Source organism: Columba livia, chromosome 1 (genome assembly GCF_036013475.1).
Source record: "Columba livia isolate bColLiv1 breed racing homer chromosome 1, bColLiv1.pat.W.v2, whole genome shotgun sequence".
NCBI classification, from domain to species: domain Eukaryota; kingdom Metazoa; phylum Chordata; class Aves; order Columbiformes; family Columbidae; genus Columba; species Columba livia.
This window is the reverse complement of record NC_088602.1, coordinates 108,363,055-108,629,738: the sequence shown is the minus strand read 5'-3', so window position 1 is coordinate 108,629,738 and position 266,684 is coordinate 108,363,055. Positions and strand designations below refer to the sequence as shown.

The following is a 266,684-nucleotide window of genomic DNA, read 5'->3' as shown; positions in this document are numbered from 1 at the left end:
AAAGTGTTGATGGATTCATTAATGTTTAGTCATCTGACTGGTTTTGGGGTTGGGTTTTTTTTTTTTTTTCTTAATTGAAAATACTCTGCTACTTTGTTTTGCTCCTTCCAAGAAACTATGCTGATGAAATGTGTCATCTTCTGGTTACTGCAGTGCAGAGGCTCAGGATTTCAACATCCTTTGTGATGGCTGTCCCAGTTGTCACCGCCCCACTCTTTCAGCTGGGCCCCTTCCAGAGTGTCAAAAACCTGAGAACGTAGGGGTTTTTTCCCCAGGACTACACCATACCATTTTAAAAGAAGGTGGTCATAACGTTAGCTGCTGTCATTTTTATTTCGCAGTGGACAGAAACGAGTTCAAAATAAGTGTATGGATGTTGGGTTTTTTTTTAAGTATGGGCTTCCCTGCTGGTGGTCACATCTGCTGCACTGACCACCTCCGTCCCCATGCGAGCCTGCTCCCCTGCAGCATCCCCACCAGGCGGAGGGAGGGGGTCCAGCCGATGCGCACCCCTCTAGCCGGGCAGGGACACCTGCCCTGGGGACAGCAGCTGTGGGTGACACAGGCTGCGGGTGCCGAGGCTTTCCCTCCTCCTTTGCAGGCTTTTACTGGGAGCTGTCAGTGCTCCCAGGTTAACCTCAATGCCCAGGCTGCCTCCGCACAGTGGTCTGGCTTAACTGAATTTAGACCACAAGCCCCAGAAACCCTGACAACAAATTAGGCTAAATCAGCTTTATGCCATTATAAAGCCAGACAAGCAGTGTCAAAACACCCGATGCCTACGGGCGACTAATTCAGTTTAAAGCTAACTGGTACCAGCCGCAAAGGCAGACCAGACGAGCAGCCACGTGGACGCACCTTCCCCCAGGCCATTACAAGAGTAACTGCGGCCTCTCTTCTCTGAAACGGGGCTGAGGAAAAACAGAACAAGCTCCAAATGTCCTAGTGGTCCCCTCTGCCCCCCCAGGACCAGCTCCCTTGGCCTTACATCTCCAGAAGGCCCAAGCCTCCTGGCACTGATGGTCACAACTGATGTCCTCATTGCCATCAGGTGACGCAGGCTGGAACCGCCCCACTGGAAATGGATGGACAGAGCAGTCTGGGTGCACCCACCCCACTGCTTGGCTTTTCCATTGCTGAAACGGCAATGGCAGGGGGGATGTTCTGAACAGCATCTTTCTAGGAAGGCTCAGGGCACCTCCTTCTCCCTCCCCTGCTACCCTTTGATGCAACCCTGGCCTTCAAGGCTGTGCCACAGGAAGAGGAGCCACACACTGGCTCCTCTCTTGATGCTTGACTGTTGGGAAAATGACACTAAGTTGGGACCATTTGCCTCCCACCATCCCTCGTGTGTGAAGCACGAGCCTTACATCCCATCAGCACGGGGGAGAAGCAGCCACAGAACAAGGTACTTAATTACACCAAGATTAAGCACTTCCACCTCCTCCTTCTCCTCCTCCTTGCCTCTAGCAGCAATTACAGATTTTGTATATTGGGCCATTAATTTTCTACAGGACTACATTTTAACTGCTTCTGAAACTTCTGCATGAGGAGAAGGACGCAGAGCTGCACTCATGATATATGGAGCTTCCATTTCTGGTGACTGTTAATGGAGACATTAATACCTCTTGTGAAGTTGAAGGGAAAGTCATTAAGCTGTAATGGTAGGAGGAAGATGTTTTACAATGATGGGTATATGCAAGGTAGAGAGAGGAGAGCAGTGCAGACCCTCAAGGGCAACCCTTGTTGGCTCCAAGCTTCCTTAATGGTTTTAAACTAAAGGAGGGGAGATTCAGGCCAGACATGAGGAAGAAATTTTTTACAACGAGGGTGGTGAGACACTGGCCCAGGTTGCCCAGAGAGGGGGTAGATGCCCCATCCCTGGAGACATTCCAGGCCAGGCTGGACAGGGCTCTGAGCAACCTGATCTGGTTGAAGATGTCCCTGCTCATTGCAGGGGCATGGACTGGATGACCTTTGAAGGTCCCTTCCAACACAAACCATTCTATGACTCCTTTGACTTAAGACTTTGGGTGTGGGCTTTTATTAGGGGGTGGGTGAGATGGGAGAGGGTTGTGGGGTTGGGTTATCTTCCCCTCTGCTCTCTTTTCCCCCATCAGGCAGGGGCTTTGCAAGAAGCCAGACACCAAATCTGAAGAGGGGAGCAGGGTTGCATGTCTCAGATGAAGGCCATGGTACATGGCAGCCTCAGGGGTGGGAAAGCTCAGATGCACCAGCCTGGAGCTTTTCTCCGTGGGGGCAGCCTCGCCACTGTGCTCAGCACCCACAGGCAGCCCATCCCCTTCCCCTGTGCTGCCCGAGGCACGGCCCCGGGGCAAGGGGTGCAGGGCTGAGGCTTCAGCACCTGGAGTTAACCATTAGCAACAGGACTGAGTCCAAAAGAAGAATGAGCGGCTTTTCAGCCAGAGAGCTTACCTGGACTGGCAGTGTTCAGGTTGAGAGAACAGAGGTCAGGTAAGATGCAGACAATTATGAGCGCAAGAAAAAGGTGGAGGAGATGGAAGCTGGCAGTGGAAGCCGAGACAAGAGCCACCTCCGGGCCTGTGAGCATCACGCCTTTATTAAAGTTAGTGAAGAGTCAGCCAGAGAACGAAAAGAAGCAAAGCTACTGCCCCTTGGCCATGAGAAGATGACAGAGAAAAAGGTGTCAGCTTCAAAGACAATGCTCCAGGGCCGCTTGGCTTGGTGAGAAGCGAGAGCAGGGGGAGACTGTACATGGAATCGGGCACAGGCAGAGCACACGGGGCGGTGTGGCCATCCTGCCCCTGCCCTGACGCAGCAGGTGACGGAGGAGCAGCAGCAAACCAAGCCCCAGGGGAAGAAGAACAGCAAAGGCATCTGCTTCTGTGTATCACAGGCATGAAGTAACTAACATGCACAACCCAGGCCCTCCTACCACCCACGCTGCTATCCGCTGTGAAACTGATCCACCAATACATCTCCTTATCAGTGCCAACTTTTATTTTTTTAAGGACAGACTTCTACCCATTTTTTGCTCAGCCACCCCCCCGGGGCACTGGGATGATTGTCCCACCTTGCACATTGCACATCCTTGCAGAAGTCTGGCCCACAGGGGCTCACCGAGAAGCTTCACACACTTCTTGCATGCAAAAGCTTTCAGGAGAAACAGGCTGCCGAGCACCGAAGGGAGAGATTCGGGAGGAGTCAGTGCCCCTTCAGTTGCACAGAGACACCTCAGGACAGCGATCTGACAACAATAAGCGACTTGTTAGCCGTCCTCAAGAAGAATCTTAGACAATGAAAATAGCATAAACCAACATTGCCTAATATCCTGGTGCCAGATGTTCTAGTTTCCTTTTGTGCTCAAGTTTATAAAACAAGCTGAAGGGCTCAAGGACCTTGTTTTCCTCTGCCTGGGATTGGTTCCTGCCCTCCCAAAGGCAGCCAGCCTGCCACCATGACGTTAATGATGTTAATTTGTGCAATTCGCTTTTTTCCACTCACCTTTCACTTTTTCTCCAATGCTTCCCTCTCCTCTTATTTAAAGCTGCATTTCTCCTAGACTAAACCACATACTCTTAAATGCTGAAGTTTGCAATTCAGAGTACTCTGGGGCAGTCCTACACACACAAGCAAATCCCCTAATTTTAGTGCGGAAAACATATTTTCCACAGTTGTTAAAATCCTGGTAACACAGCCCTGCTAGGAAAATCCATTCTCTTGTTGAAGCATCTGAAACATTTCTTCCTGTTTAGGGAGAAAAATTACTAATAGCTAAAATATTTAGCACTGCTTTGTGCCCATATACCTCCTAGAATAAGAGCATAATATCCTGGTACTGAAATTATTAGGATACTTTCAAAATAAGAGGGGAAAATTAAAAGAGCGAATGGCAGGGTACAATATAATCAAACATCTGGAAGGGAACACTATTTTTCAGGTAGAACATTAGTTTTCACTGTTAAAAAGTGCATGTTTCCAGTGAAGTGCTGGTAGCAGACACACTGCATCCCCACGTCAGCCTGAGCCTGCCCCCCCTTGCTCCAGGGATTACTAATGTTCCTTGACCCACAGCTGTCTCAAAATGGTCACATTTTCTGCATTGTTTCAACATCATCCTTCCCACCACATCCTCATCAATGGACTTCCCATCTTTCTTCACTTAAAAATGGAAGACAGGCAACATTTTGTCCTACTCTGGCATCTCACAGACCAAGGGTGCGTCACTGTGACACAAAACAAGGAGGTCCCTCTCTCTCAAGCTTATGTACTGGAAGAAACCCCCTAGAAGTCCCATTAGTAAGCACTAATTTTTGAGGCTTCTAATATACAAGTCATTTCTTGTTTATTGAGGAAAAAAACAAACTACCTGTGTTCACAGTTATAAAAATACAGAGTGTATTTTTCATTCTTCAAACAAACGTTTCAAATTAAGTACCTTGAAAGCTTGGTCCACAGCGCACAGCCCAGCAGAACAGAGTGATGCCTGCCCTTCAGAGACCCTCCACAGCTCAACCATGATGGCACAAAGCCACCACACTCACTCTTAAAGCCTGGTGATGCACATGCCATGCTCACCTAGAACCACCAATATCAATGTACGGGGTGGTCAGAGTGGGGTTAAAAAAAGACTAATATTTAAATGCTGGTTGTCCACATCTTGTCACTTTAAATGAGATACATGCAACAGTGCTCAAACGGTGCAATGAGGACCTAAGAGAGCAGAAATATTCTCCATGGATAACTTTTGGGGCTAGATATTCTGGACATCTGGACTTTCAAGCAAGACGCCTTGTGCAGTAGACCATGGGATCTGGCCAGTGTTTCTTGCTCGGTACAACGTGCCCCTCAGCATTTCCTTCTGAACACCAACTAGGTCTTTCAATGAAGGACTCAAGTAAGGGGATTGTTCCATCTTATTTGCAACAAACAGCACTTCATGCAGGGGACCAGCTCACATGCTGAAGTCAAGAGAGATGGGTATCAAGGCTCCCATAATACATAATTGAAATCTAGTAAATAAAACCAACAGAGTCAGCTATTCATCTCCTTGTAACGCAGATGCTGGTATCTGGTCAGATCACTCATACCATCAGAACTCCATGGACTACAGTAAGAGAGAATCTAGACAACTATGATATAAAAACATGAAGTTATATGAAATTAAACACAATCCCATATTCCTAGGTTTTGGCTGCTCGATTGGTCTGGCTTTAAAAGAAATCACATCAAGAGGGAGTTGGTAGCAGCACCTTGTTCAATCAGGAAGAAACAATTCAGGACAGAGAGAGGATGCCCCAAGAAGTGGGTAGGGAATTACAAAGACTCAGCCTATGTTTTCAGATGATATAATATCAAGATAAAACATTTCACATCCCTGACATGGTTCAAAATGTTCATCTCTAACGTTCCTCTTTAAAATCGCAGCTCAACACGAAGATACCAGTTATGACTCAATCGTCAGTGCATCCAAATCTGAAACAGTTTAAGTTAGTATATCCACCTGGCTTTCTCTTTTCCATTACTTCATTCTTCATACATTTTCCTTCCCATGTTTATTGCACACAAACCCTATCACTCATCCCAGGCTTCCATTTCTGTTTTCTTTCAAAACATTTAAACTTTCCCCAACCTGTTCATTTCCTGTAGCCAAACACCACCCAGGCAAAGACAGTTTACAACTAATACGCTATGGTGAATGCAAAGATGTATGAACGTAGCGCTCCATTTGGGTGAGCTAGTCCCTTGAAAACAAACAAACAAACAAACAAAAAACCAAAGAGCTGACAGCATTCAGTTAAAAAAGCCCACAACAAACCAACAAAGTCCCCCACCGCTGCCTATGGAGCCTAATAAGCAATACGTCCCAAGTACATTATGATGACCTATCTCATACCTAACCCCTAAAGCACAAACCAAGGGTAGACTACAACTGAGCATTTATTTGTTAATTTCTCCCTCTCCACTATTTTGTTATTAGCAGCACAGGGACTTACAAAAAGAGAAAGACAGACTGACAAACAGAAAAGCACTTTGTAGGCCACACCTTGAGTAACGCTGCCCAGGTGAGAGGCCTCCGTTCCTAACACAGCACCACCAACATTCCTGGGCAAGCAGGGAAATCTGTAGCAATGGCCAGTGCACACATCAGACATCAAGCAAGCAAGCCGCAGAAGACTTTCCTTATTTTTCAAAACACACAGGAGCAGGAAGCACAAGCAAAGATCCTTCCCTCAAAAGAGAGGGTCTCCAACAAGAGGAAGACCTGCTTGTCAGCGCTGGTTGGGAGAGACAGAAGTTGAAGGAAGAAGAGTTCAGACCTGTTTGAAAACCCCACACTTAGGGATCTGGACAGCATTAGCACAACTGCTTGGTGAAACAGAGTGCCTCTAGAACTGCTGAAAAAACACCCAAAAAGCTAAATATGAGAAGGGGAGAAATCTAGTAAAACTATGGCCTCTTGCATTTGATCACCAGACTTCCTAAGGTGCGTCACCATTCATTAAGATTTTTCCCAGTGCCTTGCCAATTGCCTCAGCTTCCACCTGGGAGGGTTGACGAGTCTTTGTCTTCCCAGTTCTTGACCTCAGTGCTGAGACTGCCAGCGCGGGGTAATGGCAATTACCATGGTGGTTTTGTGGTGTATTCATTTCCTTCCAGCTGTCAGAACTAGAAGGGAGCCATTGGCAAAGAGGGTTTCTGCCAGCTTTGAGCTGTGCATCTGTTCGCATTTGTCTGTTCACACAACACGGGATGCGACCTCCCTTTCCTCTTGCGCTGGCATCTGTTTGCTGGTACCGCTCGTCCTGGGAGGGCTTTGATTTTGGAGGCTGAAAAGCGAACCTCTGTGGATGAAAATTTCTTTGCATATTTTAAAAATAAAAGAAGTAGATGTGTGCAGCCTTCGCTGTCAGCATTGCACAATTCCCCCGCAGATAACAAAAGCTGAAATAAAACTAGCAGTGGTCCATAAAGCCACAAGGAGAAGCTGCTCATGCAGGACCCCTCAGCTTGTACAGCGGGACGAGGAGATTCTGGAGCTGGTGGAAACTAATTCTTATTCAAATGGGACAAATTACAGCTAATCAAAATGATCTGCTAGGACAGGGATGGATGATTCATGTAAGTGGAGGATTTAAAAGCCTACTGGACGACTGTAATGGCATATTTTATGTAGACCTAAGACTCCTACCACCTATACAGCCACAGTAGTCTGAATTTATTTAGGACAGACTGTCAGAAGAGAAAGTTCTAAAATATATGTATTTTACTACTTCTAAAAAAACAGTCTCTGAAATTTTCACTGTAAAAAAAAAGTCTCAGTTGCAGACTCAAAACACGGTGAGTTTACAACAGACTGTTCAGATTTTAAGAAGAAAAAGTCTCAAAATGGCTTTGTGTGACCTTTGAAACCACGGGAGCACTGACAGTTGGGGAACACGATTCCAGGATCACTGGCTAGTTAGTAAGCTGTACAGAGCAGAAGATTATAATCAAGGCTGAAGAAAAAAAAAGCATCCATCGCTTCCAGTTATTATTTGAATTCTACTATAAAAAAAGCTTTAAAAAAATCTTATTGTTTCAGAGTAATTGGTATAGAGAACCATGCATAAAAGTTTTGTAAGTGGTCTAGACAAAACCACCATTCAGATTTAAGATAATCTTTGATAATGCAGAACAGGAGAAAAAAAAAAAGCAACCCAGAACAACAGTCAGCTCAAACTGGAAACAGAACAAATAGTGTAACACAAATTATCTTAAAACAGTGACTATCACAGAATCACAGAATGTTTGGGATTGGAAGGGACTTCAAAAGATGATCTAGTCCAATCCCCCTGCCAGAGCAGGAACATCTAGATGAGGTTACACAGGAATGTGTCCAGGTGGGTTTTGAATGTCTCTGGAGAAGGAGACTCCACAATCCCCCTGGGCAGCCTGTTCCAGTGCTCTGTCACCCTCACTGAGATGTTGTTTCTCCTCATATTTAAGTAGAACCTCCTGTGTTCCAGTTTGTACTCATTGCCCCTTGTCTTATCATCAGCCTCTGCTTCAAGCTGGCTGGACAGAGGCTGTTCTAACTCATTGGTTCTGGATGTCAGGCCATTTAAATTAAAAATTATTTACATTATAGATTCACATATACATACTTATGAATAGGCTTTCATTAGCTACTTGTATGTAAATGAAAACATGATCCTAAGTTGGCCCACTGGAATAATACATGAATAGGAATAGATGACTGGAGCCCTCTGAGTTCAGCAGGAAGATAAATTATTAATTCAACAGTGTACCCATGTTTCAGTGCTCTGAATTTCACCTCCAATTAAAGGAAAGAAAAGCACAAAGAACCATGGTGAAGTTTAAACGCAGGTTCAAACTTCAAGATTTTAGTCATCCTTACTCAGGATTTTGTTTTTCCATTACAGGAATACCTGAGATACTCAAATGTAGAATTTCGGTATCACATTCAAGGCATGCACAATCACATCCACAGACTCAGAAAAAGCTGTCATCGGAGTTACAGAGAAGGTTAACATTATATCCCCGAGTGACTGTAAAGGAAGAAGAGTTTCTAGAAATACCGTAAGTATTCAGATGAGCATCTCTGCCCATGCCTACCACCTGAAGTAAAAATGGTGTGCCTTTATTAAAAGCAACAAAAAAAAGGGGAAGGTGCTCCATCCTTTGAGCTCACATTGAGAACACGATGTTGCTGTCTTTCACTGTCGTTCCTGAAAGAGTTCCACAATGTGTATACAGCCACAACAAACTTGTTAGGAGTGCAGTCATGTCAACTGCAACATGCAGTCACTGCCACACAGCGCTTTTCAACTTCAATACCGCACAGGTCGCCTGTGACAGGCACTGTCAGAGCTGCAAGTCCTTCCAGGCAGTAGCATTTTAATTGCAAATAGATGAGATCTTAAGATGCGCTGAGGAGTTATGGCACTGTCTCACAAGGCAACTGAAAGATGTAGAACCAGATAAGCAGATGAATCCCTGTTGGCAGAACAGCAACTCAGAGAAACAAAGAGAATAAATCATGTTGTATTCTATATAAAATATACACCAAAAAGATATTGAGTATCTTTTGAGAGAGATCAGATGCAAAAAGCCTCTGGACTATTGTTACTACCAACTTCAAGTTCTAAAATGTGCCTGTGAAGGATCTGAGGTTACCATTAACCCAATTTAAGTTACTTCTCAAGTGCAAGCTGATCACTGCTAACAGCCACTGGAACAACTGACTTCTGTATCACAGAAATAAGACAGCATGAAGTACATGAAGTTCAAACCCACTGCCATTAACTGCTTTGGTTTAAAATATTTCATGTCTTCATCTGAACACCTGGCAAACAGTTTTTAACAGTCTCTTCCCCTCAGTCATTATATGAGAATTCTGTAAGCTGTATGAGGAAAAATGCTACATGCAAAACTAAAGAGTTGAACGTACCCTCAAGTTGTTATTTTGAAAGTCCAGACCAACTCAAGTTCAAATATTAATTGCTTCAGATAAACCACATTGGAATGATTTTACTCTTTTGATTAAAAGTCCCTTACATCAGATGTTTACACGAACTGTCAAGAACTGCCGAATGCCAGATAAGATAGCTACCCTTGCCTACGCAAATAGGGCTCACACATAAACACAACGTCAAGCAAAATGGACAGTTACAACAATGAACAAACTATTTTATTTTTGTTGATAGATAAGGACACCCCATTGAAAATAAAGAATAAAAAATACATTCCACCACAACGCTTGGAATGCTTGAATCTCACACTACAGCACATGGGGAAATTCTGGTATTGCAGCATCACAGGAATCCCTGTGCACAGAAAGCCTTGAACAAATATTTATACCCATAATAGTGCCATGTACAAAAATTTCATTCCATAAAGGCCAAACAGAAAATTTAAACATATTTGTTTTTCTTATGCCCATAGCAATATAAAAAATTGTTTTCAGTCAATTACTTCCACTTAAATCGTGTAGAGATCTTTTTACACGAAAGAACTCTGAAATTCAGCATAATAAAGCATGGAAAAAGTAAGTTATAAACAATATACTGAGTGTGTAGGGAATGTTGTTTTCCTCAACATATAACTAACTTTCATACAGTTACACCAACAGTCAAGTCAGTATTTTCCTAACACAGACAAAATATTCTGTTTCTCCAATCAATGTGCTGACCTTTTCTTACTATAAAGAGCATGCTTGTATTATTCATCTAAGCATACATGCACCACAAAAGATATGCAAAATAAATTCATATAGATAACCTTTAGTGTCAAATGATGTAATAATAAAAACAATTCTCAAAGTCCAAATGACTTGCTAAATTAAAATCGCATTGTAGTCACTTGAACCAACAAAATATTTGGACACTTGTGAGCCACGAAATTTTTTATTTTGCAGCAGTATCTCTGCTGAAACCTGAGGAGTATCACACTATTGGTAAAGCAAGGCATTTTCAGAACAGGAATTTGTAAAAAATACATTTATACTATATGATTTCATATAAAAAGGCAGTAAGAAATATAATAAAACCTACCATTTTAGGACTACACCTTTCCTAGCAAATAGCTTTTTTCACTTGCACTATTACAAACAGTACATTCAGTTTCCTACACAGAAAGTACATTTTCTTGTCCCTGATGTATATTACAATCGGCAGTGACACCAGACTGCATTATTATCACCACTCATTCCTGCAGCTTATACAAAAAGCACCAATTTTACCAAAAAAAAAGGCTTACTGGTTACATAGTAGCACTTCCTTATAGGAAATATAAGCCCAAATCATTGGAACCAAATGTGTCTTTCCAGAAATATATCAGAATATATGGCTCAGAGTTAAGGGATGTAAAACCAGGAGTACTGCATAGTACAGGGATCTTGCCTGTATGAATAAAGCCATCCTTTGATTGTTTGTCACCTTCTGACTCCAAGAATGGACAACCAATTAAACGTGTGCTAATGAATATGAAAGTAGTACACAACTAAATTTACTGGTTTAAAAAAAAAAGAAAAAATAAAAATTGCACAGTTCTCTCTGGCACAGTGCAAAGTACACATTAAAAAACTGATTACATATGTACAGTGTGTATGTATATTTATATATATATAGTATGTATTCCCCTGACACATACATGTGTATATATATAAAGCATGAACAAACATATCTATGCCAAACTTAGCAAAAAGATGGAATGTGTAAAATGTGGATGCGTTGTTCCAGTTAAATCAGTCTGTCCCAGAAATGGCTGTTTATACAGCCGATATGCCCTTCCACAAAACACAAATACTTATGGCCTGCATAAATTGACAATATACCGTACATTTGTCCTCTTAACTTACCAAAGGACTGATAATCACACTTTATAAAAGCTTATATTTGTATTAAGCCCTCTCCTCCACAGCCCTTCGCTCCCCACACCTCCATCCGCCACGAGCGACTCATATGGCTATTCCCTTTATGGAAATCTAGGAAGAATAAACTAGAATGATATACTAGACTGTTACTTTGCTGGAGGACTGGCCACAGTATTTACTACAGAGATGAGATCCTCTATTTAAATTTTTTCTTGCAATATAAAAGTTTACAGCCACCCCTTTAAAAATTACTAACACCTGATGCTGGTTTGTTTTATAATTTTCTTTTGGGATCCAGCTGTTTTGGTTCTGAATATGAACACGTTGGCTGAAGTCCGTAACAGAGAAAGCCCTTTTCAGGATTTGGAGAACACTGTTACCCAACCTGCCCGCTCCCATTATGATCAACTGTCCTTCCCGGCAAACTTTCTGAAATAGTTTGCAAAATATAATACCAGAATATAACACCAATTTCCCCCATTATTTATCCTGAATGTCTTTTTTTACATTTTCAGAGCACTTTCAAAAAATAACGATGTTTTCTTTAGTTTCAAATTAAGGAGATGGCTGTGAACCTGAGAGCTTAGTGTGATACAAACACACTGTCACCAGGACACACGCATATTTGTAGTATCCCCACTGGCTAGTACTTTCCTTGTTTAAGTCTTTCAATGTGGTAGCACAGCTTTAGGGCGGGCCCCAGCTTCAGTCCCATATATTTCATTATCATATCACTCCTCAGTAAGAGTAGTGCCTTTCCATCAATCTCCTGCAGAAGGAAGAGAATAAACACAATACATACAACTACTTTAACAAGCTGCATGGTAAAACTGGAAAGTACATTATATTTGTTAATACTGTAGGAAAAATTTATCTACCACATGTAAAACGTTGACTTAGTATAATTTGATACTTACAGATGGCCACTGAAATAGAATTTTAGTAGTTTGTAATGCACGATTAAGGTACTTGAGATGTTAAAGAAAATTATAGTAAGTAAAAGAAACTGACCAAACAGCTCTCAAAATTAGGTACTGTCTGGGGAAAAAAAAGTGAATGAGTCAAGGGAAAAAAAAAAAAGAGAAAAGAAGGTGCAAAGGAAGGTCGGTGCAGTTTGAGATTAAATGAGCCAAGCACCGAGGCCTTGCACTGAACCCTGAACACGGCTGTGGGAGGCTTCTGGCATGCGCATGCAAACAGTCACACGGAGGAAGGGGTTACAGACCATCTAAATCTGTGAAATAAGACAGATCTACATCCAGGTTAAACCAGACAGATTGTTAGGATCAAGACCACGGACAACTTAGTCAGATTTCGACTGCCTCGTTGAGAAGCTGCTAAAATGTGATGGTCCTAAGCTCTCAGTAGCATTACGTACTGTAGACAGGCAATTAGTTCCTTAAAACACCATAAAGCAAAACATTCTGTCTTATTTTTTTTTAAACATAAACCTGACAAAACAAGTGATATTTAGAGTCTTGTTATACAACTAAGAACAAAACATGAGTCAGGAAGCTCCATTAAAAGTTATTTTGAGTTTTCCTTCCAATTCAGCTTACTCTGAGATTTAACTGTTAGTAGGAGCTGGTGCAGAACAAAGGTGAAATATTACTAAAGAGAAAGCCAACTGCTTCTTGGACAGCCATATATATTAATACAATGAAATAAGAAAGCAGCTCTTTGCCGAGCAGCCTGCTATAGAAAAGCACAGTGAGAAGGAAAAGGGGAGGCCAAAAACAGCACAGAGAAACTGATGCAGTTTATCTAAGTACAACATCTAGTTAGATCTTATGAAACCCTACAGATTGTTTTTCAAAACAGATAAATACAACATTTAAAAGGATTCTCTGCATTTTAGTATTCATAACCAAGTATAAAGCTAGCAAGGCATAACAGTATCTCCAATTCAGGATAATCAGTCTCCCAAACAGGCTGACTTCAAGAGGTGTTATCTCCCTAGGCCATATGCCCCATACTGTACATGGGAAAGCCACCTTCTTGAAGGGTACCAGGGATGACAATGGGTACCATGGCTGTTGGCCATCAGAATTTGGATACTTCCAGTATGGGCATTTTTCCATATAAGCTGGAAAGCTGTGGGTATTTACTTCAGTCTAATAAGACTGGAAAACAGAAAATATACTGCAGGAGGCTTCTCAGGTGGAAAAATAATTTTCAGCCTCCCTCTAATATGCGAGTAGAGTCTATTCTACCTTTCAGTACAAACAGAGTGATGGAGATGAAAGCTGTATTTTAAGAGATTAACATGACACACAGTCTACTAGAACAGAATGGATATGCATCATACATGTCTCCTAAAGAGTTCTGCATGCGGAGCTAGTGCCTGTGGATCAGCTTCTTTCACAAAACGCATCACTTCCTCTATCGACCAGGTGGAAGGATCCTTATTCAATATTCTTGAAGGTTCCCTCTTTAGTGAATTCAAATCCGGCCCAGTTGTGGAACTTGCAGCTTTTAGTAATAAATATTGTGAAAGGAAAAAGTATCATTAGTCTATACAGGGATAACACATTTCATTTCATGTAAGATATTCTTAATATCAACACGTGGCTTTTATTATGCATTCTTTGTAATATATTAAAATGAATTATGTTTTATTTTCCTCCAAATTATATTGAACTGTTCCATTTGTCTTTAAACAACTTAAATAACTGCAAATATTTACAGCAACATAAACATCCGCACTATGACATACCTAGAGGGGATTACTTCAACTTGTACTTGGCACCTGGGTCCCAAGATGCCATTAAGTCGGAATGTGGCAAAGGCGAGTTGTGCCAAGAGAGGGAGGGACAGGAGTAATCCCTGCCCTGTATATCAACAGCAAGGTAAGAGTTGGTAAGATGCTGAGGCAGTGAGCTGCACACAGCTATCCCTCTTTGCTCTGGCTTGCTGCAGAGTCCGTAAGAGCAGTGAGAGGGAAGTGCAGCAGCAAGACCCCCCCCGTCTTGCACTGCAGGTTTAGTTCTAACAGGCTTAAGTTCTGCATTTGCAGTTAGGGCAGCAAGCCTGAGATGCCTGCTCACAGCATGACTTTTCGCTCAATCTACAAGCTCTTCTACGGCCAAGAACTTCTTTATTCATAAGTCACGGACTTTGCATGTTAATAAAAGCAGTAGTATAGTTTGGAAAGCTTAGTTATATAACATACCCTCAATCCGCCTCTGGATTCGATTCATACTAACTTCATAATACCCGCTGCTCCCCACAGAGCTCAAGGACAGCCTGCGCAGGACGGGGGCTGAATTTGAGGTAGCCGTCCCTGGCTGAAGGGAATTCCTGTAATATGCCGCACTCCCAGAAGTACGATATTCCGTGGAATTTCGACGGGCCGGGCTTGAAGGATTTACAGAGTTAAGTGCAGAATCCATAGAGTCCTCAGAAAATCTGTGTTCCTTGGAAGTGCTGTTTTCCTCTATAGGTAATGTTTCTGCTACACAAAAAGCAAGTATCATTACATTCAAAGTGATGGACATTATACCTTTGTTATTTAACTCCTTGCTACGTTCTCTTGAAGATACTGACAGATTGCAAGTCTGTTAATAAGTCTCCCATGAGGCAATCACTGCTGCTCAATGTTTGCCCCTTTTGCTCAAGTAATCATTGGGCTCTTACTGTATACTTTTAAAACATTTTTTGTATCAAGAGACTTAATATGTCAAGTTTGAGACAGTGGAAATCTTCTTCTGGTGAAACTATTTGACATTAGTACTTATACATCAAACAATCTTAGTCATGCATTTTCATGATTTTTTTAAACATAATCTCAAAAAGCTAACCCTTAAGAGTGTATTACGTTTATCTTGCAATAAATTTTTAATATAAATAAAAACTCTCATGTTAACTAAAAATTGTTTAATTTGTTCTAAACAGCAGAGGGAGTCACTAATGGGGAATCATCATCTACAGATCCCAATACTTTCAGACACAGAGGCCATTATCAAAAATTGAACAGGTTACAGACAAAGCCACAGAAGGCTTAGCATGCCAGGTATGGCATGCTAATGTAGCATGTTTTGACCACAACGCTGCACCTACATACAGTTAGTTCTTTGCACAGGGCAGGGTCTGTAAGCACAGACTCCAGAAAGCTGAAGATACATGTAAATTACTGAACCCACAAAGCAAGTTTAAAAAAAAATAAATCAAAAATCAGTTTTCAGGAAGGGAATATGACAACATTCCCCTGTTTAGTTCTTACCACTTATCAGCTAATTTCTACTCTGCAAAACACAAACAACACCTGCTTAGAAGACTTGTGAATTTTTATAGCCTTTCAATGCCGTTTCTAAGCCAGATGAGCAGAGTTCAGCAGGTTCCTTTCCCTATGCCATGAGGGAGGAGCCAGGTTTGCTTGATTACTGAAAACTGCACTTTCAGTCAACCAAGTTCATGTCTGATTGGAAAAAAAGTGCTATGTGAGGAGAAAAGAACAAACCAAACAAAAAAAACAAACCCAAAACAAAGAGAACACCATTCTCTAGCAATCATACTTATCCTTCTCTGTTTGCCCGAAAAGGAAATTGGAATCATGATGTATAAATCTGTATGAAACAAATGCTTTGGTAGGAAAGTAAAGAGCTGGAAAATAGAGCTAACAGGCTCACAGAAACATAAAGCCCACACTACCACCTTGAAAATTACTCTAGTGAAGTTATAAAACACATGCTAGCAAAGCAACATATTCTTTGGGATAAGAACTGGTATGTTCTGGAAAACAAGTTCTTGAAATAAGCTTTTTACTACTCTTCTTATACGACAACTTTCAAGAATTTCTTGGGCCAATATGCGATTAAAACTAAAGGAAGAGTATTTTCCTGAAAAAAAAACCCAGTATGCTTCAAAAGCATGGTTGCAACTCGCTTCATGAAGTTTTAGTTTCTCTGCTGAAACCTGTTTAAGAGTGGAGTGCAGTGAAGAACTGTTAAGTGTATTTTAGTCATCAGACAGCATAATGCCGAAAAGGAACAAAGGCACTCAGAGAGCCAGCTCCCTGCTTCATGAATTCAGCAAGGCAAGATCTGCAAGACGATGTACCATCTTCTACTAAACTCAATAGTCGTGGACTAAAACAGCTTTTACGGACACAAGTCCTTCTCTTTCATATATACAACCCTCAAAACAACCACTGCAAAACTTTCTAGTTTGTTAGAGTTGAATCACAAAAGTAAAGAAGTGGCTACTGAGGTTTTCAAAGAAAACAAACAAACAAGAAAACTAATTTATTTATATTTGTCAGCTTGAAGTAGTTGCAGCAACTTACCAAAATGAGAAACAAAAGCCATCATTATATAGAATTTCAGAGAGACACTAAGAGATGTAGTAAGTGATATGCACTATAAAATTAAAGGGTAGCCAACCAAGGGAAAATTAGAACTGTAGAGAATGAAATCACTAACAGAAATCTCACTCCAACACCAAAAGGCAGGGGTGATACTTCAAATAGTTACAGCAAAGCTCCATGAAAAAGTGTCGGGTTTAACTGACTGAACCTGTACATTCAGATTTCTAAAGTCTTGAAAGGCAGGATGAAACAATGGAGACAATACTCACCAGCAGAAAGTTTCAACTGGACTCTTTAAGCACATAGCAGCCAACTTCACATAATGGCTTAAGAAAAAGCTTTTTGTATTCATAGTAAACAAGTAGAGGTCCCAAATACAGGGTTTTTTAAAAATCATTATTTTACATAATCCTTGTCAGGATTTCTGAAGCCACAAAGATTTAAAAAATTGACTGTATTACAAAATAATTTAATTGTATTTATTCCAATTGCATTCCAGATTTGTCTTTGATGCTATATATCCTAAAGAAAACAATCCTAAAGTAAACAATTCTAAATAGAGCTGGGAAAGATCAACTCTGTTTGTTTTCCCCCCAAGATACAAGCATTTGAATTTATCTATCGTAAGTTCTCAATTCACACAAACAAGGTGGAAAAGCTGGCGTATTTCCCGAGGCCATCATCTTTTCTGTTCAGCAGCTACAGCATCCAATCCCTTTCCATCCATCCAGCTTCTCTACAAACAAAACACGGCTGCAACCCTGTCGAAAAAGTGGTCAACTGGTATGACAGCTGATTTAAAATTCGGCATCTAGCAAATGGAGCTTTGCAATCCGTGGAGCAACGAATGACACACTTCTGCCTCGACATTTTGAGCAGTTGTGAATAACAGTGGTACGGAGAGAGACATGAAGTTCCACTGCAGAATGCCTGATCTCTGAGTCGATTAATAAAAGGCCAATAAAAGGCCTTACGTTTCAAATGTAAGGATGACAGACTGTTTAAACACTGAAGGCCTCAGCAGGAATCGGATGTTCTGTTTTCTTGAAGCTCCTCTGGGAATTAGAAGCCAGTTGTTCTGCCTCATACATAATGGGAATGACGTAACTGGCCACAGTAGTAAGAACACTCTGTTTTCGGGGGGAGGGAAACTGAGTTATCCCCCCCTACTCTCCCTTTTATCTTTCATAACTTAAAGAAGAAACTGTCAGTGAGCAAGAAAGACGGCAAAATCCGTGAAACATATCCCTGAGCAGACCAGAAAGAAAATGAGCTGTTTGAAAGACCCTTTCCCAAAATTATTCCATTTTGCCTTCGAATGTCATTTCAAAACAACTATTTCAAGACAACTATCTCTCAATCAAGACAGAACTTTTTGGGGGCAAATCTTGCTAATCAACCCATGACACACAGCTATAAAATTACCTCCAGATTTTCAGCAGAGGACATTGCCCTAATGGGAAACACACAACACTACAGAGCACATTGCCTCTTGAAACGCACAAATTCAAACCTCTGAAACCATGGCAAAACACTTATTTCAATTATTTTTTTATCCAAGTAACTGGATAATGAACTATTGATCTTCAAATGTATTTTAAGGAGTACACTTCATCCATTAGCGAATGAGGATGAAAAAACAGTATGTGGATATATGCTTAATTTGAGGAAGATTTCTTACAGAATAATGCAGATCTGCTCAAACACTTGTTTTGCTCCAGCTGAAACAACTTCATTTGAGTATAATTGTTCTACACTTCCTAAGTTACCTACCAGAAATATCTAACTTGGGTGTATCTGTGGAATTAAGCCCATATTTCTTTTGGAAAGACACAGAAATCAATGATCAATGCAGAACTGTATTTCCTGCTGCTGTTATTACATACAAAGAAATAAATATGCTAATATATATATATATAAAAAAAATATAATTATAAATAAAGTATCATTTTGAACATTTGAATTTGATATCCTTTTCTGCTTCAACTGTGGTTCTATGACTTTTTAATCTGCACAGAAAAAAGATCATTCTTCCCCCACTGATGCTAGTAGACCCAGAAATCTCCAAAAACAAGAAAAAAAAAATGAAGGAAGAAATAACTAATTCCTGCCATATTTTTTAAAAGCCTTTGGAAATATCTCGCAGCAAGAGAAAGTATTTATCATATGGGACCAGTCAACATCAACAAGTTACCATGGCTTAATCAGTTAAGTAGCGAATGCAGAGTGAAAAAAAAATCAGAAGTCTCTCACTGAGGTTTAAGCCTAGATGCTTCACTTCCCATCTGAGGCAGGCTAAGACTAGACATGTGCTCAGAGTTTTCATTGCAGGAAAAGGCGCTTTTCATCAGTGAGCCACATCAACCTAACAGCAGCTGCCACTGGGAGGCTTCACTGCCCTCCTGGCCACAGCCACATTTTACTCAACCCTTCCCTGGGCTCATATGAGCCCACGGTGAGTCAGTCCAGAGAAATAAACTGCAAACTACTCTTTGCTTCACCTTTTCTGTGCTTTTGCTCCCTGGTTTAGCTGGCTATGCAGCCGAGGGGGCTGGCACCCGCTGCAGGGACAAGGTGACAAGGAAAGCAGGCACAGCACACCTTTCAGCAGGAGCTACCCCTAAGCTCAGCTAAACTGTATCATCGAGCTACACCCTTCCTCATGTTATGGCCCTGGCCCAGAGTTATTAAGAGTTGCGTCCAATTTATCTCCTAATTCATTTTGAGGCAATTGGTTTTCTGCTAAATAGCCATATAGGAAGCAGGAAGCTTCATCCGTCACCTATTTGCCTGAGCCCCTTCACAAAAAAGGCTAGAAGGTTTAGGAGAAGGACAGCTAAAACTTGCAGTAGATCTCCCCTAAGTGCAAAATCTGTGCCAGTGATCAATAATTAACATACTTTCACCCTGACCTGTCAAAGGCTAGAGACAGACCAGACACATACATTGAACTCAGTCCTTTTTGACTGGAAATACCGAAACTATAAATAATCCTCATACATAATCCTGACATAATGTAATTACCTTCAGATGGATGAGCATCATTTCTGGGAAGCTTCGGGGAAAGAGGAGCAGTATATGGTGGAGAGTCCTGAGAGTATCGTTTAGCACTTCTGTTTTCAGGTATTTCTTCTTTTGCTGTGAGGAGGAAAGTCACCACCTATTATTCTAGCATAAAGCTCCTCATGGGGAAAGTCCAGGGACAAAAGCAAAGGCAAACGTGAGCCATTCACCAAGTTATGGTTCAGTTTCTTGTGCCACACAGATTTAGTCATTTCAATACAAACTTTCAAAACTGAAGTACAGCTTAGTTTATGCTGTCAGTATCCAAATTACCTTCATTCTGGCTACTTTTCTGAAATGAGTTAAACCTAATGACTTTCATATGGCAGATGAAATTATAAACAGAATTTCACCATTGGAAGCAGGAGGCGGGGAATGAAAAATAATAGTTTTATGTCCTAAAACAGCACTCAGAAGACAGACTCAGCTATCAGACAGCTGTGAGGAAGCTTCACACCCAATGTGAATCTTCTGAAATTGCCGTGACATCAAGGTGTTCTCAGCTATGGCTCCTGGTAATCCTTGGGCTGGGACGTGTCATATCAGGCCCTGAAAACAACCTGATGGGACATCTTGTGAAGTAAATTCATTTAGAATCGTAGAATAGAATTGTTTAGGTTGTAAAAGACCTTTAAGATATCAGGTCCAACCGTTAACCTAATACTGCCAAGTCCACCACTAAACCATGTCCCTAAGAACCTCATGTACATGCCTTTTAAAACCCTCCAGGGATGGTGACCCCACCACTTCCCCAGGCAGCCTGTTCCAATGCCTGACAACCCTTTCTGTGAATAGATTTTTCCTAATACCCACTCTAAAACTCCCCTGGTGCAACTTGAGGCCATTGCCTCTTGTGCTATCAGTTACTACTTGGTAGAAGAGACCAACACCCTCCATGCTACAACCTCCTTTCAGGTGGTTGCAGAGAGTGATCAGGTCTCCCCTCAGCCTCCTTTTCTCCAGGCTGAACAGCCCAGTTCCCTCAGCTGCTCCTCATCAGACTTGTGCTCCAGACCCCTCAACAGCTTCGTTGCCCTTCTCTGAACTCTCTCCAGCACCTCAATGCGTTTCCTGTAGTGAGGGGCCCAAAAGTGAACACAGGATTCAAGGTGTGGCCTCAACACTTGCCCCTCACTTCTTCCTCCCAGTGCAGCAGACAAAGATATTGGCCTCATACAAAATATCACAAGCAGCCAGCTGCAAACCCCACCTTTTCTACTAGAAGACTGGACTGTACATAGTAGAATGTACAATTTTTGAAGCCACCACCGGGTAAGGTGACTAAAGAGGGAAAAAAGGACCTTTTACCGGTGTAGGAAGGGCTAGACTGAATTCCTTTCCAGGGCAAGCCCCTTCTCATAAGGCAGTAAGTGTCTTTTTGTCAGTTTATTTTATGACCCGAACATAAATTTAACAAATGAAATGTGAAGTTTTGAGCTTCTCCTTTTAGCAGTATCACAGTGGTACAATACATATGTTTCCTGGCTTGGCTACAAAGAGGAGTTTGCTGAACAAAATGATTTCTGCACATGTGGTATGAGCCATCCCATCCTGTCAAAGCACTACTGCACTGGAACAAATTCACTAAGAACTGAAGCGTATTCATTTCAATCCATCCACGTCATAGAAAGACAGATTAAAAAGTTACATTTCGTGAAGTCGCCACACTTCTCAAAAACATCAGCACTTGAAAGTTAGAGTAGTTGTTGAACAGTACCTGGTTTGTTCCTATCGTACTCAGTAGGACTATGTGCACATCCCACGTAAGGGCTGAAAGGCTGGCTACTGAAGAGGTTGTCACACTGCAGGCTGTGGCAGAGTTTCTCCAAGAAGCGCAGGACAAACGATGTGCTGTTTACAGAAGGAAGACTGATGGTGTGCTTCTCCCCATCAAAGGAAGCTGTGAGTAAGAAGATGATGTCAAACACACCTCAAGCATCATGAAGTATAGTAAAACACCACCATTAGCTTAAAGGAGAATGCATCCAGATTTGATTTAAACTACACAAGACATGAGAGAAGTAAAGAATCATTCTCATAGTTTAACGAATTTACATCCAAATGACTGATTTTACCTTCTGTTGGATCCACACCAGTTCGAACTTGCTCTATGGGAAGTTATTTCAATAAAATAACGTTGGATTCACACCAGCATAAAAAAACTTGCAACTATTCCCTCATCTCCAAAACCTTACACGTAATTCCTGTTGCTTGCTTATAAACCAGCAACCTCTCCACCACCTATTTGCAGGAGATAACACAGAAAGACCCTTTACGGTATTTGATAAAAAAACTAAAAGTCATTTAAAAAAATTTAAAAAGAAAGCAAGTAAGTTTAAGAGGTGTTTTCTCAGTTTCTAACTGAACTGAGCATACTTGTGGTAATGTGCTGGCATCAATTACCATTGAAATTTTGACTACACAAACTGTTTTGCCATTTGCTATTTTACCACTAGAGAAATCTATTTTGCTGTCAACACTACAGTGGTCAAGCTCCTATTTATTTCAACAGGAGCTAGGTGGCAGAGATACCACAACAGCCACAAATGGATCTGCTGTCTTTTAAACTGAGTGATTACAAAGACCCCAGACATGTGTCTATGCCTTTTACTTGTTGACCTGCTTCCTTGCCCCCCAGAGTGTTTCAGCTGACAGTATTTTCCTTTTTTTTTTTTTAATTAGTAAGATTTTGAAAAGATTCAATACTGTCAATATACAAATAAGTAATTCCTATTATATTAGATGAAACATTCAGTAACTCCTGACTAGAAAGACACTACAACAAAGCAGGAACAAACTTGTAACTTAAACTTAGGGCTAGAAAGAAGCTGCAAAAACACCGGGTTCATGCATCATTTGTCTTCTCGGTTTTCAGCCTGTCACGCAGCCTTCTGTTGTTAACATAAGTTTCCAAATGATAAGTAGAGCTTTGAAGGATCACATTTTGTTGGTAGCAGATGCATTAAAAAAAAAGACAAGAAAGCCTTTATTCACAGATCTGAATTAAGGAACATTTCCATATTGTGTTACAAGAGACAGATAATATACACAAAACCAGAGAAAACGTCCAAGTTTAGCATATTTTAGGCTTCCTTAGGAAATGAGAAGTGTCAATTACTTACACTGTTGATGTAAGGAAACTTCTGATTAGAGTTAATGGAAGTTAACCAGCTAGCACCACCACCACCGTGCTACCTCTCCCATCTGCTTTCATGACAGACTGACCCAGTGCAAGTGCTTAAAGTTTTAAGAGTCAGTACTACAGGGACAGGTCCTAGACCCACATGTTTCCATGGCCCATTCAGTTTTCCCAAGCTCCAACATTCAGATGAAATGCTAATGATTCACAGTCCCACATGTGGTTCAGACACAAGGTCCTTCCTCTACCTCCTGTTTGGGGAAGAGGTCTCCGAAGGCAAATTTTTGCTTGGAACTCAACCACTTCTGGAGAGCAAATGGGCTGTGAGACCTAGTACAGCCTGATCTCCTGACAAATTTACTGCAAGGCAGTAGTCAGCTACAGCAAAAATTTAAAATGCTTTATAATAGCCGTATGGATCTTCTTATATGACCTTGGGGAAATAACTTATTCTCCACGCCTTAATTTCTCATTTTGAAAAGAAGCACTGAAAAGAACAATATTATCTTAGTGTTGTCAGGAGGGTAAAGCAAGAAACAGCTGAGGCAATGTGACTGCCCCAGCAAGACATACCATGGGAAAAATCCACAAATAAAGACTCAGTGCAAACACAGCTCCGTTGTACTCTGAACACCTGAGGGCAACTATACGAACTCCAACCAAGGGTGTGGGACCCAGGTCCATAGGCTCAACTGCCTGCTCTGCCTGGAAACAACATAAGCCTTCCCAGATAATTGCTAGGGTAAGAAACAAAAAGGGAGTATTTCCAAGGTACAATAACCTCAACCTTTAATGACAAATAAACAGGGACTGGAGCTTGTATATGCAATCTCAGCCCCTGGGATGAAGAATCATGCTCATTTCTTCACGCGTATATTTCTTCACTTCTTTGTGTGTATATTTTAAATACCAGGTTCATGCCAGGAGAAAGGCTGAGAGCTAAACTATCAGAGAAATGTGTTTGTCTGATAGTGAATAAACTCACCCAAGAGTCTGATTTTAATTCTCTGCTTGAGAAGATTTATCTGAGCCTCAGTCTATTTCATCCCACCAAACACCATGGTTTCTGCGCTACAAGGAGAAAAAAGAGGCTCACACCACCATCACCACTAGCAGGCTTGCTAATGAAGCCTTTAATTTCCTTTCAGTTATATTTGCCTGAATTGAAACCTTATGCATCATGCAAAAATAAAATGGTTTCTGCTTTTGTTTGAGTAAGAAAAGATGGAAAAATCCTAAATGCAATTCCGCTCAAAATAATTATTTTCTTTGGCAGCTGAACCAAAAGAACCCGTTAATTATTCACATGTATTCTAGCAACATTATTTTACCCACATCCTCATCAGCATACTGTTTCCTCCTATGGCAGGTGTGATACTTACCATGAAATTTATTAGTCCACAAAGATTTAGATTTCTTTGCTTGCTTGCTGCTGCAACATTCTTTTTCTTGTCAGTCTAAAAAAAACCCTGAACAACAAACCACACTCCAAACCCATTTTCAAACAAAAACTCTACAAGAAAACATTCACGCAATTTCATTCTGCAACTCCTCATTTTATTCACTGTAGCTTTCCTCTTCTTCCTTGCCATTCATGTGCACAGCTGGTTATAATGTGCTACATTAGCCTAAGTCGCATTTTGTGCTTCTCAAAATATATCACACACAAATTTTTGATAAAATGATAGGGAGTATTTGCTCACCCACTTCTCAACAACCTGTTTGACAAGCTGATGAGAAGGCAAGAGCTCAAGAACACCAGAAACCCACTCTGCTTCAAGAGTGTCTCACATCGCTGAGTTCCTCAAATCTGGACCTACAGAGCTGGCTTCTCCGAATCCAGGCCTCAGGGTGAAGCCAGGTACAGAACAGCACTTCCTTTTAGTACAGAATTTTGGAATGTAAACAAACCAGAACTACAAAAGGATTCAGAAATTTCTCTCTCCTCTCTGAAATCATTATTTTCAACCACTCAGTCAGAGCCCAGATATAGAATCATTTCAGTTGGAAGAGACCCTCAGGATCATTGAGTCCAACCATAATCTAACTTTAGCTCTAAATCATGTACCTGAAAACCTCGTCTAAATGCCTTTTAAACACCTCTTCCAATGCCTGACAACCCTTTCCATGAAGAATTTTTTCGTAATATCCAATCTAAACCTCCTCTGGAGCAACTTGAGGCCATACCACTGGCTTAAGATTTAGTCCTTCAAGATAAACAATCACAAACAGAATGCTGGTAATGCCCATCTCAGTGCATTTTATTCAAGCAAAATTGACTTGTCTGAATTAGGTACAGTAAGGTATTAATAATGTACTAAACTTCCATATACCTTGCCAAAATAAAGCAATATGGGTTTCAAAACCACACATATGCACGGCCATGAAACCTTTACCACACAGCAGAGAAGCAGCATCCATTTTGTGAACAAACTCCTGGGAACACGTAAGCAAAGCTTACTGAAGTTCTGCTAACCTGGGCGGGGGTGTTGCTTTTAAAATATTGTTAGACAGCAACATCTTTACGAGGATTTAATTGGACCTGTATTCCACTAATCATCTTTCACATCTGGTGTTAATGTAAGGAGATTAAAGTAATACGAAGTCTTTTTATCACCAGTGATGGAATTATGAATTGATGTGCTAACTGCTATATAGAATAGTTCCTAGCCTAGAAGGAAAAACTGTCAAGCAGCAGCTATTCTGTTTGAGAAATGGAGATAATTTATCTGTAGACCTGCCATTAATATGTAGCAGAAATAAACCTATTCCATAATAGGGGACATAGGTGGTTGAACACTGACCTAAGATGCTGCTATTATGTAATTCTGGAGAATGGGGGAAGGGAAGAAGCAGAAACTTTAACATGTGGAATCACTTGCCTGGAAGCTAAACAGATTACTTTGAAACTTTCCACCCAGTTGGTTAAGGCACTAAGAACATGAACACTGTGTATGGATAAGATTATGCGTATGACTTTAATTAATATATTTCACTTGTTCTGAGTTTACTTGACAAGTGTTTGGCTACAGCTGCTAAATGAGGTGCACTAGCTCTACTTAGTATAAGAATCTAACTGTACTGTGTATATGTAATTTAACACTGCTATTTGCTAAATTCTAATTTAAAGAATTGTTCAAATCATCTTGGAGCCAGAGTGAGATACATCACACACCACCAATACTCTCTTAGTAAAGGAGTTCACAAGAATATGTTCTTGACTGTGCCTAAATAATTTAAAATGCGATATAAAGTCATTTCAGCTACTTCAGTTCTTCTGCTCTAGTTCAAATTTGCAATCAAGTGAAGAAACGGAAGGAGAGAAACAAAGCACCTTCACATACCAATTATCATTTCCCCTCCATGATGGCCAGATTTCAGAAATCCGAAGACTGTTTTGGATTGATAGGCACAATCCACGCAAGCCTGTACAGCTTGCTGAAGTACCACATTGACAGGACCTGGTCCAAAGTGATCTGGAAGCTGCTGAACCTTCTTCTTATCCAGGTGAGGCCCAGAATTTCCATGCTTGTTGACATAAACACACACTGGAAAAGAACAAGCCATATTTATTGCCAAAGAACTACACATATTTCCAAGTTAGAACTGCAAACCATCTTTTTAGTTTTCATCTTGAGGAAAAGATGTACTTGTCAACTCAAGAAGCTGAACACGCAAACATACTTTCCAAGCATGCAGAAAGTACTCTATCAAAGTTCTCCTGCCCAAATTCTAAGTCCACTTTTCTTGTCTCTAGAGCCCTTCTCTACCCTGCTACCGTAACAAAGCTGTCATAATGTGTGTTTACATTTTATTTTGACTAATATCTGTTCATACACTAGTTCCATTAAAGGAAGTATTACTGGCAGGTACTCTGAACTACCAAGAGGCAATTCTAAAAAGCTGGCCTTAACCAAGTTACTGCTTTCATTTTCCTCCTACTTGAGAAGCTGCAACAAAGACAACCCCATGGTACATACCTACCATCGATGCTCATTCTGAAGCACCCATATAGCATTAACATGTGCATGTATAATGGCTACTGAAGGTCTGTACCTTCAGAAGCCACAAATCACTCATGTAGGATTTAAAAACTGCAAGTTGGCCTTCGCTGCTAAATCAAATAAACACATTTCTCTAGAAACACTAAGGTGGTTCAGAGCTTAGCACAAAACAATCAAGTAAGACTTTTGAAATTACTTTTTATAGAGACTATGCAAAACTGTCTTTCAAAAAGAACGGCAAGGCAGAAAAACATAGGAAAAAGCCATAACTGAAGAATTTTTTTCTTTTTGGCCTCAGCTATCACACGACCAGGAATGCACTCCAGACATTATTAGAGCTTAATGAAAAAACATGCCTCTGTGGTGATTAAGCAGACAATTTAAGCTTTCTGTTACACAAAAGACTACCATATTTTCTGAACTGTAGTATTATTTGGGCTTAGTTAAAAACCTCTATTTTAAAAAATGAAATATTTTTGTGTTTTCATTATCTTATGTCTTCATGCAGATCTGTTCACTCTCTGATGTCTGAAAATTGGAGGAAACCTATTTGTACAAATAATCAAAGGTACAAATCAGCAGAAGTATTTTTCATGGCATCTTCTGTCTGGGCTCAACAGAAACGGCCTCCTGAAAGGTTTGTTTTCCTAGGAAACACATACATCTTTTCCTCTCATCCATCACTGAAGCTGTGAGTGAGAAGATCCTGACAACTTCTATTGTAAAAACAGTTTTTAAAGGTCAAAAAGCACCCCAAACAAAATTATCATAATTTATGGAGTTTTTTTAGAAAGTTCTGAGATTTCAGTTGACAACATACAAATTGTATTGCTCCAGGGCCACAAGTACCTCAATTAGTTAGTTCATTAACTAGCTTATTGCTCTTTTGACAACCCTTTTCAAGATACATTTTGTTCTATTTCAAAAATAAGCAAACATAAGAGGAAGGAGGAATATATTTTGTCTGATTGCCTTTACTTGTTTTAAACAGCCTGAGTTGTTTCTTTTAATGTAAGGCTATACAGAGATTAAAATCTCAATTTTTTTATACTGCAGTACAGCCTGTATGATATCAGAACATTATATGGTATCTCAGCTACATCTATTCCCATTTCATACATTATGGAGTGGGACAGACATGAAAGAACTGTACAGTTTCCTTCTTCAGACAGGAACAAACTGTCCAGTCTCACAGATTTATCAAAAAGCCCTGCACTCCAGCACTTCTTGCTATAATGCAGGCATCAAAATACCAGTTCTGCAAAGTAACACTGGCATCTACAAATACCTTTAAAAAATAAAGTAGCAGGATAATGATTTACAGTAATAAGTTTGCAGCAAGTTTTCCATAAAATGACACTACCAGTTTGCTTGAAATGGAAGGCGTTTCACACTAAAAAAGTAATTTTTCTTTGTCTTTTACCTGTGGATATAACTGCTGCAGTTGCACCAGACAAACTAATTCCATCTTTAAGTATCCGCGTAGTGCCACTGTCCCCCTCGGGAGAAGAACGAGGAGTGGGTGATGCAGGAGTCAGTTGTTCCGGCGAGATTTTTTTCTGTTTAGAGAAAAAAGCCAAAGTCAAAATGTTTAATGTCTTTTAAGGAGTTCACAAAAATCTTTCTGCTATCAGTTACCATCTTACTGAACGCGTATGGTTCCTTCTTACAAAACTACTACATGCAGCAGAGAACATAAAGTCCAGGAAAGGAAGACCAGAAACTGTCAGTTTGCATTTGCAGCTACTTAACTAAGGCAGTGGAAGACAAACACCTTAAAAAGGAACCAACCTCTACCTGCAAAGAGGGAAAAGAAGGAGCTTTATTTACTAATTCATGACCCTTCTAAATCTCAGAAGCACAGAAGAGGTGTTTTGGATTATTTTCCTGTCCATACACTTCCAATCATCTGGGTTCATCATAACTCCAATCAGTTAGTTGGGTCATATAAAACCTGAGTTACATTTAGGTGTCAGCTTTAGAGTGCACCTAGATTTCCCTCAGCTTGTTTCAAAGGGGCTGAGATTCTCAGTTAACCACTTCCAGGAACTGGTGCTTTACACAAGGTATCAAATAAAACGGTAATTACAATCCAGTCACATGGGCTGTGAAAATATTTTCCTTCCCCAAATCAAACTTATTTGCAGCTCATCATGACAGACGGCCATAGTTCACAGCACAAAGATTTAGAAATTGGTCAGCATGCATTAACTTCCACCTGAATAAGGGAGAATTTTTGTTTTAATTTGGTTTGGACTGGGGCTTAGAAAAGAGACATCCACAAGGGAGGCATTTCTAATGTGCTTTGACATGCTATGAAAATACATGGAAATACAAAAAGAATTGCAGAAAAGTTTATCACTTCTCCATTTACCATTTATTCTTGCATGAGAACTTATGTTCTCATCCTCCTACCTACCAAAAATTTAGGAATATAAGAGATTACCCAAGGTCTTGACACTGCTGAAGGCAGCAGAGACCTAGCTACTCATACTGTAAGGACTTACTGCTAAAATTGATCTACAGTGAACTGAAAAGTCACTCCAGTTGCTAACAGAGACTAAGACCTCTTGCATTTAGTAGTATCCATCCTTTATACTTTTAGAAGCAGCATATTTTGCAAATAACATATTAAAAATCATGTAGAAAGCAATCAAAACACACATCTTCCTAAGAGCAGCAGTTCTTAACTTCTTCACAACACCTATAAAGAATTAATTAATTTTCTTCTGAAATCCAGAGCACATTAAAGAAAACTTCTGTGCCCCTTACAGTTCAAAGAAGATGGGTTTGGCTGGAGAAACTGCTTGTCAATACGGCACTGGGTAGAATCACCATGAACACAGGGAATAGACTGCCAAGGCTTGGCATTGCGTTGTGAATGGGATGATGTGGCTCAGGTCAGATACCAAAGCAAGCAGTGATGAATCACTTGTCAGGAATTGCATATGTATCTTAACACTGAGTGGCAGAAAGGTCTCCCTCCATCCTTAGAACAAAAATGTACTGGGGAAGTCTGAGCTTTTGATCTGAAGTCTGACATTCCTGAAGGCTGCTCTGAAGCAGGGACTATTTGGGGGTCCAAGTGTCTGTCACCATGCTGCTAAATATGGGTGGCTGAGTTGAGGGGAAAGAGGAGGAAATGCGAGGAATGTAGGCATGAAAACAAAATACAAACACTCCAGTGTAAGAAAGAGGAACTATCTGTCCTTCACACTAACATATAAGCATGGTGAGGCTTGTTGGCCATTTCCTACCTCCTCCTTCAGGAGGAGAAAAGAGCCTGTGTTTTGGAAATACAGCATGTTATGCTCACTCAGCTGAAGTTCTCATTTTGCAACCCCATACTGATGAGCAGCAAGCTGTGATCCCCAAACCACACTGTTTCATGAGGTGGGCTCACGTCCCCAGCAGGGCTCAGCACATTTGAGTGGTCAGGGTGTCATGAACTGTCCCTCTGCCAGCTGGGAGGTCACGCCAGCTCCCTTTGCCTGCAGACAGCTCTGCTCACAGCCTGGCACCACACAGACAACTTCACAGGCTTTGCCCTGATGCTTAAAAACTCTCATTTTGTGGGGTCAAATGTAGGGCTGTGATCCACACACCAATGCACTTCCTCAAGAAATTCTGCAAGGAATTCTTTGTATTGTTATGCAAAGGGCACTTCTAAAATAATGAAAGAGATGTCAAGAGATTTCTTCTTCATTATGACGGAGTAATACCACATAGTGCAAACTGAGAGAGACAAATGAAGACTAAACCTGACATACATCTCATACTCATGGAGAAGCTTAGAAAACTTTTGAATCAAAGAGAAAAATGACACAACAGCTCAACATTCCTAGTTGTATAATGAAAGTTAATACCTGCACAATGAGAAACATTAAAGCATAAAAAAAAGAGCAAAGAAAATCAAACTCTACAGTGTATCAGGCATAGAACAATCTCCCTAAATACACACGTTTTGAATTACCACATAGCCAGCTCACACTTGAAGCACAATTACTTAGCGTGAAATCTGAAGGGTCTTTTTGGATCAGTCTTTAATTAAAAAAAAAAAAAAAAAAAAAAAAAAAAAAAAAAAAAAAAGAAAGAAACAAAGCCCAATTTGTTAACAAACAAAAACTCACACCCCCCCGTCACACTTTCAAATCTCTAGGTACGTACCACTTGCATTATACTTGCTTAAGTATTATGAGGTATACAGGCTGTATGGCACTCCATGTCAGATATGCCCCGTCTGTGCACAACTCTCACAAAGCCATTTCCTCTCTTCACCCTTATGCTAACAGGTGCAACAGTCCAAATAAGAGCTTACACATACGTGTAACATCTTGGCAATTTAACCATGTACCAAAACAAAGCAATAAAAACCCTCTGTGGATTCTCAAAAGGAGCTCAAAGTTTTTAATGCAAAAGTTAATGTAGTAAAACCCTCAAGTTAGATATACCAAATTTGGACTCTGCCAAACATAACTCTCAGTTGCCTAGTACCACAAAGGAAATCAGGACTGTGTAGAGGTAATTCATATTCACTGCCTCAAGACAGGGAGTGCCGGCAGTAACCCCGTTCCCCAAGCAATTCCCCCCCAAGTACCTCACAGAGACAAGGTGCCCGACGCGGTGCTCCAAGCAGACACTTTCAAACACCCCGCGTTTAGAGCCCAGAAGCATCCTCTAAGGGTGAGATGCCTCAAATTCTTATTCCAAACGATACACAAAGCCTCTCAATTTCTTTTTCATGAAACAGAAAGAACAAAACTCTCACTCGAAAGGGTGCATCCTGCCATACCTGACTACATCCTTAAGATATGAAAGTCCTACATTCAATTCCCCCCTTTGGAGCCCCCCAGAATTATGAAGAACACTCTATCCACCTGCTGAGTCTGGATGGAAGCACCTTTCTTTCATCTGTGCACTTCTATACACCAAGCTAGAGATAAAGCTGAAAAGCAGTTGCATCAGTAGCCTGCCAGTTTGGATGCCTGACTGGAAAGAGCAGGCAGCTGAGGAGACAGCACTCAGCTTTCAATTTCCAGTCCCCAGAATAATTTCTTACCTTGTGGTCATCATTTCAACAAAGTGCCTGCTTCCAGTTTTGTGCTGGGGCCTTCTGGATATGCTCTAATAATGTTACTTCAGCAATACTTTTACACTGATCAGCACTATCCCTGAAGGGAGATGTCCCACCTGTGCCATTACTCCACCCCTTTCCACACATCACTAGCAATAGATCCCACAGCCTACAGTGATCCAGATGGGAGGAGAAATTCCGCGTGCCCCCCCCCCAAAACAAACAAACAAACAAACAAAAACCAACAACAACAATAAAAAAAACCCAAAAAACCCAAACACACAAACAGAAAGCACAATGTCCCCACTTCCCCATTGGTGCTAATGCAAAAGAGGGAGGAGCACAGGGACACACACAAACTGTTTGGGGAAAGAGATGGCAGGATTGCTAGTTCTCTTTGACAGCCTGCAGTGGCCAAGCAAGCCTCAGAAAATAGATTGTACTTCTATGCCAGTTCAAGACCCAGGGGAGGTTCAGATTGGATATAAGGAAAAAATTTCTTCACAGAAAGGGTTGTCAGGCACTAGAACAGGCTGCCCAGGGAAGTGGTGGAGTCACCATGCCTGAAGAGGTTTAAAAGGTGTTTGGATGAGTTTCTTAGGGACATGGTTCAGTGCTAGAGTTAGGTTACGGTTGGACTCGATGATCCTGAGGGTCTATTCCAACTGAAATGATTCTATGATTCTAAAACTTGTCTAAATCTTCTTTGCTGTGATTCTGTCCTTCCAAGTAGCACCAGTAGTATTTGTGCCTTGGGGCAGGAGGCGGGGGCAGCAGACAAAGAAGAGGGAGAGATGCTGAGTTACTTGTCTACCAGTTTGGCTCCCTGGACCAGCTCATACTGGGATCATTTACCCACCAGTGCTGGTATTGTGGGAGTGGTAAGGGGGGGTTTCAGCAGTGCTGGTTCATACCTGGTCAAGCAGCTTCAGAGGAGCTGAAGCTGGAAGCAGCTGCCAAGCGTCCAGGCCTGACTCAGCCGGGCAGGGAGAAAGGCAGAAAGATGCAGTGTCTTTCAGGTCAGGGCAGAATTCAGCCCACTCCTGGAGAAATGTATTGCCTGGAAAGGAGCTTCCTGCATCACGCCGGTATCCCCAGGATTAGGGGGTATCTAAGAGATCCATTTGGCAAATCCAGCTGTATGCTTAAAGTGCCTAAATTTTGCACCAAAACCCTCACTGTTCCTAATCTGTTGTTTCTAAACATGAGACAAAAACCCCCAAATAATAAAAATTTTAAAAAATTAAACAAACTATGTGTATGGTTCAGTAACAAAATAACCCAGACAAAAAATCCTAAAGGCCTCCCTGGCTCTTAGAACTTTATTGAAAATGGCTATTCCAGAACACTATTTTTCAACACCAATAACTGATCCATAAATAAATCTGCAGTCTTGTTCTGGAATAAAATAATGCACAGAAGTTCATATTCTAGACTAACTCTTCTAGACTTTCTTGTAATCAATTGCTGAAAATGGTAAAGCCCTGAAGGCTGAAGAGAAGACAGAAAATTAAATAGAAATAATTAAAAAAAAATCTCACTACAAAGTTTTGCAATATAAAGTAAAGTAGTAGATAAGGACTAACCTTTTTTCCAGGTTTTAAACTTTTTTTCCTTGTTTTAAGATTTTCAGTATGAGAGGTGCTTTTTGTCAAGGGAATATTTTTAGGTGACCTGCCCTTCTTGGGAGCTGCAGACTGTCCAGGGGGTTTGCCCCGACCTGGTTTCCTGCTCCGTTGCGCTGGTGCTGGAGCAGATTTCTGTGGAGACTGCATTGAACGCCGGGTCACTTTGGAAGGGGAAGATTGGATTTTTGCACTGCTCTTTGTAATGGAAACTGAGGAAAAACAAAAACAAAAGGGGAGGGGAGGAAAACCTCAAAATGAATGATGGAAAGCAACTTTTCTAACAAAGGCTTAAAAAAAAAATGTAGTGCACAATTTATCTTGTTAAATAAATATACTTGGATGTTTTGAACTTGGTTGGCATGAAACTATATAACTTCATTAAAGCCCAAGACAGAACTTTCTATACCCACTATTTTAGAGGGACTTTCCTAAGAGAAAAACATCCAAATAAAAACAAAAAATAATTAATCCACTCACCTGATATATGCTTCCCACAATTTGCTTTATAATATTTGTACAGTGCCATTCATCAAGAAGGCCTTCAAAATACTTCACAAATTATACAGCCCACAATACATCCGTTCTCCTCTAAGAGCAGTTTCCATAATTACAAGACATGCTAAATATTTCTAGGGAGCTACAAACCTTTTGAGTAGTGAAGAAAACCATCCCACTGAAGAAGAGAAACTGATGACAGGCAAAGTATCATTAACAAGCATTTGTCTGAGATGCCAGTTTAGAAAGTTAAATTCATATAACTATACCCAGATTTTTCTACCTGGAGCCATCAGACTTAAAATTTTATTTGGAAGAAGGCCTTCCAAAAAAATCAAAGTATCATTTTTATTCATTCTTAACACTGAAGTGGTTCTCTGTTGAATCTCCCATCCCAATAAAAATATTGACTGAATATGTATATGATGTGACTGTATTATAATCTGATGTGAAGCTGCAAGATGTAACCAGAGTTCATTGAACAGAACCTCCTAGTTAGCAACCTCTTCCACCCAACTGACTCTTCTCTGAAGTAATAACGATGATTTTATTTTAACAAGAAAATGTTATGTTAATCACAATGGACTGATTAAAACACCAGGAGAATGCCAAGAAGAACAAATAGATAAGGACACATCCTCAATGAAAAGATGTACCACACCATGCTACAGCAGCACCTGTAGTCAACAAAATGCTAAGCCCAAAAGTCCAACAAATATTCTACTTTGTTGGCTTGACTGCTGGCAGGCAGGCAGGCAGATGCAAAAGTTGTGGAAGAGGTAAGTAGAAGATGAAAACAGTAGATTTTGTGACATCAAACCACCCTTGGTGTGAGAGGTGTGGGAAAGTGACATAACGTATTTGAAATAATTTGAATTCTTTACACTAAAATTAGATGGCTTTCTAGTATTCCACTGCCTCTAGCCCAGCCTTTCGCATCTCAGCAATGATGAATCTCTATGATTCACCCTAACCTCAAATACTATGACCTTAGTATGACACAACTTAGAAGTATTGCAAGTTAGGGGTCAAGCAAGCTTTGACTCTGTCAGTCACTGGTGCCTGGTCCAAAGCACAACTGCAGACTGGAAGTGGAGCAGAGGGGGGCTGCTGAATAGTTAATTTCCTGGATTTTTGTGAATTTAGAATATTTCTTCTCCTAAAATATTAGCATGTTGAGGCTTTCTGGTGAGTAAATAAAACATGAAATAAAACTCAAAGGTACATTTGAAATAAGATCTTAAGAAAAGAGCATACTTACAGATTGAGTAATAGTTTTACTGTCTAGCCCTACAAGTGATATTCACCTTAGCAGCCCAGCACCTAGCTTTACAACTGTTACTTTAACTCTGAATTTTTATTCAGGAGTTAACTGTTATTAAGCATTTGCAATAAAAAATGTCACAATAAGATGAAATACATGCTATAAACAGACTTCTTATAAAATACAAGTACTACTGACACACATTTTTTTAAAGCTGTAAGAGTATTTACATACATTGCTATTCACCTGATTCAGTTCATAATCTAACATTCCTAAATGGCAGTTCAGAAGAAATCTCTTCATTATGGCTGGTTGCAATCCTAATACATCAACTATAGACATGATATCCCTAGGTATCTGAGAAGGAGCACCTTCTGGATGTGCAAAGTGATCACCTTCCTTTTATTTATATGTGCCAAAAGTTATTTTCATATGCAGTGACATCTTAAAATAAGATGGACAGAATTTTACTCAAATGCTGAGCATTACTCTTCTGTCTCCAAACTGCTGAATGACAACTCGTGTTAAGCTGTACGTCTAGAAAGCAAAAGAATATCAACTGTATGCTGTACAATTCAGTACGATGCGTTGTGTCCTGTATTATGCTCACACCAATGTAAACTGCAGGTATTTTATTTATTTGTGCCACACAACTATGCGTTTAACAAAACAATCACAAATTCGTAAAGAAATGTCGGTTCACCAATTCTTTGCGCCTCTGCTGAAATCTAGCAAATGCATTTCTATTCTCGCACAGTAAAGGCACAGCTAAGGTTAAACACACAGCTGACTGCAATGTCAACAGGTTCTAGGAGCACAGGTACGAGTTTCAGGACACTGGGCAATCCCTGTTCCCTTCCTCCAGAAGGACATTTACCAGACAAAGAGTAACAATGCAAACAGCTCCAACCACTTCAGGCTGCCCTCTTGAAACAAACACACCAAGTACTCTCATCTCAGCATCCTCCTACCTGTATACGCCAGAGGACCAAATATTAGCAGCATTAACCATTAAGGGGGAGGGAGTCAGGTCCCATTTGGTATTTTTCCTTCTGCCTAGGGCCGAAGCTGTTTTTTTCCATAGGCAGGACTGCAACAAAGCCCATGCTGCCTGGGCAGCCTCCCGGAGATAGCAGCAAATGAGGAGGCCGCTATTTGCATTTGTTGATTTAAGAGAGCATGGGGGGGAGCGGAAGGGAGTGGGAGACTGCTAAAGTAATTCCCATATTGTCTGCAGGCTGTATTGACAGTGATCATCAGTCACCTGCTCATACTTCCTTCACCCCAGCCTTCAGAGGGAGACCAAAGGTTACGCTGGGTCACAGGATCTGGAGGGAAATGAAAAGACATGCAAAATCGAGCTGCCAACCCACTGCATCTGTAGACAAGAGTTATCCCCACTAGGCCACATGTTCCAAAAACTAAGACGTTTTAATAGTCTCATGAGAACTTGTTAAAATATAACGATGAAGAGAATAGAGAGGAAAAACGCCAAGCTCTGCTTGCAATTACTGCAGTATTTAGCTGAGATATTTACAACCAAAAAAGCACATTTGCCTTTTCAGGATGCTGTTTTGCATCACAAAGGCCTTCTCATTTGCACAAACAAAATCAAGCGTTTGTGTGGTGTTGCTCTTCTACATTAATATCCACCACTCCCGTTTCAGGAGTGGGATGCATTTCATGTCATTCTTTCTGAAGTCTCTTATTTACACCCAAAAACCACACTGCCATCCTCAATAAGTGAAAAGCAGAGAACATGCCACACAAACGTATTTACCACAGCAATGTTAGCAACTAAACAGCTTTTTCAAAGTTCACATAGCTCTAGCTATACTGTGACGTTAGTGAGGGCTATAGGTGACTGCCCTCATGCAACACACAGTTTACATACTCTCAATTTACATACTCTCAATTCCTGCTCATTCAAAACATTCTCATTTTTTTCTCCAAAGCCATTCTGCGAGAGTCCAACACCTATAAACTTTCCATCCATTGTATTTAAGAGAAACGCCCAATCCAGTATCTCGGAACACACAGCCTAGAGCTGCGTTGTGACAACTCAGCCCTTGTCGCACAAGCAGATCCACTGGAGCCAAATGAGCTCACTTGCATGAGCAGGATAGGAAAGGTTAGACTGCAGACTGAAGGCCAAATTCTGCTTGTAGAAGCAGAAAAACTGCCCAGACACATGCAGGACTGCAAAATTTGACCCCACGGTGTTATCCCCAAGATCTCCTGCCAGAATAAGTCAGATATTTAAGACAACTGTGAAACCTGAAGCTACTGAAACCTCCAGCGCTTGGGAAGGGGATGGGATGGGTGACAGCTCAGAAGCCTAAATTCTCATGCAATTCTAAATAGTAAAATTTCCTTAGATAATACCCAACGATGGTTTCACTCGATGTTTTTATGGAAAGTGAAGGAAAAATAGGTTCAGATTTGTAATATTTAAACATTAGAAATCTGCCATTCAGTTAGTGTCACACAGCAGCAATTATAAGACAAGACTAAAAGGCTGAAGTAAAATCACACAAAGCAAGGTGGGGGCCCATTTTGCCGTACATTGCATTTGCCGTACAGCATTGCTACCATAGGTGAAGCTGCCAATTAGGATGCTAAAAACAGTAATTCAGTGTTTAAACCTGAATTTCTTTTAAGACAGAAATGATTCTATTTGTACTGTAGTATTGTTCCTGTTCCCCACTGAGACGCAAGCTGAAAGCTCTTGTGTGGATATAAAAACCGGGCCCTTCTCTCATTTATGCATAAAAAAATAGGCCAAAGAGATTTAGCAACTTACCCTAAATCCATGTGAGTGGAGGTAATGGAAACATACCTCCTGAGTTCTAGCCCAGGATATTAACTGTAAAATTAACCTTCTTTAATACAGCAAGTTATTAGCATGATAGTTTTGACAACTGGGAAAGGATGTGGAAAAGATTAGTAATTTTTCAAAACAGCTCATGCCAAGGATTATGAAAATTTATGTCCTTATGTCTCAATTGAACAAGAGAGCCATACAAAAGCATAAGTGTCTGTAACACATGACACCTCTTTCTATCTGTATTTGGATTACTTCTGGTTAAGAGGTAGCTGCAAAATACTAACTGATATGTTGCTACGATAGAACATCAGTTATAAGTCATCATTTGATATCTAAAAAGCAACATTGCACTCAGAAATTTTGACATCCACCTTGGCAAGACATGGACATCATGGCTTGCAATTTTCTTCTTTCTAGATGTTAGTTTCTGCTATCAGTAACAAAACCAAACCAAACCTGTATTTTGTTGATAAGCCGAGAAGGAAGAGAGCAAGTAAATACCCAATAAACTATCAAAGCAGCACGAACTTGTGCTACCTGAAGACAGTTTAGGTGTGCTGCTGATGAAACTGTCAATAAGCCTGGCAAAGCCTAGCTCTACATATCGAGTCAGAGTTTTAGTAATGATGAAGTAAAGCATCAGCATGCTGATTCTGCCCTGTTTTGCCATTAGTTTTCCTCAAATAGCATCAGCAGGATGAAAGATGGGCCGAAAATGAAGCAGCAATATGTAACAAGCTTCAGGGGAAGAAAAAAGAAATGCAGAGCATGGTTAGTGCAAAGCCCCAATTTGTTTTCTTCCAGCATCTGAATGACAGCACTGATATTCTTAACATAGCTTATATGTACTAACACAGATTTGGAAAACATCCACTCAATCCCATCCACTAGCTGGGCAACACAACCCCTGTTGACATTAGTATCCACAATACTCAAACAAGAGCAAATTAAAAAAAAAATATTTTCCATGTTACAGTCAAAAATACCTGTGTTGTAGTACTTCCAGGTTAAAAGAAAATTAAACCTTCTAAATAAACATGGTAAGGTGGCAAGGAAACCAGACTTACTGTGAAGTCACAGCTATGGGAAAGGCAAAACCTTTATATTTTCTTAAGCGATTAACTGCCCTGTAGCAGCACCATCCACGTCTTGCTGCAAGATGCCAAGAAACATTACTACCAAATAAAAAAAGCTTAACATGTGAGAGAATGTGGCAAATCAGATTTTAGCCTGAAGCACTGAGGAGTTTTTCATGTACAATTCTGAAGACAGCATAAATCTGCTTACTGTATGTGCCTGATTTAACTACTGTGACCTGCTCACAAAAAGAAGCTGGCTGCACTGAGAGAAAAATGAAACCTCCAGCATTATGAAATGGTACCATTTCAACATTTGTTTCTTTCTTTAATGAAACTTAAGAATTACCATGCTTATCTGATTTTTTTGGGCTACTTTAAACAACACAGAGTCTTTCCACAGATCTAACTGTAGCGCTGTCTAAAGTTCCAACACTTCTTTTGTTTCATCTGAAAACATTACAGAGTAGTACTTAAGTGTATATTGATGTGGCACATTCGTGTGCAACTCAGCTGAAAATACAGCACAGCTATTTAGACATAATTTCATTATCAATAACAGAGAAGTGCATTTCCAGTAGCTAGCTTGGAAAAATCTGCACAAGGTAAGCATTGAGAACACATCTGAAAATTAAATAAAACTAAAATAACAAATCATAAAACGGACAAATAAGATACTTTTTGATCTCTGCTTGAGCCTGTATTACTCTTATTGCTGCAGACAGCTTTTGAAGGAGACCTTTAACATCACAGGCTGATTAGCGTAATGAAAGAAGATTGCTCTCACTGACAATAAATGCACTGAATTGGGAGAAAAGCAATCAGGTGACACACGATGTGGATGTGGGGGGAGAAAGGAGGAAGGAGAGAGGAAGGAGGGAGGGAGGAGACTAAGGATAAAAGCATATCAGTGCATATCACTGTTTATTTAGGTTACTACATTGTCTTCCTTTGGTCACCCAAATTCTCTCTGGTAGAGCACAGAGAGCAGTTCCTCCTATGCGAGTTCTTGCACCGCCTTTACCCATCAAATATCCAGCTTCATAAGACCGTGAGGATCAGGGATATATAGAAACTGATCCCTCTCCAGAATCTGTTCACATCGTAATTATAAATACTACTTTATACTGAAATCAATCTTTGCAGGTTAAACTATTTATCATTTCCCACATGGCTTGTCCCCAGTTGTGCTTTTGTTTTCTGTCTTTTATGGAAAAGGTTTTACTTCTATTATGAATAAAAAGTGGGTTGCCTAAGTAACTTCCATTTACATGTATTGACTAAACAGTAAAATGAATTTATACAGAAACAGCAAACCAAAAATGCTCTGACAAGCTCTAGTCATCTGCTGTTTACTTCAGTCGTAAGCCTCAGATACAGGTAACCACAGTGCAATACAAGAATATTCCTAGACATAGTAACAGCTTTCTATTATCCAATTGAGTAAAATAAAAATGACAGTCTACAGTGGTTAAATAGAAAAGGATAATATGTTTGGCCTAGAAAAAGAGTTAATAGAAAAAATTCAAAAGACATCAAGCTTAAAAGACCTTTTTAAAATATATCAAAAGCAGAAGTTATATGGACTCAACAGAGGATCAAATTTCAGAATGAGCACATAGGGAAGATAATACTAAAGCAAGAAGACTGGAAGGTTTTTTTGTGTTCATACTGACTCCAACAAAGCCCATCATATCAGTTCCCATATCAGAACCCCTCTTCACAGGGATTTGAAACAAGTTCCCTGACATGAAGTACCTGTAGTCAAAGTCAGGAAATTGAGACAAAAGCAAACAGTAGAGAGTTGGCAGGAGTTTTAAGGAAACGAAAAGATGAAATGCCCAACCTACTGATGGTGCTCTGTAAGTTTGTCCTTAAAATTGCCTCAAGGTCAGAGACTTAAAGGTGGTTAATGCGATGCCAGCACTGCAGCCAGCAGGGTATGGGCAGAACACCTGATGTTTGTACTGGCCAAGTTGCTAAAAACTTTTGTACAGAACAGAGGTAGTGAACCCAATGATAAATATGATGTATTGGTGGAGAACCAGTCATAGCTTCTGTAGAGAAAAATCACATCTCGAAAACCTGTTATTATTTTTTTCAAGGAGTCAATAAACAAGCAGTCAATGGAACGTCAAGTGATGCAGTTTGAGGATTTGTACTTGACAAGATTTCACACCATAGTCTCTTAAAAAAATCCTTAGTTAGCAATGAATATGAGGGAAGAACCTCATGAGCTTTCTACAGAATTTCTTGGGAAATACCAAACAGTGGCCAGGAATAAACAGAAATGTCTCCAACAGTCAAGAAAGGACTCTAGAGACATCCTGACAAGAACCTGTGCTTGGGCTTGTGCCATTTGTTTCATATATGATCTAGGACAAGAATAAAGCATGAGACAGCAGTAACTGCTGCACAATTACTTGAGTCAGTAAAAACATATAAAAGGATCTTGCAAAGCTCAGCAGTTGCTCAGCAGAGGAAGTAATAGATGAAATCTAATGTCCAGTAATTCAAAAGAATCCAACTCCTGTGATCAGTGATGGCCTTTTAGCTGATGCATACAAAACTTACATCTTAGAATTAAAATAAATATTTCTATGACAGTGTTAATTCATTGCTCGGTAGTAGTCCAAAAATCCCAAATACTAGTTCATGAATAATTATAGAAGGAACAGGAAAAAAAAAAATACAGAAACCACCACAATTCCACTAAGTCTTAAGTACCTTGGGTACTTCTGGTTCCAGTGGCTCAAAATTGACACAGCTGAAAAGGAAACAGTACAGAAAAACAAGGGTGATCAGAGGAGTTAAACTGATCTCAGAACAAGAAAAAACAAAATAGAACAGAATTTTACAAGTTTGGAATACAGCTAACTGAGGAAACTTAGAAAATAGGTCTACAAAATTATGATGGACATGAAGAAGGTAATTAGGAAATGACTATTCACTGTCTCTTCCTGCAAAAGTACTAGAATTACAAGAAGGTATTTCAGTACGAGGTATGAAGACAACAAATGAAACTACCAGCAAGAAAAAGGATATCTTCATTTCCACAGAACATATACTCAAGTACAGAACTCCTTACTAAAGGATGCTGTAGGTGCTAAAAGTTCAGATGTCTTCAAAATATAACGGAATAAAATAGATCGAGCTCCTCCAGGAGGTACTCAGAATAAAGGCATTATTCTGAGCTTGGGAAGTGCTGGGTTGTAAACAGCCAGATTTTATGATTACTTCTGCAAACCTTTCTCCTACATGCTTACGCTTTTCTTCAGATATCTGCTTTCAACCACTGTTGGAGAAAGCCTGATAGAGCAGATGGTCTGTCAGATTGATCCAGCATAGACTCTATCATGCTGACTTCTTTCACCAGCTGTAGTTCACATTGGTGTTCCTGAGTGACAAGTCATCTCTAAAAGCACGTAAGCGACCAAGAGACACAGAGAAAACGATCCTTAAAATAATAACCTTGGGCCAGCAGGCCAAGCCAACAACAGGCACTGGTGTCAAACCATACATAACATAAATTACTGCTACCAGAGATATGGCTAAGGAAACAAATTATGACATTAGCTAAGCACAGCATCTGCTGGTATAAATACTGTACGCTACATTTCATACCACTGTACGCATACCCTGACGCCCAGCCATTCACATTTTTTGATAAGGACCAAAACAGCAACACAAAGATTAAGGCCCAAATGTCAAAAACAGGTGGCCCCAAACAACTTTTCACCTATCTTCTCCATTTTATCTTCTAATAATTGCATCTTAGTTCCTGAATTATATCTCTAAAACCAATGCGAGCTACAGAAGACAAGGCTATAAATACTAAATAAATAGTATAAATAAATTCACCCGTACCTAAGAAGCCTGTGCTTAAACTGCTCTTAAAAACTTCCCATGACAGAGGTCCTACAGTCTCTCTGGGCATCCTAAATGGCTAAGACAGTAAACACCTGAAATAAAAATCTTCCATAATTTTCATGCTGTGTTCCTTAGTGCATTTCACCTCTCTTTCAAAGGGCTAAATTAGACCCTAAAATATAAATCCCACGGCAGGAAATAGTTGTCCTAGGTAGCGATGAAATGTAAACTATCATTTATCTCTTTCATAGTTAGATTCCAGGCTACTGGTTTTGCTTGGTCACTAAAACCTGTTTGGTTTTGGTTCAGTTTTTGTTTGTTTTCTCAGACCTTTAACTAGTTACTTAACCTGTTTAAATGCTTTCAGAAAAAAAGCAGTTACAAAAAAAACACAAAACAAACAAACAAAAATAAATGAATAAATAAATCAAGAATACTTCCCATGATAAACACTCTGAAATCTAAGCCATACTCAGTCAATTATTTTCACTTCCTAATACAGTAATTCAACACAGAAATACAAAACTAACCTTCAGGAAAAAAGTCCAGGCCAGAATAATACTATAATATTTAAAGTGAATCCCTACACTATAGTATCTGTCACACTTTCTTCCTTAACAGGAGTAGTCAATGTTAATGTGACTTAATGAAGAATCCTGACAACATTATCATATTTCTGAATTGAAATGACTTGATTACACTCTCCTTGAAGCTATTATTTACATCTTAATAAAGGACTATCATTACAGTTCTTTAATGGCTCAAAAGTGATCAAATAACAGTGAAAAGCATAACTTGAGAGCAAAAAAAATACATTTCACCTAGCTATGTAAATTTGATAAGTCCATATAACAAGCACAAATGGAACGTAAAAGATAACCACATGAGGCAAAACTGAAAAGGACAAATTCGTTATGTTCTGAACAGAGGGGAAAAAAAGAGCGCACACACTGCAGTTCACTTTGGGCTTACTTTTAGAACTAAAAATAACAAAATCCTCAGCTTGCACCTCCCCATCCCCAATTGCTATTACATGTCCAAAATCCTCAGTGTTGACTACAAGTCTGTAAGAACCTTGCTTCAGGTTTTATTAAAGCCTCAAGTGTCACTGTTTTTATAACAAAGCAAGAGAATCCTTAAAAATACCTGGGTAGGTATTTCAAGCCTTCAGAAAATGTTAACATACTTAATAATACTGGGGGGCGGAGGGGGTATTTATTACTTGAACAACTGGAATACATAATCAACTTTACTAACTAATTGTTAAACAACTCTTTGATCTCTATGAAGCACTAATCAGGCAAGAAAAAAATCTGTACATATTATCTCAAAATATTACCATTTATTCAGCATTGAAAGTGGAGTAGACTAAACAATTTAATATTTCTTCCTTCCAGAAGCTGCAACTGGACTCAGCAATCTAAACTGTCACAAAAGTATCTTCTAAAACATTTACGCCACTTATTTACACAGCCCCTTTTGTATAAAGCCATTTTATTCCACCACAATTAATGTAACTAACTTACCATAACAACACATCTCATTGATGATTTCTCAAGACAAGGTCAACCTTTCTGAAGAAGCTGAGAAAGATGCTGGACAGATTTGGAGCACAGAAACATTAAGGCTCCGGTCAGTCTGGTACCTATTAGATGACTTCTGACAGAATGCAAATTGTCCTCAGCTGACTTCCCCCTGCCTTCTCCCTGCAGGTTTGTACTGGCAGACACATGAGGTTCTTAGGGACACGGTTTAGCGCTAGACTTAGGTTATGGTTGGACTCTATGATCTTAAGGGTCTCTTCCAACCTACATGATTCTATGATTCTGTCAACCTGGATCTGCCCATACAGCTACACCCACAGTGGCTCCCTTGCCGAAATGCACCAAAACGGGCTGGTGACAGGTGCCACGACCACTGGCAGTAACTGCAGACAGTACAGGCAGGCAGGGGAGAGCAAGGATGCAGACATACCCTTAACTAATTTCACCTAGATTTTCCATACGGGTCTTGACCTGCCAGCAAAAGACTGACCAAATCACCAGAGATGAAGAGGGCAGGAAACATAACTGATTTCTTGCCTTCTTATTTCTGTTCCTTCAGTACTTTGGTTCTGTGATACTGGTCTACTTAAACCTTACTCACCTAACACCAGCTGTGAAAATGCTAACCACAAGAACAAATTATTCTGGTCAACAATATTAAAGTAATGAATTAAAATACGGTTCCCCTCTTTAAAATCCTCTCTTTCTGACAAATTTGAAGGGGGTGAGGACAGAAGAGCCCAAACAGTTTGACATGAAAGCCTTACACTACAGAAACATGACAAGAGGTCCCCAAAGTAGCAGAGGAATTGCATTTGGGGATATCCCTCTTTGTTCCATTTCCTTTCTTTCTAAGGTAGAGAGCTGTACATTATAAAGCACACTGGCTATTAGCTAAAGGGACTCTATAACCCTGTGAACAAACATCATTAAGGGTATGAGGATGATAAAGCATTCAGAACAGGCAGCTTCAAGCTAGAATTCTGTGAGAACGAAGGAAGAAACACTAAATGTATGGTTTACATCTCTAATCATCGTGTTAGTAAAGACTACATTACTTCCTTAGCAGTTACCTTAATATAAAGTGCCGCTGCAGCAAATATATTAGTATCATTAAACAGGAGCATTTAACTATCTATAATACAAACAGCAAATCTAGTTTAAGTGCAAGATTCTTCACCAGCACACAAAAATTAAAGATTATCAAAATCCTTCCTAACAGTATTAAAACAGTATTAAAAAACCCTGTTCCCAGACTTATTTTGAACACACAAAAATTGTTTCCCAGAAACTATCCTACTAGCTTTAAACTACATAAAGAAAACGTAACAACATTTCATACTCATCAGCTACTCACAAAACAAATCTTCAGTCTTATCTGCATACAGCCAGCTGGTTTTTTAAATTCTGCTGTAATTGAGGGGAAAAATAATTAAGCAATATTATTAGTCATCTTACCATTGTTCCCTGGTGGTTGTAATGCATCTCCTGTCAAGCTACACCATCCGACTGGGAAAATATCTCGAGAATCACATCTGCACCAATAGTCAAATGCTCCTCTCCAGCCATCAAATGTAACAAAGACTTCATCTCCTTTAACATCTCCAATGGTTGCTGGGCAAATCAAGTATGGGTTCTTCCTATCTATAGCTTCAAGCTTCATTCCAACTTTAAAGCAGTTTGGCACAGGTTTTGGTGGCTCCTGCAAAAGTAAGAGTGGTAGAATATTTGTCTTTCTATGGCCTCTTAAAAAAAAATAATAAAAAAAAAAAAAAGATAAAAACCTCTATTTTTCTTCCTCAGCATCTTATACTCATCACTCTCAAAAAGTTATAGGAGACATTCAAGGAAATTTACTCATATTTCAAATTCACTTTTTGCTCTCCTGCATTATAAAAAATCTAGATTCTGTTCCAACAAACACAGCTGGGATAATTATAGCAAAATTCTCCATGACAGAAAGACCCTACTAAAGGTATTTACATAAGCAATAGATTGCACCCAATACATTACGTCTGGGCAGCAAGACAGCAAAGACACTAAAATGAAATTATTACACGCTAATAAAGATGAGGAGGTTTGTAGGGAACGGATATTTCTGAGGACTGATAACTGTCAGGTAAAAGCTTCACCTCTCAATCCATGAAAAATTCATTAGCATTGGACATTATATATAGGCCTCTGCTAACTCAGTTGGCCTTAGACTATTTCCAAGTGGACAAAAGAAAAACATAAATCAAGTCAGTGTGACCAGCCTCAAGTGTACTCCCACAGCAGGAGTTGTGGCTCGATGCAGCCTGAATTACCACCTCAGCCTCAGGAACCTTGTTATCCGAAAGCCATCTCAGATGTACTGGTAGGCTAACACAGGGAAGCATGACTTACCACGCCTCAGGAAATGTATAGAATTTATATTAAAATTTCATATAATTATATAAAGTTAACATGCAAGCAATGTGTTTGCAGGCCTAAACCCAACTGTTTGATTTGCTGACAAACAAAACCTTTCCAAACTCCACTCTATTCCAATGGTTCTTACTCCTCAGTATAATTTTTTTTACTCCTGTGCACATGAATACGATGCTATTAAGAAATGCGAGATGCATTGTATCGTAAATCCACAAGACACAAAAAAAACAAGCTCACACAATTTTTCTATATGACACACAATGTTTTAAAGTCTCAGCTCAGGAAAAGAGATGCCTACCCAGTAGACCAGAAGCAGATCACTTCTTGTCCAACTTTGCAGCTTGACACTCCAGTTCAAAGTCATTTTAAACAACAGTCTTGCTTTCCCATGCGGCAGACAACACGGTAATATCTTAGCATCCTCGTTTAAAAAATGTATCCATGAACCAATGGATAGAAAGATGTTTACTAGCAGTCCCTTTGTTCTTACCTTCTTAAATAATGCTGCGGGTGCCATTTCAGCTCCATTGAGAGTTCTTAAGAGAAACATTGGCCAAGAAGATGCATTCATCTGGAACCCTGAGTAACAAATAAATTGTTTGTATATAGTCCTACTTTCAGTTTGTAAAATGAAAGAGAAGACATAAATTCTGTTTTACTAATGCCTCATTCCCTCTATTTTGGACTTGGCAAAAATAAAGTAGCCAAGAAGGAACAGACAGAGTTGCTGTCATGCACAAAGTTGTGCGATGCCTTTCTGTTCCGAGTGACTTGTCTGTAGAATCACTCATCGTAATTTGTGATTTTACAGAGAAACATCTAGAACTTAATGACATGCAAGTTCTAGTACAGGAGATCATCAGGATGTCCCACAGAGACCCTGGTCCAGTGGAATTTCCCCAGTGCAAGCACCTAGCTTACTTTTCAGGACTGCTTTTTGCTGTCATTCTAAAACAACATCCTCAGCTCCAACTTCTCACATTTATTGAGGAGATACCTTTTTATTTTCAAGACTCTTGTAATTCTTTCACCAGACCACAGACAAAAAAAAAAAAAACAAACAAACCCTAAAAAAAATATTAAAAATAGTTTTCTTCTTCCTCCCCCATTACAATAAGTAAATAAATAAACAATCAGCCTTAAAAACAAAGAAGACATAACAGGGAACAACAGAAACATTTTCATAATCTATGTATCATATTGGAAAACACAAACTGGAAGATTTTTCTACCTTAATATTCTTCATTAACAAGGGAATAAAAAGCACAAAAAAATAATCAAATTTAGATGAACTACCTTATTCAAGCAGAACAAAGTTTTGGCTGAAAATATTCTTATTCCAGATAATCTTCCCTCAGAATCAACTACTTTCCATTTGAAACAAAACGAACAAAAAAAAGAGGCCTTTTGCTTTCTGTGCTTTTCAAAGCAGTGAGTAAGATAAAACACACAGTGGACATGTTTTTCTGTGTCTTTAGCAGTTATACATCTGGCACAGTTCTACAGAAACACAGACATCATAGAGCAAATTGAAAAATTTCCACTAATGGATTATTTTCTTAAGAAAATATAACTAGAAAGGTGGAACATATTTGCAATTCTTGATCAGTTAAGTCATTAAGTCATCTAAAACTACATTACATGATATAATGGTTCTTCAACTAGTAGTTTTCAGCTACCTTCAGTTGAATAAACACTTTTCAAGTTGGAACTACCTATGCAAAACCCAAATGAATACAAAATTCATATTTGATAAATGGTGTCATAATTTGAGGACTGCTAAGCTGATTATAGCCCTGGCTTCCTACCAGAGTCCTTATACAACCTAAAGCTTACTTATGAAAAAGAGGCTGAAACAGGAATTCTTTGCTACATTTAATCACCTTCTCAAAACCCTTTTGTAACATGCATAATTAAACCTATGTAAAAATCAGGTAGGAGGGACTATTTTAGCTAGTTATTATGAGAGAAGCAGAACATTAGTATCCAGAAGGTTCCCTACCACTCAGGAAAAAAAAAATATTAAAAAATCAGTTGCTTAAATGTCTAACAGGAGGTAATTATACACCCAATTAGCTCCCAGCTTTGCCCAGGAACAGGATGCTGTAAAAGTGCCAAAAAGGCTTTTTCAAACATGTATCTAGGTATGCCAGAATGTTTGACTGCTGGAATGTAGCCTATCTCTAGAAAAATCTGAGGCAGGAGGGACAAAATAATAGCACTCACATTCTTTTCTGAATAATCAGCAATTGTTGGGAGAGCAGGTAAACTTATGTGCCTGGGTGCGGGGAAACAGCTGCTTGTCAGGTGCTGCACGACAGCAGCCTGACCCAACCAGAGTGAGAAACAGTATCTGAAGAGAAGGCATCAGCCTTCTTACTGATGGTCGTGGAAAGTTTCTCTTCTTAACAGACTGACTGTCCCCGTTATACATAACCAGAGTTGTTATACCCATCGGGCTGGTTTAGAAACATGTTTTAAAAGGCACTGTGCTCCTGAACTGAAGCGAAGCATTTAACACTCTACATAAGTGCAGCTGAAGGAACAGGTATGCTCTTCTCTGTTACAACTCTCTTTCATACTGTTATCACTGCATTAATTCTATAAGGTTGTACCAAGACCTTCAAAGAGGTTAAACTGAGTAACTTTTCCTTCAGGTGTCAAGAATTTCCAGTGCTTTCATTCAAAACTTCTATACATTCACAGGACAGAATGAAAAAAACCCATCCTGGGCTCAAGCTGTATCTACCTATCCCAAATATTCTTCCAGCCTGGCACCCTGGTTGCACTGCTTTTCTTGTGTTTCTTAAGTGGCACAATGGCACAGAAATCTACCCTTATAATCTACGTGAAGTGTCTTCTGGTTATGACAACTGCTGCTCTGTCTGTTCGCTTCTCTACAAGCAAATCAAGTTTTCCTACTGTAGTGAAATGTTACTTTTCACTTCACCTTTCAAACAGAAGATCTGAAAGTTGTTAACAAGCTGGGTTGACAAGTCTTTTGAGAGGCTACTAAGAGAAAACAGGTATACCTATCTTCACTGCACCTGCCTTGTCATTTGTGTCATTGATGACACGGAACAAGAAGTGGTTTATAACCATAATACGGAAAACCAGAACTAACTAATTTCTGCTTACAGTTCATTTCTTACATTAAGAACACTATTTCTTGCATCTCCTAAAAACTACAGACGATAACAGGACAACAGAGGAGAGGGTGCTGCTCTTGCAGGTTGGGTTTTTTAGGGTGAAGGAGCAGGGTTTAAGATAAATGTTGGTCATAATTTTTCCTTCTTTTTAAAAGCATGTTTATTTTCAGACCAATGTGTTTCTTTTAAGGTTTTCACATCTGGAAGTTTAAGCTATAACAAATATGGTACAAGAATGTAGATTTAAATATACAGGTTAATCAGAGCAAAGAAAAGAGCTATCACACTTACATTACCCCCAGCAGTTAGTCAAAGTTACCTCTGACTATTTATTCGTCATATACGAAGGAACCCCTTTGTACAGTTCTCCGTTTAATAAACTTCCTCAAAAAGACTAAGCCCAAGCACTATTTCTCAGTTTAGGGAGGCACATAATGTTGTCACTCGTATTGTTCAGGGAAGGCAAAAGAAATTCTGCATACTGGGACCTCGACAGGCTTGAGAGGTGTGCCCATGTGAACCTCACAAAGGTCAACAAGGCCAAACACAACGTCCTGCACACAAGTTGGGGCAATCCCAAGCACAAATACAGGCTATGTAGAGAATGGATTAAGAACAGCCCTGAGGAGAAGGACTTGGGGGTGAAAAGCTCAATGTGACCCCATCCAGAAAGCCAACTCTATTCTGCATCAAACGGAACATGGCCAGGAGGTCAAGGGAGGTGATTCTGTCTCTCTATTCTGCTCTGGTGAGACCTCACCTGTAGTACTGTGTCCAGCTCTGGGGCCCTCAACTTAAGAAGGACATGGACCTCTTAGAGCGAGGCCAGAGGAGGGCCACAAAAATGGGCAGAGGGCTGGAGCACCTCTGCTATGAGGACAGGCTGAGAGAGTTGGGGTTGTTCAGCCTGGAGAAAGCTCTGGGTAGACCTTTCCAGTACCTAAAGGGGGCTTACAAGAAAGCTGGAGAGAGACTTTCTACAAGGGCATGTAGTGACAGGACGACAGGTAAGGGCTTGAAACTGAAAGAGGGTAGATTTAGATGAGATATAAGGAAGAAATTCTTCACCATGAGGGTGGTGAGGCATTAGAACTGACTGGCCAGAGAAGCCATGGATGCCCCATCCTTGGGAGTGTTCAAGGCCAGGCTGGATTGGGCTTTGATCAGCCTAGTCTAGTGGAATGTGTCCCTGTCCATGGCAGGGGGGGTTGGAACTAGATCTTTCAGGTCCCTTCCAACCCAAACTATTCTATGATTCTATGATACTATTTCTAAGCATAGGAAAACTACACCTTTTTCACAAGCATTCGTCATGTTCACAAATCAGTCATGACAAATTGATCAGATGTCCCCCAACATGTGTTGATTTGAGAAGACGAGAACCACATGCAAGATAAGCTAGAGGTTTGTTAAAGCTCCGGAGTGCTATTTTTCCTACTTCAGAGCAGAATTCTGCAATACCGACCTTCACCCACCCTGTGCTGCCTTTCCCAGGGCACAAGCAGTGTGCCCAGTGTTCGAGAAGACATCCAGACCGTGCAGAAGTGATGAACCTCGGGCAGCCCAGTGGAGCATTGCACAGGCTGGTAAACAGCGAGCGCCTTCTAGTGGTTTGCTCTGATTTACCGAAGGGGAAGAAGGTGAGTCAGCCTTCCCTTGCTGTTATAAAGGTCTACTAAAAGGGATGTGCACAGCATCAAGAAATAGAATGTTGTATCCATACACACTCATAAGACTGGGTGTGTATGAGGGAACATTTGTAGAATTGGCACATGGCAGTGGAGCTTATCATTAAGAAAGCAGCCGGACACTCCCATTTAATCTTGAGGGACTATTTAAAGAAAACAACGTTCTAGAACTCACACTAATTATTCTGCTCATTCTTATGTCAAAATAATCCAAAAAGAAGAAAAAGCCACAATTCATTTAGCCTGAATTAGTTTGCTTACCTCTTTTTCAATTAAAGAATGGTTTGGCGAAATGTTAGTACCATTGAATTTGCCAGGATAAAAAGGTAAAATCAATTTCATGAAAGCAACACAACATGCATAATAGCTTAGAAGCTTTGATTCTTACCAAGTGGAGGCTGGAGCATGCCCCCTTTCTTTTCGCAGGTCCCGATGGGCTGTATGTCCGAGGAATCCACAAGCCTCCAAAAATCATTTTTGTTGTCACTTCCATCCAGCCGCAGCCTTAGCCTGGCACCAGTAATTCCAATTACTGTAGCTATACAAACTGAGGTAACATTGCGAGGATCACGGGCTTCCAGTTTCATACCAACTTTGAAATCATTTGTAGGTGGAATTCTAGACTACAATAAAAGGTAAAAGACTTTTTCTCGTTGTTTTTAGTATTGCTAAATTTACCAGCCAGTTCGGTATACAGCTTTCATTCATCCAAATATATCGTATAACTGGTAAATATAAAGAAGTCTTTGAACTTTGAGTGTTTAGCAGAGTGAGAAAAGGAGGTTGGAAAACCTCCCAGCAGTTACAATTTCAGATCCTTGGTGTTTCTACTGCATAAACATGGCTGCTTTCCTAAAAGACAAGCACTGCTAAGAAGGGTAACAAGGGAACCATGATGAAAACATGAACATAACGATGGGGGAGGAGTGATTAATACTTGAAGTGAAAACAAGGGCATCAAGAAACATGACATTCAACTAAAAAAAAAAAAAAAAACAAAAAACCAAAACAACCAAACCCAAAACAAACAAACAAAACAAAAACAAAACAACACAACAAACACAAAACCCACAAGATTTCTTAGCTTTTAATTTCAAGAAACAGTTATTCACGTTATAATGGTGTCTTGGAAATTCAAATAAAATTTGGACCCTACTGCACTAGGCACTACAAATGGTCAAGGCAAGAAAGAGTTTCTGGATTAAAAAAATACTTACAATACCAAGAAAGAAGACAGAAAAAGGAACGAGTGTTAACTGCATTTTACAGAAAGAAAATGGACAGTCCTAAAGTCACAGAAAATTTCTGTGCTAAGACGGGAATTGCAGGTTGTGCTTATTCATAGAGAACTCAATATATTCATACACATACAATGAAATGCCAATTTCATTAGCAGACATCAGATTTTTTTGAAAAAGACACTGGCACAAGGAAAATAAATGTGCCAAATGCAACTTGGTCTTTGATCCGAATTTTCTGTCAGAAGGTAAAGATGAACTAGAGAGAAGGAGAATATTTTTTATTCATGTACTAACATGCTACTGGGAGACATCGACTGGATCACAGTCTGATTACTTGCCAACTGTAGTACTGTAGGCAATAACATCATCTAATGATGTTCAGAACTCTGTACTCACACTAATGGGGATTGAATGCCTCACCTAGTCATGGAGAAAGATGATTCCAGAATCTTACTATTAAATGTCTCCTTATTTCCAGCCTAAATTTTTTCATGGAAATTTTTGGCAATACTATCAGTTAACCTAAGTTCTTTTTGCACTTTGCAAATAAGAATAAATTCTACATGGTATTTCCAGAGGGCAACTCATCCCTATCTCAGTACTCTTTCAACAAGTTGAATAAGCCAAACACTGAAGTTTCTCCTAGGAGAGCCCAACTATTCTCCTGTCACCTTGGAAGCCCTTTTCTGCAACTCTTACAGTACAAAGCTGCTCTTGAACACAGATGCTAAGAACTGTAGGCAGCCTTTCCCACAACTTTTAAACCCAGTAGTTAACCCATACATAGAATCATTTCAGTTGGAAGAGACCGTCAGGAGTCCAACCATAACCTAACTCCAGCACTAAACTATGTCCCTAAGAACCTCATGTACGTGCCATTTGAACACCTCCAGGGATTGCGACCCCAATACTTCCCTGGGCAGCCTGTTCCAATGCCTGACAACCCTTTCTGTGAAGAAGTTTTTCTTCATATCCAATCTAAACCTCCCCTGGTGCAACTTGAGGCCATTTCCTCTTGTCCTATCACTTGCTACTTGGAAGAAGAGACCAACCCCCTCCATGCTACAACCTCCTTTCAGGTAGCTGCAGAAAGCGACAAGGTCTCCCCTCAGCCTCCTTTTCTCCAGGCTGAACAGCCCTCAGCCGCTCCTCATCAGACTTGTGCTCCAGACTCCTCACCAGCTTCGTTGCCCTTCTCTGAACTCTCTCCAGGACCACAATGTCTTTCCTGTAGCGAGGGGTCCAAAACTGAACACAGGGCTCAAGATGCAGCCTCACCAGTGCAATATGATTCCTAAAACAGGAGGCAGGTAGAACAACCAAAACCACGAGCTTTCTCGCTCACAAGATTCTTACGTCCCTTGTGCCTGCCTGACCAGGTCAGGGAGCACTTCTCTGTCTGGGTACAAAGGGAAAGGCTGAAGAAATCTGCTACTGCAACAAGTGCTAGTGGTACTTTGCCTCCACAACATTAAAACTTTTAAAATACATCTTGCTCTACTTGCTATGATGCACAGGTGCATTATTTGCAACACACCTTAAATCGACAGTAGGTGTCCTGGAGGAGCCCAGGCCTAAATAAAACAAGAGGGGAGCAATATTCAGTGAACGCTGAGAGTAGCATCTGCCAGTGCTGCATCCAGATAGCGCACTGTCTAAAAGGGGAGCCTGAGCATATTAAAGGGCAATTCAATTTCAGGGTACTGCTTGTCAAGCTGTTATTTTCAACAGCCATGAAAGGCAACTGAAACTGAGAAGTTGGGGAGTTTGTTTATTTGTTTGTAGAAAAGGTGAGCTTGTTTAAATACCAACAATTCAAGGCATTCTACTAAAAAGTAACTCCTCCATGCCAGTCCTTACTTGCAGCAAAATAACAAACCCAACTCAGTAACAGCCTTTTAAACTCTGTTCAAACCACAAGGGGCTGAGCTTTTTTATTTAAAATTTTCAACTGCTTGGAAAAAAGTTCCAGGGTGAGAGAAAGGGATGTGAAATGTATCGTAATTTCAAGTAGTAATTAAAAGCAACTTCGAGCAACAGATAAAACACCTTCTAAATTAAGATAAATACTTTAATCAATTGCCATTATCTGTTTGTGCCTGTTTCTTAATTTACGGTAGAGGCTTTAATTTATTGCTCCCCAGGTCATTTTTAATTACTACAAAATTTAAACTTCGTAGAATTCCCACAAGTCACAAATTCTAGATATAACTGTCAAATTAAGCTTCTCTCTGCTATTTTGTTTGCTGGCTGGCTAGAGCAGTGTATTTCTTTGAATTACACAGAGTAATAACGACACATACAATTCATGTGTAACCCAATAAAAGTCAAATTAGTCCTACACAAAGCTCAGGCAGTTTAGTTCCCAAAATCTCCAAACACATGGTGAGTGGAGCTAGCTCTGCACAAATTAACATTGCGTATCACTTTCTATAATACTTAAAAGGTCAACTCTTAGAAAAACTGAAAGTCTGCATATGCAAATAGTTTTGAAATTTGCTCTGCACAGAAACTGAAGCTCTTCTTTCCAACTCACATACTCCTTAGGCAATCCAGGTCACTTGGATTCATCTATCTCAGTCAACGCTTGTCACTTAAGCACCTTTATTTAAGGTGTTACCCAGTTGTTCAGTTTGCTCTTCTTGAGCATTAGTATGGCAGAGGAAGATGCAAGAAAGGCATGAGGAAAGGCTTCTAAGGAGTTTCCTGCAGCAGCTACATCTCTCAGGATGGTCATGGTGGTCTACGGTTTTTGAATACGGCATTAACCTCAGACTGAGCAAGGGATACGGTATTGCCCTCTGCCTCTACTCACGTAGAGTTTGGGATCTCTGCTCTGCGCTAGTATGCACTACGGAAAAATACTGTAGAATTAATTTTTGAAGCTCCGCCCAAAGAGAGCCATGGGCACTGCTGTTCTTGGCTCATTGAAAGCAGCATGTGACAGGCTCTTTGTCCTTTAGCCTCATCTCCAAGGAGCAAGCTGAGATTTATGAGCAAGTACAAGGAAACGCTACCACTTGTATTTCTCTCTCCCTGTTCTCCATTCCTGCAACTGCTTCAGATTCACTGAGTGACAGTTCCTTTCTTCCTCGAGACTACTCCGTATGTGTTTCTTTTTCTTTGGTCTCCACTGGAGATCAGTATCATTTAGAGCACTGCCACAAACCCTAGAAAATACTTTTCTGAACATGTCAAATCCACTAAACTAGACATGCAATGCTATTACAGTTCTATCAGCCTGAACTATCCAATTCTTTCAGCATGTGTCTTCCTAAAACGGTGAAGGCATACTGACCAAAACTCATCCTATGTAACTTTACACAGCTAAGATACTCCTCAACATGGGAAAATACTGGCCTCGGCTCTCTCTAACAGAATATGGTCATTAGCTCACACAAGATGGTAGGTTTAAACTGCATCTGCAAACAAATGCCAAACCATCAGGTGTGAGGGAATGAAACGTGAAGAGTACAATGCAAAATATAAAATAGTACATTAAACACCCTTCATTGTAAATCCAGTATTTCCTTTGTATTCCCACATATTCCCCTTGATTTTTTTGTTTGGTTTTGTTTTTAACTTCAATGTCTGTTATTCCTTAGTAATAAGCACCCTGCTCAAAAAGAGACAAAATTAAACAAATTTGAGCGATCCAGAAAAGAAGTGGTGAATAAACTCTGCTACTCACACACACATATATCTTGTAGCTAGCCAGAACTGAAAAAACTCTTTCAGAAAAGAGACAGGAGAAAAGCTCCTCTGACGATTAGGCAAATTTTAATTCTCACTAAAAGAACTCTAATATTACTGAGAAAAGTAGAAAATATTTTTCAACTCTGATAGGACTGTTTTCATTAACTAGTCTTTTTTTTTAAAAAAAAAAAAAAGGAAAACAGAATCAAAGGTACATTTAAATTAAACCCTCAAAGTTTGGCTTGAGGTGAAAACCAGGAATGAAAAACTTCAGTAGCTACAATCTGTCAAAACTGTAAGCTACTGATAACTAGAGATCAAAAGAAGTCAAATGGGAAGTTTGCAAGCAGTCTAAACATAAAAGTTGCTCTAGGATCACACTGTAACATGTATACATACACACACACTTGCAAAATAGTATCTGGCATACCTGTCTGAAACAATGTAGGGGGGCAGCTACTGATTCAGTCTCTTTCAGATAATCATCCCAATTAAACTGTTCTGGAAGACATAAGATAAAAAAAAAAGGCAGTTTTAAAGGGAATTTAAAAGGGGGGTTGGGAAAAGAGAGGAACAGAAAAAAAAGTCAAACAACTATCTTATAGGATTTTTTTGTTTGTTCAAGAACACAATTACTCTAATATAAAAACTCCACCTTTGAAAAACACAAAATCCTCCAAGCAGCTTTGAGAGTACCATTAATTTATAGGGGCAATCACAAAATATGTAAAATCAACATAAACCTCCCCAAAATTCTTGGGGTTTTTTTGTGCTCCACATAAAAAGATACAAGTCAGGAAATCTACATGCAATTCTCCGCATAAGGTCCACCCAACCGTCCATGCACAAATCACATTAGCCTTTCTGTATCTCAGTTCCCCTAACAGCAGGACCGATATGACAGTTTCACAGGAGTACTGAGATGGTGTATGTTGAAAAACACAGACACGTAGATTCTGTTAAAATGTATGTTGAGAATACTATCCCTCCACTAGAAAGCAAAAGAATTGGCACAGCCTTCCAACTGCATCTTCACCTCTTTTAATCTGAAGTCTGACAAAGTCTTATCTTTGTAGGGTAAATATCATGGCAATGTTCAGCAACAGCATGGTGGTATTTTTTCCAGTGTTAACTTTGGCATTGTTTATATGCATGAGTGAGTGTATTCTGCATTTTATTTAATCAGTGTTATCAGGTTTTCCATGAATGGAACAGTATGAAATACCAACATTGAAGATATAAGCAAGTGTTACTTAAATAATTAACATAAAGCACAAGAGGCACAATGGCACAGCTGATGTTTTTGTTTCTAAGTTTTCTAGAGTGAGATCTTTTGCTTATTTTTCTTGTTTGGTCAGCTGGCATTGTTCTGATGTTGCTGAAGAGCAAATCACCAATGAACCCCAAAATGATGCAGTGATGCCACCAAGTGGCTCAGCAACAGCCGCTCACATGGCCTATAGCAAAATCCATGGCAGCGACAGACACTGCACCGGATTTATCAGTAATTCTTCCAAAAATGCCACTGAGCACAGTTAAACACATCTCTGAAATTTTCAGGAGAGAGGAGAAGCAAAGAAACAACCAGAAAGGGGCAGCATCTTCCAGCACTCACACACGGCTTCTCTGAATGACATGAAGTGGCTCCAACCTGGAGTCTGCCTGCATCAGCACAGAATTTTGTTGAAAACATACAGTTCTCAGAAAAGAACTGCCCCCTGGGCTGCGGAGATCCTGTTTCTTTGGCATAACAAACTCAAAAGGGTCTGTGTGATTTGTCCCTTGTCTCTGCAGAGGGCATGCAGTTGTCAGCTACGTAACAAGTCAGTAAAATCCCACAAGATGTTAATTTGGTGGTTTAGATTGTATGTAGGCTGGTAACAAAGACATTCACATACAGCATCTTGGAAGCCTGCCTATTTTGGAATGAAAATTTTATTCACACATTTAAACAGTTACATCGATTTTGTATTACTCACAAAAGGCAGTGTACATGAACTTAAGCATATGTTAGATATTTGTATTTCAGGAAGGCATGCTCAGGTAACAGCTCTTCAGAGCTTTCTTCAGGAAGTAGCCTCCAGATTTGTTACTCTGTTCATTGACAGGCTAAGGAGGCTGCAAAAACTAAATATTATGAACTGCTAGCAAAGTTTCATCCTATAAGAATTCTTTTTTGAGGCTAATAATAAAGTAGCCACTTCAGGGTGACTTCTGATTTACCAAAAAAAACCCAAAAAAACAAAAAACAAACAAACAACCCCACAACCTTTTAATCAGAATTTACATTAATAAACTTTAAAGTACCACATTCAATAAAATTAAACCTAGCAAAAAGAAAATGTTAGCTACATCCCAGCTTTCTCAGATCTAACATGATGTAAAAGCTGTAACTGTGAATCAGAGCCTCGCTGTGTTAAGGACTGTGTAAATGTAGACACTTCAGAGACAGTACCTTCCACTGGAAAAAGTCCCTGTTCACTTCCTCTGAAAAAATTATCTCCATATACCAGCACTTACCAAATTATTTCAATTGTTATAATAGCACTGTAAATCTGGTGGCGTGACCCAAAAGTACACAGGGAAACAAACAGTTTTGTTTGTTTGTTTGTTTTCCAGGGAACACTCACTAGAAAGACATGTAAGGTAACACAAGCAGCCCACTGCAGATAAAGCCAAGAGGAAAATACTACCTGGCTCTTTGCTTTAAATCCTGGCTATTAAAATCCTATTTAAATCCTGGCTATCAAGCAGAAATGACCTGAAGTTTAAATTAGAACCTCTCCACCTGTGAAGATACGCTGTATTAAATTAAAGCTACGCTCTCAGAGACGGTACTAATTATCACTTAATTACTGCAGTCATAGAAATAGAAGATGAATGTATGCTTGCAAGATGTAAGATGCATGTCAGGAAGATAACCACATTGAAAAAAATCTCTACACTAAAAGCTTCTCTGTATTCTCAGTGTGCACAGGTAAAGAAGCAGTTGTTTTATATGTATTTCTAATTCTAAAGCCCCTGAAAACATGCAACTTCTGAGAAATAGAAATCTTTAAGAAAACTAGCTCACACTAAATGATTTAACATGCATTTCTCTTCCCACTCAAACCTGCAGGCTGAATTAAACAGCTTAAGAAAAATCCATTATGCAACAAGCACAACTTCATAACCCACCAGCAAAGTGAAAACTAGAGAGAGAAAGGTTGGTTTTTTTTACACCGAAGAACAAACCAGCATATAATGGAAACAAGAAACAAACAAACAAAAAAAACCAAGCCACACCGGATGGTAACTAGGACCTTTTGTAAAAAAATTCAACAGTTTGTAATCAACACAGGAGTGAGACTCTAAAATAGTGATCCAAGACAACCAGCATGGGCAAACAGCCTGACTAATGGAAAAATGGAAGAATGCCAAAATGGAAGTTTATGCCATAGTTGCTTGCATTAGTGGCAATAACCCATGGGTCAACAACCCTTGATGTTCTCTCCAGTGCTGTATCAATACCTTATATCTTCTTGTCAAGCCTGTCAATCACAAAGTAACTCAAGCTAAAAGGGTCCTCAGGAGGCCTCTAGCTGAGCCTCCTGCTCCTCCAGGGTTCCATCACCCTCAATGTGAAGACTTTTTTCCTTCCATCAAGCAGGAATTTCTTGTGATCCAGACAGTATGTTGCTTCTCATCCTTTCACCGCACCTGTGAGAGGACTCTGTCTCTGTCCCCTCTACAGCCACCTGTCAAGTAATTGAAGACAGCAAGACAATCTTCCATAAGCTTTCTCTTCTTTTGGCTGAAGAAATCATTTTTCTTGTTTGAATACCAGTTTTCTGCTTACATCTTGCACTCTGGCTCCTTAATTTTTTTTAGTGGACTGCAAGCCAGCTCGCTCCAGTATAGCAGCGTCCTCCTTGCACTGGGGAGCTCTGAATTGAACACAGTATTCCAGATACGGTCTCACAAATACCCAAAAGCAGCAAATCCCTTCTCTCAGCCCGCTGCCTACAGTGTGCAGTTGACGTCTTTCACCACAAGAGCACACTGCTGGCCCACGCTCAGCTCGCTGCCTGACACGACAGGGGCCTTTCCTGCCAAATCGCTTTCCAGGCAGCCAGCTCCCCGCCTTGGCCTGCGCCAGGGCTCCCCTCTGCCTGGCTGCGGGACTCCCCATTCGCTTTTGCGTCTTATGGGCTTTCTGTCAGCCCGTTCCTCTAGCATGGGAGGTCTATCTGAAGAGCAGCCCTGTCTTCCAGCCTACCAGCTACTCCTCCCAGTTAGACGTTGCCCACAAACCAGCTGACAGTGTGTTCTGTCCGGTCATCCCTGTCTGTCAGTAAGGCAATAAAACAGCATCAGGACTAGCAGTGACATCTGAGAAATGCCACTAGCCACCAGCTGCCAGGGGGACTTTGTGCTGCTGGTCAAAAACCTTTGTGTCTGGCAGTCCAGTCAACTTTCCATCCACCTACTCAAACCACATCTCACCATTTTTGTTGAAAGGACATTACAGAAACTGTGCAGAAAGCCTCACTAACATCGAGACAGACAACATCCACTGTTCTCCCCTTGTTTACAGAATCAGTTATCATAAAAGGCAATCAGTCACGCATGGTTCACACTTGGCAAACCCATCTCAGATGTTATTAACCACATCGTTGTCTTTTACTCACTTGGCAATGGCTTCCAGGAGGATTTTCTCCACAGTCTTCCTGAAGACCAAGGTCAGACAGGCCAGCCTGTATCTCTCCAGGTGCTCCCTTCTTGTCCTTCTTTACACTGAGCATACTGTTTGTTCTTTTCCAGCCATCATGAAACTTCCCCAATCACTGCGATCTCTCCAAAATGTGAGAGAAGTCTCACAGTGACATCAATCAACTACCTCAGCACCCTTGGAGACGTCCCATCTGCTCCCACGAATATGTGAACACCCAGTTTGCTGAAGTGCTCCCTGTCTTCTACTGTACATAATGCTTCAGTTTAGTTTAAGTCAAAATGTTACAAAATTTAAATGGAAGATTAAAACTATGATTTAAGTGTCGCCTGTATATAGGTAGAGTTTAAGGTTCTGGTTTATTTAGGCTAGTTTAATACAGTATCACCACAGTCTAAACACTGTTTAAGCAGACAGAGCAACTAATGTCTTCTCATGTCATCACCAGGTTCCCTTGGCAGGCATTTGAGACTTCTGACACAGATTCATCATTTCCAGTCTTCATCCCACCACCTCTCTTCATCAAAGATGATGTTTCTTTTTAATTTTGGTTTACATACTCTTGCAAACATAGTAGTTTAAGTGTAACATATTTCATATCCTGCTTTATAACTTGTACCTCCTTCCGTATGTTGCAATAATTCAATTAGAATTTTCTCCTCCTCCTGTCTTTCCCTACCTACTTTATTTTTTCACCTGTTCCTCTCACACCTTTGTTATCTCCCCTCTTCAACTTTTCCTATCACACATCCCCCTGAAAACTCTGGAGATTTCCTGGATGTTAGCCCAAAGCACCATAAGGCATCTTTCTTCATCTGGCACCAGAAGGTTCTCTCTTCTTCCTTGCTACTAACAAGCAACAACACAGAATAAAAATTATCATCTCATCCATAGAAAATCAGAGATTTTGCATGATCTTGAGCAAGGCACTCCTCTCTAGGTGTTTAGCAGAGCTGAGTCTGGATTTCATGAGTAAATTCAGTGCTCAGACAGTAGATCAACAGCATAGTCCCAAGTGGAAGAACACAGATGACAGAATGAGGCTTGCCTGTTTAGCACTGCTTCTTCACAAAGCTTTTTCAACACTTTGCTCTCTACTGCAGAAGGAGGCAGAGACATTCCCCCGTGAGTCATGAAATATGGTTATCTTATCTACATATGAGAAGCACTTTGCTGGTAGGGGGTGTCTTATGGGGCTCCGTCTGTCATGTCAGACAACATGATTTTAAAACACAGACATGCTGAGGCCAGTTTGACTGGAGCTCCTCTTACACTGCAGAAGAGAGAAAATAAGACACAAATACACTTCCTCTCCTGTCTCAGAGGAACAGGGAAGAATAAGAAAGATGACTGCTAGGATCCAAAGAAATGGAATAATTAAATTGGGCAAATATAACAGCAGAAGGCTGTAGTATGGCTGGTGGTAACGGTATCATATCCTGTATGCAAAGTCATCATCACTTCAACTACCCAATTAACATGTTATTAATAGTATCTCAGCATGTTCACTCAGTGATTACACTACTTGTAAGGAACATCTCTGCTGATAGCCAAGCAAAGCTCTGAACCAGACCACTTATTAGGAGTCAGGGGGCACAGAACTGTAAGCAGACCAAGAGTTTAAGTAACCTATGGATATCTTATAAAAAAATAACTAAGGACTCCTGAGATTTTCTACTTGAGTCAACAGTATTCATGACATTTCTTACTGCCCCAAATTCAAGCAACCTGAACATACTAAGTGTATGTAAGGATGCTGCTGCCCTCTCGCTGCACGTCACGAAGGCTAAATTGCTAGGAAACCCATGTATATGCTGCCCTGTGGCAACTGTTGAGGATAGTAAGAGGCTGCCTACTAGATAGGAGAGGTGTGATAAGAAGCTTGATCATTTCTGGCAAGCGTGTAGTTTCCGTGGTTTATTATAAACACAAACATTATTTGAAAACAGATTAAGTAAAATTAGAATCCCAGGCAATTTAATCCCATTAGCAATACTAAAATCTCAGGCTATAAAACTGAAAAGCCCTTCTTAAGCAACAGCGAACAAATTAAGGGAACAGAAGACAACTGGGGCAGAAAACGTATGAAAGTGGGAAATATAAAACATGATCAGAAGAACACACAAATCAGTAAATGATCTAAAAAACAGAACAAAACAAAACACAAAAACCACACGTTTACACAGTGTCTTTGATTATTTATACAAAGAGTACCTGTTTTAGCTCTTAAAACTATCAGGCTCCAGGCAAGCAGTTTCAACCATCATTTCCTATGCCAAAACATACTTTTTCAACAGAGTTAGACAAAAGCAATGGTATGTTTTTAACTACCCAGCAGTAATAGCCAAAGAGATTGCAAAAACGCTTCAGGAGACAGTACAATCTGAATACACGCTTTTAGGGTACCTTAACTAATAACCTGGTATCTGCAATACCTACCACTTTTTAAAGACGGGTTGTTTGCCTGCTGATTCTTTCCATCTTTCTCTTTTTTAATATTCTTTGAATCTAAAAGACAAGATTCCATTACATAATAAATGTAATATTCACATCATAACGATGCCCAGCACAACACAGCATACTTTCAAATAGAACAGAATGCCTTCTTCCAAAGACTGACTTTCTTTTATTCATTTCAGAGCATAACAAAAAAGGTATTTGTACTATAAATTTAATCATTGCACTAATTTTCTTTCAAAATATATTGAGAAGTACAGCATGAAAAAGCAGAGCTTTTGACTGCTTCACAAAAAATTACCTGAATAAATCTAATTATAGAAAATATAGTATTAGCTCCACAAAGAGCAACTCTGCCCTAATTTTTAACAGCTTTACTCAACCTACATGCAATTTGAGATCCTCAAGATCACCAGATAGCTTTTAAAATCTTGTTTAGACCACTATGAACTGAGAAATAAGAAAAAAGAAAACCACCTTAAAAGCATATTTCTGAGTTAAAGATTTCGTTCTACATTCAAATTCTTGAATCCTGAAACTGCAAGCAGCTATCTTGGTGCACATTTCAGTTATTAGCAAAAAAAAAAAAAAAAATCCAGAATAATCTAACTTCTCTACCATTTGTATCCACACACACACAGAGGAGTTTGTCATTTAATTTTTGTTAGATTTCAGTGTGTATGAGACACAGAGGGTTATTGGAAAGCTAGAACAGAGAAGACAGAAGGAGTCAGTTCCCCCTGCTCCTTTCGGTCTTTAAAAAATGTGTTGGTTTTGTGACTTGCTTTTGACACTACCGGACTGAAATTCAAGCACAATTCACATATGACACTGAGCTGGCAAATGAAATGCAAACACATTTTCAGTTTTAAAACGTTATCAATCTCTGCATGGCTAAATAACTCTCTTGGTTTGCAAATGGCTCAGCACAAGGAATGGGGCTGCTGCTCTGGGAAGGTGTCTCAGGTCGTGCCTCTGGCCATCCCAGTTAGCCCAAACTGCTGAAGGGATGGCTCCTTTGTACCAAAAGACTGTATTAGTAGCTGCTTACTGTATCCACTTGCACTTAAGTCTTTAGATATTGAACAGCTTACATTTGAAATAAAAATACTCCTAACCTAGAGCAAGAGGCATTTGGTGATCAGAAACACTTGAGATACGAGTTGTTCTGCAGCAAAGATTAAGCCCTGATAGCATTTCTCTTCTATATTTTCTCTAAGAAAGGCTTTTCTTGAAACAGAGTACTGACGAGCAATGACTTCTTTCATTATTTATTTATTGAGGAACCACCATATTGTCGAGGTTTTGATTGCAGGGTGACAATAAAACCGTGGCAGATGTATTGTTAACCCCCTCTCCCCCCACTTCCCCCTTCAGCCCCTCCCTCTCCCCCCTTCCCACTCAGGACAGGCGATCGGGAGGGAAAGAAGGACAGAGAGAAGAGAGTTGGAAAAATTAAAAATGTTTTACTAATGCTACTAATAAGAATAGAGAAAATAATACAAAATATACAAAACCAATCTTGAAAGTCTCAGCAACTGCAGAGCCGGCAACCAAAGTCCTGGATTGGACTCTGCAGCCAACCGGAGCTGGATTCAGGCTGTCACTAGGCCTCAGTTCGCAAGGACAACTAGCAAGGTCCTCTCCTAATGTCGGCCATAAGAAAAAGGGGACAAGATCCTCATGATCTCCCACTTTTATATGAAGTATTCACATGAATGGGATGTTATACTCCGCTGGTAAGTTTTGTGGTCACCTGTTTCTCATTGCCCCTCTTGTGAGATGTCCATCCATGCTTATCAAAAACCTTGCATTCCATTGCTATGTTTACCAAAACATGTATCTGGTTTTCCAGGAAAATGCAGCTAATATGAAGCTTTAGCTGACAGGCAAATTCACTAAAAGAGAAACTTGTTTTTAACAAAGCCAGGACACATATACAGCAAGAGCTGAATTATGACAATCTTCTGTCATCAATCCCAAACTCCCTTGTGGGTCAGTGAGGAGGGGATAAGCCATCCCCCTGGCTCTGTGTGGGGTAGGATGTGGTGCTCCTTCACCCAGGGCATAGCACAGGCCAGGAACCCCTCAGGGGCAGCCAAACAGGATCTTGCCAGCCTGGGCCATCACACTGCCCCAGCCAGGAGCAACCACGGGGGTGCTGGGAGCAGCCCCAGCCCTGGAAACCCCACTAGGGCTGAGGCCAGGCAGGGACATGGGCCCATGGGTGAGCCCAGGCTCATGGTGCCCATGGCCAGGCAGAGCTGTGGGGAGCTGGAGACCAACGCTGCTGAGGCCTCAATAGGGCAGGGGCTGACAGCCCTGGGGGGCTGACATGGGGTCCTGGACTGGGCAGGGTGGGGAGAGGCCCTGTGTGAGGTTTGGCATGGCCACTAAAGCCTATTAGTGCACTCAAGGCTGAGACACTTCTAAGAATAACTCAGACTCCACAGTCCCACAAAACATACAGCTACATACTTGCTCAAAATATGTGCAGATGCATCACCTCTTTCTCCTAAAGCAGACAAGAGAAGTACCCAAGACCCTTTGGAAAGAAAAGAAAATGCAATGTTTACTCCTTTATTTAGCCTACTTTCTTGACTTACACACTCATTCTTTTGGAAAAAAAATGCTTTGAAATATTTCCTACTTCACTGAAAGCATTTGACAGGTTCCAAAGAAAAATCCTTATGGAGGTCAGCTTCAAAGACCCCTGCTGAAATGCTTCTGGATGGTGTCCACAGAGGAGTAACCCCAGTATTTCCTCAGGAGCAGGGCTTTAACCTACACAAGTGGACATCCTATGTCATGACAACTACCAGTGGGAACCTGAAAGGGGACAGTGGTAAAACCAGTCCAGTAGCAATGGCAAGGATAACATTCACCTTCTCCCACCTACAGATCAAAGTATATTCCATCCAGACTCTTTGGGATTTATCAGAATCCAGCTAGTTTTCTACTGAGCGGTGACAATCACCAGCAGAGCCTTTGTTGTGCATTACAAGCTCAGTTAGTCAGGTTTTCCAAAAAACAGTCATGGCACTGTCACAGACATCATGCTGATGGCTTACAGAGTAGATAACTTCCCAATCCACATATTTCTGAAAAGGAAATCCAACGCAGTCCCACATAAGAGACTTACTGAAAAAGAGAACAAATAATGGCTTCCTGCAAACACCCAAAGCTTGAAAGGACAAAGTCATGAAAGAGCATCTACCCAACAGTGCCAGATTTCAAACCAAATTACAGCCTTTCATGATGAGAGATACCAAGAACAGGTGAAGGAATGTGAAAAACTGCAGCCTGGACACCAGATGAGTTCTTGCTGAGAACCACCACCCAAACTACTTACTTCCTGTACCAGGTTTACTGCCTGTCTCACAGATATTACAGCAAATATGAATGCTGAAATTAAGCACTCTCGCCAATACATTTTTCTTATCATCAGCCATTAGAAAACTATGAGAATAAGAAGAGATGAAGACATTAATGAGAATAAATTGATTCCTCAATAGCAGTTTAAATACCTATTTCATTTGAGGTGGAGGCTTCTTCATTCATAATAAACTCAAAGCACCGTTACTGTCACTTGTTTTTGATGACAAGGAATCTGTTCTTTAAAACACCCAAGTAAAACTCAAGCAGCACATGCAGAAGCATCAAAAAATAAGTCTGAATAAAACAAAGATTGTTTTCTTCCCTTGCTTTTATGCATTCTAGCTCTCAATGTCAGGAAGATCACTAAAAGCTGGAGTGTTTTGTCTACGGAGATAAAAAGCTACTGTAACAGTAAGAACTACTATCCTGTTTTCACATGAGATATCCGGTACCTACTACCACCTCAGAATTCTCTCAGTCTATACTTCACAGTTGCTATTGATGCCTTGGTCTGGTTTGTCTCTTCCAATGGCAGTAGTCAGGGCAGATAAGAATTTATGGTTTATTTTTAAAAGCAACATTAAAGAAAATAAGATTAAAATGCAATTTTATAAACATGAAATACATGTGTGGGTTGTTTTTGTTTTGGTTTGGTGGTTTTTTTATGTGCACCAATCTACATTTGACATTTCAATACCCTAAGTTATAGTAATTTTACTTTACAAGGATCACTGAAAACAAAATCAAGACATGGAAGACTATTATGTCAAATCACCAGGCAGAGGATGATGACTCCCTCAGCATATGACCCTCAGTTTGGTCAAACTCTGAGGACAAATCTCAAAAATAAGGTTAGAAAAGAGGGAAACACTTCTGCACATACAAAGAGTATTCTTCTTTTCATCTACTTCACCTAGCCACGTTCAAGGACTAATTCCCTCAAAGCTGAAAAGCAAACTTGAAAATAGGAACTCTATTTTTATGTTAGAGACAGAAGAGACTTCTTAATTGTAGAGTAACGAAGCTTGCAGTGACAAATAATAAAAAAGAAGTTTAACTCATTATCTAGGATTCTCTCTTCATAAAGTCCATTTTTAAAGAGACAAGTTTGAGTTAACTTTCCATTGTAAAACACAATACGTTTTAGATCTTTTTGTCAAAATTGATGAATGAAACTAAAATGCTGCTGCTGTGGACTTAGTCACATGCTACTCAGCTCTCTTCAAACAACAACATGTTCAAATAAAAGTGTTAAAAATATAGTAATACATTTAAGTATATAGAGAGCTTATATATTCACTATGCAAATATATATATATACCCACTTAGCCTATTATACAGGTAGGCTAAATACTTATTTTCAACACCCTGTAAAAGATCGTTTTCTCCTACGTAGCAAGGTCAGAACACACCATTAAAAAAATTTACAAAAGCAGCATATTTTATCATTCACCAACTAAGTTCTTCTACATAAACTAAAGCAGGAGATACAAAACAAGATTAGAGTAGATTATGTAACCTAGTGCTTTCTGCTTACTGATTCAGAACTCCATATGTTTACATTACTTCCACCCTATCTGCAACCACAGAATTCTTCTGCTGATAAGATTACTCAACAGAAGACAGGCAAGAGCAACCACATCTATCATTCAAGAAATTAGAGACAAGGAAGAAACCAGACAAAGCTGTCTTGACTGGCTAGTGAATGCGACAAGAAATGTTACAATCAGAAAAGGCCCCTGTAGAATATAAGGTCTGGTAAAGATAATCCCGGTGACCAGTGTGTAGTTACTCTTACAAACTCCAAAACTGAACTGCAGCATCTCCTCCAAGATGCTTTAAAAATCCACGACACTTTTTTCTGGGAAGAGTTAAACGTTCAACAGACAAGACGACTGCTTTGTCTGCATGCTGAGCAAGCATCACCTTTGTCAACAGTATTAGTTTTTACCACAGAATGGTGCGCTACAGGAGGAGGCACAATGTACCATCTTAGAAGACTTGCTGTTTGTTTGCTCTTTAATGTGGGAATAAAACAATTCCCAGTCATGCTTTTGCAATTTCTGCAGCTCTTTCTTTGCCACCTTAAAGTCGTCAAACCCTGTCATACATTCAAAACACATCAGGAGATGACTTCTTTCAAAGAAATCTCTTGTCTCTTCCTGATGGACGTGAAAAACCTTGGGGTAACAGAAACATTTGCTCTTCCCATGCCACGCAGTTACCTTCAGATTAAGTTTACTAAGGCAAACCCAAGACTTACATTGCTCAAGAAGCAGCTTTCTTCACTTCTTACTACATAGGGTTGTCAGCAACTTTTAGCTACCCTTCACCGAACCTCAGTACACACAGTTTAGGATATCAAGACAAAGTGAGTATGAAATGTCTCCTTTCCTTTCGTTTTGTGCTTCCCTAGTGGGATTCTTATCTGCACGGAACAGGGTGTCTCTTTCAGTATGTTTAGACAACAGCCATGAAGAAAACATACAAGAGAAGGGGACAGACTTCCTCCATAAACTCTTGGTGCAACAATTAAATGGATGACTCCTGCCATTACAGAAAATCTGTAAGCAAAAGACAATTATTTACCAAGGGAGTGCACAAGCACATAAACCAGCTTGGGCTGAAGGTAGAAAGCTCAAGAGAAGCACAAAAGTGTTAGCAGCGTTTTATGGGGGAAGACTACCCATCTGAAAGCTTTGAAAAGCAGCAGCAACCAGGTTTCAGACAGTGGATCTTTCTTTACATTCCCTTTGTTTCACCAACCCAAACACCCTCGTTACTTTTTAAGTCTCACTCTTTATTTTAGCCCTTTACTGACAATTAACTTCTGCAGATGTGACACAGCAGAAATCACACCTTTGTAGTACACTGTGCATTAGTGGATGAATTTCATCTTCAAGAGCTTGTGGAAGACAGCTGCTAATGCCATTTGTTGTGGTAAAATCTGATTCCTTGTACTACTTAGTTACCCTCCTGTTAAATTGTGTGCAGTTACAGAATAAAGCAGCACATTTTATTTAATATTATACTGAGACAGGTTCTTCAGTTTTGGAGTAGTAGCTTCAATGCTGTCACAGGACAAAACTGCTTTGATTGAACTTGTATAGAACTCCAGGATAAACCAAATTTAGCATACTTACTCTAAAACAATGTGAAGTTTAACTTGCCTGTGTTCAACACATACCGTAACCTTTCCTCTTTAATCTAACAGTACAGTAATTGTCAAGTAATAACCTATCACCTTCAAAAAGAGAATTTACCAGGTTTCCTGTTTTCTTTCGTCTTGGATAAAAGCTACCAGGCCTTACCTTTAGCTGCTGTTCTCCCCATGGTAACACTTCTGTGATCTTCCCTCTCACAATAAAAGGCTGAAGTTAAAAGACCAGTTAATTCTTCCTTTCAGCGCAACAGTTTCCTGTGGAGTAGTAATACAACAAGTTAGGGGGGAGGTTGTTGTTGGGGACTGGGTTTTCTTTTTTTTGGAAAGGAGGACTTATTTTGTATTGGTGTACAATTATCTTGCTGGTTTAAAGTTGCAAACGTTTGACAAGCTGTTTGTAGAAGAACAGTGTGTAAACAATAGCTGTATCGAAATAACAAGGGTACAGAAGAACCCAAACTTTTATGCCGTTGGTATAGACAGTTTGTTTTACAATGATTTTGCATTTTCTGTGGATTTCTAATACAAAGATACAAAAAATGCTTTATTCTTTTTCCTCCCCAGTAAATACTACTGGAAAATGAAACACTTACACATCACTCACTTTTCGTGCCTCACTTGCACAGAGTTTAAAAATCCACAATTTAAACACCTTTGGGTAAAACACACACTGTCTTCCACAACCACAGTGGAAGGGGTAATAAAACCCTGATGTAAGAGATCTGCACAAAGGCCCAAGTGCCCACTGATACCCCTGCCTGCTACCACTTGTAACAGAGCAGGGATGGCCTGTTAGGGGAACACCAACTGCAGATGAAGGCAGTGAGCTGTATTCTTGTAGGGTTTAGAAACTAGAAAGGTCAAATCAGTTAAGCCATTGTAAGGTAGCAGAAACAAACTTATTTTGCGTGTGTGTGTGCTACTGTGATCTTCTAGTCCAGCATCTAGTTTTTGGAACTTTGACTGTATTCAATTCAAGTCAAACTCATTTGAAGCTCTTTAGCCTCGAAGCAACAAAGCCAGAAAGTTTATTATCCTTTTCCTCTCACTGTTCAAGTAACAATGGGTAAAAATACATTCAATTTTCAGAACTATCTTCTTTGATTTTTTCTTTTCAAGGAATTATCATAAGGTTAAAGTTGACGTTATCAAAATTTCGAGATTTTTTTTTTTAAGTTTGAATATGTTTAAACGTTTTCCAAGATTAATTTTGCCAAAGGTAAAATTTGTAGAAGATAAACCTTTCTAGAGTTACATAAAAGAAATAATAGTTGAAAAGCAAGGTATTTACTTGGAATTTCTTGAAACTTATACTCGCATGCTAAGAAAAAAAGTAATTACACATGCATAACACAAACAACAGAGGTGTCATATAGTCAAGTATTTTCCAGAAACCATGACATTTCAGTGAAATTTCAATGAACTAGCATGGCATGGTGATGGACTGCATGATGAAAACTTTATACAGTGCAAGTCCCTTTGCTAAAACTAATTAAATATGGTTTTTTAAATGCCAATGACTGACAAATTCATTTAGTTTATGTGTGTGCTGTGTGTGAACATGCTGGACAGTTATTACAAAATACTCTCAAGACCTGAAAGCAGTTATAAATAAAACTGAATACGAACATAAAATAAGCAGGTTTTGCTACACAACAGCATTCATACTATAAGTGATCATCAGGATTAAGAACAGAAATCCTTTTAAGCCATCAAATAAATTTGAAATACTTGATACTTTTGTAGACTCCCCCAAAAATTCAAAGCTTTTCCGCTGCAAGTAATAAATCGCGAAAGGTGATGCAGAGTCAAAGTAACTGTTTTTACAGATTACTTTAAAACAGTGCATGGTTTTTATCTTTTTGTTCCAAGTACCAGATTGCACTTGGTGCAGTAATAAAGATTCCAACCCCACAGTGATAGTCATCAAGTTTAGCACAACCGGAGTGTCTGTCAGAACATAAAAAGGATTCCAGCTTTTCATTAGCTTGTGTTGTGCCAGATAGGCTATTTTACAGCATGCCCACCAGCCTGCTAAAAATATAAGACAACTGAAAGTTCTGAAAGCACTGTTTGAAACAGGACAAACACAACTGCAGGAATACAATACATTACTGTTCCGAAGAGATGCTACTTAAAAGCCAGTTACACCTACAGTATTCAGTTTAGAGCCGCTATTAAATTAGCTTGTAGATAGCGCTGTTTGTCACAGAAAACATTCACGAATGGTATTTCCAAGCCTCTCTCTAACAACCACTACGTGCTACTGAAATATAGTAAACCGAAAACCAGCTACCTCCAAAACAGAGCCGGGTCAGTCTGAGACAAAGTGCAAGTTTTTTTGCAGGGGCAGACCGTGGAACAGCTTTCCATCGCCTCGTGTAATTAAGCGGCAAACTGCAAGCGAGGCAGTTAGTCCTTCGCTAACCAAGACAGAGTCCTCTCACGTTGCACTCGCCATCCCCAGCCTGACTCGGGCCACAGCACAGCCGGCACAGAAGAGAAGAAAACCCCCAGCAAACACGGGGGAGAAACCTCCAGGGATGTTTTGGCAAAATGACATAGAAAAGGGCAGAGCTCCAGGCACTCTTGTGTGTGCCCCTCAGCAAGCAAGCCCAGGCAGTCATACAGAAAGCTGGGGTTAAGAAATTAATCTAGAAGCTTCTAGAAATAGAAGGGGGGAAAAATGACACAAAACAAGGTCAGGAATATACGAGCAAACAAAGAAATGCAATGGCAAGGCTGAAGTGTAATGGCATTAGGATGCACAAAGCAGCAGAATGAAAACCAAAGGAACAAAAACAAGCTAAGCATAGTAACAGAAAACACTCAAAGCCCTCTGATTTAGGGAATGGAAGTACAGAACCCATTCTGTACACCAAGGAGAAACTGCTGTTAATTTGGGGGGGGGGGGGGAGGGAATATTCCATGAACCCCAGGATAACACTGGATTCATCATCAACGTATCTTCAATTTAAAGAGCTGTGGAGGATCTCCACACTCACAAACTGTATTATTTACGTCACTTACATCTCAATTTATCTTGTAAACCAAGTTCCATACTTTCACCGAGTAGGTTCCCTTACATCAGTTACTATTTTTAAAATCAGATGGAAAGCATTCATCTGCCTTTAATTCCCTACTGAAGTTTTTATTGTTAATCCCCAAATCACTGCTACTAGCCACCTCGCACTGTGCGAGCCCTTTGTCAGAAAGCAGTATATTAGTAGACAAGCCTAAGCCTTTGCCCCCTCTGTGCTGCTACTACATAATACCAGGTGTCAGAAAACAAGACAGAAAACATTTTTTCTGTCTAAATTTGCTCTTCTCATTTTGAAAGAATTACTCACAGGACACATAGTGCTGTATTACAAAGCAGCTAGTATTCTACAGAAAAAATGTCAAAATAATTCCCTGTTTTGCTTGCTGCACATCTCCATTATCCTTCTCACTGTAAGCCAGACACTCAAGTAAGCCAAACGTCCTGAAAAAAATCCTGCATATTTAGGGCTTCCAAGTGCAAGTTTATCTTGACAGCTGTCCCCTCATGAAAATACACAGCACAGAACTAGGGAGACAAATGTAACATTTAAAAGAAGCTGAAGCAACTACCAGATTGTGAGCTTAGTACCCACCAAAAAGATTTAAGGTTTTTGTATCAATGACTCTGCACCTCAGGCTCAGAGGTAAGGCAGAAACACCAGTTTTAGAGCTGGTCAGCTTTCTGCCCCTACCACAGGTGTAACTGCAGTAACTCAGACATCACCACTGCCATCCTCAAGGGTGGAGGGGACAGTCACTTGCAGGCAGCCCCTGCTGGAGAGGGACTGAGGCTATTCTGTGATACAGAAACTCAGTGCAGAAGAGGAATCTCGCAAAACAGCCATTCTGAAGCACTGATTAAGTTCTTCTTAACTTTAGCTTGAAATACCAGCAGCCACTTTTCAGGCTCTCTCTGAACAGGGAGTTATACTTGCCCCTCTCTTTCTTCATTCACTTGCTTCCACAAATGCTTCCAGATCAAACATCCATACACAAGGAGGGGGAAAGAATTATGCACAGTTTGAGCAGCAAAACCATTTAGAGACGGAGGCTCAGCATAAGCAAGCAATAATCCCCCAAGTCTTTCACCTGCACAAGTCCTACATTTGCTTCCACTACCAGCATTCGTGTGCTGTGAGCCATAGAAACCTCAGAGTTACCATTTAAAACTGCTGGCCAGTATGACCACACACCCTATTGATGTTCCTCGACGCCTTCTTGCCATTTGTTATGGCAAACAAACACTGCAGAGAGCCCTGCAAGAAAAGGACCTGTACACCCTCTGCCATGATTCCCACTCCAGCCTCCACATTTGGGTAACGTGTACCTACAGGCAACACTCGCTTCCCAAACAAGCAGGGGTTTTTCCTCAAAGTGAACCACATTCCTTCATGAAACTAGAACACTTTTTTAAAAAAAAAACTTATCACCTATTCATCTGCTATTCGATAACTAAACACCCTACTTCATACCATTTTCACAAGGCTTTGAAGGGCGGAACAGAGGCAAAGAAAGTAAGTCTTAAAAGGAATATTTCTGTAACATGCAATACTTCTAAGTCCCCTTGAAAATTCACTTTCTGGCAAGTTACCCAGTATGTAGACTCATTTACTCTATTTCAAGACACAACAGCATCTACTTGCTTATTTCTGTAATAGATGGAATCAGTAAAAACCTTCTAGAGCAGACTGTGGCATTTGTTGTAGAAAATTACGATCTCAAAGGCTAAAAGAAACAAACTTTACATTTGCATTAATGTATCGGAAGATTCTACAATGTAACACAATCTTTGTAGTCTTGTAGTCATAAAATCAGTATTATTTAGCATTACACATATACTACTTCAAAACAAAACCTAAAGATCAGGTCTTCTTTCACTTATGTAAACAAATATACAATCATTTGGTGTTCTGACAAGAATTTTGATCCAAGCTGGCCTCCCTTTTAGTCCACATTTGGTGGGGGGCAGGGGGAAGCGAGATTGTCTCAAGGAAAGAAAATTAAACTTCCATGTTTTCATATAAAAACAGAGCTAGGAAAGATAGATTTTTGTCAAATTTACAGACTTCCAAAAGAGCAAATATTAGCTAGCCATATGTATTATTATAACAACTAAGTCTGAATATTAAGTAAGTTGTTAAAGGAACAGAGTGGGTACTTAGGGCTTCACAAATATAATTTTGTAATGTCATTTGCCTTCACATCAAGAAGAAATTTTCTGCACTTGCAAAATGCCTCAGAAAGTCACCAACAGTGTACTGCTCACTATTTATGAAGTGATTAGCATAAACAAACTTTTAAGCTGTCAGCAGTAAAATACTGCCTGTAAATGTTCTGCCCTCTCTCCAGGTAAGTTTACGATCTGCTTTAGAATATGAGCAACTGTAATTACAGCAAGCCATACATTTAAGGACCACAAAAATCTCTCTAAACTCTCACACTATACTAAGTGTATTATTCAGTACAGATCAAGGCAATATGTATTTTTAAAAAGCAACACTAACAAGGTTTAGACCAAAGGTTTGTCCCAAAAATTCCCAAAACAAGAAATAAAAACCTATAAATGAGAACAGCAGAAAAGTGAGGTCTCCAAATTAAACAGCATAGCTTGTATCAACACACAACAGAAACAATTCATGTCATGCAGATTCCAACAGTTACTAATTTGACAGTAATTTTAAAAATTAAAGTTTAGAGCTGCTCTATGGCTACCAGTGGCAAATAAAAACAGCTTCTCTTCTCTCTCCCCCCCTCCATCCTGCTTTAAAAGACAGAAGATGTGGGGCTGTAAAAACCTGAAAAAGGAAATGGTATGTGTGAAGTCAGCAGTTCAGCAAAGCGGCTGACTGGCCATTAACAGCTTTAAATATTCTTAAAATGCCAGTCTTCCCACATGAAAGGGTATTTTAATGTTATATTCAAATAAATCAAAATTACAGCTCGCAGCGCTTACATTTCTATCTTAAGTAAAACTGCCAGCTTCAGTAGTTTACTAGTATTTATTTACAGTAGCACAAGAATTCAACAAATTGTTTAAGCATTGTGGTGAATGCAGCTCACTGAAACCTCTGTGCTGTTTTCCACTTCCCCCTGCAAGCCTGGAATACTCTTCCTGAAAACATTCATCATCATTATTGAGACTGGCTTTGTTCAAATGCCTAAACCAAATTTCTTTCATCAAGCAAACTAATTAAATTATGTACAAAAAAATAAAACCCAAACAATTTTTTATTATTAGCACCAGCTAAGAGCTACATACCTGTGTGAAATTCTCTCTACATGCAGATACATCTCCTGTGCCTTCAGCTCAGCCTCCCTGGACACAGAAGAGAGCTCTCAAACTATTTGTTCTGTGAGGCACCGAGCATACTTTTAGCATAGTGTAAATACAGCAGGTAAGGGAGAAAAGAAATCACTGTTGCAAACATCGTAAGAGATGCCCAGATGCTAGAGGTCTCCACAGAGCTTGCCTGCGCTTGTCTTTGGCAGAAAACAAGCAATACCACCAGCTTTAAAAGCAGCAGAGAGGGTATGTGTACATAAGCGGATGGTGGGGGGGAGACATGCAAAGGAGGGATGGTGGAAAAAGGATTTTACAACCTCTTAGGCAACTTTGGCTTCCTCCCATATACATTGCCTCCAAACTTGAAAGGACTGGAAGCTCAGTTCAGATATGATCTATCAGAGCCCAATCCACAGACCGCACAGTTGGCAAATCCATCCCTGTGGTCCACTTTTTATTCATCCAATAGAGTATCTGGCGAAATGCAAGCACCTTTAGCCTGATGCAGAAATCTATGAAAGTCAAATAGAGCACACAATTTATTGACTTTTTTTTCATTAAAGGCATGGAGAACAGTTTTGGAACATTTCTGCACAGGACCGGTTTGCCACCAGCACCCCAACTGGAGTCAGCTGGTTTCAGAGCAACACACTTGCCTCCCCTTGCCTTGTACTCAATGCCAGCAGCCACACACTTCTGCTACCACCTTCTTCCAGTGCTTAAAGTATCTGTTTCACTCTTCCCACTTGAGAATCCAAACTCCCTGCCACCGGATATTAACAAAGACAGAACTTGTCTCACTGCGCGTATCTGCTGCTGCAAGACACTGCGGTGTACCCTGTCTTACACATGGGGACAACTACATTGGTCCCACATACTGGTGTCTCATCAGGGTGTGAAGCCAAACCAACCAGAACTAAATAAACCCTTAAGCAATTTCCTGATAGCTCCCCCTTCCAGAGGATGTTTCTGAAGGGAAAAAAACCCAGAGAGCTGCTTCAGTCTTCAGGCACAGCCACATCCCCACACTGGGCTCACCAGTGCTGTTTCCTCAACTTCTTATTTCTCTTAACTAAAACAGAAAATCCTTCTTTAAACTCCTTCCACAAGGGAGGGAGACCATCCTCCATGGAGGTGCCACCAGAAACATTTGGACGAAACATTCATAAGGACCATTCAGTGCTGCTAGACATTTCTGCAGCTAACACGGTGCTGACAGGTCAGAAAAGACAATTCCTCGGGTGCTAGGAGGACCAGACAGCTGCAAATGCTCAGCTGTAGTATTTGCCGTACTTGTCAAAAATGGAAGAAGGTGAAAAGCCCAACGCATCAGGAGCATCCACAGCAAGTCCATCTCTCTCTTCCCCACTTATTGGACAACTTTTTGATTATTAAAAAAAAACAAACAAACAAAAAATTAAAAACCAAAACAAAACACAGAACAGGTGAGACAGAGGGTAAAGAGCAACTTCGTCCACCTCTTCCTCAGCACAGCTGCACAGGTGGCACTGGCTGTGTGCAGCTCCAGGACACGAGAGCACCTCCCTTTCTGCTGCTTCTGGAGATCACCTTTCTGGAGGCGATCCCACCTCTTTCTTCAACCCCATACTTAAACCACTGAGCACTGGAGAATATTCAGACAAGGACCTAGGTAGCATTTTCCTACAACAAGCTGTTAAAACAAAACAAACAAACAAAAAAATCACACGTCAACACCACATACAAAGTTTTCCAGCCAATTATAACACTGTTTATTTTGTGATAAAACCAGTACATATCTTCTGATCTTTCCAGAAAACTGCTGTCTGCTTCTGTATAGCACTTCAGTGCAGGGTACACATACAAGACATTTGGTGTGAGAAGTACCATCAACAATACTACAGCACTTTTAATCTCCAAGCCTCTGACAGAGAATAGTGACAATACAGAGTTCCACCCAATTTAGCAGCTCTGATATCCTTTCACATTCCTCCACGTACAAGACTTGCTTTTCAAACTGTGCTTTTTAAATGGGCTTTTAAACGTGCCCCAAGAACTGCACTCCTTCCGCTGAACCTTCCTGCATTAATCTCTGATAGATTCCATACAGCACATAAATAACGGTACGCGCTTCATTTTAGGTATGCACCTCATTAAAATGGTGCTGCCCTCTTATAGTAAGTTTTATAAACTTCAGATGCTCCCTGAACTAATGTACGCTAGAGACGATGAAAGGCTCAACCTAGTCCTTGCTCGGCACTAAAAGGGATATCATATTACCTTGAGAAGACAACAGACTTAGATTTCCATCAAAGTTCATCCCTTTCATGAAAAGACTGAATTCCCTTGGTATCTTAAACCAAATTTGACCTGATTTGTGAAGCTGAAGACCTAGAATCAAGTGATTTAACACAGGCATCTACCTTTAATGCAACGCCTTGCTTGGTTTTAGAAGACAACATACAAATGGAGAGCTGCAGAGAAAATACACCATTTATGGGGGAAAAATACCAGCTCAAAACACTGTTCATACTTAAGCTGCATATAACATTATTCTAACAAATCTGAAAAAGTATTTTAGGATTAGTTTGGACATAAGATATCTAGACGTCATCTTCCTTGGGCAGCAGAAAGTCTATCCTCCTGCTAAAACAAATGGAAAAGAACTAAAATTCTGTTAAAGGTTCTAGTATTTCAGAAAGACTTTGATATTAGGCTCTGCAAGTAATTCTGAAAAGCGTGAAGAGAGTGCATGGAACAACCACAATAAGCACACACTAAGTAGTGCACCAATTTAGATCCAAACGATCAAACACCATCCATAAAGTAGGCGCCTCCATTAAAGTCCAGAACTATGAATCAGTCTTGAATCTACACTCCTGAAATATGATATACACATAACTTACCATGACAAACAAGTGTATACTTCTTCAATTCATTCAGATCCAAGTTTAGAAAATACTGGATTTTTTGGTCCTATACCAAAGACACAGAAACTAAAGCTGTTACTTTTTGTGACACAGGGATCTTGGGAGAAGAGCTGCTAAAGCTAGTAGATAGTATATGCCCTCTACTACAAACTGACTCGTTGTATATACCTGTGTCCAATGTCCACTGTATACAAGAGAAAGTATCAGAGCAAGCCCAAATAAAAGAAATAAGGCAACTTGTAAAGATAGTTGCTACCTTCTGAACGGCTGTGGTGCAGCTCCTGACCTTCCTCCAGACCTACATCCTTGTTGACTGAGCAGAAAGACTAACAACAAAGAGATACAAATACCTCTGAGGGCCATCATCACCATTTATGCATTGGTTACTCTTTGGCTGTACACCTTCTGCAGATAAAAGGGGAGCCTGCTCACTCTTGGCTCAGATACCTGAAGCAACCCCTCTGCTGCTGCAGCCTCAGCTGCCTGGTAACAAGGACAGACTGTCCCACAAGGTCCCCCAGAGGCAGCTGGCACAAAGTCCCTTTGCCCATCCCACAAGGCAATAAACAGATATCATAGAATCATACAATACCAGGTTGGAAGGAATCACTAGGATCATCTGGTCCGACCTTTCTTGGCAAAATGCACATTCTAGACAAGCTAGCCCAGCACCCTGTCCAGCTGAATCTTAAAAGTGTCCAGTGCTGGGGAATCCACCCCTTCCCTTGCTAGATTATTCCAATGGCTGATTGTTCTTATTGTGAAAAAATACCCTCTTGTGTCCAATCGGAATCTCCCCAGGAATAACTTGCAGCCATTATCCCCCTTCTTTTCTATTTGACTCCTTGTAAAAAGAGAGTCTCCATCTTCTTTGTAGCCACCCTTCAAATTCTGGAACAAAAATGTATGTGTATATATATATATATATATATAAAGAAAGAGAGAGATTCAAAGAGATATAGGACCCAAGTGTTAGGCAACGCGAAGGGTATGTATGCACACACACACATGCAGGTGGGGATGCAGCTGGTCGCTCACCACGTCCCTCTTGCTGCAGCATTGCTGACCCCAGGCACCGCTGCTGCAGGAGCGGGGGACAGCAGGATCTGGGGGCTTGCCCACAGCCCCTGCTGCACACCCAGGTCAAGTCACCTGATACATGCATGATGTGCACACACACAAGAAATGGGATTCACCCAGATATATACTCTTAAAAGAAACAACAACTTAAGGACTTAACTGTTTCTGTCTTTGGAGTCTTTATCTAAAGCACATGAATCATCTCTCTGCTTAGACGTCGTAAGTAAAGCTGTTCACACACGCCACATGTACTTCACCATTATCAATCATTGCTACAATGAAAAAATAAACCTAACTGCAGACAACTAATATTAAAGCTTCCTACCATTACATCAAGATATCACCAAATTATAGAAGCCTCGAACCTTAAAAGAAGCCTTCAAAGAAGGCATACAAATTGTATGAGTAAAACACTCATATATCAAAACACAAATCACAATAAAAAAGAGACATCCACCAAATCATATTGGAACGTTAACGAATACTCTGGGACTTCAAATTACATTGAGCCAAACTTCAAATCAGAAGTATTTGAAAAATACCAGGACTGCAACATGTAATGAAAACACCTGTAACACTTAAGCACAACAAATTTTCTATTTAACGTTCCTGTTCCTTCATATTTACAAATGGCTCTATTAAGCCTCAACAACTTCATATGGGATTTTCTGGCTTTTCCCACATGCCAGAAAAACCTTGGTCTTCTGTGCCATTTATGTTGCATGTCTTACACTTTAAAGAACACAAACGGCACAGTCCTCTACATTTAAGATTTTAATCTCTGGGAGAAGCAATCGGCGCTAAGGCTGGGTGCGTAGGGTTATTTCTTTCAAACAGGAATAAAACGAACTTCAAATGCCCAGTGGATGCAGATGTCAAGAAGCTGGTTAACAGCCTCCCTTGTGTAAACTCAAGCACTGTCCCAGTCTCTACTTGTCGTTTGTTCTGTATTTACACTTAGAAATGTTACAGTAGAGTGTCAAATGGTATTTTCAAAGGTTATCTTAAAACAAGAAAGAATAACTGTTTGAAGGAGGTGTATCCAGACAAACAAGAAAGCCAGCTGCAGTGTCCTGGACAGTTAATGAGAAATGTCATTTCCTGTTAGTCATGTCATTTAATATCAAGAAATAATTACTGAGGACTTTATTTCTCCCTGTACATCCACTTCATTATGGATTGACTGCAACAGTAAAGGGAGTAAACACAGTTCACTCACAGCTCACGATCCCATTGGAATAGTAAAAAAACAATGAGACAAAATTGTGAGAAAGACACCCATGTACAAACAGCAGAAAGAGACATCTAGTTTGCTTCAGGCTTTTTCACATTCTCTCTTCTTAAGTAAAGCTGCATCTTTTTCTTATTCATGCAACTTTTAGACAGATATTGGACTTAATACTTTCTCAATACTACAAATTTCATTCTAGCAAAGACAAAATTACACTTGGTTTTGTAAAGGAAATACTCTGCAACATTTCTTTAGAACTGAGGCAGCTACTCCAGAAAACAATGCCTGTGCCTTATGAGAGCACAGCAGTTGAATGCAGCAAGGACAGCCGCAGCAAAGGGAAAAAAAAGGGGGGCATCTGCACATTCAAAGGAAGAACACACAAAGTCTGAGGAAACAGTTTATTGAACTGTCATTGCTTTTTCTCTGAACCTGCCTACATCAAGATCAATGCTTAACATAGAACCAAATTTTAAGAACAATCAGAGACAGTCACACTTCTGTACCTACATGGCTTCTAATTAGCGTGAAAGCAATTTATATTTGCAGCTATAACAGATAATAAAAAACTAGCATTTGTTTTTTTCTGAATCTGAACATGACTTTGAAAATATATAATATCAAGCAACCTGAAAGATATTTACACCAAACAGACAACTAGAGCATCAACTCCATCAGCTGAGTCTTGGAAAAAAAAAATAATCAGTAAACATTATTTCTGTATTCAAAATCAGACTATGTTAAAGCTAAAAGCCATAACAAGTACTTCCAGATCTCAGCTTCAGTTTTACCATATAGTCTTCTCCGGTGCCTCCTGCTTGCATCACTGCAACACTTCCCATAAATAAAGCAGCAACAGAAGAGTCTTCAACATGCTGCTTCTTTGCATCAATATAAGTAATATCATCCTTAAATAGTACTTACATTTTATGATACCCTAAGGGAGAAAACCAGCTCCCCCTGTCCCCCAGCACGCAGCCTGGTTGTATGACTAATTTCCCTGGACACGCTGCCAGTGACCCCACTCCCGTGAGCTGTGGGTTGCTGTGGTCTGAGCAGCGCTCGATGCTGTCCCAGGGAGAACTGGTACGCCACAACACGTTCACTCCCCTCTTTATTACCTGATGTTAATATGACCACTTAAAACATAACTGTAACATGGCGAATGCCTTCCTGTCTGCATGTGTGCTGCAGTTGTTGCCGACCCTGAGCAACTGCCTCACCGACTGCTTTTCTCTGCCACTTCCAAAGAGTAAGATGCAGTATGAAAGCTTAAAAATCGAAAGGTTTAAGACTCCTACTCTGAATAATAAAAAATTCATAACCAGTCAAACTTAAAGAGCTGTCTACAAGTCAGACGCAGGGCACCCTGAGAAGCTACTGGCAAATCAACAAAGTCTGCGCTTTTTAAGTTTTTATAACCAAGCTACATTAGTTGGAATATGCATGAGCCACAAGTGAGGTTCACATTACTAGAACTCACTAAGATACCAGTATTTCGCCTCTGCATTAAATCTGTTACCCTTGAGGATTATTTTTGCTTATCTCCTATAGCCTAATTAATCAGTGAGAAACAGAAAATAACTGCAGGGGAAGGCATCAACTTCAAATTGCAGTAAGCAACTACTCGGAAATTTTTAAAAACACTTGAAGTGTCTATTGCTAAAGAACAACTGAGGATAAAATCTAACTGAAATATTAATTTAATTACTACAGCATTGCAATCCTATTTGCAGTTTGCCCCAGTACCTAAAGGCAGCGATGATGAGCACCAGTGTTAAGATCAGAACTTTTCATATTATGCGCAACTACTTTCTTTGGACCATTACACATGTACGGAGAAGACGACTCCCCATGCAGGATACCCTTCAAGTCGGCAATTAAACGGTGCCATAAACGCAGTTTAACGCTAAAGAAAACATGAACGGCACCGCAGCGCATTGCAAGCCAACAAGTGCCCCCCGACCGGCCACGCTTTCACGGCGCAGTCCTCAAGGTGCACCGCCAAACTCTTTACCAAATTACCCCCAACCAATTACTTAATTTTTAAACGCGTACCCAGGTCTCCGGGTCAACAACCGCGTCCCATGGCCCCGCCAGCCTCAGCCCCGCCGCCCGGACCGGGGGAGGCGTGTCCCGCCCGCACTCCTGTCAAACGCCGCCCGCCCCGCTGCTCCGGCGGGGGGCAGGAAGCGGGTCCCGTCCCGGGCGCAGCCCCGCCACGGAGGCACCGACGGAGCGGGCAGCCGGCAGCCCCTGCCGCCCTTGCTCACCGGGGCTCCCGCTGTCCGGGCGCCGTGACCACCCCCACACCCCCGGAGAGGAGCTTTGTTGGTGCCGGGAGGCGGAGCCGTCCCGCTCCTTTCGCCCGGGGAGCACCCTCACAGCTGCGCCCCTGCCCCGGCGCGACCCGCCGCGCTGGGAGCCCGGCCCACCGAGAAGAGGAGCGGGCGTCGCCGAGAGGCCGGGACACGGCGTTTGAGCCCGGGGCAGCTCCGGCCAGACACAGCGGCGGGGCTGGCGGGGGGCGGCAGCCGGAGGCACCCTGGAAAGGAAAGAAGGGGACGGGAACAAGGAGACGGAGCCGCCGTCGTTCTCCTTCCCCCGCAGCGCTCGGCGCGGCCACTGCGTGCGGAGGTCGCGGTGTGAGCCAGAGGAGGGGGGCGACACCCGCCGCGCCTCCCTTTCTCTCCCTGCTCCTCCCTTCCCGTGCCCGCCGCTGCGCGGAGCGCCGCCGCCGCCACCACCACTCACCGGGAGGGCGGGAAGCGGGTCCCCAGCGCCCCGCGCCGGCTCCCGCTCCTGTCAAGCGGCTTCTGCCGTCGCCCGCTTCACGCCGCCGCCATGTTCCGGGGGCACCGCGCATGCCCGGCAGCGGCACCGGGGGCGCGGGCCTTCCCTCCCTGTCGCCCCGCTTCCGCTCGCCGCGGAGCGGAGGAATGGTCCGGGGTCCTGCTGCCCCTCGTCGGGGGCGGCACACGGTGCGGGGGGCATCCCCGCCGGCATCCCCGCACCTCGCCCATACCTGTGGGGGCGGCCCGGGCCGAGCGGGCACGTTAGGGGCCGAGCCACCCCGTCCGGGGGTGGTTTGTAAGGTGGCCCCGGGCGCTGCGCGACCGGCTTCGCCTGACCATTCCCCTCCGCTACCTCCCGGCGGCCCCCCGCGTTTAAACCCGGCGCCATCCCTTCGCCGGGCGAGGGGCGCCCCGCTGCCCGGAGCCATCTTGCGGGGAGGCGGCTGCCGGCGTCCCGCTGCCCTTCGCCGCCCGTCGCGGGGAGGCGGCGGCCGGGCCTGGAGGGCTTCGGTGGGAACGGCAGCGGCCGCCGCACCGGCAAATGTCTGCCCTCCCAGCCCCTTGCTGCGCGGGAAGGAGCGGGGCCTGGGGGGCTCCGGCGGCTGAGAGGTGTGAGGGTCGTGCGCCCTGGGAGTGGGGCCGCCTTGTGAGGAGGGGAGATTACCCCATGGCAGGTGTGTGTGTGTGTAGGAAGCTTCGGTGTAAGCCCGTAGCGTCTGGAAAATGTGTGAGGAACTAAAGGCAAAGTTTTCTGCTGGGAAACGTCAGGCAGGCGCTGCCATGCGCGACAGCCGCACCTGTGATCGCCGCAGCTGTACCTGTGATGTGCTGAAGGTACCGCTACACAGCGGCTTAGCGACGGTAAATAATACTCCGCGTTATACGTGCACAAACCATCACAGCGGTACAAGGTGTATCGGTGCGCATCTACCTTGAGAAATTTTATAGAATTATTTTACACAGATCCACGCTTGTAAATACTGCATAATAGCTGAAAAGCACTTCCTTAGCTTTTTAGGAGGGTATGTTCCCGTTTTGTAAGCTCTAGGCGTGTGAGTTTAGATCCCAAGAGGCACGTAGGCATAAGTATATCTGGTGAGAAATCGTTTCTTAAATACCACGGATGTTTGGGGCTTTCCATGCCCAAGTTTCATCTTCACTACTTAAATATCTTGAAAGTGAAATTGTAAATGCAAAACTAAACTAAGGTCACGAAAGTGAGATTCTAGGAGGTTTTATAATGGACATAAAACAATAGAAAAAATGAAATCCAAATATATACCAAAAAAGCCTCTCAAACTTTTCTACATTAAAGTGACATTCATACAGCACACTCCAGTATCCTGCATAAGTTGCCAGTTACTACTAACGATTTATTTTTATCACTCTCATAAGTAGTAAATGGTTCTTCAAAAAGAGGAAAATTAGTCCTTGCCATAAATTATGTAATACTTAGACAACATTAAAGAAATTAGTAAAAATATGTTAGTCCAAGTGGTTACAAAGATACAAGAAAAAGACAAATACTGAAATACGCTTAGAGAAAATCTTTATAGTCAAGTGTGGTACACTCATAAACCAATGCAGATTGATGCTGCTTCATTTGAAATATTTTCCCTTTTCTGTCATATTGAACCTCTGTCGAAAAACAAGGGATCATTTGCTTTATAGAGATGGATATAGAAATGTGCCAAGTATCACAGAATAAGTCCTTGGGAGACAGGGAGGAAAACATATTTTAAAGATACCCTTTAAACCCAAGCCAGTGCTAGATGTAACATCTGAAGAATTCGTTCCCCCAGAGCCACTGGGACACCAAACCATTGTTTTCTACAGCTGCTGTTGCAGAGCCTGCTGAATGTGAGCTGGCACAGTCCTCTACCTGCTCATAATTTTCCCAGGAGGCTGAAATCTGGAAGTCCAGCTGACATTAATCCTGCTTCTTAGACTCCTGATGTGGTGAAACTGAGAATAAACAATAGATGTAAGAATAAATGTCTATAAAATCACAGATACTTCACCAATAAAAAGAGCAGAACAGAAGAAAATTTTAACTCTGTCTTCTAATCCAGGAGCCAAATGGGTCCATAATGCCTTTGCATGTGTCCTTCACCTACAAGCTATAGCTGATGCAAAACAAACAATTTATTTACTTGATTATTAGAAAAAGAATGAGTCCTGCCTGCTTCCATCTTCCAGCAGAACAATGGGCTTGTTTTCTGGTGACTCACTCATCATCTTTAATTTATTTTTATAGGTATTAAACTGAATTATGTGGGTCAGAAAAAAACAGGCAATTTTTAAGTTCCCAGTGTTCTTCACAAAGAGAGATGATCATACATGTATATATATATATGTGTGCATACATATACGTGGCTCCACAGGTTTTTTTTAAGGGTGATTCTATGATTTTAGAAAGAAGAAACAACAACATCAAAATAAATCCAAGGTGTTTCAGGGAGTTAGACTCCAATGAGCTCATACAACCAGTCAATATGATATTCTGCGAGGCTGATGCAGATGAAAAAGATGTTTAAGAGAGCTGGCAGCTCCTCAAAGAAATAACATCAAGAGTGTACGTAAGTGAACTACCCATGCAGAAGAGGTAAAGAACACGGTAAAAGATCAGCTTAGGTGTCAAAAGCCCTTCCTGAACCTCAGACAGGAATGAAGCATCCAGAAAAGAAAAGCTGAGTCAGGTTACTTTGGAGAGCTACGGAGCTGTAGCCTGGTCATGCAGACATGAAATCAGAAAATGAAGGAAGCAATTAGCAAGGGATATTGGGAGTAATATAATTTTAAGTACGTTACCAGAAATGGAAAAGAATCAAGCAAATGATTACTCCAGTATCACGCAAAACTGAAAAGTTTTTGACAGATAACACTAAGAGTGCCAAGATTCTTAACATTTTTGCATCTATTTTTCTTTTCTTTTTTTTTTTTTTTTTAAATATCAGGCATTATTGGCACTTGCGAAAACAGACAGATTTTGGACTGGGCTGTCAAAGGACCAAATGAGATATTATTCAGACAAAATTTGCTGCTTTCACATTAGCTGGCTGATGAAATCTCAGTTACTAATGGTTTATCCTTTAGAATTTACAGTGAAGAGATATTACAGGACAGAAAGGGACAGACAGTATTGTTGAAAGAAGGAAATAGGAAGTTATATACTGATCTATTTCATTCCAGTGCCCAGAAAATATACTGGAGCATGTAAACAAGCTTTTTTTAAGCACTTATAACAAGTGACAGCCAACACAGGTTTATCGAGAACAAAAGATGTCAAATCTAATGTCTCTCACAACAAAGTGAGAGGAATTGTCAGTGGAGGAGAAACATTGGATGGCATGTTGGATGTCACTTCAGTAAAATTTTTTACATGTTTTCATGTGATATTCTTTAAGTAAACAAGGGAAACAATGTAGATGAAGATATTTAGGGAGCTGGTACAAGTGGCTTGTTGTCAGAAAGAGGTTTGTGAGCTCAACAATGGTTCAAAAATGTGTTTACGTAAACACAGATCATACCAAACTGGGAGGCTTTAGCATGCTGGATGATAGATGCAGGATTTGGAAGGATTTTCACACACTGGAGGTTGGGTCTGAAAAAAGGGAAGGTACTATTCAACTGGGATAAGAGCATACTGCTGGCTGGAGGCAAATTATTATTACCTATACAAATAAGAAATGAGGAAATACTGAGTGTTCTGCAGGGAAAAGAGCTACAATTATGTGAAAAAATAAAAAAAGGAAAAAGATCTATGGTTATGTGAATCACAATCTGTACGAAGGGGACAATATTAGAGAGCTGCAGTAAGAGAGTCAAACCACATAAAACAATACAGAAAGAGAGCACAGAGTTTGTGAAACAGTCTGATGTACACAGCCCCAGAAAAGCTCAGTAGCCGTGGTCTGGCTGGCTTCAGTAATATGTAGCCAATGAAGAGAGCAGAGAAGAACCATTGGAATGATTGGATATCTATAAAATATGCACCACAAGGAAGTTCTGAAAAAAAAATATTGAAAAACCCAGGGACTTAGGCTGAAGGGGAGAAAGTGGAAGAAGAGAAAATAATATACAATGGTATACAGTACAGATATGAATATACATATGGGTCCAGTGTAGGGCAACCAAGATGATTAAGGGAGTGGAGCACCTCCCTTATGAAGAAAGGCTGAGGGAGCTGGGTCTCTTTAGCTTGGAGAAGAGGAGACTGAGGGGTGACCTTATTAATGTCTATAAATATATGAAGGGTGAGTGCCACGAGGATGAAGCCAGGCTCTTCTCGGTGGCAAACAATGATAGGACAAGGGGTAATGGGATCAAGCTGGAACACAAGAGGTGCCACTTAAATTTGAGAAGAAACTTCTTCTCAGTGAGGGTGACAGAGCACTGGAACAGGCTGCCCAGGGGGGTTGTTGAGTCTCCTTCTCTGGAGACATTCAAAACCCACCTGGACATGTTCCTGTGCGACCTCACCCAGGCGTTCCTGCTCCAGCAGGGGGATTGGACTAGATGATCTTTTGAGGTCCCTTCCAATCCCAAACATACTGTGATACTGTGATACATCAAATACATGAAAGACTGCTGTAAAAAGAAAAGGACAAATTTGCTCTCTGTTTCCACAGTGGATGGGTGAAGAGAAAACAGGTTTAAAATGCAGCAAGAAAGACTAGAAAATAAACCTGATAGGGATAGGGAGGAAGGTTGTGTGGGTGATAGTGCAGCCTCCAGCCTCAGACTCCCAAGCAGAGCTCAGCACCATCAGTCGGAGCTGGAACAGGTAGACTGGCCCCTTGGTGGAGGGTGGATGCGATTGTCTTCCATGGTCCCTGCCAGCAACATGACTCAATGGATGTAAGCTTTCTTTAAGGCCATTGGAAAGTATTCACTTCCTCAGGGGAAGGATTTTATTGTTTCTGCAATGAGTGTGCCACTAGCTTCCAAAAGTAAATTGTTTCAATAAGAGTTTTAAACTGCCTTCCTATTTTCTGAGTCCTTCTTTCAAGCTGTCACAATATGATTGTCCTATGTGACTAAGTGTATTACAGACACACAAGAGGATGCACAGTTTCACTACCTGAAGAGAGATGTAATTTAGACATACATAGGTCTGCCTTCTCCTCTTGGTTATGTGAATTCAACAGAAATTGCAGATTTTTATCTGACAGTGAGTTAACCTTTCTTTCCCAAGAATGAAGTTTACCTTTTTCAGAACAGCCTCAGAAGTCCTTCAAGGCCTGAAGTGTGACAATGACATATTCTTTTAATAACATTTGAAAAAAAAAAAAAATCTGCTTGCTTGTAGGAAATGCCATCACCTCCTTCAGAATTTTTAAACTGTGTAGATTGAGAACAGGAATAATTCCAGATGACAGGTGTAAAGAACACTCACTGCGACTATATTATGTAAAAATATTCAGACATTCTAAAGCAGTTTCATTTAATGCTATAGAGTATATACATAAAGTGTTTAGACATGCATGTGGGAACTCGTAATGCTGAAAGAAAAATGAGTTATTTTCATTTGCATGGCTGTAAACCGAAGAATAACTTCTCTGAGGTACAGGAAGCTCACAGAAATGGGTGGTAACAGAATGTTGGCCACATAACTTGTTAAAATATGTTTCTGTATTAGCTAGAAATTGATTTGTAAGGGAAAAGCAGTGAGGAACCAATTTCAGGTAAGATAGACTTAAGCTGTGAGTAATCTTTTGCATTGGATGGGTAATGATTAAAATTGCCCCAGCAAGAGAAAACAGATTTGCTTTATTTGGTTTTGTATTACCTAAAGTGAGTGCTTCCTGTACAGTGACAAGTACAGAGAAGAAAAAAAAATGCTTGCTCCCAAAATGTTGGGGATAAAAACCTGCAATAGATTCGTCATACCAAAAAAAAAATGAAGTGATGAGGGGGCTGTCAAGTTCTCTGGAGCTTCAGCCTGCCTCTTGCTTGGATAAATAATATGTAGGGCTGGATAGAAAATTGTTTTTCCTTCCCTATGAATTTTCCATTTCTATGGTATTTTTTCCATAGCTGAAATATCAAAATCCTGAACATATTCCTAAGATGACTGAGTAAGACTGTTTTAGTAAATGGAAATGGTTTGTTTCAGTGTTTCTGAATATCTCATTTTGACCACGTCTGTCTTTGTTTTTACACAAGTTGCTTTGTATTTGAATAGAAATGTTGTGAATAAAGCATTTTCAGAACTTTTAGCTCTAAATATCCTATTTTGAGAGTTAGAATATCCAACCTTAGTGGTTTTTTGTTTGTTCATTTGTTTGTAGCTAGGAATGGCAGAAAAATAATCCCTTTACTGGAAACTATTTCAGTGAAGCAGAACTACTTGGGTAAGTGTAGTAGGAAGCTTTCCAACTAGTCTAAAACACATTAACAAAATGGGAGAAAACATTTTATGGAATGGGTATCAACACAGGATTTGAAATAAAGCAGCAGCACCAGGAAACAAAACTTCTACTTCTGGGTCCTAATAATCCAGATCAGTGATTTGTATTAAGGAGTGAAATGCAAAAGATACAATGCACATAATAAGTCACTGATCCTGATGCATCAACAAATATCGTAGAAATGCACTTGACCTGAATTGCAATTATTTTTGCAACAGTTAAAATTAATGATCAATTATTCTAATTAAGTTGAGGTGCTCCACAAAACAGTATGGAAGGTGACATAACTTACCCCTTTTTCTCTTAATGCCATTCGTTTCTCTGCGTATCCAGGTTAAGAATCTCTTCAAGGGGTACTGCAAGCATCGTCCAACAGGAGGGTAATGAATGCTTTAGCTCTTTAGTTACCATAGAGGCAACTATTTTGGCTCCAGGTTCACATTTTTACAAACAAAAGCAAAGTCTCCTTTTCTCTAATATACCAGCATTTCTCCTTTGGGTGCTCTTTAAAAGTAAAAAGGAAATTCAAGTAAATCAGAGCACTTTCTTCCGTAAGAGTGAGAGCAAACAAGATGAAGTGCCAACAGTCCCTGTTTTGAATTGAGGGGTTGGTGCTAACGCTGCCGTGTCCCTGCGGCTTATCCAGCTGTCCAGGGGAATCGCTGCCCAACTCAGTCCCAGGCGTTCAGCACGAGGTCTGTGTGGCAAAGTTTGGCAGCTGTCTGGGTGATTAGCAAAAATAAAAATCTGGCTCTTCCAGCTGTGGGAGAGCTTTGAGAAAATGAAAAAGTTCAAGCAAATACAGTGTTGTCTCCCAATATTTTTAGGCAGGGGTGAAGGGGTGAATTTGTCTCATAATGCAGCCTTTGATCCTACAGCTTCCAAATCCAGTTCATTCTCCGTGATGCCACCAAACCAGGCACTTCTGCCATGGGATTTGCCAGTTGCCATCGATGGCTCCCTGACATTTGCTTTTTTCTCATTGCCCCACCAGCGCCTGCCAGCAGCCACCCCTGCCTCCTCGGCTTTGCTGGCGCAGGGGGAGGCAGAAGGGACCAAGACTCCAGGCAAGGGAGCGAGCGGGAGCCCAGCTGGCAAGCGGGAAGGGGGACAGAGCCAGAAGCACAGGCTGGCCAGCACCACCCGGGCTGCCTTCAGGGCAGGGTGGCAGCTGGGATCTGGGGGAGCTGGGGAAAGGAGCCACTCCTGTTGGCAACAGGATCCCAAATTTGCCCTCAAATGAATCAGGCCTCTGAATTACTGCTGTGTAAGTCCTGCTCATGCTGTACCTCTAGGTGAATGCATTCTGGATGAAATGCAGGTGGTAGAGAGTGCTGTGAATGGGTGAGGCGTTAGCTGCTAAATAAATGTGCTCCGTAAGAATAAACCCCAAATTGTGCTTTTCTTGAAGCAGGGAGTCTCAGGGCATTTGAGCCAAGTTGCTATCTGTTTCAAGTAGTGCCCTAAGACCAGAAGAATTAACTGATAATAACACCATTAACGCACTCCTGAAAGTTTTGTTTCAAGTCATACATTGTTTGGCAAGGTGTGACTGACCATGCACACGCTGAGAGGCCACCGCAGGCATGAATAATATGACAAATGCCATTCTTCGTGTGAACAGCACTTATTTCGGTTTCAGTGCAATGAAACCTGAGATGCCAAAGTGGTTAATCCTTTTTATTGCTACCGCCAAGTTAGAGATCTGTCAGCGTTGTGTTTTCAAATGATGACAGAGGCAGTTTGCTTGCAGCTCTCGGCTTGCAAGCTCACAAACACCAGTGACTTCTGCTTTCCTCAAAAGACTGCTCTTTGTAAACAGAATAGTTTGGTTTAAATAGAGTACATGAAGTGCTGTTTTATTTATTCAGCTTCTTAATTGTTTATTCATCCCTTTATTTATTTGGGGTTTGTTTATTCATTTATTTGTAGTTTAGTTTAGTTATTTTGCTTTATTAGGAATAGATGCTTCTGCCCACGATGGCAGACTGAAGCACGGGAGGTTCCATCTGAATATGAGGAAAAACTTATTTACTTTGAGGGCAACAGAGCACTGGAACAGGCTGTCCAGAGAGGTTGTGGAGTCTCCTTCTCTGGAGACATTCAAGACCTGCCTGGACACATTCCTGTGCGATTTGCTCTGGTCACTCTTCTTTAGCAGGTGCGTTGGACTAGATGATCTCCAGAGGTCCCTTCCAATCCCAACCATTCTGTGATTATGTGATTCTGAGGCCTGGAGAAAAGGAGGCTGAGGGGAGACCTTATCATTCTCTACAACTACCTGGTTGTAGCATGGAAGGGGTTGGTGTCTTCTCCTAGGTAACAAGCAATAGGACAAAAGGAAGTGGCCTCAAGTTGCACCAGGAGAGGTTCAGATTGGATATTAGAAAACATTTTTTCATTGGATGGGTTGTCAGGCATTGGAACAGGCTGCCTGGGGAAGTGGTGGAGTCACCATCCCTGGAGGTGTTTAAAAGATGCATAGATGAGGTTCTTAGGGACATGGTTTAGTGCCAGTGCTAAGGTTAACTGTCGGACTTGATGATCTTGAGGGTCTTTTCCAACCACTATGATTCTTTGGAGTGATGTGGGTGCCGGTGGGGTATGGGGGTCTCTGCCAGGCACAGTCTGGCACTTTTTGAGGATGGATCCTCATGAAGCACAAAAAGCCCCAGAGTGCACCCTGCTGCTGGAGAGCATGGAGAGAGCAGATGGCTGGGGAAAGTGGGTAGGAGAAGGGTTGGGAGCAAAAGCAGTATCTGCCAGCACCTCTGTCTGTCCCCTTCTGCCAGGCAAGAGTGGTCACCTGCTGCCACACGTGCCTGTCCCCCTCTGGGGCTGCACCTCATCTGTGCAGTGACAAGACTGAGCAAGGGAGGGAGGGACAGCTGTGGAGCAGAATAAGAGTGCCAAATGGAGCCAGTTTGTTAATATTCACAAGTAAGGATTATTTTTTTCCCAAGGCACCTGTTTAAATTAATAATAGACAACCCCAAATCAGCAGTATGTAGTGGTAATAGGGTTTTCTTTTGTCTGTGTCAAAACATTACTATTAAACACTTCGAGCAAATGCATAGTTTAGTTTGTTAGAATAAGAAATGATGTTAGGGCATTTGGAATATTTCTTACAAAGATACAAAAATAATGTGCTTTTTCATTCTCATGTATATACCACATTACCTTCAGCTTTCAGCATTTGGGTGAAGAAAATGAAATATTTCAACTATTTTAGCTAGCTTTCAATTTTAAGAAGATTTTCCCTTGTGTTATATATTAAAAAATACGTAAATGTCCTCTGTTAAAAATATGAGAATATGAGTTTAGGTGTGAAGGAGGGTAGAAAGAGTAGAAAAATGTCAGAATTGCTCTACACCATTTCTGTTCTAGCTCCAGGTAGTAAAGACTGAGGAATTGGAGGGAGAGGTGTTGAAAGAGTAGGATGAAGTGAAGGACAAGTCCTCAGGGTCAAATGTTGCATTCAGAGAGTTCAGAAATAAATTGTGGAACTGCTAAAATGATACACACTCACTCTTAGGCCAAACAAAGAGATACTTCTCAGGAACTTGTTAGCAAAAAGTTTCTCTGCCTAAGGTATCTTTTTCAAACATATCCCAGCAAAGGGTCAGAGATGCTAATGGTCCCTAAGGCAAATCCTGCTGCACTTTGGAAGTGTCTACGTAAAAGAATCATTATCAAGAAAGGCCTATAAGTACCATCAAAAATAACACCGACAATATACATTCATTATATAATTCAGAGGTATATTTTCTATTGTGTTTAGTTTTATTCTTTCCATCTCAAAGCAATGCAAATAAAATTATTTCAAAAACAGATGATGAAACAAATTAGAAATTTTCTCAAGACTTTTATATAAGCAGAGACCTTATATGTGGGGCTATTTAATGTATAAGTGAATGAGAGGCAATAAAGAATTAATTTTTCAAAAAAGAAAAAATACAAGGAATGTAAACTCATGTAGTCCTTTGTTCAAGACATAAGAACATACACTGAACTTGAATATTAGGGAATGTGAGGAGTGAAAATAGAATCATCCATAAAACCCCTGACCACAGTATCACACTGCTATCGAGAGTTAAGAGGATGTCACAAAGAAACAGACCTGCAGAGATTAAAATAGGCCTGGCCACCTTATGGTGATAATAATAGAGATAATTTTAAATGTGGAGCACCTCTCCAGGTTTTTATTTTGCAGCTGACAGCTGCTAAGGGTAAGATTTTTTTCTTTTTTTTTTTTTTTGCCTGTAGCAGTTGCTTGTACTTTTTTTGCACTCCGTAGGGTTATCGTTGTCAGAGGAAAGTCATGGGACTGCACGAACCTCTGATCTTATAAAGCACAAAAATTCCTTTGTTCTTAAAGATGAAAAAGTGTTGTGACCAAAATACCAGTTGAAAAGGAGGAAGGGAACGAGAATCATATTTCTAATGGAAACACCAGGGATGTAAAGAAAATGAGTTGCATAAGAAGGAAGATATCAAATATCTGAATTATCAGAACACAGTGTTTTTCTTTCTAGTAATTCTTTTTTGTTAGTGTAATTTCTTACACACTTCACATCAACAGCTTTTTCTTTATTCTTTCACTGTCTGTGTTTTATTCTTGTGCTATGTCTTTATTCTTGTTCAGTTGCTCATGTTGTTCAAGTTGTTCCCAAAATAACTTCACAAAATAAGCTCTAATGGAAAAATTCTTGTGCATTCGAAGTGAAGGAGGATATGAGCACAGAGACTGAGCCAAAACCTTTTCAAATGAAGCCCTCTGCACTTACAACCAGTTGCAGAGGCTGATGTTCCCATCGCGAGTGTTTCTATACATTCAATAAGGATCCTTGAGCTCTGCTACTGATATATATGGTTGGGTGGAGAATTCTTTACAACAGGATGCCACTGCTGCCTGGGACAGCAGCAGGGCTATGTAGATGTGTATGTATCAGACATACAGTATAATATATACAGTATTTTATATGTGTAATATATATATAAAATATTAGAATCATAGAATCATTTTGATTGGAACAGACCCTCAAGATCATCAAGTCCAACCATAACTTAACTCAAAGGCTGGGGTCCTTTAAATAGGTAAGGTGCAAAGCTCCTCTCATATACACAAAGAAATGCCAGATCAGTGGCCCCAAATCCCAGCTGCAGCTCACATCTGGAGACAAGAGCGCTGACTGGTAGGTAGTTAGGTAGTTAACCTAACTTCGGGCATTAAGCCATGTCCATAAGAACTTCATTTATGTGTCTTTTAAACACCTCCAGGATGTGACTCCACCACTTCCCTGGGCAGCCTGTTCCAGTGCCTGACAACCCTTTCTGTGAAGAAATTTTTCCTAATATCCAATCTGAACCTCCCCTGGCACAACTTGAGGCCATTTCCTCTTGTCCTATCACTTGCTACTTGGGAGAAGAGACCAACCCCCTCCATGCTACAACCTCCTTTCAGGCAGTTGTAGAGAGTGATCAGGTCTCCTCTCAGCCTCCTTTTCTCCAGGCTGGACAGCCCCAGTTCCCTCAGCTGCTCCTTATCAGGCTTGTGCTCCAAAACTAGAAGGAGCGGGGAGAGATCAGAATTGGGAATAGCTCACAGGTAAAATGGAAACTGGGAAATGGAGAAAGTATAGCATGAGTTCACCAAATGACTGTGTAAGCTGATGTGAAATACTACGCAATTAGGTTCCACAGTGCTGCTCAATCTGTGCTCTGCTCTGGGTGGCGTCACCTGGTGCAGGTGTGCAGCCTGTTGGAGGCTGTTACCCACTTTTGCCTGTTCCAGCAATTGGTATGAGCTATATGAGTCCTCCAAGCACCCCTAAACTGTAACTACCTACCAGTCAGCGCTCTTGTCTCCAGATGTGAGCTGCAGCTGGGATTTGGGCCCACTGATCTGGCATTTCTTTGTGTATATGAGCGGAGCTTTGCCCCTTACCTGTTTACAGGACCCCAGCATCTTCAAAGGAATGTGAAGTATTAGCCCCTTGGCCACAAGCTGGTCAGAAATGCATTGGTCTCATCAGTCTCGCCAGCCATCTGTGTGAAACTGTTTTAGTGGGAGCTGAGCATGTCTGAACACAGTTTGGACATTTTTTGAGCTAGGAATTGTCTAATCCAGACAAGAGGGAGCATACTGAAGGCAAGAGGCAGCATACTGAAGGGGTTCCTGCTGAGTGAAGTGGCAGGTGTGGTCCTATACCTGATATAGGTCTTTTCGTACTTCTGTGGAACACACAGAGTTAATTTCTGGAAGTCTTCTTTCTCAGATTAAAGATGCCAGTAGCTAAGGAAGGAAAAATGATTTACCTTCAAGTAGTTCAGCTGACCTTACACATTTATCACTTTACAGGATTTCATTTTTCAATGGAGTTCATTGTTTCAACACCATTACCTCCACTTTTGGCAAAGACAATTACAGGGCATTTACTTATACACTAGAGACACATTGCTTGGATTTTTACATTCTTTTCACCTGAAATAGTTCTGTCACAAAACAGTTGTTTGTCTTGAGCAAATATTTTTTCTCTCAAAGTTTTACTTAGAAGTACTCAAATGTCTTTTTATTTGCACAAGACAAAGACCTTTTTTACTGATTGTGACAAGTGAATAACAAGTTGGGGTAATACACTAACAAGACATGGATTACTTAAATAATGTCATACCATTCATGGACAGACTTTGTTTACATTTGTTTTTTTTGTTTGGTCTGTTGGTTGGTTTTATTCTCTCTTTAAGTTAGGCTAAATATCTTTCTACCAGACATTGCTCTTGTAAACAAATAGTAAATTACTAATGTCCTACTTACTACTACTTTGTCATGGTGAAAAATTTGTTTTGAATTTCCAAAATATTTCACAAAACTCTCCACTCCACGCCAGTCCCCTGCCACCAGCCCTGTGGTAACTGGTAAATATGTATGGTCACCTACATTGTTTGAAGAGAAAAATAAAACAAGTTGGGGGTTTTGTGTTTGTTTTGGGTTTTCTGGTTGCTGTTTGTTTTGTGTATTTGTTTTCATTGTTGTTTGGTTGTTTTTTTTCCCATTTAGAAACTGGGACATTTACATGTGTGGAATAAGGCCTTCTGTGCCCCCAAGTTGTGTTCACAGTGAACCATTGCAGTTCATGGCACCATTGCTGTATTCACACCATCTGATGGACACTCTTTTGGCCATGGCCAAGTGAGCTGTGGTATTGTTCTGGTCAGATACACCACAGCAGCAGTGGAGTTAGTTGTAATTAACCCTCTTAATTCAGAATGTTTATCTGAAAGCTGTCTCTTAAATACATGTGTAAAATCCCACACATAATGGAAGTGTACCAGGAGATTAACCCGTAGATATCACAGGGACATAATGGAATTTGTACCAGGAGATTAGCCCATAGATATCACAGGGACTGTGATCAATTTTTCTCATGGACCTGCACCCAGTTTTTGGGGTGTCTTATGCTTCCAGCTGAAGAGAGCCCACCTTAGAATAGCATATAGCTGTGGTTTATCTGGTTGACTTTTCTTACCTGATCTCATGTAGATACCTAAAGGAGGGACTCTGAGGGACAAAGAGAGAGCTGCGATGCCCCAGCAGAGCTTCTGAGATCGTGGGATGGGAAAACAGTAACACCACTGTACTCTCCCCATCCATATATCACTACTCTCTCCGGTCCTGGTCACAGGAAACACATCTTGAAGACAGAAAATTTTCAGTACTGAAGAGACTGCAAACTCAGTTTATTTTAATATACAAAGTCAGGAACCTTTATTTTCAATGTTTCTTAGCGTTAAATCAGTAACAAAATATACTTTGTGAAATTGTGCCCTAGAATTCTTTGTTGAGCCAAGTTTAACAAATTGAAGTTACAAGATGCCTGAGGCTCTTAGGGAAATGACTACTGCATAGAGAAAACACAAAGAAGCAACAGTTTCTCATCTTTTAATTCTAATTAAACTCATATACCGCCCTTTAATCAAATAAAATACCCTTTTGTGCACATTTTCAGTGCTTCAGTAGCTTTAGGAAACAATGATCTAAAGAAAATATAGCAAGAGGACATAAAATTGCCTGACTCAAAAAAGCCACAGTAGTTATACAGGAAAAGGAAGGTAAACACTGAACCTGAAGATTGGCATACAAGCTCTTGTGAGATGTTGTGTGTTCCAGGAGAAGGAAAAAGCAGGAGACAGAATGGAATTGAGAGGAACCACTTTTTTCATTTTGCAGCTTTAGAAATCCACCACTATAGCTTAGCACATCTTAAAAAAAAAAAAAAAAAGAGGTAAACTAGGACTGCATTGGAAATCAGATACTGAATTTGATCAAAAAAGGCATATATTCCAACAAAAATGCATTAATGGGGAGAATAATAGGATCCAGCCCAAATTAATTTTCTCTCTCTTGTGAGTCAGGACTAGGGTAATGTGGCCTCAAATAACATTCAATCTGAATCACATTGCTCTGAACAACTCCCACGTAATGTCAGTCCTGACAGGCATGATGTTACAGGTCCTGGTGACCCCACCTTCCATCTACCTTCTGTCTGAGTATTAGTGAACCCATAAAAAAGATAGATTTATACTTCCCTCCTCTGTGGCTGTATTTGAAGATTATGTGCCATGGTAGATTTCCACACATATCAACACTTTTATATTTATCAAGAGACTTCACAACCTTAGAAATTCTGTGTACAATGTGCTGCACTCATTCATAGGGTTAAATAGTTATTTTACTGTCCCTTAAATCACATGGGTAGCTAGTATGTGGGGCTTTATGGGGTATTTCCACTAGAAAGAACGCTAATTAAATCAGTCATTGATTACACGAGTACTTCTTTGGTGCCATCTGTGGTGCAGTTTACAGAGACTTTTTGTACAACCCTGTTGCCCTGAACACAGGAGTCGTCAAACAGGAGGAAGCTGATCTCCTCCACAGTTCAAGTTTGTCTTTCCCAAAAGCAACGCCATAAAGCCTCCTGGCTCTGTCACATACCAGTGGGTTTTTTTGCTGTCTCCTAATTCTACATGGGCTTTTCAGCTGCCATCACCAGAGTCTTAGCAGAAGATGGTACCTTACGTCTGGCTTTGTCCTTCACTGGTGGCTCCATTTCTGAAGCTTTGTGGAAAGGTCCAAAATACAAAACAATGTATAGTGCAGAATCTTGTTGAGCAAATGCTCACGGAGGAGGTTTCAGATATGACTTGGGCCAAACCTTCCACAGCAGTATACACTAAGGCAGGCTGAAGCTTGATCTTCCATGAAATGAGCATGCAATGTACTGAATGTGAATCAGGATGATTGTGTTCTCAAGGATACTAAAGATTTTCAATGCGCTGAATGCAGTGAATCAGCAAAATAATGGAAACCCAGAAAGCTCAGGAAGATTCATATGATACTGGTATGAGGTAACCGTGAAATAAATAGATTACAATATATGCAAACTGCATAGGTAAAAGCTTCATCTGACACCTGTTTTTTCTTGAGAAGGTCACCATCAAAAGTGACCCAGTATTTAACATGACTCCATATGAAGAAAAGCAAAACAAAGAGAGGGTGATCTTATAAAAAGACATCCTGATCCAACAACACTTCTGTTTTCCTGCAGTCAAGGACAAGATGGCTCAGAAACATTCATCTACCAGCATCACTCTGGCATTACTCCCAGAAATTTCTGGGTCTGCTTGGCAGAAAATAAGTAGCTGAATAATTTTAGTGTACTCAGCATCTCTTATCCCATGCTTCACAGTCATCTTCCCTGAAGCTCTGCTTAAGCTTAAGGTGTGTAGCCATCAGCAACCACCAGATTTCAGCTTCCTCAGTGATGAAAAGAAAGCATTGACAGGTTTTTGGGCTATTGCTTTACATGGCAGGTGAAGCTAAGTGTCAAGTAAAGCCTGAATCATGCATGTGTGGGTGCAAAAAGGAAGAGACGCTCATATGTCAGACCAGAGGCAGCAATCCTGATCACTTGGCGTTGATAATCAGTTCCAGAGAGGGTTATGATCAATACAAGCACAAGCAGGAATGCAGAGACCTCCAGCTCTTGAAATAACAAGTCAGCAATATCAGTATCAATTGTAAATTCCACCATACCAAAATGAATTTACTGACTGATCTTAGAGAAACACGCAGCGAGTACTCATGACCAGCATAATCTTGGTCTTTTGGCAATGCCAAAACTGAGCTTGAAATATACACCAGCTGTAGCCAAGGTGAAGCACCTCAGGAACAAAGGAGCCCTCCTGTTCTCAGTCCTTCTGCAAATGAGCATGTGCAGAGAGAAAGACAGTTGGTGAAGATCCTGCACTCATAGTTGTCATAGTTTTCAGAAAAGGGGTCACCCTTCCTTGCGCAAGACATGACACTGGGTGACAGCCTTGGCACTACTGCCTTGGCTTACTGGCACAGCGGTAACAAGTTCATAACATCTGAAACATCTTCATCAGAGACCAAGTTAAACCCAGGAAAAAGAAGCAGCTTGTTGCGACTTTTGGCTTCTCGTAATAACGAAGTAAATTAGTCCATGCTAAGCTCCATGCTGCGGTGCCGTCACCTTTTCTGCCTCCTGCACTGGCTTCTTTAAGGCCAGCTCAGGTCTCTGTTATGGCACGGCAGTCAGCTCTTGCTCTAAGAGCTTGTATTATATTTTAAAAGTCTGCAGTCAGTCACCTCAGTATTTAGTCCCAGTACCATTTTGTCAGCACTGCTCTTTCCATTGACTTCAACAGATTTTGGCTGAAGTACTGGCTGAATTTCCTCTCATCTGGGTATGAAACTGCAAGTGTCTCAAGGATTCAACCCATACATAAAATGAATGTGTACCATTGATATATGTAGGAATAACCAGTTAAACATAACTTCTTTTGCCCTTGTACACCTCCTGGCTAACAAAGTGAGTGCCTATTCAGCAGAAGCCAGTGTACTTCCTGACTATGTGCTCTTTTTATTGCCTGAGTGTTCTTTGAGCTGAAGATAAACTACGTATAAAGAAACTCTAGTTCCTTCACTTCAGTAACTCTCTCCCTGATACAACAGTGATATTACAGAAGCATAGGCTTTGCCATGGTGTCTTCATTTACAGTTTCTCCCTGTAAAGCCCAAGTATAAATGTATGGTTGCCTCTGTCTCTGTGCTACAAGGAACTAGGGCCAGTGGAAAAGCTCAGTGGCAGTGAACTGGAGTTACCAAATCCCTCTGTAGCTCACCAGGGCCGGCATTTGACAGAAAGGGGGCTTTATCTGAAACAGTGGGGAATAAAGGTATTTCCATCCTTGCTCTGTGACTTGTTCCCCACCCCATGGAACTGACGCAGCTGTTCAAGCATCAACCTGAGCAGCAAGCTTATCTGCCTTAAAAATATATCATTTCCTCAGCAGTGGCAGCACGGTGAGGAAGTTGTGCCCAGTGGCACAGGGACAGAACAGTGCCTGGAGCACTGAAAATGGGATGACATTAGTTCTGCCCATGGGCCCATAGACCACTTTGTATTTCCTCAGGTGGTCCTCTCTACACTTTGATCCCTCTGTGCTATTTGTCCAGATTTAGATTTTTCCGTTTGTGTAATTTTCTCTTTTCTCTCCCTCGCACAAAATCTCCTTTACTGCTCTTCTCCCACTAGGATATCTTCACCCTCTTAATGATGAAGGGGAACCCTCTCTCCATCTCAGGCAGTGCGCATTCCCCACTGTGGGATCAGGTCCTGCATGTGCAGAAAGCTACAGTGGGATCCTCCTCAGGAGCAAAACTGAGTGTCGAATCAGGCCCTGCTCCTCACACACCTCAGCCAAGGTTTATAAAATGGCATTTTAGCAGCTTCTGCTTCTATGAATATTAATTTCCTCATCTTTTCACATAGCCTGTTTAGGAGATGAGTTAAGGTATTTAGCCTGTTCAATTTATAGAGTCTTCTTTCTCAAAACTAAGGATAGCTGTAGCGCAAAATGTCCTTTTGTGACTCCTGGGGCATGTGTCAGGCAATCACATCATGGCCAGTACCTGGGGCACGTCCAGATTGTCTCCAGAACTAACCTACAAGAAAGACAGGTGGCTGCTGGTTGGAGTAGATTTTAAAGTGAGCTTACTACCACTGTGCCCTCCCCACCCCCGATTAAATAATACAATTTAAAAAATACGGTAATAGTCACAAAAAGAAAACACAGAGTTGTGTCTGATCTGGGAAAAGAGGAAAGTGGGCAAAAAGGAACCTAAAAGAAATGTTCTAAGAAAGGCAAAGGTTTCCACATAGACCATTCTTAAACCAACAATTTCAAAGCTGAAAAAAACCCTTTACAGGCCCCAACACTGGGTAAATAACATGGAAGTGCTCCTCTTTCTTGTAATAGTTTGAGAGGCCTAGTCATTCGTAGAAGGACAAAAGAATTGGGTTATTGTTTAATAAATACATATTATTTGAAGAGCTGGTGGGTCATTATATGTTGGGTATAATCCACAAGGCATGGGGTTAATTCATATGGTAAGGCTTATTTCCACATTTCACTGTTCGGGCTGTTACAGAGAGTTTGCATGTTTTTATTTTTTTCCACACCTTTCCACCTCCTCACTGCCAATTTAGGAGCTGTTAGTCTCAGTTCATAGTAATTCTGAGAAAATAAAATTCCATCTGTTTCTGTCAGGAAAAGGAAAGATAGGAAAGGAAATGAGAGAATCAACAGAAAATTCCACTTGCTAGACATGCTTTGCTGCTAACTATTACTTTTCTAAAGGGATGCTTTGCTCACTTGTATTGCACAAAGTACCTAGCACTTAGCATATGCACAGTATTTTAATTGTATATATGTCCTTAAATTCAGCACTTGCAAGAATATCGTGCCAAGCACTATTCTTTCACTGTTCAGCTAAATCCATAAATATGACTTCCATGTGCAGATAGTGCCATACAGAACTATTTAACTAAGAAGCAGCCTGAAGCTCATTTTTCCCTCACTGGGTTTTCAGCTACAGACATATTTTTTAAAGGAATGTATAGGAACTCATGCCAGAATTGTTGAGCATAATAGCAAAATTCAGGCTTCTGTCTTTGCAATCTGTCTTTCCAATAGCTTTGGAATGGCTTAAAGGTGAACAAATAATGAGGAAGAGAGACAGAGAGAGGGGGAGAGAGACAACATGCTCAGACAGAAGCAGAGATAGATTTAGGCTAAAAAGCCATTAAGAGTTAAATGATCTGCAAAGAGAACAGCCTTGAAATTGAATTTCACTCGATATCAAATAAGAGATTTAAGAGTGGTATGTTAGAAGAGGCTCCTTTCATGAAAATGCAAATAACAGCAAGCTGTTTTAATTATAGGCTGTAAATGTTGCACGCTGGGGGATCAGAAAAAAACATAGAAGAGAGCAGAACCATGAAACCTTTCCATCAGTATTTTCAGGTCTTTTTCAAACAACAGTAATCTCAATTGAGCAACATTTTGCAGATCTGTTATGCTTTTTTCTAGTTCATGGCTAGTTTGGCATATGCTGATGGGATTTCTTCTGCTTGGAGGATCCCTCCAAGGTGGGTCTCACAACTAAAAACACATGATGGTGTCAGCGTCAGAAGGTGGAGGAGCAGGCATGAATCCCACTTTCCTCCCAATCCAGAGACCTGCAACCACTGCTGCCAGCAGCAGGAAGATTAGATCCTACAATCCAGTCCTTTGGAAGACAGATGGAAGTATCCAGGTGGAGTAGCTATGAACCACAAACCTTCACCAGCAAACAAGGCAGATCTTCCCTACAAGCAGCTGTACATAGCACAAGTCATTAGTCAATAAAAACAGGTTTTCAGTTTCATTTCCAGTATAAAACAGTGCTTGCTGGCAAGACGAAAGCATAAAGAAAACACATCATCAAGTGTGCCCTACCTGAATGTAATAAAAATACAAACAGTACACCTTAATAGTAGAAGTGATAATTGTCCTTGTCCTTTCTACCTCTTCCCACCCACTGAGGCACACAGGTTGCAGCCAGCTCTGTCTGAACACCTTGTATACTTGCCAGCCCCCTAAATTCTAATCTCTCCCCTCCTTCAGTGAGAAAAACGTCTCATCACTTCCATTTTCAAATGGAGAATGAACTAAAACTGAAACATGGTCTTTCAGGAATTAAATATTTGCACACAAAACAAATAGCAGAACACATTAGTTAGGTATGTGTTTGTTTAAAGTCTGGAAACACTGTGATGACAGGTGCTGAGTAACAATCAGATAATAATAGCTCTGAACTATTAAAAGGGGAAAATATTAAACTCCTCGGTATTTAGAAATATATTCAAACTTTGTTGATCGCATTATGTTTAAGAGAGGCAAACGCTGCTTTCCTAAGACATTTTTTGCTTTCCTTCAGTAGATGTCACTGCAGTACAGGATAACTAGTTCCAGCAGTTTTGAGGAAAAGGATAATATTGGTTTCACAAGGGAGTGGTCCGTTATGAAAAACCGAAGCCTTATGCTATTGGATTTTCAGCAGCACTGATTATCAGTCCTCACATCCGTTTTTTCTTATGCTTTTGTTTCTTAGTTGGGACCAAACACAATAAACTGTTCACTATCATGGCTGGATGCAGCTGAAATCGCATCAGGGAAGCTAATCTGGGACAAACATAATTCTGAATCAAAAACAGCTTTCATGCGCTTCATTCATTTTGCTTCTGAGGACCCAAATCACAACCTCGTTTCTGATGCAGCCTCCAATCAAGTCCTTAATCCCACATATGCATTACTCTGGTCAAGATTTGAATTCTTCTCTATGCATAACTTAAAAGCAAAATGTCTACCAGATTATTTTTTCATTTTTCTGATTTAATATATTTCACTTTTAAGATGGCTGGGCTGCTCATACAGTAAAATAAAATGTTTTTAACCAGGGTTAAGGAGTTTTACTTGAAACAAGAAATCTTCAGATGTTAGCCAACACTGAAAACATTTGAAAGTAATATATTTATTAAGTTGAAAAAATCTATTTTAAAATATTCCTGGAAATGCCTGTATGCCAAACATGGAAGGACTGAAGCTAAAAAGGGAAAATTACAGGATGCATGTGAGAAGCAACATCAGAAATTGAGGAGGGTTTTACAAGATTAAAAACATACTTTCAGGAAGCTCATGTACAGTTAACAAAATGCGGTTGCTAACAAAGTCATCAGAATTTAGTCAGACTGTACAAACTCCTCCTCTCTTAGTCATTCCTAGAAAACAAACCAGAACCACAGCCTGCCGTGGCTCCCTGAGCCTAACAACAAAATCCCTTCTCAAAAACAGGAAGGAGAAAGCTTATCTTGGAAACAGGCTTTGTAGCTTCAGGCTCTTTTGTAGACATAATGACTGAAATAATAATGCTGGTGGAAAGCACCTTGTTGAGCACACAATCTATGAGAACAACAGAGCTTTCCCCAGTACAGGAGAGAGCAGAACCCCTTCACCTGAAGAACCCCAGTTGCTGTGTTATTACAAGGAGTGAGAGGTGTATTCAAGTGAGAGGGATCCCATCCCAAAGCTTTGCAGTGTGTGTAAAAACATACACTTTGAATTCCACAGGAGCCAAGGCTGCCTGCTGGAACATCAGGAGGAACTCGCCCAGCCAGTGAGTGTTCTGTGCTCACTTGGGGAAGATCCCTTTTGATCTCTGGGAATGGTTTTATGGAGCACTCTTTATAGGGACCCAAACTCCAGTTGATAAAAGCATGGAGAAGCAGCAAGGCCCACATCCAGGAAAAAAAAGGTATCCACTTCCAAGCAAAGCTCACACTAAAAGTTTTCATGGCTGCTGCTAATTTGCAGAAGCAGCTGGAGAAACAGCAAAGTCCTTAAGATAGAAACCAAAACCATTTAGGTTGCAAGCAAGCTCAAGTCCATATTAAGCATCAGTATGGATATCATCCAACCAGACTTGCCTAATGTGATGAAACAGAAAGATCTAAATTAGTTTAGGAATTACGCTGTTAACATCTATGCCTTCTCTCAGCTAAATCAGTCACTTGTTTCTATCAGCCTTTCCACCAGCCTAATGAACACATCGAACAGGAGAGTAGAAATCAGTAGTTCATTTCCCTCCACCCACCCCGGAGGAAAGCACACGCATCTCAGCAACTATTTGCAGATGATCTTTGGAAAGAAAAGAGAAAAATATTTTGAGGAATTATGCTTTAAAGCCACTTTCTACTGAAATGGCTGAACAGAATTTAAGACCGTTAATTTTACTAAGTTTGAAACTTTTGTCTTGCCTTGTGCTATATCTTGCTCTCTTGCAGCTTCTACCTGTCTTGCTTCACAGCTTCAAATTTCAAACCCACACCCTTCTTTCCTCCCACTCTCTTTGTCTCTGTAAAAAAACCCTGTCATCTCTGACTTTTTCATATGTCACTCCCTTCAGCCTCACCAAGTTCTGGATCCTTTAGTTTCTCTTCCCTGTCTTTCAGAGGTTTCTCCCTTCCATGCATTTCTCCCCCTAGCTTCATTTAATGATAGTCACACTGGGCTTCTGCTCTTTCCTTGCATATGTTCCTCCCTGGCTGCGCCCCTCATATTCCTTCCCCACTTTCATCAGCATTAAATATGACTCTTCTCCACTTCCCCCTATCATTTTCTTGCTGTCTGCTCTCCACACAGCAGTTCTCTTCAGAATTGCTCTTTCATTTCAACTCAAGGCATTCTTTCATTTTCACTGTATCCCATGTAAGTCTTTGCTGATCCATCCAATCCCTTTGCTGAAGAGTCCCATGTCTCCCTTCTGTGTTCAGTCAGTATTTCTCCTTCAGCTCACCCTATAGCAAAGCTTGCTGTTTTGCATTGATTTTCATCAGCCATGTTCTCAGATCTCTGGTGCTGTGTTTCTCTCTTTTAAACAATGATCATATATGTTTCAGCTTCATATTTAAGGTTTTCTTCTCCTTCATGCTTCGTCACATAGTCTTTCCACAATTTCTAGGTCATTAGTACTTATCAGTATTCGTTTCCTCTTTTCCCACATTTCTTCTTTCCTTTCTCCTTCTATCTCAAGGATCGTTGTTCATTTACTGCCTGCTTCACTCTTCACCCTTTTCACCCAAGAGCTGTCTTTCCCCACTGCAAGATTGTTTTATGCATCTTCATTTCTTCCAGTTTCCTACTTAAGTAATTCTCCATTCTCCAGTTGGAGGACATCTGTCATCTCAAGTAGGTATTTTGCTACCCTGAATCATCCTCCCTCTTACACTGTGCCTGCAAACTCCTTCACTCTCCATGTTGGGATCTCACCAATGTCTTCTACATGAAGACATCTGCTTTCCATCACTTCCCTTTCTGTAACTCCTTTCCTTCTTCCAAGTCACATATTAAGAATTTCTCTTTTCCAACTCCTCTGTTTGCCTCAGTTCTTGCATCCTGAGCAAACTGTCGTTCACTCCTCCTTCAGTTCTCATGCTCCACTGTCGTTGCTCCCACTGAGCTAGCAATACAACCATCATAGCTGCTCACTCAGCGCCCTCTGCACCCCCCTAAATAGGGGAGAGAATCAAAAGGAAAGGGAAAAACTTGGATTGAGATAAACACAGTTTAATAGAAGAACAAAATACTAATACACTACTAGTAAATAAATATATGAAATAGAATATAAAATAAAATATACTCAACGCAATTCCTCACAGACTCCACCCATACCGAGCAGCCAGTCCCAGGAATGAGCACCTGGTACCGAACAGCTGATCCCGAAGAGAGAAAAAAAGAAAAAAGGCAGAAAGGCCCAGAGGCCTCTGCAAAATGGCAAAAGGCCGAACTAAACATCCTGAAAAGAACTCCCCCAGCTCCGACAAAAAGAGCAAAGAAATCCAAGAAGCGAGAGAGTGATCAGAAGATCCCGACTCTCATTAAATATGAAGCATGATGCTAATGGGATAGAATACTCTCATTGATCATTCCGGATGTTAGTCAAACTCTGCCCCATCCATTCCCCCCTTCCTCGATGCCTCACACCTGTGGGCAGAGCACTCAGTGTCCTTGGCTCTCAGACCAGAGCAATTACAAACATGAACTCTGTCCCGGGGTGTTATTTCTTGTTCTCAAACTAAGTCCAAATAATGACTGTGAAAAAGCTATTAGAAAGAAAGGTTTCTAACTGCATGAATAAAATTAACTCATTTTCAGTCAAACCAGCACACCCACCAAAACCACTTTTTCTGATCCTCTTCTCTCACCCACTACAGACTGCTCTTCTCCAAGTTCACTAAACATACCTCTTCTCCATTTTCATCCCAGAATCTCTGTAAACTAGACTTCTCCCCTTAGACACACCATCTGCCCTTACCTATGTCTCTCATTGGTTTTGAACTTAATCAAAGTTGAAAAATAATCCATCATTGAAACATTGTTCTCCTAAAGTTTCCATGACTGTCTTTTTTGTTGTTGTTGTTGTTGTTTTCCTTCTGTGCATCTGTCCTTTACCACTTCATGCCATTTGGAGTTCTTTCAAGACCGCTTCCAGCATTTATGATGATCTAACCCTATGATGATTTAGTTATTATTTTGAATATTCATCTATTCACTCCAGATCTGCCTGTTTTTATTCAACGGAAAGTCTCAAAAAATCTGGCACATATTTCATCTTCAGGGACATGGCCCCAAGTACAAAACAACAGTATAAAACAACACTTTCAGTTCCATCTCCTTTGCAGTCACCGTGACAAATCATATCTAGCCTGCCACTTATCTGTACTTTCCACCTCCATCTTTTTTCTCATAGCTAAATTATGCCATAATCCTAACAAGACTTTCTTCTAAAATTTCTAGTAGAAGGCTTTTTTGCATTCATCTGCATACTAAAAATTCATACAAATTTTCATTATGCCACACACTGATTGCTGCAACATCTGTTTCCTTACCCTTGCCATGCAGTACCTTAATAATTCATCATCATCCAGGGAGATGGTAAGTTCAAATCTTCCTCTCTTACAATCCTTTCTTTATTATCCCCATCTTTATATCATCAGTGTACACTGTCTTCATTTTCAAGTCCATTTGCAATCTACCCCCACCATACAATCTCTCAAGCTCTCACATCCAGCCTACCCAGGATCATGCTTCTTATCTGTTTGTTGAAATTCCAGGTATGCACATACATGTTGTCTCTCTTAGTGCTCCCACATGCTCTTGCTGAGTTTCTCATAAACATCAACAAAGCCACTTTAGTATTTTCCTCAAAAATTTCTATTTGAAATTTACCTCTGCCGTGATGCTACAGATTTGGGTAAGTCTAGGCAATTGTCTATCATACCGTGTGAACTACCTCATTCTTTCCCAGTACTCTCTCATCTGCTATCTCTCTGATCCACGTACATAAAAATTCTGGCCAAGAATAGGACTGTTATGTACAATAGGGATGATAATATATGTTATGATAGGTAGCAATTGTAACACCTCAACTGTGTTGATACTTTTGTGCAACCCCTCTCTGATATATTTAAATTCATATTTTAGAACTTATTATTCTGTATGTCAGGCTACAAAAATCATACATATCTTTTCCTCTGTTAAAAATACATTACAACCAAGTTATATCTTTGATTTAATTGAAGATTACATTTAGTGGGACAATGTCAGCCTAGATGCAATATTTCATATATTACTGATTCATACATAAAGTTTGGGGATTCTGTATACAAATGCTTAAAGTAGCGGTATGGGCTCTCCAACATGCTTAGCTTAGTAAGACAGTTAATAAATTCAAATTATTCTAGAGAGGAAGGGTGATTCTTCTTTCCTATGGAAACCCGTTATCTTAGAACGTAGGTCAAAAGAGCTCCTAGTAGGGGATGCTGCTGGTATAGGTGAAAACAATAGTAAATAAGTAAAGCTTAAATGCAACCAAGAGAGAAAGGAGTATGAGGGAGAATTCAGAGAGGGAAAATAGTGTTTAAATATAATGAGAGAGGAATGCTTTGGGAAACTGTTTATGGAAAGTTGCAAATATTCTGAAAACAAAACTGATTTTAAGAAAATAATCACAGGAAGAATATGTGAGCTATCCTATCTAATCTGTTTTCTTTCAGACATCATTGCTAGTGGCACCAGAGCTCCATGGGGAAAAAAAAAAGGGGTGGAAGAAGATGTGATCTGTGAGACTATAATGATGTAGGTCAGTACCATTATTCTGAGATAAGACATGGACTGCAGCATTGATGGGTCTAGACATAAGAGGAATTGCCTTCAGAGCTTAAGACAGGGACTAGTGCAACAGAAAGCCACCCTGCAATCATGTCATGTTACCCCCTGTCAAGTTGCAACCAAATGCTGACATAAAACTATGAATTATGCTCAAGGATGAAATACCTCACGGGCAAAGCTACCTGCACGCACGCCGGAGGTGCCTATTACACACAGTAAGACACACCAGGATGAATGAAATCCATTATCCGTAACTGGTCATTATTATTGAAATAAAGATGTATAGTTCCTTAAAATGTCAAATTGTCTAAATAAATGTAGTCTGGAAATAAATATTATTGAACTTTATCCTGTGTACTGTTTACTTGTCCTGGAGAAATTATAAAAACACACTGACTTTAGAATCATAAAAGAACAAGAGTGTTTTTACTTAGCTAGAAGTCAATTTACTTCATTGGAAAATACAATGCAAAGGATGGCTTGCACACATAGGTCATTTTCATCAGGTATCAGCAGTGTCATAAGCACAACAAATTACAGTGAAAAGTGGACCAAGTTCAGATTATCTAAACAAATTAAATACCAACAATTCAATTATTCACCTTTGTTTCTGCAAGTCAAAACAGTCATATCCTGATCTTGCAGGTTATAATTAGGCTGAGTCCTTGGCTCTGTAAAAACAGAATGTGTATCTTGCAATCTACCCACATGAGTTTAGGAAGACAGGAGAAAGGGCAGTGGTAATACACAAGAGGAGAATACAGCAGGTGGCTCAGCAGCAGAGAAAACCTATTTTTAAACTACGCTGCAGAGAGTAGGTAAGTTCTAGATCACTGGTACTTTTCATAGCCTGAGCGAGTCTTGTTAAATAAGACAGTAAACCCATTTCTTACAAATCAAGCACTGTTTCTTCTGCTACTCCCCACCAACCCCTCCCCAAGGGCTCTGCTTGACTTAGAAGTGCTGGGCAGACCAGCCCGCAACGCTGCTGGGGCGAATGTGCAGAAAACCCTCATCCCTGATGAATCCCCACAAACACCTGTCCAAGCAGATCTTGTGGAGTGAACCACTTGCCTTTTTGGTGAAGGATGGTTGCAGCACCCACCAAACGGAGGAGGAAAAGATTGGTTTGTAGCCCTCGCATGGAAATGATTGTGAAGGGAGAAATACAGCCATAAGTCTTTGATCATGAGCCCAGTCTTCAAAATGAAATGATCCTATTCAAGAGCGATACTTGCAAATTACACATTTTAAAATACACATTTTAAGAAAAGCTTTGTGAAAGGATGTCGGTGCAGTTACAGCAAACTCTACCACCTGAGAATTGTGACTGTCGGCCTCTATTGCATGTATTAAATACGCAACGCTGTATAGGAAATTCATGATAAAATTATTTTTAAATTACTACTTGCTCAACCGAGAGCTTGGTTCCTGGGAAAGCAACAGCCACTTTGTAGAGAATAATAAACCAGCATCACTCCCTTTTGTTGCATTCTTTTCTCTCAAGACCCTAGGAAAGAAACAATATCTATTCACTTCTTCATGGTTTTTGTTTTGTATGTAATGAAATGTCACTGCAAGAAAGAATAAATGAAAAATCTGCTCCTATCCATGTGCCAATTTCTGCACTTTTCAGCTAGGCAAAACTCCCATTGCTTTTGTCTTTTTAAAGGCTCTTCTAAAATGCTGTGATGACAGCATCTTGCTCCATGTATTTACATTTATACCTGTCTAAACCGTGTGGATAGAGCTACTTGCTCAATATCCTCTTTACCATCCACTTCCACAGATGCTTGTGTCAAATTTATTCCTCCTTGGCTCTCAGGTGTCAGTGGGTTGCTACGGATGCAGCGGGTAAGCAGCTCTTTCCTACCGACACTGTATTACCTCGGTCAGCCATCAAACCAGTAGCTGCCTGTGCGCCTAACTGGTGCAATGACTCATAGGTGCTCCTGGGGAAGACACGTGCAGGACTTGGCACTTCGCACCGTTTCCAGTCGAAGAGATCAGACCGCTCTGATCTGCGCTGGAGGGCCAGCCTGACACCCAGCCAGCTGGTTTGTGGGACCAAAAAAGGAAGCCAAGGCAATCTGGCTGCTGCCTCAAGTGTTTGTCGCTGGCCTGGATCACACCACAACCCCCTTAGAAGTCCCAGGAAGAAACACTAAGATGGCCTGAATGTGGGTGTTTCCCTTCCTTTTTACGGCAAAAAAATGTCTAAAAATGGTATCTTGTTATGAATGAGACGTGCTGCTTATTTGTTTTCAGAGTCACAGAGGCTTGTTTTACCTGGTAAAACACATTTTTTCCTTTTTTTTTTTTTTTGGTGTGTGACCTGATGGAGTCTAGTCTAGCTTCACAAAACAACATCTCAATTACACACCATGATGTGCATGTCAGAAAAAAAAAGGCCTTGGCGTCCACATTCGTGCCTGATTTGCAAGGATTCATATTAGAAAATTCCATCTTTTCAGTTGAGTGAAATTAGCCTTAAACTTTTGGACACAGTAAACAAAATTCTGTTGTACTCTAACATTTCTTTTACAACCACAAGATGAGGGAGGAAAATATTATTATGGATATTCAAGAAACCCAGAAGACAAGTGAGCTATCATGTTTGCTTTCAGGCACGTAAAATTACGGACCGCTGTCCTTATTAAAGCAAAGCTTATTATTAAGTATTTTATCTTCTCTATCGCATACCATATTACAAGAAACATCCAAAAGAAGGCACATCTCAGCAAAAATAGTAACTACATCATGTTAGTGCATGAAACTGGTGACTTGTGAAAAGCACTGTAGGAAAGGAAACTGATTTTATGTAGGTTGTAATAGATCCACAGTTCTTTGCTTGGATTTTGCCACAGCAGTGGTTCTGTCCATGCATTCTCACAAAAATTCAACATGCACTACATCACGTACAATCTGGCCTCATATTAAAATGACAAGGTACACTGATAGGAAAAAAAAATACTTTAATTGCTAGCATATGTTACCGGAAATTCAATTAGTTATTTTTAAGCATTAAAGCATTACCCAGGCATTAATCTTAATTTTTACTTGTGGCACTGCCTTCTATCCTCAAATCAATTACAGGCATAGGGGGATAATTATGGACCACAAAGCCATTGACAGTATCTGGAGTAGAAACACTGGTAGCACATTTTCTACTCTCTGGACAACAGGGCACACCTTGAACTTCAGTTCAAATTATTCTTACAATTATGTATGATGTGATAAACTCCTGATACAACTACATGGGAAGATCCACGTACAAACTGGGAGTTTTGGCAGACTTTTAAGCATCAAAGTTGCAGAAGATCAGTTTGACTGCCTGCTGTGAACCATGAGTCAGGTCTTTCAAATTTTAAGTTAGAAATCTTCTGGGACTTCTCTTCTGAACTACAAAGCCCCAAGTCTTTGACTACACTGTCAAGCACCAAGGCCTAACAGAAGACCTGTAGAGTGCAACAGTTGTTACCAAGAGCCCGATCTCCAAGCTATACACACATCAGGCACTCCTAATGTTCAACTAGTTCAGTTTGAGTTGCACTTGTGGCTGGAATGCACCAGGTGCACTCTTGGAGCACCCCTGCCAGTTTATCTTCATCCAAAAGTGATCTACTTTGTGCTCTCCAACACCACTCCACACTGTGAATCGAGATGTAGGCAGAGATGATGACAGCAGTTACTTCAAAAGTGCATTCCAGATCCAAACTAAAACACTTAAGTCCTGCATGGCCCATTGAGCAGTCTGTATGGAACGACAAATGAAAATGAAGTGACCGATTTTTATGCACTGCAACGCCTGAAGTTCTGTTATCTGTTTTTGCAGATTTTTTTATGGTTCACATCCTTACAAAAGAAATACACTTCTGGTTAGTGTTACTATTCTCAATACTGAGCCATCACTGAGTCCTACGGCTTGTTATGTCCAGTGGGCTCCACAACATTTTTCTAATTTAAATAACCGTTGAAGCATACCCCAAAAATGGGAGCTGAGTTTGAGCATCTATAACCTGCAGAACTGCATTTTGCCATGATGCATCTAATATTCAATGTTTGCCTGAAAGTGGCAGCTGAAAGTGGCTTTAATTTTTAACCGTATTTTTAATTTGTGTGAGCAAAGCTGGAAAGTGCATGCCTTACACGTGCCAGTGACAGAACCTGCAAGCCAAGATCACGGGTTTGTAAAGGCTGGAAAAATGCTTGAGTGCTGGAGACATTTTCACCGTTTCAGGAGCTGATCTGAGGAAAAAGGAGATACCGTTTTTTAACGTTTCCACTGCCTTTCTCTGCATCCTTCCAGCACAAGCAGTTCCCATGGCACTTCTTCCCCCGCCTCGCCGCCCCGCACACGGATGACTAACGGCTCTACGTGCCGCGGGCGTGGACGAGCTTCCATGCCAAAAAAAAAAAAGCGGTCCCATATTTTAAGTGACACCCCCACTAACGAGAAGCCACCTGTCCCCTTCCCTGTCCAGGGAGGGCCACGTCCCTCACGGCCCTACTGCCGAAGCCTGACCCCCCGCACCTCCGCCTGCCCGCGCTGCCAGCAGCAGAGATGTCACTCGTAACTACGGCCGCCTCTCCTGCGGACGGACCCATCCTAGGCTACCGTTCCCCGACACGCCGCCCCGCGCCCCAGCACCGACACCACCCGCAGCCCCGCGCCCGTTGCTCGGCAGCTGCGACTCAACCGAACCTGCCGGGAGGGCGGGCTGTGCCGAGGCTAGGGACTGTACCAGTGGGGGACGGAGAGAGAGAGAGAGACAGAGAGATGCTCATGGCTAGTTTCTATTGGTCCAGAGGAGTGTGGGCGTGGCCCTGTGGCGAGCTCTCTCCTCTGCTACTGGTGGGAGGAAGTGTCAGTGCGGGCTTGGGGGCGGGGCCGGGCGACTAGTGGGGTCGGTTGAGCGCCGTGTTAGGGAGGGACGGCGGCAGCCGGGGGAGCGGAGTGAGGGGGCGGTGGCGGGCGGAGGAGCGGGCGCCGCCGGGTGCACGGCGAGCAGCGGCAGCACCGGAGCGGAGGTAGGGGAGCTGCGCGGGGCCGGGCCGGGCCAGCGCTAGGGGGGGGTCGCTCCTGCCCTCCGCCGCCCTCTCCTGTCACCTCCCGCCTGCCGGGCTCTCGCTGCTGCGGCGGGGCAGCCTCGCGCCTCACCGCCTTTCCTTCGGCTCCGTCCCTCCTCCCGACCAACGGCCAGCCGCGCAACCCCCGCCGCTGGCGGCCCCGCTGCCGTTGGGCGGCCGCCGCCCGCCTGTTCCGCGCCCCCCTTCCCCATCCCGCCGGGAGCTGTTTCCTGGCGCTGCCGCGGCGGGAGCGGGGCCGGTGGGTGTCTCCGCCGGTGGGCAAGCGCCGCGCCCCACTCCGCACCTCAGGTGCGGTCGGCCGGCGGGGAGCCGAGAGGGTGAGGCCCCGGTGCCCAGTGGGGTCTGGCGGCGGCGCGGTGTCCACCCGCCGCCCCTCTCGGGGGTGGGGAGCGCGGAGCCCGCGGGCGCGGCCCCTTGTCGGCCCCTCTGGCGGTGGTTTGACTGAGGTGCCCCGGGAGGTGGCGGCGGGGGGGCGGCCGCCTGTGGGATTCCGCTCCTGTTCCTTGTCTTGCGCTGGCTCTGCCCGCTTCCTCCCTCACAGCTCTTCCCTCTGGCTGGCAGCGCTCCTGCCTTCTCCTGAAAAGATACTCCTTAAATTATTGTGATTTGGGGGAAGAAGCGTTCATCTGATTTTCTAGTGGTTTTGTTTGTTTGTGTTGTATTTTTAAATCAGTCGCACTGTTGCTGGGCTTGTGCATTTTCTGTGCTAGTTATGAGGAAAATACACTAGTTGTTCTCAGGTAGGTGGGTGGTGATGGAGAGCATCGGAGGGGACAACACCCAGGAGAGGCGGCTGTGCCTCAGTTTGAGCCACTAGGAACAAGAGGGATGCCGGGATTCCCATTGCTGGGCTATTCCTTGATTCTGCTCTCGGGTTTCACCTTTTATATTGGTCGGTGAGCAGGAGAAACTCCGTTGCTATCCTTGGACTAGGACTAGGGAAAAGGATTTTTTTTTTCAAGCGGGGTTTTGTGTGTTTGCAGCAATGCTTCTGCCTGAGCTGGGGAAGCAAGAAGCTCTGTTCCTGTTCCATTCTCTGTGGTGTATGTGAGGATTCTGCATGCTGTTGCTGAACTACTCTAGCCTTGCTCTCGGAGATCCTCCTTCTGTCTGCATCGTGTACTGCCTACCATTGCTGCGGCAGGTAGCTGTCTGGAACAGCAACAGTGTGAAACTGCCATAGTGAAATTAGTAATGATCATGCAAATTCCTATGTGCTGTGCCTCGGCTGAGGGAAGCTATTACCTGACTTTTACTTAGTAGACTTGTCAAGATGGTAATACATTAGTCTACAGTTGTATCTGGGAGAATTCTTATTTATTGTAAATACATATTTGTTTAGCAAAGCTTTGGAACATCTCAAATAGGCTGTGAGAGAATATTAAACAGAGGAGGGCTGGGAAGATCCTTTGGCATACTGATAGATGCAGAACATGAATGGCCTTCAGGTTCTGCAGGGTTGTAGGAGAGAAGTTTAAAATGGTCCTGTTAGTTTCTTTTGTTGTGTTCATGCTTCTCTGCTGTTTTTTAGAGAGACACTGAGTACCACTGGTGTCCCGTATGATGAGTGATCAAGTTGTATATTGCCAGTTGATAATGGCTTCTTGGGTAGTACAATCTACAATTCTCATTTGATTTTACCGTCTATGAGAATACTTACCTATTTTTTTTTTCCCCCCAGATCTCAGTGTAAGGGTCTCAAAACTAACATTTTTCATAGTCTGTTGAGTTTGCCTAAAACACGATCTTTAGGATTTTTCTTGTTCTACTGTGTGTCTGTGCTGGTTTAACAGCAAAGAGATATGCAGTTGGGGGAAAGAAAAAGGGGGGGGGTTAAGTCTCTTATAAACACGAAGCGCCATTTTAATAGGTGCATTGAGTAATAGAAGTATTGGCTTTTTCTATTGTACAGACTTAAATACTACATCTAGTTGTGTGGGTGTTTAGGATTTCTCTAATTATGCTCATTTGGCAATAGGAAGCAAAATCTCCCCCTTTGTACTTACAGCAAGATGTTCTGCAAGAAGGCTCTCTGCCTAAGGAAGCCCCTGCATTGATTAACTCCCAGGAGTATGGACTTGTTTAAATGTCAGTATTTACCTAAAACTGTGGTATTTAGGGGTTTAAATAAAAATTGTATCAAAATATTTGTCGCTATGTTTTAACCCCTTAGGTTTTTCTGACACACAGAAAAACTGGATGATGTATTACAATTGGTGAAGAACCATAGTTTACAGGAAAGGGTCAATCTAAAGCTGTAACTACCAAGTGCTGCAAGAAGCAAGTGCTATACCATATTTTGGAACTAGATCTCATGAATTAATTTCAGCCAGCGCTGAAAGCAGTTAGCATTGTTCAGAAATCCTCATGTAAAAAATACTTGCAGTACGCCTGATTTTTAACTTCAATTGAATGTTGACAATTTTAATGAATATGATATATAATCCATTGTTGTTTTATGTTAAATATTCTTTAAAATGTTTTAGATTTGAGCTTTATAGAAGCTGAAGCTGGAAATATGTTTTGATTCCTTTTGTCTGACTTTAAAACAAGAGTTGTAACAAGGCTGTTAGTGTTGTAGCTGATCTGCTCTGGCTCAGTTTTCAAGACTTGAAGTGTCGAAACAAGGGAATTGCAGATCCGTCTTGATGTTCTCATAGGTCTTTTCAGTTTAGTTTAATGATGAGGGAAAAAAATATATTTTGAGGTTCAAATATTGAAATGTTTACTGTAGCTCTGTTTTCTTAACAAAACCCTTGAGAATATTGGTTTCATAAGCCTTTTTAACTAGTGAAATAGTTACAGGAAAATGTAAGAAGTTGTATGGTTGATATAGAGTGAAGTTTTTTGTCTAAAGAGGTTTGGGTTAATCTGTTGGAAACTATTATCCAAGCACTGGTATAATTGACTATAGTGCCAGTGTGCTTTGGCACTAGTAGAGGCTATTTCTGTTGTATGGAGCAGGACTATGTGAGTGGGAGGACACCTAAGACTGCAAGTACAAGGTGGCATAAGAGATTAATTTCTGTATGCAGAAAACACCCTTTTCCTATATATAACAAAAAGCCAGTTCAGTGCTGTTATAAAAATAGCTTTTAATAATACTGACTATATATGGATGCTCTTGAAAACTGTTCGCATATAAGCATTAGCTTTCTCTCTATTGAACACGCAACACTCAGCAGTAGAAATCTGGAAAAAACAAAACAGAACAGAACCAAAAACCAACCAACCAGCAGTTTTCCTAGGTATTATTTAAGATTTAAGTGGGTAAGATACAAATTTTTATTTATGAGAATTTTCTTGAGCTTATATGCTTACTCTGAGCAGAGCATGAACATAGGTCATGAAACAGTAATGAGAAGGAGCTACCCTGAAAATGTGTTGACATGAAGGATAAATGAAGTAATTGCGAAGTTTGTGCTCATCATGTGAAAGGAATAAGAATGCCTTACATGTATCATAACGTCTAATTGAGAATTTTAAATAATTTTAGCACCACTCCTGAGCTAAACCTTGCAACTCTAGATTTTTATCTTGATTTTTCCATCAGAACATCAAGACATGAGAATGATCAGTGACTGTCACTAAAGACAATGTGCAACGTAAAGAGTAATAGAGTTTATTTCCTGGTTCCAAATTCTGTATTCTAACTGTAATACTTCAGGACTTAGATGGAGATTTGTTTGTGAATGGTAATATCAGCTTTCTGCATCAGAAGCAGTAAGAATTAATTTCATTATATAAATTAAAAGGAGCATCAAGACAATATAAAAGTAAACTGAGGAAATCACTGTTAAAACATCAGCCCTCTTGCCAAGTCTGTTCAGTTTCATAATATTAAATATGGATGAAGGAAAAATGTTAAACTTCTGAATGTTCACAACACTAATGTATTCAGCTTTTAAAAATAAGCTTTTTTATTTAGAATGTGATAATATATTTCTTTGTCACTGTGTTAAATAAGATACTTTAGCATAGCAAAAATAATTGTGTTAAATATCTTGATGGAATCACAATGAAGAAACAAAATAAATTTTAAAGGTTCTGCATGTCTTAAACTCTGTTGCTATAGAAATACTGCATGTATTTTTTTTTTTTTTCTTCCTTCTCTGGGGCAACCAAGAGAATTTCATAGGAATAGGCTAGACTTCAGAGAACTTCCATGCCTGTTTTATTGAGGCGAAATAACTTCCAGAAATGAATGTATAGGCTTTCAAGTTAGTGTTGTGTTCTGCTCCTCTGTTCATATGAAGATTGATACCTAAGTTATATTTAGTTGCTGTGGAGTCAAAATAATCTATTGCTGTGTCTTAAAATTAGGAAAATGTGTATGGAATAAATAGATAGCTGTAGTTAATAAATTATTACTTTCTATAATACTTACCTGTGATACTGATGTGTTTAGGTCTCCAGAAGCTTTTAATTCTTGCTTCAGTGCAATTAGAATTATCTTTTCTAACACTGCTTCAGAAGAGATGTTAGTATGTTCCAGTTTGGCTTCAAATTTGTATTCACTATTTGAGATGGTTGAACCTTCTAGTGTTGGAATTGCCCATTAATGTCTTGAAAACTGATCCTTTAGTCGATGTGTTTTTAAGAATAGGATAACTTCATTCAACACTGACCCTTATTTTGGAAAAATAACGTAATCTTGCTGTAGGTGGCATTAATGAGGAATACTTGCCTGACAATATTAAAAAAAAAGGGGGGGGGCGGGGCAGGGAAGAAAAAGCCAACAAACCAAAAAACCAAGTCTATTATCTGAAAAAAAACAAAATGTGCATCAGTTCTTAACTGAATCCTCATTATGCCAGCCACATAGAGCTCCATTATTTTGGTGAATTCTATTACTGTCTACTGTTCAGTAGAATCAAATATTTATTTTCTAAGTATAAAAAAATAATTATTGGAGCTTGAACAGGAAAACTGAACTTTTTTAATCCCCTCCACTTGTTTTCATAGGTAGGTGTCAGTGTTTAAAAGTCATCAGGTAGGAGCTATACACTTATTAGTGAATTCAGACTAATGGTTGACACTTAGAATGGTTTATTTGTAGGGCAGAATTCTTATTTGGCTTAGTTCCTTTAGTTCCTTTGAAATATATTTTGGCTGATATCATCTAACAACTAATAGTGACACCCTTGTGTTTGTGGGGAAGGCGTTAGTTTTCGAAGTCATAGAAGCTGTTGTGACTTTGAATTCATTTTTTGTGTGTGTGTGGTGGTTTGTGTTGTGTTGTTTTTTTTTTTTTTTTTTTTTAAAGTTCCTATTTAATTGATAATTATATGGAGTAGCTATCTGGCCTGTTATCTCAGGAGTTCTTCAGTATGTTTGGCTTACTTTGAGTGACCTTAATGCTTTTGAAATGAACAACTACTCAGCCTTAAAGTCCTGCTTACGTATGAAGTAGGTGAATAGCTAGTTGAATGTATATCAGTTCACTGCTTTACCGACTCATCCCTTTCGGACCTTGAGAAGGTAGATCTTTCTGTTTGGCCTGCATGTGGTAGATTGGGTGACATTTGGACTTGTTAGAACAATCTGATTTCATGGCCACAGAACAACTGCCAGCTAGGAACTCCTTTAAGCTTTGTAGCAGCAAGTGGGACTTTGTATTAATGTATTTTTAAAGCATAGAAACTTTTGAATAAAACTTGAGAGCATGGTAAATTTGTGTTTATAGGCTTCCTACTTGTTGCTACACTTCCGAGTTGTAAGAAGGTAATATTTATTTTTTTTTTTAATGCAATTCACATCTCTCAGACTCCCTGGGTTTGCTTATGTGTACTTCAGCACTCTGCTGGTGTTGGTAGAGCAGACGGTCCAGCGTGCCCTGAATGTTGCAGGCTCACGATGCTTGGTGGTATGCATTGCTCTTTTTCTCTCTTTTCACTTTTCATCTGCACACCATTTCTGGATGGTGGCAAAGAGAAAACCATGTTCTGAGGAGAGTCCTGTAATAGATAAGCTTGAAAAGCTCGCTGGAAGGATTTCGATATTCCTCTCTGCTAGCTCTTAGAACAAATTTCAGTATGTCTGGTAAGAGTATCTTGCATGCTGAAGCATGTTATGTTAGTTGCAGGTTTATTAGAGCAGCTTTCCATGAATAAACATGGTGTAGTTTGATTGTTCCGCATCTTCCACGATGGTGGGGTTTTTTATAGGTTGCATTTTTGGAAATAGTAGTAGCAAACCTAAGGTCCATGGAAGGTGAGGATATGTCATAGCTCTTCATGAAGCGTTTCTTATCAGAGCTATTGTACTTGTTTGAAATTCCGGTTAACCTGCGTTGTTTAGTAAGAACTTTACAGTAGCTGAAAACAAATTGCAGGAAAAGTTCACTCTTCTGTTTTTTATTTTGAACACTTGGCAGCATGTTGTTTTTTCCCTGGAGTCACTTCAGCCCTCTCTGCAAATATTTGTGCACATATAGTAGGTTAAACATATGTTCAACTTCAGTTGTATTGCTTATAGAGAAGTATATGTGAGATTGGGGGCACATCTGACTTTAGTTTTTATGTGACTCCCTTCACAGGTGAAGAAATCTTAAAACTGTCAAAACATACAGCGCCTCATTCAATATATTAAACTGTTTTTAATGTTGCATCTCAATTGATATTTCAATTTCATGTTGTTCAAAATAGTTGGTAGATGTACCGGCAGCTTTTAAGTGTTTTCTGTGTTATTAGAATATACTTTGAGGATGAAAACTAGGGGATGGGCATAGATGTATGATAACTTGGAACAAGTTTGCTTTTTGTTATGCACCACTTGAGATAAAAAGAAGTTTAATTTGCTAATGAGTTGCTTATGTATAGAACTATTCATCTAAAAGTTAGAGCTGCTTATTAATCAAAGAGTAGGCAATTGTCATAGCAGTGACAATAGATGTTAATAATTTTCAGTTGTGAACCTTAGAACATTCACTTTTTTAATGGTATCCTTTTTTATTGCAAGATGGATGCTCAGTGAGGTTAGGCTAAATCTATTAATAAATATAGAATACTTGCTCCCCAACTCTGCTGCTGTTTTTAATAGAATTGCTTGAGGTACTTTGAAGTGATACTAGACATCAGGGACGGAAGAGGGACCTCAGGAGGTTGTCTAGTTAGACCTGCTGCTCAAAAGCAGTATTTTCCTAAAAATATATCTATTCTAAAATGTCACTAGGAAAAAGCTGTGTAAAATTAAATTATTCTTCTCTCTCCAGAGCACCTTTCCCTTGCCCCGCTTCTTGCTATGCGTGACTCATTTTAGTGACACTGCTGTACTATCTTCTGTTGAGCGATTGAAAAGAGGATTCCAGGTAAAAGGAAGTAAAGGTCTTTGGTGCAAGCAGGTACTTTTGTTGTTGTTGTTGGCTTGGTTTTGTTTGTTTTCTCTTTTTGACTCTCATTTTCCCCCTTTGTTTGTTTCTGCTCTTAATCTGCCACATCCACAACATTGCTGTCTGGTTGTTTGCTTAACCTTTGCAAAAATGCTTCAAGTCTCTCTTTCCTTGCTTGTTAGGCTAGGATGGAATTGCAGTATCCCCAAGTCCACCACATTGAATATGTACATGTGATATGCTGTTATCTACTTGCATCCATAAGCTTTAAAAAAAACCCCAAAGAAACCCCCAAAATCCCTCACCTTAATTAATCCTTGTATGAAAATATCTATGAGTCTATGCTCACTTCAGAAGTTTCATGCTTGAAAAACTTGAGTCTACCTTATGGACCTCTTCACACTTCCCTGATCCATCTGTTCATCTAGCACAGCTTCTTCTCTATCCCTTCACACGATCTTAGGCTGTTGAAATGCAAGACGCCTTTGCAGATCCTTTAATTGGTAGTAGTCTTTATTTTTACTTCTTAAAAAAAAAAGCACACACACACACACACAAAACCAACCCAAAAAACCCCACCCCAAAGTCTTGTGTTTTTTTTTTTTTGGCATTATTATTATGATTTAAATTACATGCCATTATAATGTTTTTATGCAACCGTTATTTTTCTACTTAACTGTGAAATTTTCGTTGGGTACAGCTTGTGTTTATAGACAGTTATTTATGGAATGCTGGAGCTGTACATCGTGATGTACAGTCGGTAGTGTGTTGATCTGTTAAGTCCATAGACTAAAACTACTACTTTATGCAGTATAGCCTATTATAAAACAGAAAACCTTGAAGTGAGGAGTGGCTAGTGCTGATGAAATGCTTTGTGGAACAGGTGGGACTTCAGAGTTTTATTTTGGTTTGAGGGAAGGTTGCTTATGCAATTATTCCATCTGTCCATCCATCTGTCCATTAGCCTGTTTTCCCACCCAGCCCAGTAACTTCTGAACCACTTGTTCAATTTCTAGTCGACTTTGCCAGAAGGGGCAGTGTTCTCCAGCTCTCTTGAAGACATACAGGTCTTATGGAAATGGGCAATGGTTAGAGAAGAGACTGGGTGAGAGTCGGGGGGAACTCTGCTCTGTGTCGCTGCAGGCAGCCTGTAGTAATACGTGATCATGGCATTTGTTGCCTTTTGCCAAGCCAGTGTGTAAAGTAGAGAGATGTGAAGCTGATGTGATGGGTTATTGAGTTGTGCATAATGGGATGGACATCACAGGGACAATAATTGGGGGATGTTGTTCTAGGAGGAGTGTAAGGGTATTCTCATAGGTGATCATGGGACCCAGAGATATTGTGGGTGACCTGTTTAACATTGCCTGATGGAAATTGTGCCAAAATTTAAAGAATCTCCTATCTTTAAAGGAAATAGAGGGAGAGCTGCTCAGTTGAAATCTATCATAAAGAGCAAGGAAAGGGTGAGAATTGTAGGTGGAATAGAAAACATGTCATCTGATGTACGTGGGTAAGAGGTTGTACATATCCTACAAAATCAGTGACAGAAATATGAACTTGATGCAGGAAGAAGAGTGACAACCAACTAGGAGGAACTTCAAACATCAAACCTCAGATATAGAACAGAGGAGGATTAGAGAGAAAAGAGGTGCTGTAGCACAGCAAAACAAATGGAAATAATTGAAATACTTCTTGAAAAATTGGGAGAGCTGAAATGTTCAGTTTAGAATTTCAGGAGTTCTGAAACTGCAACACAATAAATGAGCTGCTGGACTTTCTTTAAAAATTCTACTACTGTTATAAATAAAACCAGATTTCAGTATGAAGGTGATAGTGTGGGATGCCCACAGTAGTAGTAACAAAACAATATTTTCAGAAGGTGAACCTTGACTCTGCTTTTCCTAACCAAACAGCTATTTCTGTCATTTGGAGATAGTTAAATCTGTTTCAGTAAATTCTATACATATTGACATTTTACTTACCTAAGGCTCTGTGAGGGAAGAGCGTATTTGAAAAAAATCATGGCCTTACTTCTGTTAACGTAGTTGTTTTTCAGTTCCTTTTGTTGACTCATTATGCGATGTATCTTGCAGAAAATAAAAAAAAATCAAGTAAATTAATTACAAATATATACAGAAACTTTAGAATTCTTTAACTCTATGTTTGGACACTGGGAGATGTGGTGGTGTGGTTTTGTTTGCTTGGTTGTTTTTTTTTTTAAGAAAATCAAAGTTGTTTATACAAGTCACCATAAAATACAGTGACTAAAATTGTGCTGCAAATAATATGTATGGATGAGGGAAGATAGGAAAGTATTTGTATTAAGGCCAAAGTCTGCTTGGCTTTGATGATACAAAGTACTGAACAGCCCTGGGAGGGCAGGAGGCCTAGTCTGTATTTTTCCACACCAGGAAAATGGGTGACCTTTTGTTTTGACTGTTCCAGTTTTATTCACTTAAAATAACATTTGAGCTATTGTTGGCTGTTTCACTGAAAATGGAATGACAGATCAAGCTTGTTAGCTTGCTCTTCTTTAAAGAAATCATCAAAGAGGAGGTATGCTGTCCTTTTAAATAATTAGATTACCTAAAGCTTCAATGCTAGGGGAAAAAAGATTGTTCAATTACAGAAAATATGAATAAACAGTTTAGTAAATTTACTTTTCCAGTAGCATATATATTTGTGCGATGTTAATTTATGGGCTTTTTTTACCATTTCATGTCTCATTTCTGTCTCTTGGGATGAAAATCCAGTACACCTGTGAAGTTGAAATCATTGGATTTTATTTCAGGTGCAATGATAGATGAACATTGAAGTGGACCTTTAGAATCAATTACATTTGTGAGATGGATGGTGAATTTTCCCTAAATTCCTTTCCCTTTTCTGATAGACTTTAACGTTTTGTTGAGGAACTGAAGGGCAGATGAAAAGAAATTGTAGGTTTTCATATTCATTACATATGGCAGACTGTGGTGGTGAAGTTCCTCTGCTGAACACCAGAAATAAATTTGAACGTGATGTGAATTGTTTGATGTCTGCCAATGCCTGGTAGTTTATAGAACAGATTTTCATCATGATACCACAGCAGAAGCAGTGTTATTTATGCCTTAACTTGGACTTCAAATCTAGAAGTGAAATATCAAAAGCCAAGATTGTTTTTAAGATATCATAACACTTGCATGAAAATACTTTTGTATAGTTGCATTTTGCAAGTACAAGCACAAGTATATTACTATAGCATAGTATATGCTCATGTTTAGGTCTGTAGGGCTAGTGGTAGAAGAACAAATGATGCTGGGCGCACAAGTATTCGCAGGGTAGAGAATTTCCTGTGATGTTTGCTTTAAGATTGACTCTAAGAGTACAAAAATGTACAAAATGTACTCTTAATGTGCTACAATTTTATTATGCATCAAACTGTTAAATTATTTGTTACCAAATCAGGTTTTAAATTACAAAAGCCTTATTTTGTACCGTACTTAATCCAGCTTGGCTAAAAAACAGCTTTTAGGGATGTCTTCCTGCTGTTCCTAGTTTTACCGTATGCCACAGAGTCTCATGTGGAGCACTTTTGTGGTCATTTATGATACTTTATGTGGGACTGCCAATGGTGATGTATTGATATTAGGAAAATACTGGATTTTTTTTTCCATACGAGGAATATACCTTTTGTACATTTGATACATGTTTAAGAAATATGCTAACAGCTTAGTTTTTCCTGATTTATTATTTTATTTTTTTTTAGCAAACTGAAAGCATTGTATGAAGGCCACAGATTATATTGAAATTTTTGGCCTTTAAATATGCCTCAAAAATACATGAACTAAAGAGAAATTATCCAAAAGGTATGTGGAATACTGCAGTATGAAGAGAAGGTTTTAAAATAATTTTCAAGGACATCTTCTGCTGGAATATGTGATTACCATATTATTTTTCTATTAGCTTCTTCATTTTGATAAGTGTTTTTCCCTTTTCTCTGATTAAATGAAGACAAGTGGACATTCTCTTTTGAACATTGTTCCTTACCTATACAGAATACAGTAATGTATGTTGTACATGTCAGTTTTATAGTTGTTATAACTCATTAAGATGCTTTCTAATAATTCCACCTGAGGAAAATAATACTGCCACTTAATAGCAAAACCAAATTATTGGCGGAGAAACATAGACTCAAACTCATCTGAAAAAAAACAAGAAAGATGAAAGCAAGCATTGAGCAATTGCAGTGCAGTAACTAGGAGAAATGTAATGCTCTTGAAGGAGAAACATGCAAAATAAGTTTCCAAATTGATTTTGAGTTAAGATACCAGTAGCGGGGTGAGAGAACACTGTATGTGTGCTGGTGGTAGTTATGTAGGGTACAGCTGTGATTGGAGTGCTATGCAAAGTAGAATATAAGTCAAGGTCACAACCGGACTAAATTCTGGGTGAATAAGAGTTCTAGTGTGCAGCCGTTGACTAACACTTATTTTGGTTCAGGTTACTGTGCTTCTAAAATATTGTGAACATGTCATACTTGAACTAAAATCTAAACAATGTTAAACATCTGTCCTTATGAATCTTCCCTTTCAAAACAAAATGATTAGGTCAAAATAGGACTTGATCCTTGGATAGTGTGGAATAGTTAAATTGCCAGATAGTTAAGAATTATTTACATGCATTTGTTATATGTTGAAAACTGTATCTCTTCTGTCAGAACTTCTGAGAGTCAGTTTTAGCAAACAAGTAGTCTGACCTTTTTTGTTTAAAATTTTTCCAAAATTATGGGACATCAAGTAAGCATTTAACATGTGTTTTTTAATTGCCCTTGTGCCTTCAAGGAGTTTTGGTAGTATTGTGTGCCATGGACTAAATGACTATAGATAGTTGTACAGATACATTAAGTGGAGTAAATAAAATATAATAAATTTTGAAAAAATGGATAAATAGACATGTTTTTTGAGATCCATGCTGTATAAGGAGTTGTGCTGAGCATGACCTGAAACAATACTTTGAGTTCCTTGAGTGGGTCTATTTAATTGCCTGTTTTGTGTATCTTATTTTAAGAGGTTTGTGAAACAAGTTGGAGTAATACAAACGGGAGCAAAATTTGAGAAAACATCATGCTTATGCATTTTGGTAGAAACTGTGAATGTCCTGGGCTGTATTGGAACTTGCTATGTGGTTTTCACTGTCGTTGCTTTGTTCTGTTCAGGCTGGTGCCTTTGTTCTTTCATGCACCAATATTCTTATGCTGTTGTTTATACAGTTTTAAGGTAAAAAAGCGGTCAGCATTTTCTTTGACACTTATTTGGAATGATTCCTTTAGTTAAAGAATATGATCATCAAGTAGCCCTTCCGCAAAATAATAAACATGATTTCCTCCCCTCTACTGATATACTGTACACTATCCCTGTATTATATTCCTTGCAGTTGAGGCACAACTTAATTGAATTATAGCTGGAGGATACAAACAGGAAATGTTTTCATCTATTCTACTTGAGAAATCTACAGGTAGAGCTGAAGTGGAAATGAATTTTGCTGGTGGATATACTGAGAAGGTGTTTTAGGTAGATTTTGAAGCTTTGTCAGAGACACAGGGTGAGGTGTTCTGAGGAGACCTTAGAGTGCCACTGCTCCTATCTTGGTATATAGGAAGTTGTTTGGAACTTCTTCATTTTCTTCTTTTGAATTGTAGGGTTTGTGGAGATCTTGGCTTCACATTTGAAATTACTGAATAGGAACTGAAACAAAAGACTCCCTAAGTTGTAGACTGCTTTTAAGGTAAAATACTGAAGTATGCTGAGCTCCTTTATTGAGTGATAGTTGTAATTTCTCCCTAGAAGTTCCGGTATTATGTTCTCCTCTGTTTTTTCCATTTGTATTAAAGACATTAAAGGTTGGGATGGTGTGTCAGGGGTTTTGCTTGTGATTAATGTATGTTTTAAATAGTTTTGTATTTTTTTTTGTTTTCTGTTGCAGTTTCATGGAATCTTGCAGGCTGTCATTTCTTGTTGGGAAATATTGCTGAAATTATGAATGGCTAACTACATAATGATGCATTTTAATGATATCATTTTACGTGGCAAAGTACTGTTACAGGTTGCCCAGAGAGGTGGTAGATGCCCCATCCCTGGAGACATTCCAGGCCAGGCTGGACGGGGCTCTGAGCAACCTGATCTAGTTGAAGATGTCCCTGTTCATTGCAGGGGGTTGGACTAGACGACCTTTGAAAGCCCCTTCCAACCCAAACTATTTTATGATTCTGTGCTGTGATTTGCTTTGAATATATTTGTTTATTTCTACGACCTCAGTGTGTCTTCCAGTGGACCACCTTTTTTGTGTCTTGGTTCTATTTTAGAATTACTGCCATGGATGGCAAATGTTGAATAGGGTAAGTCTAGGAAGTGAATGGGGATTGTTTTATCTATTAACAATTATTCTAATGTGAGAATGAAGGTATTACTTGCCACATTTTGCTGGTTTTGTTCTTTATGGCTTTTTGTGTTTTTCAGTGGCTTAACTATTGACTTCTAGAAATTATTAGGACTATATGATGAAGTACTGTTGAAGGGAATTTTTGGATGGGAGTCCTTTTTCTAGAGAGTAAGCAGATTTTGTGGGATCTGGCTAAGTGTTTTTGGTAAGACTTCATCTTTGATATCTATTGAATATTAACCATAGAACTTTGAGTTCTAACAAGTGTATTTGCAGTGGCTGTTTAATAAGTAAATGTAGCAAATATTAGGAGTTGGCTCTCATGACTCTTCTGTACAGAGAGAGATTAAGAGATTTATTACCAAACTTTTCCTGGTCTGCAAAAGAAAATAACAACCCCAGCACTGTAATGAAATACAGTTTGAATCCTGAATCCATGTAGTGTTCAAAAGTGTTTATCTGGAGTTTAGGTTACAATACTCCAATCTTCTGAGAAGGAAAAGCACTTGTTTTGTTAGTGTGTTGTTTAGTAACATAGTTGCTTAACGTTTTTTCCTGTGAGAAGCAAGCTGTTAGTTTGGGGCTGTTGTAAGCACCTCAATCTGAGCTGTCCTTTATGTAATTTGTTTAAGTGGAGAAAAAAGTCGGTTATTTAGTATGAGTTGTTCAACCGCATAATGTATGTTTTTGGTTATACATTCAACAGTTTTGTCCTTCTAATTAGGACATAAAAACCCATATGATCTTGATAGTAGTTTTTTTTTTTTTCCTGAAGACTAAAGGCCTGGTAGTAATTAAGTCATAATTACATAAACTTTACACTTCTAGCGTTGCAGTTCCTTTGTACTCCTGTATATGAGAAAATAAATGATGTTAAAGAGTATATCTTTTTTATAAAAAATGCAGGTAGTGTATTTTGAGGTTTAAGCAATAATTAACTAATGAGGTGATAGAACATGAAAATACGAAGAGGGGAAGCATTGTTTATGAGGATGCGGGGGGGGGGGGGTGTCTTTTCCTGTAGTTCAGCTATAAACACAATTTACAAATACTGTAATTCAGGAACAGAGGCTAATTTGCTTTTTCAACACTGGGAAGTACATCTTTAGTGAGATCTGCTGTTACACTCTGTTTTACAGACAGCTTAATCTCTGTAGCTGTTGAGTTTTCCAGGATGGATCATTCTGTTTGGTAGGTTTCTACAGTTCTGAATTTTTTGGAGGATATCCACAAATGTTGTGGTAAATTAAGGAGAAGAAGGGAAAAAAAAGTTTTAGTCGGGGAAAAAAATACTGGTGAAATATGAAGCTCAATGCTTCTGTGTTTATTTTAGCAAAACGAAATTTAAGAACTTTGTGCCTAGATGTCAGTTGCGTGCTGTGTCAAGTTGAAATAGAAAAAAATACAGTCTGTGTTGTGCATATGTTCATATTCACTAGAGCAAAAAATACACGTGTAAACTTGATCCAGCACATTTCTGGTTGTCTGAAGTTTGAAGTGCTCTGTTACTCTGAAGCGAAGCCTACCTCTTTTTTTTCTTTTTTTCACTCTTAACTAGAATTGCATTTATATTTGTAGTACCCAGCATCAAATTACATTAGGTGATTACATTCTTACAAATAGTCCACTTGTATGATACAGAAATACTATGTGTACAGTTTATACAAGCAAGATGATCTTCTTAAGGGAAAAAATCTTTTTTATGGTGTGTGGGTTTTTAATCTTTTTGGTTTTGTCTTGCGTTGCCCTCTCTTCTTCCCAAAGTATGGCTTTGAAGCCCTTAGAATTGTAGTATTAAGAAAGTGCATTTTGAAAATTATAGGGAACTATGTTTTATCAATTGAATTAAGTTGCTAATTGTCTTCATTTGACGGTTACCTTTAGATATTTACAATACACAGTCAAATTTTTTAGAATAAAAAAGCTCTAGTCTTACTACTTTTGTTTAAAGATGTGGCTGTGATAGTTTATCCATAGTAGCAACAGTAATAAAATGAAATACTGAACTAGAACTGTTCCCCAAAGTCTTATTTGCTGTCAGATATCCCAGAAAACATGGAATGATGCAAGGTGCTGTAATAGTAAATCCTATTTTGTGCATAGGAGGTCTATCCCAAATTAGTTGGAAAAGCTGATGATAATTTTCTTGTTTCAGATGAGACAATAATGCATTAATCAGGTACTTTGAAAGAACAAAACATGCAAGAATTCATTCACCTCTAGAAGACTGATATGTATACGTAAAATTAACACTAGTTAGTAGTCTCTGCTATTGGGTATTAGGTATAGCAAGTTGTACTTTGTTAGTGATCTTCTGCATATGGAAGCTCTGCTGTTATTTTCCTGCACTTCTCTGTGGCCAGCATCTTAATACATTATATTAATGAGATTACAGTCAGGATCCTTTAATGTTTCTAATTCTGATTTTAATCAAGGTGTATGAGTATTTCATAACTGGAGCTCATATACATATGAACTTTGACTTTCTACTACTTGCCTGAGAATAAAATTTACTGTTACTGCCTATAGGGTTTACTTTACAGCAGAAGATCATGTGACAATGTCTTCAATATTAGTGCTTTAGCCGTGTTTTTCTACAACTGGGTGTGTATAATACTTGTTCACTCTGTATATTTACGACAAATACAAGATGTAGTAAAGAAAATGTATATTGTTTAGGATCAATTCTTTTTACAAGGCATAAGTAGTTTATGTGGTGGTGAGTATAGGATTCTGTTGTTAATGTCACATGTTTGTGTGCTAATTAATGGAAATATATTGAAGAAGACCAGAAAATATTGAGTGGTAACTCCATGTTTTCCTGTGTTTTTGTATCAGTTAAACAAAAAGTAACTTTTAAACCATAAATAATAAATGTCTCTTCAGGAAGACTTTCCTGTGTTTTGCTTACAATTTCTAAACATAAACCTCTGTATTTCTAAAAACAGAAATTAAAGCAATTTAATTACAAGCTTTAATGAGTGTTGAGATGAAGGAATAATGTAAACTTCTTGAAGTACTGACAACACACCCTATTCAGTTTCCATTCTAATTCAATTTAAACTGATAAAATAAAGGGAGAGGCAAAAAAGAGCAAATAGTAATGCCACTGTGTACTAACCTCATGTTAGTTGTCAGGTTCCATACTTAAATGGGATGTTACACTCAGTAGCTATGAGATCAGTTTAACAGTAGTGAATTACAAAGGTCAAAAGGTGGTTATTGTTGTTTGGATGTTACAAATCTGCAAAAAAACAAAGGGGCAAAAGAATTATTTGAAGGCATAGGCAGATAAAGGGTGTTCTGTATCTGTTAGTAAACTTAAATGAGAATTTCACAATATTGAAATCTGTTGGATTTTGGAAAAATTGAGAGGAAGACATGGAATTGTTTTTGACTTTAGCACACTTATTGCACACTTTGTAGAACTGTGTGTTTTTCACTTCTCTTCCTTCTCTGTTCACCTCCCTTTCTGGAATAAAAGTTCTAATTTATCAGTATAGCTGAATTGCTATACTTAATGGCACTGACTGATAAAAGGGTAAAATGAGAATAATTACTTCTGACTAGTTGCAGTCATAAGAACACAGATAAACTGTGACTACAGCTATAACTTAATAACTTTCGAAATTTCTAGGTTCCTGTGTTCTTTCAGACAAACACCACTTAGTGTTATCTTCAATATTCAGTGAAAGCAAACTGAAGATATGGTAGAACTGGAGTTCTCTACAGTTCTGTGCTTCATGGGAGCTATTGTAGGTGAAAAATCCTATAGCCCTGTGTTAGTTTCTCTGGGATCCTAACCTTTTATATTGATATTTGGGTGTAACCAGTTTAGGTTCTTCAAACAAACTACCTGCTATGTGGCCTTTAAATAATGAACGTGACATTTTTAGAAAAAAAGTATTTTGAACATATGGCTGAACTATTGCTCTGTCTTTTAGAATTAACAGTTATGACAATTGGTTAGCTAAGGCAGTTCGTTTTTTTAGGTTGTGCTCTTCCTTGGAGGTATATTCTTTTTACCACAACGTAAAGCTAATAGATTTTTAAGTCCTGGAGTAATTACTGTCATCAACTGCCTTGTTCTGCTGCAAACCAGTTTATAAAACTCCATCCAGTAATTTGTGTGTCAGAATGATAACATCAAGTTTGAGCTGAACTAGTCTTTACTTGCTAGTGCATACTGGGTAAATTATTCCTGTATTAAATTACTCTTCTTGTTACAACTGTCTTATTGTCAATATGGTAGGAAATTATGCCCTTTTTAGCTTTTAGGCTGTGTTACATAGAATCATTTCAGTTGGAAGAGACCCTCAGGATCATTGAATCCAACCATAACCTAACTCTAGCACTAAACCATGTCCCTAAGAACCTCATCTGCACGGCTTTTAAACATCCCCAGGGATGGTGACTCTATCACTTCCCTGGGCAGCCTGTTCCAGTGCCTGACAACCCTTTCGGTGGATAATTTTTTCCTAATATCCGATCTAAACCTCCCCTGGTGCAACTTGAGGCCATTTCCTCTTGTCATGTCACTTGCTACCTGGGAGAAGTCAAAGTGCACAGAACAAGGCTGTACTGAAATCTAGATCTGAGGAAGAAATTATCAGACTTCACCAAAAAGAGAACAATATGATATTTGGGAGGGTGTTTATATGGGGCGGAGTCTTTGCGAGAATATTCACAGTTGTCTTGACATGGCTGTAGTATTTTTATACTGTACTCTCTATTCCTTTCTGGTTGTTGTCAGAAACCAGATGCTAGATGTGGTATGCCTGTGGTCAAACAAGTGTAACTTTTTTAGTGTTCTTGAAAGATTGGATCTTTAGTAAAGATCTGTTTTTTAGGCAGATGACAATACATATAGACTCATGTTATGTCATCAGTTCCATAAAGCTTTGAAATGCCTGTAGTCTGCGGGTCTTACTAGTGTTAATGATCTGCTTTCAATTTAAAAAAAAATAAGCTCCAGCAGAATCAAAAGATATCTAGCTTCCTTTTAAAGGCACAGATATTATGCTTATGAAAAAATGCATAACACTTTTTTGGAAGACACTGCCTGTATTTTTTTTTTTCTTGATTGGTGGGAGGCTAGGCAGGGATTTTTAAAAGAAAAATTTGGTAACCTAGATATGTTGGTTGGATTTTAGGCCCCTAGTCTGATTCTGTATTTAGCAGGTACTCTTTTCAGTGTTACAAAGAGGATTTTTACTTCATTTAAAATCTGAATTGGAAGCTGTGAGGAAACCTGTTGGCTTGTGTAAAACACAAGGTGACTCTTAAGGAAGGTAGAAGAACCAATACTAAAAGCAAAAAGAAGAAAAAGTAACAATATCTTTCCCAGCTCATTAACTGGGAAGTGAGCAATATATAGGCTTTGTTTTTTTCATTAACATATTTGGAAGTACCAATCTTAACCTTTGCTTAAGCTGCAAGTCTTATGCCTGGCTGTTCACTGTATGAATTACTGGTTTTATGACAGTTTTGTTTTAAATAGGAAGGTCTGAGTGTTTGTGCCCATCTCTTCCAAGTATCTGAATGACTGAGTGTGACAGCAAGACATTTTTCATTTTCTAATGGTGAGTAGTAATGTATCTGCCTTCAAAAAATTCCTGAAGCAATTCTAGATAAGAATTCACCACCTGAAGTTGTTTAGCTCTTAAATGAGTTTTTTTGAACACTGTATAAACTGCATTTATAACATGAAATAAAGCAATGTGGTTTGGACAGATTAATGCATTGTGGACAGATTATCATGTAGAGGAAGTTTTTATTGGTGCCTCTGTCTGCTCTTCTGTAATTTTTGTATTGTATCAGGGCTAGGGTGCATTAAAATAATTTCTCTAACACTATGCTGTCTGTCAGCATTAGAGGATGTCACCAGTAGATCCCATTTTATTGCGAACAGGATGGAGGAATTTGAGGCTACTGAAAACTTTGGAAACTCTGAGAAAGATAACTTTTCAGTCCATTATGGCAGATTAAATTGTCATGATGAATGAGCCTTAAGCAGGTCAGAACTGATAGTTTCAACACTGGTTATACTCCAACTATGCACCACAAATAGTATCTCTCTCTTCTGGTTTATACTGTTTTATTTGATGTAGTATTAAATGTTATTATAGGTGCATGATGTCTATGAATGGACATGCTTACTTGGGCTTTTTCCTTCCTTAGTGTCCCACTGTATGGAAGAGATGTTGAGCAATTCTTTGATACATGGATGAGATTTGGTAGGCTTTGAACTGTGCCTTGGCAGTCTCATTGTAAAAGACAAATAGTGCAGGCATCAGTTTCAAAACAGTTAAGAAACTTAAAATCTCTTTTCTTAGAGCTGTATCTTTCACTGAATACCAGGCTGTGTGTCCCCATATGCTGAAATGGGAGAGGGATGCTAAAGAGAAGGGACCTTATAAGCAAGGAGTTTTCTCTATAGGTTTCCAGCTTACTCAGTGTGGTGAGTAGGAGAGAGAATGGAAGCCAGTCATCCTTCCTTGGCTATAGGAGGCCGTCCTTTCTAATTTGAACAACTATTGCCTAGTCAGTGCTGGTACACTCCAGAGAAATCGTAAGTATGCTTAGAGTTAAGCAAGGGAGAAGCAAAAGCCTGTTTTTCTTGTGAGAATGAAAATACATAGTCTGGTCCCTTTCAGTAACTTCTCACCAAAACCATTTCTCCTCTTTGGTGTTCTAAGCAGTAAACTTTTCATCATTGTTCTGCATCTCCACAGCAAATGAAAAAGACTAAAATCCTAGGGAGAACCTGAGATTGTAACACATTTTTACAAGTTTGGTTAATGGTTTGATCAATGTCCTGCTTGTAGGCCTGAGGTTTTATTTATAGCATGATATAGTATTCTCTGAGTGATACTCCACGGTGTTCTGTTGTGGCTTTTTAGACTTGACAGACTTCTCTTTGTAATACAAAGTAGAAAATTTCAGCAGCTAGTAAGTCATTTGCTATACAAATGAAATCACAAAGAGAGGATAATCCACTGATGAGGCCAACACTGGTAACCTGGAATGTTTTGAACAGTCATTTCAGTCTGTGTGCCATATATTAAAGGGATGTTAAAGTTTATCTCTGTTTTATTTTATGGTCCCAAAGGAACATAGCACAGCTCCTATGGCTTCTTCCAGTATAGGAAGTTAGCCAGTGAAATAATTCAGTTCCTGGGGCCCTCTGTTAGGGTTTGTAAGTGAATAATCTATTGCTTTCATTTTATTAGGGTTTTGGCCATTGGTGATTGAAGCTATTTAAAAACAAAAGTTGGAATTGCTGCTCCATCTCTGAAATTCACAGACATTTTGCCAAAGTAACTGTTTTGTTGTGGTACGCACAGCAGTGTCAGATGCCCTCTACTACACAACAAATTGGTTTATTTAATATAGAAGATATGGGGAATAAAGAAGCAAAGCTTTTTTTTTTTTTTTTTAAATAGTAAGCTGTGAAGACATCATCTGAAATTCAGGAGATGCTTCTCTTTGCATTGAAAGGCAGAACAGGCAATTCACCTTTGGCAAATAGGCATCTGAGCCAAGATTAGCAATACTAAGAAGAAATGTCTTAATTATGCATATCTGAAGGGACTGTGGATAACATGACATTTGGAAAACTGTTAGTGGTCTTGAGGTGTGGTCAGGATCAAAGGAATATCTCAGGTCTAAGGAAGACTGGTAAATTAAAAGGCAGGAATTAACCATGGACCAGGACACTGTAGGAAAAGAAAGGGATAACATGAAGTTTTGCCCTCCTCCTGTTGCATTTGGTAAATGTTTTCCTGTTGTCATATGGTGCGCTCGGGCTCTGAAAGTGTTGAAGAATCACAGAGTAGGTGAGGTTGGAACGCACCTCCAGAAATCCAAATGCCCATCTTGAGCGAGATGCCCAAGGACCGTGTCCAGTGATGTTTTTGAATATCTCCAGCATGGAAACTCTGCAACCTCTCAGAGCAACTGCTCCAGTGTTCAGCCCTGCTCACTCTTAGAGTGCTTTCTTATGCTCAGACAGAACTTCCTTTGTGTCAGTTCATCCCTAGTGCTGCTTGTCCTTTTGGGGACACCTCCAAGAAGAGTCTGGCTTCATCTTCTTTACACCCTCCTGTCAGACACTTAAACATTGATCAGATACCCCTCTGGTCACCTGTCCAAAATCCTTGACGCCCTAGTGTAGGGTATGGAGAGTAGCAATGACTGTTGACTCAAAACCACCCTGAGGACTCAAGCATTCTTGGAGTTCCTGTTGCACCATGTCAAGCTCAGGGCTTCTGTAGTTCCAATTCATACTGCCTCTTAGGTTTTTGATTAAAAAAATTGTCTCTTTTGATTCTTAGAGCAATTTTGTTTAATAATAAAATCTCATTATGGAGTTTTACTAAGAGGAGATACTTTCAAAAGTGACAGTTCAAGATTCATTTAATGTTTATGAAAACAGCATATGAATACTTCACAAAATCCTCTAACTGCCTCCTAAGGACCTTGAGAAGTTAGCTGCATCTATATGTCACTGAACTGGTTGCTATACTTCATTTGGTTTTCAAATTTAAAGGAAAAAAAGTTTAAACTTGTGAGATGAACTGTTACTTTTGCTTGTATCCTGAAAGCACTTTGAATGACTGAGGAGAATTTTTTCCTCTCTCAGCCATCAGTGAGGTTCACAGGTGTTGCTTGTGCAGTTATAAACAGTGTTGCTCAGCAGCTTGTAATCTGATCACAAGACACAACCATATCCTTTTCAGTCTCATGAATACATGTTCAACCTGCAGCTGGTTAATTATCTCTTAAGCAGTTCTTTTCTAATTCATTGCTAAACTCTTCTTATTTTCTATTTCCGTGGATTACGCTTCTGAATTAACAAGATGTCAAGAGGAACATCACAGTCTTATTGATATGCTCATGATTATGAGACCAAATGGGTTGTTCTGTGGCAGTTTGCTCTGCATGCTGATTTTTCATCTCAGAGGTGTGAGTTGCTGAAGATTCTAGTCATGAACAAGCAATGTTATTTTTGGTGCGATTGCCATGGTGATCAGGTAGGTTGTGGAGCACAGTGAAGAAATACCTTTTCTCAGTTTAGGAATTTGGGAACCCCTGCTAATCTGAAGCTGTCGGGATTTTTCTACTGTTGTTAAACCTGCAAGGGGCAGAGCACAGTAGCCCAGGTGTTATTCTGTCAGTGCAAAATTGGCTAACCAGTGCTTGCCAGCATTTGAGCTTATGGAGTATCCTTAGTTTGCAGGTGGTGCATATCTGAGTAACTAAGTAACTGCAAGTGCCTTTTATCACAGTTTGTTTGTTTGTTTGTGAGTTGACTTTCTCAGCCATTTCTACCATACCTCCTAAACCAAGTAGCATGAACCTGCTTTAGCAGGTGGGTTCGACTAGATGATCTCCAGAGGTCCCTTCCAACCCTAACCATTCTGTGATTCTAACACGAGAAGAGTTCTTCATGCTCAGAAATTGGCACAGAACTTCTGTGCTGTTATTGCAATTTGCTTTTTCTTACTGAGGCTGACTTGCAAGGCATTATGTTTGTCTCTACAAACCACAGAGTATTTGAAATGATTGCTGTTATTGTAGGATAATATAGATTAAACCAATATTCCATTCATTAGTTCTTGCTGTTGGTACAGAAGGAAGTAACTCCTAGTATTCCAACTGTAACATTGCATTATGAATATTTTTAGATGTCTGTTTATTCTTAAAATGTTCTGCTGTGTAATCTGTAAAGTAAGGGTTGAAGATGTATGGAACTGGATCATATGGAAAAGGATTTAATACAGGAAAAGTGCTTCATATAAATGGAAGTGATGATTTGGACTTAAGTAAGGCTGTGCTAAAGTTGCTGCTGGGTACAGTTTCTGTGCAACATATAGTACCTAACAGTGTTTGTATCGAACCATTGTATTATAAAGTCCATTGTTATTACTCTGTATAGAGAAGCTCAGCACCTGTGCTAGAGACATAAGCCTTTTAACAGGGGGTTGGTTTGTTATAATGAATTGATATCCAAGCTAATGAGATCTTAGTGTCTTCTCTGAGAAGCTTAAAGTTTGTCCTGTAAGAAGAGTATGCACAGTACTGAAATCAATGGGGTGACTGAGTATTCTAATGTACTAGGTTTTAAAGGTGAACATCATGCCAGAGCAGGACAATTTGTAATCATTTTGAAGAAGATAAATGATTTTTGGGATCTGTCTTTCCCCACCCCCCAACCTCCCCAGGGCAAGGCAGTGGAACAGAAAATATGAATGCTGAAGGATCTTCTATAAAAGCTATTAACTGGATGTAATGCAGGCTTAATGCCTTTCTCCTTGTGTACTGTGATGCAAACTGATTTGCCTACCAAATTGTCGGGGCCCAAGGAGATAGTAATTAAGAGAGATACCACTGCAGCACAGTTTGAAATACAAATGGAAGTCAGGGTTTTGCTGAAATTTGCGTTCATGGAAAAAGTATTGCCAGTAACTAACTGATGTATGCAATTAAATATATTTGGCTTCCCTTTCTGGTTTCACTTTAACTAAGTTGCAAAACAGGTTTCATGATCTATATTTAAACAGTATTTAACTGCTGAGGATGCTGGTCCCAAATACCACTCTTTAATTGGTTGTGTAGCATTTCCCTCTTCACAGGGACGCAAAGATAGTTCCAAAGTTAAATCTGATAGCTTTAGGTTTTATATTTTCAAGTAGAAGTTCTAAAATTTATTAGGTAAACATGTTGTCAAAATTAAGCGCTAAGTAACTTGTTCATTTACTGTAGCACTACTACTATGTGGTCCCTACTGACTAGCTGAATACAGTGAGTGATGCTAAGCCTTAAGTAAGTACTGTGAATAAAATTGAATTGCATTTTCTTGGCAAATGTATAGATACAATTATCAATATTACCTGCAGTGTTAATTCAGGAAGCAGAATTTGTTAATGCTTTTCTTGGTAGTAAAATGATAAATGAGTTTTGAAGGCTCTGATGAGAGTATACTGAGCTCTGCTTAATACAAAAAAAATTAAACATTTAACATGTATCTTCTCAAGTGGTAGAGTTTTATTTTTATTGTCATGACCAAAAAATATCATATAAAACATTTTAGAAAGCCCAAGCAGTAAGAAACTATGGTCAAATGGATATAAATGCTAGGGTTTAAGGAGTTTTGTCCCAGTTACCATTCTAGAAAATGCCAGTTTTAATAATGAAACTTCTGTTCCTTTCAGGTAATCCTGAAAATGTCCTACTGAGTCAGCAACTGGCAGTCTTCAACTTAAATTACATTCATATCTGTTTTAAGTTTGTATTAGTTTGCTGATCTAAGTTCTGTGGTAAAAAAATTATACCCATGCAGTGTCTAATGGTTGCAGTATTTCAGAAGGGAATGGCTTCCCTGCCCCTTATGTATGATTTGAAATATTTTCCTTGGGTAATTACCTTCCATTTTGTAGCCCATTATCTTTTCTCCTTTTTTTTTTCTTTTATATTGAGCCTTTCTTTTATAATAGTTCTCCTTTATTTCAGTTTTTCCTGTTTCACCAGCAGCAACTCATCTGTTCTCGATTGTAGGGCCCTCTCCTTTATTAGATCTAGCAGAAGTCTACAGTACCCATGATTTTGCATTAACTGTTCTTTCGATTTAAGCCCTGTTTTGTTTAATTTCACTAACTGAAACTTCTGAAGAAGCAGCGTTTTGCAGGAAAGAAATTGTTGGGTAACCGATGTGGGCTTCTTGATATGGTCTGGAACATATGTCAGAACAGAATTAAAATAACAACAACAAAAACCCAAACAAAAAAACTCAGATCCTGGTTCAATGTTTGGGCAAAGGTTTGGGGGTTTTTAGTTTGTTGTTGGGTTTTGGTTGGTTGGTTTTGTTTGTTTGTTTTGAGACTACTGGCTGCTCTGTTTATGATCTGCAATCCTCTGGCTTATTTTAAGAACTTTTTCATTTTAAAGATCAAAGCATATACATTTAAAGCAGTCTTTTGTTTATCTTGCAGCATCAGTTTTATTTGTCACTCAGAGCAAGGATACCACCAGTCCCACATTCTATACATCATACTGAATCCATCCCTTTCTCTTTGTCTCAGATCTCTGCTCTAAATGGAAGAAAGCCTTCATCAATATCATGGTTGTCAGCCTGAAATTTGTAAATTTGATAATTGGATATTGTAACAGTATTTATATCCTTTGATATATACAGATTTGAAGATAAAACGTGAAATCTATTACTTTAGAATAGACGTTGATATATGTGGGAGTTTCTAAGCTTATTAACAAAGAATGCTTCTTTACCAAATACACAAAAAGAATAAATTGAAACATCTAGTCTTTGCTAGATTTTAGGGGGGATTTGGGGGCCTTTTTTAGTAGACAGGTCTGAAACTACTATCTATAATTAAGGTTCCCAAAGCTTCCTCTTTAAGATCCAGGTTTTAAATTGCTTATAACTTTTGCCAAATGTGTCTGGCCTGGGTATGTTTTTTTTCTTCTCTCCATCCTCCCTATACTGGCTGACTGCCTCAATCTGATTATTTTATGGATTTGCATGTGGTTTGGTTCTGACTCCTTTATTCAATTCAAGCCAAAACAGTTAATTGTTGAGAAAGAAGCTTCTTCAGAAGAAAAAGTTAAAAGGTTTCTTTTAAACACCCTCAGTGCCGTTACAATATTTAATAAGGAATATAATGGTCACCTTCTCGTGGTTATGCATTTTGTCGGGTTTTCACAAATAATGGTAAAAATCTGGCCAGGTTTCATCCACTTATTTAAAAAAAAAAAAAAAAAAAAAAGGCCTGTTTGAATGTGTGTATTGCTCCTTGGAATTTAGCAGTTACCTGGATCCAAAGATTAAAAGCCTGAGAAGAGTAGAAAATGGATCTAACTTGACATGGAGAAAGGGCTTAAGGTGTAGGATAACAGTGTGGGAAGGGGAAGAAGAAGGTATGCAAGGACAAGGGAGAGGTAGATTATTGGGAATGGGGTAAAAAACAACAAAGCTGGGAGAAAAGGGTAGTAATTAGAGCCTGCCTGGAATGCTAGATTTTGGAAGGGAACCTGCCCAGTCTCCCTCTGCTGTGGAGCCCAGTGGCATGTGGTATGTCTCATATTCCTGTCTGGTGCTGTTTCCTCGCAGAGTAACACACTGGTTGAGGTTGGAAGGGACCTGCTCAAACAGGGCCACTTCTAGCTAGTTGCTCAGGTGCATGTCCAGGTAACTCTGGAGTATTTTCAAGTGTGGACACTCCACAGCCTCCTGGGGCAACAGTGAAAAAGTGTTTCTGCATGTTCATGTGACACTTTCTGTCCTTCAGTTTGTGCCCATTGCCTCTGGTCCTGCTGCTGGGCACCACTGCAAAGCTTGTGAAAGCTCACTTTTCAGTGGGAGCAATGATTGCCTGAATGGCAATGATATGTCTGGGACAGTCGGAGATTCTGATTAGATTTGAACTGTCTACAAGCATCATGTGAAATGACATTATCCGTTCTTCAAGTTTGTGCACGCTGTCTGGAGAACCTACACAGAGGTGTGCATGTGTGCACGTAGGCAAATTGTTAAAAATAGTAGAGTAGCAAAATAGAGTATTCAGTTAAGAAATGAGAAAGTTAAGATTGTTAATTTGTGGCCTATCTTTGCTTTTCAATCATCATATGATTGCATGTTCACACTGAACAGGAGTTTAAAAAAATGAAATATTGAACAACCAGATATTAAATGACTGTTTCACACTGTGCAGAGTGAAGAAAATGGTAGAGAAAACTGTATTTACAGTGTTTGAACACTGATAGGAAAGCAAAGTTGTTTGCTTTCGTATAGGCTCTGAGTGTCTTGATCACTGTATGGTATGAGTACTTGGTACAATTCTCTGATTTTGTGTTACACTTGGAAGGATGGGTGCTTGTGTTTGACCAGACATGAGTGGGCACAAAGTTTAAATATTTGTTAGTATTTAGTATCTTATTTTAAATATAGCTTTTAGCGTTTCATTTAGTACTGCAGGACTTTATTTTTACTCTTCTTGAAATCAGTTGCAGCGATGAGTATTGTACATGCTTGGAAAAATCTGCTTAAGTACCTCAAGATGGGAACCCAGGGAAGAATGGCAGAAGACTTTCCATGCAGATTTTTGCTTTAGCATTTGTTTTATGGAGTTGCAATTAAGTTCATTAGTAAAGAATTATATTATTGACTTGTTTGTCATGTGCTAGAGCTTCTTGAACTTCCATTTGTATTGGCTTCCTTTGCTTATTAGAGGGTATGGTTAATTAGTGGGAGGATGAAGATAATTTTCTTAGATGACTTTCAGGAAATTTGGCTCTTTCTTAGTAGCATGCCAGTACTGGAGTAACATATATCTCTACATACATACATACATATATATATATATATATTTTTTTTTAATTAATTTTTTTTTTAATGGAGTTGATGGAGGTCCCACGACAGGTTTTTCAAATGTTTAAATAACTCACCATGAATGAAGAAAATATAAACTTCCACTTTTTTGAATGATGTAGGGTTTTTAAGAAAACAAGAGGTATCTATTTTCTCAGGATGACTCACGATGTTGTCCTATGAGTCTTAAGTATTGAACTTAAGAATATTCTACCTCAACTACTAGAATAATGTTATCCCATACACTAGGAAGGGAGGGATGGATATTGCATCTGCATGGTAGTTACCTGGCAGATGTGTATTCTCCTATAGATTAATGGTGATGATGATCAGTTATGTTTTCTTTTTGCTCTGGTTCCCTCATCACTGGACATTAATGAGCTATGTTTAATATCTGTAGGCATTGAATTAAACACTACAGGGTAATGACATACCCAGATTAAATACGTGACATGGCAAACAAGTTTGTAGCTGTTAAAACTAAGTGTATTTTCTGCTTTTTAAAAGTGCTCTTTCTCAATCTTTTGTTCAAGTGTTGCATTGGAACACAGATGTTCCATTATTTTAAACAACAGGTATGATTTTTACCACTGCAATTGTCAGGCTACTAAAAGAGATTGTCTGCTGATTGCTACTAATCAGTTAATGATCTGGGAGACTTAGTTGCTTCTGTTAGATAGGAGTTAGAAGATAATCTTCTGTTAACTTGTGTTGAAATGTTAAATCTTAATTTAGGCTGGGTTAAGAGGGGGTGTATTCTATGTAGCTTGGTCTGTGAATTGTCTTTGACGTGAGGCTGGGATTGTCATCTAGCAAGAGAAAAGAGCATCAGGATTCTGTAAAAGCTTTTGCCTCTTTGCTTGGAGTCATGGTATAAAAGAGCATTATTAATCTGGGAATGCAGAATCCAGATGGCAAAGCTATTTCTGAGTGTCCCCTTGAGCCTGCTGTGATGGTGGCCTAAAGGGAGAGCAAAACTTTGCAGGGACACAAACACATGACACAGAGAAATCTGCTGTCTGTCCTCATTGTGTAAAATCCTCAGGACTGGAAAAAAAAAATAGGATGTTTATTCAAAGGTTGTTGGAAATACTATCTGATTGGAGAGAAGAAAGCCTGATTAAGTGCATGCGATATTAATTTGTTTTAATATATATAAAACCTTAAAATAGAAGGACTGTGCTTTGAACCCTTAGTGGTAGAGGTGTTAGAAATAGGGATTTGCAATCAGTTATGGATACTTCGATTTGCTGACAATTTTATATGGATCAGTAGCAGCTAGAATTTAGTATCTGATTGTATCCTATTGTCTCACAAATACACGTGGATGCTTTTATTTTTATTAGTTTTGGTTTTCAATTCTATGACCTTCTATAAACTCAAATAAAAAAAAGCCTAGTTTACTGTCCAGTCTTCTTTAATGGTTACTAAGGAAAAACAAATCTCTGCTCAAACAGCATAAAATAATATTAGGGTGGTTTACTCTTTGAAACACATGCTGGGCTTACCATGGTAGAGACTGTTTTTTAATGATGAAGCATGCACCAACTTCTGTTATTGTCTCTCTGAGTGGGCTGACCTCTGCAAATACCACTTCTACAAACCAACAAACTCACTTTTTTTCTGTGTTTGGGACGTTGAATAAGTTATTGTTAAATCTGCTTCTTTGAATCAGGTTGGAGGCTTTTTAAGTAGGGGTTTTTCTTTTTCACTTTAAGGAACTGATAGTGTAGTCCTATGGGCTATTTTTTGTGCTATGTGGAGGCTTTCATATAGTAGAGCCCTGAATTACCTCTATGTTAGGGAAAGGGGAGAGGAAATAACGAACGTGAAGACAAGAAAGTAAGTGATACTAAACTTACTTAGAGAATACTCAAACAACCTCACCTGAAGAATCTACATTACATTAACTGAGAGTTAATACTAAATTCTAATAAATAAACTTTGAAGTATTCTTGAAGTGACTAGAAGAGTGATGTGTGTAGATTTGAATCAAAGCTCACAGAAACTGAAATCTGAAGGGAGTAATCAGTAGGGCATATGTTCCTTCATATGTTTTCTCATATAAAAATTGAAATATTGAAAATTCTAAGGCCTTAGAACACTTTTTACTTAGATGTAGTCAACAAGGATATATTGAAGACCAGATGGAATCTATTGCCGATGTTATTTTATGCCTTTATGCTTTCACTATGCTGGCCTGACAGTCATGACAGCAATCCAAAGCCAGTTATCTGTTGCTGTTTCATCTATAATGAGATTTTTGGAAGATTTGATTGAAAAGATAATAGATACTCAAAGAATGGGGCATGTGTTTGCATATGGCGTTTTTTTCCCCTTCTGTGTTTGAATTCAGTGTTTTTTTTTTCAAAAGGTGCACTGCATACCTGGATGTATACTGAATACTACCTTCCATATACAGTATGTTAATGATATGAAAAATACAGTCAAACCTTTTGTAATAGGAAAAACAAATGTTAAGCTGTACAAAATTAATATCAGCAAAGCACCTCAGCATAAAATACTGTGCTACTTTCAAGAAAAGTAAAATCTGTAGTATTATTGTATGACTAATGTCTAAAATACCATATGTCTTGCAAGATACCATCCGTTGTTTTGGAAAGAAACTTTGTCAATGCCTTTTGCTTACTGTACCTGTTTAATTTAGTTGGCTGTAGTCTCTCCTTACAGGTGTTGTTCTGGCTACTGATGAAGTTATTTTAGAGCACCATTCTTAAAAGTTCTTTCAAGTAGACAAAAGTATTATCTTAGAAGTTTTTTGTTTTTTTTTTTTTTTTAAATTGAGCAACATGAAAAAACTAATAGATTATTTTTTCTTGGCCCTGGAGGAAGTACAGTCTTAATAAAAATCTAGCATGTGGAATTTCTAGTCATCCATTGCTCTTGTGGCCTACTTAGATGGATTGAGCTGTGAGTTCTGTGGAAAACCTGGTTAGCAATGGGGGAACACCTGAGCAAGCACCCCACAGTCTCATTTGATCTTGTTTGATTATTCAGCTCCTCTGGGCCCTCGCAGGGCCTGGATTTGCAGGCCTGGAGGGGTTCCTGAGGTTTTACCTGAGTGCTAAAAAGAAACTAGTTGGCCAGAATGACACTGAAGAAAATAGATGAGATTCCATTTTAGTTCCCTGCAGAGAAGAACAACTTGGTTTTCCTTTAGAGTTTTGTTTTGTTTTGTTTTAAGACTAATTGGGTGCCATTAAAGAAGCTTTTAAGAGAAGGGGATGGAATGAGGCTTAGAAGTGGTTTCTTAGACTTAAGTTTTCTTAGCATAGGCATATTGTAATAGGTTGGTGCGATACTGGGAGATGGTGCCAACAATTAAAAAAACCCACAACAACGACAAAAAAAACCCAAACTTCAAGGAGTTGAATGAGCTTTTTGTTAAATGTAAATGTGTGAATACAACTGTTCAATACAGACGCTCCCTTGAGACTGTTGAAAAATTATCTGCTCATCCTTGCAGTCTTACATTTGTTGTGTGGATTGTTTTCTTGTTGTTACTGATTTGGCTGTAAATGTGATATAGGATGTTTTTTTTCTTCAGATACTACAGTCAAAGCACTGTTGTCATCATGTTGCTCTGGCTTGTCTTGTTAGAAATGTTTTGCAATCCTAATAAGGATGGTAGACTAAATCCTGAGCAACCTGACTGAATGCCTTTGTCCCACCTTGAGCAGTAGTAGACCAAGCATCTCCTCTGGTCCTCCCAACCAGAACTATTCTGTGATTCTAATCTGGTGCACTTAATTCTTCAGAGCTCTGCTGCTCGCTTCTGGAAACCAGTTTGTTTCCCAGGCTGGGTGTGGTTACTGGTGTGCCATCCAGACATTCTCAAAGACAAATGCTGCTTTAAATTTTCTCTCCTGAAGTTTTTCCTTATAACTGTGTACCATTTTGTACGTATATATTTAAAAAAATATGTGTGTATATGAAAATACAAACTGTATATATATGACAAGTGGTGTGTTTCTGGCTGATAACACTTGGTTGATGTATCTAGAGCTTCCTGCATCTTTGCTTCTACTGTCTGACAAGTTTTGCGGTGTCAAGAGCTTATTATATGAAAGCTGATACTTGCAGCTTCAATTATGGGTGTTTAGAAGCTGGCTGGTGAGTGCTTTCCACTGAATTAAATTACATGTTATAAAGATGAGCACTTTAAGGTAGTACATTTCAGTTGAGCTGGTTTACATATTAATGCCAAGTAACCTATGAGTGTTGAAAAGCATGCTGATCTAAGTTACTTGTTGAAGGAGAAGCTTGGTGTGGGTGTAGCCTTTCTGGAAGCCTTTAGCAAATGGTAATTCCTTCCAGCTGTATAAACCTCTTATCTGAGTTTTCTACTCAGATGAGATGTTGAATCTCAGTATTGTGGTTACAGGCATGAGCATACATACTTGCTTTACTCCTAGTGAAAAGGTGTCTTTGGCAGGCTGATTCTTCTCTGGTGTGGTCTAACTGCTGACTTCCCTATTCTTGTATCTACATGTGCACAAAACTAGAAAGACTTTCCTGGTTTGCTGTCAGGAAAGTGAGTGTAGCTATCTTATTAAATGATGGATTTTATCTGTTGTGCCCTAATGACATGAGATTAGATTGGTCAGTATCTCGGAAGGTTCTGTAAAGCTCTTACTACTGTCATGTTGCTTGCTGTCATCTGTGCCAAGGGTGAAAGGGGATACTCTCCACACTAGGGTGTGGAGTGTGGCTGGAGGGCAGAAGTAGTGCTTATGCCTATGATCTGAAAAGAGTTACGCTATATTAAAGTGAGAGACTAAAGACTACCTTTCTAGAACAGTGCTTCAGTACTGCTTTGCTTTAAAAAAACAAACAAAAACCAACAAAAAAACCCCAAGCAAACAAACCAACCCACACAAACCAACCAACTCTCCTTGGCACCCCTCCATCTCCCACCACCCAAAACCTCTATTTATATTTTACTTCTAAAATAACTTACTTGGGGGAATATGAAGATTTTGTGCATCCTCTGAGCCAGGTTTCTGAAGTTGGTTTTCCTTATTGCAGTAAATCTTTTCCATACACAGATTAGAGCCCTAGTAGGATGTTGGGACTGCGACCCTGGGGGTCTACTGAAGAAGGTAATGGAAATGACTAGAACCTTGTGCTCTTATTTCCTGTTGTCTTGAGTTGCTATGAGAAAGTTAATTGGTTGGTGTTAATTGAAGGTTTGTCAGGGTTTTGGCTTCGTTTCTGTGTGGAGTTTAATAGACACTAGAGCCTTTAGTGACACAGCTCTTCAGTTCTCAGTGATGTCTTGCTGATTTGATGGGCAGAGTTGGTGTAAAGCTTTGAGAAGATTTTTTGGGGGATGAAAAAATATTTATCACCTCAAAAACTGACTTGGATTAGATCTAGAAGAAAAGCTGAAGTTGTGTGGGGTTTTTTTGGTTGTTTCTTTGGTTGTGTGTTTTTTTTCTTTTTTTTTGTGTGTGTGTGTGTTTTGTTTTTGTTTTTTTTCTTTTATTCTCTTGTTTGTATTTGAAGCTCTGTGAATATGGACAAATGATGTTCTGAGACCAACACAGTCATACTTTGGGTGGGGTGGGTGAGGACAGTGAATACTGTAGTTCAGTGCCTGTGAATGAACTGGAACACACCAGTGGCTGATACTTTTATTGTGGTGGCTTAGGAAAAGCCTACAAACCAAAGTAGTTTACGTAATCTTACTAAAAAGGATATTTCAGTACTAGACAAATTTGACTTCTCGTAGCAGTAAATTTTATTTAAAATATTTTTGATATCCTTAAATATTGTAGAAATATTATTGCAGAAAATCTTGATGATTTCTTTTGTAGTTTAGTGTAAATCTACCATTACATATCTTCTTTTTGACTAATTAGGTTAGAAATTAAAATAAATCGGGCTTTACATATTAAAAGCCTGTTTTTCTTACCAAATTAAAAGTTGTAATGTTCTGTGTCCAAACAGTTCATATAAACTAAACTGGATAAACTTAAATCAGGCAAAGGACTGCTAAAAGGACATAAATTAAATTAGCTCTGGGGTTTTGTATGAATTGCATTGGCTTAGTGGACACCTGGCTATAACTCTGTTATATCTAAAATATGTGTTGTATTATGCCTAAACTTTTAGTCTCTTAAATTCTTGAACTTTGAAATTTTAATGGCTTGCAACTTTAATGGGATGCTTGAAACTGGGTTAAATACTATTTCTCCTTCTTATTTTTTCTAAAGATTCATTTCAGCATGTTTGCTGAGATATTAGGCACAAGTTTACAAACAGCTTTGAGCAGAGCTGGCCTGTGTACAGTGTGTCTGGAGAGGGGGATTTCCCTTTTCTCCTGCAGAACAAGAGGCTGCAAAATATTTTTGGCAAGGTGTATCTTTTGCTTATGGAATCAAGTATTGTAAGATCTCATTGCTTCAGGTTTCTATATGCAAATATATTTGTCTTCCTAATGATGACATTTGTTATTCTGTCTTTTATTATTAAAACTATATACTGAACACAAATTAACATAACCTTATTTAGAAAAAGTCCATCAGTACTTCTTTCAACGTACTTAAATAGTTGCTTTTGTTTGCCATAAGAATATCTGTGAACCTGTAACTGAATATTTTCCTAACCTTTTTCTTGTGTGATGGATGTACGTGTTGATGTGTGCTGGGGAGTCTTCCAGAATGCCTGAAGTTAACCACATTCTGTGTTCTATTTCTAGTGTTACTTAGCTACTCCTGCTGCTTACAGGCTGAATTAGAAATAAGATCATTGCATCTTACCACCACTGGAGCTAAGGGTAAAAAATTATTGAAGTTCTCAGCTTGCCAAGAAACATGTCTTCAATAGCTGGAAAACGTGCTGATGGATTCCTCCCCCCCCACCTCCAATTAATTGAACTTCAAGCACTAGAATATATTTCTGAAGTGAATTGAGAACTTATTATTGGAGCAGATTCAAGCACTATAAGAAGTTCTTCTAAGGGAAGAAAAAAAAAAACCAACAGGAGAACTTGCTTTTACATAAGTAAAAGAGGGCTGATACCACCTCCTCACACCTCCAAACAAGATGAGAATGGTATTAGATTTTTGCATCTGAAAAGTCCGTTTTTAATTGCAAATTAATATAAATGTCAGTATAATCTGCTTTCACATTTGAAGGCAATAGTGACATACTTCATATTTTGAGAAATTGCTTCTATTAGTGCTGGAGACAGTTTGCGTTTTCCATATAGTTGTCTTCATTAAAGTGAATAGTGTTCTCCAACATACTGGGCAAATCTTTTACCTGCTACTCAAATTCTAGCAGATCGTGGAGTGATCTGCATATCTGTTAGACCCTCCTGCAGGTGCAGATCCTGTGTTAATTCAGAAACTGCTATCTTGACAGGTTTTTAAATATATTGTTTCTTCAGTCCAAAGTGTTGCTTTAATTTACAAGTCTTTTGTATGTACAGCATATGTCTATATTGGTATTCCAGTCCATAGGCATGTGGGGGATCTGTTTTTTTTCCTGGTTTTCTTGGTGCTTTTTGTGCACTGAAAAAAGTATCATTTATTACTGCAATGGCTTAGCCTTTTATACCAGATCTTCCAACCATGGAGGAAGATATCCATCAGACCCTTTCTTCATTCTCGTAGCGTTCAACTTGTAAACTTAAGCTAAAAATACGAAATAAATTATCTTTTTCTTGTTTGGGCGATGTGTGATCTGTTTAAAAGTGCTAAAAAGAGATTAAATTTTGATTTGGAGGAAACTTTTGGCTTACGTATGATTTATTTCTGGAAAGTAGAGCGATGAGAAGAGGTGATCTAATTTATTCAGATTCATTTTCAATAAAGAAAAGAAAGGTGATCATTTAGATGAGGTTCTAAGAAAATAAATTTACTGGATTGAGGAATTTGTCCCCTGTCATTCGAAGTAGGTGCATGCACATGTACATCTCTCTGTGTTGAGTATATATATGTAGAGATTAAAAAACCGCATTAACTTTATACATATGTATAGCTATTTGTGGGTATATTTACGAGGGATTTTGGCTGTTGATTTGCGTGAGAACCAGTTACAAAACTTGCCAGTCATATTTCTCGGAACAAATTGGCCAAACACTCATTTTGTCAAGCTGAGCAAAGTACCGTCATGTTTTCCATCAAAAAAATGCATGTCCCAACATTAGTATAATGTATTTTTCTAGTGAGGTGGGAGGCTTGGGGCATTTTAAAAGAGGGGACAAAGCAAATGAAAGAAAAGCATATCTAGACGAGACCATTGTTTGGCGAGAGATGTCACATTATAACTTTTTCTTGTTGAATTTCTTGAAAAAGGCAAAGCTATGGCATACTCCCCCCAATGACAGCAGTGACAGTCTTCAAAAGTTGATCTATGAAGTAGTTGTTAATTTGTACTCACTTCTCCTCCCCCCCCACCTTGAATTAGCACGTTGGGCTGTTTTATCTTCCTCCTTGTGAAGCTGACTGTTATTTTTCTTCCAAATGAAGAAATTTAAAGATATTGTGAATTCTTCTGCAAGCAGGGTAAGGGAAAAGAATAACACTAAGTAACATTGGACTAAAATTTTGAAATGTTACTAAATATGAAAACTGTCAGTACTCTTTGTATTTTTTCTGTATAATGGATTTTGGGGGTGTGGCGGGGTACATATCCATAAAGTGACAATAACAAATGTTATGTCCATTTTACATTACAGGCAGCTAATTAGATTTATTCTTTTAAAACACTAAGAAAGCATGCAGGCGATATAGCCTATTTTTTACCATTATTCAGTATTAACAATGGAGAAGAGAAGGTGGCTTCTAAAGTTGGATACTTAATGCAAATTCATTCTCTTGCATAAGCTACAGAGCAATAGAACATAACACTGTCATTAAAACTGACTCATAGCATTCAACAGAAGGTGTGTTTCAAGCTTTAAAAGTGCTAAGATAATTACTGCAGTCTAGTAAATACCTTGCAGTGGGAAAAAATGCTGTAGCTGTGATTTCTTGCAAAACTCTGTTCTGCAAATTGTCTTGAAAGTATTTTGCTTCTTTAAAAATCTGAGCATGCAAGCAGAGAAATAGAGTTACTCTAAACTACTAAGTATTTTGATCAGTTGAAAAATGGATGCAAATAGACTATAAAATGCATTTAATGTCCGTGTCTGAAATTCCAGCTCAGGATTGTGACTCTTGCTTTACTCAATTATCCTTTCATTGGGGGTGGGAGGGATGTCTCCTAGACATTACAAAAATCTCTCTCTAGCAGTAGGTATCAAGCTCTGTCATTTGTGGTTTGGTGGATTGGATTTGGTTTGGTTGGTGGGGATTTTTTTGGTTTGTTTGTTGTTTTGTTTTGTTTTGTTTTTTTTTTAGCTATGAATAGGTGGAAATAGGAAATGCATATCTAACACCACAGAAGTTCCAAGTATTAAACTTGTATTTAAATTAGTGAAGTATGTGGTCTCAGCGGCAAAAAAGTGGTAGAATCCAAAGAAGATTACAGGCATTATTTCAGACTTTTTGTCTGAGTAAGTAGCATATCCCACATTCTACCTGGTTTACAAAGGAAAGTGGAGATTACCCTTCCGGTGTTAGAAAGGCACAAAGAGAATGCTAGTGGAAGTAAATAATATGGTGTGGTTAGAACGGTCATCTTGCTTCTTGTCTCCTTACCCGCTGGGCAGTGGCTTTTTGGTTGGATGTGCAGGGTTTAGGCACAGGATTGGTGTGTTGCTGCTTTGTGATTGCTGCCTGTGGTGAATGATGGAATGTCTTGATATGTGCCCATTCAGTCCTAGTTGATGACCAATGCTGAAGCCTGTCATCACATGTGTATGCTTTTGTCCAACTTGCTTACTGTAAACAAGAGATGGCTGTTGCATCTTTTTGATTTAAAGAGTCTTTCACCTCAGTACTCCCTTGCAGCCTCCATCACTAGGTATAACTGAACTTTGGGAAGTTCTTTTTAATCCTCTAAAATATGGAATGGCCTATACTGCTGCCAGCCCCTATTTTCTTCATGTTGCTTTTTAAAATTTTTTTATTATTATTTTTTTTTACTTTCACAGGAAATAAATAATAACGATTTGCTGAGAGTAGATTTTTGTTTGAATCTCCCAAGTTACTTCTGTTTCCCTTAATGTTACAGGACTGTTTGCACAAGAAGTAACTAGATATATTAAAACAGGAAAGTCAGCTATGCAAATAGTGAATTCTGGGTGCTGCAAGTTTTTTGTGTTTTTTTTTTTTTTTTTTTTTTTGTAGACTAAAATAAATTTCAGTTCTCATGATGAGCTCATCACTCATATCTAGAGCATCTTCTCCTAATATTATTGTTGTCCTCTTTTCTTTCATTCCAGACCTTACCTGTATGCCAGCCTTTCAGTCTTTTGTGACTCCCTGAAGCAGCTTGCCTTCCCTTCCTCCCTCACCTACCCCTCTTGCCCTTTGCCAGGGGCACTGCCTTCCCTCTTTTTTCCTTTCTCCTCCCCGCAATCTCCACACTCTATAATTAAACATAGAAGACTCAAAGGGTAGAGAAACACATGAAGGATGAAAATGAGGATCATGAGCTTTTCATTTTTAATTACCATACCTTTGGTAGGCCTGCCAGCATTGTTTACTGTTTAGATGCATCTGCCTTTCTCAAGACCTGTTTGTCAGGTCCTTTTTTGAGTCACATATTCAGACATGATTTTACTGCCGTGGGAGTCTCCCGTGCAAGAAGCTGTCAGCACACTGGAGAGCAGCACTATGGGCACATGTGAAGCATTCTGCTTGAGATGAAGGCCACGCACCTGCCTTTTCCTGCTTGCATTTAAATATTTTTCCTCTGGTATATGAACTTCTAACTCCTAATCTGGATAATTCTTCACTTTAAATTATAGTGACTACCTTCCAAACACTTGTCTTTCACTTTTTTTTTTGTTAGTTCATGCCTTTGAGAAGAAAACTCTTCTATTTAGTTAAGAAACATTTTTTTTTTTCCAGAAGAATAATGTTGACTGGGGCTGTGGCATACTTTAGTTGGCCTTTTACTTTAAATACTCAAATTTTCAACAAAAATGCTAGTTAAGCATGGTTGGCTGTATATGAATGCTTTGCAAGTATATTGATGGTGGTGAATGGAGGTGTAGGCCAAGTACTGGCTGCATTTGTGTTAAGAAATTGGGCGCATCCATATTTTCAATTATGAGATTAATTTTCATGTTATATGAGATTTAAAATATATTTTTCCATTCCCTTTAACTATTAAATGGAAACTGCTAGGCTGAAATTGCAAGACAAGCTATTACTTGATTTTATTTTTTAAGTTATTATGGAGGCTGGCATTGAAAGGGCATTGCTCATTATTAAAAAACAATAATTATCACTACATCCTGTTTCCAGAGATGAATCAAGTTGCCTCCTAATGTTTTAAAAGTTTGCCTGAGTCATCTGGTGAGACTTTCATTTACATCCAGACTCATATTTTACCACAGCAATTCTCTTCGCAGAAAGAACAAGGGCCGTAGCATGATTTCAAACATTACATCTTTATATCTTATTTTATAATAATACCTGGGGGCCTTCAACATAGCAAAAAAGTTTCCTTATCAAAGAGCTTAACATCTGATTAAAGACAAGACTCAAGCATGCATCTATCAGTTGATATAAGCAGGAGGGGAAAAGTGAACATCGTGATTACAAGTCTTTGCAATTAGGTTTCATAGTAGATGTTCTTGAGTCCTTTAAGTTTGAGAAATGGAACAGATGAGATTATTTTATTATTTTAATAAAGAATTAGAGATAACAAGTTTTAGAAATGGCAAATAATTTCTCCACTGTAGCCTAAATTCATAGTGTAGAGAGGAAGGGTATACAGGGGAAAGTATTCTGTTTGTTTCAGTAGTTTTCTCAAACAGTCTCTTTATGGAAATAAGTCTCTCTAGTGCTCCAAGCCCATTTGCAGGGTTCTCATTCAGCCTTGCTGTGATCCACCTCAATCCTTAGATAGTATGTACAGGGTGGCAGCCTGTCAGCCTTCATAATTATGTTACTAGCTTCTCAGCTCCTTTTCATCTGTTTTGAAGGTAGTTCTTCTACTGGTTTCCTGGTAGCAGAACTGGCCCCTGCCTTGTAGCATTTTAATACAAGTGTGTTTTCTAGCCAAGAGTTTGCTTGCAGCTTCCCATTTTAGAAGCACAAAGGTGGCTCACTTGTTTCTTTCTGAAAAAGATCATCTGCTTTAGCTAATGCTCTAGTTGTTTAAAATTCACAACCACTAGATTTTATGATTTCTTTTTTAAGCTGCCAAGCCCCGACCTGTCCTGATTGTAGTAGTTTTATTTCATGTTGTGTGAGATGAAAGTAGATCTTTTGATCGCTGAAGAGGTTTTTGAGTATAAATATTCTGAAGAAGCTAAAAATCATAACAACCTGTTTTGCCTGCCACCGCCCAGTTTCTCTGTAATTTCGATAGAACTTAAATTTTGTGTTTAGGTGAAGCAAAAGGTACCTAAATGAATATGAATAATTGTTGCTCCCAGCATGTTTTTTCTTGTATACAGATGAACTCTTCATTAGTATCCATTCACGGATGCAGTTAGCAGTAGTGGAGATAAGCATATGATCTTGTGCAAAAGATAATATTCCGGTCTTCGTTGCTTTTGCCTGAGTCTATTTTCAAGTTGATTTTTCCTGCTTTTAGATGAGATCACAAAATTAGTAGTTTTCTTTCTGTATTTTTTTTTTTGTCCACTAGAGAGCTGTTTACACGTTTTGCAAATTGACTTGGTCACCTTAATACATCTTCTCAATATGTTTGCAGTAATTTACATAGCAGACTGAAGTTCCCCTATCTGAAGGTGTTCTAGGTGGCTCAGTGTGAGGGCATCTGTCCTAACATCACAGGTTAATTGCTTTCTTGCTGTACTTTAACTGTGGTGGATTTCCGCTCAACACAAAGTTTATCTCATGGTTTTAGTGTTCAGTTACTCTGATAGACATAATAATTAAAAAACTATGAAGTGCTAAAGTAAGCACATTCAAATCTTTACAGTATTGTTATCTCCAAATTCTGTAAAATTAGAGCATATGTAATAGACTTTCACACATTGAAATAGTAGCAATATCTTCAAATTCAGATGAAACTTCATGTGGAGACATGTTTCTGTAAATTTCAATTTCTCTGGGTTTTTTGAAGGAAGTTTTTTTGAGGTTGATGGAGTTAGAGATTCTTTTTTCTAATTAAAGGGAAAAAAAAAAGGCAAACCTAAACAAAAAAAAACCAGGCCAAAACCCAACACTCCTCCCAAATGCCCCTGCTGTATGCTGTTTGCCCACCACGTGGTTTAATCACTTATAATGACTTTTGTGAAAGAAGAACCAATATTGAAAATCCTTTGAGTTGTTTCTTTGAATATGTTTCCAGCATGTGTGCATGCATCCTAACGTGAATTTATTCTTCAAATGACTTGTCTTTGGATGTTGGGACAGTTAGTAATTGAGTGGATTCTTTTTGTCCTTTATTGAAAACTTTTGATGGCATTCTTTGCAAGATTAACTTTGTAAAAGATGGCTAAGTATTATTTAAATAAAATGCCTCTTACTATTTGCCTGGAAAACACATCAAGAAGAAATAATAAATATTTTTTACAGTGTAATTAAAATATAATGGCTTGTTTGCATGTATTGTATTTTCTTATTAATCTAGTATTAAATTTCAGGGGGCTTCCCCTTCATATTTTTGTTTGTTCCATATCTTTGGTGTGTCCTTTTAAAGGAAAAATTTATTTATTGGTTGTGTCTTTTTTTTTTCTTTTTACTTCAGATAGTGAACCAGTAATATGAATTTAATTATATGTTTTGAAGATTACAAGGAAAAGTAGTCATTGTGGTTATTTTGACCTGCATTAGAATACTCACAGAATTTAGTTTCAGCATTCATTTGCTATTTATGAATACTTTATATTCACCTTTACTTTTCTGTTCTGTTATAAGAAAGCTCCATCCCAGCGAAAGCCAGAGCAGAGAGGAACATCTGACTTTCAGAATGTGAATGGCGAGTTATTTTTAGAACAATGAAGGCAAAACTGGGCTGGTAGGAGGGAGAAAGTTTGTCAGATTAGAAGAGTTTCTGCTGTTTTTTGTTAGGAGGCAGTCTCTTTAAATCCCCAGTACCCTTTGTGTGTGCACGTAGGAAAGATTCGGTGGCTGATCCAGTTAGGAACGCTTCAGAGGACTTTTTTCTGAGCGGCCGGGTCTTCTGCTGCCAGCTGGGTGGTGGGGCTCGCTGGCGCAGAGGTAGTGGGTCACTGCCATTGTGGAGAAGAGGAACCTGGCAGTGCGCTGACAGCAGGCTGCCAGAGAACAGAGGGACCCAAGAGCATGATGGAAGAACTTGAGAGGTCTTTTCTTTCCTCAAATATCCTGCTGAGCTTAAACTTTAGAGCAGTTCTTCAACTGACTAGCTTTTCACTGCTTCTAACACGTTCCCTTAAAGATAATATATTTTCCTTGCGCAGGAACTCACTCTGCTTGGGACTTTGGCAGAATGTGCTCAATTTATATAGATATATAGATAGGAAAATTTTTTTGTGCTCAGCCCTTTTTTCTTTTTATCTTCTAAGCATGAATCTTGTAACACAATTGTGGGAATTCAATCACAAAGCGCTTGCTGATGCGTAACTCTTTGAAAATAATGGGATTTTTGGGTAATTATTAAAGAGGAAAAAGCTATGCTAGTAATATTATTTTATAGCCTGGGGGTTTAAAGTCTATGGCAGATTGTCAAGGATAATATGTGTCTAAATAGTAAGTAACATGATAAATGAATATAGGATATTACTGGAGACTGGTGTTATGAGAACAGAGAAGGAAAGGTTAAAATGAAAGAACCAGCTTCTGCGGAGACCACTACAAATATTGTGTCAGATAAAGAATATTAGCTTCTTCCTCAGGAAGATATTGTATTATGAAATAAGACCTTATTTTATTAAAAAAAAAAAAAAACAACCCTCTTGCTCCTCCTTGCCTAAATGGATCTCTGTAAGCAGAAGTGTGCATTTACCTTGACTACAGATGTTGGGCACTTCTATTTAATAGAAGTGACTGCAGAAGTCTCAAGCTCCTTGTACCGGATGAAGCTGCCGAGGCTTTGGATTTAACAGGTTGCTATGTAGTGTTATCCTCTGAACACTGGTGGTTTTAATTCAGAGCTGCTACAGGTATGGCAAAGACCGCCCGGCATGCTTAAGGACCAGCATGAGGTGGTCACACCCACAACAGACATATTTGTTAAGGTTGTTATCAGAGAGGAGGACTAAAACGGAAGAAAAATTGTCTTTCCTGTCCTTCTGTTATGACTCATGGGAGCTGCTTTTGTGCTCAGTGCTTTGGTAATCAGTCTGCTTATTTGTCACTGTGGTCTTAGAAGCATCCTTCTAAGCACCCACTCTTTTTTGAGTTGCCCACAGCTGTTAGAGAAGCTCATGAATCCTACATTTAAGCTTTTAGAAGTGAATTTAGTTTGTATATCCAGGATGAGCTGATTTCTTTTTTACTCTGCACTTGCATACGAAAGGAAGAACACTCACAGAACAAGGTAAACCAAACCAAATCATTACTGTTGCCCTGGTTGTCAAGCTCAGTTTTCAGATATATTTAACTTGGAGCTGAATCAACCCTTTTCCTAGTAATGTACTGGCTGTGGGATGGGAACTTTGTTCAGATTCTTCCCCCACTCCTGTACTCCTGGCCTGCTGCCTTGGAGACATGCTGCCTTTGAGGCCAGTTATGTGACAATGGCTTCCCGTGATCTATACTTCATCCAGACAAGTTTGCAGGTTTCAATATATTAACAATTATTTAAAGAAAAAAAAAAAAAAAGTGGGGGGAACAAAACAACTCCTACAAAAACAACAGTGAAGTCAAGTTCCAATTACGATATTACCAATGTCACTAAAAGCTTGCTGGAGCTGAATTTTAAAATCTGTGAGCTTGTGCAAGCAACCTTCCTGGTTTGCTTTTACATAAGTTGTTCAAGTTTGAGGATTTTTCTAAATTTTGTATTTATTTTCACCAGCTGTTCTTTTCTTTTTTTTTTTTTTTAATGAGCAGAGGAGGATAGATTGAAGCTTAGAGTATGAACATTGGCTTGTTTAATTGCAAGCTTTTCTTGCTTTTTTTCTCTCTTCAACTATTTTCAACTTCTACATTGCGGGTTTCTTCATATTATGTAATCTTGATGGCTCTTCCTCCAGAACCTGGTACTATTAGAAGGTCTGCTGTCCCTCTGTAAAATGGGAAACCAAGTGGTAGCTTTTTTTCCAAATGCAGAAGTGAGTCTGGCAAAACTTCATTAGCAATGATTGTATTTTTTCTCTGCATTCAGATTACTACTAGCTTTCTCCTTACAGCTGTTCAGATACTGAGTATGTTCTTCCTAATCTGTAATTCCTCATAATACTCAAAAAATCCTGAAAAACTTATCCAGTTATTTTCTTAACCCTGTCACTTTTATGTTCTGCTCGAAGACTGAATCAGGTGCTTGTAACTTTAATTAGGATTTTTTCTGGAAAATCTCAGGAAATAGAACTACACACATAAAGGCAAGGACAAAGAAGAGGTGCTGTAGTAGTGAGACATCATGACTAATAGAGCAGTTAATGCTTCCTTTCATGTGTGTGCCTTGCACAACAGAAGTTGCGCCAGGGCTTGGACTAAGGTGTAACCATCAAAGACAGACACTTATATGAGTTCTTTACATTTGTTTACTGACTCATTGTTTTGTTAGTGAGCAGATGAAAATGTATCCAGCCTCTAGGAATTCTTAGTTGTATCCTCTTAGTAAAAATAATAAATTAATGAAAAGATTAAGTTTGCCTCGTGTTTTAGGAAAGCAAGAGTATATTACCTACTGGCAAGAAGCCTATTTAAAAGCTACTGGATGACTTTAAAGTCAATTAGAAGTTTGTAGCTGACTTCAGCAGGGTGCAAATTGCACTCTTTCTGTCTTGATGTATGAAATGAGCCCTACACTTGGTTTATGATGTACTCATACAGAAATCTAACTGTATATTTCTAGAACAGAGTTTTATTTCTTCAGATTTTGAGAAGACAGATGTCTACCTCACATTTTTTATAATTCTCACTAAATGTCTCTATTAAGATCTAACCGTGTAAAAAGTGTTGTGGGTTTTTTTTCCCCTAGCTATTGATAATAATGAAATAATGAATAGCATTTTTATTTAGGATTAAGGCTTTGGAGTGAGTGGTTAAGTTGGATGCCTTTGTGTGGTGCTCTAGTGTTCTTAATGGTCGTGAAAGGAAAAGAAATTGGGGAGAGGTAGGGCTTTTCCCTTTTGTTTTAATTGGAATGCAAAGGATCAGATACATAGTGCTATAATAGTCTGTGTTTACTCCCAGAACGTGTATATGGGGTTTTTTGTTGTGGGTTTGGTGTTGGTTGGTTGGTTGGGGTGTTTTTGTTGTTTGTGGTTTGGTTTGGTTTTTACATATAAGCCTTACATGCTATTGCAGCACAACTACATCTGTATTGAAATCTCACACTGTTATAGTTCTGGATTCAGTAAGACTAATTTGTGCTGTCCATTTCATGATGTTTCATCTTGCCGAATTGGCTTTGTTTTGTAGAAGGCCATGGTAACATGGAGACCATCTCAGAGATCTCTTGATTAAATTCATAAGTTGTTGATGTGCTGTGAATCTGGCTGCCTCAGAAAGGATTATTAGGAGAATGAGTGCTGTTTCCCTACTGGGAACCTTTGAGAGGTAAAGAATGGCCTTATTTTGTCTGCTGCAAGGGTTATCATTTTAGCCAGCAAGCAACTTATTAAAACAGACCTGTATGGTGCTTAGTGCAAAGAACAAAGTTGTGGTTGCTATGAATAACGTTTTCCTTACTATTTCCACTGTTCAGCTTGAAAGAATCCAGCCTGTCTTCACTAAGTTAAAGAATATTGTAATTATTGCTATGGATAACTTTCAAGAAATTACTCCTTTAACTAAAACTTAGAGATTTTATTTTTTCCTCTGTTTTTATTATTACAGTTACTCTGCCATTCACAAGGCTGTGTGTAGTTCATGGAGTTTGATTTCATGTTATCAGATTCCCTGCAAGAATCAGTGATTTTAAAAACAATCTTAAGGCCAGTGCCTATCAAAAAGCAGAAAAATCCCAGAAAATTCAGTGAGTGCTGCCACTGAGAAAGTACCTTTAGCAGTTTCTTTTCAGTCTTTCAGGCACTTTTGGAGGCAAAGATCTCAAACAAGTATATACATCTTGTCTAGGGATTAGATGGGTCTAGCTAGTGAGTTCACTCGTGTTGCAGGAGGTAACTAGTTTGAGTTACTGCCCTTTTTGAGGAGATGTCGCAAAAGAGCTGGGGCAAAAAGTGTTTGGGTATGAACCCATACTACTGCTGCAGGCCATTTGTCATGTTTTCATTAGCTCTGCTTTGCTTTTCAAGATTAGGTTCTCATAAAGTGCTCTCAGCCGTGTTATGCACAAAGGTGGCTCCGGGGCTAGTGCAGGAGAGGTGGGTCACTCAAGGGCAGATTTCTTTTGGGAGTCCCCTTGTATGTGCATCTATATTACCTTTGCTGTCAGCCATGATGCACCTTGCAGAGAATTCAAGAAGCTAGTTTTTGTGTTTCTTTGGGCCAGCTGAAGTGTATCACTGATGGAGCATGAACATTGCTAAGTGAGTTGACAGGCTCTTACCTCTAGGGAATTACAGTGAATGCGGCTCTAGGTGACCTGCATCCAGGAGCAGCAGTGTAACAAGCAGTTCAGCTTTACTTGGCTCTTACTGTTGATGAAGTGGAAAGGCAAAACTGCATGATCAGTGGGGTGAAGAAAATGTGTAGTAATGAATTTCAGGAAGGAGAGTTAGCTGCTTGCAAGTCTAACCTTTATTCCCAATGAAAAAATAGGATGTATACTGAATACACTTGCAGAACTCTTAAAAATGGAAAACCAAAAATAGTGGATCAGAAGCTGCAGGAGTGTATAGCTGTAAGTAGTTTAGAAATTATGAATGAGTGATGGAGGAAACTGCATCTAAATTTATTGTAGAATTTTTGTTACATTATCTCATAAGCTTCATCACTGTTTTGTCATAGATCCAAAAAGATTGTGTAGACTGTAAGGCAGAAAACAATGTATGGTAACCAATATTAGTGGAGAAGTAAGCAATATTATCATAACGTAATTTCTAGAAAGACTTGTTAATGCATAATGTTGGGAGCTCACGTGGCAGATCTGGTGATGTTACTGAGTAGTGCAAATATAAAACAGAATTTGTTTTCCCACTGTTCCTTTGTTTCCTGCAAGTATTTCTGCTCTTCCGAACGTGGCTGAGCTGTTTCAAGTCTTGTTTACATCACAGCGTTCAGGGTTCTTCCAAGGTCTCTGTAGCCGAGTTCCCCTGGCTCAGGGGCAGCATGGGCTAGCCAGCCATGCCTGGCACCAGCCTCTTCCAGCAGCAAGCCAAAGCAGCTCAGTGTGGGCTCTGCTCTCAGGTTGGTGGATGCAACAGAGCAGTTCCTCCTGCTTTGCCAGGAGCCCATCTTCTAGTTCTTTGCTGGAACCAGAAAGCCTGGACAAACAGCACAGAGGGTTTTGTGAGAGATGCCAAATGAGATAGGAGGAGGAAGGAAAGGGTTTCTTATACAACTTACAAGTGAAGAAAAAATTGAGCAAGTAAAATAGTAAATTAAACCACTGAAATAATCCGTCAAGGAATGGGTAACTTTTTAAAAAACAAACCCAAACAAAAATCCTAACCATCCCTTTAATTTGGTAATCACTGCTTTTATAGGTATATTTTTGCTCACTGAGGTAATTCGTATCAACATTTTTGTGTGCTTCTGTTCTGTAGAAAATAACTTCATGTAAGTTAGTTATTATTGAAATAGACATCCTAAGTTTGGGATTACAAGGCCTGCTGTTCTGTCAGATGTGTTCTCCATAGGTTCTGTCCACTCTACATACTGTGGAACTCTCTTAATCATAAATGCAGAAGCAAATTGTCTGTTACAATCGTTGGGCAATATTGGTGTGCTGTATATATACCATTGCTGTGTTTTACTGAAATAACACAAAGTACTAATAACGTTTTTTTCTTCTTTCCCCAGGAAGCTGCTGACTGCCTAGCAATTAAGAAAGGGTGTGTGGTTGATCAAGGTGGATTTTTTTTTCCAAGAGCCTTTTCACAATTGCCTTTTGCAAAATCTTTGGACGCTCCCTATTGTGCCATGTTTTGTGGCTCTCACCGTAAGAGGAATTTGTCTTGATGAAGATTCCTAACATTGGTAATGTGATGAATAAATTTGAGATCCTTGGGGTTGTAGGTGAAGGTACGTAGTATCTTAATAAAAAATGAATTAGAATTTTATTTAGATTTGACTCATTTCTCTTGATAGTAGTAAGTTTTCCTTTGCCAAGTATTGCTTGTATGGAAATCTTAAGAAACATCAATTTATTCTCTACAGCTCCTTCTAATTCCATTCTCAGATGGAAGGAGAAATTTGGAAGATGAAAGAGAAGGAAGAGAAATGGGACAGTTTGGGGGAGGGGGTGTTGGATTTTTTTTTTTAAGTGTACTGTACTAATTTCTCTGTAGTGATAGTGAGGAGATGCAAGTTATCAAACTTCTATCCGAGTGCATTTAAAAATAAGTATTTAAAAATCCATTTACTTTCAAGCAGTTTTTATAAAATTGTTTTCAGTGCACAGAAATTTAGTACAGAAACCGTATGTGCAAGTTCTGGATAATAATACTGGGAACAATATTATTCCTATAGCCAGGAGCTGACTGAAAACTATTTTATCTTGCTGCTTTTTTTCTTCTTTATGGTGGTTTATCTCTCTTCTTCTTTGTTTCAGGAGCCTATGGTGTTGTACTTAAATGCAGACACAAGGTAAGCAAATTGCTTGAAGTCAGAGATAAATGTTTGTATTTAAGTGAAACAATCATTTTTTTAAGAACTGAGATGTTACGGTGTATGAGATGTGGCATCTGGGGTGGAGTTTTCCTTGCAGTCAGTTATTAAGTTTTTTAATTGCTATACTGTCAGACAAAATGGCTCAATCTAGTAACAGTCCTCATTTTTTGGACGTTAATTGTTTGTCTGAAATACATGAAGTATTACTAACATATAAGCACTTACCTGTTGCGAGGGGTGTGGGGCATGAGGGGTTCCATGTGGAACTTCTACAGCTGTTGGACAATCAAACTGCTGTAAGAAAGCACTGACTGTCATGCTTGTTGATTTTGATTTGGAAGAGGAAGAAAGGAAAAAGAAAACACCCCGTTTCAGACACAAGCTAAGTCTGGCAACCCGTCTTCACTATATTAACTACTGTGTAAGTTGAATATATCTGAACTTGTTGCTCATACATGGGGAACTGTGACATGAGCTATCTGACTGTCTTTGGAGCTGCAGTGTAGTTAGATAACAAAATAACTTCTGTGAAGCAAAACATTTCAGAATCGTAGAATGATTTTCTTTTTCGTAGTGATCCAAGTATACAAAAAATCTTTTGTATGGAGTTCAAGCCTTTTTCTAGAAGAAGTTAACTTTGTGCAGAGGACCTAAATTCCTGTGATGGCTTTTAGGATGTACACATAGGACTTTTGCACAGGACATATAGTTATATTTGCAGTGGCTTACCCTATTTTGTTGATTTAAAGTTATAAAAGAGAAAAAAGAACTTGGAAAGATCCTGTCTCAGTCTGAAGCTTTGACTGGCTAGAGAAGAGTATATTGCTCAACAGAATGACTTTGGTAAATTGGATATTTTTGGATAGTTACGGAATAATAATTCAGGGTGAATAGTCTGAGGGTACCTGGGTAATGACAATGCAGTTTATGCTAGGGAGCTCTTCTCAAATTCCATTCCTAGTAGTACTGGCAGTGCTATATATGCTGCACAGATATATATATATATATATATATATATACACACTAAACTGCATTTTTAAAGCAGTGTGTCTACTTATTTAATATAAAATAATTACAGGTCAAATCTCAGAGCATCCTCTGAGGTAATGAAGCTACTGAGAAAGAATAACATGAAAACCAAGCAATTTCAATATTCCCTCTATCTCCTCCCCACTTTTCACTTTGCTGACAGCCTTTTATTTTATGTATCTGTAATTTACTACTTAGCCTCACCAAGACTCCAGAAGTTTCTTGAATTTCCTGCATTGCTGAAGTTTAAGCTCTGCATGTCTTTACTCATATCTTCATCTGCAATAGTTCGGTATTTTAAGAATATAGGATATTGGCAGGGTGATCTGTTGTCTGAGTTCCTGTAAGAATATCTTACACTACACCAGATGACTAGCAAGGAAATGCTTTGCTTTAGCAGAGAGAAGTGCTTCTTCCTACAGCCTGTATGAGGACACTGAATCGCTTCTGAGGATCTAAATGTTTAGGTAGTCACACCCTTTTTTTTTCTACATTTTCAAGCTTAATCAAAACAACTGTACTGAAGTTCTAAAGCAAGGTGCTATTTATTAAAGCTTCTAGCAAGTGCGTTTACTAAGACCTAGGGTTTCCAGTAATTAGAGATCTGAAGAAAAAGGTGAGGTGTGTTGCCCAGGGAGGTTGTGGAGTCTCCTACTCTGGAGGCATTCAAGACCTGCCTGGACACATTCCTGTGTAACCTCATCTAAGTGTTCCTGCTCTGGCAGGGGGATTGGACTAGATGATCTTTGGAGGTCCCTTCCAATCCCAAACATTCTGTGATTCTGTGATACTGATTTGATTCTCACTTTAAAATGAGTTGCACACAACCTCTAAGAGCAGTTGTTTTTAGGGGCTATCTGTTCTACTGAAAAATAATATGTAAAGTTTAAACTTTGACATGCATCTTTTTTCCCATCCTTCCCCTAGCTGTTTGTCATGATAACTTTTTCCTTTTGTGCCTTAGTAAAATATGTTGAGACCTGTCCCCAGCTCTTATGCGAGGTACTGCACAGATTCAGAGTAGACACATCCTGCTTGTTGCCCAGATATGCAAGGTTTATTAAGAAAACACTTGATAATTCCCACAAGAGTTTCGTTCATGTTTGACTGTAGGCGTAATAATGTTATTTACTAGTTTCTACTTTTCGATGGATTTACTTTTTTTTTTTTTTAACTTGGCTTATTCCTTTTAAATATGGAGGAAGAGTGGCTATAAAGGAAGAAAGTTGGAGGGACAATGTGAATTGGAACTTGAAGATACAAAAAGATGCTGTCTCTTTGCTCCAGATCCAGGCAGAAAAGATCCAGATTATTGACATAAATTTTAAGACTGTAATATTGATAATTGGCTAGAATGAGTGTGATAGAACTGAAGGTGTAGAGGAACACCCGTCTAATGGCAAGGGGAAAAAAGGAAGAAAAGGGGAGAAGATTCTGATTCCGTGTCATCAAAGATGGTATAAACTAAAGTGATAGGTTTTAGGTGAGGCCTAAACCCAGTCACTAATTAACTCCAAATGGTAACTTCTACCAAACCATGATAGCAAAGATTATGCTCTAAGAAAAGTTACTTGTAAACAAAGGAAGAATTAAAATGTATTGCAGGATGGTATATGTAGTTGTTGTCCTTGATCAGGAACTGTTTTTTAATACAACTTTCCTACTTGTATAGGGAAAACAAATTCACTTAATTCACTTTCATGAAGTCTTAACAGAGTTCCCTGGACATACAAGTACATGTGGGGTTTTTTTTACTGCTTGGCTGCTGATGGACATACTTTTTTTTCAGTATGGATGAAGAAAGAAGTTCTTCCACATGATCTGTCTGCATGCAGCACAGCTGAATTTTGAGTGCATTGCATAGTTATTCAGCACCACATAAGAAGTTCAGAAACAGCATAAAACCAAAAGAATATTGCAGTATTTTTAATATGTGTGATATTTACCAGGCCATCCTTGGTCATGTTCCCTTGACATACACTGCTTTTCTTTTTTGCAAAACTAGCAATTAAGTCTAAGAATTTGAATGTAGACATATTTATTTTCTTCTTTATAAATAGTGGCAACATGCCAGGATCAACTTCTCAGCTGTTTTAAGTCAATTTATTTCCATTGTATTGGTAAAAGGGTAAATTTTGTGTAAAATGAGGAGCTGGCCCTAATTGCAACAATTTTCCAACATATAATCTGCTAGTACTTCAATAAATTTGTAGCTTTTTGCCTGGTGCATTTCATTGGCATATGTATATGGATTTAAATTGGAGAGAAAGACATAAGGAACAAATACCTTGTCATTATTATATGTGTTTTTTCTTTGCTAAGGGAACATTATCAGGAAAGCTGAAGTGGCTCCTCTAGAATGACTGTGTTTACATTATTATACAGCATGTTTTCATCACAAGTCCTTTATTGCTAATTTTGGTTTGTACGTAAAGATTAGTTTATCTGTTCTTTTTCTAATGTGAAGCTAATACAAAAAATGTTGAGATAAAGCAGATCTGTCATTCTGAAAAGCATTTTTTTTTTTTTTTTTTAAGTGAGAGGACTTTTTTGTAAGAGAATATACTGGAGTACATAGTGTTTGAAAATACTGGAAATACATTTTATATTTGTGGACTATAATAATAGGCTGTTTTGCCATATTTACTGGATCTAGTCTGTTTTTTGAAAAAGGAAAGCTACTTGAACAGTTAAGCAATGTCAGATCTCAGCTGAGGAAAATAATCTTGCTTAAGACTTGTCAAATATTTGCCTTTTAAATAAAACCACTATCTCCTTTACTTTGCAGAGTGGGCTTGCAGCTTCATTATGGGCTTAAGCTTCATATTCTTTGCTAATAGGGACTTAAGAACAAGTATTAAGAGGACTCTGACATCAGATACAAAGCGAACAGTACAATATTGTAACTTAATAAAATTATGGGAAGCCGTAGATTTCCAAAGATGGGCTCACTGAAGAAAGAAGCCTAAAGGAAAAAGTTAAGTTGAAAGTCAACATGAGAAGGGAATGGATTGATATACTGTGACATAATAAACTGTGTATATAGGGTGCGAATATTGAAAATGGTAGCTGCAAGTAGGAGGCATTTGTACAAATGAAGTGAATACATTATTGGATGACTGAGATAAGTAGACACTGTGTCTAGGTAGGCAAGATGGTGACACTGGAACAGGGGGTCATTCATGAGAATGACGCAGAGCTCACTGCAGGGCCAGGCTGGAGAAGGAGAAGGGTACACACAAGCAAGCAATCAAACCATAACTGTTCTACTAATGCTGTGTGTGTCTAGGTCGAAAGCAGTGATGCTCATTTCTGCTTTAGTTCCAATCTCAGAGCATGCATAGTGGTTTGCTTTATCGAGCCAGGCTTTTGTCAAGGATCAGTTGAATGTTTGAGAAGGATATGGATGCAAGTCTGTTAATAAAAATTTGAAAAAGACACCTTATGCTGATCATTATATAAATAACCAAGTGTGGTAGCTCATGCTTTTCCACTATTAGACCTGCTCGTGTGAGGATCTGAAAGTATGCAAAAGGGAAGATACCTATATACATATATCTATATATGTAAATTTTTGGGGTTTTTTTAATGTTAGCTAGGTGTGCAGGAAGGTGTGTGGTGATGCAAATTCTCTAAAAGCACAGCAGAAATTGATAAAATCTCCTAGACTTATTCTTTGTCTCGCTATGTACTGTGTATTATCAGAGTCCTTGAAGCCTGAGGGCATCCAGTTTAATGATTTAGAAATGTAATGCCAGTTGTTCTTGTGTGTACAACATCTCCTGCCTAATAAGATGTTTTTTTCTGGTCTCTTGTTTTAGATGTATGTCTAGTTTTGGTTGTTCTTTATTGTATGAGACACTTTTAGACCTTTTTCTTTGAAATAAATACCACTGAATTTCTGTACTAAAAACAAACAAAAACACTACTTTGTAGAATCATTTGACCACTTCACTGCATTGAAGAATAATGAAGAATAACCTTTTTAATAGGCTTAATACTTTCAGACAATTTTCTCTTAGCCTAGTATTCAATTTTGTCCTGTTTGAGCTTTCAGTAATGCTCTTGCATTGTCTTCAGGTAACTTTTGTGTGTGTCTCACAATATCTGAAAGAAGTATTTACTTACCTCTTAAAGATACAGTTTACACAGTAGAAAATACAATAGATATGCGTATGTAACAGCATCATTAGATCTCATTTGAGTACCTCAGCCTCTTCTATGTCTTTTATTACTAGATTTCCTATGGAATAGCAGGGTCACATTTTCCTTGGTTTTCCTTTGAAACCAATGTTTTTCTGTTCCTCTAAGTAGCCCATCTCCACTTATGCACTCTTGGCACTACTTGTTTGTGCTTGAGCTCAATCAAGAATTCCCCATTTCCCAGTGCTGACCAACCTGAGAAACTTTCCAGCTTAGTGCCTCTTGGAGTGAGTTGTTCCTGTGCTTTGAAGAAGTCATCTGTGAAGAACAGCCAGCCCTTTTAGGCCCTTTTTACCCTTTAGGGCTGTTTCTAAGCAGATCCTTGAACAAGGTGGGAGCTGCTCTTGAGAAGATACGGGGTTATAGTTCTACTGTCCATCTTGCTTAGCTCTTTCAGGATCTTACATTCCACTGTATCACGTTGTCTTGCATCAGGAGTTGCTGATCTGTTGTAATCCCGGTAAGAAAAGCACTCACAGTCTGCAAACTGTCATTTGAAGTGCTATTTCTTTATAGTGTTAGCTTTAATTAAGTAAAAAATGGTACAGGCAATCACAGAATCACAGAATGATAATCTTACATGATTTAATGGTAATCTTACATCCCTTTAGACGCTGGGAATCTTGAGTTGTGCAGCATCAAATGGGCCTCTGATCGGGCTGCAGGGTCCTGTGCAGACCATGTCTGTAAGAAAAGGTTACCCCATTTTCATGATTTAAGCTATTATAGCATTTTCTTACAATAAAACTCTATTAATCATTTATACTGTCAAACAGAAAGGATGTTTATGGGTTGTTTTGAGGGGTCGTTTTGAGTCAGATAAGTTCAGCTAGCTCACTATCTTAAAACTGACTTTATTAGATGTAAACAAGGGATTAAGAACAGGGCAGCCACAATGTGGTACTCCCTACAGTATTCACAGCCTCTAACAGGTACAGTGCTACTGGAAAGTCATTATCACCAGAGTATTCTAGCACAGATTATGCCAACGGTGTGTGGCTTTTTGTTTTGTTTTTTAATTAGCTTATCCTGTGCTTAAAGCCGTGTGTCCATATGTACAATGAACATGAGACCTGTATTGAGCTTCTGGAGAAAACAGTGTGCCAGTAGTAAATATTTGCAGTGGTCAGAGTTGAAAACTGTCTTGAGTGTTATGAGAGGAAAATAGAGCCATTATGCAAGCTGTAGTGCTGAAAATAATATTAACTCTTTAATGCTGAAGTTGAAGTAAATCATTAAACAATGAATAACCTTTTGAATTCCTTACAGAATTCTGGTTTGAAATATTAGGTATGTAATATTTATTTCATGGGCTTCAATACTCTGCCTCCACGGCATTGCCCTGAGTGCGACAGTGAGAGGTGAGCTTGATTAGTGCTAATTAACTTCAGTTATCACTTTTTGTATATATGTGTGTATAAATGATGTATGATGAACATCTATAACTTCTTGCTATGCAGGGTAGATGCTAATGTGGTATTGAAAGTTTCTAAAGCTTTCATTTTTCATTGATATATTGTGGTATTTGCCTATGCCTGAACATGAGCCTCTTCCACAGTCCTCTCAGTTATCTATGACAGGGAGAAACAAAAAATTAACCTATTATTATGTTTCAAATGTAACTGATGTCATATTTATTAAACTAAGTGGAAGATTCATACATGTACTGATATTGCTCCAAACATGAGATAGTTGTGCAGAATGGAGGGTACAAATCAAGTTGCTGAGATCTCACAGGTTCAAGACAGCTGTTGGTCTCTCTTCCCCTCCCACCCTCACGGTGGGATATAGTGTTCTCTGTGTTACAGGATTGCTGCATTTTATTTCTTAAAGTCTTATTCCCAAGTCTCTTCTTACTGCAGGTTGTTTGGTTTTGTTTTTTTTAAGAGTTGTTTCATAAGATATCTCTTAATAAAAACCATTAAAGCACTGATTTTGAGGAAGCCATTCAACTCTAAAATGACTTACCCACTCTGGTGGAAAACAAAATAGATATCTGTGTGTGGTGTTGTCCTAGTTACCTAGAAGTCTGAGTCCTGGGATTAACTGAAGTAAATATTTGGGGTTTTTCACACTTTTAAGGCTATAGAGGATGAGAGGATAGAATAAGGTAGTCCCACATATTTTCTGATGGCTTTTGTTGCGTTATATTGTCTACAGTCTTCTTGCTCAGATATACTGTATTTCAAGTATTTTCTCTTCATATATATATATATATATATATATATATGTATGTATATATATTTGCTATGTTTTTCAGTCACATGCAATTATTTCTTTCAGAGGACGTGGTCAGGTTGTACAAAGCAGGCATGAAAGTAAATGCATTAAATTTAATGGTTTTCATTTTTCACATTAGTCAGCCCATCTGTAGCCGTATCAATGGAACAGTGCTGCTCTGATGTCTCGGTTGTGTTTCCCTTTGAGTCTTTTGTGACAATCCAGACTACTCCATGAAAGATCCCTTGTATGATACCCCATTCTCCTACCTCCTTCTTTGTAGTTTTCATGTTATGAAGCCTGTTCAGATGTGGGTGGTATTCAGCATTCAAAACTGGCATTCCCTCTCTCCTTTCTCCCTAAAGGCTCATTAAAAATAGAAGGTGTAAGGGAAAGATGAGAGTGAGCTTTCAGAGGGGAGAAACTAACTTGGTGTGGAAGGGGACACTAAGATTTTTCTTTTTTCAGGTGTGTTGAATTTAAAGCAGCACAGCATGAGGGCGTTACTTTCAGTGCCACAGATTGGGATGACAGAAATTGGCTTGGCCATGGTAAGGTTGGGTAATTGAATTTCAGGCAGCACAAAGCTGAGATACAGAGACCTGATGCTGCAGAAGATCTTCAAAACAAGAAGGGGAGGGAGAAAAACAGGTATTTACCCTTATTACTCCAGTAATGCAGGTAACTGGAGGACACAGAGGAGCCTGAGTTAAAAATAGCAAGGGTGATTCATCTTACCTTAGGAAGGGTATGTGAAATGTATTGCTGATGGTTTTCAATTTAAATTAAGTCAAAGATAAGTGATTTGTTATAGTCACACTATCTCAGATCAGTATTTCTTTTAGTGACACAGCTTCTTCCAGTTTGTCACACTAATGGCTCTAGATTAACCAGACATCTGTAGCACTTTTTTCTTTTGTTTCTTAAAGAAACTGCATGTCTTTCTGATAGTCTTTTACATAGTATGTTACTTGAATTCCAGCTGTGGGTACTGCTTTGGCTAAGTGATAGGTTACTGCTTCTGCCACAAATAACACTTTTCCTTGGAATATTGCCAGTAAATAAGCATGCTCTGTAGTAGTTGCTATGTACTCCCATCTGCAAATGGATTATATATCATTACACTTGTATTAATACAGGAATCATATTCAGACCTGCAGCAGCGTGTTCTGTGACTGCTGCTAATGGCTCTTAATTGCAAACAGCTTGTAGTGCTCATTCTAATGCACTTGTAAGTGAAATCTTATTTCCAAGTGTAGATGTGATGAGCACACAAAGCAAGACTACCCATACAAATTATTCTTTCTTGCAAAAAGTTGAAAACGTTATGCTGAAAATTCAAGTTTAAGAGTCTGACTACAATATTTTGTAGAAGAAGCAGCAGAAATTGAATTCAATGAAGATTTGAGACCTGATGTAGGGTGTTGTGTCATTAGGAAAGTAGTGGTGCAGGCTAGGGAATTTGTGGTTAATGCAAATTAATATATGGGAGAAGGAACAACATATGGCTAATTATAGGACAACATCTGTAGTGGTATGAACTTGCTTGAATATTGGATTACAGTCTAGTCTGGTCATCAAATTGCAAATTACTGTGTAGCATAATTGATGCAAAGAAAATGATATTTCTGAATTTTAGGCTTAATTGTTTTCCTGTGAGGGATTCTTGTGGACTTCTTAAACAGTTGTAGGACATGTGAGCAGCTCTAAGAGCACTAGGTTAGTCATGGATCTCTGGATACTTGCATGTATTTAAATAAAGGCTAGTAAAACAGAGCACAGTTGAGTTTTCAAGAAGGTCATTAATGTTGATTATTGAATGTACCGTGGTAAAAATGGATCAGAATCATCCAGCTGACTTTCAAAACTATTTGTAGATGCCAAGTTGATCTAAGACATTACTACATATTCAAGTGTGTTGAATACACCAATTACATTAACTTGGGGTTTTTAAATTGATTTTGTAAATTTAAAGCCTTTTCTTAAACCGTAAATCCTGGAAAAAGAACACTTGACAGTGTAGGTAAAATATTGACAATAATAGTGAAAACTTTCCCAACATTTCACTTCATATGAAAGCTATAGGCTCTTGACACACATTTTTTCCATCAGTAAAGATTACTGTGTTTTTAAAATAGTAAATCGTCCTTCTGAATGTCCTGGTTAAAGTAATTGAATTTTCCATGTGTACTCAGTTCTGTGTGACTCCTAACTGGTGGACTGCCCTCCTGAAAATCTAGACAACTTTCTGTTCTTTTTGAAGAAAAATTCTTCCAGTATGTAATAACTTCTCAAATATAGCAGTATTTACTTCTCATTCAAAACCTGGATAACAATAAATGGTGAAAAAAAGGACAATAGTTGCCATTTATAACATTATACCTGTTTGAAATGTGTACAAACATGTAAAATTTCACACAAAGAACTTAAAAATTTCACTTCTACTGTATGTGGTGTTTGATCTCGGCTAAAAGCCTAACAGTGTACCCAATCCTGTCGTCAGAGTAGGGTGACCAAGAAATTTTGGGCACAATGGGAGGCCAGGCTGAGAACAGAGGCCATTTTGTTCAGGCTGTGTATTGCTCAGTGTTTGTTCAACTGATAGCAATTGTTACAAGTTGGCACAGAACTGGAAGCATTTTTTTGTGCTGTCTGTCCTTTCTACATATATTACAATTCTGAAACTCTCCAGAACACATCCTTCTCTTTAGCTGTATTTAGCTGCACCTGGACAATAAAGCTTGATGAATCCGCCACTTGCTTTTGATAAAGAATAGTGCCATTGCATGCTAGCTTCTCGTGTTCTATAGGGTATCTGTTTAAGCTTCTAGTTTAACAGGAAACCCAAAACACCTTGTGGATTTATAATACATTTGCATCTCTATTATATTATCTCTGAGTTATTTTAGCTTCGATTGCTAAATTAGACCAATCTTCTTTCAACTCCCTTTTAAATCCTAATGCAACATAATGGCTTAACTTCACCAATTATGAAAAATCACCCACTTGATGGAATTTTATTTTCATTTTTCCACACGTGTAGCAAAGTGAAGACTTGTTTCTGAACAGCACATGTAATTCTTTGTTGGAAACAGATATCAACATTGCTGTCCATTTTATAGCTGCTTTGCGCCTTAACTTTGATAAAGCATCTTTGATTTCTTCCTCCATGTGAATACTAATTTATGTAGAGTACTGCAGCATAAAAAAATTAGTATGACAAAATGCAATGTAAATCTTATAAAAGGTGAATATTTGAAGGATCTTGAACTAGAATGATTGTACCCACTGATACCCATTCTTTCCTGATTCCACTGGCTCATACCCACACTCTTAGAAATATAAAAGGGTGTGTGTGCCAACTTAGGCAGTATCTGATTTGGGCAGTATCTCCAATGTGCATGAAGAAGGACAAGGGTAACTACTTGTCAAGTCCCCACTACAAGTCTGGAGGGGATCTTGGTGGTGATGACAAACTAGTTCTTACATCATTTGTATGTATTTTGTGTTTAGAAGTTGCCTGTCACTATGGGATGGTCCTTAGCCTCAGTCTTGGTTACTTCAACTGCCATGAGTCTGTTATCTGTTTTTCCTTGTCTGAAATTTGTATTTGAAGTGTATGTCTATAATCTGTTTCCCCGATGGGTTAACAGGAGAAAGGCTGGTATATGTTATAAGCTGCAACCTTGTGCCACTCTCTTGTTGTCTGGATGCAGGGTCTGCTTGCGAGTCAGCTGTGCTGCAACCTTCTAGGCTTGGCATAATGTTTTCCCTAGTTTTACTATTGGACAACCATCCTGGGAACAGTTTTCTCTGTTGTCAGAGAAAACTCATTTGAAAACTCATTGTGCAGTTTCTTCTCGTGCTTGTACGTGCTTATGTACATACTCTCTCAATTCCTTCCCCAGTATCCTGTTTCTAGTTACCCTGGTCTGTCACATACTTCTGGAGCAGAGTATCAGTTGACCATAAAAGGCCTTGAGAGAGAAAGCTTGGTTTGGGGGCTGCTGTATCTCCTAATCTTTCAGTCCACAGTCTTTATAATATTGAGAAGAACTCCTTCCCAAATGTGTGTTATGAAGCATATTTTTACATACAGTTCTAATAACAGAAGATTACCACAGATTCCAGTGTGCTGAAAATTAAGTGCAAAGCAGTTTTTCTTAAACTTAACCTTGACTGAAGAAGGTTACCATCATTACCAGTTTTCCTTTTGGCTGTAGAGAGACTTTTTGTAAATTGTGAGATTTTCATGTATAACAGAGGTAGATGACATAAGTGTAATCATGCACTGAGGTGTGGCAAGATGAAATTCTGTAGGACCAAAAAACCCCATGTTTGTCTGGTTACACCTACCTTCTTTATTGACAGTACATGCCTTGACCAGGAGGCAAGCTATCTTCTTGAAATCAATTAACATTTTCAACAGAGATGGAGCAATGCCATGTTTATGCACAGAAATATGTTACAGGCAATGCCATCTGCAGAGTAAAGCTGATGAGCTGCTGCTTCTACAGGATCAAATTTCCTGTGATGGTTTGCGTGAAAAATTCATCTGAGCGGTGTGTTCTTCTTTGTTGCCCTCAGAGCACCAGCTAGTGAAGAATGGGGTTAAGAAATGTATACGAGATAGTATCTGGTGGAATTGCAGCCTGCGTTCTGAACCTGTTCTAATATTTAAGTCCTCATGCTTTCCGCTGCTGTAACTGCAGTAGTGCTAAGGAATCAAAACTGTTGGGAAGTAAAAGAGAATCAATAGGAACTTCGGTATTGACCTTTAGGAAGGCCTAAGAGAGGCCACATAACATCTATCCCATGGAGGAGATGGTATTTCTATTTAGAAACTGAGGGAGGTCACTCTAGTGTTTCTCACTTTCTGTTCACTGTGGTTCTCAATGAAATTGATACTGTTTAGTTTATGTTGCAGAAGATTAGCTTCGAGTGCTTGACCAATGTCCTTTCAGTTTCACATGTGTACAGAGCCATGCACAAGTGTATACACACATTTGTTTAGTTAATGAGTTACAGCAAGTGGTCTCTTCTGGACACATTTAGAAACTGATACTAGCCCATTCCTTCTGTTGCCCATTAGCAGATTTTTATATGTACTAGTTAGCACACTCATGCTGGTCCTTTTTATTTTTATGTATATGAGAACTGGACACTTATGACTCAATCTGAAATGCAAATTAAAATTATTATTTTTTATCAAAATACTCAGCAAAAGTGTGTAAGTCTTCAACAAAAATCTGAATTAAAAAATTCACAACTGAAGTCTTGTGGTTTTATTTTCACTTGTCTCTTCGTCTGAAGATCATGTTTCAGGAACTTTCTGAAAAATTATCCTCATTGCTAAAGCATCTTGTGCTTTTTCCCTAAACATGTTTGCATGAAAGAAGGCGGTCTTTTACCACTTCTGAGCTATTTAGGAAGAAAAAGTCTTTGTTTACTGTAGAACTGGAGCCATCAAAAATTCCCAGAATGTTTCAATGGTAGAACATGCCTTCTCTGAAAATGTCTGGCTAGGAATCAAATTATGAGGGTATAGCTTATTCTTACAAAGAATAAATCTGTGGGAAGACCGTGTAAAATCTGTGTAAAGGAATAATTAGGTCCAGGGAACTTTTGTCCATGTTTCTTTTGTGTTTTTTTTTTTCCCCAGTTGATTTTTAGGTTAGGGCAGCTTAACAATTAACATTTTGCAAGTCCACCTTTTTTTTCAAGAGGTGGTGATAGTTGACTATTCACATTATAGTAACTGAATGAAATCTTTGTGAGGAGACTGATTCTGGGTTTTTAGTGATTGTGGGGGTTAGTTGGTTGTTTTGTTTTGTTTGTTTGTCTTTTGTTGTTGTTGTTTTTCAATGAGGATTTAAACTGGATTTAGAGTAGTTAATGACTCACTTGTTAATGTTCTTTTATATTATTCATCACACCCAGAGTTTTGGCTATCTAATCTTACCTTGTGATGTCATTGAAAAAAACGAAACAAAAAAACCTCAAAAAACCCAACCAACCAAAAAAAAACAACCAAACAAAACAACAACAACAAATCCAGAATTGTGTTAAAATGAAACACAACCAGATTTAGTACGTACAAAAGAAAAATGCTAGTCAACAAACTGCTGTTAGAGCTTTTGTTTACGCTCTGTACCAGCAGACGGCTTGCTACTATATCAGTTTACAAAGGACAGAGAGCAACTTTCCTCTGAAGAAGCTTTGTTTTCATATCTGCATCTAGTTTAGACCAAGTACCGCAATGAAGATTCAAGCTTACGTGTACAGTTTTAGCTTTTGGAATTTTGCAAATTAATCCAGTTATATTAAATGTTTTTAATCTCCTTAATCAAATCTGAGGTATCAGTACTGTTATTAAATATTAATGAGAAATGTTACTAAGTAAAAGATTTGAGACCTTTACTCCACAAAGGATCTAAAAACTGTTCCAATTGTTACTTTTTTTTTTTTAAATTTCAGTTTAAATGGATCTCTATGGTGCTTTGGCACTGAGAGGAATATAGCTCTAGGATATCACCATATAACATACATTCTAAATCCATATTTTTCTTATGACAGCTTCTCATGTAGATCTTTGTGCTTGTACTCCAGGATCTGAAATGTTCTTCTGGAAGCTTAATGTGAAGAAAAGAGCTACTTCTAATGGGGCCTCCTTTGCAAAATTTTAAAGCTTTAGTTAGTGATCTCAGGGAGTACCTTCAATTATACCGGAAAAGGAAATGCAAAGCTCATAGCAGAGATATTTATAGCTTCATGAATATACTCATAAGAGAATATGCATGTTATTCTCTAATGTGCAGGATAAAGAAGAAGGATGAGCTTCAGCAATTCTGGTCTTGCTGCTAGCTATGCCAGATTGTTTTGTGGGATGTGAGAATTGACGCTGCGCAGTTACATTGGCAATGGAGACGTTCTCACTTCAGTAGCACAGTTGGGAATGCTTTATTTGTGTTGCCAGCCTGTGTATTACAAACACAGTCCAATGGACTGTGACGATATTAACGTAGCAATGGAACTCAAATAATACTGATACAGAGAATGTAATATTTCTGAAGTAGCTAGTGTTGATCAGTATTTCTGAAATGTACCTTAAAAACACTTGCATGTAAGCTTATGCATGTGTGGAAAAAATATAACAGGCAGAAGGGTTGCAAAGTCAAGTAACTTGGGTGGATTTAATCTCACCCACTGTTTTGGTGCGTAGGTCTTACATAACCAGTCCCCCCTAGTTTATATAAATTGACAGAGTCTGACATCCAAAAAGCAAGTTGTACCATCTGGAAATGGTTAAAATCAGTAACTTTCTGGCCGAATCTTCTCTCCCTTCCCTGCTTTTACTAGCTGTGGGGAAAGCCTTGACAAAGCACATTAGATATGTAACTCCTAGGTCACTGAAGCTAAATGAGATGCACTGTACCTTAGGAAATAGTTGAGGTTTTCTGTTGATTTGTTGAGTCTTTTTAATCACAGAATATACTTGTTCTCAGTCTAAATTTGGTTTTGGAGATCGCTTTTTCTATTTTAGGCTTGCAGAAGGGTTTCAGTTTCTTTTGCGTGCGCCAGTCTTTCTAATTAAAGTATGCTACCTTTTCCCCTCAAATACTGACTTGCTTATATACACTGTGAGAAACTTTTTTGCCCATAATTTTCTAGACTTCTCAAATACGAAACTCATCATATAACACCATATGGATACCCCCACAGTTGTCACACAGCTGTCAGCTTCTAGTATTTGAGATGGTGTAGCTAGTAACCTGTTGCCTTCATCCCCCATGCATACCAGAACACTGTGAAATGAGACTCATCTGTGGTTTTAGTGGCTTTGCAGCTATTTCTGAATTCTCACCATTCCTCTGCTTTCAGTAAAATTGGATTTCACTTAAATTTTAGATGTTCACAGATTCATTTGCTTATTTGTTATATTGATTTTAATACTGACTTCTCAGTCTAGGTACCTTTTCCATGTTCTCTCTTCCAATCTGTTCTTAGCCTGCATATCTGCTGCCTTTTTCTAATCTCTTTAGCCTATATATTCCCTGGCCATCAGCTCTTCATTCTGTGTTTTTCTTATCCAGTGTTTGGGACAATAAACTTGGTGAGATGAAGATACTGTTTTCCTTCCCCTTTTTCCAAGAAGTATTAATTTGTCATGTGTGGGCAAACTTTCACAGTGAACTTAAATTATGCATGATTTTTTGTGTGTGTGTGGTTTAAAAGCACCTGTGTGTGTGCAAGATCTAAAACTGGGATGTATTAAATAGTCTTATCTGTAGGAGAAAATTTTTGTTCGAATAGGGTTTTTTTAATCTTCCTGGAACTTGTATGATGTTTAGACTTTTTTTCTCCTTTTTTTGAGATAAAGATAGAATATACGGATCTAGTCATGAGTCCTTAGTATGCCAGAAACTGCTTGAAATAAGTCCACAAACCGTCTTTCTCAATCTAGCTCCAAAACTGAAATTTCATCTGTAGAAATGCTATTTTTATGAGGACTTAGCTGCCTTTTCTTCTTTGTTTGTTAGTAGTATCTGAGGCCTTCATTGGATTCAGTTCCTTTACTTCCTCATGTATTTTGTGCTTCTCAAGTTAACTGAATCACCATGCGGCTTGTGTAGGGGCAGCCCTCCTGTTCCTCTGCCCTCTGCAACAGCCATCAGTAAAACCCAGATGTGTTTGAGGTATCCATCCTGCCTCCTCTCTTTGTTTTTAAGCGGTTTGGACTGAATTTTAAGCCTTAATGCTCTTCTGTAAAGAAGAAAAAAAAAAAAAAATCTCTGAAAGGAATGCTTGGCAGAGCAAAATGTCTGTTTACTTAAGAGACAAGAATTTCCATCTTATTGTCCAAAAAATGTACTGTTTGTGAAATCCTAGAGAAGAAAAGCTTTTCTTTATCTGCAAACCTGAATGTGGAAACTCTGAGGAACAAATGAAGGTGTCCACTGAAACCCACATCAATATTCATACTGGAAAAAATGTTTTGAAAACATAGCTAGATTGAAAGGGAAGTAGGAAAGAGCATTGATTTACGATTCGGTAGAGTATCCATCAGGCTGGTAGGATAAGAGTCAGAAGTGAGGAGACCTGATCCATAAAATATCAGGAAAAATTATCCTGCCTTATTATAATGCTAAAGCAACTTAAAGATTGAGAACAAGAAAACAGTATCAACTTGCATCTATAGGGCTTTCTCTGTTTCAAAATTGCCCTAGAATTTTGCTTTGATAAGAGCATAATATCAGCAAAAATCTCTCTTGAGGGAAAAAAACTAGAGAGCAAAAGGATGTCTTTTTGTAAATGCCGCTAACCCATTTGGGGAAAAAAAATAGTTGTTTTCTCTCCATAATACTGTTATGTAATGGAAGAAGTAGCCACAGAACTGAGGCTAAAAATTACAGGTGGCATTTCCTGTTCAAATTTATCATCCCTTGAACAACACAAAAATATTATCCTTAAAGATCTGGAAGAAGCAAAAGGGATGTTTGTGAGGCTTAGTGCTACTTAAGGAGAAAGGAGAAGAGATACCATATGATAGAGAGGACATTGAATGGCAGATTCTTAGTGTTAATGTAGACATGTATGAAATGTTCTACAGCCAAGCATATCAATGAGCTGAGACCAAATTACCAAAGGTGTTGATTACATTTGGTAACACCTTTTACCTATAGAATTGCATGGTCAAGAGAGTGTTACACTATTTTGCATGCCCAAAATAGGGGAAAAAAAGCAGATGTCAGTTTAAAATATTTTTTTAAAATTGGCAACACTGAACATAAAGCTTCTCATTGTATCTTGGGCTTTCCCCCAGATGCAGGAAAGTTTATCAGTACTAATGTATACTCTCTTTCAAATTAATGTATTTAAACCAAGAATAACCTCAACCATGGCTCTTGCTTCTGTTGCAGATCAGATTTGGAATGGCTGTTTGGTATGTGAATAGGTGATTAGCACTTCTGGTGGTTTAAGGCCTACTCCAGAACACCGAGGAGTTGTTTCTGCCCTTTGCGCATAACAGGGAAAATTAAAGTTAGGGCAAGCTTGACATGTAAGTCTGCAGCATGGACGTGACAGTAGCTGCTGCTGGTGTTTGGTTTTGGTTTTGTTTGGGGTTTTTTGTTTGTTTGTTTTGGTGGGGTTTTGTTTGCATTGTTTTTGTTGTTGTTGTTTTCTTCAGCACCAAGATAGCAGATTTTTCTTTCTAGGATAATGATAAACTGAGCAAATTAAGCTTGGGAAATCCCATTCTAGCTTGTGCTCTAAAATGAAAATTTACTTCATATTTAAAAATGGTTGAAATAGAATTAATACTGGAGCTATATGGTGGATGGATGGATGGATACAAGCACTTCAGGAAGGGTGATCTTGAAAGACAGAGAGGGGTGAGGTTTCCCTTTGTGTGGAGGAGTGTGTCAAATATATGGAGGTCTTTTCTGAGATGGATGACGGTGTGGTTGAGAATTAGAGGTAAAACCAGTAACTGTGGCATTGTAATGGGGACTTTGTCATAGGCCACCTGATCAGGGTGAAGAAGTGGGCAAAGCCTTTAAACAGCTGACAAAGTTTCTAAATCACAGACCGTGATTTTCATGAGGGACTTTATTTTAAGTGACTCATTGCAAAACAAATGCTTTACTGTCTGGTAGTGGTTTCATGAGCTTCTGTTGCCTTGCTGGTGATTGCCTAATGTTCTGTAATTTTTTGCCGGAATTAAGATTATTGAAAGATCTATGCTGAACACTTAAATGTTAAATAACATAATTGTGCTTATTGAAGTTAAACTGTACTACTTTGTTCAGAAGAGCCATTAGCTGTGGGATATGTTTGGCAGAATTTTGTTAATATTTTCTGTGTGTCTGTGACAAATTAAATTGTGTGGCTGTAATTATGAATCAGTGAGGGTCAGATCACAGTTTCTTTTCTGCTTCTAGATTATTTTTGTAAAATGTAAATATCTCTAGTAGCCTGTGTGATTGATTTCACTTTTTCTAGCAGAAGTTAGGCATGCTATTATCTTTAGGCCTTATAGCCTCATACTTGGACAGATGGAAATCATGAGCCAATCACAGAACATGCCATATCATATCTTAATATGCCACTTGTTTTATCAGCATAAAACCCAGATGTGATGTACTAGATATTGCTGGAGCAGCTCTGCCCGAGTAAGGCAGCAACATGATGCTTCTCCATGGCATGTAGTCAGTATTGACTGTTACCATCTCTACTCAAGTTTGTTGATTTTTCTAAACACTTATTCTTTTGGTTGCTTAAAAAAATGCATATGTGAGAAATTCTTGTAATCATGTACAATGAGGCAGTAAAATTAGAGCTGAATGATGCAAGCTTCTGAAGGACATAATCTTATCTATTTTTCAACAATCTTTTTATGTACTTGTACTTTATGTCAAATTTTCCTTGATATGCAAAAGAAAAATAAATATTTGAAACAAAATAAGGAAAAACATTTGAAGAAATGTTTTTGTCATGTGATATTTTGAAGAACAGCATATAGTTTGGTAGGAAATGTTCTTCTTTCCAGAGAAGAATAGTTATAGTTCTAAGATCTTGATTTATGCTGAGGAGTACCTTTCTCCTTGAGTACTCCCATCATTAACATCAAGGATTTTTCTAGTAATCAACAGAGATACAGTCCTGCACTGTTTCAGAAAATTGCTGTCATGTCTCGTAAATTGTATAGAGGCAATAGGTGTCCTCTATCCTTTATGTAAAAACAGCAGGAGTCCTCTATCCTTTAAATGAAATAAAAATAAATTATTTTAAATCAAGGAGCTCATCTAGTTTGATACTGGTGACAGCAAGTATGAGGTATTACAGTCTTGTGAGGAAACCTGGTAGAGAAATCTCTGTGTGTGCAGCAAAAGAGCTGTGAGAACCTGTAAACGTACTCACCTCTCGTCTGTGGCTAAGTGGAGTGACAGTAAATCACATGTTTTCTCCAAAGGCAATTCTCATGCATATTTTGAGGTAAAGGAAAGGATTGAGATATGCTTTTCCCATGAACAAGTATCTCCTTTCTCCTCTCTATCTATTTATACATAAAGGAAACAGACATGGATTAAGCAGTTTTTGCCTTACTCCTATTAGGTGGTACTAGCAGGCTTGTGCACGGAGAAGAGACATATTTTGCCCCATTTTAGACACAGATAATCATGGAGTCTGAATAATCAATATGTGTACATCCTTAACTTTTACACAAAGTGTTTTCAGTTCCATTAATCTATTGTTGCATGTGTCAGTGTAGAACCGTGCTTTTCCTATAGTTTTGTAACACAAAATGCTTATAATATATGTTCTCAGTAAGCAGAGGTCGTACCAATTCTAAGAGAGATTTGACTTGTGTGTTTGCAAATTTGCCATTGCCTTCAGAATGCAAAGTGAAATATTGAGGCCAGAATTTTTTAGTAGAACAAGATAATGAGATGCTTAGTAATAAATGTAGCTGAGTGAAGCAAAACTACAGCTAAGTGAACTCAAATTTTCATACTTCATTATATAAGTTAGTAGTAAATAGTAGAGATCAGAAAGGATATTCTGTGTTCCATAAAGATCACAGAATATTTAGGATTATTTCCTTGATATTCATTGAAGTCTCAAAACATTGAATCAACTAGTAACAGCCTATCTATCTAGACAATACGTTAATCAGATATGAGAATTTTTGTGTTAGACAAGAGCTCAGTATCCAACTCCTAAGGAGGGTTTCCACAATCAGACTGAACATTGTTTTCAGTACCATTTTGTTTCAGAGTACAGTCTCGAAAAAAATCTTTTGAAATGTAAAAAAGATACTTTAGATAATGAGAATTCTGTTTTGGAGAATGACCAATTTGCCTGTTTTTGAGGAGCAGAGAACCAGATCAACTGAAGAGCTCAGATCTCCAAAATGACTTTTAAGTAAAGGTTTGAGTAACAAAGTCTAAATTTTATCTGCAAAGAACCTTTCAGATTCCCATAGGAGCTTGAGGCCCTGCTTTTCTTGTATCCATTATTCCATCCACCTTCTCAGGGCTTAGCAACATGGTGTCTGTTTGCTTTGCACCTAGCACAGTTGATGCTTGTTTGAAACTTCAGGTTGGGCCTGTGTCATCTGAGAGCTCCAGCATCTCTCCTAATCCAGCAAGCATACTCTTTACCGCCCTTACTATATGCCTGCAGAATTAGTCCATATATAAAATGTGTTCTGTGTTTTCCAGTCTTATTCTGTATTAGTTTGCGTAAATGACAAATATGTACAATGGCTGATCAAAAGCTTTGTGTGTTAGTTTGTTGCACAGGCTACATGTGCTGCTTGTCTGCAACATCATGCAGTGTGTAGGAGATTGAGTTCTTACTGCTTTCTTCCCCCAAGGCAGGATATTCTATATATGGCTGACAAATTTAAGAATTTTTTTTTTAATTTTCTTAAAACTTCCATTTCTCTATAAAGTTTGGTTGAAACTCTACATCTAGTTCAAAATTACTAGTGGTGGCGGCAAACAGAGAGATAGACAAACAGAGCATTTCAGATGGATTCTTCCTTTGGAAACTAGTTTAAAACATTGTCGATGAGGATTTACTATTTTTATGGCACCTCATATAAACTATTTAGTTGGTTTAGAGCCCTCAACCAAGAAGTGGGAAATGTGCACTCAGCTTCAGTTTTTATCCTGCCTAAGGGAGCACTCTGAAACCCTACTGTTTTGTAGGTGTTCCACATCACAGGCAAGTTCCAGACTTTTTGACAAGCAGGTGCATTGTATTTCAAAATCTATGCACAGTAATCCTCAGTGTCCTTGTTTCCATTTTAGCTTTGGCTTGACTGCTTCAAGAGTAGCTGGTTCCTAGAGAATGCCATTTAGGTAGGATGAAGTCCTCCAAGAAACCTGGGCAAGAATGCCCCTTCCTAAGGAGGAACAAAATGTTACTAGTGTAACTCCTCAAACCATCTATTATCTAGTCTCATTTTTGTGTTGTTTCACTTCAGGTTATTTAAATATTTGTGGTGTTTTGTTGGGTTTGTTTTGTTTTAAGATAGGGAGTATGTCATATGTAAATTCTTGGTTGCTTAATTATGACACCATTAATTAGTTTAATGAAATAATGCAAGCAATAAAGCTTTTCAAATGAACATTTCTTAAATATTATAGTATTTCGAACTGTTTGAATAACTTTTTCTTCCTTACATGTGTTGCTGAGGTCTTTATGTTCCTGTTCTTCATAGAGCCACTCATGCTTTAAATATTGTGAGTAGTTGCAATCCTACAGGATATTTGATAGTATATTTTACATAAGTCTTTGCAAGACTGTGACCCAGGATCTTTTAAAACTTAATTTCCAAATAATCGCATGCACTATACACATCAGGGACAACAGCATATGGCAGGTAAGCCACATGGACTGGATTTTGTGAATGGCGCACAATTGCTGTCTGTGTGAGGCAACAGCTTTTCATTCCTACATTTCTTTCAGTGTACTTAGCCATTACTTCAAGAAAAAAAATGCAACCTTTTGATGGTTGCCAAAACATCTACATGTGAAATAGGAATGTAATGCTAATGGATAAATTTGGCTCTTCTGCAAAGCGCTTGTATGCATGCTGTCTAAACATTGGCATGTCACAGTCAGCAGAGGCTTTTGAAGGCAATTACAGTGTTCCTTTTCTGAAAAACCTTTCAGAGGCTTAATTAGCTGGAGCACCTAACAGCAGATACCAGAAGTCAAATAAGCTAAATTTACTCACACTCTTAGCCATGTTCCTTCATAGTGTTTGTAACTATTACTATTTTTACTATAGAGTTAATAAATATCACAATACTATGACTTAGTAGTAACAATACAATTAGTAAAATAGTCTTTTCAGTTTAATTTAAACTATTCTGTTTGTAAGCTTCCTGAAAAAAATACTTAGGAACTGTATTTGATGGAAAAGCTATAGACAAGCCTTTCAGAATCAATCTGAACCTGAAACACTTATTACCTCCACAGTTCTGACATCCTTTTCTTTGCTATTCTGTAAATTGTTTGAGCAAATGGTGGTGTTTGGACCTTTGTAGTATCTCAGCTGAATTTATGGAATGTATCAGCCTTCTGATTAGACCAGTGTATATGAAGGACAGGTTTCAGTAGCAGAAAGTCAATTTGGGTTCTCTCTGAAGTAGTAGCATGTGCTGCTTCTGCTGAACTAACCTTCTTCAATGCAATGTAGATATAGTTGTGTCACTTAAATCAATACAGAACATAATGCTTCCAAGTTTTTCTGATAGATCTATGATTGATGATCAAAGGACTTAAAAAACCCCAACCAAACAAACAAAACCCACCCTACAAGTTACACACAGGCACTTAAACGTAGATCTATATAAATAATTTGAAGTGAAAAATCTTTGTGTTATTCAATACTTGGTTAGGGACATACCTTCTGGTATTCCAGAAAGGCTTCGCTTTTATTGCTGTTCTCCAATCCAGCCTTTGTATGCTATTAATAGTGGGATATTGTTGTTTTCTTTTCTTTTTTAAAAAACTGTGGTGTTTGGAAAAGGTGTATAAGCTAGATCTAGCTCATCGAGTAACCCAGGTAGCCTGCTGCCTGCCTGCTCACACACCCATAGTCTGTGACCTTAAAGCTTCTTCCCCATTGTGTTACTAAAATTCAGGTGCTGCATCATTGTATGAACAGACCTACACTACTCATGTCACATTGGCTACATTTTGGCCATGTGCTAAATGCATTCCTGCTCACACAAGAGGAGAAATGTCTTCTTTTAAGAGAAAAATGTGACCTATGATGATCAGGTTTGGTGAGACTAGAGAATACTAGAGGAATGCAAAGGCAGGCAGGTGTTAAGTTATGACTGTATAGTAAGCACTGATTAAGACTTTCAAATGTAATTAGGGACTCTGGTTTAGGACAGCCTTCCCTTAAGATGACAACTTTTTTTTAAGGAGGCACAGAGAATTTACTTTACTAAAATCATATTCTTTGTGGATATTTGGACTTTAAAACTCAAACTGTTGGCAACCAAAATTGCAGGTCTCATTGTAAGCCTTATCCACATTCTAGTACAGTATTTTCATTACATTTCACAAAGATAAGTACCCACACTCATGTTTTGGACAGATAAAATCTTGACTCTCAGAACAACTAGGCAACAAGAGTCACAGGAGCAACTCCTCTGAAAAGTTAATGGATATCTGGTACAGATATGAATTTTTAGCATTTAACATTGTATTTTCATACCGGGGTTATTAATTGTGATGTATCTGCTACATGTGGTTCTGTATTGCATTTGGCTCGATCACTGAGCTATTTAGCAGATTTGTAATGATTTTTTTTTAATTGTAAAATGCCTCTGCTTTTTTTTTTTTTTTTTCTTTGATGCTCAGGGGAAAAGAAAAATGAGAAGACACAACATATCTTGCTCATGTCCCTTTCTTTGCTTTTGTTTTACAGGAGACACATGAAATTGTGGCTATTAAGAAATTCAAAGACAGTGAAGGTAACCTTTCCTGCTGCATAATCTTTCATGTCAATAATTACATTGTTAATATCTCTCCAGTTAAAATAAGAAGTCTCATATATCAAGACATGATTTAAAAATGATAATGATTTATTAGCTCTGAATATTCAAGGCACTTGATCCTTCATAGCTGCCTAGGGACTGCATGATACACTCCAACTAGGTAACTACTGTTCTTTCTTAGCGCATCTGTCTTAATACAGCTGAGAAAGTGGTGCCATATACGCTAGTAAATCTACAGCTTAGAGACTGGGTGTGATCAGCAAATAGCAAAAACTCCTCTTTGGTAGTGGCCTGCAGAGTCTTTGGGCTTTATCACCCTTCCTCTGTGGGAGGGGATCTAAATGTTCGGAGGACTTGAAGGGGCAAATGGAGGGGACTGGGAGAAGTCACTGAGAAGTTCAGTGCTACAAAGAGGAATTGAGGAGCTCTCAAGGTTCAGTGAGAGGATTTGAGGGAGCTCAGCATGGCAGGCTTCACTGTCCACAGGAAACTTGCCCTTTGCCCCCTCACAGCAGCCTCTAGGTACTCTCTCCAGTGTTGCTGAGTTTGTGGAGAGCGGGGATGAGCTCACTCCTGCAGGGTTTAGTTTGGATGGCAAAGTGGGTGGCAGAAGGCAGGACATACGGAAAGCCTTGCCAGTGCTGCGCACACCTATTCCTCACTCAGCAGTAATGAAACCAAAGATCTGTACAAGACAAGACTTACTCTGTGATGTACACTTGTTGGGTGACAGTGAATCCCAGTATCCTGGGAAAAACTGGCAGTCAACCATGAGAGCATCTGTTTACCTCAGGCACATCAGAAGCTCCACTGATCCCTCCTGGGCTAGCACAAACAGAAGGAAAAGCCATGTATGAAATAGTAAGAGGAGTCATCCCTTTCTGAGGCAGTGCAGCTACGATTTGCTGTATACCAAGGCTTTAGCTGAAGGTTTGAAGGATGTGGTTTGAAGGAGCGACAGCCACTTTCTTTTTGGTTATTGTTATAGGATTCCTGGTGGCCACGGAGCTGTTGTTGGTTGCAAGGGCTGTAATATTCAGTCAGGCACGGCAAAGTCAGGTTTTTGTCTATTGTTTTATGCAATGCAAACTCTTTGCTTTGCAGCTGATTTTGCCAGGCACTTGAAGCATATATTTGATGCATCTTTTAGGTCTGCTATTCAGAAAAGTTTTAAATCCCCATTAAAGAATGTAGGAGATAATTGTGGTGACTATCTTGACCAGGTCATGAGAGTACTTCAGAATTGCTTTCTGGAACTCAACATGGCTATTCAGTACAGATCCTAGGCAACGAATCTCAGTATTAAGCTTTGAACGAGATTATTATATTAGCCTGTCTACCAAAAAATGAAAACAGAAAAATGCAACATTGCCATTAAGGCTGGCTTTCCAAGAGTATTACGTAATTTCAGTGTACATGATTGATTGACTGCTTTTCAGATTTGTAGCGAGTTGTTTACAAGTTTCTGGAAATATGACAGAAGTTCTTTTGATGGATTTGATTCAGCCCATTTCACATCTGTCTCGTTAATATGGTAGTTCATTAAAAATATGAATATACTGTAATTGTTTCTATTGCCATTTCTGTTTCACTGAATTTTTGCTGTTGTTTGACATATGCATGTTAAATATGTGGCAAAGAGAGTGTCTAGTTATAGATTGAAATTAGGTAATCAGGCTGATGCAAGCCAACACCAAGCACTCAGTTTTAAAATGAAATGACTTAAATTGGTCTAAATTATATATTTTTTTTTTAATCAAAACATTTGTGATGATAGTATTTTGTTTTCCTCTTCTCTCCTGCTACGCTTTGATTTTTATTTTTTTTTCTCTCTTCTGATGATGATTATACGCATTTGCATGACCTGTGTTATTTTCTATCCCCTGCAAACCTTTTTTTTCCTTTTGCCTGCTTGGAAAAAACAATTCCTCTTCCTTGTCTCTTCTTCCTCTGGCTGTCTTTGTAGTACATTACCTGCAAATGTGATATAGCTTTGAATTAATGCAGTCATATCCCATTTAATATCCCTCTGTTGTGGACAACAGTTCTAAGAGATTAAGAGCCCTGCTTCTACATGTGCATGGGCAAATGTACTGAATTAATGGATTTCATTTTACTAAATGAAAAATAAAACTTAATATAATCTGGTTTACTTGACATTTTGTGGTAGTATCCTCTAAAACCCAGTCAGTTCAGAGCCTGTTAATGATAAGCAGCGTATGTACCTTTAGTAGAACACCCCTTCTGTCTTGAACAGCTTTCGGACAACTGAATTTTTGAAACATAAGCTGAAGCAAAGTCACTCCTCAGAACAGGATTCAAGGCTTTGTTGAATCGATACTTGCTCTGCTGCCCTCTGTGGCCACTACACTGGTCTGCATTGAAGAATTTCTGTCAAAAGCCTGGGAGGGAAACTTACAGGATGTGCTTTGGTCTTAAAATTTGTCGTGGTTTTCGGAGAATGAAATTGAGAATCAAACAGATTTCGTTGACCTTGCTCAAACATGAGCTTCACATTCTAGTGTTTCTGCAGAGGACATATTTACCTTGCTAGTACTTAATGTATTTGTGGGATGGAGGATGTGTCTGTACACATACATGTATATACATTTTTAAACATACTCATGCTCTTCATAGTGAAAAAGGAGTTTGTTTCTTATGACTGTTTCTGCCACTGAAAACCTAGGTGGTAGTGGTGGGAAGTCTGTAAGGGTTTCGTAATGATAGCCCAGTGCTCAGTTACCTTTCTTGCAGTGCAGAAGCATCCAGGCAGCAGAGAGTCCATACTGGAGAATAAACCTTTTTCTCTGTAGTATCTAGAACCGGAGAATTTAATTCGGGGTTCAAGGTAAAGATTTATAACACTTGCTACTTGGAGGTTTCATTTTGTTTTTTTAATAAGTTGGTTTTGTTTACTTTGTACTCTAGAAAATGAAGAAGTCAAAGAAACCACTTTACGAGAGCTTAAAATGCTTCGCACGTTGAAACAGGAGAATATAGTGGAGCTGAAGGAAGCCTTCAGAAGAAGAGGAAAATTATACTTAGTTTTTGAATATGTGGAGAAAGTGAGTTGAGTTTGCACTATCCTTGCCACAGTTAAGTCATCAGCTTACTCAAAAAGTCTTTAAAATTACTTTTATTTTTAAAAATCTAGCTGCTTAAGCTCTATGAAGGGGAACAGTAGAAACTTTAATACAATCTGAGTTATTGTAATTAGACATTTATTGTGAAAAATTGTTACTATTGTTTTTACTCCATGTGTTGGTCTTTAAAAAAAATATTCCATATATGAACACAAATATGTTCAAATGATGTAGACATACGTACCATTTGAAGAAAAAATTCCATCCAAACTCTGTAGTCCATTTTAATTGTAAAGCTGCTTGACTGTCCTGTGTTATGTTGTGTAATGAATGTTGATGTAGTCTTTCAAAACAATATCATAGGTTTTTGACCTTGGAATATGTTTCAACTTTCTCCATTATTCCCTGTTAAAAATAGGATTTGTTTGTGTATTTCTGTAACAAGGCCACTATCAATAGTAGCTTAGAGGGATTTGGCAAAGATCACTGTCATGATTTCCAATCCTGACCTCATTTGAAATGATTCCAAAGTTTCCCTAGATTGGCCTACTGCTGCCAAGCATCCTGCTCAGTTCCCAGAGAGAAACAAACTAGAACAGATTGGTCTTTCATTATTTTTGCAACCTTCATGATGAAGGTAGATCTTCCCCCTCTATTTTAACCACTTTGCATTTATTCATAGAAATAATTAGATGGTATTCAGATACATACAGTAAAGATAAATGCAAGCTTAAATGTGTTATCTCTGTAGCTTTTATGAGATAGTGTTCCCTTGATAGAAATTCTCATTCTATGTCCTGCCAGTGTGGTGTTGCAGTCTAGCATAGTGCTCGTCCTCTTCAGTCAGTTCTCTCTCATGTAAAGGTTCTTCTCTTTAAATGATGTGTCTCCTTTACCTCAGTTTGCAATTTATTATGTTGGATAACTTTATTGCATAATGTGAGGTGACCTATATTAGGCACAGTTTGGCAGAAATCAATTTTGGTTTCACAATCAGGTCAGCTATTTCTGATGTGGTGGATCTGACTCAGATCTAAACTCAAAGCTTGACTGGTTCCTCCCATGTTCCTTGCAATTTTTTGAGACATGTGGAATGTCTTTGATCACACACCAACTTAGAACATACATTTAATTTTGTGTTATAGTTGACTTGGCTAAGTTCTCTGTAGTACTGGGTTGGAAGAGCAGCAGAAGTAAAAGAAATTTAATTGATTTCATAAGACATATACTTTAAAAATTTCTAATATTGGTAAAAACACCAGGCTGCAATATCTAACATTATTTGCATTAGAATAAAAGAATTATAAAGGTGGACATCATGTATAGTCTGCGCCTAATGTAATTTCTATATTAACAGAAATGACAGTTAAACTTCACTGTCCATGAACATTTCTCATTTTCGGATATTTCAAATAGTTTCCACAATAGTTTATTCGAAGACCAGGATGATTTCTGTATTTTTGAATGAAGGCAGAATAGAAGGAATTAAATAAAATGTGATACAGTAGACTAATATTTGTTTTAACTGGTGCTGAGCGCCTTGTGTCCTTTATGGAGTCTTAGCTCTGCAATACTCAAATCCAGATTACTTAACTTCACATTTAGTGTAATCTCCTTTATTCATCATCTCCTTAGTTAGTGTCCTTATATAGGATTATGTCTCACTGTGTTGATGCTACTATTTTAATTCATATTTGTAACACTAACTTCTTGACTTACTTATCCAGATCTATGGGCTTTTATGTGGACAAGAGTCTAACTAAATATGTTTCCTTAACAGAGAATTCCTTTCTTCAGATCTAAAGTGTATTTCTAAGGAAACTTACACTCAAGCACATAAGTTCCAGTGTTTATTTACAGATTGCAAAACTTAGTGTTTTCGAATGTCTCCATTTGTTTTGTCTTGTATTTGTGTTCATTAAAATATCTTACAAGAGAAACCCAAAAAAATTATTACACAGCCAAAGAAAATGTTTGTCAAAGACAAGGTAAACTTATTTTAAATGAAAAATCTACAAATGCTCAAATCCATAATGAAATGAGTTGTATAAGGCAATATAGCCAAAATACTCATTTCTATTTTAGTATTCAGTAAAGAAGACTTTTCTCTCTTTAAGTGGGCTGCTGCTGTCCATTATTCATTCAAGATTCAGAGAACAAGCTCCGTTGTACTTCTAATTGTGCAAAATTGGAGACATTTGCTAACATAATGGGAAACTAAATGTCCTTTTTGAAAGAGGAAATTTACTCATGTAAACAATCAGTTTGTTTTCTTCCCTAAGTATGTCTGTGAAACAGTTAATATAGCCATATATTCTATAGTGTAAATATGTCTAAGATCAATATAGCTGATATATAGCTATAGGATACTCCCTAGGCTACTATTTACACCCCATGAGGCATTTTTATGTCTGTTGCTTCATTTGCACTAGCAGGCTTGTGTTGCTTTAGCGGTACCCATTAACATACAGACATGGTTTGTGATTTATCATGGACTTCATATGTCAAAGCAGCAGAACTAGCCTAATAGTGAAGAAAACAGTATGTTAAAGCACAGTCAGATACTTACAAAATGCTGTACTCTACTAAACTTCTCATATGGCCACGCTGACCTGGTGTTTCTGTTTAAGCAAATTTTGTAACTAAATGACTCTTTGCAAGTTTTAGGATAAGTGGTTTGCCAACAATCTTTGAAAGACTTGTGATATATTTATGGTTCACCTTCAGGGATTGTTGGCTTCACAAGTGCTTTCTCTAGAGCAAAACCAGCAAGTAGTATGCTTTTGTTTAAAATACACTCCTTGAATGTTAATATACTGATTTTGCATACCCAGGCTCAGTGGCCCAAGTATGTTGGTTCAGAATGCTGAATTAATGTTATTTTCTAGCAACTACAGTATAACTGCTTTAAATTATGTGTCTTTTAAACATTTAGAATATGCTTGAATTGCTAGAGGAAATGCCAAATGGAGTTCCACCAGAAAAAGTGAAAAGCTATATCTACCAGCTAATTAAAGCAATTCATTGGTGCCATAAGAATGATATTGTTCACAGAGGTAAGTGTGTAGTTCTCTACACAGAAATAAGTCCTGGGTAGGAATTTGCTTTCTAAAACGAAAGATGTTACAGCTTGAAGTAATTTGCATTTAACATAAATATTAGCAGTCGCTTTATATCAACAGAAAAAAATCTGTAAATTTGACAGGGTCTTAAGTCTGCTGTGTGACTTCAGATTGTTTGAGAACTAATCTACATGTAAAGCTTGCTGTCCAGTTTCTTTGGGTTACAATAGAAAGTTTGTATCATATGCACAGCAAAGTGAAACTGCAGTACAGACCTTGCCAAAGGAAAAGGAGGGTTTTTTTTAAACGTTTCATGATACTCAGTCATTTCACTTTTGAAAGGAGGTTTTTAAAAACATTTCATGGTACTCGGTCATTTCACTTTTTGAATCCGATAATACAATATTAGGAGAAAAGTAACCCAGAACTTAAAAAAGTAACCCAGTTTGGTCCCCTATGTTTTACTCTTAAAGCAGTTCCTCCTAGCTCCCATGAGTTCAGCTCGGTGTATTTACTTTCTCCCCTGAGCTTCAAGCACTCAAAGGACATACCTTGATGTGTGATTTTTATCTAGTTTTATTTATTTTATCCTGATTTAATAAAATTGTATTTTGCTTTGTGGCTTTGCAAGAGTAATATTTCTAATTAATGTTTCCAAATAATGAAAATTATCATATAATATTCTGTTTATATTTGAGACTGATCAAACATAAGCAAGAGTCTGCAAATATTTTGTAAAATACGGATTGAAAAATATACTATATATGGGTACTACGATACCCATGTGGGAATAAAAAAAGCTTAAAACTAGAAAACACATTTTTTCTAAACAAGTGACAAGAGGTGATCAAGAAGATCATCGTAGCTGAAAATGTTGAGCACAACACACTTAACATTTTATCGGTTAACTGGGTAATTAAATCTCAGTTCTTCGTATTATTTTTCGATATGCAATATTCTGCACATTGGTTTGCTGCCCAGAAGTATCTGTGGGCACCTTTTGTCTTCACGTATTTTGTTGGGAAACACTTTGAAAGACTTCAAAAGGCAGCAAATTAATTCTGCATGTTCACAAACTGAATTGCTGGGAGCTGTTTCAGCAGTTGCTCTTTTAATGCTTCGTTTATGATTACATGAATATCTCTAAATACGTTATAATGAACTAATATTTGTTGACAAAGTTCAAACTTAAAAAGAGAAGCTAACAGCATTTTTTTTTCCTCTGTCACTCCGATACTCCAGATATCAAGCCAGAGAATCTCTTAATAAGCCACAATGATGTTTTGAAGTTGTGTGACTTCGGTAAGTTTAATAAATAGATACCTTCTTCCTGCATTTTTAAGGAAAATCTCTTGCAGGGAAGTTTTGCTTTATTCTTGTACGAGTTCTACAATATGTACTGTTTAAACCATTTTAGTGGTCAGAATTGATTACTTCTTCAGGTTTGTGGCTAGTACTTTAATTTGAAAGATCTTTGGGCTTCATTTGCATACCCTGTGCAATACCTGTATTAAAATGTCAATAGAAACACTGCATTTGTCTTCCTATGTTTGACAAGGTTTTTACTAGCAGTGTTATTGGCACTCAGCTGAGAGCAGTGCAGGTGATAAGCTGATTATGAGACTAGCAAAACTGTGGCCTGTGAATTAAAATACAAAATAATTATTGTTTAATAAAGACACAATAAACTTTATACGCCATTTGAACCACTGGCTTTCATGGACTGTTACGTGTGTAGTTATAGGTCAACTTTTGTTGTTGCCTTAATCAAGGAATCATATGTCCATGGATGATTAATGACTGGATGGCTGTAGGATAAAGTCAGAGTTGTGTGTGTAACATTAACTTTCATGTTTCCTGTTTTATCAATGCCTGTTTAATGTCAACTTTAAGAATGTCAGCTTTTCAAGAATCAGCACCCAAGCACAAGTTTGCCCATGTGAGTAATCCCCAGAAGACAACAGGGCAAAGCGTACACTGTTCCAACAATCTGTATTTTTATTCTAAATGCTACATAAACACAGAATATTGTTCCCTCTAAAAAGCATACAGTGTGGCTTGATAAAGAGAAACCAGTTCCATAGTGCTACCCAAGGGCACTTTTGAGTGAGAGAGGTTTGAAAGCTGTCATTTCAAACCTCTGCAATTTTGAATGAAAAAAAGAACCACTAAAAAAATAGATTGTGAGAGGTTTTTTTAGGAACACAAATAAGACATCTGTCATTTGCAGTGCTGTTTATTTCTTTTAATCCTAAAGGTGTTTTTGCCTAAGCATTCAGAAACAATAACAATTCTAGGAAAAGCCTTAGAAGATTTGGTCCTTATGAGTTATTTCAACTAAGGGCAATTTATTCTGCAGTGTAAGGAACTGCACAGCTCTGACAGAACAGCAGGGTACCATTGCATAGTGCCCTCTGTCCCTTTGCCTTTTCGGTATCCACAGGCCTTCTGTCTGCACCGCTGTGGCCTCTCTCCCCTGGCAGCACCAACAGCCTTGCCCAGAGCTGGGAGGGCAGGATTTTTCCCTTACCCCCTTAGCCAGCAGCTAACAAATCTTTGCATGTGAACTCATGTCAGCATCCTCTGTGCAGTAATATTACAGGCAAACCAGTAGCCAAACAAGAGGTACGATCGTGTTCTGGATGACAGATTTCTCACCTAGGTATGGATGATGTGAATTCTGCTCGCAATGATGTTTGTGCGGTCTGTTGATTTGCTCACGCTGGACACTCCAACCATGTCTCTTTCTGCTGTTAGAAAAGAGGGGCAATCACAACGTACTCACAGTGCTCGGCACAACCTCAAGGAAGTTATGGGTATTTCTGTTGTTCTTGCTGTTCATGTGGGTTAGTTGGAATTTTGATCAAAGTTTCAGATTTAGTTGAATTTAAAATTCCAAGCAACTCTTATAATTCAGGATCATTTTGTTTTAGCCTCATTGCTAGTAGTTTAGGCTCTCCGTGTAAAACGTCTGTCAGAATGTTATTAGCCACAAGCATTTCCTGAACATGTACATATTAGGATGTAGGAATGCACCTTTCAATATGATTTGTTGTATACTGCCTGCGTACCAAACTTCATGCATGTTTGGAACGCAGGTATTTGTCAGATGCAGCGCCACATTCGTCATATGATAATGAATTCAAAGACAAGGTCTATGCTTCCATCACAGTGCAGATACTGAAGTCATTGGGTTTTTCTGAAAAGCCCAATGGACAAAACAGTTTGAATAGAAAAGTTCCTAATTTTTTAACAAGATAGTTTTTCCTAATCCTTGTGCCATGTGTTCTGTACATATCGTGCTAGATAAAAATGAAATTTAATGTGGTGCTTGCCTGGACACATGTTGTGTGGGTGTCATTTCTGCCAATAGGAGTGGAAAAAGGGAACAGTACAAAATGCCAATTACAGCAGATGCATCTAACTGTTGGAAATATAATAGTTAGGCTTTCTGACTGGTGTGTTTGTTGATTAACACCAGGGCTTCAAAATTACTTGTTTTAGCAATCTCTTAATCTCTGGAAGATGCATAAGCATAGACATTGTGAAACACAGGACTGGAAAAGACCTCAAGAAATTGTCTAGTTTTTCCACCTACTCAAAGAAAGGATTAAGCATGTCTGTGTCATTCTTGACAGACGTTTGCTTAGCTTATTCTTAAAATTCTCAGTAATGGTGGTTCCCTAGTGCTCCTAGATAACTATTAAAGTACTTAGTTATCATTAACGTTAGAATGCTTTACTTTATGTCTAACTTAATTTTGCCTTATTTCTTTGTAAGAAACTGACAATCTTCTCCTTTTTTTCTTACATCTTTTTCCTTCTATGTTCTGAATTGTTTGAAGTCCTTTCTTGAAATCTCTTATTTTGCTCGTTCTCCCTTCTTGCATCATGATGCATTTGCAAACTCTATTGCTTTCATAGTTGCTCTCACCAAAATCACCTTCCATCTTCATCTTCTAATGTATTCTTTCTCACAGTTTAGAGTTTAATCTAACCTTCTCCCTGGTTACTTTCTGTTTCTGTTGTATCAAAAAATTATTCCTGATACCTCAGCACAACTTGGAGCAAGGAACAATAAGCACATGAATGAATGGTTTTTCACTGATGAGTTTCATCAGATGGGTCATGTTACAACCATACAAGCATAGTAGTGTGGAAAAAGCAATTTTGACAGCTTCTGCATAAGAACTGAGATATCAAGAAAAATGACTATTGCGTTTAAGTAGCACTTATTGATTCTGAAAATGCAATTATGCCTTGTACCTCTGCAATGCTTCTGAGTTTTAATTCTTTCTTCATCACTCATGCGATAATAGAAAGACTCATAGTGATTTCACTGAAGTAAATTTTGAATAATTTTTAATGGCACATCCCAGTAAGAAAGCATTTTGAAAACATTGCTTTTATATTTCAATCCCAAAAATTTGTCTCAGTTTTAGCTCTAGTAAGAAGCCTATATAACCTGGAGTCTTGCTACTATGATCTATCTGTCCTCAGTCTCGCTTTATTATTTATTAATTATTTGAAAACAGTAAGACACTTAATACTTTCCTGAAAACAGTGCCAGCATCTGCTGTAGAGTACTTCTACATGAAGAATCCAATAACATTATTACTGTGGTGCTTGGCTGACTTATTATAAATGGAGAATGAAAACAAAAATATAAATTATTTCTACACATGGGTTTTCCAGTGCATACACTCCTCTCACAGTCAGTGGTCTTAATTGTTATGCCCTACAACAGAAGTTAAGCTTTGGTATAATTGCAAATAAGTATTTATTATTATTATTATTAACAAAATGGTGTGGAAAGGGAAGCTAATTTGGACTTGATTTCTGATCCTGATTCACTAAGAGCCTTGTTATTAATGTGATGCTAAAACAGGTGAGAAGCTGACACATGTGGAGTGAGCCAAATGCAGAGATAAAGCAATTTTGCTGATCGTTGGTAGACTCCTGCCTTTTGTAGTTTTAGGGAGATGACCCTATTTCTTGTCAGATCAGGAAGGGAGTGTCCTTAGATGAGAATAATACGTAATTTCTTGACCAGTGTAAAAAATTGAATGCAGTGAGACTGTGGTAGTTAGGATCAGTGACTGGAAGGGTCTATTCTGCATGCATGTTACGTTTCTGATGTTATGAATCTTGTTCTGCAAACAGCATCTCAGGGAAATTTAGTGGCAGTAGTTCACTAGATTGCATGGCGTACAGACAGATAACTTTTATCAATCTGTTTTGCTTACGGCAAAGCACCGTAATAGCAAAACCCCGTGGAGTTCTGAGGAGAGTACGCAAGTAAAGTAGTCATTAAAGCAGACGTGCTTTCACTGTTGTATCAGTAAAAGCTTGCATTTCACAGAATCACAGAATGTTAGGGATTGGAAGGGACCTCAGGGATCATCTGGTCTAATCCCCCTGCTGGAGCAGGAGCATTTAGATGAGGCTACACAGGAATGTGTCAGTTTCGGTAGACAAGCAATTGTTGGGGACATCATTCTGCACTAGGGGTTGTAAACAATTTGCTTCTATTTAAATAGGTGTGAGCTCTTAGTGCCAAAACCAGTGGTGATACACATATTGTATTTTAAATAGGATATAATCTTTCACACTGTTTCTTTGACAGGCTTTGCTCGTAATCTCTCTGAAGGGAGTAATGCTAACTATACAGAATATGTGGCTACCAGATGGTATCGCTCACCTGAACTGTTGCTTGGGTAAGTACAATTTGTAGAACTGCCATGATAAATCTTGATTGATTCTTTATATTTTTTTTCAAGCACCTTTTGTAAGACTTACCCATGGAGAGCTGTGCTTGATTTAAAGGGAAGATTTCAAGAGGCTTCCAGATTTTCACTAATTTTTGTTCATTTCCAGTAAGTCAGCATGAGTCATTGACATATTGACCTGTCGTGAGCTGAGCAGTGTTTAGCTGATTAAAATATGAAGCTGAATTGTAGCAGATGTACTTCAGATTCCTTCCCATTCCCTTCAGAAGGGGTTTCCATGGTAGTGCTGTAGCCTGGAATGTTCCATCAGCCCTGTGGCGGACATCACACAGCAATGGCGGTACAACCTTCACCATGCTACACTCCAAGTCCTCTTCATCCTTTGGGTGAAAACTGTGATTAGGTTTTCATTCCCAGTTATCCTGTACCAGTACTACTGAAGTAGCTCAGAAGGATGGTGCTAGCTTTATGCTAGCCAGGAAGAATTTATTGAAGGAGGCTGTATGGATCATTTTAATAAAACACTGAGAAGTTAGTGTTGTGTTGCCCGTGAAAGCAGTAGTTACATGAGTAGCTTCAGCCAAACAATTTCATTTACTCCCTTATTAATCTGTAAAATTAGTGTTTCGCTACCTCACAAGGTTAAACAGATTTTTGTGCACTGTGTGAAAAAATTCATAGGACACAAAAAGGCAAAGGAAGAGACAGATATAACTGGAGATCTACTATTAACATATGTGTTCTTCTGACTACCATCAAGTTTTGCAGTCCACTATTCTAAACTACGTGAATACTTTTGCAGAATACAATTCCTCTATGTGTACCCTGTATGTATTTAAATATACATATCCTAGAAATAAGGAATTGGTAGCCACAGGACAAATCAAAAAAGTGCTAGTCATTCGCAGGGTTCTTTAGGCAAAATGTTTCATGCTGCTGAGAAACAAGTCTTTGTTGAATGCTTTGACTAACACTGAACTAGACATTTCTTGAATAGTAAAGCATTAGTTAACATTGTCAATAAAGTAATCCCAGTATTCCAAGAGCTGTGCTAATCTTAATTGGTAGGCAGTTGTGTTGTTATGTGCAGAATAGTATGTTAAAGTTGTCACTAAAAACCTCAAAGCTCAGTTTTTCATATATCATTATATTAAGCTTCCAGCAAAGTGCATGTGTGTGTAGGTATGTATGTGTAAGTATAAAAAAAGACTTGGAAAAAAGCATCAGTTGTGGCCTTTTTAGTTGCACAAAATTTTAATCTTCATCTATAGTAGTAGTGAAGATTTAGGAGGAAAGACATGAAAAGCTTGACAGATGTAGTATTAATCCAACCTGCAGTTTTCAAAACTGTTTTGCTACCAAAGGAAATGTAACAGGAATCTCGTCTGTTTATAACTGACTAAATTTGTTTGATTAGCTTGTAGAGAAAGGGAGGTAGTATGTGTATTTAATGCATATGACTTCAGCTTTGCTGGTGTATGTTTTTAATGCCGAGCTTTTCTGGCATAAAGTCATGTCTGCTTCTTGACAATCCTGTTCTATTTCCCATTCCCCTTTGCCTTGCATTTACCAACGCTTTATAAGCATCTAATATTCAGAAGTGTTCCCAGGATTATTAAAACATACATTTTACCAAATACAGTTTTACTTTTTCCATTTTTAAAATGTGTCCCAGAGAGGTTTCTGTTCTGCGATAAAGTTCAAGACTTAAATTTCAGGAGGGGAAAGAAATTGCTCCCTAATTATTCACAGAACATCTAAAATCTACTCACTTTGGAGAGCCTCAGGTAACTGTTAGTGGAATACTTTGTACCCTTTGATGATAAAATATTGCTAAAAGCCAGTAAATTTTAAGGCATAACAAATTACTAGATGAAAACATAATTTTAGGGAATTTAATTTGTGCAGGAATGAACTATAGTACTTCTGATTTGTGGTCTCTCTGTCCTAGAGTAGTTATTTCATTTATTCAGCCACATCACTATTGAATTGTTTGCTTGTTGTGATCCGACAAGGCTGATCCTGACAGTCCAGGAGTCTTGAGCATGCATTTTCAAACAAAAAAGTTACGGTTTAATCTGCCACTGCCTTAAGAAATGGGCATTTTCTGATTTGTTACTGTTGGGCTACAGAGTAAATAGTGGAAACTTCTTAAACTGTGATTCAGCTTCCTTTGTTCTTGTGAGCAAGGAAGGGTGATGGTCTCTGCCTCAATTGTGTTTTAGCCCATTCCTCAGCCGTAATCCTGGCTTGTTCTCCAATGCCCCAGCGTACAACCACCTTTTCCCTGTTTCACATTTTGGTGGAGCAACCTGCCTATCCAAGGGGTTGCAAATAAAGATGTGCTTGTTTTTCTGTCATGATAAAAAGGTATGTTTTTTTTAGTTGCATTCTCACAAACTGTTTTGTTTACAGAGCCTCAATTTTCCAGTACAGGCACAGAATATCTTAAGAGCAGATCCTTGGCTTTGAAGTCAGTTCTTGTCTGCATTGCCTTTTGCAGCTTGGAGAAGAACTTGGATCTTCCTCGGCACTCACACCTGACCTAATGGGTGGATTGGACTAGCAGCATTATAGAAAAAAGAAACATTGAGTCTCTCAGCAAATCCACAAGTAGTCTCTAGGCGAAATTAGTAAGGGAATTAACACAAAGAGCCATTGTAGTGGTAGTACTTCAGGAGCTTGGGCATTCTGTGCTTTGCCATTTGTGATTCCCTGTCAGCAGTCTATTCCAATGGGGCAAACTTGATTTTGTGATGACTGTTTGTGAAAGGACTGTCTGTCTCGTGGCGGTTTCCGAAAGGCAAACAGTTCTTGAAATGCTGGTGTCCTACTACAGCATTCCTAACTACTGTAGACTCCTGCAGCAGGCATCTCAGTGGGCTTGTAGTTTCATTCAGGCTATTGTCCATCTAGAAACGCTTTTTCACCTTCACCTAACTAAATCATCAAAAGGGTTACAGGGTCCTGTGTCAAAGTGCCCTCCACAAAAAGTAAAGCAACTAATCATGAATAATCAATGGGGAAAATTCAGATATCTTTTTCTTTAACCTCAGAGTATTCTCCCTCTAAACATCTTTGATCATCAGCATAAGGAGGGAGTGAAGGGAACAGATTTAGGATAGGATTTGTCGCCTGCAACTCCTGTTGTTGTCTTATTCCAGAAATAGGCAAGCCAGCTGTTACTTAAAAATCTCTTGAAACAGAAGATGAGTTGTTGGATTACAGGTTTCAAAAAGAAGAGACTCAGTGAAATGTGTTTTCAGTCCAGTCTTTGTTCCAGTCTTTATTCTTTTTATATGTTTTTTTTCTTTTAGATGAGAACAATTCTCTGGTCATTTTTCTCGAAACCTGAACATCCAAAAGGGATTCTTGGAATATGTTGGATGCTTACAAAATTTTTTTACAAATTCAACAAGCAAGAACTTGGGCATACAGAGAGTTGCTTCAGCCTATAGCAGGAAAAATGAAAAGCCAACAATATGTAATACGTTAGCTGTTGCACAGTTGTGGTAGGCAGCTAAACAAGCTTGCCAAGGAGCAGAACCTTAGGGTGAAAATCAGAAACTGTCCAAAAGGATTCTGTGTTTCTTCAGTGTCCATACCTTTAGAGTTAATGTTGCAGTAGTGTACCACTGCTTTTCATACAAACTTCCACTCTTGGATTTCCCATCATCAATATTGTCTTTTCTTCCATTAAATACCCTTGTATGTAGTCTCAAGAAATGCTGGTGTAGCCCTTGCCAGTGTAGCATTGACACCACTTAGTTTTGTTTCTGATGAATTCCCTACACCTCTTCATTGATGACCTAGCTTTTTCTGTTGTTAGCAGTTTAAAATATTAGGTGCCATCCTCCTCACCACACAGCATTGCTTATACACAGAGACCACCCATCAAAATGTCTTCCCAAAACCCCACCTGTGGCTTTGCTCCTAAATAGGAATTACTTATTTTATCATGCTTTCATTGCTCCTCACCTGTGTTTTTTAAGGAACAGTTTTCAAGGCTGTTTTCTCTCTTATTACAGTTTCACTATATGAATGCTAGAACAGATTTCTTGCCATTTCTGTTCTTCCAGTACTCAGACCCAGTTGTGCCTATCCCCATATTAAGCACAGTGGAAAAAGAAATGTAATGCCAGAATAGAGCACAGTCATCAGCCCCTGGAGAGAAGGGGCGTTAGTGCTAGTTTAACTTGGAATGGTAAATAAGATTATTCTTGTATGTAATATTTTTCACAAAGGTAACCAGATCCCCAGGGATACTTGAGAATTCCTCTCCTGCCTTTTCAAGCAGTGATACATCCTGCAAGCCAGGGCAGAAACAGAGGGCTTGATATTGGGGGTAATTTCTTTGATATCAAAGTTTATTTTTCTGTGTTGTAAGGAAGCAGGCCATGGGAAATATGGCCAATAAATTGAAATAGCTCAATAAGAAGACAGTGTCAGTGGGTGTAAAATGTTGTATGTTCACTTTACAGAGCCCCTTATGGAAAAGCTGTGGATATGTGGTCTGTAGGCTGCATCCTGGGCGAGCTGAGTGACGGGCAGCCCCTGTTTCCTGGTGAAAGCGAGATTGACCAGCTCTTTACCATTCAGAAGGTGCTAGGCCCGCTGCCAGCCGAGCAGATGAAGCTCTTCTATAGCAACCCACGCTTCCACGGCTTGCGGGTAAGAGAAAGCTTTGTTCTTTTTTTCTTCTTTTTTTTTTTTTTATTTTTTATTTACTTATGCAGTATTTACGCTATTGTCTCTGTTGCTTTGAAGGTTCTTTTCATTTATGTTGTGCATTATCTATTGCACGTGTTTCTGTGTAAGTGTAGGATTTTTAGATTATAAGACATTCATAATTCAAAGTTAAATTTTGATTACACCAGTACTAAGTTTTACAAATATGTTTGATTTACTGTTAAGAGTCAATTAAAGATTTTCTTTCACTTCTTTGACTTTTTTGGGGATGCAAGTTAGCATTTGTAACCTAGCTTAGCATTACCCTGACAGGTTTGCACTGTGAAATTTAGTGACCTAGCCCTGTCAGTTTGGGGTGCAGAAAATTTATTCCTGCTATCTTCAGGCTACTGTGTTGGAAAAATCTGGGCCATAGACGCTGCTGTCATGATGGAAGAGCTTTTTGTCTTTTGCCTTTTATTCCTGGGGAGCTGTTGTAAGCCACGTGAGTAAAAAAGCTCTTCCTTCTGACAAAATTGTTCCCCTGGGGTTTGCCAGTACCATGTAATGATAGAGACTCAATAGTGTGGAGAAGCTGCGGAAGTTGGGACATGAGATATGGCAAAATCCTAGAAGCAATATGTAAGTAATAGCTCTGTTATCTTTAACAATACTTGGTCAGTGGTTGTGCTCATGTTTGCTTTTAATTCCATTTTGATTGTCATTTTTTATTAATTACTGTTATTTAGAAAGGGAACTTATTATCTTGATAAATGGTCTGAAATCCTTAGTGTAAAATCCTATGAAGAGACATGTAAAGGTTTTAGGAGAACGTATCTATGCTGAAGACTTAAGATTTGAGTTTTAGTCTATAAAAGAGAAAACTTAAAGACTGAGAAAGTGAAAGAGGAGGGACCAAGTTCTCTTAAAACTTGTTAAAGGTTGCCATAAATTTGGTTTAGCTGACAATGGTAAGAAAAGAAATAGTTGGTTTAAGGTGTTAGGATAATTATTTTAACTGGCAGGATAGCTAATTCCTAAGAGTTTTTGTTCAAGTTTATAGACCTTCTATTAATGCAGCATTTAAAAAAAAACGATTAGACGAGCATTTCTTGCAAGGTCATATGTGTGTTTAATGCTCTTTAGAACAGTGGGCTGGATGGGATCTTTTATGTAAAAAGTTATACCTCTTATGAGGAAAGCAATGCTTTAAAAGTTGTAAGCAAATAAATTACTGCCTCTTCAGCATAATTTTATGGCAGTTCTAGTTGTGCAGTGTATTCTTAGTTGGGTAAATGCTCTGTAATGTCTTAGGATGGGAATGAAGTATCTTTGTAGCTTTAAAATACAGTACTTCAAGATGACAGCATAGACCTAATGTGATTAGCACAGGGTTGAGAGCTCTTGAGTGTTCTCATCCTGGATCAGTGGTTTATTCCTTGGCCTCAGACATGTTCTTGCCTTCTTAGCCCCACCTGTGAAGTCAGGATACTAATGATGATGACAGTGACGTATGTCTTCTAATAGAGTAGGTTTTGAATGCTGAAGTAAAATCTGAATAATGACCTAAACTTGAAAAATATTGCAGAAAACGTTGGTTTGGAATGCGATATTCATTAGTTAATTAATGGGGAAAATGTATTCCATACTGTAAGACAACCTTGAAAGTACATTTTTTTCTGAATGTAGCATAGTGCTTCATAGTGGAAGATTTTCTGTTGCGTGGCAGATAGAAGGTATGCTCTGATCCTGCAAATTATTACTTACAAGCTGGATCTGGCACTGGGTGTTCATAAGATAACAACTAGCCCAGGATGTGAAATTGTTTATCCATGTGTTTAGGTATGGTATTGTAGCACAAGATTTTTAAAAAATACAGTATGAACACTCCAGCACCACCTGCACATGTATGCAGATGCACATTTGCATACTTTCTGGTTTTTCTTCCTGCTCATTTCCTCCATGCACATATATATGCGCACACACAGTTTTCTTCACTCCTGAGGTTTAGTGAGTATTTAGTGGTCTCTTTTCAGCCCTTCTGAGGAGGAAAACATTCATAGTATGTTGAAGGCCAAAAAAAAATAAAATAAATCTGGGATCAGAAAGCGCCAATGGGTTCATGCCTTTATGGAAAATATGAGTGATAATGTAGGGCTGTAAATATTGTTCTACAAATAAGTTATAAATAAGCTGGATAATCTGCACAATCCCAGTGAGTAGCCATCTCATATTATTGGTTTGCATGGCTCCGTTTTGCCATTTGCTTCATGTAAAAAGTGGAGGAAGCATGAAAGCCTTGGTTGACCTAAGTTACCTTCTAAGATCAACACAGCAGACTTGGACTTAAACAAATTCTCAGTCATTAGTAAACCACTTCAAGAGAAAGCAAAGTTAAAAGAAAAACACAGAGACTATTTAGGAATAAACACATTCAAATTAATGCTCTTTCATTTTCCTTCAAAGCTCACATAATGTAATTTTTGAAAAGTAGTGCCAGTACAAATGACGGGCAGCAATTCTTAGTGGTCTAACACTTAAGCACATACATTGCATGTGCAATGCATTTTGCTTCCAAATGCAATTTTGGAAATGGGTTTTTGTGCTGTGTTGTTCTTTAAAGCACAGGTTTGAAGCTCGTATTTAATCTGAGGAAGGTGAATGTGTAAATATACGCACCTACAGTAACAATCCCTAGGTATGAGAGCTCAAAAATGCACAAATGGAAGGAAGAAAAGTCTTTCAGACTTCCTGTTCATTGACATTTTAGACCAAATATACAATTCTTATACGTTTTTATGCAATAGCAAACTTCCACATAAAATGTTCATTTATCTTCATATTTGTTAATATTTTTTTGTTGCTGTTGTCCGTCTTAATTACTGACTTAAATTTTGTTGTTTTCTTGTATTTTCATTGATTTTTAACCATAACTCAGTAATTTTTGTTCATGTATTTCCTGTATGACTTGAGCCCATTTGGACATGTAGCGATGGTTTTATGTACCAGTAGACAAGAACACTGCATGCTTCTTATTGTCAGTATTCTTGCTTTGCTGTATACGTTTAAGGATGTGGATGGGATCAAGCCAAGCTGCAACTGAAATATTTGCATACTATTAGGCAAATTCCACAACTCTGGAAACTGCTAACAAAGTGTCTGGATCTCAGTTACATAGTTTTGGGTAAACCATTTAATGCCAATAGACTGGCTGATTGTTGTTTTGGTTTGATTTGTTTTTTTCCAGCTGCTTCTCTTGTATTCAAATGCATAATTTTCTCTAACATCAGCATAAGTTGGATCCATGAGGCTTTTTCATGCCTCTGTTGGAAATCCAGCCTTCATTTCCAATTCTGAAAACACTGGCATATATGTTTAGTTTTTTAATTTGAATTTACCTCACTGAAATCAGTTTATCTAGTTTGTTTGCTGTCAGTTCAACATGTGCCGTGGTCTGGAAGTGGATCTCTGTTCCTTTTCAATTCATTATACTTGGTATTATGTTATAGCAATGAAATATTGAGCAACTTTTCTTTCATTCAATAGAAAGAAAAGATTCTGTTTTCATTCTGTTAGATTCTTGCCTTGCTTACACGGCAAGCATAAAAACCACAGTTCTATGCTTTATTTTTTCTTTCTTCAAATCATCCCTGCCTGTCCTGTTCTTCTTTCCAGACAGGGCTAGTTCCAAATACTACCTTCGTGAGGTTTTGTGCAGACTCTAGTTGGAAAGACGCCCTCCAGCAATATGCACTACTTCTCATTGTGTTGCTAGTGTGACCACAGGAGTAATCCTGAACCTTAAACCTTTGGGTTTTTGATGTTTTTCACTTAAAACATTTTGGAATTCTCTGTTAATCTTTGGTATTTAATTAGTACTATATTTGCACTGTCAAATTCTCTCAAAGCTATTTTCAATCCTTTTTTAAAACACACATATTATTCATTATTTCTGAATCTATTTTAAACCTCCCACCTCTTGTCAGTCATAAAGCCACAAACACATTTATGAATCCAAGGTGATTATTTCTCATTTGGGAGAGGTTCCTTGACTGCCCTACTGATCAAGAATACTTTCTTTGGTTGACTAGATGCATATATATGTAAACAGTTATTTGTTTCATTATAATGTTTTGTAATGTTTCATAAACCACCAGCTTTTTCAGTGCATATGATTCCCATTAATTACATGACTTTATTCACTATGTAGTTTCTATTTTTTACAGCATTGTATTAATGTATACCTTGTTTACATTCTCAGTATATTTATGCTTTATTATTTTTACAGTTTCCAGCAGTCAATCATCCACAGTCTTTAGAGAGAAGATACTTGGGAATTTTAAGTGGTGTGTTGCTTGATCTTATGAAGGTAAGAAATGAATTTTCTCTCTGTAATATGTGGGGAAAGACATGACAACTTATCTTTGTTTCCTAATAGAATACCTCTTAAAAGTACTTGTGACCTTCCTTTTGAGATACTTTGATAGCATCATTGTTTGAAGCAAGGCTTAATATTTTCTCAGAATCAGGAAAATACCCCTTGCAGCAAATGCCAGGAGAGTCTGTTCAGATTTCACTGATTCAATAAACAGTACATAGGCCAGACAAGAGAGTCACCATCATTTGCAGCAATATGTATTCACACTGACATATATTCAGGTTACCTTAGTAATGCTGGAGTGTGAGCTCTCAACTCGTGATAAATTTAGATAATTACATAGAGTATTAGGCTAACCTTAGTTGTTGTTCATTTGTTACTTGATAAACATGAGGATGTGGATAGTTGTCAAAGGCCAAGTTGATGCACATTTTTGTTGTTGTTGTTTTATTTATTTTTTTAACCTAAGCACTTAATCTGCTTGTTATCACGCACCTCTACACAGTGTGCATGTTAAGTTACTCTTCAGTCCTGTTTTGGAATAAGTCAGCTAGTTACCTATGGCCAAACTAAGATAAGGTCCTGAGGTTTCTGTCAGGAATGAGGAGAATCTGGCTCCTCTCAAAACAGCCAGACACTGTAAAACCTTGTGCTATGGATTTGTGCCTTATTCCTGGGTATACAACACATATTATTGTCCTTATTATGGTACTGTAAAAACATCACCTCGGTAAGCTGCAGTACAACCCTTCCATTATTTCATCCACAGTAAGCTGGGGAAAAAAAAAAGTCTTAGTGTCAAAAATTTGGTTTAGAATCACAGGAGTATTCCCTAAGAACTAAAGGTGCTGTGGGACAAATACAAAGCACGCATATGGCTAATGAACTCTAAATTAATTGTGTGGTCCTAAGCCCATCTGCGCCATTTGTCTTGGAAACTAGGGGTCATCTGCTTTGGTGTATGCTTGGGTGTTTACTTGCTTTTACCAGTACTGATGTAGCCAGCAGAAATCCACTAAATTTGCTCTACTCTTTTTAGCCAGTTCAAATCACTTTCATTTCATCTCCCTGCCTTATGAAGAGAGTCAGCATAGCTTTTACCTTGGTTTCATGAAGTCTGCAAAATTAGGTACCTTGGTGCAATCTAGTTGCTTGGTTTTGGTATTATACATTCTCCTCTATTTTCTAATTCACAGAAACTTTTTTCTGGCATCATAGTTAGCTGTAGCTCAAGCTGTAGTAGCATATGCTGCAGAGCAGCAATTTCAAGATAATTCTTCAGACCATTGTTAGATGTGCTGGGGCAGGGTTTATTTTAATTTTATCCTAATTTTTATGTTATATCTCAATGTTTTTTGGGTTCTTTTGCTGTGATTTAGAAGTTACAAAGTTGTGAAATGAAGCACTTGAATTTTAGGCAAACGCAGACTTCCAGATAATGCCATTCCAATTTAAATAATTCTTGTCAACTTATCTGTCTATATTTCTCCCTATAAGGTGAGAAAGGTCAGGGATTCTGTAGAGGGCATATTTTGGTTTTGACCTACGTTTCTTAATTCAGGAGTTGGAACATTGTTAAAGAATGAGCAAAAGACTACAAGAAGAGAACATAAGAGACTTGTGGTCAAGTTACATGCTACAAATGCTGCACATACTTTGCTGCATGCCTGTCTCTTCTCTAGACGCTGGATGGTCTGGCACTTGCCTGCGCTTGGTGTGTTCCTCATTATCTGAATTCTCAGGGACCTCAGATCTGATTGCTAGATTACTGAGTAACCCACACTTATGTCAGCTAAAGTAATGTGTTCTTCATATATCTCTATTTAGAGAGAATTTCTGGACTAGATTAATGACAAGGCATCTGTTTGGCCCCATTGCTGCTTAGCTCCTCTCCTTCACAAGCCATGCTGTTTTGCAAGCATGCATTTGGGAGTTGGGAGCTGCCTTTGCATGTGATGACTTGGGCTAGAAAGACATTGAGTATTTCAGACTTTTTCGTATCATCTGTCATTTGGTTATCTTCCTTCAGGAGCAGATGTGCATTTTTTTTCTGAGCTTCCATTTACTACTAGAATACTAGAAGACCCTTTCTTTTTACCTTTGATATTCTTCACTTGTCTTAGCTCCAGCTGGACTTTGGCCTTCTGAAGTGGCCTATACTTGGTGCTAACGCAATGCTTTTGTAGTCCTCCTTTGTATCCTGTCCTTGACTCTAGTTCTAATATGCTCTTCTTTTGCATTTTGTTCAATAAGAAACTCCCTGTTTAGCCAACCTGAGCTTAGGCAAAATGTTGTGACCTTCTGTACAATAAGATGCTTTGTTCCTGAACTCTCAAGAAATGTTCTTGATTTCCTTCAATTTTCAAGTGGCTTTCCTGTACACCTTTCCTCTGATGACAGTTTTACAGGAGGTTCTGCCCAGTAATTTCTTACAGAAGCTGAAGTTTGCTCTCCAGAAGTCCTGGGTCCTATCCCTGATGCTCATCTTCCCATCCTTCCTTTGGATCCTTACTGTAATCATCTTATGGTCACTACAGCTTGGACTGTGTTCTCTGATCATATTTGTTACCATTGTTTTACTGTTAGTGCACAGCAGGTCAAGTAGGGTGAAGTCCTACCCTTGGCTGATTTGCTTCTCCAGCAGCTGCACCAGGAAATTGCTACCAACATAGTCTAGAAATCTCTTGGATCATCTACACAGGCTGGATGTCTGGATAGTTGAAGTCTGCCAAGAGGGTGAAGACCTGTGACCAGGAGACTTCTGCTTGTTGTTGTATAGAGTTGTCCTCTTCATCTTCTCTGAGCATTTTTGTGTCTAGTTTTTAGCAAACACCCACCATAACATCACAATGTTACTTTCCCTTCTAATCCTGACCTAGAGACTGTCCATGGATGTACCTTCTGTTTCATGCTGGCATTTGATACCATCCAGGAATTCAATTCTATGAAGTGTCACTCTTTTAGCTCCCCACCCTCTTCCTTCTGAAGCCAGCTGTAGCCATCAGTGACAATGCCTCAGCCATGAGCCATGTCCCACTACTGCTCTGTGATTCCAGGCGGGTTCACAGCCTTGTGATTCCCTGTGGACTTTTGAGTTCTCCTTGTTTGTGGTCCAGGCTCTGCACCTCACTGTACGGGCACTTGAGGGAAGCGTCTGAACATCCTCTGTGGAATGTGGAAATCATGTCTGGCTGTCTGGCCTTCTTGTGTGTGTCTGGGCCATTTGAGCCACTGTAGTGATGAGCACCAGAAAAAAGGGGGAAAGAAAAAAGTTGTAACTTGAGAAAGGAAGATGCCGCATACTGTATGACCAAATGACATACGAATGTAGTTTGCCACTTGCTTTGTTTCCTGAGCATTTTCCATTTTGAAGTGCGGGGACCCTGTGAAGGGAAAACCTGTTTGTGGTCAAGTGACTGAATACTATGTTAATGGATATACAGGCATGCATTGTATGTGTATATACACATGCATATATATACACAGAGTTGTTCTCTATTCAACCTATATGACCCTTTAAAAAAAGCTATTATTTTTACTTAATAGCCATTCAAACTTTTATCCTTGCTGACAATCGTGCATGTTCAAATATTCCAAGGTAAGTTTTGTATTACCCTGTTCCTGCAAGAAACCTTTCAAACTGATCAAAATACCCAACCTGCTGGTGTTCAATTGCATGTTTAAATATTTTTTTACATGTCAGAAAGTGTCTTTGTTTAGAATCACAGAAAATCTTAACAATTGTAAGGCAAATGTTATTCTGAGTGCGTTGTAAACAGTTTAGATGATTCTTTAAAAAATGGGTGGACTTGAACCCTAGAAGTAAAACCCAGAACTCTTCTATTTCTATTTTTTTTTAAATGCTAACTTTAAAATACTATTTTTGTTTATATAAGAATGTTCTCATATGCTTGTTCTGTGTATTTGTGAAGCCTGTTTCATTGTAGCATTTTATTACTGGTAAATATAATATCTTTTTGTTCTAAACAACATTGTTGTAAGGTATATTCAGAAAAATATTTACAAAATATATATCTTTTAAACGTGTATAGGTATATACATAGATTATATTTTTAAAATTTTAGATATTTCTGTATTTTAAGTGTATTTTAAGCACACATATATACTATGTGTGTGTATATATAGCACGTATATATGTTTCATAATAAGCAAGGCTGAGGCCTTTCACATCTTAAGTAGAATATAGGTTTTGTAAGTGTTTATTTTGTATTGTATGTAGTTTAATACAACATTAAATTATTCTAGCAGTTACATCTCATCACAGAAACTCTGGAGATTAAAAAGCTATCCCAATGATGTTATTTATTTTGTTACATTTTTTGCGGATGCAAATAGAGATACTAACATTTGAACTTTGGGATTTCTGTTCCGAAGAACTTACTGAAGCTAGACCCAGCAGACAGATATTTGACCGAACAGTGTTTGAACCATCCTTCATTTCAAACCCAAAGACTCTTGGATCGCTGTGGAAGCTCACCTTCACGGTCAGCGAAGAGAAAACCTTACCATGGAGACAGCAACACATTATCTAACAGGTAAACGTAGTTGTGTCACCATCATCACTGACATTTGCTCTGCCAATGAGTGAGTTGCTGTCATGCTTACATACAATGTCATCTACAAGAAAAGTAGTAATTTGACAGTTTGAGCACGTTGAGACATGGATACTGTTCCACGTTGCCTCACCAAATAAAGGAGGTAGACACAGTTTTACTGTATTTCAGCTATTCAAGCTGAAATTTTTGCTAACTTTCTACATCAGGCTGAATACTTCTTGGGGGGGAAAAAAAAGGTAATATTCAAGCCCCTTCTGCATATGGCAAAGGAAAAATAAGTTGGCTTACCCATCTTAAACAAATGTTTAGACTTTTTCTTGAACAGAGGTAGGAATTTTGTGGCTTGGAGAATGCCTGAGATTCTAAAGAAATGCTCTTTTGGAATGCTACCATTACTGTATATGTGCAAATCTATCCAAGGTTTTGCTATTTGAACGTTCAAAATTCACACAGGTTAGTAGCAGCTAAATGTCCTGAAAACTGCGTGGATTGGTCATTCTCCAAATTTGGGATGAACAGAATTTTGTGTGTAGTTGCAGTTATGAGTCAAGTGTAGCCTACTTGAACTTTAAGCAGGATGGTTTTGCTCAGTGACTCTCTTCTTGGACCCACACAGCTTGAGAGAAGCTACTTGATTTTAGTACAACAAACCAGGTTTGCTGGTGGATAAAATACTTCAGCACAAAAAGCCTCATGGCATTCCTCTGACAAAAGCTTTCCTAAAGGTCACCCTCTGAAGTAGGCAGAATGATAGTGGCTTTTAATCCAAGCCATGTTTTTCTTTAGCTCTTCCTGTGAGATTAAAAAAATTACTCTCCATTTTAGGATTTGGGATGGTGACATTTACAAGCTATGCTTTTTCGGAGATAGACACCAGAAAGTTTTAGCTGCCCTTATAGGTATTTAGGCTAGAAGTTTTACAATTACGGATGTGGCATCAGAAAGGAAAACCTAGGTCCGTGGCAAACTTCTTGTCTAATACAAAGGCTTGCCCAACTGTTTGATTTAAAATTAGTAGGTTCTTTATATATCCAAATTTTTAAAAAATATACTTCCTTTGAACTAAAAATTCTTTTCAACTGACATTAAAAGTGCTAAATTTCTAGAAACTGTAGTAGAGTACATAATTAGATCACTAACAGTGGATAGTAAAAAAGTCTTAAGTATAAAAATGGCTAGCATTATCCAATTGTAATTGTCAACAAGACCAACAAATGTACAAACTCATCTGTACAGTGAGCTCTCACTTTCACCCTCAGTAATATATAGAACCATAGAATAGTTTGGGTTCGAAGGGTATGTCAGAGCTCATCTAGTCCAACCCCCTGAGATGGGCAGGGACATCTTCAACTAGATCAGGTTGCTCAGAGCCCCGTCCAGCCTGGCCTGGAATGTCTGTCTCCAGGGATGGGGCATCTACCACCTCTCTGGGCAACCTGGGCCAGTGTTTCACCACTCTCATTGTAAACAATTTTTTCCTCATGTCTATGTTGAATCTCCTTTCTTGTAGTTTAAAACCATTACCCTTGTCCTCTTGTAACAGGCCCTGCTAAAACGGCTGTCCCCATCTTTCTAGTAGGCTCCCTTAGAGCACTGAAAGGCATTATCATAGGTTTGGTACAGAAATAATTTGACTGTTGATAGCCAGCTTAAGTCTGTCATGGCTAACAAGTACAGCTGCAGCACTGTTCAGTCATGGCTAGTTTGCAATACCAGCGTAAGTCCAGAAAGCAGAACTGCTTTTTATTATGCCAGAAAATCTCAGATAATAAATTCTGCTCAAATACATTGCAGAACCAACTCATATCTCAGTCCCGTAGTCCCAAAACCACGAGAGCTGGAAAGGAGAGTGGAAGTTAAGGACATCACCAAGTAGCTCTGAGCCAAGTCAGTCTGGTTGTAGAGCATTTTGAGTCCATCTTTGATGTTAGAGGGCTTTTTCTGCTGTGTTGAGCTCAGGCTCACTCCATCTAGATGTCTTTGCCAGCATACTATCCACTTTTCCCCCTCCTCTCTTCTCCTCCAAATCAGACATACATTAGATAGCCTGGAGCATTAATTATATCAGCTTTTTGATAGTGCTGATGTACTTTATTGTTCTACTTTCACATGCCAGGTGTATTTAAGACTTTTTCAATGGATATACACCTAATTTTCGTAACGTAGTGCTTATATTATTGATGTGCACTTTTATTACTCATGCACATGCACGAATGTGTAAATATACGTTGGAATCTCTATGACTGGATTTTATATCTTCATTTTATTTGTCAGGAAAATCCATTAACCAAAGCGGAGTTTGTCCATCAGGATATAACCAGAAAGAAACAGCAGTATACTAACACTAGAAAATCTATTATTTTAGTGGAGCTGCTGATGCCTAGTTGGCAGTATTTGATCTTACGGCAGTTAAATTTTGTGGGTTTAATTGGCAACTCTCTTCTGAAATGGTGTACTTTTGTTGAAGTTATTAATACATGAATATGTAATCTGGTATATTAATGCTTCTTTATGCATTTTAATGTAGAAATCAAGCCAGCAAAAGCTCTGCTTTGCAGTCACACCACAGATCAAACAGCAAGGATATACAGACACTAGGGGTTGGCGGACCAAGAGAAGAGGGTCTTCCAGCAAATGAAAGCTTTTTAAATGGAAACCTTCCTGGAGCTGCCCATAGTCCAATGCATACAAAAAAATCAAGCAACACACCTGGATCTGGCAACAAGGATCTAGCCAATAATAACATGCCACATCTTCTCAGCCCAAAGGAAACAAAGGCCAAAACAGAATTTGATTTCAATGTAGACCCAAAAAGTTCGGATGGTCCAGGCACAAAGTTCCTGAAGTCTAACACCAGATCTCAGCAGAACCGGCACTCATTTATGGAAACTTCTCAGAGCAAAACTGGGACACTGCAACCCGGTGACAAGCACAGTCGCCACAGCTACATTGATACTATCCCACAGTCTTCTAAGAGTCCTTCGTATCGGACAAAGTCAAAGAGCCATGGGGTTCTGACAGACTCAAAATCTGTGGGCAACCTGTCTGAGGTCAGGGCCCAAGCTGCAGAACCAAACAGCAGCAGGTATTTCCCATCCAGCTGTATGGACTTGAACTCTCCTACCAGCCCAACTGCTCCCCGACACAGTGATAACAGAACTTTGCTCAGTCCATCCGGGAGGAATAACCGCAGCGAGGGTACCCTAGATACCCGAAGACCATCAGCAAGACACTCCAAAACAATGGAGGAGTTGAAACTGCCAGATCACATGGATGGAAGCCATTCCCACTCTCTGTCTGCTCCACATGAATCTTTTTCCTATGGTCTAGGTTATACCAGTCCTTTTTCTTCACAGCAGCGCCCTCATAGACACTCGATGTATGTGAGCCGGGACAGAGTGAGGTCAAAGGGCTCAGAGGGTGGCTTGAGCGTAGGGCAAGGGATGGCAGCCAGAGCAAACAGCCTGCAACTGTTATCTCCACAGGTGCAGCATAAGTCACTCACAAGATCTGTTGGCTCGTCACGAGAAGACTGTACGGAAGATACTAACAGGGTTAGTTCAAAATATTGTCTGTTATGGAAGGATGCCTTCCTCTGTTTCATGTGAGGACTGTGTCCTGCTTGCTTTCTTCTTCTTTTTCTTTCTTTAAAGAATTAATTATTTGCCCTGTTAGAAGGCAAGGGATGTTGGGGTTCTTTTTCAGGAGGGCTAAATATTTCAAGTGCAAAATGGGAGGCTGTTTAGAAGATTTTTGTTTTAAATGGTGTAGGAATAGCATTCTCTTAAAGCACTGAAATGTGAGAACAGAAAAATTTGTCTCTGAAGTTAAAATTTCGTTAGTAGTTCCTAGTCTTTGGTTACGTTGTGTGATTACATTTTTATCATATTGTTTTGCTTAATTAACCTTCTCATTTGTGTTTTTTGTTATCGTGTGTCTTTCTGTTATGAATGCTAATGTTAATTTTTGAAGTCAGCTTTTCACTTGCTTGTAGCAGGACATTAGTGCTGAAATGCCATCATTTACTAGAGTAATATCAAGACCTGCAATATTTCTCTTGAGTAGTATGATAAATGACTGGGGTCATCTAGAGATTTTGTGTTGAAGAAGCCACTGGTAAATTTACTCATTACAGTGACTTCTGTCACTAGATACCATGTTGTATTTTACTGAGAACATTATTTAATAAGTAGAGGAAGGGCTGGTTCTGGTGTTGATTTACATTCCTTACACAACACTTCTGAATCATCAGATGTTTTACACATCAGATGTGTAAAGATGACGGTAAATCTTTGAATTGCTGTACAATTGATTCAAATTGGAGTTAAATGATACAGATAGAAGCACAAAAATGCATTTTTGTTTCTCTATACATATGTGTGTGATAATGTGACTTCTAAGCAGAGAACTTATAGTTCAGATTTTGTTGACACGTTGAAGGAAGTCAAAGAGCTGCAAATATTAAGGTCTAAAAATTATTATTTACTGTGAGAGACTTAAAAACTCTGCCTACTTAGTTTATGTAAGAAATACGCGGAGCTGACTTGATAGTGGTGTACGAGTACCATAAAAGAGTTTTCAGGTAGTGGTTGCCTTTTCAGTCCAGTAGGGAAAAAAGAGCATTATACATTTCTTCACACTTACCACATCTCCATTCAGGATTATGTGTGTTCAACCATGAGTAAAGATCTCATCAAAATAGGAGAAATACAATGTCATAATAATTTTTAAAGCTCCTTAGAATGGATTACAGCAGCTCCATTTCAAAATCAGTTCTTTTTTTCTTTGCGTAGTCATTTTTCTCTTATTTCAGTCAAGTTAAATGTTAATTATTCTTCAAGATGTTACTGTAGAAGGGCAATAACATCAACATTTGAGGTTTTGATAATAAAAACGCATGCTATCTTGTTTTCTTCAGAGCATTAGGATCTTTTTCTGCATTATATAGCAGATGTTAATTTGATAAGTTATTTTATTTCGTAGTGTGTAGAGGCAGATTGCTTTTATTAGGTCATTCTTTATCTTTCGACAAATGGTTGACAACATTTTATTTTAATTAGAAATATTGGTGTGTATCTTAACGCTTATGTTTTTGTTCATTTTGGTTTGTTTTGGAATGCCTAGTGATTTGTAAAGAACTTGCCTTTATCTCTTATGGTCAGTGTTTTTAAACCTATGCCTTCAGGTAATGTTTTAAAATCTGTACTTCAACCATCAGAAGTCTGAAAAGAAAAATATCCTTCTGAAATGGATGGCAAGTTTGTAAATTCACAAAGCTGTTTTTGTTTCTAGTACTTTCAACAACAAATCAGAATTAAATTCTCAATCGTATGCCTTGTAGAGACATTTCACAATGAAATCATTCTTTGGCTTCTTCCTATCCTTTTTTCTTTTCTTCTGCTACATTCTGCATTAGAAGTCAGAAAACTTAACTTCCCTCAGGATTACTGAGCTAAAAAAAATCAGGAATAACCTAAGTGTTCTCAAAGATTCTTTCTTGTTTTCGTATCACTTTTTTCCATTCAGTTCTACTGGTTCTCTCTCTGTGCTCCTATTTTGTGAAGTTTCCTCACTTCCATGTTTGTCTTTTCTCATTGATTTTCTCTTTAGCTCTACCAAGTCTTTTTAAAGAAAAACATTCTTTGTTTGCTAGGCTTTAAATCTTGCTTGAAAAAAAAGAAAAAAGGACTTGCATTCACTGTTAGTTTTGCGGCTTTTCCAGTCTCCGTACAACACTTCTGTTTCAAGGGTTCCTTTTTATTTTAAATTGAACATACACAAAAGGGGGCAAGCAGAAGAAAATCAAGTACAAGCTGCTATTACTGTCTCATTTTTGTAACTTAACTGCTAAGCAGAGGTATCTTACACAACTAGTAACTTAATCAAATGCTTCAGCCTCCTGCAAATTTTTAGAAGAATCAAGCTGTGATTTAAAGCCTTGTTTTAGCTCCATTTTTTGTCTTGGCACAGTTTCAAGGGTTGTTTTATCTGTGACAGTGAGGCCAGATCTTTATTACTAAAAGGCAAAATAGATTTTGCAAATCACTGGTATAGTGAACTGGAATCCCAATTTTTAGTTCTCATTGGGGTTTTTTGTGGTTTTGTTTTTTTAACTTCTGTTGTCCTTGGGCATTCTAGATTTAAATTCATATAGGGGTTTCAGTACAGTTTCCTGTGGGGTCTTGTAGACACCAGTGAATTTTATCTGGTTGGTCCATGCTGTGGGAAAAATTGCAGCATCTAGTTCATTTAAGAGTGGCATTAAGTCATATTTGGTGGCACATTACATGCACATGGATGTTTCGAAGAGTGTACTTAAGCTTTTACTTGAAGTACTGTACCTTCCAGGAAGTACTGTATTCAGGAAAACAGAGTTAATTAGAGGTAATTATATTGTTTTTGCTATCCTGTCTGACTTTATTATTTAGCTTATACATTTCTTAGTTCAGGGACTACCTCTTATTTTGCATACAGTAGATTTTGTGACTGTTGGTACCTCTACTGCTACTGTATAACAGCTGATAAGAGATAGTGCTTTGGTGTTGCAATTGTCACAAATTATATGCATTTCCTGTTTGCTTTTTAAAATTTACCAGTAGCAGAGTGACCATATTTCATCAGAAATTAATTCAACAAGGCATCCAGTAAAAGATCCACCAAAGATGTTACAACTGCATTTCAATCACAGCAAAAATTTGAGAGTCTGAATCATGGTCAAGTCTTTAAAATTACAACTAAGAGGCAAAATTTTGTTAATGCCATTGTGGAAAAAGCAAGCAGACAGCAAAACCAAATAATTATTGATTACATAGTCTGTGATTTGATATTGGCAGTTATTAATAACATGAAAGGAAAATGGTTTGGGGTTTCTTGCTTATCTATGATGGTTAAAAACTGCAAATCAGTTTATAGTCTTTCATTTTAAATAGTTGATTTTACTTTTGTTTAGGGTGGAGCATATCATGATCCACACACAGAAGATGGAGCATCTTCTAAGGAAAATAGAATTCTGTATAATGACCCTGTTCCGAGAAGAGTTGGCAGCTTTTACAGAGGTAATTTTATGGTGGATCTTTCAAAATTAAACAAGAATTTTAACAAGGAATATAAATTAAGTAGTGGAAATTAATACAGAGAACTAACATGAACAACTAAAAAAATGTATTGGAAAAAGAGTAGTTACCCCACTTTCAGAGACTAGGTTGACCTGCTATGTTGTCTGCACCAACTGTAGTAGTATCATATTATCTGTTTCAAAATGGTAACTCACTTAGACTGAAAAGTATTTCCAGTGGAGTACCTTTTAAAACAGAAGATAATTATCATGGGGAGTTGAACAAAGTAAATAATTATTACCAGAGTAAATAGTGAATTAATAGTTTAATTCATATTTTAAATTCTTATTAACATTATATCCGAACACCTTTGTGCTTGTAACACATTGACATATTGTGGTGCATGAAACTGTAATGCGAGTTTTTCATTGCTCCAAACCTATATTCATTTATCTTGTTCAGAATTACTAAAGATCAGGGTTTCCTACAAGCAGAAGCACACTTACATCATCGCAATTCAGAATAAATAACAACACAGAACTGTGTATGTGCATATGTATGGATGGATGGATATGTGTTTGTGTGTGTGTCTATGTGTATACACACAGACAGATATTGTTCTATTACAGTACACAAAAGATGGTGATTTCTAGCAGGTGCCTCATGGCTAAACCTGGGTTTAGCCTCTCAAAAAAGACAAAGGTGATAAGAAGCTAATTACAGTTGTGCAAGCATTAGGACGTTTGTGGGGCTCCCCTGAACCTTAAGAAGTCCCAATCAGCTAAAAGTAGATTATGAGTCACCTAATAACCTTAAGTGGAGTCACAAATCTCTCTCTAATCCTCTTCAGGTTGATCAGCTGGCTGATGACCTGATTTAGACATGTTAAAATCTGCCAATCCTTCTAAGTATCCCATTGTAATATTAAAACCTGTGAGCAATATCCAAGCTTGTACTGTTTTGAGCAATGCTTTAGAATGTAAGATTTTGTAGCACGTGCAACAGAGAATCCCTAAGAATCCTCAGTCCTGTGGTGCTTTTACTGATCCTTAAACACTCCTAAAATTGGACATGGATTATCTTTCTTCTTTATACATAGTGAAACAGAAGGTCCAGGGAAGAGTGACTTTCCGTAAGTCACGTGCTAAGTAAACTGTAGGTCTGGGTTTGCATTCAATTCCTTATCATAAACTAGAGGTTTCTTCTTCTTTAATTATATCTTTGAAACAACTATATTTTAGTTCACAGACTTCATGATTGCACTGGAAAAACTATGCTATATTTAAATAATACATCAATAATAGTATAGGCAAACAATTAAAAGAAAAAGTTACTGTGAAGAAAGTAAATTCATATTAAAGCAATTCTTAAGTCCTGACTTAACACAGAGGTTGTTAGCATGTACATTTCTACTACAGCTTGAACAAAAAATTAGATCTAGTTTTGATAAATGGCATAGTGTGATGCTGTAGGAATGCTGCAACTAGTGTATCATCAATTCTTAGTCCAGTGCAGGTATTTCTGGTGATATTCATGATTCTAATAAATTTATGTTCTAGATCTGTATAACCTATGTTCAAAACCACAGTACATCTGTTTGAAAAATAAGTAATATCTGATTTTGATCCTTTCATTTTTAGCAAATAATCTCTTAATTATATTAAAATCTAAAGTAATTTCTTTCAGGATGAGTACTGTTTCTTTTCAGGTCTAAGTGAAGGCAAAGTGTAAACTGTAGTGGTTTGTGTCTTTAATAATTGTATTCTAACCTTTTATTCTATTTGTTGGTTTTAAATATTAATGGCACTTGTGACTCCTTACAGATAGAAATGTTCTCAAATCTAGTAACAGCTTACCCAAGTTCTGATAATGTTCTCTTTTTACAACCAATGTTACCTTGCAAGTATCATAAAACAGCTTTTTTTTTTTTTTTCGGTCATATATAAAGTACAACTGTGTCTTTACTGTCTTGTTTCTGTGAAAGAGGTAGAGAGGAAGCAGACAACTGAAAGATGTGATTTTCGGCAGAGCTCAGTGTATATTGTTTGCTGTTTCTCTGTTCAGTTCCATCTCCGCGTCCAGACAGTACGTACATAGAAAACAATGTGTCAAACAGAGCCTCTGTGTTACCAGCAGACAGCAGCACGGTGGCAAACCACTCAAAGAGACAAACCACCTTTGACACCTGGTGAGTTGTTATTTACACAGATGTGTAGAGAATGGCAGGGAAAAAAAAAAAGAGTTTTAACAGGAGGGGGAAAAAAAACATTTAAGTTTTTTTTCCAAATTTGCGATTGTCTATACATGTTTCATTGCTTCCTCTGACTAAACTTGTCATAACATTGCATGTTTGCTGTCCCTTTTTGAGCATCAAGAAATATTTCGTTACACTATCACACTGAATGCATTAAAGATTATATACTTTTGTCCAGTCTTTCCTGATTTTTTTTTTCCACTCTTAATCTTCAGTTAAAGATAATACAAAGTGCTTGTGTGCATATAGTATGGATAGCAAGGCCGTAGCTTTTTTTTGTGGATTCCAGAAGCATGAATTGTCAGACAAACGGGAAAAAAAAAATCAAAATGCGTGTTTCCATATATAAAATAGGACTGTATTAATGAAGAATATAATATTTGCTCTACAATGGGGACTGCTGCTCTTTTTGCTTACGCACCACAGAAGGAAATGAGTACATTCTATGGGAAAACGGACTAAGCAACATCTTAGTGTTGTATATTGATTTTAAAAGATTAAAAGCGTCACATGGCTCCATTATATAACATAGAACAATTAAGTATAATTACACTAATAGAATGACAGCGTATGTGTAGCTTTGCAGGACTTAAAGGGAACTATCTTAATTTTGTTGCTCTGAGAGCTGTTCAGCTCTAAAATACTCTTAATCTTCTATTTTGCTCAGTCACATAAAGCACACAATAAAAATAAGCAAATGGAGCTCCAGAGGATTGGTGGGAGGAAAGGACTGTTTGCATTTGCATGGTTCAACTATGCTCCATCCCACTATCTGAAACACTGCTCTCTGAAAGTGCGATAAAATCATGCTATCTAAAGAACTCTTTCAGTGGTTTGTTGACTTAATGTGTTTTCACATGAACAACCTGTGAATTATCTGCTTAAATAAGAAAGGGGGGTGAGGGGTGGGGAAGGGAAGCAGCTGGTATTTCAGCTTGTGTTCAGGTTATATACCCGTGTCAGTAATAGAAGATGTTCACTCCAGAACCCTTGTCACTTGCCCTGGCTGACTAGAGTCTGCTTCCTGTCCTCCAGTAGCTCCACCTACATCCATTTTCTTGAAGTTAGCTGAGGAATGCAGTCATTTATGTAAAAAAGATGGTACTTATGTTGTGACTTATGTGGCTAAATAAGGTATTTATTCCTACTGTTGAACCCTTTTACAAATTTTGTTGTCCTTCATATCTGAATCTTTTTATCTTGCCTATAACACAAGCCAATGGGAATCTTGTTTTGCTTTATATATATATCATTCAGCAATATATTACCTCTTGTTACGTGGTCACTGCAAAGAAACGTGTAATGTCATTTTAAGTCTGAACTGAAATAGTAGCCTATGTAATTAGAGCTGGTTGGGAATCTTTTTACTAAAGTATTTTTTTTCCAATGCCAAATTATCAAAACCAAAACTTTTCAAAGGGACACCAACTGTTTATTGGGAAGATACTTCACTTCCAGGATGGAATTGCCAGTCAAAACCACAGATACACTCAAAATAACAAATATTCTGAGGTCAGCATTATTTTTTTGAATGTGAGGAACTTGAGTGCAGGGCCTTTGTTCTTCATTATTTAAACCAGAGACTTGAACCACGATTTTAGATCTAACAAGTGAGCGCCCTGAACCAGAAGTTAGAGGTTTTTCTGGAGCACATTCTCTGTTTCCCTCAATATATTCTTTTGAAGCTGTTGAAATAGTGAAAAGACCGCAGAGATGCTGAATATGGCCCAGTGAATAAAGCCCTTCATTAACTTTGAGACAGTTAGATTTAAGTCCTTGCTCCAATTAATGTACTCAGATATTTTCACAAAGTGGAACAACTCCTTTGAGAGAAGAACCCACAGAACATGTATTTCTTCTTGCGGAACAGGAGGAATGGCAGTGCCCACAACACCAAGTTACTGCTGTTTTGGCATGTGTTGCTCTTTGCTTTTCCTACTCCCTATTTTCCTGAAATGTTTCCTGCCCAGCTCTACATGTTAACTCTGTGCAAGTTGTCCTGGCAATGGTCTAATGTTGTTGCAAAATTCTTCTGTGCCATAAATGCAGCTTAATCAGATTCCTGAGTGATGTAGAGTCTATGTTCCTCTACTTAATTTTCTGTATAGAAGTTGTGTAAATGCCTATGAAAATGTCGGAAGCTCTAATGGAATGTGATTCTGCTTACATCAATTTTATGATGAAGTAAATATTTGATGTTTGACTGACATACGTAAATGGTGCATGACAATTCGTCTCAAATTATGAGTGACATGTATTCCACCTCGACTTGCCACAACTGTAAAATATTGCTGCTCTCATACTATTGCTTTGTGTTGCTTTTCTTCTGTCAAAGATTTTGTGAATGGTTGCTAGACTGAATTGTCACAGATGTTCCCTTGTCTTTGTGTGCATTTCTTCACTCCGTCCCTGCTGTCCTGCCTCTTTAAAAATAAAGATGTTATAAACTCGACTTTTGTCATCAGGTTTTACTCTTCAACTACTAGATCATTTCTGAACTTCAGGCAACTTGATTTGAAAAAAAGGCAATTTTTTCCTCTTCTAGAAAATATTTTCTTTGCCAGGGTTTATTTTCCTGTAAATGACCGTGAACTTTTTCGATTTTTCCTTTTTGATACCAGAGTGGATGTTTTATTTTCTTTCACTTGTATGAGCTTTGTCTTGAGCTGGGCAAAATCAGTAGGTATAGGCAAGATGCTTAACCTTGTTCTGCCAGTCTGCCAAAATTTTGGCTTGAGTTACCTTTGTCATTGTTATAGTTCTAAATATCTCTTTGGAATAAATTCCAACATGCAGTACTTTCTATCTCACATGATACTGGAAGTGTGTGCATCCATTGCTTGCAAGATATCTGGGGGGTTCTGGAAAGCTTTGTTGTCCATTTAAATGTATTCTTTTTATGACAAACAGCTTGTCATATATTCTACAGCATGCATCGTACCTTCCTGCAAAAACAATAAAAAGAGGAAATCTATATATATATAATATTTATTATTATTTGTATATCTGTATAATAGTAATAAACACACACAAACTTTCATTCAAGAACAAAAAAAAGAACATCCTACTGTTAGGAGTGTCAAAGGCTTACAATTATCTACGTACCATTAATTTTCAAAACTCCAAAATAGTACAGTGTTTTGTAAACATGACATGACTGGCTGTAACATCACTGTATCAGTGTAAGAAGGTAGTCATACTGTTCCTGAAACTTTAAGGTTACCAAGATCTGAGCCAAGCTAGTTTTGGGCTTGTACAGCTGTGTCTGCAGTACAGCTGTTGCTGCCTTGTAAATACTGTCCAGTTCATTTACAGCATTCTTGAATTTGGAAAAATACTAGGAAATTACAAACTTGAAAGCTTAAAAGTCACCTGTATTTGTTACACTGGTTGAGGCTTTAGGCATCTGCTCTGCACAGCTTGAAGATGTTCACTTTTCTAACAGTGTAGCTTTCTCTCTGACATTTCCTGCACTACACTCTCGCATACATATTGTCATCCAATATATTTGCTTTATTCATCTATTTGGCAACATCTGAACCTCCCTACTAGTCTCTTCTAGTAACTGGTGCCTCTTCCCTGACCCTTCCCCTGTCATCAATGCTTTTGTTTTGTACTAAAAATGAGATGATGCAGTCTCTATTTGCAAGGAAGCTTTCCAGAATATGTAGTCATCAATATTCTGTCCAAAAAATAAGCCTACTGAAGTATATGCTTCAGAAGTTTACAAAACCAACCTCTTCCAAATTTTTATGGTTACTAATGTTGAACGATACCAGGGGAGGGAGGGGTGAAGAATGTAAAATATATGTGTATCTATATGCATATGTGTGTATGGTGATCTAGTGGCGTTAACGGCTTCTAGGTGATATTCTTTATATAATAATGTAGATCTGGGGTTTATTCCAGTTAAAAATCCTCTTTTTCCACACTTTAAGAGGAAAAAAATAGTAGCTCCAAGCAAAGTTCAGATTTGATCTTTGATTTTTAAGCTTTCAATGTCAGGCTATTAGACCAAGAAGTTTTAGTATGGGCTTCAACCTGTGGGATTGAGATTCTTACCTTAAGTAAACCATCTATTTGAGGTGCTTCACTAGTTTCTGACATTTTCTTTATGTTGTTTGTGGTAACTCTCTAACTGCCAAGGGTTTTATTTGAAGCAAAGCCAAAAGCTAACTTGGAGAATTAACATTTGTTCATTTAGGTTCCGAAGAAAACTTCAGAGATTTCAGTAACTTCTTCATTACACAAAACCCTTATTGTTTAATTGTGAGCGGTTTCATAAAGGGAGTAGTACACTGGCAGTTAAAGAGGATTTCCAAGCCAAGCTGCCTGCTGAGATTAGGGTTGCTGAAGAATGACTCAAACTAGCATGAGGAATTGCCCCCCCCTCACCCCCCGAATGCTGTCTGCAGTACGAATCTATGGCAGCGTGAGAGCAGCATGCTTCATAGTTATTCTTTTTAGTTAATGTTAAAGCACATCAGTCTGCTTGCCCCACGCATGTTTGCTGCTACACCTCATTGTACCTGCATGAAGTTGGACACCTTTCCTGCCATGGGGCAGTATATGTTGCTGATAATCACAGAATTTCTTTTTATACCTATGCTTTTTCCAAATGTCTCTGATCAGAAGAACCAATGTGATCTACGTTATATGTCCTAGGCATGTGAAGGGCACACAAACATAAAATAAAGCGCAGCATGTTTTGCTGTGGTTTCTGCTGGACGATGAGCTCTCTGGGTGGGGACTCTCCTCTAGGGCTGGGTTTACTTGCTAGTGGAAGAGACACTGTGTAACACATTCTGGTGTAACTGTTTTCAAGAGCTGATGCTTTGTGCAGAATACCAAGATACTTGGAGTTATATTGTAAGAGTTTAGTGTTGAACTACTATACCATACAGATTTTTTTCTGATAATCCTAATTTTTCCTGTACTGCCCACTGACTGAAAATCGTCTTTTGGGATGCCTAAAATATCCCAGTGTCTCATCTCATCGATCAAAATGTTCTGCTCTATTTTTACTCAGTGCAAAATCCTGGTGTTGAAGCTTCCTGCTATAATGCTATATATGTTCACTCTCTTCACGTAATGAGCATGTGTTCTGAAGCAGTTACTTTTCAAGGTCAATGCTTTTTCAGACAACTGTACTGCGACATGAGTCATAGGAGTTAATGACATAAACCAGTCAGTATAAAACCACTGGCTTTGGGGCAAGCAGTTTGAAAATGAGCAGACTTCCCAGTCCCTTATTTTTCTTCTCCAGTCACTATAGCCATAAAGAGGAATTGATGGTGCAGAATTTCACTTCTCTGCTTGTCTGCTTTAGAGAGCGGGTTTCTCATCCAGGTTCACTGGGCCAAAGAAAAGAATTACACTTGGGTGAATCTTTCTCTAGAAGCGTGGCAAAAATTGTCCCAAGCTTTATTCTGGAGATTAAGTTTACCTTTAAAAACACAGCATCTCCATTTTGAAATAGACCTTGAAACAGAAAAGCCAGAGTAAAACATTGAAAAATTTTAAAGGATTAGAGTAATTATATGAGGACTTCTTATGACATGACGGTGGTTTCTCAGCAGCCAACCTAGTCACGAGGTTGATGATTTGTACTGGGGCTGTGGCTTGGGGTAAATATGCAGATGTGGATGCACAGGAGCTCCTTTGGGGAAAGGCTCTGAAGGATTCTCAGCATCATTCACATGACTTGCATAGTACAAGCAGGATATTTGAGGTACATGCTTTCCTCCAGCTTTTCTAGCAAATTAAGTAAAAATCATATAGTAAATAATTTGGTAGATGTTTCTCTGTGTTAAGTCAGTCTTGTGAGTTCATCAAATCTGTAAGGCTGTCAGTAGTCTTTTCTCTCAGGCTTTCTCCTTGGTCCTAATAAAAGACTGCCTTACTGCTGTTACACAGTGGAACCGAATACGGGGACCTGACAGAAACAGGAATCCTTAGCAATCCGATATATTTTAAATGTGTGTTATAAATCTGATAATTATGTTCAACTAGAGATTTTTCCTGTAGCATTGTAATTTTCATGTTAAATCTATGTTGTTGTGACCTGAATGTGTTTCCTGTATTTAGATGTAAGTTCCAAAAATCTAAACTAGGAAAATTTCCACCATCCTCTCTGCCTAGAAATCTTTGGTCTGGGCCCGTTCTCTTACTCAACAATTGCGCTTTATTACAGTGTTTAAACACTGTATGTATTTTTATTTAGAACCAGGTAGCACTTCAAGCTTGAGGTGGTTTTATGTGGAAACTGAGGAATTGATGAAACCACCTGTCAGAGTGAAGGTACTCTAATCAATAAGGAGGATGACTCCAGTGATTCCTATCCCAATTATGTGTTTTGGGGATTTTTGCTTGGGGAAAAAAAAATAGCTTGGCATGTATGTAGTAGCAGCTGAATCACCAGCTGATAGCATAGCATTTAATGCTAGAATTAGAAGCCAAAGATAACTATAGCAGAGAGTTCCGTGTTGCTACATTACAGTTGCTCCAAGGCAAGCTGCTCCTGATTGTCATCCAGAGCCCTTAGAACTGTGGCTTTCCTCCAGGTTTTCCATCAAGAGAGTGGAATAATTTCATTTTTGTTTTCATACAATTTAAAAGTGAAAAGGGACTACTAAGTCATCCAGTATGATTTTCTGTTATGGTAGTTGCCATTGGATATCATCTATTCTCCGGGGCCCAGGCTCAGTAACTTATCTGACGAATGTGTGTCTCCCAGAAGAGTATGAGGTCCTGATTTGAAATGTCAAAGATGGGAAATCCACTTCTTCACTAAGGTGTTTGTTCTGATGGTTAATGATTCTCATGGTTAAAATCGGTGCCTTATTTCTAATATGACTTCTCTGGCGTCATCATCCACCCACTTGTTCTTGTTATGGCTTTGCCCTTTACTTTAGAAATCCTTCTAGTACTCTGTAATTTCTTCCTGGATAAGTACTTGTGCGCCACAATCAAGGAAACTATATGTTGAAGCTGGTGAGGCTGTGTTTTTTAAGATACTAAAGAGGCTGAAATCTCTTGGCTTTTTAATGTAAGCAATTCTTTCTATCTCTGAAATTATTTCTGTGACACTTTCCTGCACCATTTCCAATTTCCAAACTATTTTAAAGAGCACTAGAACTGCATTCAATCATATCTCACCAATGTCTTATGTAAACCATCGTTTTACCCCATAGCAGTACTTTGCATATGTAGTTTAATGTGTATACTTGAAGTAACATGCCATTTATCAGCAGTAGCTAATTCAACTGTGTGGACAAGTTAAAAGGTGGAAATTCAGTCTTCAGGCAAGTCACCTGTTCCACTTTTGGGTCATCTTTTGCCAGCCCTGTCTCACCCACACAGAACAAACTAAGTGAAGTTTTAAAGTGGAACTAGACAACAGTAGATCCCCAGCTTCCCTGGTGATAAATTTGGAACCATGTCAGCAAAGGTCAGGAAGTTCAATTGAAATCGGTTCTCCCTGCTGAACTTCCCAACTCTTGGTTCTCCAGCAAGCATTGGATAAACTAGACCTGTGGTTTTATATCTCATCACCATTTGTATGTTCTCTCAGATCTGATTTTCATTTTCCTAGAAGACCTTGTGTGAGATATTTTTGTTTTAATATTCTGGCTAAAATAAAATCAAAATGCATGCTTTCCTTTTCCCTAAACAACTATTCACTGATTTGAGCTAAACATTTTCCCCTAACACTGTGTTCCTCCTATCCCATTTAGTAAGACTATTTATCCAGTATTTGCATAGTAACCCTTGAACCAATTAATGCTAAAACATTAAGGATCTTTTTGCTTTAATCAATAATTTGCATTCTTTGGCATAAGATCTCATTATTACACAGAAATTACATAATATCAAAATAAAGTCTCTCTTACAATACCTTATTTCATGTTTAGGAAAAGTCCTGAAAATCTTAGCAGTCACTCAGAACAGCTCAAGGAGAAAGAAAAGCAAGGTTTTTTCAGGGCAATAAAAAAGAAAAAGAAGAAATCTCAAACCGTAAGTATGCAAACCCTAAATATGTTTATCAGTTTTGAGTTATGCCATTTTAACATGCTAGATTAGTACCATTCCTGTGTATTATTTGTGATCGTGCCCCCAGGTATCTATTTGTTCTTTTATTTTATCTCTTCACTATATGAAAATTAAATTCTTTCCCTCTTCAAGGTTTATTTATCTGCTTTTTCAAATATTTCTTCACCTACTAGTCTTGTGCATTTTTGTTTTCATTCAGACCCTTTGAGAGCCAGTTTTGATGCAGGTTTTAAGCTGATGTTGTGGCAAATTCTTTTGTGGGGTATGGTAATATCACTCCAAGAATAGCAAATGCATTATTGTGTGTCCTCAGAGCCTGAATAATCTCAGACACCCATTAGGAGGAGACCAAACTGTTATAAATGAGAATTCTGTCCAGTCTTTTTCTTGGCAGTGTCTTGAAAACAGCCTCCCTCTTCTTGCTGCACTGTGCAGTGGGAATAAGGAGGATGTGTCTTAATCACTCTTGACATTTTATGTTTTACTGGGGGAATGGATTGTGGCTTTTGTTGTTTGGTAAAAGCCTTCAGTGTCTTTTATACATTTTTTTACATTTTCTTCTAGTTTTTGGGAGGGAGAAAGAACTTTCTTTTGTCAGAGAGCAGTGCTATATTAACATTTCACAGAGTTTTATAATTAAAATTTCCCTAAGAATGGAAGTCATGAAACATCGTCTCATTCTCGAATGACAGTTCCAGAAACAGTAAAATACTCATTTACATAAAGTTGTGATGTCTCTGTAAGTGTAACTGCAGTTATAGTTTTGAAGGTTCTCCGAATGGTTTAAATCATGCTCACTCCAGGAGAAGGGGAGTAACTGAATCAAAATATCTATTGTCATAGAGTGAGGTGGCATGACTGGTTATTGGTAGAGGTCTGATCTGTTGAAAATTATCAGACTTTCAGTTTGTTTGTTTCTTTGAACTGTGTGGAACATGTGCATGTGTGTGTTCAGTAGCACTCAAAAATGCATCTCACCTTCCTGCCGGGCAGCTTTTAGAGGAGTGGCATCTACCTCTCCTTCTGAACTTGTTCATCCTGATATCACAATACGTGTACCCAGTTCAAATATGACCATTAGCATCACACAGCTGAACAAAATACCGGGATTGTAATTCTGGGCTTATTTGATGTCAAAACATCCATGAAAAAATAGCACATGTAGGGCTCGTGGTTCCAGGTATTAGATTTGCACTGTTGTGCTCTACTGTGATTCCAGCTATTCAGGCATGGTGGCAAGGAACACTTCAAAAGACCAGCTGATAGATGGTGTATCAACTACTTCCAGATTAAACTGTGCAAAGTAAATATAGACTGGATTGTGTTGCATCTCAAAATCTGGCGCATTCCCAAACATCTAAATCACAAGTACCTTGGTCTATAGCTACCAAAGACATCTACTGATGACAAGACAAGGCAGGTTTATACATTGTCCAGGACAGTATCTAGGGATAGGCTGTACCCACCAATGTGTGTACAAGTGTGTGGTTCAGGCACTGTTCTTTGTTCTTTTTTGTCTGTTAGTCGAGGACATCCACCTAATGAACATTATGATGTTTATTAGGATCTTCCAGCACAAAAAATAATTATTACCTTCAGTTCAGCACTGAGTTTGACTTCAGTAGTAAAAGCTGTTAACAGCACTGTAAGATTAGCTCTTCAACTACATGAATAATGTTTTCTATGAATTCATATTAAAAATCTAACATATAGCTTGTGACTACTGAAGTTTTTTTCTGAGGCTTAAAATTATTTTGGAGTCCCAGAAGTATGTAATTCCACTTATTTACTCTGACACAGACTTTCTGCAGCAAATAACAAATTAGACCAGAGAATGGTCACAGTCCTGAGAAGCATGTCATAAAATGTTTGTTAAGAGAGTGATAATAGCACATCTGCTAGCTACTGTTTACTTCTGCTGTCCTCTGGCAAGTCTCATTTTGCTGGTGATCATCATAAGAGTAATAAAAACCATCTGAAATTACATTGAAGACATCTTAATAATGGCATTCTCAAAATCTCTAATAGCCCAGATCTGATCCCAATTCCTGACACTTCCTCCTGCAGAGTTGTTCCCATTCATCATTCTCCCTGGAGTTCTCCAGGTGCAGTTCCCCATGGGATGACAATCGTTATTGCCTGCTATGAGAATTCTTTGCAATATTGCTTTTGTGGAGCTGTTCTTACCCATTCTCCTTTTCATCTGTCTTATCTGGAGTCTTTTAGTAAGGTAGCAAAAGAGTCACAGTGTTTTCTGCCATCTGCCACCAAACAATGTGATATTGATGAGGGTTGTGCACAGTGTCAGTAGGCAGCTATCTTCAGAAGAGGCCGAGTTTTGCAGATTTTGGCACATACTGCAAGCTGTGGGTCTGAAGAAATTATATGCTCTGGAAAAACAGTTGCGGGTGAGCATTTCTCCTAGTGATGCTTTGCTTCCTTTTTGACTTACTGAACTTCAAACAGGAAATTCTTCTACCTGTGAAGTTCCTAAAGAAGTTATGCTGATTAGTGACTGTGGTTCGTTAATCTAGAAGCTGAGAAAGCTGTTTGAAAACCATGCTTTTGGTAGTACAACCATCTTTCTCTGTAGTCATGTAACCATTAAATTGTATTATAAAGCTTTCTTTTGATAGGCAGAATAATACTAGATACAGTGTATATGTCCTGTGCTTGTTAGTACCTGAGGAGGTGACAAGTAGTCCCATTCATAATTTTAAGACTTGATAGTTCTGTTTGTTTATGCAACCATTGGTATGCTCATTGGTTGTGTTACAGAAATTAAAATAAAACAGCCAATGCCCTTGCAATACATGAAGTAATTGAAGGCATATTTTTGTCAGAACTGAAATAATTCATCCCGGAGCCCTAGCTCTTTTGACAAGTTACAAGTAAGATACTTTTATTTCTTCTAAAGCTAACTATCAACTGCTCATTCTAAAACCAATTGCTAATATTGCTGGTGTATCTTTGTTTTTTATTTATATAAAAACAAGAAATGTCATACCACTTTAGGTCATTATCATAAGTAACAAATGATTGCCAGTATTACAGCATTTGATCCAAAGCTCAGTAAAGTCAACAAGACCTACCAGTTGTTTCCAAAAGGCTTTGAGACACACTCTGCATTCCTAATGAACATGCCTGTAAGAACTGGTATACTGATTTATTTTTACATGCTTTTTATGCATTGAGGTCTTTGAATTTGTTCCATATGCATTTTTCATTCACTCACTATTGTATTTTCCCAAAGCAAATTATAGGATTGATACCATATATTGTCAGAATTTAAAAAAAAAGAATATACATATATATATATATATAGTAAGGACAGATCTCTTGAAATACTATGCATTTAGTTTTTGTATCTTATATTGCAGACAGAATCAACCAACGGGGAGAATCCAAGAATCAAGAAATCCCTCTTTCCTCTTTTTAATTCAAAGAATAATTTAAAGCATAGTTCTTCTTTGAAAAAGCTTCCTGTAGTCCCTCTACCCATGGTATTATTTTTTAAGTACAGTAGCACTGTAAAATGCTCCAGTAAACTTGTTTTACTGACTACAGCAGCATGTGTTTTATTTTCATGGGATCACTTTCTCTTCATGCCAGTTAAGTATCTTGGGCCAGTTCGATAAATTTAGGTAAAATTGGCAGTTCTGTTGAAATAGATTGTGCCTACATTTTTTTTAGTATTTGATATGCGGAAAATGTAACATGCAAGTTCCCGAGAGAATGAGCCCTGGGACTAAGACTGAAGGAGGAAAATAGTTGTGAAATCATGTATGTTTAAAATTTACACTGTCTCATTCCATTTCAATCAGGAAAATAAATAACCTGGTTTGTTTTATAGCTGTATTGGTAATACTTTTTTTTTATGCAACTGATCCTTTATATATATATATTTAATTAATCAAATATTAACAACAGATCATCTGAAAACTAAATTTTAGCTCACGCCTCTGTTGTATTTTTGTTTGTCCTAATTGTTCATTATAAAACACAGCTTGCATTAAAAATAGGTTAAATTTTGTTAGATTTTCAGCTTGTTAGGAGGAGAAGATTGGAGAGTTTCTTATTTTTTGCTTTAGTGTGGGATATTTGTGGAGAAGGAGAAAGGGAAAGGAAAAACTCTTGGGTTTGTGATCGCAAAATCAGCCAGACATCAGTTGAGAGAAACTTTGGTCTGCTTCACTCAGGAACAAATTTATAGAACTGATCCATGGTCTTAACTGCAGTATGGAACGCTTCTTAAATGAAGAAGAGGCTCAACATTTTTTTTGTTTAATTTTTATTTTTTATTAAAGCCTTGTTTAACTGCTCTCTCTTACAGCAAATAACACTAACAGCATGTGAATGCTTTAAGGGCTAAGGGTATATTTAGCAAATCTGCATGATATCCACAGCCACTTGCTCTTACTATGGGGAAAGATATTGAAAGGTCATTGCAATTCTGCTGCAGTAATGGGCTTCACTTGCGTTTTTTGTAATTAACTGGGGGAAATTATTTACAGCTATCCTTAAGAATATATAAGGAAACAAGTATTTAATATTTTGTTGCAGATGCCTAGCAGTGATGGTCAGGATCTCTTGGCATTACAGAAAGCCATTCATTCTTCTAATCACCAGAGCAGCAGGCAGAAGGATTGGCATCCTGAGAAGATGACAGAAATCCAGCCTCATGTAAGTGGCATTATCAGTTCCCTGTGTTTTAACATCACTGAGGTATCTTGACAGCTTTTTCTCTGGTGAATAGAAAAATTGCATCTGACGTTATTTCCCAGCCTCCTCATTCCCTGCGCATTGAATGTAAAAAAATCATGTGCCTGTAGTCCTGTGTAATTCTTTGAAAATCTAGATATGAATGACAAGGAAAAGAGAGACGATGTCCCTGTGTTGGTCTTGGAGCCTTTCAAAATATTGGTTATGTTTTAGAGGCAAGCGATGCTTCAGTGCGTGTCTGTGGTAGCTTTGCAGCACTGTAGGAAAGCCCTGAAGTTGGCTCTGCCAGGACTGGTGCACGCTGAGGGCTCACTGCTGCTTGGCACGGTTTGGTACTTGCTGGGATCACCAGAGCATCACAACCACGTCATGGTGCAGCTGTACCTCAGCTGGCACAGGCTGCAGTTTAAGCAGTCTACATTATTGGAGCATAGCACTGGACTAATGCAAGCTTATTTTCTCCAGTTCTAAAATGAGCTTGGGGGCAGGGTTTGGGAGGGAGCTTCAGTGCAATGCTCTGTTGCCATTACAACACTGAAAACTGACGAAAACTGTTTGTTGCAGCTGCAGTGTTTGAAGAAGCAAGTTGCTCTGTGAGCTGTGGAATTTAATGAGGTTGTTTTCATACCACTCTGTGTACTCAGAGACTTCCCCAGGCTCTTGCTAGCCATTTCAATAACCCCATGTCTCCATTTTCCTTCGACCAGCTCACCAGTTAAAGCAGTTCTGAGGGACTAGAGCAGCGGATCACCCAGCTGCTGGCAAACAAAATATGTAACTGCTGAGTTCTGCCAGCCCTTATTTCCGTGCAGATGATTACACAAGACTCTCTAACCCCTAACTGATGTTCAGAACGTTTTTAGGAGCTATGTATTTCTGATGTCTGTGCCTCATGAAATGTGGCTGAGGTTCCAAAGTGAACAGAAGGATTAGTGACAGATGGGCAGCTAATGCAATTGTCTATGACTCCGTTTTCATAGGTAGCAAGGTTGATGGAAACAATTTTTTTTTCTGGTGTGGAAAAGGTTCCATCTTTTTAGGTAGCTAATAGATTGAGTCATAATGAGAAGACATTTTCTCAGCTGTGTAGTCATAGCTCGGAAGGAAATATTCCAAATTAATACAAATTGAAAGCTAAGAAGTCCTCTGAAGTACAAGAAACTCAGTTTAGGATATGACAGTTGTGTTATAGGAAGTCTGATACGGTGGTGAGCAGAAGGTCAAGTGCTTTTCCACGTGTCTTTCAGAACCAGCCATTAAAATCTCTCCGAAAGCTCTTACACCTCTCCTCTTCGAATCACCCTGTCCCTGCTGAGCCTCGCTTCCAGCCCTTACCCAGTCAGCCAGCCAAAGCTTCTTTTTCTGAAGTGCGAATTCACCCCATGAGTCAAAGCTCCAGCAGCGGCAGCAGCAACGTGCGGCAAGAGCCTCAGCCGAAAAGCCGGCCGACGCTGCAGCTCCCGAGCCAGCTGGAACCCACCTGGCACGTCTCCCCAGTGAACCGGAGCGCCAGCGATGGGCCTCCCTACTCTGACCAGCTGCCGGCCAAGAGCGGACAGAACGGGCACACGTATAACCGGACAAACCGGTCGCGAATGCCAAACCTGAATGATCTGAAAGAGACAGCCTTGTAGTTGCAGTCCGGGAGATAGGCCAGTCGAGGTGGAGATCAGCGTAGGGGAGCAGTGGTGGTTCTGGTGATGGTAAGACTTGCATTTTCAGCTTTATAAAGGTGTGCAATATGTACATGTGGAGCTACGCTGTTTGGCACCACAGTGAGAGTCAGGGATTATACAGGAGAACAAGTTGAATTATGAATTACCGGTCGTCAGAAATGTCGCTGAATGCCAGGCAGAGTGTGCCGGTCAGGGAGAAAAATGCATTGCTGTTTTCTCTCACGTTACATTCCAGCTTCGTGCACATCTCTGTCTGAAAGCTGGGAGACTTCTGGTATGTATTGGCACTTATAAGGGTGAAAACATTCATGTCTAGACCTATGCCCTTACTACATTTTTTGCTGCCTAGTTAAAACAGTGGGGTTTATGTGATAAAAGTGTATCCCAGTTAAGGGTTTAAAGTTAAATTGTATGTCTTAAATTTGTTTTTTAAACTTCCATATTTGATAGGATTTGTAATATTTATTTATGATGACCTAATATCGTACTGTTATAATCATATCTTTTATGTTATAATGTAAAGTTATTTTGAGCTGTTTGAAACATTGTGAAGCAGTGCAACAGCTACAGTAGTTTCTATAAAAACCTAACAGTAACATTTATATATTGCATCAGGAGTATTTTATTCTATATATAAATATATATATATAAATGGAAAATAACTGTCTGTTTTTTAAATATACTCATTTAAAAGAAAAGTATTGTTATGACACTATCTGCCATATTTTTATACATTTGTGATATAAAGTGCAGTATTATACTTCTAATAAAAGGAAGTTGAATGTGGATATAAATGTGACTGTAACAGTATGAATCTTGCTCAGCTATGACAGCCCAGTATTATAGGCATTACTGGTAACAAACAAAAGACAACATTCAATTCTAAGCTTTATTAGGGGCTATTTTGTTGGAAGTATTGGCTACATGTAAGAGACTGCAGAACTGTACAGTAATCTAAACGTGGTGTGTTCTCCCCTGTGTCCTTAGCTTTCCTAGTAATATTAATGGGATTTCAGCATCTGCATCAAGAGCACAGAGCCCCAGTACCAATTTTTTGTTTCCTCTAAAAAGATAAAGTGTCCCATGACTACAAGCTAAAGCAGGTGCTCTTCCACTTAATAGCAGGGGTGAAAACCAAAGAAACATAGCATGAATTGCAAGTGAAATGCCAAACTTTTGACACGCATAGCATGGCACTTCAGATCATGGTATAAGCTTTTATGCATATGTATATTTTACATCTTGTTTAGCAATCTATTAACTAATAAGATAAACACTGTATTTAAATTTAAACTATTCTTGCACTTTTTATTATATTTCAGGATGTATTTAAAGCTACAAATCTGATATTTGGATATTGAGGGAGAAGGTTGCCATGCAGCTGGGTTTCTCCTTAGGTCTTATTATCCGAATATTCCCGTACACAGTTCCGTTACCAGTCTCAGCAAAATACTAGATTTTGGGCTCCAGTCTCCTGTACAACATTGTTAAAACTGCCTTTACGTTGGTGAATGTCGAGTGTAGCAAATACCCAACCTGATTCCTCTGTTGCTACTGGCAAACTAAATTGAAGGGGAGCCAGTAGGAGTCAAAAGAGTTGTCAGTCTAAACTTTGTGCAATAAGAGGAGAGTCGGGCCTGTAGTGTCAGAACAATACAATCTTTCCTTTTTAAACACATTAGTTCAACTCCCTCGTTACTCTGCAGCATAGTTTGTTTTCTAGCTGCTGTCCTCATAAGACACTTGTACTTGCAAATACGTTGTCTTTTCCAAAAAGAGATTAACCTGAATGTAAATTCGATGATTTAGCCATAGATGTAGTTAACAGAAGCAGCCAGGCAGTAAGAGCTGAACTTCCTACTTGGATAACAATGCAAACTGGACATGCTGTTCGGTACCTCTCGGGTCATACCAAAGTTCTAACAACGGCAAATTTGGCACCACTACTCTAAAATCTTTGTCAGAAAGTACAGTATGGAAGGATGTTGCATCAGGTTTGTCCAGGACTAAAAGTCAGTCTAGTCAATTTGAAAAATTACAAAAAAATTATTCTTTCTTTGTCAGTTGCCTGCAAGAAATATGCATGTGAATTTCTATAGATATATATGATGTATGGTATCTAGATATATATGATATATACCGTGTTGATATATCATATATATAGCGTATATAAATACAGTAGACATGAAAGGGTATCCAGTTTTTGATAAGTTCAGTGGGCATCCAGGAAGGACATTGTGATATTTACTAGTCATCACTCTCAGAGTTTAGCAGCCTATTTTAATCAATCTCTTTTGGATTCACCAGTCGATCTCCGCTAGGTTAGTCCTGGTCTCTGCTTTGAAATGGGCTGATGCCACTGAAGCCCCTCACAAAAGCTGTGTCCGAGAGTGGGGCTCTACGCAGTGCGATTTGAATGAGGGAGTGTTCAGACCACTCTCCTGTACTTTGTGGATATGTATCCTTTTGCTTCTGCAAGACTTTTAGCTTGCTGGTAAGAGCTTCACGCTGGGGATGGTGATGCTGGGCTGTATGTGGCTGTTCTGGTTTCTAGCAAGGAAAAGTGTTTCCAAAGGATTTTTTTTCTCAGTACCCGTTAAATCAGGGTAATCTCTGACTGTACATATAGCTGTTTAAAGTAGTTAGCAAAGCTTCAAGGGTGACCCAAAGAATGTTCAAGTATTTGGTGGCCCATATTTACAGAAAGTTGTTTCTACTTCATACTGCATTTTCTTCTCACATTCAACAAACTGTAGTAGATTTCAGTTGCATACTAAATTGTGTTGAACGTGTGTAGTATATTCTTCCTTCTGTTGGAAAGAACTTCCAGCAGCTCGGCCAGCTGGTGCTGGGATAAAGTGTTTATTTTTAACCTGGTCTAACTTCCCAATATTTAGATTATTGCTAATGTAATTTTGCCAAGGCTTCCAAAGGAGTCGTACTATAGTGACTGAGATTTGCTGGTTTCATAAAGGGGAAGAGAATTAACAGAGCAGACAATTTTGTAAGTGTGAGCTTTCCTCTTCACTGGTCTGTGAGTCTTGTGCTACATGTTCTATAGATTTACTTAGGATAAAGTATCATAGTTCAACTGCATTTTATTATTTGGCAAGCTCTCTTGCCTTGTGGCATCATTAATGATGTGAATAGAAAAGGAACTAGGTTTCAGAAATGAATTATAGTCATTTTGCAGAACTCAAGCTGCCTAAACTTGTCTGTGTGTTTTTACTATAGCTCTTGAGCTCTTATTAACTGACAAAGAAGCACCTTAAGCTCATCTTAAATGAAACTGCGTGTGTTTAAGCTGTCTTTACTGCCATGTAAATGTGTTAACCTAAAGCAACATTTTTTTTTCAACAGACCTGACCACAGATAAGTCCCTTAGAGTTATTAATTTAGTGCTTTTTGCTCCGTTTATCGCAGTCCAAGACCTGTTGCTCCTCCAAGAGGTTGCCAGCATGGAGCACCGGGCTGAGCTCTTGGCAGAGAGTCAGCCATCCCAGATTTGGTTCCTTCTTCCTGAAATGTGCCCCATCCCACAGGGCTTGGAACTGACACCAGGCTTTGATTTCTGGTACCAAATCAGACCCACCTAAATGTGTGGGTCCTGATGCCACTCTGTTTACAGATACTCTTTTAGATCAGTGTTAAAGCAGGCTTCAAACTTCCAGATATACGAGACACCCTCAGGTTGTACTTAGGCTTGTCGCCTTTCTCTCTGCTACACCTACGTGTTTCCAGGAGCAAAGCTGGAGTGATTCTTCAAGAAGCAGTGACCTGTGATAGGCTTTTAGCCATTCCTTGTCTTTGCAGTTAGGTCTCTTTAACAGATGAATCTTACTGGTATAAAAAAATACACACCAACTTCTTTCTTCTTCAAAAGCTGCTGTTGCTATTAGCTGAGTAGGCTCCTGCGGTCACCCAGAAGAAGCTGTGACTTCTTGACAATTCAGTGCTGTGGACCTCCCTTATAAGAAAGGGAACACGGGTTGTATAGCCCTGCAAGGACTGTTTTGCCAAGGCAAAACCCAGCTGCTTTTGAGGGGAGTCATGCTCTAGAAGTGTTTGGGGTTTTTGCCTGTGTTTCAGTTTTTTGTTGTCTGAGGACGATTTGGTAGTGAAACATGCTTCAAAAATACCTGCATGTAATTAATTCTGTATGTGTCGAACACTGTCAGACTAGAGCTGGGAGAATATTTGAATCCCAGTTGCATATGAGTTTGAAAAGGATAGCCATATATAATATACTGCAAATTATGGGGTGGCAAGGAATGTTTATTTTTTTCCGTTCCAGCTAGCATACATAACACATCTATTAATGGGCTTGTATCATAATCCATGCATCTGGGCTGTTGTTCATGGAAGTAGACCCCCATTTGAAATAAGATAGGAGTGTCATGGAAGATGACTGGAAAGGTGATGTGCCCTATATAACCATTTTTAAATGACCTTCAAATCAGCACACTATTAAAGAACAGGTGCCTTTCCCTACACAGCTCTCTCTAATGGTGTCATGGTATTAACCATTCATTAACTGGGTTTGTAGTGAATGAGGAGAAAAGCCATTTAACTTCTGGCCTTTGTTAAAAAGGGAGCAATTTCATTAAACTCTTTTAATATAACACAGCTTGGAAGTTCTAGATGTTGGCCCCTTTTTCAAATGGTCAAACAGCAGCAGTGCATCAATGCTCAGGCTCATCAGGCAAGTGAAGGCTTGCACACATCACTTGGTTCAGATGTTGTACTGAAGAAAGATTTTTTCCTCTGCAATCATGAAGTAAATTTCATGAAAATTAAGCCAAGCAAATTTTATAGGAGATCCTCTTTCAATTTGAAGGGAAAAGCTGTGGTAGGTCGTCCTTTCTCTCAGCAGATTGTTGTAACAGCTACTGCGTGAGACAGCACAGCTACATCTGATGGATTAGGTCTCAATGTTACTTGCTCCAAGTTCTGCTTGGATGCTTATTTGTTACTTTGTCTACAGTCAATTGTTTGGTGCAGAAGTTGGCTTTTGACAAACTGAGTGGAAGATGCATGAGAAGTGTGAGAGGAGCAGCCCCGCTGCCTTTGGGTTCTTTCATTCCCCTGAATCAGATTGCTTCTCAGGCTCTTCTAGAATGTAACGCGAAATATGCAGCTGGGCTAAAGTGACTCTTAAGACGTGGCCCAAGGGTCTGAACATGGAATTTGTGACTTGGAGTGACTCTAGACATCTCTTGTCTTCTCTGCAAGTCAATCTACCTCCTCTCTCTTGCAGAATGTGGCCAAGTTTTGGTTTGTTTGTTCTCAGTTTATTATTGCCTCCAAATTTTGAAGAGACATAAAAGAACATTCTTCCTCTAGGTACTGTTAGCAACCAAGTAATAAAATCTTGATGGGCCTTCATCTGATATACTTCTGAAACCTCCAAGCCATCCGAGCTCCCTCTCCAGAATCCCAGTGCCATCCTTTGCACTGCTTTGCAGTCTTCCCTTGCCCTTCCCCTTGTGGTTCTCAAATATTGCAGTTGCCTTGTTCTTTGTTGTTTCTCTAGTGCAGATTATCAGGGAGTTAGAGGCCTTATCTACTACTCCGCCCTGTTTGCTGTTTTATTCAAACAGCTATCCTTAGACTTGCTCAGGATTTTCTTCATTTTAGTTTTCCATTTCATCTGGGTGAGATACTTTACCTCATTGTGCCCCCACCAAAACACGCTGCCTACCAGGCGCTTGGTTCCACCAAGTCTCTGTTTTTGCAGGGCATTGTTTCTCTGGATCCATACTGAGAAATGTGAGGTGGCATCTTAATTGTACAGGTGTAAGATGCGTTGTGAAGTAACTGCTGTCCTAGAGCTTTCCATGAGCAGCGTTAAGGCATGTTCACAGCACAAGATGGAAGCGGCTCTTCAAGGTTCCTATAGGATATGAATCTCTTGGTGTAAACTCTTGACATGTAAATTCCATGGCAGAGCTTTTAACTGCTTAGTAACAAAGCAAAAATTTAAGAGTAGGTAACTCTCAACTTTCTCTTTCTTATTATTTTTTTTGCTAGTGCACATCTTAGACTCATACTACTGAAGGATATGTCTATCAAAAGGCGTAACATCTTTATATATTTGGCTTATATGGAACAAAAAGCAAAAATCTTCCATGAAACCATCATTTCCTTGGAAATTTTATGCAGGCATTTTAAAATCTGGTGAATCTGCTAAGGACTTCCAGAACTGCTTAGATCTCCACTGTGAAATACTGAATTCTGAATTTGTGTCATTGGGAAGAAGGAAGGAGAAGGATGTTTAGAAAAATGTGATCTTTTTTTCACAATCTGCCAGTACAGACTATTCCAAAAATAACAGGCTAGGGAGGTAGTATTCAAAACTTCTAAATTTATGGATAAGATTCCCCAATGTTTTTTAGCAGCTACTAGAAATCTAAAGCGCACAAACTTTTAAATCTACCATGCTTTCTGTTGTGGAAGGGATGTGATGTGGTGTTAGCCTTTTTAATCCTGGAATACAAATTTTAAAATGTGTTGAATATTTAAGGATGACTTCATGCAAGTTAATAAACCATTTGTAAAGTGTTTGTATACAACCCTTTGTATCATGTTGTTGGTACACCTTACCAAATTTTTTTTTGGGCATGTATTCCATTCTTAACTTCTGTACAATTTCTATTGTTGCTGTAAATATTCTAAAAGAGAAAAAAAAAAAATCCTGTGGTAACCTTAATTATCAGCATGGAAATGGTTAATTTTTACTGAGCACAATGTATTTTTGAATGGGCCTTCCAAAATATGTCTTTAATAAAAATGCAGATTTTGCACTAGAGCACTGGCATTGCTCAATGGCTCGTCTTATTGCTGACACATCGGCAGAGCGCCGCCCCGTAGGTTGGCATGGCTCAGGGGAGCAGAGGGGGCCAGGACCACAGGAGGACTCGTCTGCCTCACAGGTCACTGCCAGGCCCTGGTGAACTCCCCTGTATCTGTTCAGCTGTATCTGTCCACCAGACTGACGTTTCCACGGCAGCACAGAGCACAGCTCTGAAGCACCTTGTTGCCCAGCATTCTTGGAGTCTCATTGCAGACATTGCGGGGGGTTTCGTGCCTTTCAGGGCAAGAATCTCTTATATTCCCTCTTTCCAACAGTATCAACCCACCAATACCCACAGCAGGCATTACCCAGAAATTGAAAAGCTCTGAAAGTCTCCAGCTCTTAAATTATCTTTGCTGCAGTAGAAGATCCACCATTTAGGGAGTATGTTGGCTTTTCATCATTCCCATACGTAAGGTGAGACTCTTTCAGGCAAACATTCAGGTGTCAGCAATACAGTTTTTGGTGGGTACCTCTTTAATGTGTCCTGGCCATGACGTTTTCTGTTATTGTGTGCAGTTTTTAAAAAGTTTACGTATTTCTCTGCTGGTCTCTCATTTTTCAGAGTAGTTGGAAATAAACTGAGGACTATTGACCCCTTTACCTTAGTCTCCCTTATTTCCCACTGCACTCCAGCAGCAGACTTGCTGGAAGCCAGGACTTGCAGTCCATTCAGATCCTTCTGAAAGAGCCGCCTGGTCCCTGGGATGTGCCACATCTATTGCCTGGTGCCTTCTCTGAGCTGCCCCTGCCACCTACCAAACAGGGACACTGCTGGCCTGAGCTAGTGGCTTCAACTTCCACCAGTGCAAACGATCCACCAGCATCTCACGAGTCCCAGACACAATCAGAATCAGTGTCGTTGGAAGAAACCCTCAAGATTATCAAGTCCAACCTTTAACCTAACACTGCCGCTAGACCATGTCCCTAAGAACCTCGTCTAACCACCTTTTAAACACCTCCAGGGATGGTGACTCCACCACTTCCTGGGCAGCCTGTTCCAGTGCCAGACAACCCTTTCTGTGAAGAATTTTTTCCTAATATCCAATCTAAACCTCCCCTGGTGCAACCTGAGGCCATTTCCTCTTGTCCTGTCACTTGCTACCTGGGAGAAGAGACCAACCCCCTCCATGCTACAACCTCCTTTCAGGTGGTTGCAGAGGGCAATCAGGTCTCCCCTCAGCCTCCTTTTCTCCAGGCTGAACAGCCCCAGTTCCCTCAGCTGCTCCTCATCAGACTTGTGCTCCAGATGTGCTTGAAACACCCATCTCCTCGAGGTGCCTTGCTCTCTGGGGACTCGGCTTTACTCCTACAACCTCTCTTTGCTGTAACTCTTACAAGGATCTCCTTGTAGTGACCCCAGGAGCTTGGTGCCCTTTTCTGCACTCCCTGCGGGGCTCCAGAAAACGCAGTGGCTGCCTCCTTGAAAAGGTCGGGCACCTCACCAGGCTAGTCCTGGTGTCATCAGCATTGGTCCCTCGTGGGACAGAGAGCAGAGTGGCTGTGGGCGTTTTTCTTTCAGACAGCAATCAAGGGAAAATTCCTGCATGTACCCATTAAGAGAAAGGGACTATTGACTTACAAATGCTGTGGCTGTTCTGGAGGCCTGAGGCAGTCTCTTATTACATCGTTTAGATTAGGCAAGTTTGACTTCTCAGTATAGTTGCCTTACTTCTCCTTGTAAACATCCCAGACTAAAAATTCATGTCAGGAAGCTGAAGGTGGCTCTTGGTCCTGCCTCCTATTTCAAACCTGCTACATTTTATGTGGTTGCAAAGCCATGCCTTGGAGTCCCTACTGCTGCAGGTAAATACCTGCAGGATTTTCACTCCTAGAAGATAAATGTTTCCAGCACTGCTTTGCATTGCCTCCTGCAGCCTCAGTTGCTGGCTCTGTTGTGGCTAATTGTGATTGCAGACATCTGTGCCAGTAAATCAAAACGACAGTGATATGCTAGGAAACTTAGACTTTATGAGGAGCACCTTTGTATTTTTGTAATTGTATGTTGCCTAGTTCTGTCCCACTTTCATAATGCCTTCAGTAGCACTGTTACTACAACATGCTGCCTTTATGCAGAGTCAAGTGCAATTCTAAAAGCATTTTAGGAGCAATTAATTAAGTCTCTCAGCACACTTCTTTTTAGATAAGAAGCAGAGGTTAAGTGAATTTCCAAAGGTCAATTAGCAAGCAAGCTGCATAGCCAGGATCAGAACAAAAACTCCAGCTTTGGCAGGAACCATTTTGACATTGCAGATGAAAGCTAGAAGTAGGTCCCTTCCCCCGTGCAAGCTGGAGAGGTGAAAATCAGGCGAAGGACAGGACAAGGCAAGAAGCAAACGAACTGTGAAATACACTGTATGCCAGTTAGTTCTACCTTATTTATCACTGTACATTTCAATCTGAAAAAGGGTCTAGTGACTTCTTTGCAGCTGGGAGGCTGGAAGAGTGATAGCACAGGTCCTTTCTACTTGGACAGTCTTTTCTCCTTCCAAGGTTTTATTATATCCTATATGCAGGATCAGTCACGTGAAGACACGTAACTTAGTGTGGTGCCTTGGTGTTTAATGGTGTGGTCCATCCATTCAGGCTGTGGATTTAGCTTGTGAGCCCTTCCAAATTACACAGGAACTCTTGGCCCTTGCCACAGGCTGCATTTCCAAAACCAGGCAAGTTGCAAAACCCCAGACCCTGCATGGGAGCTCTTCAGAGGTCAGTCACAGCCAATGCTTTGGGTGGTTACAGTCAAGCTTAACTGCTTTGGGGTGCTATAGACACTCATCAGCTGGTGCCCAGTCCATCCTTTCACCTCTTCAGCCCCACCCCACCACTCCTCACTCATTCAACAAAACATCAGCACCAAGGCTCCTTCCCCTCCAGTCACCATCTGCCAGGACATCAGCAGAGCTGCCTGTGCTGCTTTTAGGGAAGGGAGAGCAGTGTGTTAATGTGATGGCAGCTGTGTCCAGGGCCTGGAAATGCTTCAGCTTTCAGTGTTGGTGTTACTAATGCAAGAGCTACGATGGCTGGTGGAGAGCCCTTGTCTCCATGCTGTTGTACGTGCAGTACCCCCTCAGAGGCTCTTACCCTGCGCTGCATGCACGACTTGCTTCAAGCTCAGTGGAGCTTCTCAGTAGAGCTTGCCTGGACTGATTATCATTAGAGAAACACACAGATTCACTGCTTGCTTATTGAGAAAACATGTTCCTAGACGAGTGTGCAGATAGGCAAAACTCATTTGGGGGTATGAGGGAAAGCAAGGAAGTGAGGGTGACACAATAACAATCATCTCGGCAAATGGGGCTTGGTCTTTTCTACATCTCTGTAGACTTCCTACTGTTTATATAGTGGACCAGAAGCTTTCAGGCTTGCCAGAACAGCGTATTTTCCTGACAATTATTATTTGTCTCTATATACAGGGAAAAACAAGGCAGAAACATCTGTTCTCATGAATGAATAAAATGTGATGAATTGCACAGACATCCAAAGGCTTTTCTGATGTTTTTGGTCACATGTCATTTGGTTTTAGCCACATCTTGTTTCCTGCCCCGCTCAATGATTGCAGGGATAAGAAGAGGGCATGAGAGGCAGAAACCGCGCCTTGGTGCCATCGGCTTCACGCCTCTCCTCTCTCCACTGAGACACTTCAGGTGCCAATGCTGCAACTTTTGGGGATTTATGCATGGACTGCTAAAAAATAGGAAAAAGGTCTCCAGTGCCTGCCAGGTTTCTGCTGCAGACATGTGGGAAGCCAGACAGTGGCTGCTGTCCCAGAGCCCCCCCTGGCCCTGCCACATGGGAGCTGTGGGGGCATGAATCCTACCTGGGGTGTGCTGGGTGCCAGCTCCCAGACAGAGACAGGGACATAAGCCACAGCTCCTGGACCGTTGCCCTAGGGAGATGGGTGCACCATCAGAGCTGCTACATGCCCCAGGCACTCGGTACTGGGGACTGGGCCATGGAGATCAAGGTAGTTAATGAGAGTGAGTCCTTGTTCCTGTGACCAACCACCCTGGGCTCCCCGAGATGTGTCAGTGCAAAACCAGAGAGGATACAGAGGGGGTTTGGTCACCCACTGCACAAGGCACTGACCGCTGTCCCAAAAACAGCCATGGCAGCTCAGGCTGGAGGGAACCTGGTACAGAGGACATGACATGACTTGACAGTGTGAGACACAGGTGGGGGCCCTCGTACTGGGGACTGGCCAGATCTGGCCCCAATTTGGCAGAGGATGGCAGAGAGTGGCAGGAGGAGCATGAGGAAAAGAAGGGTGAGATGTCTGCCCTGACGTGAGAGCCCTCCCTGGCCCTGGTGGGGCAACAGGGGCTGTATGGTCTCAGGGCCAAATAATCAAGTGCAGACCTGCCCTCCTCAAGACAGTCCAAGCCCTGCCTTTGGACCCCATCTGCATTTACTTTGGCTTCCACAGCACACCATGATGACGATTTCCCCAGATTAACTCTCAGGGAGGGCCAGAAGCGCCATATCTCACAGGATCAAAACCACAGCCACGTACCCTCCTGCCTTCCCCATTGCGTGCCTCATAAACACCCGTCAGCTTTGCGGTCAGGTTTGGCTTTATCACCAGGCGTGGTGTGAAGCAACATTTTATTCCAGACAGCCCTTCCCTTTGCAGGCCAGGCATTTGCACCACAGGATAGTGGCCACAGCAGGTGCCAGTGGCAAGGTGGGGTGGCTGCGCAGCCAGACACCTACGCACCCAGCCCAGGAGCCAGCATGGGGCTCAGCCGCACTTGCCCAGGCACTCGAGCAGCTCCATGCGGATGGCTATGCGAACATGCCAGCCCAGAGGGATGAGGCGGATGTAACGGGCCACGATGGGCGGCCGCAGCAGGTTCTGCACCGAAGACGAGCGGTCCGAGTTGCCATAGAAAACCTGTGGAGAGAGGTGTGGGCAGATGGTTAGGGGGCTGGAAATCCTGCCCTGTGAGTTTTGGGTGCCTGCGCAGAGCTGGGAAGGAGGAGGGTCCCTCTTCCCTACCCCCAAAGTAAAAGACTTCAAAATTATCAAGACACAGAAAATGTTTGTCACTGTGACTGAGTTCTCTGAGTATGTAACTTTCCCCACCATTGCTTTTCCACTTCTTGTGGTTAGGCTGGGCTTAATCTCACCCTGTTCTACCTCATTCACGCTGCCACAGCACGGCACCAAGCACACCAAGTCAGTGTGGCTGTTTGCAGTTTATGAGCTGAGTTCCCAGACACATCGATATAGACAAAAATGTATTTCAGAGATCTTCCCCACCACTTGGCCATGCTGCCACATCTCCTGCTGCCACAACCTGTTTTTTGGGGAAAACTCAGCATCCTCCCAGGGCTGCAGGAACCAGTTGCTTTAGCAAAGCCACCAGAGCCTCCCCTGCTGGGATATGTGCCTTCCATGCAGATGGACGCTGAAGATGCCTGGGAGGCAGCAGCTGTGGGATCCCCCAGCCCACCTGGGCTGCACAGGAACCACAGGCACCACTGTAAGGTCTCCCCAGTGCATTTTTTCACTTCAGACCAACCACTAAGAAGTACGGCATGCAAATGTTTCAGTGTGCTGTGACTTAACCAGTTGTGGATTTTTGTCCTAGGGGATTTTCTGCATCATCATTGTGCCATAGCCCTGGAGTTACAACAACAGACAGAGCCCCCATTTTGCATTGTCCAGGAGTGGGTGGGGTTGTACTACCTAAACAGAGAGATTTTTATCATGGAGGTGCCACTTCTCCTGTGATGCTGACTAATGCCTCCGTCCTGACCAGCTCAGTCTGGACTCCAGCATTGTCACTACAAAATGTAAAAAACGTATTTCAGCCTTCTGTGGCTGGTCAGCATGGCATTTGTTCTCACTGCAGCGGGGGACGAATGCCCAGTGCTACTCCTGGATGTGGGGCGAGCACTGGTTCCCATCCACCTTGCTGCTCTCACAGGACTCCTCTCTTAACACACCTCCCCACTGAGATCCAATGCTTTAGTGTCACCAAACGTGCCCATCCCCAACACCCTCCCCAAGTGGCTGAAGCGCAAAGTCCACTGACCCGGTTGTTCCCGGTCTGGTCCTTGTAGTAAACCCAGTTGAGGTTTTCATCGGTGCGGTACTGCACGCTGTACTTGGTCATCCACTCATCGGCGTCGCAGCGGCCTTGCGTGAGGATCCCCGAGATCACCTTCACCTCCTTCAGGTCGATCTGCAGCCACTGCCCGTTGTCCTGGTACTTGGAGAGCCAGGCACACCTGGGGGACAGCACCAGCCATGCTATGTCCTCCACCGCTGCCCTCCCGGGTGGCCTCTTCTGCCCCCATGCTGCCACAGGACCCCTGTTCTCCACACCCACACACCCATGGGACCTCTTGGAGAGGCATTTTTGGACTCACCCGAAGCCTTGGCCGTTGAGGCGGGCCTTGTTGGCTGTCCAGGAGGAGTACCAGCCCGTGTACTGCTCAGGGTTGGAGCAGCTTATCTGGTCAGGGGTGACGGCACCGGACTCGAAGCCCAAGGGCTTGTGGTAGGGACACTCTGCAGAACAAGGGAAAAACCATGTTGCCTTAAAGCCACGAGGGACTTTGTGTCCTGGCTGTGTTTGCACACTTCTTGCCAACACCCTCTGTGGATTCGCTGCTCCCTGTCCTCCCTCGCCAGGATGCTGGGGATGCTCTTAAACCCAGAACACAACCCCTGCAGTATTTGCTGCCCAGAGGCCATGGGGTCTTCATTTTTATCTCTTCTCTTGTATGAATTTCTGACTCTTCTTCCTCCCTCAAATCTTCCTAAACCTGTGCTGCCTGCAGCATTTTAAGGGGAAGGTTTTATTCAGATGTTTCAGTCTGAATTTCTTCTTGTAAGCACACATAAGCAGATCCAGTCTGGATCCATCAACCTGGATCCAGCCTCCAGGCTGTCAGCCTCTGCCTGGTCCTTGAGACATGTCTGGTATGACTTCTCTTGCTGGGTCTTATCTCCTTTTGCTCCTCCATTCACTGTTGTGATTCACAGCCGTGCTTGCGTGACAAAATTGCTGAGCCTGCTCTGATCATCCCCCCACAAGCAACCTCAGTTCTTCTGCATTTTCTGCTATAACAATTATCTTTGTGTCTGGAGATGGTCTTGTGGGAAATCCACAGATACTCCAGTTCTAGCAAGGTGTAACACTTGGCACTGCTCTACCTGTGAGATTTTGCCTTTGTTTCTTCAGGCTACCAAACCTAACCTCACAGTTGTCTTCTGCAATAGTGAGAGGTTCAGCAAGACTCCCGCTGGCTGCCAAAACTGCTGAGGGCAGAAATACTCATTCATCTTTAAAACTTTCCATGGTGGGTCACCATACAGTGCTTTGGAAGGTGAACCCTTGGTGACACCACCATGCAGAGCTCCTGCATGCTCGCTGGACCTACTTTGTTGTTGTTGTTGTTATGATCATTTTTTATGCAAGCAGGTTTTCACTGCGTATCCAGATACACATAAAGAGGGTATGACAAGTGTCACATGGGAATTGCCTGGGCAAACATCTATATCATGGGCAGCATCTTCTGATGTTGCAGCCTGTGGAGCAGCTGAGGTGCCCCCAAGGGCAACTCTGTCACGCTTTCCAGTTCAGTGTAGTTAATTTCATGGGTTTCATCAATAAAGGAGCAAACGGAGCTCTGAGCAGCTTCACATGTGGGTAAGATGTTTCCTTGCACCAGCCATGCCTGACTGACCACTGTGACGCCTCATGTTAAAAATGACTGACATACTGGGAGCATCAGTGGGCACCCAGGGCCCAGCATGACCACAGCGTCTCCGGTGCAACGCACCAGCACTGTGGTGGTGTGATCGATGTCTCATTAGCGAAGTCCACTAGGTTGATATCATATGCATCAATATCTCATTAACATATCTTGCTCAGTCAGTACCTCATGACTGTGTTTTTCCCCACAAAAAGCCAGAGCTGCCATCCCACCTTTCTCCAGGCATGGAAACATCATGCTTTAGCACCACATTATAACCCCCGCTCCCCTTGTGCAAGAGGGAAGCCAGGCCAAGGTGGCCCCGCGTGTTTACTACTCAGCAGGCTTATCTCGAACACCACGTAACTTTACTTTTAGCAACACTAATCCACAGAACACACAACCGTAATGCAATTAGGAGGTCACCTTCTGGCATGCCCGGGTGCACCATGCGCGGGGAACCTCGAAATAGATTCCTAGTGCCTGCACGGCCAAACTGGCTGTGCCATTTAACACTGTTATTGCTGACCTGGAGAGCACTTTGTGCAGCAGCTGCTCCGCTCCAGCCATGCCAGAGACAGCTCTGCAACAATGCCTCAGCACGGCTGCTCTGGAAACTGTCCCCAGGCAGTGGGGACACCGGCCACATGGCCGTGGCTGGGCTGGGCAAGGAGAATGCAAAGCCCCACTCCCTGGGGACAGAGACAGCTGGGAGATACAGTGACAACATTCATTATTCAGGAGAATAGTCTTCATCAGTCAAGGAAAATGCCTTCATTACTCAGCTACATAACGCTAACAAATGACAGCACCCCTCACACCTAGCTCAACAAGAAACCTAGAGCTGCTCCTCTCACACACATCCCACAGTCATGGATGGATCAACCAAACCTGCCACGTCTCCTTTCCTTCCCTTCCATTTCAAGGGGCAATAGTTTAAATGGAAAAAGGGTAGGTTTAGATTGGACATAAGAATTTTTTTACGATGAGGATGGTGAGCCACTGGGGTAGGTTTCCCAGAGAAGCTGTAGATGGCCCATCATTGGAAGCCTTCAAGGTCACATTGGAGAGGCATTTGAGCAACCTGATCTAGTGAAAGATGTCCCTGCCCATGGCAGGGAGGCTGGACTAGATGATCTTCAAAGGTTCCTTCCAACCCAAACCATGCTGCGATCTTGTGATTTTTTGATGCAAGTGACAGCAACCTGATACTGGGCTGTAGCAAGGCTTTGTATGGAGAATTGTACACTGTTAAGGTTAAACAGCAAGAAAACTGGGGCTATTCAGCCTGGAGAAAAGGAGGCTGAGGGGAGACCTGATTGCTCTCTGCAATTCCCTGAAAGGAGGTTGTAGCATGGAGGGGGTTGGTCTCTTCTCTCAGGTAACAAGTGATGGGACAAGAGGAAATGTCATCAAGTTGTGCCAGGATATTGGATATAAGGAAAAAATTCTTCATGGAAAGGGTTGTCAGCCACTGGAACAGGCTGCCCAGGGAAGTGGTGGAGTCACCATCCCTGGAGGGGTTTAAAAGGCATTTAGATGAGGTTTTTAGGGACATGGTTTACTGCTAGAGTTAGGTTATGGTTGGACTTGGTGATCCTGAGGGTCTCTTCCAACCAAAATGATTCTATAATTCTATGAAATCACACAGTAGGACCAGGCTGGCATGCCAAGTGTAGGTGCTGGTAGGGAGTCACTGTGAGAAGAAGGACTTCTCAAGGGGTTGGTCAGGGATCTCTGCCGGGCCGGCTGCAATCCAGTGTTGCCATAAGGCTCTGTGATGCACGTGAGTGTGCCGACGCGGCTACTTGCACCTGTGGGAAGCAGGAGGATCCTACGTGGCGACCTGGAGTGTGCAGTAATCTCCATTTGTCCAAAATATCCTTTGCTGCATCTCTGTGCAAAGGGATACAGTTACAGGTAGGCGATGTGCAGGTGCAGGGGGGGCACCTTCTGAATGGAGAGGGACTCAGACAAGGATGCAAGGACTGCAGGGAGCTGCCCATCACAGATGAGCTTCATGATGATGCTGTGACAAAAAAGGAGTTGTGGCAGCCAGCCCTTTGAAAGGGAGCAGTGAGCTCGGGCAGGGCCATGCCAGCTCAGACTCTGTTTGGGGTTGTGCACATGGGTTTCTTTCACAAGAGACTGGAGGAAACCCTCACAACGAATGATATAAAGCGTTATTTCTGATCTTCTATAAGTGCTGCTTCTGCATCACAGGGGCGGTCTCCAGCAAATGCCTTCTTCATCTGCATACCTGCCTCAGCAGGCAGCCCTGTGGAGATACCTGCTGCAGAAACTGGCCTGAGAAGCCATGACCCTTTACTGGGGATATGTGGGGCCACTCTGCCCTGGGAGCAAGACACCATCCATGCACAGCAGATGCATCCTCTCCTTGTGGTTTCTTTGGGCAGGGAAGACACCAGTTGGCAACACTCAACCTGGGCAAGCCCTGGGTGGATACGGCCTCCACAGGAGCAGGGTGCATGGAGGGCCAGCTCAGGGTAAGCTGATGGCCCCGCAAGGCTGACTGGAAAGCCTCTGCACTTGTCAGTTGCCTCACGCCATGGGAGGGAAACCTTCAGGTCCAGCATGAGCATAGCATAGAAACACCTGGGTTTTTTCCTCTCTCATTTCTGTTTGTGTATGCATGCAAGCTCTGCCAATGACGTCATACTTTCTTGTTAAAATACATTTTTATTTGCTTTCTAGCCTGTCCTAATTTCCACTCAGAGCTTTTCCATTATAATTCTTTTAACCTCCTCCTCCTTTAGGGCAGCCATGACAAACACTGAACATTGGGGTGACTGTTTCCCCCGTGTATCTCCTCTCGGGAAACCAGAGGCAGCAAAACACACCTCAAGGTGTTGCACAGCCTCTTGCAGGAGCTGGGAGGAGGTGGTTGCTAGTAGGCATGAGGCAGGTATCACTTTAAACTTCCAGTCCTAGAGGAGGTGGCCACCTCTGAACGTCTATGTGACAGAGGCCTGAAGAAGAGTGTTGCTCCTGCGGGACACATGAGCTAAACCTGAAGATCAACTGGGCACCAACAAAACCTTGCTGGAGTAACATGGCAGGGAAAATGTGGCAGTTGCAGAGAATAACAAGGGAAGATCTTGATAAGAAAACCTATAAAACATGATCTGCAAGGAACAACTGAAGGAGGTGGGCAAGGGCAGCCCAGAGAAAACTCAAAGGAAACACTATTGTAGTATTTTACTGTTTAAAAATGTGTTTCAAAGAAAGAATAAACTTTTCCTCGATCCCTGGGGAGAGGAGAAGATGTTACGGTCTGAACTGCAGGAAAGGTGGAATCAGCCTAGATGGCAAGAAAGGTTTTCTGCAGCGAATCCTACACATGGTGGTAGATGCCCCAGGCCATTTCTGGGGGCTGTAGGAACAGGGCAAGCAAATCTCCTGCTAGTGCCAGCCACCCTGGGCCACCCCAGGTGACCTCCCGAGGCCCAAGCATGGCCCCCGCTGCTGCTGCCCCTCTGCCCGATGGTGAAGGGTCACCCTGCATCTCCCACCGGTACGGCTCCCCCGGCCCCACCATGATGTGCTACCTCTGCAATGCAGGACACAATGGGAGAAGCTGCTGAAGGTCACCAGGCAAACATGGTTAAACACACACTGGTCCATTACCTGGCATGCACTCTAAGCTGTTCGTCCTACTGGACCACACTGAGTTAGGACCTCCTTGGCAATCGCATTTGCAAGCCTTGCTGTGCCACAGCTCCAATCTCTCATCCTAAAGGGAAAGGGAAAAAACAATAATAAATCAATAGTGACAAGAGACAAAATGTGAGTAGTGAAGCTTAGACAGACACTCATGCCCACCTGGGCTGCTGCAACTTCTCTGAGCCCCTTTCTTCATGCCAGCCCTGCATGAAACATGGGATGACTCGCCCCCACCCTTAAATTCAGGGATCAGAGCACCTATCTGTGCTCCAAGGCCCAGGTGCCATCCCTCCTTCTGCCCTGAGGCACCACAGCTGGGCAGTGCCAGACCCCCAGCATTTACCCAACAGCCAAACCAGCCAGACAGACTTACCTCTCCTGGGGAGAGGGCCAGTGCAGCTGGGACAGCTGGCATGGAGGAAAGAAGAGAGAGATCAGAAACACAGATGCTGCAACCAAATGTCAGGAAATGCAATGAACACTTATTCCTGAGTGGGGGAAAAATAAATTGAGGAAAACCTGACAAATCTACAGCATTTTCCCAAGCTGATTGCAGGGAAAAGCAAGAAGATGTGGGCAGGTACAGGGCACTGTGTGTGCCCATGTTGTGCTACTCCCCTACTGTGTTTTCTGTGGCTTTGGCATCTCCTCTTTCTGATCAGATATGCCTGAAAAATCCTGAGGAGAAACCCATGCTGGCCCCTTCAGCCTCTACTGTACAGCTAATTTCACTGCTCTCCCTTTTTGCCACCTTTCCATCCAACAGTTTCCCTTTCCCACTTTGCCCTTAAAAACCATGAGCTGCTGATCCCCAAGGGTGAAATCCCAGCCTGACACCACCACAAATCCCTGGTGCCTTCAAAGGAGATGGGACACCCTGAGAGGTCCCTGGCCTGAAATAACTTCATCTGGACAGCACAGAGCAAAACAAAATGTAAATAGTTCTTCCCAATCCATCTTTCAAAGGAGACTCCCCATTTTTTTCTTTCTTAGAGAAAATCAGCTGTTGTGGCTGTAGAGGAAAAGCTGCTATTTTTGTAACATCTGACCTGTTTTATCTCCTACCCATCACTGAGCAATGGCTTTTTTATGAGCCCTTTGCTGAAAGGGCTCTCCAGCTTCCCAGTAAAGTCCAAAGCAGACTACATTAATAGCATTTGGACTGGCAGACTAGTGCCCAGACAACTATGAAAATAAAACAATTTTTAAAAGAGCTGGTGACTCTTCAACACAATTTGAATGTCAAACATCATGTCTTGAATACTGGTAGTGAATCTGCAAGCCACTAATGATCAAGCTATTGAGCAGGTAAAAGCTTGCATACAGCAGAAACCCGCCATCTCCAAAAACAGATTTTCTGAATAAGAAAAGAGGATCTTTTCACCAAATGAATTAGACTCTGAATTATTCACTGAAATCTAGTTATGATTTATTCATTCATACACTGTCAGTTTGCTGAGCCTAGGAAGCTCCAGCTAAGGCTGGGAATTTACATCTTGCATTCCTATAGCAAGTTGCATCTCAAAAGACTCACAAACACTGTGCAATTATAATCAGCTGAAATATAAATTATATAACAAAGCTCTCTTTATTACCAAAATGCAACTGCTCCTTGTGTGTGACACTGAGCCCGAATGTATCAAGAGTCTGAAAGAAAGACCCCAGCAAAGAACAAAATGATAATTTTTTAAAATCCTTTCTTTAATGCAGAGATCATCTCCTTTGCTTCAACATCCCTGGGCAGCATTTCTGATCAGGAACTTGCCACATTAACCCAAAGCATCAGCCCTGGCAGAAGTAAATGTCCATCTACAACATAAAGATACGACTTCTAGTCAGGCTGAAGAGGGAGGTAGGGAGGTACCCAGACCTCATCGAGCTCACCAGGAAAACCTGGGTTCAAATCTCCAGACCTGGGCTGGCTCCACCTTTCCCAGCACAGATATTACCCAGCCCCCTGACTCCATGGTGCAACAACAAAACCAAGGTGGAAGTACAAGCCAAGGCCATGCCACACATTGCCACCTCTGTGCTGTGACACAAGTGGCAAAGCAGGTCAACATAAGCCAGCGTGAGGGTGGTTTAAATTAAGGCTGCTTGTCGTCAGATCAAGACGATACAAACCAGGACTTTATCACCTATCAAAACTGGACCACCTTTGCAACAGAAGCAATGCAGTGCCTCCCCCACCTGCTTGGTTCTCTCTTGGATGCTGACACTGGAGCAGCACTGGCACCGGTGGCATGGGAGCCAGGCTGGCAGGTGCCCCTGCAGTGCCTCCAGCCCATGCCACAGTGGTCTTCCCCAGCAGGACGGGTGTCCTGATCCAGCAGCAAGAGGGGCAAGGCACAGCTTTGTTACCCTGGGATTTGGGAGCCTGGCTCCCTAGCTAGCAGACTCCTGCTGTGCATCCCCACTGCTGATCGTGGGGCAGCAGCCTCTGCTCCTACACTGCAGGCATTCAAGTTTCATGTAGACATGTGCACTTCCTACGTGTTTCTTAACTTCTTTTTCATCATCTTTAGCAGACTGATTTTTGTGAGTTGTTTCCAGTTTGCCTTACAGTGGTTAAATGCACTTTGGCCTGGCAATAACCAGGTGTGTGAGTGGAGCCATGCAGAGGTGAAAGCAAAGATGCCTGCACCTCTCTGCCTAAATACTTGCCTTGGATCTCCTGCAGCACTCAAGGTACCTTTACAGCTACAGAGAAAACCTGGTAAACAATCTAGCAAATGAATGTACTTTGTACAGGGATAAAATATTCAAGTATATGTGCACCAGGTACTTTGGCCCAGCATGAGGAAGACTCTATTGTGGTGAAACCTACTCTTGTGCACTATGTGCTGTGGTGGGGAAAGGGGATGTGAATTACCAGGGTGATGTAGGGGTATTGCTTTGGGTCACACTGAGCCCTTTCAGCGGGCCTTCTGAGTCCTTGCCCAGGTATTTGAGAGCCAAGATCAAAATTTGGCACCTCACTGACAGATGCGGCTGGAAACCCAACGGCTGTGAGCAAAACAACGGAAAAAAAAAAATAGTTTTCACAGAATCAAAGAATTATTTGGGTTAGAAGAGACCTTAAAGATCACCTACTTTTAAGTCCCCTGCCATGGGCAGGGTCACATTCCACTAGACCAGGTTGCTCAAGGACCCATCCAACCTGGCCTTTTCAGGTAGATGGGTGTATGGTAGCACCTACTCAACCCCCATGAATAAACCCTCCTGCCCTGGCCACCCCAGCCTTCTCCTGGGCTACAAGAGCAGCTTTTAGGGTTTTTAAGCTTGTCACCCAGGGGACACTACTGCAAATCAAGCAAGGGTGTGACATTCAAGCACAAAACCCCTTTTTTCAATGGAATGTGTTATTGGTTGGCATGAGATACACCATGGTGCAAAAGCAGTGCCAGGGCAGGGATGCTGGCGTGCCACCTCTCTAGCTGTCCCTGCTGGGCTCGTGGCCTCCACATGTCACAACATGAGTCACTGGTTTAAACATCTCAAGTAGGAGGTCAGTTTTGCCTTTTTGAGCTAAAAGAGGTTAACTGCTCAGAGCTTACTCCCATGAGCGGCTTGGCCATCCAGCACAGCCTGCGGCACAGGGGAGCAGCAGGTTTGGCATGGGGTAAGCATAGCAGCTGCAGATGGACCAAATGTCTCACCTGGGCAGTGTGGCCTGATAACCTCTGGTGTTAGGAGAGAAAAGGAGAGAAAAATATGTCCTTGCCTGCAGTTGGCCGGAAAAAGTAGTAATTGATATATTGGTGTGTTTACAGCTGCGATGGCCCCTGTCCTACAAAGGAAATGAAGAGGAAAGCTGGCTGCCAATAGTCTAAAAATGTGATGGGCAGCATGCTTTTATAGTGAGCATGTTTGCCTTCAAGGAAGGTTACAAAGATAATTGGTAATTGTAGGTCAGACAGAACGAATTGCTGCAATTGGTGGGGAGAGTCACAAGCCCTGCACTGCTGCCCAGGGGCTGTTGTGTTAAAAGCACAGGACTGAAAAAAAACCCCAAACCATTAAAAAGGAAAGAGCCCTATTTACAGTCCCCGTAGTGCCCCAGGACATTCAGCAAACCATCAGTTCAGTGAAATAAATTACTATCTGTGAGTGTTTGTGAGAGGCAGGGAGATAGAGCGTGCGCCTTTCCTGTCCCTCCACCCCTCCCTACAGCCTGACGTGTCCAGTACAGTGCCGTGCAAAAATGCCACCCTGTAGTGCAGGATCTGGGGATCAGGGGCTGAGCAAGCACCAGAGGATAATTTTGTGCTGAAGCTCCCATCCTGGTGCAGCTGGGCTGAAGCACAGACCCCAGGGTGGTCCCTCTCGGTACCAACCACTGGGCAGGATGGAGAGGAGAGGAACCTCAGGGACTGTCCCAGGGTTGGCAGAGAAGGAAAAAAGCTGGCAGGGGCAGTCCTGGGATGTGGAGAACATGAGCTTCCTGAGGTACAGGTGGGATAAACCAGCAGCCGCAACGTTGGGCTACCTGGGGAAAGGAAGGGGCAAGGGGCAGCAAGGCTCAGTTGCTGGCATTTTAATGACAGGAACAGGTAACTGTATGTCTCAGAAAGTTTCTGGTCATTAATAACATCGTTAAACAAGAGAAAGAAGGGAGAAAGGTAAGTGTGGGCAGAAGTACCACTGCTAAAGGCTGAGCACATTTCAATAAGGTCAGCTCTGAGAAATCATATTGAATACCCTGACCACAGAGCCTCAACAGCAAGCTATCTTTTTATTTGGTGTGGCTAGAATTACTGACAGATGTACAAGCATGAGAAAGCACATTATAAAATAAAACAGAGAAATAAAACACAGAACAAATGTCAGTCACTCAGTTTACTTGAATAAGTTCACATAAACCTGGCCATTGCAGGCAAAGTATGTGGAAAATGTTAATAACTTTGTTTATTATTGACTTTACCATTTAGGTTGCCTAGAAGCTTCAGCTGGAAAATAGCTAATTTTGCCTCTAATCTCTGTAAGCAGCATCTCAGTTTAACACAGCTCAGAGAGATGAGCAAAACTATATTCTCTCCACTTTTCTCAGTACTTCCCTGCTTCCCTTCTGCACCGGTGGGCCATGGGGCAGGGGAAAGGAAAACAGCTGAAAAAAATGTGACTCGAACGCCAGAAAAGATGTCACAGAAATGAAAGGGGTGATTGGAACAAATGACGCTGGTTTTATCACTTTTTCTAAAAAGCACACTGTTGTAAGTCCATGTTTTCCTTGAATGGTACATTAGAGAGCATCAGGAGGCAGAGCTAGGTGAGGAGGCATGAAAGCAACACAGAAGGCTGAGACACTGAAAAAAGCATTGCGGTACCTCTGAGCCCATCGAGTGCCGGTTTGTGGGTTGCTATGTTATTAACCCAGGCTATTTTTACATCCCAGCCCTGGAAATCGTGCCAGGCGAGTGAGGTGACTCACATCAGCCTGCACCAACCTCGGCAGCAAGGTGCATTGGGGGAAGCTGTGTGTTCCTGACCAGCATCACACATAGCATTTTCCCCATTTCTCCTTGCCCCTGTGTCAGTGGCAACAGCCACAGGGAACAGGTTGCCCAGAGAGGTGGTAGATGCCCCATCCCTGGAGACATTCCAGGCCAGGCTGGACAGGGCTCTGGGCAACCTGATCTAGTTGAAGATGTCACTGCTCATTGCAGGGGGTTGGACTAGATGAGCTTTGAAGGTCCCTTCCAACCCAAACTATTCTGTGATTCTATGATTCTATGACCCGTGCTGCAGCCACAGCCTGTCCCCAGGTCCCCTCAGCCAGCTTAGCCCCCTCACCCTGTCACTTCATGGTTGCTTTTGTTGTTTTTCCCCCAGGGCTTTTTCCGTGGCCACGCTAAGCAGGCTCTGCAGGGACAGAGCCTGTTGTGCAGTGCAAACAGTGCCTTTATTTCTAAAAAGCACGGGATTTAACTGGTCCTTGGGAGCTATGCTGGCAGGCAGAGACCCCCAGGGCATATATCCACCAAAAGATTTTAGGAGCCAGGCTGGCCTAGTGAATGCAGCGTGTTCATCCAAAGCCTTTCACCACCTGAAGCCACCCTGGGCCAAATGCTCAGCCTGTTGCCCCTGCAGATGATGTTATGGCTGTGGCACCAGCACCTCAGCACACATCAGCCTGCTAGGACTCATCTTTGCTGACGAATGACAGGCCGGGTCAGAGCCAGAGATAGAAGGCAGGAGGACCAGCATCAGCATCGGCCTGCAGAGGGAAAAAGGGCTCGTGCTTCACGTTGAGCTCCTCTCTTACGCTTTAACACGGCTGCTGTTTCCCTCATTCATTTTGTGGGGACTTATCACAGCTTTATTATCTTCATTTCCATTTAATTTTCTTTAATGCTTTTTATTTAGTTTCTGGTTTTATTCATTTGTACTGTGTCTCATTTAATACTTACCACTATTTATCTGAAAGTGATAAAAACCATTTTAAAATAACTTTAAATAATGGCAATTATACCTATTTAATTCATGCTCATTTCTCTTTTATACCTGCTGTCTCCATAATGTTTCTACAAATTTTTTTTATGTTGTGAAAATATTTGAAAAAATATCAACCTTTTCCCCTTTTCTTCTCAAGAGACATGTAATTAATTTTTTTTTCCAAAGTGCTCCTTTGAAAATTTTTGGCAGCTTCTGATCTTATTGACATGTTTGTTCCTTCCTGCTCAGAGCCATGCAGAACATTGCCTGCATAGTAATTTCAATAGATGTATCCACAGTGCCAAAGGGCGACACTAAAGATGTTATTTACTGTGATCTGAAGGCGGGTTTGGGCCTTTGATTTTAGTGGTGGGGGAGGGGGTTGTTTTTGTTTTGTTTGGCCGTTTTTTGTTTGTGGTTTTTGTTGTTTTTTTTTGTTTATTTGTTGTTGGTGTTATTTTTTTTTTCAAAGCTGCAAAAACAGAGGGGGGAAAAAGAAATCCACTCTTTTAAACTGCTGAGCTCTGCTTATTCCTCGACGTATAGCGAGCACGGATGGAATGAGGTGGCGCAGGCACCTCACATTCAATGTGCTAAAAGCATATTCACGTCAATCCGGGGCTCGGGGTGCTCCCCCTCACCGTATGGAGGGGCCCGACAGCTGCTGCGGCTCTGGTGGCAGGAGCCTGCCTGTGGCACCATATGCTGCTGCTGCTGTCACCGAGGTGTCCCCAGCACACAGGAGCTCAGCCGAGGCGCAGGGGCTGCGGGTGCTGCTCTAAGCCACTTTTGCTGATGGAGAATATAAGGTGTAAGGAGCTTATCGTGGCATCACGTGGCTCGGAGGACTGACCTGGCGGCACCTTCTCCATGGTGGGAGAGGCAGGAGTGTGAGGGGCACCTGGGCAAAGAGTCGCTGCTCACTCTTTATCCAGAAGAGGACACTTGGATCATGAAGCAGAGAAAACCAGTAAAGTAAGAAAACTGTAAATTAAGAAAATAAATACCAAAGGAGTGATGCCTAGAAAGTGATCCTGCAAGTAAATTTTCACTGCAGGCTCTCCAAAAATATCCTGATGTGTGGGTGTCTATTAAAAGCAAGCTGTGTCTGGGATTCAGAGCAAGGTATGAACTCAGTCCAAGGACTAATTGCAGTTACGCCACACATTGGGAAAAAACACTGGAGTCCGGGTAAAAACAGCCTCCTGAGAAGATCAGGCACCCATAACCTTCCCATGTGAAACAAATGAGAGTGAACAAATAATATATTAAGAGAATGCACCAATATTTGCTGGAAGATTAAAATCAAGACCTATTAATTAGACAGACTGGGGTAGAGCCAAACTAAGAGGATAAAATGAAGGCATGGCTAGTTGAGGAACACTTTTCTGTCCATCAAATCTGGTAGACCAAAACATTCAATGGAAACAGAGAAGGACAGAAAAAGACAGACAAAGCAAAACACTGGCAATTCAACATCCGCAGGGAAAAAGCTGGATTGTCTGATAAATCTGGCCCATACTCTGACAGATCATACTCTGTTCACACATTAATATTGGTAGATACCACCCAGCACTTTGAAGAGCAAACTCAGCCATGTTCAAGATAATAACAGCTTTGCCATTGGCTTTGATTAAGCCAGAAGTTCAAACACAATCCAGAAAATTGTCTCCTCATTCCACAGCTGGGTTAATTAAAATGGAAGAAGAATGTGACCCTGAATTTTTTGGCATCTTCTAGCTCCTGCTTAGCTGCTAACATTGCTACTTTTCTGAACAGTAAATCCGAGAAAGCCACAAAACTGAGAAATACTTTTCCTATTTTCTCGACTTATGATTGCTTTTTGCTCTTAAAGTGCCTTTGGAAGTCTTTTTCCAGGCCACAATACCTGAAAGAGCCTTTTAAAAAAAGGCAGATCTCCATCAGCAATGTCTTGCTGCCAGATAAAATGATTCAGTTTTGATTAATCAAGAGTTTTGATTAATGAAGGACCAGTCTTTCGTGTTATACTGTACCTCATTTTTCAAATCAGCATCATTATTTACTCACTGGCTCAGCTGCACTACAATTTTCTTTGCAAACTCATATTTTGACAAATTATATGGCAATTTTTTTACACTGCAATTATTTTGTGAAACAGAGTTTTACTACTGAATATTCATAGAGCTGTAAGAACACTGCTCACTCATGTACATAAATTACACATCTCCTCCACAATTTTGCCTTTCCCCAAACTATTATGCTTCCATGAAAACACAGAGAAAAGCTTGCTCTGTACCCCACAGACCCTGGGAGAAGAAAGAAGCACAGATGAAAGAAGAAATACAAAGGGGGACATCTGAAAGCGCCTCCCGGGAGGCAAAGTTCATACCTTTGTACCAGAAAAGAAGAGACAGCAGGACACTTCCCATCTTGAACTGCATCTTTTCCTTCCTCTTTCGGGAATAGCTCCTTAGCGTGCTGCTTGGCTCGCTGGCAAGGCATGAGATTAACATAAGCATTGCCTAAGCACCTTACTCTCCTCCATTCTCATGATTTTACAAGCACCATCAAGCCAACCACACAATTATTACTGTCAAGCTCCATCGTAGAGGATGTGTCATGCATAACAGTTTTTAAAAAGTACTGAGGTATTGACACTGAGTGTGACTCTGATTGTGTGTGCAGACATATGTCCAAATAAACAAGGACATACCAACCTAGAAACCACGTATACCCCCCACAGAAATGCAGATGTCTAATAAAATATATGCCTAATAAAATATATGCAGCAAATATTGTATGTAGCGTGTATTCATTATCTCCCCCCCTAGCTGTTTACCTCCAAGCAATCAATGCTTTTCCTAATGATGATTGTGTGTAGAAATCTGCCCCGGCCTTACTGCTCTTTCAGTCACATGATTGTAAGGGGCTGAAAACTGCAATTAGTAGATGAAACAGAAATAGCACATTTCAGTTGTTTACTTGCTGAGCTGTAAAAATCTCAAACAAAAAAGTAAACCTCCCTTTGCTAACAGTTCTACCTATAGTATCCTCTCAACCAGTTTACATCAAAGAGGGTTATACATTTCATTTTAAAATTACTGAAAGAGTCAAGAAAATAACAGACTGCTAGTGACTCCAGTGATCTTGCGCCTGTTCCTTCAAAATCTAACT

General features: G+C 39.7%; 3 protein-coding genes across 23 annotated transcripts; 1 reads left to right on the top strand and 2 right to left on the bottom strand.

Annotated features, from left to right (window-relative positions):
* Window positions 1-9,649: 9,649 nt before the first annotated feature.
* Window positions 9,650-92,208, bottom strand: SCML2 (Scm polycomb group protein like 2). 13 transcript variants are annotated; one of them, XM_065072144.1, is made up of 15 exons: window positions 91,586-92,208; window positions 70,689-70,795; window positions 63,982-64,050; window positions 57,262-57,332; window positions 52,283-52,517; window positions 47,548-47,636; window positions 46,107-46,350; window positions 33,531-33,781; window positions 28,294-28,429; window positions 26,211-26,414; window positions 21,445-21,627; window positions 19,689-19,802; window positions 14,532-14,813; window positions 13,668-13,831; window positions 9,650-12,128 (listed from the first exon to the last, which is right to left on the bottom strand). In XM_065072144.1, exons 2-15 carry the CDS (start codon window positions 70,708-70,710, stop codon window positions 12,003-12,005), a joined length of 2,190 nt encoding a protein of 729 aa, XP_064928216.1. In that variant the 5' UTR covers window positions 70,711-70,795; window positions 91,586-92,208; the 3' UTR covers window positions 9,650-12,002. The 13 variants fall into 13 exon arrangements, with proteins under 13 accessions (XP_064928216.1, XP_064928229.1, XP_064928203.1 ...); XM_065072157.1 differs by lacking the exon at window positions 91,586-92,208 and adding an exon at window positions 84,840-85,311 and having other exon boundaries at window positions 14,532-14,810; XM_065072131.1 differs by lacking the exon at window positions 91,586-92,208 and adding an exon at window positions 84,840-85,310.
* Window positions 92,209-116,305: 24,097 nt separating this feature from the next.
* Window positions 116,306-245,654, top strand: CDKL5 (cyclin dependent kinase like 5). 6 transcript variants are annotated; one of them, XM_065072046.1, is made up of 18 exons: window positions 116,306-116,460; window positions 164,798-165,019; window positions 165,549-165,583; window positions 189,522-189,567; window positions 192,520-192,656; window positions 195,610-195,730; window positions 196,979-197,038; window positions 201,362-201,452; window positions 205,946-206,135; window positions 210,421-210,501; window positions 214,906-215,066; window positions 217,615-218,641; window positions 222,037-222,142; window positions 224,207-224,330; window positions 232,310-232,412; window positions 235,829-235,951; window positions 237,012-237,131; window positions 238,418-245,654. In XM_065072046.1, exons 2-18 carry the CDS (start codon window positions 164,956-164,958, stop codon window positions 238,802-238,804), a joined length of 2,976 nt encoding a protein of 991 aa, XP_064928118.1. In that variant the 5' UTR covers window positions 116,306-116,460; window positions 164,798-164,955; the 3' UTR covers window positions 238,805-245,654. The 6 variants fall into 6 exon arrangements, with proteins under 6 accessions (XP_064928118.1, XP_064928146.1, XP_064928162.1 ...); XM_065072067.1 differs by lacking the exon at window positions 116,306-116,460 and adding an exon at window positions 123,734-123,829; XM_065072057.1 differs by lacking the exon at window positions 116,306-116,460 and adding an exon at window positions 123,734-123,862.
* Window positions 245,655-250,290: 4,636 nt separating this feature from the next.
* On the bottom strand, window positions 250,291-266,433 carry RS1 (retinoschisin 1). 4 transcript variants are annotated; one of them, XM_065072122.1, is made up of 7 exons: window positions 266,350-266,433; window positions 265,900-266,000; window positions 257,467-257,492; window positions 257,058-257,163; window positions 252,078-252,219; window positions 251,741-251,936; window positions 250,291-250,593 (listed from the first exon to the last, which is right to left on the bottom strand). In XM_065072122.1, the coding sequence occupies exons 2-7, from the start codon at window positions 265,949-265,951 to the stop codon at window positions 250,441-250,443; spliced, it is 675 nt and encodes a 224-aa protein (XP_064928194.1). In that variant the 5' UTR covers window positions 265,952-266,000; window positions 266,350-266,433; the 3' UTR covers window positions 250,291-250,440. The 4 variants fall into 4 exon arrangements, with proteins under 4 accessions (XP_064928194.1, XP_064928189.1, XP_005512805.3 ...); XM_065072117.1 differs by having other exon boundaries at window positions 257,467-257,501; window positions 266,350-266,431; XM_005512748.4 differs by lacking the exon at window positions 266,350-266,433 and having other exon boundaries at window positions 265,900-266,148.
* Between the last annotated feature and the right edge of the window lie 251 nt (window positions 266,434-266,684).

Coding starts and splice junctions, on each gene's coding strand:
- SCML2 (XM_065072144.1), bottom strand. CDS start 70,710: ATGGGGAGAACAGCAGCTAAAG. Junction 26,415..28,293: donor TGCAGCAGTTATATCCACAG/GTAAAAGACAAA, acceptor GTTCTTTTCCAG/TGTGTGTTTATGTCAACAAG. Junction 13,832..14,531: donor AATCCAGAGGCGGATTGAGG/GTATGTTATATA, acceptor TATTACTAAAAG/CTGCAAGTTCCACAACTGGG.
- CDKL5 (XM_065072046.1), top strand. CDS start 164,956: ATGAAGATTCCTAACATTGGTAATGTGATGAATAAATTTGAGATCCTT. Junction 165,584..189,521: donor TACTTAAATGCAGACACAAG/GTAAGCAAATTG, acceptor TTTGTTTTACAG/GAGACACATGAAATTGTGGC. Junction 235,952..237,011: donor CTGTAGTCCCTCTACCCATG/GTATTATTTTTT, acceptor ATTTTGTTGCAG/ATGCCTAGCAGTGATGGTCA.
- RS1 (XM_021279895.2), bottom strand. CDS start 266,029: ATGCTTATGTTAATCTCATGCCTTGCCAGCGAGCCAAGCAGCACGCTA. Junction 252,220..257,057: donor CAGCTTAGAGTGCATGCCAG/GTAATGGACCAG, acceptor CTTGTTCTGCAG/AGTGTCCCTACCACAAGCCC. Junction 250,594..251,740: donor ACCAGACCGGGAACAACCGG/GTCAGTGGACTT, acceptor CTCTCTCCACAG/GTTTTCTATGGCAACTCGGA.